The sequence below is a fragment of the Acanthochromis polyacanthus genome, chromosome 8 (assembly GCF_021347895.1).
Source record: "Acanthochromis polyacanthus isolate Apoly-LR-REF ecotype Palm Island chromosome 8, KAUST_Apoly_ChrSc, whole genome shotgun sequence".
Taxonomy (NCBI): Eukaryota; Metazoa; Chordata; class Actinopteri; family Pomacentridae; genus Acanthochromis; species Acanthochromis polyacanthus.
In genome coordinates this window covers 34,807,184-35,052,566 of record NC_067120.1, presented here as the reverse complement: position 1 = coordinate 35,052,566, position 245,383 = coordinate 34,807,184, and the positions used below count along the sequence as shown (strand labels likewise).

The 245,383-nt window shown below is 38.3% G+C and overlaps 9 protein-coding genes and 1 long non-coding RNA gene across 11 annotated transcripts in view; 6 read left to right on the top strand and 4 right to left on the bottom strand.

The window, feature by feature from the left end:
- Nucleotides 1-18,740: 18,740 nt before the first annotated feature.
- csnk2a2b (casein kinase 2, alpha prime polypeptide b) lies at nucleotides 18,741-42,870 on the bottom strand. Of its 2 annotated transcripts, none has more exons than XM_051952778.1 (12): nucleotides 42,298-42,870; nucleotides 41,895-42,006; nucleotides 36,083-36,184; nucleotides 31,671-31,721; nucleotides 31,508-31,567; nucleotides 31,262-31,345; nucleotides 27,273-27,383; nucleotides 25,491-25,592; nucleotides 24,556-24,656; nucleotides 22,552-22,700; nucleotides 22,375-22,456; nucleotides 18,741-19,394 (listed from the first exon to the last, which is right to left on the bottom strand). In XM_051952778.1, exons 1-11 carry the CDS (start codon nucleotides 42,399-42,401, stop codon nucleotides 22,380-22,382), a joined length of 1,053 nt encoding a protein of 350 aa, XP_051808738.1. In that variant the 5' UTR covers nucleotides 42,402-42,870; the 3' UTR covers nucleotides 18,741-19,394; nucleotides 22,375-22,379. The 2 variants fall into 2 exon arrangements, with proteins under 2 accessions (XP_051808738.1, XP_051808739.1); XM_051952779.1 differs by lacking the exon at nucleotides 18,741-19,394 and adding an exon at nucleotides 19,401-19,591.
- A 1,349-nt stretch (nucleotides 42,871-44,219) lies between these two features.
- znf319b (zinc finger protein 319b) lies at nucleotides 44,220-52,744 on the bottom strand. The gene is made up of 3 exons (XM_022202611.2): nucleotides 52,374-52,744; nucleotides 49,936-50,092; nucleotides 44,220-49,846 (listed from the first exon to the last, which is right to left on the bottom strand). Exons 2-3 carry the CDS (start codon nucleotides 49,938-49,940, stop codon nucleotides 47,989-47,991), a joined length of 1,863 nt encoding a protein of 620 aa, XP_022058303.2. The 5' UTR covers nucleotides 49,941-50,092; nucleotides 52,374-52,744; the 3' UTR covers nucleotides 44,220-47,988.
- Nucleotides 52,745-56,108: 3,364 nt separating this feature from the next.
- Nucleotides 56,109-63,184, top strand: usb1 (U6 snRNA biogenesis 1). Its single transcript, XM_022202610.2, has 7 exons — nucleotides 56,109-56,400; nucleotides 58,218-58,357; nucleotides 58,443-58,626; nucleotides 58,966-59,019; nucleotides 60,350-60,455; nucleotides 62,018-62,098; nucleotides 62,875-63,184. Exons 1-7 carry the CDS (start codon nucleotides 56,231-56,233, stop codon nucleotides 62,980-62,982), a joined length of 843 nt encoding a protein of 280 aa, XP_022058302.2. The 5' UTR covers nucleotides 56,109-56,230; the 3' UTR covers nucleotides 62,983-63,184.
- A 2,271-nt stretch (nucleotides 63,185-65,455) lies between these two features.
- On the bottom strand, nucleotides 65,456-81,333 carry pla2g15 (phospholipase A2, group XV). Its single transcript, XM_022202609.2, has 7 exons — nucleotides 80,969-81,333; nucleotides 77,757-77,913; nucleotides 74,168-74,286; nucleotides 73,154-73,252; nucleotides 69,942-70,166; nucleotides 69,284-69,396; nucleotides 65,456-67,790 (listed from the first exon to the last, which is right to left on the bottom strand). Exons 1-7 carry the CDS (start codon nucleotides 81,105-81,107, stop codon nucleotides 67,389-67,391), a joined length of 1,254 nt encoding a protein of 417 aa, XP_022058301.1. The 5' UTR covers nucleotides 81,108-81,333; the 3' UTR covers nucleotides 65,456-67,388.
- A 2,568-nt stretch (nucleotides 81,334-83,901) lies between these two features.
- Nucleotides 83,902-93,773, bottom strand: lcat (lecithin-cholesterol acyltransferase). Its single transcript, XM_022202608.2, has 7 exons — nucleotides 93,305-93,773; nucleotides 90,392-90,548; nucleotides 89,990-90,105; nucleotides 88,545-88,640; nucleotides 86,620-86,844; nucleotides 86,279-86,474; nucleotides 83,902-84,872 (listed from the first exon to the last, which is right to left on the bottom strand). Exons 1-7 carry the CDS (start codon nucleotides 93,444-93,446, stop codon nucleotides 84,509-84,511), a joined length of 1,296 nt encoding a protein of 431 aa, XP_022058300.1. The 5' UTR covers nucleotides 93,447-93,773; the 3' UTR covers nucleotides 83,902-84,508.
- Nucleotides 93,774-102,343: 8,570 nt separating this feature from the next.
- On the top strand, nucleotides 102,344-121,104 carry uba2 (ubiquitin-like modifier activating enzyme 2). The gene is made up of 17 exons (XM_022202607.2): nucleotides 102,344-102,593; nucleotides 107,806-107,889; nucleotides 108,006-108,076; nucleotides 108,168-108,232; nucleotides 108,321-108,421; nucleotides 110,195-110,316; nucleotides 111,543-111,610; nucleotides 111,718-111,839; nucleotides 112,565-112,664; nucleotides 113,949-114,100; nucleotides 114,378-114,471; nucleotides 115,083-115,195; nucleotides 116,446-116,601; nucleotides 116,864-116,960; nucleotides 117,800-117,905; nucleotides 117,999-118,141; nucleotides 119,908-121,104. Exons 1-17 carry the CDS (start codon nucleotides 102,453-102,455, stop codon nucleotides 120,108-120,110), a joined length of 1,938 nt encoding a protein of 645 aa, XP_022058299.2. The 5' UTR covers nucleotides 102,344-102,452; the 3' UTR covers nucleotides 120,111-121,104.
- A 2,560-nt stretch (nucleotides 121,105-123,664) lies between these two features.
- On the top strand, nucleotides 123,665-147,979 carry ca5a (carbonic anhydrase Va). The gene is made up of 7 exons (XM_022202606.2): nucleotides 123,665-124,416; nucleotides 129,485-129,682; nucleotides 130,363-130,481; nucleotides 137,083-137,178; nucleotides 137,332-137,394; nucleotides 139,967-140,125; nucleotides 143,481-147,979. Exons 1-7 carry the CDS (start codon nucleotides 124,275-124,277, stop codon nucleotides 143,637-143,639), a joined length of 936 nt encoding a protein of 311 aa, XP_022058298.1. The 5' UTR covers nucleotides 123,665-124,274; the 3' UTR covers nucleotides 143,640-147,979.
- Nucleotides 147,980-149,608: 1,629 nt separating this feature from the next.
- On the top strand, nucleotides 149,609-153,987 carry LOC127534966 (uncharacterized). The gene is made up of 2 exons (XR_007943605.1): nucleotides 149,609-149,940; nucleotides 151,354-153,987. It is a non-coding gene; the product is annotated as an uncharacterized LOC127534966 (long non-coding RNA).
- A 9,953-nt stretch (nucleotides 153,988-163,940) lies between these two features.
- slc7a5 (solute carrier family 7 member 5) lies at nucleotides 163,941-202,379 on the top strand. Its single transcript, XM_051951452.1, has 10 exons — nucleotides 163,941-164,843; nucleotides 171,253-171,378; nucleotides 184,722-184,827; nucleotides 186,502-186,546; nucleotides 186,651-186,774; nucleotides 188,229-188,332; nucleotides 188,419-188,515; nucleotides 189,442-189,591; nucleotides 199,227-199,404; nucleotides 200,415-202,379. Exons 1-10 carry the CDS (start codon nucleotides 164,294-164,296, stop codon nucleotides 200,465-200,467), a joined length of 1,533 nt encoding a protein of 510 aa, XP_051807412.1. The 5' UTR covers nucleotides 163,941-164,293; the 3' UTR covers nucleotides 200,468-202,379.
- A 40,214-nt stretch (nucleotides 202,380-242,593) lies between these two features.
- The window catches only part of klhdc4 (kelch domain containing 4), a 21,646-nt gene continuing 18,856 nt past the window's right edge, over nucleotides 242,594-245,383 (top strand). Inside the window, exons 1-4 of the mRNA XM_051951451.1 lie at nucleotides 242,594-242,826; nucleotides 243,090-243,181; nucleotides 244,154-244,232; nucleotides 244,650-244,748. Of these exons, the coding sequence (XP_051807411.1) occupies nucleotides 242,728-242,826; nucleotides 243,090-243,181; nucleotides 244,154-244,232; nucleotides 244,650-244,748 (369 nt within the window). The 5' untranslated portion in view covers nucleotides 242,594-242,727. The remainder of the gene's footprint in view (nucleotides 242,827-243,089; nucleotides 243,182-244,153; nucleotides 244,233-244,649; nucleotides 244,749-245,383) is intronic.

The window sequence follows — 245,383 nt, the reverse complement described above, 5'->3', positions numbered from 1 at the left end:
GAGTCAAGCCCATAACTGCACTGTAAAAAAAACACAGCAGGTGTGAAGTAAAAATACTGTAAAAAAGTCTAATTAAATACAGTTAGTTCCAAATTAACAATTACTGAAAATTAAAATGCACTGTCTACCCTTGCTTTTACATGGCTTCATGTTTTTTTATTGTTTGTTTGTTTTGGGGTTGTTTTTGCTTTTTATTGACAAATGAATAATATCTCAATATGTAAAAACAATGAAATTACTCATAATATATAGACATGATACATCTAAAATTAAATACTGTAAAATTACAGCAGCAGTTGCACCAAAAATAGTACTATAAGATAACAGACAGTAACCATTTTTTTAAGAATAAGGTGATTTTTCCAGTTTAAAATACACACAATATATAACAACAACAATAATAATCCAAATAATAATAATAACAACAATAATAATAATAATCATACCAATAATAATGGGCCAAAGAAGGTATTAAATAATGAAAAAATATGTCATTATTATTATTGTTTGTTTATTACTGTTATTTTGATTATTATCATTATCAATCATAATGATAATGGGTTCAAAATGGCATTAAATGATGAACAAATATTATTATTATTATTATTATTGTTATTGTTGTTGTTGCCATTATTATTTTCATTATTATTAATAGTAGTAGTATTACTAGTATTATTAGTATTCTTCTTAGTAGTATTATTAATCATGACAATAATGTGCCAAAATAACTATATTATTATTATTATTATTATTATTATCATCATGATTATTATTATTATTATTTTTATTATTATATGAATTGATAGTAATAATAATAATAATAATAACAATAATGATTATTATTATTATTATTATTATTATTATCCACAATTTCTCTCATTTAAAAGTTAATTAACTGAGACTTCTTTTCCTGTTAATTCTCATAAATCTAATGGTGTCTAATGTTAGTATTTAAGTTGAAGACTCCAACAGTTCTATTCATCAAATAAAAAATATATATTTGTATAACTGTGACGAATCTGCAAATATATTTTATTCTAAATGCATTTTAAATATTTTCATGTAAAAAAAAAAACTATAATATAATTCTTGAAATCGTATGTTTAGTCACAGTTACTGGTCTTTAATAATATTTCACATTAGAGATGTATATTTATTTTTTGTTTCTTTTGTTATTTAATTGATATTTTGTTTATTCCAAGAATGTGGGGAAAATAGGCAAAATGGAAAGGAAAAACATTCCAAGAAATTACAGATATTTATCTGGATTTATTTAATTTTCTTTGTCTGGATCTATTCACCATCATAAAAATAATAAAATATGGTTGATCAAAGACATTGTGATGTTATTTTACTGTCTGATCTGTTCACTAAAGTCAGAATATTTCTCTGTCACATCCAGTGTTTATTACAGTAATATTTTTGGCAGTAGAATAAGTAATGAAACATACTTTGTGTTTAATCCAGACAAGATATTTTTTGGTGGTGGAGAAATTTTTCTGTGCTTTTTGTCAGAATCACAGACAGCAGAGAGGCATGTGTGTCACATTTTACACACATTATACCCTGAAATAACTTTAAAACAAAGCAATTATCTAAAATGCAACTGCAGCAAATGTTAGCATGCAGTAAAACTCACATTTGTAAAGCAGTTTGTCAACATTTAGCGTCACAGTGTGGATTCCCCGCTTCTTTAACAACAGCTTCATTCATCATATTCAAAACCGAAACTTTCATGAAAAGCAGCATGGAGAATTGACTCGATAAAGTAAATATTGGAGACAGGAGGAGTGTGTTTGACTCAAGTTTTTATCTTCTGCAAACAGATGAGCTCAGCTGCTGCCTTCAAGGGATGTCGGAAATTCAAACTTTCCACAGCAGAGCCCAAAATGAAGCAAAAATAATGCACAAAAAACCAAAAATAAAGTGCAGATATTCTATATTGTGCAAGTTTTCAAGGTTTGATGCTAGAAATAAAAGCATAAAAATGTTTTAACAGCTAATTAAAATGATGCAACCTGCAGATTTTAACCTAAATATGACACGGAGACATAAAACTGAGCTTTCAGACAGTCTGCTCACCAATCTGTACGGGTTATTTAAGTGTTTTACCTTAAAAACCGCATCTGAAGCGGCATTTAGGACTTAATTTGACTAAATCAGATAAATGACATGCAGTCCTGAAGGCACGATCAGAGGCAGAACTGGTCCAACGGCGCCACCTTGTGTTTGTTGGGAGGATGTGAAGCCAAAACAAGGATGGTTTAAAAGATAACAATCCAGCTCTGCAGAGGCTTTGTTGGGATCTTGAAACGTTGGACGTTTAGCCCAGTTCAGCGAGTTTAGATTTTATAATAAATATAATCACTTTATTTATGCATCTATTAGAAATTTAAAATAACAAACAAGCCAAGAAAGAAGGTACACAGGAAAACGATATTACAGTAGCAGAAAAAAAAAGACAAAAAGTGAAGAAATAGAGTTAAACATGGGAGAAAATATAAAATCCAAAATGCAGAATTTCAAAATAATTACATTAACGAGCACCAATTAATGCAAATAAAATACTAAAAGCACCAAAAATGACATAGCACAGACTTTAAAATCTATCATAAAGGGTTTCATGAGACACCGGTGGATCATTCCATCTCAAATCATCAGATTTGTGGAACAATTTCTGCTCACCCACCTCTGATTTGCCAGAAATTTTAACAGAATGAAATATGGATATTTAAAAAGATTAATTTGGGAAATTGTTAGGCTTTTATCTATAATAGTTCCCAAGATATTGCTACTTAAACAACCTTAAATGTAAAAAAAAATTCTACTAATTAAAAATATCAAGTTAAAATACCACAGAAGCCATTTTAAAGATGTGTAGTTTATCATGGAAAGGCTTCAAGCACATCAGAGGTGGTCGTGCAGAAGATCTGAGATGAAAACCTCTGATTTGAAGTCAAAAGATTGTCAGTGGTGTTAAAAGTGGCTCATCTAACAGTGTAGAAAACAGCAGGGGGCAGAAAAACACCAACATATTCAGCGTCCTGCATAATGTTGAAGACAAAAGTATGTTTTTCTTCATTTCTTCCTGTGGTTTCCAGTCAATTTAACAATTTACATGATATTAAAGCGACAAAGTTGCACTGAAAACACCCAAAAAGACCAAAAACAGCCTCAACCAGAGGTGATATTAGGTTTCTAGCCATGAATGTATCATAAAAAAAAAACTCCCACACGTGTTCATCTCCAGTCATGCCTTAAACCATTTCAAAATAAAATCAAGTAGCCACACAGTAGCAGGATTGGGAGGCAAATAATTAACTCAGCGAGGTGAGAATAGAACGCTGTGGATTCTATTTTTAAGGAAAGCTTTTTAAAAAAAGAAAGACGATGAACACGGTACAGTGAAGACATTGATCTACTGTTGCTGTATTTAGTTGGTTTTCTTTTGTCATAAACGCAAAAAATACAGATTTAGTCAGATTATAATTATTTATTTCATTTAATTAACAAATAATTTAACAAATTAACAAATAAGAAATAACTTAATTAATTATTTTATTTTTGGTTTGTTGCATTGTGGGACTTTATCTGCTGCATCTCTTCTCCTGCACTATTTAAACTATCCAGATTATAGAGTATTACCAACCTATAAATCATATTAATCTCAGTAGTTCACAACATTTTTTGTCACAAGGCACAAGTTTACATACAATCAAACCTGCAAATTATCATAAATTAGTGGAATTCCACCACACAAAGCTCGATAATCACTGGTGTAGCTCACTTACATTCACTGTGGAGCATAAAAGGAAAGTGAAAGTACGTTGTTTGTGTTAATTTCACTCTGAAATAACTTAAAAATGCTGTGATTGTCATGTTAAAGTGTATGTAATTATGTGTTTAAGATCTCAACAACACTTCGATTTGTCTGACCTACTTCAAACTTAGAATTATTAAAGAATTATTACAAGATGTGGACAAAATTGAGTAAAAGATGGCAGTCAGAGAGGCATTGAGATACCTACACTCATGTTAATACAGTTATTTTCCTTTTCATTGAACGTTTTCTAACAGATCTGCAGATTCATTAGTTGTAGTTTCACAGCTGGATTCTTCTTATGTGTGGAAATGTTGAGGCTTTTCCAGTTTTCCATCATCAGGTTCCACAAATTTTAAGTCATTTCAAACACTTTTGTCAGTCTGGATATTTATCACATAATCATTAGCTATTGATATGTTGCAGCAAGATATCAGGCGTAAACTAACCATGACGTCACCCTTTGGTTTCAACGCCGAGAAAATGAAGCCCGGATTTTGCTACTTCCTGGTCGCTGTTTTGGATTTTTTGGAGCCAGTGACGTAAAAAGCGTCATCAAACAGACTGGACCGGAGAGCAACTAGGGGCAGGATTGGCTGAGGACTCTCTTATCCCGCCCACATTTTACCACAGAGGCTTCTGTTGCTGTCTATCAAGTATAGCCACGCCCCCTGGCTCTGCCCCCTTTAACGATTTATTTAAAATTCAGTATTGATTTAATTTAAGATCGGCCACCTGATCTCTCATTTTGACCATGAAAACTAACGGGAAAAAAAATCCTGATCTGTAGAACATCAGTCTATCAAATTTTATTTTTTCCAAAAATGAATTGGGGTTTATGGAGAAAAAGCTTTTTGGAGCCAACCCTAGCAGACGGCGTGATATTGCAAGTTTTTGACACTTCCAGGTTGGCTTCAATTCTAGAGCCAGATGCTACGTCCACTATATATACAGTCTATGCAAGATACACAAATAAAGGAAGATATCTATTAAACAGGAAGTAGAGGAGGAGAGCTATGATGTCACTTCCCATGTGATGTTCTTGTTTTTAGTGTATTTGAATGACGAGTCGAGACAGTGAATGATGGTTTGAGCAGTTTGTGTTCAGTCTGTCTCCAGTTTCTAAACTAGAAACTACATCAGAGCGACAGTGATTCATCCTCTATTGTCGCTGAACGTCAGCAGTGAGTAACGCTGTACTAATTGACGATGTGGAACCGACCAACGGATCGCTTTGTTTGGGCCTGATGCTGCTTCCCTCCTCACCTTAACACATTCTTTAGCTGTTTTCTCTTGACATCATCATCTTTATCCCTCCTTTATCATCTTTTTCTGTCATTTCTCACTCTTCATCCGTATCCTCTGTTTCTCTAAACAACTCAAAAAAAACACATTTTTCTACCCCTTTTTTTTCCTAAAATTACAGCTGTTTTTAGACATACTCTGCTTAACAAAGAACTTCAGGGTCCAGTGAAGAGAGATGGTTTAAGGGACGAGTGAAGGAAGATATTTGTTAAACTGGAAAACTGGCTATATGCTGTTCAAAGCAGCGAGGAGTCCACAGACCTGTATGAATGCATAGGGGAGGCCAAACAACACTTACTTAAAGTGTTCATGATGGTGAAACTTTCTGAGGTGAGATCTCAAGGCTGCATTATAAGTACCTGATAAGTGGTGTTGTGGGGACCCTTGTCTTTTCCCAGTTTAGCATAGACATCTTCCTTAACTCTTCTTTCAAGGCATCTTTCTTCTTCTGTCCAGAATGTGGACATTGCTGTCTTTAAGTAATGTGAGTTTTGCTTTTGTAGAGGATCTTTATTTATAATAAAGCTGTCTCCATCAAGTAGATAAAACTGAAGAAGTCTCTTCAATGAGAGGTGAAACTTCCAGGTGTCTTCTGAATGAAGCTGTTAAAGTCTAGAATTCTACAGTTTCATTTTACAGATGCTTTTACACAAAGCAGCGCACATCTGAGACTTGATACAACACAAACAAGGATCCAGTGAAGAGAAAACAACCTGGATAAGTGCATTAAGTCAATACGATCTATGAGTTGTACTTGTTTTTGGTAGCCTAGCCACGCTAGACAACCCACGGCAACGAATTTAATTCTCTGCCAGGGTGGGTCTAGTTACCCTCCATAAGGCTCGAGGCTGGATTCTCCTAAAACTGGCCGGACGAATCACCATGAAGTGTAGAGTCAGAAGGCGGGCATAACTAAGCGACGACAGAGGCGCGACGATTCTGACAAAAACAACCGGAAACAACTAGCCTAGCCGCGCTAGACAACCCACGGCAACGAATTTAATTCTCTGCCAGGGTCGACAACAAAAACTACAACAGTCGTTGAGCTCCATCAGCACCGACTCTGAATAATCTTTCTGTTAACATGTCTGTAATATACTTGAGCTTCACCCATTGACTGTATAAATAAGGCTTCACCGAACTACTGCATCCTCTGATTTCCGGCGCTCTAGGAGCCTATTCGTTGCGCTGATTGGTTGTATACCTATCCAGTTGCTGCAGAGGGATTTGATAGACAACCTTTTAGCCCGCCTCCCTCCCTGTCGAGCGTGCCTCGACCCTTGTGCCTTCAGAACATGGGTCTAGCACGGCTAGGCTAGTTTTTGGTGTACCTATATGCAATCCAATGGAGCGAGGAGTCAACAGACCTATATAAATAGAAAAGGGAGACCAAACAACACTTACTTAAAGACAACAACATTCACATTGTGGACAGAAAAAGACTGGTGGTTTCAAAGAGAAACTAGGGAAGATATTTATGATAAACCGGAACAAGACGAGGGTCCGTTCAACACCACCGATCAGTTATTTATTATGCAGTCTGTTAATCTCTTTCTAGGAAGTTTAACCACCATTCACACTTTGAGTTAAGTGAGTTTTGGGTTGTTAATGGACCTCTAGTGACAAAATATCTGGGATTCATGATCAGTCAAGCAGAACCAAAGAAGCCTTTTTGATGAGAGGTGAAGCATCCAATTGCCTTCTAGCAAAGCTCTGAGGAAAGAGTCAATACTTTACTTGTATATGCAGTCCAATGCAGTAAGGAGTGCACACATCTACCTATATAGAGGAGACGAAACAGCACTTCCTTAAATATAGCAATGTCCACATTCTGGACTGAAAAAAGATGGTTTGAGAGAGAAGTTAGGGAAGATAGTTATGTTAAACTGGGAAAAGATGACACCACTTAACAGGCACTTATATTGCAGTCTTGAGATCTCTGTCCAGGAGGTCACACCTTTAACTAGAGAAGCACTCGGAGAGCGCAGACCTCCGCCATGCCATCTGTTTGTCTGTCTGTCTGTTTGCTTGTTTGTCTGTTAACAGCATAACTCAAAAAGTCATGGACGGATTTTCACCAAATTTTTACAGGCTGTCCGGAAGAGCAAAAGTAACAATCGATTAGATTTTGGAGGTGATCCGGATCACCGTCTGGATCCAGGATTTTTTTGAAGGTCAAAGGACAATTGAGAGATGGCCTGGCGGCCATCTCAATACTCCAGTGATTACATAACCTCCTGGCGGAGGTAATTAGGTGAGTATTGTGTTGTATGGGGCCTGTTAGTGACAATATATCTGGGACTCTCCATCAGTTAGTTAGAACTGAAGAAGCCACCTTGATGAGAGGAGGAAAAGTCAATACTCTCTATGAGTTGTACTTGTTTTTGGAAGACTAAATAACGTTCATTTGACGAGGATCCCTACAACAGCGTTTATCAGGAACTTAAAATGTAGTCTTTATATCTCACTCCAGGAAGTTTCATCATCATTCACATCTTAAGTTCTTTTAGTTTTGGTTTGCTAATGGACTTTTAGTGACAAAATATCTGGAAAAAAACCAACCCTTCCCATGTGATGTCTTTGTTTCTGACTGTATTTGAATGACGAGTAGTGACAGTGGATGACGTTTTGACCAGCTTGCACTCAACCCGTCTCCTGTTTCTCAACTGGAAACCACATAAGAGCGACTGTGTTTCTCTTTTATTGTCGCCTTCCATCAGCAGTGAGTAACACCGGACTGACTGACGATATGTAACGCACTGATGCATCGCTTTGTTCGCTCACGTCGCATCACACTACATGATACCTGCTTCCCCTCCTCCCCCTACAGCTCTACCGTTACCCACCCGCTTCCCTTTCATCTTTTTTCCCTCCTTTTTACATCTTCTTCCATCATCTCCCACGTACTTCCTCCGTCCTCTCAGGTTGCCCTATTTCCCCCCAAATTACAGCTGTTTCTAAATATACCCAGAAAAACAAAGCAGCCGTCAGTAAAAGAGTGTGCAACCTGAACCCACAGGTGTGTCCTTGCTGTGGTGATGTCACACATGGGTGGAGTTTCATGTTACCAGTGTGTATAAGAGGGAAGAACCTCACATAGAGGTGATTATTTCTTCTACTGCAGAGCTTCAACACTCAGCCATGGCTACTGTTGTTCCAGTGAGTATCTAAAAGTCCGTTTTTTATTCTGCATGTGGATTTAAACCTTAGAAATATTTAGAGTTTTGAGTGTTTTAAGGGTTTCAATCCTGCAAAAATCTCCAATCTGTCAACTTTTAAACTCTTATTGTTGATGCACTAAGAGTTTAAAAGACTCTTATTGCAGGATATGATCTGAGGTGTTTGTTTCTCCGTACATGACGGCACAGATCAGCTTTTGTTTGTGTGTCATGTTGTGTGTACGAGGGAAACAGTTGTTGTGAGGCGAAGCTACACGATCGTGTGTCGGTTTTGTAAATGAATCCGCTCGGCTGAGTTCTATCTGTGAGACGGATCCTCGGTGTGTCGGTGGGGTTCGGGTTTCTGATGGGGAGGGTGATTAAGTGTGCAACAGGAAGACAGCAGCTAATTAAAACAGCGTGGGGTTGTGTGTGTGTGTTTGTGTGTGTGGTTGTGTGTCAGAGTGCAACAACTGAAGTGGGAAGTGCAGCCGCTCACATGGCCTCATTCTGTTCAGCTTCAACTACAGCAGCGTCCATTATGCTCCAGTAGATTAACAGGCCGACAGGATAATAATAGCAGCTGCAATTAGAGAGTATCAGTGTTTCCCATGATGCATCACTGGATGAATGATTTGTTAGATAACAAAGCGTGGAACGAAAAAACAGGGCAGCACAAATACATCACGAGGCAGAAATGTGTTGATTTAGTCGATAGAATGAGATAAATTACTGGTAAAATACAGATGAATTCTAACAGGAATGTTGGGTTTTTACAAAATATGGTTTATTTGTTGCAGCCAAAACCAAAAATGACAGAAATTTGATTGAGGCGGTTCAGAATATTATTAACCCTCGTGTCGCCCTGTGGGTCAAATTGACCCATTTTAAAGTTTGAAAATGTGGAAAAAAAATATTTTCACAGTGAATCTTCTGTTGTCCACATTTTCAACATATTTGGGAAATTTTTGAACATTTTTTGGTGGCAAAAAGAAATGTTAAAAATATTTCTTTAAGAACATTCACATAAAAATCAACCAGAATCCAGCAGAAATAACAATCCCAGCAAACACAAGAATTCTCTAAATGTTCCCTGAAGGTTTCTGTTTGCTGGTTAATATTAATGATGCAGCTCTGAGATCTTCTAACTCTGCTAACATCGGAAACTGCACGTATCATTAAAATATTAATTCTAGCAACAATAATTATGAATAGTAACCTGCTAAATCAATTTGTTTATCTAAAGAAAACCAACAGAACCAACAGAACCTGTTGACTCCCAGTTTTTTTAGGACAGATAAAGATTTCACTTTAAAGACCCTTCATGGCTTTAGTACTTTATGGACCAGTGCACACTTCAAAATCCTTGGGCAGAAGACTTTTGAAGGTTCCAGGTTCTTAAAATTAAAGAAGGCAGAGTAATCTGTAAAATAATAGTCAATTATTACAAAGTTTAAAGTAAAAACCTGTTAAAAAGACTTGAGTTTTTTACAGCTCATGTGGATTTATTTTATTTTTTCTAACTGCTCTGTCTCTGTCTTTCACTTCCAGTTTGCGTCCTGCTATGCCAGCGTCCAGCCGCTGCAGCTGTTCGGTAAAGGAGCCAGAGGTGGACACTACCTGTCGCTGCTGACCAATCGGGGCCCTCACTGCTCCCCGAGACCCCGCCTCTCCTGCCACGCCCCCAAGATGACGCTGAGGCAGATCTGTCGAATGCTGAAGGTGATGAAGCAGGTCAGGAAGAGAGAGGCTGCTGCTGCCGCCAGGTGACGACGACAACAACAACACAACAACAACTACTGCATAACAACAAACAACCACACAACACAACAACAACAACAACAACTACTGCATAACAACAAACAACCACACAACACAACAACACAGCACACAACAAAACAACACACAGCACAACAACAACAACACACAACACAACAACTACTGCATAACAACAAACAACCACACAACAACAACTACTACTGCATAACAACAAACAACAACAACACAACAACACAGCACAACAACAACAACACACAACACAACAACTACTGCATAACAACAAACAACAACATACAACACACAACACAACACAACACAACAACACACAACAACAAGCAACAATACAATAACACACAACACAACAACAACAACACAACAACACACAATACAGCACAACAACAACACAACAACAAACTACTACATAACAACACAACACACAACAACAACAAACAACAACACACAACAACAACACAACACAGCACAACAACAATGCAACAATACAATAACACACAACTCAACAACACACAACAACAACACAACACAAAATACAGCACAACAACAACACAACAACAAACTACTACATAACAACACAACACACAACAACAACAAACAACAACACACAACAACAACACAACACAGCACAACAACAATGCAACAATACAATAACACACAACTCAACAACACACAACAACAACACAACACAAAATACAGCACAACAACAACACAACAACAACTACTACATGACAACAAACAACACAACAACACAACACAACAACAACACAACAATAACACACAACTCAACAACACAACAACACACAATACAGCACAACAACAACACAACAACAACTACTACATAACAGCAAACAACACACAACACAACAACAACACAACACAACAACAATACAACTACTACATAACAACACAACACACAACACAACAACACACAGCCAAAATCCAGAGAAATTCATTGGATTTTGGTTGATTTTTATGTGAATGTTCGTAAACAAAATATCAAAGTTTCACTGATACATATATAATCACTTTAAATATTTTTAGGATTTTTTGGAAGATTTTTACTCATTTTTTGAAAATATTTACAAGAATTTTATTGCCAAATTTGGGGGATTTTTTTTTTCAATAAAACTTTTAAGGGAAAGTTTTAAGGAATTATTGGAATTTTCTTCCTGAAAGTTTTGCAAATTTTCAGAAATTTGGAGATCTTTTTGCGGATTTTTATGATTTTTTTTTTCAGACAAGGAAACAACATTTTTTGATGCCCGTAAATGAAGCCAACAGGAGGGTTAAAGAAAATATTAGACGTTTTACTAATATATGTAATCACTTTAGATATTTTTAGGATTTTTTTGGATGATTTTTGCTCATTTTTTAAAAATATTTATAAGAATTTTCTTGCCAAATTTGGATTTTTTTAAAATAAAACTTTTAAGAGAAATTTTTGAGGAATTTTTATTTCTGAAGGTTTTGCAAATTTTCAGAAATATGGAGATTTTTTTTGCTGAATTTTGGGATTTTTTTCAGATACAGAAACAATATTTTCTGGTGCCTTTAAATGAGGACAACAGGAGGGTTAAGGATGATCCGTATTCTGCTGTTAACAATGAATCTTCTCCCGTCTCCGTCCTCCAGGAAGCAGACCTCCTCAGCAGCTCCGGCTCCGGCGTCTCCAGGAACCAAGTCGGAGAAGAAATGTGTCCCCAGCTGTCTGCGGCACAAACGCAGCATCAAACGAGTCGGCTGACCCTCGAGTCCTGGCCGGCCGCAGACCAACCTTCACCCCAAAGCCCCGTTCAGACTTTCACAGCAGGAGACGGAGAGCTCAGCTTCAGTCCTCCTAAAGTGGAGACGCTCAATCAGATCTTTCCTCCTGTCTGGACTCTGGGCTCTGAGACGGAGGCCGTTGGGGAGACGTTTGACCTGCGGTCCGTCAGGAGAGGAAGACTTTATTCCCAAACCCCTTTTCGCTGTAGAAAGTGGAGATTTTTTAGAGACAAGAATCATTTAAGCTACTATTTTAAAGGCCTTTGTGAGTGTTTTTGTTGTTCTTTTATTTATTGGAGTGAAATATTTTCATCAGACTACCACGTCTTCTGGACTTTACTTCTCAGTGCAGCTTGTTTTTAAGACATTTTCAGAGAGTTTGATGAAGAAATTTGTTTCCTAATCGATGAAAAATGACCACACAAGAAAATAACACACTGACAAATTCTGGTTAATGTGATTGCAACGAACTAAAAGTTCAAACTATTAAACTGGCAGCTGATCCTTCTGTTCTTTGACTGCTGTGTTGTTTCTTTTTTGTGTGTGAATATTTCTTAAATGTGCAATAAACTTTTAAGAAATCACTGATAAAACTTCACATAACCGCGTGCAAAGTTGTGTTTGTTCTAAACTAGGAAAGTTTAAAGTTTGTCTCCTCTTTGTTCTGATGTCTCACAGCTTTAAATATTTTAAATCAGCTGTTTTTGTTAGGTCTAGGTTTGTAAAAAACAAAAAATTTAAAAAGTATATATATATATATATATATATATATATATATATATATACATATATATATATAAAAACAGGAGCCAGATAAAATAGAATGAAAAACTGTGAAAATATTGCAACATTCAAAAACTGAAAAAAGTGCCAATAACCACAAATACCTAGAAAATAATATTTTATGCAACAAACAAACAAAGCAGTGAAAATAATTTAATTCCCACATACTAAAAAACATCAAATGACTTTATGTTATTGAGAGTTTTGTTGATTTTATTATTATTATGATTATTTGTTTATTTTCTACAGTTAAGTAGTAAATTACAACATTTTTTTCTGTGAATTTACTGGATATTATCTGTAATTGAACTAAACAGGAGCAATCAGTAAAATAACAGTTTAAATGTATTTATTTATTTATTACCATTTTTCAATATTTAATATACATGTTTTAAAAATTTCAAATAACTGTATGTGTAATTTTGTTTAATTGATTTTAACTCAGCAAAAAAGCGGAAACAAACAAAAATTTCCGCAATTTTACAATTCAAAGAACAAATATCTGTTCATAAAAATACAGATTTTTGGACATGAACATTATTTAGCCATTTTTTTTTTCTACATTAAGTTCAATCATTATTTTTTCTTGATTTCTAAAATATATTATATAGACTACAATTTCTCATACATTGCTGCCTTTGAATAAAAGTTCCTGTTCCATATAAATGTCTTCGTAGTAAATCCACTTTTAAGTGTAATCAGACTTCGCAGATCGTGGGGGGTGGATCATAAAGATTAAAGCACGTCCCAGCAAAGAGGAACCTTCAAAGAACCCTAAATTAACCTAAAATACTATCACACATTTGCTTGATTCACATAGTTTTGTTAAAATGACATTCAAAAAGCACTTTAACAGGCTTGAAGTTGCAGAATTTTACAAACGGTGTTCTAACCAGAGCCAGCTTCAATTTTTGTTGCAGAAAAATAACTACATTTACATTAAGAACGCTGTGTTTTGGCTGTAAATGTTAGCGTTATTTAGAGCTTGAGTTGCTAAACATGTAAATTTATAGCATGTTTCTACAATTTAAACATGACAGAAGATATCAGTAGCGAGGAGAAAGTTAAACTGCAGTTTTTATTGCGGTCAATGAGAGCTTTAACAGTGAATTTTCTATTAATTAAGGCTCAAATGAAAAACACAAAAGCTCATCTGAGTTAAATAACACTGTAAGAAGAACATTTTCATGCTACAGTGCCTTGTGAAAGTATTCGGCCCCCTTGAACTTTTCAACCTTTCGCCACATTTCAGGCTTCAAACATAAAGATATAAAACTTTAATTTTTTGTCAAGAATCAACAACAAGTGGGACACAATCATGAAGTGGAACTAAATTTATTGGATATTTTATACTTTTTTAACAAATAAAAACCTGAAAAGTGGGGTGTGCAATATTATTGGGCCCCCTTGCATTAATACTTTGTAGCGCTACCTTTTGCTGCAATTACAGCTGCAAGTCACTTGGGGTATGTCTCTATCAGTTTTGCACATCGAGAGACTGAAATTCTTGCCCATTCTTCCTTGCAAAACAGCTCGAGCTCAGTGAGGTTGGATGGAGAGCCTTTGTGAACAGCAGTCTTCAGCTCTGCCCACAGATTCTGGATTGGATTCAGGTCTGGACTTTGACTTGGCCATTCTAACACCTGGATACGTTTATTTGTGAACCATTCCATTGTAGATTTGGCTTTATGTTTTGGATCATTGTCCTGTTGGAAGATAAATCTCCGTCCCAGTCTCAGGTCTTTTGCAGACTCCAACAGGTTTTCTTCCAGAATGCTCCTGTATTTGGCTCCATTCATCTTCTCATCAATTTTAACCATCTTCCCTGTCCCTGCTGAAGAAAAGCAGGCCCAAACCATGAGGCTGCCGCCACCATGTTTGACAGTGGGGATGGTGTGTTCAGGGTGATGAGCTGTGTTGCTTTTACGCCAAACATATCGTTTTGCATTGTGGCCAAAAAGTTCGATTTTGGTTTCATCTGACCAGAGCACCTTCTTCCACGTTTGGTGTGTCTCCCAGGTGGCTTGTGGCAAACTTCAAACCAGACTTTTTATGGATATCTTTGAGAAATGGCTTTCTTCTTGCCACTCTTCCATAAAGGCCAGATTTGTGCAGCGTACGACTGATTGTTGTCCTATGGACAGACTCTCCCACCTCAGCTGTAGATCTCTGCAGTTCATCCAGAGTGATCATGGGCCTCTTGGCTGCATCTCTGATCAGTCTTCTCCTTGTTCGAGGTGAAAGTTTAGAGGGACGGCCGGGTCTTGGTAGATTTGCAGTGGTCTGATACTCCTTCCATTTCAATATGATTGCTTGCACAGTGCTCCTTGAGATGTTTAAAGCTTGGGAAATCTTTTTGTATCCAAATCCGGCTTTAAACTTCTCCACAACAGTATCTCGGACCTGCCTGGTGTGTTCCTTGGTCTTCATGATGCTCTCTGCACTTTAAACAGAACCCTGAGACTATCACAGAGCAGGTGCATTTATACGGAGACTTGATTACACACAGGTGGATTCTATTTATCATCATCAGTCATTTAGGACAACATTGGATCATTCAGAGATCCTCACTGAACTTCTGGAGTGAGTTTGCTGCACTGAAAGTAAAGGGGCCGAATAATATTGCACGCCCCACTTTTCAGGTTTTTATTTCTTAAAAAAGTTTAAAATATCCAATAAATTTCATTCCACTTCACGATTGTGTCCCAACTGTTGTTGATTCTTGACAAAAAATTAAAATTTTATATCTTTATGTTTGAAGCCTGAAATGTGGCGAAAGGTTGAAAAGTTCAAGGGGGCTGAATACTTTCACAAGGCACTGTACATGTGTCTTTATGGAGATAAATGTGCAGATTTTTGAAAAAGTTATTTTTTTTTTCCTGGTGTCCTAAAGCCACTGCTCCACACTCTCCAGCTACTGACATGACACACTGACAAAATCTCCAAAAGGCAGCAAAACACTAGCCTAGCCACGCTAGACAACCCACGGCAACGAATTTAATTCTCTGCCAGGGAGGGTCTAGTTACCCTCCATAAGGCTCGAGGCTGGATTCTCCTAAAACTGGCCAGACCAATCACCATGAAGTGTAGAGTCAGAAGGCGGGCATAACTAAGTGACGACAGAGGCGTGACGATTCTGACAGAAACAACCGGTGCACAATAAACAGTTATCTTTCGACTCGGCTTTGGCCACAGCTCTTAAAGATTTGAAGCTAAAATTCAACTTGAAAGATAAACAAAGGACGGCACTTAAGTGTTTCATTGAGAAGAAAGACTTATTTGGACTTATGCCGATGGGATATGGCAAATCCTTAATATACCAGTTGGCTCCGCTGGTTGGGAAGCTAATGGGACTTAGCCACAATCCGCCGCCGGTGCTCTCGGAACTACGTCAGCCTATTCGTTGCGTTGATTGGTTGTATACTTACCCAATTGCTGCAGAGGGATTTGATAGACAACCTTTTAGCCCGCCTCCCTCCCTGTCGAGCTTCCCAAGACCCTTGTGCCGTCAGAAACATGGGTGTAGCATGGCTAGGCTAGCAAAACACTTCACTTTGAGGGGAAATATCTCCAAAACTGAACATTTTCAGCAAATGAAAAGCTATGTATTAAAAGATCAAATCTTTGGGAGTATTTTAAGACTTAAATGGGGTCTGTAGGTGGATATACGTCAGAACAGTGAGCTTTTAAAGTTGACTATGTTGGACGAAACTGTAGTCTGTTCTCCCATAGGATCCCATTCATGGCAAAATTCACAAAAATATCAATACACAGTGAATCATTATACATCTCAGCACTAAATATCGCAGAAAGCAACTTCTAACCATGCTCAACATCCTTCTTTCAGCAAGCATGTTGGAGTTACTGCACGGTGAAACACATGAAAGAAAATGTAATAGGTATTAGAAAACGGCAATTCTTGTAGAAACTGCAGGTGATTGCTGCACGCTGCTTTCAGTTTGTAGAATTTAGCACATGTACAGAAGAAACCTGGTGTCAAGCCTGTTCTGTTTTGGTTTCTACACATAGAACCAGCTGCTGGAAAGTTGAAAAATAACCACAAGCGACTTTTTGTTTCATAATCTGCACTGTTTCAGTCCCATGAAATGCAACAAATGCACCGATAGAGCAAATGGCACAAAAGATCACTTAAAAAAAATTGCCAAATTAAAAACAGCAGTAGGAGCTCCAGTAAACATCAACTGGACTTCTCTTGTAGGTTGTTGAAGACGTTTCACCTCTCATCCAAGTCTTCTTCAGTTCCAGAAAGTACAGGAACTCCAGCGAAAATGTAAACAAAGCCATCGATCAGTTCCTCGGAAAAGTCATGAATACCAATGACTATCCCATACATGCGAGTCATTTTGAAAGAAGAATGACAGAATATGTTGCACTGTTTTTACAACCTGATCGAACAATGCCGATGTTTGTTACTGTTTCTTCCTGTTCCGATCCTTTTTTTTTTTTTTTAATAAATATTTTTATTTAATTTTAGAAACACACGTACAAACATAAGAACATAAAGAACATTTCCCTCACAAACATCAAGGTACTAGGATGAAATACAGACATGTACAAACATGCAGATGGCATACAACATAGGCGCAGAAGGCATTGTGCAGAATAGTAACTCAAGGGGCATCACATACATCGATCAGGTAGTGGCGAGCTAAAGCCGATCCTTTTTTAAAAAAAATCTAATTTCACTTCCATGGAGATGGCTTTCCTCTTCTTCGAAGTACTGCCATCAGAAGAGTCTGACTTACGCTTGGGTGCCCTAATTGTTGTGGTATTTTAAAATTGAACAAGGAATAAAATTAGACAAAATGGGATGTGTGAATCAAATTTAAGAGCCAACAAAGATAAGATGGGGAGACCCAACAGGTCAACTGAAGTTGTGAGTGCACTAAGTAACCCTGTGGAAAGCAGCAAACCATCAATCCATTTACTACCGCTGAGCCGGGACCGTGTCGCGGAGGCAGCAGGCGAAGCAGGTCGTTCCAGACATCCATCCTCCCAGCGACGCTTTCCAGCTCTTCCTGGAGGATGCCAAGGTGTTCCCAGGCCAGACGAGATAAATAATCCCTCCAGCGAGTTCTGAGCAGCAACCCAGAGGAAGCCTATGGAGCTCATATAAGGCATAAGTCGGAAGTTCATGCCCTCTCTTCATCTGCGCTCATGAGCTGAAACTCAGGACACGCTGAGCTGAGCTGAGCTGAGCTGAAATAATGCCAATCCAGCAGAAATAAAAAGAGGAGGGGGTCCAACTGTGAATACGATTATTTCATGGGCATCCTGATTGGGTCATAGGATGATGGGTTGTGGTTTTCCGGGGTGGAAGAGGTGTGCTTAGAAGGAATTTGCATAGATATAAAAGACGATGTAACGCTTTGTTTTGGCAGTTAAAATCTTGAGATTTTGCTCATGTTTGTTCTTACAGCCTCTGTATTGAATAAACTTTACTCGCGTCAGACTCTGAAGGCTGCTTGAAGACTCTTTCTTGAAAACTTTTTGAAGACTCCAAGTTTTGACCCAGAATTGATTTTTTGACCACATGTTTGACAAAGCTGCCTGAACATTACTGGCCCTAAGCAGGCAGACTGAGTCACAACATAACGAAGGGCAAAAAAATTAGCAAACGCAGCTCAATCCAAGGTGGCGTACATCCGGCGAATGTAAACAAAGGCATCTTATAGCGCCACGTGACAACGTATTTGTCTACTCCGCTCATCAACTACTTCCACGTAACCAGTTCCGACGTAATGATGAAACGCCGTAGGTCGAGGACGCCGTAAACCGAGGACCCCCTGTGGTGCACTTTCTGAGGCGTCATTTTTAGGAAGACGACCACTGCAGCCATGACTAGCGATACTCCAGCTCATGATATACCTCCTGATCACTGCTGCAGCTGTGTCTCCATGGACTTTTTAACACGGTTTCATATTTCTGTGCAAATAGCAACATACAGAACACTACACATGAACTTCAAACACTGTATAAGATGATAATGGTATGTGAGATGTTTCATACTCCCTTTAAACAAAAATATAAAGCTCAATAAATGCGTCCAACACACAAACACAGAAAACTAACAAAGCGACTCACGACACAGGCGGTTCATCTAAATAAAAATCATTTATTTTCATTAATATTATTATTATCATCATCATTCTATCTAGAGAGAGTCCACCATGCCACTTTCAGATCTGGAGTAGTGCTAAGACGCCTGTCTGTCTGTTGGGGAAGAGGATGGGGAGGTAAAAGGAGGGCAGACGGATGGATGGGACCATCGGGGAGGATAGAGGGGGAGTCGGGATGGTACAGGCTCACACTCCTGTTCATTCTCCATGCTGATGCAAACAAAGAGGGGAGATATAAAGGAGGGACGACAAAGAGAGGACCAGGGACTGAATTGTCTTTAAATGTCTTTGTTGACCTAGATGAGACTGAGCTGGGAGACCGGCTGAGGGGACGATGGAGGGGGAAGCAGCTTCAAGCTCATTGGTCAGGCTGCTGGACAGGAAAACCAGGACAAGCCAATCACAGACTGATACAGAGGAGGAGGGTGTATGTTTGTATACGTGTGTGCGTCTGGTGTTTGTGTAGAGGTGTGCTTGCTGCTGTCGCTGTGTATAGATGTGTGTATCACATATCCGTGAGTGTGTAACTGGTCAAGAGTTACTTTGATCCATTGTCACTGTACACTTGTCAAAGTTACTGTCACAACCGGGTACAAAGTTGAGGTAACAAACATCCTTCTTCTTCCACTTCTGCAGAAAAGACACAGAGAGAAACGTAATGTTAGTTAAGAACCAAAGAAAAAAACCTGGACTGAGTTTTATATAGTTTCTGTAATAGTTTACGATCTAGATTTTAGTGGTGATGTGGTTTAACTCAGTGGTTCCCAACCTGGGGTCCAGAGATCAGAGGAGGTGCAAAGCTTTGTCTGCTCTGAGGCCGTGAGGATCTAAAAATTAGAGTTTCACATTCTGGATAAAATCAGAGTAACAGACTTACAGTGCCATCACAAGTCTACCTATAAAACACATTTATTTGCACTTCCCTCAAAAATCCTTTGCTGCTTCGATGGCCTCACCTCCTTCCCCTCTCAGCCTCTCACGCTTTCTTCAGGTTGGCTCGCTAGCTCATCCACATTCATTATTTTTGTGTGCAGTTAGAAAATTACTGACGGGAACGACGTTTGAAAAAATGCAAAAAAAAAAAAAAAAAAAAAACTCCGGCTATACCTCAAGAGCTACCTTAAATTTGGTTTTATTGAAGGAAAAGACAGAATTGCGTTATTTGTGGTGAAATGCTCGCAAAGTACAGCATGAAGCCAGCAAATTACAGCGACAGGAAACAAAACACAGTTCAGTAAAGTCGGAAAGATATTCACAGATTCAGACTTCCGGCATCAAAAACTCAATAGATATACGCTGTCAAAACATAAATGATGCCTCTTTCCCATCATTGTAAAGCAGATAATGTGCTACAAGCCCAGTTTGATCAAAAGTAGCTGTCTTTGAAGCTGCAGAAATAACATTGGTGTCTATGGAGTGAAAAACCGCTGGTCATAGTACGAGTCTTGGTTTGATAAAAAAAAAAAATTTCATAATTTTAGGGATTTCTATGAGTAATACAATTCAGTAGCTTCCCACTTATGTACTGTAGTGTACTTATGGAGGGGTTTGGGGAGGGAGACAGGCTGGGAATTGACGCAAATTTCAGTGTTCAGTGTTCAGCAGCATCATCAGTCCATAAAGGAGTAACTGAACACGAGTCACTGTAAACCTTTGTCCTGCTCTGATGTTTCTATTTTAGTCAACAGACACTTGATATGAGCGCCTCAGTCACATGTGACACTGGAGTATAAGACCCCTGTCCCAGTTAAACACATGAGCTCTGGTTGGAGGTCATTAAGCACCACAGCAGTCTTTGTCATGGTGCCTGATGCCAGATAAACCGGCACAATGCTCTGCTTGAAAACATGAAACTGCCTGTAGTTTGAATGACGCCTCCTCTGGTTTCTACAGTATTAAACACTAAGAGGCTCCACCTGGAGGAACAACCAGGTACTACAGCTGATCCACAAGCCTTTTTCTCTCTGGAGCTTGTGGAACCACACTACTCCGTCACATTTTACACTACATTTCAGACAATAACCAACAGGTCCCTTACCACAAGGATCCTGGACACGTAATGAACATTAAGGAAAGCTTGGACGCAGAAATGCATTTTTTTCTTAATGCACTGCAAAGTTATTCAGCTGTCAAGCACATATATGGACTGATTTTGTATTATTTATTAAAATAGCGATCAGGACTAAATAATTAATGACTCAGATTGAGTCAAGTGCAAATAAAGTTGTTTGGAAAATCTTGTTTTACTGATTTATATTTTGATAACTTGCCTTTCAAATCTGTGTTTTGGGGCTCAGATGGTTAAAGGTTCAGGTTTGCTAAAAATAATTATGGTTGCAACTACAGTGAAATACATCTTAAACTTTTAAGACCTACCACTGGTCAAGACCCCCAGGACATGTTCTTGCATTTTTACATGCTGTAGTGCATTTTTTGGAGTGTTTTTGTTTATTTTGCATCAATATAACCCCTATATCTGAAGTTCTAATAATATGTATTGACTTTTGTCTTAAGTACTACAATAAATTGCTTAAAAGTGCAACAAGCTTAAAAAAAATGTGTGAAATGTTAGTGCAACTCCCCAGATTTGAAATGCAGAAAGAATGATGGATCTATCTGATCTGGTTTCAAATGCAGTCATCGTGCCAGTGCTACACTGGGCTTTATAGGGTTAATCAACCAACAAAAAACATGCACACAAGCGAGAAATTCTCTTTATTTTAACAGCAAATATTTAAATCTAAGTTTAATTTGGATCTACTCATAAATGTGTACTTAAATGACAATCATGTTGTCATTCACATACGTGCAGTAATTAAAGGGGAAAATGTCAGAAATGTTGAAATTTGAAGTCTCTAAAAAGATTCCCTTCAGCAGGCTTGTTTTTTCTGCCCGTGTGGAGCCAGATCTACATTATTATTCTGCAAACTAACAGACTTGGATATATATACATATATAAGGAGATAAATGTCTCTGGAATCTGACTAAAGCCTGTGTTTGTGTTAAAGTGAGATAACAGCTCTTGTTTAGCCTCATGAGGATGACTTAACTCGCATGTTGTCCTGTGGGTCAAAACTGGCCAGCTTTAAAGTTTGAAAATGTGGAAAAAATATGTATTTTCACAGTGAACCTTCTGATGTCCACATTTTCAACATTTTTGGGAAATCTTTGAACATTTTTTGGTGGAAAAAATAAATGTTAAAAATGTCTCTTTAGAACATTCACAAAAAAATCAACCAAAATCCAGCAAAATTCACTGGATTTTGGTTGATTTTTTTTAAAGAATATATTAGAAGTTTTACTGATATATATGTAATCACTTAAGATATTTTTAGAATTTTTTTTGGAAGATTTTTACTAATTTTTTATATTTACAAGAATTTTCTTTAAAAATTTGGGGATTTTTTTTTTTTAAATAATACTTTTAAAGGACACTTTTAAGGAATTATTGGAATTTTCTTCCTGAACGTTTTGCGAATTTTCAGAAATTTGGGGAAGTTTTTTGCTGATGTTTTTAGACATTGAAACAATATTTTTTGGTTTGTGTAAATGAAGACAACAGCAGGGTTGAACTAGTGTGCGGTGGATGACCAGTGTCTTAAAGCATCACCTGTTTCATCGCGCTGTAGTGTTGCCACTGGTAACCATGTTGTTGTCAGAGTTGGACAGAGACTGCTCCTTTACTACGGGGTCTGTAAGAATCACACAGTTTATTTTTCAGTTAGCTGGAGGTGGAGCATCAAAACCATCTCCTCCCGTTATTTCCAGGTGTTTCAGAGCTGCTTACAGAAGTACGGATGCTCCATGGCCTCCGTGGCCGTCAGTCTCTGTTGGTGGTCGTAGCGTAGCAGCTTGTCCAGCAGATCCAGAGCTTCAGGACTCACCAGGTGCTGGTTCTCCGTCTGAACAAACTGTTCCCAGCGTTTCCGGCTTTGCCTGCAGGGAACGACAACCATCAATCAAAACCATCAGAACTGCTGCTACATCTACAAAGAGCAACTTTCAGCGCAGTACGTAACACTGGGAGACGATCATTTTGTCTTTTATTTTATCTCAAGGGAACTTTTTGCTCATCTATTCATGAGGCAGGTGTGTAAGAGAAGGAAGAGCAAACCCAACAGGTACAAAACGAACACTGTTCAACTTGTAACAGAAATGTATTGGTGCAAAGTTTCGGTGTTAGATTTTCACCAAGCAAATGGTCGATGAAAGAGATCGTTAATATTCCAAAACAAAGCTTGCACATGGAGGATACTACACCTGAATTTGTTGGACTTCATGTATCTTTTTGTAGCGTTAAAACCTCTGGCTCTACATTAGACCGATTCATCTCCAGGTTACGTGGTGGTCTTCATGTAGGGTCTGAGCTGTAATATGCATTAGAGTCAGGGAAAGTCTGATTTTAAATATTTTATTGAGGTTTTTTATCCACAGTATGTAAATTAGATGCCTGATTACTTTAAATTTACATCCTAGAAGTTTATCACAAGAACTTTGATCAGTTTTTCACAAAGGACTAAGAGAAAGAATTTTTATTTTAGACAACAACAGTGGTTTCACAGTAAACTGATAGCATTCTGTAGAGCAGGGGTGTCAAACATGAGGTCCAGGGGCCAAAACTGGTCCTCTAGATCAGTGGTTCTCAACCCTGTTCCTCAGGACCCACTGTCCTGCATATTTTAGATGCTTCCCTGCTCCAACACACCTGATTCAAATGATCATCTCGTCATCAGGCTTCTGCAGAGGCTTGATAACGAGCTGATCATTTGAATCAGGTGTGTTGGAGCAGGGAAGCATCTAAAACATGCAGGACATGGGGTCCTGAGGAACAGGGTTGAGAACCACTGATCTAGAGGGTTCAATCCTTGGTAAATGGCAAAAATTACAGAGAAGACATTAACTTCAGATTGTAAATTTGTTAAACTATAAATATAAAATAAATTCTAGTTGTTTTGATCATAAACTAAAATACTACAGTGTTCACTGTTCTGTTGTCGTTTTGTGTCTCATTTTTGTAATGTTTTGTGTTGTTTTTGGTTGTGTTTTGTTTTTTTGTTTCTTGTTTTTGCTGTTTTGTCTTCCTTTTTGTCATTTTGTGTTTTGCTGTACTCATTGTTTGGTGTATCTTTTTTGTCATTTTGTGGATTTTTTTGTCTCACTTGTGCTGTTTGTTTATTTTTGTCATTTTGTGTCTTATTTTTTGTAATATTTTGTCTTCTTTTTGTTGTGTTTTGTCTTCTTTAAAGTAAAATACAATATCATTCAGTTCCAGATGACTAAATGCTGCATTCATTTGTAGACACTCTGTGTAAATGATAAACTAATCATGTAATAATGTTGGTGAAAATTAACTTTTTTTAAGATATTTCAGGTTGTTCATGATGTTTTGCAGAAAGATCATTCCTGAAATGTAAATATTTTTGCACTAAAACAAAGGAAAAATGTGGAGTTGTGCTCATTTATGGGTTATTAAGGTAGAATTTTACTGGTCACTGGAGATCAAACTGGACTGAATGTAGAACCTGAACTAAATGAGTTTGACACCTCAGGTTTAGGGCTTTCTAAAATAAAAGGAGGAGCCTCAATAGTATGGATTTAAAAAACAGACATAAAAAAAGCTAGGCAGATGTGAGAAGTTCTTGTTCTATCAGTGGGGATGTGGAGATTTTAGATTTCAGTTATTTGTCAGAAGACAGAAATGTAACGTCTAACATTCTATTTTCCGCCTGTGTTCTCACTGGACCTCGTATTCGGCTGCTGTCCTTCAGATTCAGCTTCAGAGCAGACTTACTGTCCCAGCAGGTCTTTGAATCGTGGGTCCAGTTCGATGTGATATTTGCGCAGGTAGCCGAACAGCTCCTCCGTCCCCAGGACCTTGGCGATTCGCACCAGCTAGAAAACACAACAAAACCAGATTTCAGACGACGGATTCTTAACACCTTCCATTTCTAGTGAGAAACTCTGTGGCTCTGTTTGAGCTGGAACAACAGCGCCCTCTACCTGCTGCTGCTCAGAGTGCAGGAAAACGACACCACTGGGGTTAACGAATGCTGCAAACATCCCTGATCGGTTTCTCCACATACACCCCCTGTCAAAAGTTTTAGGACACTGTCTCATTCAAATAAAGTAGAACCTGTCCTACAACTTTTGACAGGGGGTGTATTTCATCACATGGATGTGATCAGGGCAGGACTCTGGTCATACATGTAAAGTTTCAGGCAGACTGGAGCATGTTCAGGGCATTTACACAGCATTTGAAATTTCATGGCGAAGGATCAAAATTCCAGAGGCCGCCACAGACACGACCTTTGACTTTGGAAAAAGATTTTAATAACTTTGGATCATTAAGGCCTCCTGTATGTACTGGCCCAATTTGAGGTGAATTGGAGTTTCCCCCTAGGAGGAGTTCGCTCTGGAAAAAAATGAAAAATGGACAAAATCTCACATTCAACGCAAAATAGCTCACTTCCTGTTGGGCTGTCACTGACTTTTTTGTTCAGCCTGATGTGCTGCATATGTGGACCAAATTTGGTAGATACACCCCCTGTCAAAAGTTATAGGACAGGTTCTACTTTATTTGAATGAGAAAGTGTCCTAAAACCTTTGACAGGGGGTGTATGTGTGCATGAAATCACTAACGAACAGCCTCTACTCGCTAGTCTGATCAGATATAAACGTGTTCAGAGTGTCTTTGTGGTGCTGGAGCTGCAGGTGAACGTCGGCTACCTGGTCGTAGTTGTCTTGTCCGTGGAAGAACGGCTCTTTCTGAAAGATCATACTGGCCAACATGCAGCCCAGACTCCACATGTCTAGACTGTAGTCGTACATCTGCAACACAAGATCATCAATCAGCGCTGCCGACGATGAGAACACACACGGGAGAATTATCCACACACGAAAACAGCCGAGCATCAAGGAGCCGAACCCTCTGAACCCCAGCCAGGATTGGAAGGAAAGCTTTTTAAAAATAAAAATAATAAATATCACAGCCAGAAACTGTAAAAGCAGGAAGGATTTTCAACTTATTGCAGAGAAAATTTCTCAAATTTCAGCAGCAGAAATTATGAAATTTCATCAAAAATCACTGTTATCTTCACATTGCATTTTCAAAAATGCTCAAAAAATTTACTGCTAGCTTTAGCCAGATTCTGTTAAAAAACAAAAAAAGCTGCACTTTTCACAACAACTCTGAAGCCATTACTGACTCAGCTGTGACCAAATGTAAAGTTGGAAAAATTCTGTGACTGTCCGGCTGAACTGCAGGCAGTGTTTCCACAGAACAGAGAGAAAACAAGCACAGAAACACAAATTAAAATGCAAAAGTAGTAAAATATCTGCAGCATTTTTCCCTCACTATTTGTATCACTTCTTTGTGCTTGGAAAAATGTCACATGTTGATTTTAGGTTTTTGCATGTTTTGCTAAATAAATATTTAAAGAAATTCAACTTTCGTTTTTTTATGATTTACAGCATTAAAATTGTGTCAAACTGTAAAAAATGCATATGTGTGAGCTTTCTCTTCTTCAAGTCCTGGTTTTTTCTCTTTCCATGGAGGAGCAGGACTTCAGATTTGTAGTAAAAAAATGAGACCACAGTGAATAAAAACAAAACCGTTGCGGCTCAGATTGTTGAAGGTCTACGAAGCCAAGCAGCAAAAGTTTTGCTTTTCAGATTTATTGCTCACACAAACTTGATTACAAGAACGCAGCGACGTTAAACGTTTTCACAACGTTCTAGTGATGTGATGGTCAGCAGCAGAAAAGCACCAAGAAATGTAGAAATTTTCATGCAAAACAGTAAATTTTAAAGAACAAATATTTAGAGAATTTGCACAGAGGACAATCTTCACTTTATTCTGCATGTGTCTTGAAAATTTATCCAAAAATAACCAGTTTGCTCAAACCAGATTCCGTAAAAAACAAAAAATTCTGCATTTTCCTGCTAAACGATGAAGCTGTTAGTGACTCCGCTGCAACCAGATCAAACAACTAATGTCAACAGAATAACATCTATTGTATGTAGGAGTCTTATTTTTTTTAATATATTTATAGAATTGATAACTTCTGCTGGCCATTGAAATAATGTTGCACGTGTTGATGTCAGGTTTATTTCCTTTTTAGCGATAAAAATCATCAGAGAAATTCTACTTTTGTTGTTCAATGTTATGATTTATGGGCACGTAACTTTACGAAACTGCACAAAAGACATATTTGACTTCTCTCTCTCCATCTAGTCCTGGTTGTTCTGTTTCCATAGAGATGTAGGACTTCATACTGCAGAGAAAAATGATCCCACAATGAAGAAAAACGTGACATAAATCATCTTGGAGTTCAGATCGGTAAAAGTTTCTGACACCAAGTAGTACAAAGGTGCAACATTTTTTGTTTCTCACACATACGTAGAGGTGCAGGACTTTATTTTGAAAAATGAGTCCACAGGGAGTAAAAACGTCCAGAAGCTGCTCAGGGTTCAGAGGGTTAACGGCACCGTTTCAGGTGTTTGTGTTACCTGGTAATCCACCAGCAGTTCTGGACCTTTGAAGTATCTGGAGGCCACTCTGACGTTGTACTCCTGGGATGGATGGTAGAACTCCGCCAGGCCCCAGTCTATAAGGCGTAGCTGGAAAGAAAAAACAAACAGCCGCCTCATTCAGACCAGAATTCATCAGAATTATTCAATAAATGTCCAAAATAAACCAGAATTTGCCAACATTTTCAATAACTGTCAAAAAAAAACATAATTTGTCAAAATTACTCAATAAATGCCCAATTTGAACCAAAATTAGTCAGAATTACCCAATAATTGTCTAAAATAAACTATAATTCATTAAAAATATTTAATAATTGTCAAAAAATCATAATTCATCAAAATTACTCAAAAATTGTCCAAAATAAACCACAATTTGTCAAAAATACTCAGAAATTGCACAAAATGAACCAGAATGTGCCAAAGTTACTCAAAATTGTCCAAAATAAACCATAATTTCTCATAATTATTCAATAAATGTCCAAAAAAACATAATTCATCAAAATTACTCAATAATTGCAAAAAAAATCAACCATAATTCAACAAAATTTAACCATAATTTCTTAAAATTACTCAAAAATTGCTTAAATTGAACCATAATTTGTCAAAATTACCCAATAATTGTCCAAAATAAACCAGAATTCATGAAACTTATTTAATAATTGTCTAAAATAAACCATAATTCATCAAAATTACTCCAAATTTGGACAAATTGAACCATATCTTGTCAAAATTACTCAATAGTCCAAAATAAACCACAGTTCAACAAAATTACTAAAAACCTGTCCAAGATAAACCATAACTCCCCAAGATTACTCACAAATGTTCCAAATTGATTCATAGTTTGTCAAAATTACCCAATAATTGTCCAAAACAAACCACAATTCATCAAAATGACTCAATAATTGTCTAAAATAAACCATAATTCCTCAAAATGACTCAATAGTTATCCAATACAAGGAGCTAAAACAGCCTCCTGCTGCTGCCCCCTGCTGGACAGTCTCTCATTATACCCATTATATTTCATATCATTCACATATTTTATACAGATATTTCACACATAAATGTAGTTTAAGATACAACACTGTAGAAAAGATGAGCTGCAAACTGTCTTCTAAAGCTTAGGTTTAATGTATGCAGTGAAAGAATCACATTTATCTTTATGGAGACAAGAAAGAAAAACTCCCAGAATCCTCCCCTCTTCTGACTAGGAGTTAAAAAAGCCTTTTCATGGTCATGGCCACATCAAATCAATAAGTTTATCGGCTCTTAAATAACATGGGTTGAGTCAGAGGGATGATGTCAAAGCAGGACCTTGGAGGATCTCCCACACCTTTATTTTTCAGTCCATCAGATTAATGCAATGGTCTATTTATGAGGCTTCAAATCAGGCTGTTTGGTAACTCCAGCAGCTGAGGATGTGAGGAAAACCAAGAAATACGACCACATTCCTGCAGGTCTGAGTGTTTGGTGTCATTATGGAGCTGCAGAATGAATAAACTCCTCGCTGAAGGTGCTGCATGAGAATCTGCACAAATCGCTCGCACAACTCAGAACCTCCACGGTGAACAATCGGCCTCCTGCTCCAGCCAAGCATTCCCACTCCAGATCACCTGCTGCTGCCGTTCCTCTGCTCTCCACTTCTTGAGTCGAGTCGTCTGACTTTGTTTTCCACATCAGAGAAAATGTGTTTTTTGGCTGCGAGTGTTTCACAAAGAACCCTGAAAGCACCAGCTGGTTTCTGCTGGACGCCGGCCCGGTTTGGATTCAAATCGGCGACTTTCTGCTCCACAGCGTCGCCTGGTTCTCTGCGCTCCTGAAGAAGAACTTGGACCGCACATCTGGAAACATCTGCCTGCCTCTGAGAGCTGAATGATGTGGGGTGGTCATCTTGCTGCTAGGATGTTTAGCTTAGCCTCACCTCTTTGTAGATAAACATGTATTTATGTATTTACAGACTGAGAGACGTAGTTCTAGCAGAAGATACAAATGTGTGACATGATGATGTAGATAAGAAACAACAGAAAAGCCTGGACTTTAAACAAGGTGTTTTTCAGGCAAGTAAAAAGGAGTGTTTTCTGTATGAGAAGAACTCTTTGCAAGTTTTGCAGATTTTTTCTTTATACTGATAGATACGAAACACAGAAGCAAAAGGGAAAATCCCAAAAAACTTCTTCAGGCAGCTGGAAAATGTAAAATTAAATCTCCAAAACACACAAAAACCAACAAATTCAGGCTAAAAATCAACAACTACACATTACAGCATCTAAAACAAAAGATACTGTATGCATAGGACCTCACAGCTCAGCTGCTGATGCTTGTAATTTCTGCTGAGAAGTCATAGGTGTCTTGGTGGCCTCAGAGGAGTCATGGGTGTCTTGGTGGCCTCAGAGGAGTCATGGGTGTCTTGGTGGCCTCAGAGGAGTCATGGGTGTCTTGGTGGCCTCAGAGGAGTCATGGGTGTCTTGGTGGCCTCAGAGGAGTCTTAGGTGTCTTGGTGGCCTCAGAGGAGTCTTAGTGGCCTCAGGGGAGTCATGGGTGTCTTGGTGGCCTCAGGGGAATCATGGGTGTCTTGGTGGCCTCAGGGGAATCATGGGTGTCTTGGTGGCCTCAGGGGAGTCATGGGTGTCTTGGTGGCCTCAGGGGAGTCATGGGTGTCTTGGTGGCCTCAGGGGAGTCATGGGTGTCTTGGTGGCCTCAGGGGAATCATGGGTGTCTTGGTGGCCTCAGGGGAATCATGGGTGTCTTGGTGGCCTCAGGGGAGTCATGGGTGTCTTGGTGGCCTCAGGGGAATCATGGGTGTCTTGGTGGCCTCAGGGGAATCATGGGTGTCTTGGTGGCCTCAGGGGAGTCATGGGTGTCTTGGTGGCCTCAGGGGAGTCATGGGTGTCTTGGTGGCCTCAGGGGAATCATGGGTGTCTTGGTGGCCTCAGGGGAGTCATGGGTGTCTTGGTGGCCTCAGGGGAATCATGGGTGTCTTGGTGGCCTCAGGGGAATCATGGGTGTCTTGGTGGCCTCAGGGGAGTCATGGGTGTCTTGGTGGCCTCAGGGGAGTCATGGGTGTCTTGGTGGCCTCAGGGGAGTCATGGGTGTCTTGGTGGCCTCAGGGGAATCATGGGTGTCTTGGTGGCCTCAGGGGAATCATGGGTGTCTTGGTGGCCTCAGGGGAATCATGGGTGTCTTGGTGGCCTCAGGGGAGTCATGGGTGTCTTGGTGGCCTCAGGGGAGTCATGGGTGTCTTGGTGGCCTCAGGGGAGTCATGGGTGTCTTGGTGGCCTCAGAGGAATCATGGGTGTCTTGGTGGCCTCAGGGGAATCATGGGTGTCTTGGTGGCCTCAGGGGAGTCATGGGTGTCTTGGTGGCCTCAGGGGAGTCATAGGTGTCTTGGTGGCCTCAGAAGAAGTGTGTTGTTTTAAGGTGTTTTGGTTGAAAGACTTTTTTTTGTAAATTCTTGTCAAAAAAGCCAAATTGACCACATAAAACTACCAGGGAGGATGAACATTTTTATAGGCTCTGTATAAGACAGTAAATTTTCTCCCAACAGAAGTTTTAACGCAGCAGAAAAGAAAAAAAATGTAAATGTCTTTTTTTAGCTCACCCTGGTAAAGATTTAGTTTTCCGAGATGTTCAGACTTGCAACAATAAACACTTTGATAAAACTGAGCGCAGATTTAATTGTTTTGCACCAACAGAGAGCAGCACGATGGAAATTACATCTGCTGTTATTTTAAGCACCTCAGGCCTAATGCACTTGGTGTGTAGAAACGCCTACGCTAATGCAATACCGACTGCTTTTTGAAACAGGGAAAAAAAATCTAACAAAAGAGGGGAATGAAAGGCGTAGAGAGAAAAAACCAGCAAGAGACAGAAGAGAAAGAAGGGCTGAAATAGCGGGTGAGAGAGAATATTCTGAGCGTGGGCGCCAGAGAGAAGGAAAAAAATTTAAAAAGTCTATATTGGGCGCCTCCTACCTTTCTCAACTGGTGGTCAATCATCACATTGTGGGGTTTGACGTCACGGTGCATGATTCCCATACTGTGACAGTAGTCCAGAGCCTGGCAGAGAAACACAACATCATCATCAGAGCAGACAAAGATTCAAATCAGCGCTCAGTCTCTCCATTTCCTGGGAAACTCGCCAAGAAACTGAGTGGGAGAGCGGAGTGGTAATAAATAGAAAAAGGAAACGCTCTGGGTGAAAAAAAGGTCGAGTCTCACCTTCAGTAGTTCATACATGTAGAAACGGATATCATAATCTGTCAACTTCTGGTACAACTCCTGCAGGAATAAAACACAAACATCTGCATCAGGATTTATTAGCGTGCAGCAGAGGAAACAGAGGATTCAGTTTGGAATCAAGCATGCAGAAGGTGGTTTGTACCTTAAAGTCTGTGTTATTGATGCATTCAAAGACCAGCGCTGGAGTTCTGGACTGTACAGCAGCAGAGAGAGAGAAAGAGGCGCGTCAGAAACACGGAAATAAATCAAGAAAAGAGCAAGAAGTCCTCCATTATTGATCCAGTCAGCTGATCGATCACTGATCTGACATGCAGCAGCACCATCTGCAACAAGCAGGAGTCATGGGTGTCTTGGTGGCCTCAGAAAAGTCATACATGCATTTGTGGCGTTCCTCACTGATCTCTTTCTTGTAACTCTTTTAGGGGAGTCATAAATGTCTTGGTGGCCTCCCTCACTCGTCTCTTTTATGAACTTCTTCAGGAGAGCCCTAGATGCATTGGTGACTTTCCTCTCTAGTCCTTTTCTTGTAGACTCCTTGAGGGGAGTCATGGGTGTCTCGGTGGCCTTCCTCACTAGTCTCTTTCCTATAAACTCTTTCAGAGGAATCATATGTGTCTTGGTGGCTTTCCTTACTAGTCTCTTTATCATAAAATCCTTCAAGGAAATCTTGGGTGTCTAGGTGTCCTATCTTACTAGTCTCTTTCTTGTAAACTTCTTCAAAGGAATTATAGGTGTCTTGGTGGCCTTCCTCGCTAATCTCTGTATCGTAATCTCCTTCAGAGGAATCATAGGTGTCTTGGTGGCCTCTCTCACTCGTCTCTTTATCGCAAAAGTCTTCAGGGGAGTCACAGGTGTCTTTGTGACCATCCTTATTAATCTGTTTATCGTAAACACCTTGAGAGGAATCGTGTGTCTTGGTGGCCTCCCTCACTAGTACCTTTCTTGTAACTCTGTTATGGGAATTATTAATGTATTGGTGGCCTTCCTCCTTACTCACTTTCTTGTAGACTCCTTCAGGGAAGTCATAGGTGTCTTGGTGACCTCCTGCACTAGTCTCTTTCCTATAAACTCCTTCAGGGAAGTCATAGGTGTCTTGGTGACCTCCTGCACTAGTCTCTTTCCTATAAACTCCTTCAGGGAAGTCATAGGTGTCTTGGTGACCTCCTGCACTAGTCTCTTTCCTATAAACTCCTTCAGAGGAATCATAGGTGTCTTGGTGGCCTCCTGCTCTAGTCTCTTTCTTGTACAATCAATCAGCTTTTTAGGGCATCCTGCTCTTGACACATGAACAGATGTGTTGTATTCCTTCCATTTCTTAATGATGGATTTAACTGGACTCCAAAGGATTTCTAAATTTTCTTGTATCCATCCCCTGACTTCTGCTGGCTTTTTTACAGGGGTACTTGAAGTGTTCTTTTGTCCTAATGGTGTAGTTATAACCAGATTCACCAGAGACTGGACCTGATAAATCGCTGATTAAACATACAGCAGTGTAATCTGCATCATGGTCGATATTCAGCACCCGTTGTTGCTTGATTTTAAGCAAACTGTTGGTAAAACTTTGAACACAGTGATCATGTTCTAATCGTCTTTAGTTTTGCAGGAACAAAAAAACAGAAAAGGATGCTGCAGGTTTCCCACCGCTGCACTCAAACATGTCCTGCCTTAGTCAGAGCACTTCCACGGCCTAAAAATATTCTTCCTTCCTCGACTGTTGACGTTTTCCAGCTCAGAAAAGTTGGATTCAGGCTGGTTATCAGCGTGGAAAACACAGAATATATAGAAATGTATGTAGATGCGGTAAAGGGTGTAAATCTCCCTGATTTTCCCCAAACTTAGCGTGTCAATCAATGAAATCACAACATGCATACAGCAAAACTGGAATGGTTCTTTGTGTCACATGCCAACAGTAAATTGTAATCATCCACAATCACAGTAAGCATCTTCTCAAAACTGATTTTATCGCTCGCTGCACCACAGGCCTGCACGACGAAGCAGGATTTGGGGTTCACAGGTTTAACATCAGTTTTAACTCAGTACATCGTCATACTGCAGCACGGTACAGTCAACAGAGCACAAAAACACATTCACGAAGCCACTTTTTTTTAGGTACATTTAATGCAATCCAGCACAACCACTCTGCCATAATATTTGCTTTTTAAAGAGTATAGTATTGTTTAATTACACAGCCTAGCATGGCCAAGGTTCTCACATTCAGATATTCTTTCACATATTAGAGAGAATATAGGATTTTTTGCCATAATTTGGGCAAAAATGCCGTAATAACCCTTCAGCACATTATAATTCAAGTGTTTTGAGAGGAAACTAGACTTCCACCATCAATTCACCAAATTCTAAAAACAAGTTCTACGCCTGAAAATTTCATATTTGTCCGATTTTTTTTCTGTGCATGTTATTAAGTACAACAGGTGTAAAATCTGGGCTGATAAGTAACAGTTTTTGAGGTAAAAACCCTTCAACAAAGGTGGGGCCATGGCGGTTTTTACTGGGCATGGTGGTGGCAGTATCATGCCGTGGATCAATGCTTTAAGTGGCATAACTAGAGAAATAATGTAGCTAAAGTCCTCAAATTTTGATATGTACATCTGGTCTTCAATAGCCAAGTAGGTTTCACATACAAGGGATGTAACTTGGTACTTTACTGTATAACAGTAACATATAGATTAGAAAGTGTTGGGTCGTTCTGCCTGAATTCACCAAAATCCCCAAGCCTGATTGTCTTCAATACGGCTGGAATATTGATGGAGTTGATCATTTGTAAAATCGGGGCTCTTTTTTGGTAAAAATCCTTAAAGAAAGTGGAGTCAGGTCGATTTTTGCCAAACATGGTGGTGGCAGCATCATTCTGTGGATCAATGCTTTAAGTGCTATAACTAGAGAACTAACGTAGCTAGAGTGCTGAAATTTTGCAGGTTCATTGATATCTATTTATGGTCTTCAATGGTACAACCCTGCATTGATAGAACAATACAAATCAGTTATATGATGGTTCAAATTTGGTAAAAAAACATCCATGTTTCTGTCGATTCCAATATTCCATCAACCATAAGTTTTATTTTTCACCCTGAAAAGATGAGTTTTTCTCCTGTGTTTGGCACCAATTGGAGTGGAGAGTATGGTGCCAGTCGGATGTAAATTTTATGAGAAAATAATGATTAAAATTGCAATTTTTTTCATCACAAAGCTGGTTTGCTCAACACATTACCATGAAGAAAACGAAGCAAAACTCAATATGACACGTTCTTTATGAATTTTTAACTTTTTTTGACAATTTTTAGCAATTTAGGACACGTTTCAAATGATTTTGGATAACGTTTTGTAATTTTAGACATGTTTCTGAGTAAGTTTGGAGAAGTTTTAAGTAATTTGGGACTTTTTCTGAGTCATTTTGACAAATTTTAGGTCATTTTGGTCACGTTTCCAGCTATTTTGGACCATCTTCAATTGCAATCAATATTCAGCACTTAAAAAATAAAAATCGTACAAATTCACTTTATTGTAAGATTGATTTAAGATTATTTTTTAAAAATTAACAATTTCCATTTACCAGATTCTGTAAAAAACAAAAAAATCTGCACTTTTTGGTGCAACTATAAAGTCATTAGTGAATCAGCTGCGACCAACAGTGACGTGACAAAAATTCAGTAGCTCAGCACATGCAGCATAAACAGTAACATAAACCGTAACTCAGCGATTACTCGACATGAATCGTCTGCTGCTGGTGGATTTAACAGGCATATTATCTTTTTTTGTTCTAAATCACCAAATTTATACCAATTATCAGAGGCACTGTTTAAACAGAAAGAATAGTTGGAGTTTGAAATTTCAAAAATAAAAATTGTGCATTCACTAACACTGTAAAACTATTACTATCGGAGACTTTTTGGCTGAACTGCAGGCAGTGTTTACACAGAGCAGAAAGGAATCAAGTATTTAAACAAAAAACGTAAATTTGGTAATACGTGGGCACAAAAATGTTGTACATGTTGATTTTATATATATATATATATATATATATATATATATTTTTTTTTTTTTTACATTTTTGCAAAATAAATTGCCATAAAAATACAAGCTTCGTTTTGTCTGTTTTATGATTTATGTCATTATAACTGTGCCGAAATGCACAAAAAACACCTCTATTTTTTCTTTCCATTTTAGCCATGGTTGTGCTTTTTCCATAGAGGTACTGGATTTTATTTTGCAACAAAAAAATGAGCCCACAGTGACAAAAAAGCACAGAAATAATCAAGTTTAGTTGCAGGAATCAAATCAGGATGTCAGAAGTCAGACTGGCTCATTTGTAAGTTCAACGCTCTTAAAGTGAGGATTTAAAGCAAATATTAAGGAATTAATTATTCAGCATTCTGTCATCCTGAGTCACATTTTTCCTCTGAGGAAACCAGGACATTAAATACAGCTGAAAAAGCAGCTTACAGAAGCTGATGCATGTTTGACTCCAGAGTAACCCACATTAACCCACATTCCTCCCTTTAATAAATAAAATATAAAACCCGCTGTGATCAAACCTACCACTGGGTCTTTGACTGTGTCCACCAATCGGATGATGTTGGTTCCTCCTCGCAGGTTCTCCAGGATCTTGATCTCTCGCTTGATCTTCTTCTTCTTGACCGGCTGTTACAACCAGAGAAACAACAAACAAGCAGATTTAACAGGGAATTCTTTGAATACAAGAAAAGTTAAACTCCTGATCTTGATTCTGCTGATTTGAGGCTCATGTTTACATTTAAATGACCCTTCATGTGTCACCTCGTCCCCCCTTTTTTGGAGGTTATAAACTCGGGTGTAAGTTGTAAACAGATGCAGCGTGAAGCCATGAGGGAGTTTATCTTTGGTTAGAGCAGGGGTGTCAAACTCAGTTCCTGGAGGGCCACTATCCTGCATGTTTTGGATGTTTCCCTCTTCCAACATACCTGATTCAAATGATCAGCTTATCATCAAGCTCAGCAGAACCCTGATAACAAGCCAGATCATTTGAATCAGCTGTGTTGGAAGAGGGAAACATCCAAAACATGCAGGATAGTGGCCCTCCAGGAACGGATCTTGACACCCCTGGGTTAGAGGTCATTCCAGCAGATGCAGCCGTGTGGCCAGCCGAGAACGGGCTGAAAATCGATTTATTCTTCTGCATAATCCTCTGCAAAAATCAGCTACTCTTTAAAATCTATATGATTATGACTTGGAATATGATCTGAGAACAAAGAAAACTTCACAGCTTGTTCATGAAAGTAGGCGAAAAATAAATTAGACACACAAATATAAATAAATTTGCAGCTACCAAACTCAAAGCCTGAGATTTTTATGGCATAAAATATGTATATTTATAATTATATTTGTGAAATTTCAGCATCATACGTCAGAGTGACCAGAAATATGTTTGAAGGAGAGAAGGTTGAGGACTTAAACCCAAAGATGACCAAATCTATTGTCAAGCACGGTGGTGGCAGTATCATGCTCTGGGGCTCACGCTGAAATTTAAATCTGTTTGAACAATATATCAGGAATTATTAAAGATAAAAGTCTGAAATTTTCACTGTTAATTCCTATAATGGTATTGATTCAGAATCTACAGTCTTAGACAAGTAGATCAAACAGTCTCTGATTATGGGCGAGTTTAAATATGAAACAAAACATTGAAGTCATCATGAAAAGTCCCATCTTTGAGAACATGAACAACAAATAAAAAAAACAGCAGAATTCAACTAGTGATAATTTCTGAACCACATATAGCTGCATGTCATGATAATACAAAACTAAACATACAGAGTACTTTGAAAGAGCAAATATTTGGTCACAAAAATTAAAATACATGGTGTCCTCAGCTTATGAGGTCGACTTACAGCGTCTCGTCATTACTTCAGAACTGGTTACATGGAACTAGTTGGTGAGTGGAGCGGATGAATACGTCGTCATGGCGCTATAAGACGGCTTTGTTTACATTTGCTGGTTGTACTCCACCTTGGATTGTGCTACATTCACTAACTTTTTGCCCTTCGTTATGGCTCCCAAGTGTAAGTCGGACTCTTCGGATAAGAGTTCCGACCCATGACAAAAACTGACTTACGTCGGGCCGTAGGAACAGAAGTCCGATGTAAGTCGAGGACCCCCTGTAAAGTCATTTTTGTTTAACTTTCATAACAGATTGAGCTGGTTTGTCAAGTTGTACCACAAAAATTTAAATATTATATGACGGGATTTTCAAAATGGTTCTCAAAATATAACCAAGAAAGAATTTCCTTCTGAAAGTCACCATATTATTCAAATTTAGACCGAACTTCGTGGGCATAAACTTTGATTTGGAGGAGACTTTTCACGTAGTTTTGTGCCATTTCTTTGGAAATTATCACCACATTAGGATGACATCTGGAAAAAACAGAGTGAACTGTTTACCTATTATAATTACTGAAAACATATAGGAAGAAATGAGAAATAATAGTGAAACCGTGAGGCTTTTAGCTTTAATACTTCCTGAGATATTGTTGTTCAAACAGCTTCAAGTTTCTATGTCAGCCCCAGAGCATGATACTGCCACCACCGTGCTTGACAATAGGTTTGGTGTTCTTGAGGTTAAAGTTCAACACTCAAAAAACCTACTGAAAGTGTGTTAACAGGCAGTTTTATTTGAAAAATTTTCACTTATAGTTCTTAATATATGACGGTAAAATTTCACAGATACCATTTTAAATATCCAAAGTTTATAATAAAAAAAGTTTCAAGGAACTCAGAGCAGAAAGTGAATCTTCGAGATTAAAAAACATCATTTGCAGGTGCTAATATTGAGGCAACAACCTGTTATCCGCCCTACTTTAGACAATTTTCCCACTAACAAAACAACTTCTACTACAGAGTTTTAGAATTTTTTGAAACTTTTTTAAACTCTGGAGTCACATTTTACTCTGGAACAGACTTTCAGAAACAATGGCTGTCTTCGCTTTGTCTCCTGGTTCGTCATGCTCCTCACATGATCCTCCAGAACAAAACAAAGAAATCAGCAACCAGACGTTAATTCAATAGAGATAATAAATCTGGTTATAGGCGCTGCTTACATTGTTGTCTGTTAGCAGAAACTGAAATCACTGAGTTTTCACCACTGCCGTTAAATGCAGGAGAAAGCACCTAATTTTGTGGAAAATATGGCGATTTGTGACATATTTTTGCAGCTCTGACTCAAACTTTAATGTGCAAGAGAACAAAAGAGATGATTAAAATATTATCTATTACGAAAATGAGGTTAAAGATTTAAACTGCTTCAAAACATGTTTATGTTAATTTGTAAATGGCATATGAGATCAAATAACTATCACAAAAGCTGTAAATGTCTAAAGTTGAACAAATAAAGCAATAATAATAAAAATATACATACATTTCCAGTAAGATGGCTATTCTGTAAACGCTCTCTGGTTATTCATGGCTCAGAAGCAGCATCTAAATATTTCACATTTTGCAGTTAAGTTAAATGAAATAACAATAATAAAACATAAACCGTGAGTCAGACGTGTTGCATAATATATATTATAAAATAGAGATAGTTGCATTGTTTTAAATTTCAATTTAAAATAGAGCACTCTTTCATATTCACACCAGCATCTCCAGTCCTTTTCAGTGCATTGTTATGAAAATTATCTATTAAACATTGCTAAGATTTGTGTTTGGGCAGTTTTCTTTCTAAAACTTCATTTTAAAATATAAATCTGTTACAGTGAACGGAGCCTTTAGTTGCTGACGTCATGAACAAACAAACAGAAATAATGATATTAATATTCTTGTAAGTAAATAATGAACCTTTATCTCTATAAAGTCCATGATACAATTATGTTCCTGGTCACACTGATCAGAAATATGTTTAGAGGAGAGAATGTTTAGGAGTTAAACGACAAAAACATCAAATCTAATGTCAAGCACGGTGGTGGCAGCATCATGCTCTGGGGCTGGCATTGAAATTTGATATATCTCTGGAATTAGCAAAGATAAAAACCTGAAGTTTTCCCTGCTATTTCCCATCATGTCACTGATTCAGAATCTGTGACTCTGGATATGTAAAGAATCTCTGATTACGGGTGAGTTAATCCAGTCAAGACTTAAGATTCAACTCAAGTTTGCTGCTGACCACACAGATAAAGAAAAGTCTTTCTAGAGGAGGAAAGTTCTGTGTTTAGCTGAAACTAAAAATCAACTAAAAAGACCAAAATCAGAAATATGTTTAGAGGAGAGACGGTTCAAGAGTTAGACCCCAAAAAACACCAAGTCTACTGTCAGCACGGTGGTGGCAGTATCATGCTCTGAGGCTCATAATGAAATGTAAGGGTGCTTGAACAACAATATCTCAGGAACTATTAAAGATTAAAAACATGAAATTTTCACTGTTATTTCTCATCATATCATTGATTTGGAATCTATAATCAAGTAGATTAAAAAAAACTCTGATTATGAATGAGGTGAAACATGGAAAAGTCCCATCTTTAACTCTACAAAGCCCTGTGTAGCACGGGCGCTACGACGCCATATTCATTTATGATCGGCGGAAGATTTGAAATCAGATTAGATACATTGATCGTTCTTTTTGCAGAGAAAATCTGGGGAGTTGCACTAACATTTCACATATTCTCTAGGTCTCAGAGCACTTTTTTCCTTGCAGTGACGGGTTTGTAAAAATACACAATAAAGTGCACATAAGAAAATCTTTATAAGGGAGACCACAGGTTGTTATTCTTTTTTTTTTTATATTTACAAATTTGAGGGATACAGCTCTGCAATTTCTGTATTTTGAAATATATGGGGGGGGGGGGGGAGCAAAAACTATTTTTTTTTAGGTTTGTTGCACTTTTAAGCAATTTATTATAGTAGTAAAGACATAAGTCCACACATAGTATTAAAGCTGGGGATATAAGTATTATATAGATGTAAAACAAATAAAAATACTCCAAAAAAATTGCACAGAATGTAAAAATGTAAGAATATGTCCTATAAGATTTGCACAATGGTAGGTCTTAAAGGGTTAAATACAAACCAAGCAAAAAACACTATAAATGATGTATTTATTTTCTTATTTATGCATGTATCACTCTATTTATGCAACAGTAAACATATTCAATTATTTGTCACTGAATGCTGCAGTCACAACTCATCCTCATCCTGCTGCCACCAACTTTTTTAATCCTCCGCTGGGATTTAAAGACGGTTTTACAGGCTGAGATCAGCTGTTGTGACCCAGAGCTGCAACCATCACTCTGCTAGTTTTAATCAATCGAGCATGAAAAGCTAAAATTAGACGGTTAAAGGTTTGTGGGCTGCTTTTACTCATCGGGCTCCACTGCAAATCGGATATTTTTCTATTTTGGACGGTTTGTTCCAACAAAATGAGACATTAGATGATGTAACTCTGGATGTCTTTTTGCTGCTTTCTGGTGTTTTACAGACGAATCGATCAGTAGATTAAATTAAAAAAATGCATTAATCAGCAAATTATTTATCATTATTGGCTGCATTAGATGGATTTTTCTGACATTTACTACACTAAACCAAAATTGCTATCACATTTTTCTCAGACCTCATGTTTAAGTTGCATGTTTTGCTTTATCGTCATTCAAAAAAAAACTAAATTAATCACAACAATAAAAACCTCGAGAACAAAAATGTTATTCAAATTCCACTGTTACAATCTGTCCAATATTCTAATGTTTCAGTTTTGGTAACACCTGGGGAAATTTGGACAAATACTGGACATGTTGATTCCACAGATTTTACATTTTTGCAAAATAAACAATCCAAGAAATCTCCTTTAATGCATTTTTTAATGCAGTAACAATGTTACTTGTCTTTTTTCCATATATTTCTTTCAAATTCAGCAATGCTTTTACTCTTTAGAACTTCAAGTGCTAAACTTTGACCAATATCCCGAATTTCCTTCGGGATTTATTATTCTTGATCAAAACTTAAAAATGAAGTTTTACTGGATCTTATTTTGGAGCTCTTGTGTCCTACAATTCAGTATGTTATTTATTATACCACATCTGTATACGGGAAAGGTGTAGATTAATCTTTATTGCATCTTTACTTTTACTTCATTTATATCTAAAGTTCATCTAATCTGTCTCCTCCTTCATGATTTTTCTGTTTCCACAGAGGTGCAGTGAAAAATGAGCCCACAGTGAGCAAAGAAACGCCCAGAAACAAGGTAAAACAGGAAACTTCGACTTAAACCAACAGCTTTGCCACCAAACTCTTCAACTAAACACCATCATCAGAACATTTTAACAACTGATTTCTGACATTTTAAATCCAAAACATGCATGCAGCACATTGTGGTGGAGCTCCGGCTGCTCACCTTCAGGATCTTCACCACCACCTTCTCATTGTTGGTGATGTTGATGGCCTCGAACACCTCGCTGTACTTCCCTCTGCCCAGCTTACGGACCAGCTGGTAGTCCTCCTGGTTGCTGTGGGGGCAGACGGAAACAACAATCTAGGTGAGAAAATGATATTTTTCAGCGTCTCCGTGTGGTTTCAGTGGACGTTCGAGCTCTGAGATGGAGGCTGGTGTGGTTCTGGTGTGGAGGTGAGGAAGATTATGAGGGATGGAGATGCAGGTGAGGGGGAGGACAGTGACAGGAAGTGTTAAAATAGTGTCAGGTGTAACAATAAACATCCATCTAGAAGAGAAAATGTCATAAAAATCCATCATCATGCATGCAGCCAGAACAGCCTGCAGCAAACAGAAATGTGCTCACTTCCAGTTGGGTACGTGGGCCTCGTAGTCCCAGTACTCCCGGGTCTTCAGCGTGTTCACGTCTGCATACACACGGGACTTGCTACCGGCCACCGGACCCGGCATGGCGAGACCCGTGGCTCAGAGTCACGGAGATCTGGCCCGGGGGGTTGAGGAGGCTAGGAACCGGGCTGGAGGGGTGGCTGGATCCGCTGAGAGGGTGTGTGGGTGTGGAGTGGATGTAGCCAGCCAGCTAGCTCCCGGAGGGAAGTAGATCCAGTTGGGAGAAGGGAAAAAAGGGGAGGCAGGGATGGAGGGGGAACCAGCCGGGGTTTGCTGCAGTCAGTGCCCGCCGAGCAGCGTCCCTCGGTGGGGGAGTTAGAAGCAGCAGAGTCGGTGGAGCTCGGAGGGGGCTGCAGATTACACGCAGGCCCGGGGAGGCATCGGGGTGCTGAGGTAGAGAAGAAACGGAGCCCTGAAGGAGCACAGCGGGGCTGGTGGTGGAAATGTGACGGGTTTAAACCTCCGGAGCTAACGGTCCTCTCTCTCTCTCTGCGGGCCCCGAATCCGGGAGGAGACGGCGAAGGAGGGGGAGAGGCTTCCTGCGCTACACGGTGGACGGTCGAGGAGGAGGCGGGGGGTTGCCCTCGGCAGTCCGGTGTTCGCTATCAATCAGCTGCTGAAGTGACGGATCGGCAGCGGGGGTCGACCGGAGTGAGAGGGGGGGTGGAGCGGCTCGGAGATCGATGTTGTTAGCTAACGTTAGCCAGCGATGCTACTTCAGCGCGAAGATGTCGCACCGACGGGGAGCGCTCGGCTCCGGGCACCACCATCGGCCGAGCCCGCGTCATGTGCGACCGGCTGTGCGGGGGGATGGGGGGAGCAGCGCCTCGGAGGCCCGATACCAGACGCCGACGGAGGGCCCGGGATTCGGGGGTTTGTGCTGCAGCCTCGGACCTCCCCGGTGGACAGCGTAGGGAAGGGAAGCGGATTGCGATTGAAGAGCAGCGAGAGAGCCGCCCGGATGTGAAAGCTGCGGGCTGCCGGGGTGAAGAGGAGGAAGGCGGCGTCGGAACGGAGAGCCGAGACACAGCGCCCCCTGCTGGTCGGCGGGAGGTGGTGCTACATACTTAAAATACCGTGTGAAACCTAAATCTTAGGATTACTTTACTTTTTTTTTCAGATCTAGTCAGTTAATCACTAAATTTACATTTAATTAAATATATATATATATATATATATATATATATATATATATATATATATATATATATATATATATATATATATATATATATATATTTAAATTTTTAATTTAAGATGCATTGTCTTTTTGGTAAATTAGGAACTAATTTATAACAGCAAGCTTTAATCAGGCAACGACTGAGCAGCTAGCTCGGTTAGCATTGCTAACATTAAAGCTAATATTTACTGGATGCTAACTCTCTTCTCTGGTCAACACACATGATTAATTAATCATTTTTCAGATTTATTCAAACATGAACTTAATTTTAAATTGTGGTCATATATCATATTTGTATATCATTGAGATTTCTCTTTTAAGTGGTCAATTAGAAACTAGTAACATTTTAATATATTCTTCAGAAAAACTTTAATGTGTCATCCTATGCCAGACATACGTTAAAAATGGTTGAATATTGAAGAAAACTTGGGAAAATCAATAAAATGACAATAAAATATTCCAAAAATATAGTTAAAAACCGTTTTAAGTCTTTACAGTGTAACCTGAGACATTTGTGTATGTTTCTGTATTTTTTATTTATAGCTGTAGTCTGTCGCTCAGAGCAGTGCAATAATATAAAAGAGTGCGTTTAAATTTATTTTAATAGAAAAACCCAAACTTAAATGTCCTGAGCAAAATTTGAAAAGAAAAAACACACTGAAGTCGATTTCCTGCATAAATGACTCCATAACTCTGGTAAATGCATAAATGAAAAAAGTTTTATTTGTTAGTGCTGTGTGTAATCGAATGCTACATACATACAGATAATCTTAGCATGAATGTACACGTACTGGACGTCGCCACAAAGTTTTTTTCTTTTCAGAGTTTTGTTTTTCAACATCATTCACATAAACTACAGTACAATTTGAAAAAAGCTATAAGAGGGAACAGTGCTGCGAGGAGGAGGAGGAGGTCGGGGGAGGATGGAGGGGTCCAGCACCGGTTCCCAGGGACAGAAAACACAGGAACTAACACAGCGAGCATGCAGAGAGCGAGAGACACCAGGGTCTGACGGGGGTTTTAACGGAAACTGAGGAGGAAACGGGCGGACTGACCGACTTCTAAACCACCGGTGAAACTGCGGGAGAGTGGATTTAATCATTTGTGCTTATAAAAGGAGCTTTTCCTCTCCTTACTGCCCCAGATATGGATTATTTTAAACAATATAACACAGAGCAGATGCACCACCAACGACTGTATGAGTGCTGCTGGGCTGGAGTTGAGTTATTCTTTGGCTTTTAACATACACTCGTCATTATTATTATTACTAAACATATGCGAGGTCCTTATCTGCAACCTGGAGCATCTATTTTTATTGTGCACATCTAATGATGTGTCAGCACCAATTAACAAGTCCTTATGCAGTCGCAATTCTTGGCAAACTACGAACCCGCCCTCACCGATTCCTGATATATTTACTTTTCTGTGATTTGGCCTTTTAAAAGTTGAACGCACACCCCAAGGCCCTGGTCTCTCTCTCCAGGAATACAGGTTTCATATCAATTTAAAGGATTCAAAATAACGGAAAGAAAAGCAAAACTGTTAAAAAAAAAAAACACTTTGAGTTGTTCTCTTTTGAATGCCAGATTCATAAAATAAAAAACATGATGGCCGTCTGACCTCGAAAGCTGAAGGAGGCAGAGAGTTCAAGGCAAAAACAACAGAACAGAAACAAATATTACTCCTCAGTTTGTATTAAATACTTTTCAATACTGCACTCAAACCTTGTGAAAGACAGGGAGGTGAGAGAGGAGGGAAAAGGCTCCCAAACGAAGACAAACAAGGTAAAATTAAAAAAGGAGCAATGGCGTTTCATGTAAACCAACTCCAGGCTTCTTAAGCGCGACTAGAATCTCATAGCATTCAGAGAGGAGGAGGGCGTCATTCACTCGAACCCAACAGACACGACGTCGACGTGAAACAGGAGAAAACAGAATCATTTCAAAAATACTGAACACGGAAAACCTGCAGAAACAGCTCACAGACAGACCAGTACGGTTAGTCGTTTAAAAGAAAGACACACACACATAGAGAAAGGCGCAGGTCTGTTGAAACATGTTCCACTACAATTCTCTTCAGTCTGAATTTCCCTGTTTGACAGAAATACGTTACTTTTTTTTTACATTCACGCACTCAGACTCACGCGCAGGTTTCTCTTTGAGATTCCCCGTGACATACTGGCACAGTCACTATGTGGACTACATAAAAAACAACCAAAAAAAGAGCATTTTGTCAAAACATTTCACATGGTAGAAAGTAGCAAGAATACAAAACTGTTCAATACATTTTTTCCCCGTTTGTTTAAGAAAGACAAGTTTCCAACTCGTCTGGCTAAGTACACTCACACAGTATGTACAGGCTGAGACAGGAAACAGAACGTCGGACGTTTTCAGGACACAGACGTCTAACAGCGCTGACCTCTGCAGGAACAATGACAAGTGAAATGTTTTTTTATCTAAAAGTTTGTGTTGGAGATCGATATTAACCAAACTGGTGGTTAACTTCGGCTGGTCAGTTCGTCTTTTGGTTTAAATCAGGACAATTATTTCATTGCAGGACGATACAGTCCCAAAATTATACTGTGTTGCTTCACATAAGTTGAGGAGTTTACAGGCAACTTCTAAAATAAGAAGCATAAACACTAAAACACAGAAGGAAGTGGAAGAAGAGAGGCTGATACATTGCTTAGGTTTGACTGTTTGGGTCTTTCTTCACATGAGGCTGAACTACAAAGCAAGAATAACACGTTAGCGAAGCATGTGGAGATTAAAACTGTTTTAACCTGTTAGATCACCATGGTAACTGATGCTGCACAACTACATCACCATGGTAACCAATGCTGCACAGCTGGATCGCCATGGTAACTGATGCTGCACAACTACATCACCATGGTAACTGATGCTGCGCAGCTGGATCACCATGGTAACTGATGCTGAACAGCTGGATCACCATGGTAACTGATGTTACACAGCTGGATTGCCATGGAAACTGATATCACACAGCTAACCTGCTCTGGAGGACTTTCTGTTCAGCGTTGGCATTTAAATTGGTTGTAAAAAGCATTATTATGCGTTATGCTAATAACACCGCTAAATGAAGCCGTACAGCTACACAAACTGAATGTTGTGTTGCCACAAGACTTTACACACATTCAGTTAGTGATTTAAAACTGCATTAATGTGTTTTCCTGCCAGAAGCTAACTTTCTTTAAACACCTCTGGTTCTGCAACTCATTGAACACGGTTTAGAAAACTGATCATTTTATTGGTATTCATTGGAGAGTATAAGTTTAGCTTTAATTTGGCCAAAAACTAATGTGATTTGTATCAAATCTTAAATTATATATCAAATTACTGAATTTCCCTTTGGGGATGAATAAAGTGATTCTATTCTATTCCGTTCAACAGATACGAATTAGCTGCTAGCTAACTCTGTTCACTTACTTTTAATCGTGCGCTGTCCTTGCAAAGTAAACTAATAAATAAATTGAAAACTAAAATACGTTGCTGTCCTGTTAGAAATAAGTGAACACACTGAGAATTTCTGTGTGGGAAAATAAATACATTAACGTACATGTTTAACAGTTTTGTACCAGTATTCGGCTTCTGTATTATTTGTAGTAAAAGTGTTTTACATTTTTCATTAAAGCAACCTGTTTGTCAGACTGAAGTAGGCGGCACATGATTGGTCAGTTGTGTCCAGAAGAAGAGTCATATAAAGCATGAAACCCACATTTTACGTGAGATTCTAAAGAAAGAAACCAGGTTAACAAAGTAAGCCTCCACCACCACGATACTTCTGATTTCTGATGAAAATTTTAAGTTTTGTCGATTCAGCTTACACAAGAAAAGCCTCTGTGTCAAACTTGCTTCGTAGTTCGCCCCAAAAACAAAATGTGACTTTCAAGGCTTCCAATACTAAACAGCTAAAGATGGAGACAGGGAGAAAAAGAGATGATGCAGGGAGGAAACTGAGGAGATGAGATGAGAGGGAAAGATAAAACAAGGGAATGATTTAAAAAAGACTTCCTGTCAAACTGCTTTAAAAAAAACCAACAACAACAAAGGCTCTAAAGTTTTGCCAAGATGATCAGGAAGCATTCTAAATTCTGCAGAGGAGGAAATCAGTGGGGACTTATTTGTTATATTGACCTGCATTATGGCACCAGGAAGGAAGCATGATTGAATTTAGTGGTCGTGGCCTTTTTTACTGTTGAATGTGGGGCATAAAAAATAAGAAGACAGAAAAAGTTCCTCCTCTTTCATGGAATGACAGAGTTGAAGGGAAGATAACAGAGCAGGTTAGCAGAGCAACAATGACCTGATGTGGCAGAGAGGGAATGAAAGCAAGGACAACGGCTCGAGACTATCCTGTGGATGTGACTCATGTTAAGAAATCACCCAGAAAAGACAAACAAGAGGACAGCGTGTTTCAGGGTTTCTGTCTGTTTGGAGAGAAAAGTCCGAGGGTTTATAAGCACTGAGGAACGGAGTAACCGCCTCCGTCGGCCGTGTGCTGCACCGTGTGATCCTGCAAAGAGCCCAAGTCACTGAAACGTTCTCCACACCAAACACACTTGAACTGGCCCTCTCTGGAGTGCGTGCTCTGGTGTTTGGTCAAGTGCTCGCGCTGTTTGAAGCCCTTGTTGCAGTGGCCACATTTGTACGGCTTCTCGCCCGTGTGCACGCGCCGGTGTCGGTTCAGGTCCGACGAGTACTTGAAACGTTTCTCGCAGTCCGGGCACTTGAGCGGCTTTTCCCTCGACGGGTCGCAGCGATGCTGGACGAACTCTGATGAGGACAGGAAGCGGCGGTCGCACAGCGAGCACTTGAGCGGCTTCTCTTGGCAGTGTGAGTTCTGGTGACGCTGCAATGTGGAGCTCTTCTTGTAACCTTTACCACAAACATCACACTTGTACGGCTTGTCTGGCGAGGTGTTGGATGACTCGCCACACTTGTGTCTGAGCAGCTCCCCTGACTGGCTGAACTCCTTCTGGCATGAGGCGCACTTGAACAGGTTGTCCATGCCATGGACGTGCTGGTGGTAGAGGAGGTGGGAGGGCTGCATGAAGCCCTTGTCGCACAGATTGCATTTGAACGGCCGGTCGGTGGGGTCTTTGTGAGTGCGTCTGTGGCGTACGAGCGCGTACTGCTGCTTGAAGCTCATCTGACACTCATCACAGTGGAAGGGACGCTCCTCAGAGTGCGTTCGCTCGTGTTGCCGGAGGTCCGACGGCCGCTTGAAACCCTTACCGCAGGTGGCGCAGCGGAACGGCCGAGAGCCCTGCGGGTGACAGGGGTGGTGCAGGAGCTCCGACGACTCCTTGAAGTGCAGCTCGCATAAGTTGCATTTGAATAAGTGCTCGCCGGAGTGTACGTACATGTGGCGTACCAGGTGGGAGCGGTGCTTGAAGCTCTTTTCGCAAACGGCGCACTTGAAAGGCCGCTCGTTGCTGTGCGTTCGCTGGTGGTGCTGCAGGTGCGACGACTGGCTGAAGGCCTTGTCGCATGTGTCACATTTGAAGGGTTTCTCTCCCGTGTGCACCCGCTCGTGTCGCGTGAGTTCTGACAGGTGCTTGAAGCCTTTCTGGCAAACGGAGCATTTGTACGGCCGGTCTCGGGCCGAGGGGAAGGGGAGGATGGACGAACTGCTGCTGGCCGACGCCCCGTCGCTGCTGGCCTGCTGGGAACTGTTGGAGGAGTTGGGCGTGGCGTTGCCAGAAGAACCGGGCCGGTATGTCTTCTCGCATATGGAACACTTCATGGGGTTGGTGCTGTTGTGTGATGTGTGGTGCTGAGCTAGAGAGGTGAGCAGAGAGAAGCCCATCTTACAAACTCCGCACACAAACGGCTTCTGCTCCACCTGAACACACTGGTGCTCCAGCAAGTCCGTCGCTTGGTGGAAAATCTTCATGCACTGGGTGCACTGGAACGACCGGTCCTGACTCACCATGCACTGATGTTCGTGAGGGTTTGCCAGGTGGGAGATATCGTGTCCACAAGCCCCACACTTGTGGCCCCCCTCCGCCCCGACCTGCAGGGAGGTCTGCTGGGCCTGGGCAGGGTGCTGCTGCTGGCCGTGCTGTCCGCCTCCATGCTGCTGGTTGTGCTGGCTGTGCTGTCCGTGCTGGTTCTGCTGCTGCTGCTGCTGCTGTAGAGACGTAGCATCCGGCTGCAGGACGATGCCGTACACAGCGCAGCCCAACGCGTTCTCAGCTCCTGGAGGGATGGTGTGGACCACTGGTGGCGGAGCGACCGCATGCTGCTGCCAGGCCTCGGTCATACGAGCTCGGCTGTAGGGGTTCAGTTTGGCAGCTGGAGTGGCCCAACTACAACAAGAGAAGAAAGATCAGCTGATGTTTTGAGTAATGGACTGAAGGCTTCTGACAGTGTCAAGGAGAAAAGAAAAAACACTCACTCCATGTCTGCAAGTGGCACTGAAGAACCGTAGACGGTGCTCGGTGAGGGGGCCGTGACGGAGGATTTAAGACAGCCAGGTATAGATGAGAACAGCTGTGTGGAGAGCTTTAAGGAAATCCACTTCTTTCACTTTATCCGTTCCCTTCAAGAGTTATCTGAATGAAAAACAGAACAGAGGTGAATCAGAACAGCATCTGCAGAAAGAGGTCCCAGCTACCATACCCTGTTCGGTGCCTCTGTCTTTAAATACTAAAAACCAGCTCTTCACTGAACACCTTTGCACTTGACATCCATCCATCCATCCATTCTCTATACACCGCTTTATCCTCACTAGGGTCGTGGGGGGTGCTGGAGTCTATCCCAGCTGACTCGGGCGAAGGCAGGGGACACCCTGGACAGGTCGCCAGTCTGTCACAGGGCTACATATACAGACAAACAATTCACAACACACACACATTCACACCTACGGGCAATTTAGAATAATCAATTAACCTCAGCATATCTTTGGACTCTGGAAGAAAGCCGAAATGCCCGGAGAAAACCCACGTATGCACAGGGAGAACATGCAAACTCCATGCAGAAAGATCCCAGGCCCAAACTGGGATTTGAACCGGGGATCTTCTTGCTGCAAGGTGAAAGTGCTAACCACTACTCCACTGTGCAGCCCCTTTGCACTTGACAGACTGTGGGGAAAAAAAATTCTATTACCAAGGCAAAGTAAGATTATATTACTGATCAAAAACACAAACGGTCCACATTTTGTGTCCTCTGTGTGTCATTCAAGCAGCAGATCTACATCACACTAGCTGACACTTGTGCATTTTGGTATAAACAATAGTCGTAGTATCCAATTAATACTGGATAGTCGTGGATAGAAGAACAATAGAGGAATGAGGGATAGGCGAGGGTAGAAGATGTAGAGGAAGAATTATCTCCTGTAGCTGTAGTTAGATTTGGTTAAACTTTTTTTTTTTTTTTTATCACTAGCACAGAGAGCAGATTTGATCTGAATATTATTAGCTATACATTTTGGTCTGAAAACTTTTTTCTCTCTCCAACACCTGCAGCTCTTCTCCTAAACTATTTAAAGGATCAGTTACCCGGATTACAGATTAATCTATAAAATATAACAATCGCACTCGAGCTGGTATCTAAAACTGACAACTCCATATTACATTATTTGTTAATTATTGTTTTGATTAATGGATTATTTGGAAAATGGTTTAAAAATGTTGACCAGTGTTCCCCAAATCCCAACATGTCATCTTCCCTTATCTTCTTTTCTCTACAACCCCAAAATATTATGTTTATGGTCACATGGGAGAAAAGAAACCGGAAAATATTCACATTTAAGATGCTGCAATCAGATATTTTTGACTTTGTTTCTTGCAAAATCACTCACAATTCTTGGCAATTAATTAAGGTTGATTCACCAATTAATGCTTGCAGCTCTATTTGTCACAACGCTCTATATGATTACAGCTCCGGAAATCATCATAAATTAGACTGATTCAAGGTTACAAGGCTCATCTGCACTCACTGTGATGCTAATGTGGGTTTTAGATACATTTTACTCTAAAATCACGTGAAAATGAGGCAATTATCAGGTTAGAATCTAAAGTTTTCTGGACTAGACTGAGTCTTCTAACAACATACTACACTTTGAAAAACACAACCCTTGCAGGAGGAAATGTTTGCAAAAAAATAAATTAAAACTGCACATGTGCTTTTGCAATGTTGCTACATCAGCTGCAGCAGGCTGTTTGAGTAAATTCAGCAGAAACAGAAGCATTTAAAGTTGTTTAGTGGCGGTGGAGACGTTGTAATAGCAGGTTTGAAGTCAGACTGTGCAGACACACCTGGAACAAAAACACGTTTTCCTTCCTGCACATCTACCAACTCTAAAAGTGATCATCAAACCACCGCTGAATTTCATGTTTACATCCTCTGTTTTAAAGATCCAAAAAGCACCGAGCTGCAGACGGAAACTGAACGATAATTGGGACGTTGTGTGCCTAAAAAAAAACGTCCCAGTACAGTTAAATTGTGGTTGTAAACAATGAGCTGCGTGAGGATGTGCAACATCCGTGAGAGCAGAAACACGCAGCAAGTGGACTCATTAACATACACAGTTGGACAACAAACAATCGGTGTTTATTTAAATGTTATTTTATCGGGTGTGAAGGTCCACCCCTGTCTATGCAGAAATCCAAATGCTCAACGTTTCGCGGTTTTAAAAAAAAAGTGGAAGGCAGCGTCTGCGCATCATAACGTTTTTGGTCTTCAGGCAAGGATCACTGTAACCAGGATAGCTTAGCTTAGCTAGCATAGCCGCTTGCTAAGGCGCAGGATGGACGGAGCGTTAGCGGGCTAACGGGGGAATAAGAGGCAGTTACCGGCGGGTAAACAACAACAGGAAACCCCGCTTTTAATCACCTGGAACGTCTAGTCAAGCCCGCCGAGTGTCTCCCGATAAAAAGCCAGCAGGTTAACCGCTCCCCCGGGTAGCGTTAGGTCCCTTCCTCACATCCGTGCTCGGGTGCTTCTCTTGTTCGGGCACTGTGGCTCCGGGGGCCGAAAAAATGGCAGTTACGGGTCATTAAAACGAGCCGAAATTCTCCCGCTATTCATCCACGAACGGCATCGCCTCTCGCAGACAGTTCTCCGACCCTCAGGGCGTCATCTCGGCCGGCGGACAGATGTGCATTTTGGTATAATTTGCTAGCTAGCTTGTCGGCTAGCTCCGGAGCCGCTGCCCGCGCACGGGAACATGAATAAACCAAGAGTTAATTGGCACGCTCACAACACACATACACACACATACACACAACAATACACACACAACACACACTGTCATGTGTAATGTAGCAAAAATATTCTCATTCACAACATTTATAACAGTTATCAAAAAGACAATTTGTAAAATAAAAACAATAATAAACTGATATCCAGCAGTGTATATAGATTGCAAATTCAATAGAAACAGATAGTCTATGAAACAGAATTATTGAACCTCTGTTGCAGCACTTTACACAACACAGAGACATACATAAAACACAATATTTAGAAATACATGCTCAATTATATAAATATATACACATATACAGTGCCTATCATAAGTATTCACCCCCTTTGATGTTTTACCCTTTTATTGCTTTCATAAATCAATCATGGTCAATAAAGTTTGGCTCTCTTAACACAAAAATTTATTGGAAAAAACTCTTTAATGTCAAAGTGAAAACAGATTTATATAAAGTAATGTTAATGAAGGAAAATTATATAAATAAAAATAATTGCATAATTATTCACCTCCTTTTTAATTTAATGGTCTAATTCAATAGAGGTCCATCAAATTGTTGCCAATAGTCTCACAATTAGTGAAATGAAGATCACCTGAGTGGTGTGGGTGTGTTTCAAGTGATTGAGTTGTAAAACACCTGTGTCTGAAGGGTCCAGAGAGTGGCTGATCAGTATTCCTGGCTACCATTACACCATGAAGACAGAAGAACACTCTAAGCAACTCAGGGAAAGGGTTATTGAGAAGTACAATTCAGGGGATGGTTACAAAAACATTTCCAAGGCACTGAACATCCCCCGGAGTTCAGTGAAATCAATTATCAAGAAATGGAAGGAATATGGCACTTGTGTGAATCTGCCCAGATCAGGCCGCCCTCGTAAACTGAGTGACCGTGCAAGTAGGAGACTAGTGAGAGAAGCCACCAAGACCCCTACAACTACTCTGAAGGAGTTACAAGCTTCAGCTGCTGAGATGGGAGAGACTGTGCATGTAGCAACTGCTGCCCGGGTTCTTCACCGGTCAAAGCTTTATGGGAGAGTGGCAATGAGAAAGCCACTGTTGAAAAGTCATATTAGATCTCGACTAGAGTTTTGCCAAAAAGCACGTGGAAGACTCCATGGTCAAGTGGAAGAAGATTCTTTGGTCTGATGAGACCAAAACTGAGCTTTTTGGCCATCAGACAAGACGTCATGTTTGGTGGAAACCAAACACTGCACATCACCAAAAACACACCATCCCCACTGTGAAGCATGGTGGTGGCAGCATCATGCTGTGCCGATGTTTCTAAGCAACTGGACCTGGAAGGCTTGTAAAGATAGAAGGCAGAATGAATGCTGCAAAATACACTGAAATCCTGGGGGACAATCTTTTTCAGTCTGCAAGAGAACTACTTCTTGGGAGAAGATTTATTTTCCAGCAAGACAATGATCCAAAACATACTGCAAAAGCTACACAGGAATGGTTAAAAAAGAACCAGGTAAATGTTCTGGAGTGGCCGAGTCAAAGCCCAGACCTCAATCCTATAGAGAATTTGTGGCTGGACTTGAAAAGAGCTGTTCATGCCCGATACCCGCACAACCTGACAGAGCTTGAGCAGTTTTGCAAAGAAAAATGAAGCAAAATTGCAGTGGGCAGATGTGCAAGACTGATTGAGACCTATCCACACAGACTCACTGCTGTGATTGCAGCCAAAGGTGCATCTATTAAATACTGACTTGAAGGGGGTGAATAATTATGCAAACAATTATTTTCATTTATATAACTTTCTTTCATTAACATTACTTTATAGAAATCTGTTTTCACTTTGACATTAAAGAGTTTTTTTCCAATAATTTTTTGTTAAAAAAGCTAAATTTTATTGACCATGATTGATTTATGAAAGCAATAAAAGGGTAAAACATCAAAGGGGGTGAATACTTATGATAAGCACTGTATATATATGAAGAAAACCATATTGAGCTCTAATGTTCTCAAAACTGAGAGCCACAATGAAAGCATTCTTGCAGTCTTCCTTTCTTATCATATAATGTTATCAACAAGAGATAATTTACCAAAAAATAAATAAATACATGAATTGATATGACCAGTTTATATACATTTCAATAAAAAGACAGTTTGACAGATTTATTGATCCTCTGTTGCAACAGTTTACACAACTCATAAATATACAAAATTTAAAAATATAAGATAAGTCCTTTATTTCTCCCCCACACCAGGGGAAATTAACATTGTTACAGCAGCTTACGCAGCAATAAACGTAGTAATAGAAATAAAATAATAATAATAATAGATACGTATGTGCTTAATTTTTTTCAAATAAATATTTTAAAAAATAACTTCCTGTGTAAAGTTCTCAAAACTTCCTTTGCTCCTCTGTGTTCTTCCTTTTTTATCATATAATACAATCAAAAATACATAATATAACTGTTGTAGCAGTTTACACAACAATGAAAACACAGTATGCTTAATTTTTAAAAAATAAATCTAAATAAATTACTGTGCTGCAGTGTTCTCAAACCTTTCTTTGTTCCCTTTGTGTTCTTCCTTTGTTGTCACATAATACTATCAAAATATATCATCAACCAAAATTTAAAAAAAAATCAATGGATATCAACCAGTTTATATACATTTCAATAGAAAAACAGATTGAGAACTTTATTCATCTTCTAAAGAAATTGCAGAGTTGCAGCAGCAGTTCATGCATCACAAAAACATGATGCAAAAACACTAAATATTTGCTAGATTTTATTTTAAAAGCTCAAAATATTTTTTCTTTTTTTTTAAATACAGTAAATATTAAACCCATCTAGCAGGAAATGTGACCACCATCTGACATCACCTATGCCACTTACTAATATATTTTGTTTCAAAAATTTTCTGAGAAAGCAAAGTTCTTCTATTGTTTTGCATTTGTTTTCAAGTTTTCTTTTAGCTCCCAGAATGTTCTTTCTTAAAGGCGGGATAACAAAAGATGTTCTAGAGCAGAAATGTCACTTTTTTGCTCATTCACAGATAGAATATCATTGCAAATCCAGATAGACTATAAATTTCAAATAAGTGATTGTGTAAAGACCATCTAGTTCAGCTCTGAATCATTTCTATATCATGGATTTGAAATTACACCTGGTCTAATATGGTCCAGGTGTGAAAATAACTGTGAAATCTACCTATTTTGCATTATTTATAAAGAGAATAAAGGTCTGGCAAATATAAAAAAATAGGTGTCTGACTGCACTAAAAGTTTACCTGAATTTTTGCACACAATTTATGTCATTAAAATGTGAAGATAAAAAATAAGTCACTTAACTTTTCCTCTAACTGTCTAATCGGAAGCAAACTTCAGCTCGTAACTGACTTGTTTCTAGGGGACCTTTATTCTGGTTGCAAAAGGTTGTTTATACCGGAAGCGCAGCTGTTTCACTTATCAGTCGGTCTTTTCCCACTGATTTATTAATTAAAACAGTAAATAATGTCGCCGTTCAGCAGGTAGCTGAGGATGCTGGTCAGCTACAGCAGCTCGGAGAAGGACGGTGAGGCCGACAGTGAAGCGGCAGCGACGGCTACAAACAACCGAAGTTCCCCTGGAAGGAGGAGAGAGGAGAAGGAGGATGATAGTTTACCTGCGAGCAAGAAACTCAAAACGGAGGAAGAAGCTCCTAAAAGCAGGTGTGTGTTTTAGCTAACCGGCCTCCTGTCAAGTGTCCGAGTGTTAGCATAAAGAGCTAACCGTTCATGTGAGGAAGTCAGCTGCTGGAAGATGGTTGGAAATGTCAAAATGTGGTGTAAAGATACTTAGAATTGCTTCGAAAGTGTTTCAGGAATCATCAAAGTCTTTTATAAGTATATAAATTAATAAACAATCAGTCCACAGAGCGATAACAACCTGTTTTAAACCCATTTTCCAAGTTTGGAGAGTCAAAACAAAGATGAGCGGATAGAAAATAGGGTCGCAATTTGGTTGAAAAACTTTTCTGTTTTCCTGTTAACAGGCATTTTTGTCTCCCAAATGGATAATAGAGTATTCAAAGAATCGGGTAATACCTTTAAAATGACCCTAAATGTTTTAAAACTGTCTCTTGGTATTGTAAAACATCACCCGTGTCATCTTACTCTTACAAAACCAACGGTTAGCTCAGTTAGCTTCATATATGCTAATTCAACGCATGAGAAGCACAAACTGGGAATGTAGTGGATTTCTGTTGGCTGTAAATGTAATAAAAGATAATAAAGGTGCCTCAAAACTCCAGAGGGTATTTAAATTGGCCATTAACAAGTTTGAGTGTCCACTGCAGCCTGGTGGATATTGGATTCTCGGGGCCAGTACCATTTTTAAGGCAATAAAACATCAAATATTTATATTTCTGTCACTGTTCTGTATGCATATAGTGATGCTGGAGTGTGGTTGAGAAAGGCTGATGATGGAAATGCGTTTCACAAAGTAGTGAGCAGCTTACTGTAGAGACACCATATCACTGCACCACCACTGATATGTATTCTGCTACGTGTGGTGCAGTTTAAGGCAGTAAAACTTAATATTGTTGATGTGTCAGCAGGTATAAAAGTTTACCTTGCAAATTTATCAGATATCATGCGGTGCCATGTGTTAACCGGTAAACGACACACACACCTGGCCATTCGTTTGAATTTGGAGTCACTTTGGACAATAGTTTTTTGTCATTTTTGGACACATTTTGGAGAAACTTCAGTCAATTTGGCCATATTTCACCTAATTTTAGACACATTTTGGAGAAGTTTTAGACATTTGGGACATTTAGGATTTTTTTTTTTACAAGACTGATGTAATTTTAGAATAGTTTTAAGGTTTTAAGTCATTTTGATAAAGCTGTAGTCCTTAAGGATGCAATTTTTCTTTATTTTATTTTAACCCATTTGGGTCCTTTTAGACTTTTCGATATCATTTTCCACACTTATTTTCGTTAAGATAATAGAAGCTTTTCTTTGGCACAGCAGCAAAGTAGTTGGTGCAAACATTTAAGGAATATCAGTAGAATAAAAAACTAAAATAAACCAAAAATTATACACAAGTAGTAGTTCTCGAAATAGCAGTAATGCACCTTTTTTGTTTCTCTCATGGACAGAAATACAGAGAGAAGAATTAATATTGCACAAATGATTAATATAATATTATTTTTGTACAGGATTATTACTTCCAAAGTAGCATGTGTGAGATTTGCTGTCAGATATTTTAACAGAAAGACTAAATGTCATCTTGAAATATTTAATTATTGTTGCAGCAAATATGAAAAAAAAATCACTCAAAAAAATGTCGTCATTTAAAAAACTACATGTGGGGTAATTGCATTTTTTGTCCTGAAACTTGTTAGTATTTCTTAGATGTTGTTGTGGGACCAGGTTTACCTCTGAAACATGTGATATGACCTTTAAATGTTAACGATCCATCCCTGGTTAGATATACTGACATAATTATGCAGCTTGTTAATAACAATGAGTCTCTGCTGCAGACTTCCTCTCCCCGGCTGCCTGCTGACCATGTTTCCAGATGAAGTGGATCCACAGACTGACGACAGCTCCCTCCACGGCGGACGCATTCGCTCCTTCAAACACGAGAGAGGAAACTGGGCCACCTACGTTTACTTTCCATGTGAGATAAACACAGTTTGATCATCAGCAAAGATCACATCCTGATTTCTCACGTTGTGCTCGTTTCTGCCTCCTCTTCACGTCAGACCGTCCTGAGGAGGAGTTCGACGAGCTGCTGGAGGAGCTGCTGGCGGCGGCGGCTAACCGAGGCGTGGCTTTAACCCTGCAGAAGGAGTTCCACCTCAGCTTGTCCCAGACGGTGGTGCTCAGACACCACTGGATCCAACCCTTCACTCAGAGCCTCAGGGCAGGACTGGCAGCCTGCAGGAGGTTTGTTCACCAGCTCAATAAAAAATAAACAAAACAACACTCACATGTAGCTGGTGACAGTAAGGCAGAGATTCTCCTGCTGTATGGTGGTTTTGGCAGTTTAGAGATTAAAAATGATGTCTACTAACTTACACAGTATTTGGAGATCAGATGTATGTTTACCTGTTATGTACTGTTCAGGTAATAGAAGCATCTATCTATCTATAGTAAAGCAGTATAGTATGCGCTGTAGTCTACATAATGTGCTCCAGAGCTGCTGAAGCTGTGAATTAGTAGGAAATGATATGAAAATTCTACCACAGGCTGATTTTAGTATGTTTTTGTGTTTCTTGTTTCCAGGTTTGTGTGTTGTGCGTGGAGGCTTAGGGTCTATTGTAACGCAGAGAAGACGAGGTACGGTCAAACCCTCTAACTGTTTCTTATAGTCCAGAAATCTAGTTATCAAACAGCTGAGCATTCTTCAGGATCTGCGCTTCAGGACATTCCCTTCATCTGTTTTATTCCAGTATTCTGGAGTCATATTTGTGACCTTTTTGGGGCGAGACCAAAGCCAGAAATGTGAAGAGAAACAAACAAAGCCGCTGTGAGCTTCTGTTAAAAAAAAAAAAAACAGGACTGATTCAACTACAAGATCCGAGTAGCTGCCGGGTTTTCCCCTTATCAGCTTATGGACTCGTGAAGTTGCTTATTGTAGACGTGTTACTTTGCTGCCAGTTGCTGAACTAAACACAGCTAACAGAAAAATAAGAAGGTAAGAAAAGGAAGCAGCTGTTTGGTCAGTGAGTGGAGTCCAGGTGAAGCTCGGGTAGATGAAGTCATTCTTTTTAAACGAACTCTGAAATTCATCAAAGAACATCTCTGCTCATTCAAAGTGGGAGAACACTTCACAGTTTCCTGTTTGTGTTTTTATCGAGCCGTCGTCCTGCTTGTATTTACCTGACAGCCTCTTCACATTTCTGACTTTTTTCTTCTCACTGCTACTTTTTATTTCTTTTTGTGCTGTTTTACATAATCCGTCCACTGTCTGCTCCGTTTTTACTCCTCCACAGCTGTCAGCGGTGTGTTCAAAGGCTTTAACGCCCACAAAGGTCTCTTTATACTGATGGTAGCTCACCTCTCACTACGATAGCATATCCGTTATTTTATTTCACACTGAAAGCACCAAAGTACAGATTTAGAGTGTTTTGTGTTTTAATGGTTTAAATGTTGTTTTTAAAAAACACTTTATTATTTTACAGATTTTCAGGGTTTTTTTGTGTTTTTCATTACACAATATAATAAATTGCAAACAATTTCATAAAATTACATGTTGTCTATATATATTTTTTAAAAAAAACAGAACCGTCATTAATTTTCTCTTCAAAAGTCTATTTTTTTTTTAGAAGAGTTTTTTCTTTCACAATGTTTTACTGTAAAATCACACAATTTTACGGTTGTTATATCAGCAAATAAACTTTCATATTTTACAAAGATTCTTCCTGTTTTGTTAAATTACAGATAATTTAACGAAATAGTAGCAAGAAAATCACAGAAAAATAATTACAAGTAAACATAATAATAAAAAAACAGGCCAGAATTGTCAATAATTGAATGTGTAAGTGGGTAAAATTTTCATTTTTTTCCATAGAAGTGGGTAAATATTTGGTGAAAAAGCTCATTTATACGTACACGTGAAGAGCCTTTTCCTGCTTTTAAGTCCGTCTTCATAATGTGTCCCCTGCAGGACGTTCCTGGGGATGGAGGTCTCTACTGGGCACGCTCAGTTGCTGGATCTGGTGCGAGTTGTGGACAAAACGATGACGGAGTTTCACCTGGAAACTTTCTATAAGGTCAGTGAACATTTATTATTAAAACACAGAGTTTAGCAGCTGCAATGATTAATAACACCTCAGTAAACCTGCAGGATGTCAGGTACATCCCATCCAAAGTTTTAGGACAGGTTCTAATTTATTTGAATGAGAACGTGTCCTAAAACTTTTGACAGGGGGTGTATGATTAATTTTTGATTTAACCTCTGAACTCCAACAAGTTTCTAAACATCTGTCGCATTTTTACTCACTGTGGGTTCATTTTTCACTGCAACATAAAGGCCTGCAGCTTTTCAGACAGTCAGAAATGTCTTTTATGCCACATAACACACAGTAAAAACACCATAAACTATAAAAAAAAAAACAGCAAAAGTGGAATTTCTGTGATTATTTTTATACAATAAAACAATCAAATTTAACATGTGCAGCATTATTTCAATGGAAAACAGGAATTACCAATGTATAAATCATTTAAAATAAAATAATGTCTCTACATACTATAATTATTTTTCGTACTTACATTTTTAGTTTTATACTTGTTCTGTTTAAACACTGCCTGCAGTTCAACCAAAAAGTCTCTGAATTTTTGTCACATGACTCTTGGTCGCATCCAAGTCACTAAAAGTTTCTTTGTTCTTCAGAAAAATGAAGAATTTTTAGTTTTTTACAGAATCTGGTTTAAGCAAACAGTTTATTTTTGGCAAATTTTTAAAAAGAGACGTAGAATAAAGTGATTTTGACAAAAGATCTCAATTTTAAGCTTGGATTTGGAGAAATTAACCCTTTAAGCTTCAGTCATTTCCAGCCGTTTTCAGTACAAAAAATCGCTAATATTCTATTTTTAAATAAAAAAAATTACAAAAAATACGGGGAATCTTGGACGTGCATCGGGAGGTGCATTTCCTTGAAAACGACCGATTCGGGGATTTTATACGACTTCAGGACATGTTTTGGACAAAATAGTTTACTGGCTTGTGTCATCTGGATGTAAAAGGTTGGATTATGGCCGTTTTTTGTGGAATCTTTTTTTGTGTGTGTAATAATGAACCCGGAAATGTGAGTCGCGCTGCGTACGTTGAAGCCATGTATAGAGAACGGATGGATGAATATTTGTTTTTGTCGGACAAATGTGTTTTTCTCACCCGCTGTGGTAATCGCATCTGAAAGTGGTTTATACCGGCGGATTCATGAGAATCTAAGCTTTCCATCGGTGTATAGTGTTTGTATAATCGTGTTTGCACCCGTCGGACATTCTTGAAATTCCTATGCAAATTAGTAGGTGTACCGCCGGCGGTACACTGAAGCTTAAAGCTACAAAAGTTACACATGTTAGGAAAGTTGAAAATCGAAGAATAGTTTCTGTTTTTTGCCATTTCTGATAGAAATTTGTTGATTTAAAAAAACAAATCTAACATGCGTTTCATGTCTGCTGGCGGGTTTCTGGGTTTGCATTAAATCATCTCACACAGTTCTGTTTGTTGTTACTATCAGTCCATCTTCATTATATTGAAAATGTGGATAAATGATTCCTGGAGTCTGCGGTAGAGTCATTAATGTTCCCTCTGCTGTGTTCTTGTTTTCAGGATCCTTCGTTCCACGTCAGTCTGGCCTGGTGTGTTGGAGACCAGACCCTGAAGATGAAGGAGTTCATACTGGAGCTGCAGGTTCACTGACTCCATGTTCCTCCTCATTTACAGCTCATTCTTTTATACGTGGTGTTTTCAGGCTTTTAGGCTGATGTGGGATTCAAACAAAACCTGAGCTGAAAAAAGAAGCGGAGTTAAAATCAGTGACTGAAAAAAGAAAAAAGAATAAATCTGAGGATTGTCGTTGAAAAGTTCATCAAAATACAAAACAATAAAAAATAAAATGCAATAATGTGGAATATCAGTTTCCTTCCTTTTTCAGTTCAGGTTTAGTTTCCAGTACCCATTTATATTGATTTAGAATTAAAATATTCGTCTTTTTGAAAAAGTCGTTTTGACATTGAAGAAAAAAAAAATACCGAAAGAAGTTCAACTGAAAAATACAACAAAAATATTAGAAATGATTCCTTTTCATGTATTTATTTAGTTTTGATGTTGATGCACTTTTCAATGGCAGTCTGCAGATTTATTTATTTAAATCCTGGTTTCATTTCCAGTATTTCCATTTCACTGTCTTTTTTTCAGTTCAGTTTTTAAAGCCACTTTTTATTTTCAGTGCCAGACTGAACCGTTGCTGTTTTGGCCTCGTAAAAACCTGGAACAGAAAAATGATCCTGACTGTTTGTTTTTTTTTTTGCCACTTTACTGTCAGTTCAGTGGTTTTAAGCATCAGGATCCTGCATAGAATACCAGAAAACCCAGCATTCAGACCAGAGACGGTTATACAACTCTGAATCTTTTCCATCCAGCTGGGCTCCAGTAGTTCTGACAGATTCTTATTTTTTCTGTTTCAGAGTTTTGTCGACGACCACGACGACGGAGCGTTCATGCTGAGGCTGGACTGTGCAGAGCTCCGCTGTCGGACTGGAAACAAGACTTTTCGTTTCCCTCTGGAGACCTAAAAACAGGACAGAAACTGTAAAACTTCCCACAATGCAAATCTGCGAGGAGGATTCATCAGTTTCTATCCAGATGTTACTCAAATGTTAACTGTGAGGACGAGAACCCCCTCAGAAAACCCATTTTAGTCCCTTTTAATCAACAGTTTCTTGTCTTTTCTGCCTTATTTAATACTGTAAATGAATAAAGCTGGTTTTATATTTATTTTTCTGTGTGTTAACAGCGACTACATGCCTTTAAAGAGTTTCAGTGCTCGTGTAAGATGTGTGAAAGCGTCGCTGAGGGGAAATTAATCAGCGCTAAAACCTCAACGAGTCATTTACAAGAAGCCAGAGGAAGCAGTTTGTCATCGTGTTAAACGGTTAAAATGACTCTTGTGCTGAGTTTGCTCGACGCTTTAAAGGTTGTTAAGTGCAAAAATATGAAACCAGAGATTAAATGAAGCCAAACAGTCAGTTTCTGTCTTTAGTTTTAGATTTTAGGGGAGAAAAGTGGTGATTCAGAGACAAACTGAAGAGCAAAAATAACTTTTAAATCAGGAGATAAAACCAGAAAACTTCCCCAGTTAGTTACTGACAAGAACACTTTAATAATCCTTATGTTTAAATATACAAATAAGATATTAAATGTCAATAAATGCAGGAATTTTCGGAGCAAATCACATTCAAAAGTTTGTTTTTTGCTGACAGATTAAAAGGTTTTTCCAGAGGGGGAGTTTTGGATATTTTGTACACAACAAAAATATAAACGCAACACTTTTGTTTCTGCTCCCATTTTTTATGAGATGACATCAGAAAACCGCTCACCCACACACACTGTCTGCCATCTGCCCTGAACAGTGTAAACCGGGATTCACCCGTGAAGAGAACACCTCTCCAACGTGCCAGACTCCATTCAATGTGAGCATTTGCCCACTCAAGTCGGTTACGACGATGAACTGGAGTCAAGTTGAGACCCCGATGAGGACGACGAGCATGCAGATGAGCTTCCCTGAGACAGTTTCTGACAGCTTGTGCAGAAATTCTTTGGTTATTCAAACCGATTGTTTCAGCAGCTGTCCGAGTGGCTGGTCTCAGACCATCTTGGAGGTGAACATGCTGGATGTGGAGGTCCTGGGCTGCTGTGGTTACACGTGGTCTGTGGTTGTGAGGCTGGTTGGATGTACTGCCAAATTCTCTGAAACGCCCTTGGAGACGGCTTATGGTAGAGAAATGAACATTCAATACACGAGCAACAGCTCTGGTTGACATTCCTGCTGTCAGTGTGCCAATTGCACGCTCCGTCTAATCTTGCCACATCTGTGGCATTGTGCTGTGATAAAACTGCACCTTTCAGAGTGGCCTTTTATTGTGGGCAGTCTAAGGCACACCTGTGCACTAATCATGGTGTCTAATCAGCATTCTGGCACACCTGTGAGGTGGGATGGATTATCTCAGCAAAGGAGAAGTGCTCACTGTCACAGATTTATGAACAATATTTGAGAGAAAAGGTGATATTGTGTTTGTGGAAAAAGTTTTAGATCTTTGAGTTCATCTCATAAAAAATGGGAGCAAAAACAAAAGTGTTGTGTTTATATTTTTGTTGAGTGTACGTTCAGTAGATAAATCACAAAACATTGCCAGAAAAAAACACCTTTACCCTGATTGTAGGACTAATATAAATGAGGATGTGAATGATTTCTGGAATAATCGCTCCATAGAAACCTTTGCAATGAAGTTGGGAATAAAATTGCGAAGTTTGATCTATTAAATTGTAATTTCTGGTTCAGAATATGAGAAAAAACTGTTATAATCTGCAGTAATTCTGTATTTTTTTAATTATACACTCTTTATGTGTGAAGTTCTTGTGTGCCTGATGAAATCCCCCCAGTCTATTTACATGAAGAAAGTTTTTGTATTACATGATTTTAAATCAGATTTTTTTAAAATTGCAAATTAAGTTTTTTTTCTGGCTAAATATAAACTTGCACTAATTTCCAGAGCAAGTCGGGTTTAAAAAATGAGTTTTGTTGACATATTAAAGGTTTTTACAGAGAATTTGGATTAATACATAAATCAGAAAATACTGCCAGAAATAAACATTTCAACCCTGATTTTAGGGATAAAATATAGGGAAAATTAAATTAGTAAACATAAAATCTGAATGATGTATGAAGAAATCCCTCCATAAAAACCTTAGAATAAAGTTAGAAATAAAATGTAAAGTTTGCTGCATTAACGTGATGCTGAAGTGGAGATTTCTGGTTCAGAAGATGAAAAAATACTATTAGAATCTACTATAATTCCAGTAAAAAATGTATTTTTGTGTAATTTTCTCTGTTGGCTACTGATGTTAAGACAATTTTTTTGCATTACAAGCCTTCTGAATCTCAGAATTGTGTCTTTAAATATCCAAATGAGGCCATATCTCAATAAATATGCGCTAATTTGCATAAACATCCAACATTTAAAGTAAGAAATTGACACAAAAACACCCTAAAATCTCAAAATTGACCACTTTATGAAGGAACAACACTTTTATTCTGCAGTTTTTCAACTTGAAATGAGACAAACCTTTAACCAGATTAAAAACTCGGCGTCTGGATGTGAGATCTGAAATATTTTACTCTACAGAAGGCAGCACACGCTCATGACGTCACACCTGATCTCATGTTGGTCCACCCTGTGAGGGCTGCATGGCACAGAACAATCATTTCCACCAGAACATCCGCCCAAACACAGACGAATCAACAAATTATAACAATAATAACAATAAAAGACACGATCCTCATTATGAGTCCACACGTTGATCCAAGTTCGATTCCAGTTTGGGTCGAAATAAATCCAGCAAAGATGTTAAAAGAACCGGCAAAAACAGGAAGAGATGCTCCTTTGTGATTGAGATGCAGGAGTTCATGATGAAAACCAACATTCCTATGCTCAATGTAGTTCATTTGTGTGATAAAACCTTGAAAAAAAACACTCCATCACTTTCCATTTAGCAAAGAAAACAACAGAGAGCAGGAGTTTAACTTCTCTAAAATGTTAAAATGTGACTGTAAAAGCTTATTTTTTAGTATGAAATGACTAAATAAGAACTCCATTTAACCCTCGTGTCGTCCTGCAGGTCAAAACTCACCCGTTTTAGTTTAAAAATGTGAAGAAAAATGTGAGAAAAAAAATATTTTCACAATGAAACGTCTGATGTCGATATTTTCTACATTTTTTTGGTGGCAAAAAGAAATGTTAAAAACATGTTTCTTTAAGAACATTCACAAAAAAATCAACCAAAATCCAGCGAAACTCGCTGGATTTTGGTTGATTTTTTTGTGAATGTTCCTAAAGAAAATACTGATTTATATGTAATCATTTTAGATATTTGTAGGATTTTTTTGAAAGATTTTTACAGATTTTTTGAAAATATTTAAAAGAATTTTGTTGCCAAATTTGAGGGATTATTTAAAATAAAACTTTAAAGGAATTATTGGAATTTTCTTCCTGAAGGTTTTGCAAATTTTCAGAAATTTGGGGAATTTTTTTGCTGAATTTTTTGGATTTTTTTCGGACAAGGAAACAACATTTTTTGGTGCCCATAAATGACGACAACAGGAGGGGAAATAGATTATCTGCTGCTTTCACCTACTTCTCATGAACTCCTTCACCAAACTGACACCTAAACATGAGAAAAGCCAGTAAGTGTGGATTTATTTGTCAAAATCTTGTCATCTAACACTTAAAAGTCCACTTGGTAGCATTTTCCACGGCTTTCACTAGCAAATTAATGGCCTTTATCGCTTATTTTCGTTGATGAAGCTCCAAAAATGCACTTAAAAGCTCCTAAAAAAGCAACTTTGCTTTCAATTCTTCAGCCCTCGACTCGTGCAACATGGAAAAAAACAACGAAATCAACAAAAATATCAACAGAAATCAAAATACAAAAGCATAACGCCAGCTGTTCTCATAAAAATAATCACAGAGAGGGATCATAATACAGTCTGTGCCTTACTATTTACTTGTAACTCGATTACAGTCAGAGGAGCTCAGAAATCTCGTTCACAACATTATTATTAAAAGTGGGATCAAGTGGCACAAACAGTGGATCCCTGCTTTCAGACGTTCCTTTATCAGAGCACACGTTGGATAAATATTTAAAATCTGACACTGATATAGAAAAGTCATTGCATTTTGGTTTGCTCGACAGTAAACAACCTGACATCAACGTAAACTGGAGGATCGCGGCTAGATATAAAATGAATCTAAAATTTACCTCCGTCCTATAAAATCTGAACACTTTGATGGGAGCGATGAGGCGTGAGGAGGGGGATATTTGGCGGTCAGTGTTTCCGGAGGTGAGGTGAGTCGGTTCCTGTCAGTACAAAGTTTAAATATTACACTGTGAGCATGATGCCGCCGCCTCCATGCCGGCGTGGTCACGGCGAGAACAGCACGGTCTTGATGTAAGCCACGGTGGTGAAGTTCAACAGCATGTTGACGTGTTCGTTCCCGGGGAGCTCCTTCAGCGTCACCGGCTGTTTCTGCTTCCCGGCCCACCGTCGGCACTGGACGGCGCTGTGCAGGTTCACCGTCCCGTCGCCGTCGCCGTACACCACCGTGGGCTCCACGTCGGGGAACTTGTCCGAATACTGGAAGGACTCGGACGTGGGAATGCCGGTGCCGTACAGACAGTGGACTTCCACTCCGGGCGGCGTCAGGTCGTCCACCAGCGACTCGGTGTCCTGACGCATCAGCCAGCCGTCCTCGAAGCCGATGTCCGAGTAGAGCCGCTGGTAGTCCTGAACGGTGTAGTTGGTTTTGGGCGTCTGGACCAACACCTGGAGGTGGACAAAGGAGTCTCAGATGTTTGATTTGCAACTTCGATTAACCAGCCACAGCATTAAAACCACCTGCTGATGGATGCAGCAGCTTCAGCTACATCAGTAGATCTCCGGCTGGTAAGCATTAGATGTCGCATGAGACTTCCTCATGGTGGCCCTTTACTAGCTAAACTCCCACAATGCTCTCTGCTTGACAACATGGAACTGCCAGTAGTCCAAGTGAACAGCTGATCTGGTTACTATACTAACAGTAATAACGGTAATAGTAACAGCTCCTGGTGGTGGAAACAGGCACTACAGCTATTTGACAATACTGTTGCTGATGCATGTCCGTAATCTTCTACCCTGTCAGTTCATAGATTTTCAGTCAGCTAAATTAACATAAATTAATTTGCTTTATATTGTGTAGATGACTGGATAGGTTTGCTAGCATCTTAGTAGTGGTGCAACGGATCATCATTGATCCATGATCTGTACGGATCGATCTCCACGGCTCGGAACGCACGTGGTCCGCAGACTGGTTGAAAAAAAGTTGTACGTGGTCACGTGGAGAATGCATGTTTAATCCACACTAGTTGAGTGCAGCGGTAGTGATGGCTAGCGGAAGAGCAGAGGAAAACCTTCTGCGTCATTTAAGCCGTCTGTATGGAAGCATTTTGGCTTCCCTGTAAAATACACTGATGGTGGACAAAACTATAACAGTATGTAGGCACTGTGGCACCAGAAAGCCGTATGAGAGGAAATAAATTGAGCATGACCACCCATAAGAAGCGACATCACCCCGATGTGTCAGTGACAGGAGCCAAACGACGGCTGCTCAACAACCGCTTATCACCGCAGCATTTAAACAGCGGATCTGAAAATTGATCCGATCCGTGACTCAAAACCGTGATACGATCCGAACCGTGACTTTTCGATCCGTTGCACCCCTACATCTGGGCTAAAACAATCTTCACAAAGTAGCTCAGCCACAAAGTGGACAATAATCAGTTTTACATAAAAATAATTAGCCAGCATGTTCAGTTAGTTCAACAGATAACACCTCCAGCAGCAGTAGCAGCGCTAACAACGTAGCAGGAAAGGAGATGGCAGATAAACAGTGAGGCGACTAATACCTCGGCGAGATTCTCACTGGGCGTGTGCGAGAGTGTAGATATAAATAGTGAAGTGTGCTGAAGAAGTTTTTGTTCCCTTCTGCCTCTCAGACCAGCTTTGCTGTAAACAATTTATTTATGACACAAAATAAAGTGATCTTGATGAAATGTCAGGATTTTAAGACTTGGTCATGTTTTCAGACAGAATCTCACAGGACCATTGGAAATCCAACGATTCTTTCTGTTTTTACAGCTTGTAGCTCTGAAAAATGGTGTAATTTTGGTGATTTTACAACAAAGATAACATCCATTTCAAAGTTGTTGGTGCTTTTTGAGGTTCAGATGGTTAAATAAACCAATAAACTGGAAAAGCACAGCGCATCAACACACACAGACCTGATCTTTGGGCCAAGAATGGGCGTAGGGGAGCAGCCAGTTGGTGGAAACGGCAGTTCGCTGCTGAGCGCGAATCTTCAGCGAGCTGATCACTGGGATGCGATTATTATCACCTGGAGGAAGAGAAAAAGAAACAAGAGGCAGAGAAGTGAAAGTGAGCCGAGACTTTCACCGTGTGGCTTCTTTAAGGGGAAAAACTAATTCTGTCCTGAGAATAAAAGCAGAAATATGCTGCAGTTTGAGTGAAAGTGTGTTTCAGGTTTGATTCTTTAGACAACAGACAGGATCTGGTGAAAGACCAGATTTGAGCAATTAGTTCAACACAACAACAGAGGAAGGAAGAGGATGAGAGCTGCTCTGGTAAGAAATGTTTAAAGACTTAAGAGATGTTAATAAACTCTGATTACCAACGAACCTTTATCTGCTACTAGTCCATGTTATTAAGGTGCTGCGCTACAGTGGAATTAAAACTACCTGGAAAATCAAACGTGGAGTTCAGACTCAGAATTAACTCGAACATTTTTCTCGTTAGCTGGATTTCAGTAACATAAAAAATATTTATAAATGATAAAGCCCTATTCATCAGTTTGCATGCAGTCATTCACAGTGTGGATGTTTTCAGTTGCTCTGCAGTGTAAAAAAGAGCTAAATGTCCTACCAGAGGCGACCACTCGGAGGGTCTTGGCCACGCCGGCCCACGGCGGTCCCAGACAGACGAAGGCCTTGATGTATTTGTCCTTCCAGGCCTGCGGCTGCTGGTTGAGGAAGTACAGCGTGTACATGTTGCCCATGCTGTGAGCGATGAGCACCACCGGACCCCCGGCCTTCTCTGCCATCTCCTCGATCATCTGCTGCAGCGCCAGGAAGTACTTTTTATTCTCATCTGGAGGACAAACACAGAGAAAGCAACAACAACAGAGACGGTGAGATTTCCCTCAACACGCAGAGCTGGAAACTCCCTGCATTCCCAGCATACACAACACTTTCTGATTTCCTCACTGGACAGCAGAGCTCCAACGTGAAAGGAAACTCTATCCTGAGGGCTAAAAGCTGCTGGACTTTCCAGGTTATTTACTGCTACTGGTGATCATTTTTCACTGCAATTTAAAGTCCTGCACCTCTGTAGAAACAACAAACACGACTAGAAGGAGAGAGAACCCAGGAATGGAGATTTTAAATGCTATGTTTAACTGTAGACCTTTTTACATTCTCCACAAACTGTTTTTCAGACCACTTTAACTCTACAAAGATGTGTCTCAATGCTGAATGCATCTCTAACAACCTGCTCCTCTGTTCACTCTGAGCCATGCTGTTTTTATTTATTCATCCTGTAGCTTTGATTTTCCTCAGTCTCTCTTGTCGTCTCAGTTTTGTGTCTTTTATTTCTTGTTTTTGATGTTTTATTTCCTGTTTTTGTCATTTCGTGTCTAGTTTTGTTCTCATTTTGTGTTTGTCATGCTTTTGTGTCCACATACTATCGATATTTAACGATTCTCATGTTTACAGCTTGAACAGACTTTTTCTCTTTACTCACTTTAAATACAAAGATGTTCTCCATGCTGAATGCATCTTCCAGTAACTTGCTCCTCTGTTCACTGTTTCTGAGTCATTCTGCATTTATTTTATTCATCCAGTAGGTCTGATTTTCAACCTGAAAACTCTGAACTTTAGTCACATGACTGTTGGTCACAGCAGAGTCAGTCATTGATGCACAGCTGCTGTGATGAGATCAAAATTTTTGCTTTTTTACAGAATGTGGGAACTGAAAACAGTAAATTAATTGCAAACTTTTAAGTGAGACTTATAGAAGAATATCTTTTTGACAAAATATCACAAACTCAAGCTTCGATTTTGTTATTTTTACCAACAGAACATCATAAATGATTAGTTTGAGGACCGTCTGAACGTCTAAAATCAGTAAATTTGTTCTGTTTTAAACAGATTCTGGTTCTGATGAATGGCTTCATTCTGGTGCTGCTTGAGCAAAATTAGAGACTTTCACAGTTTAACTGCTTAAAACAACCCAAAAACACACCAGCAGGATCTAAAAGCGCGTTAATTTAAAAAAATAAACACACAAACTGATTATTCCATGAACAAAACTCTAAACTGTCTTGTGCTGTATGACCACAGGTATAACACCATAAATCACAATAAAGCAGGATAAAAGTGGAACTTTTTGGATTATTTACTTGATAAAACTAAAACTAAAAACAATTCAAATCAATATCTACGACATTTCCCACACAGATTTTTGACACCACTGGAACAATACCGGTGGCTCTAAATACAACAGTGATTTTACTATTTTAAATGAGTTTCCTTTCTGTTTGGGGTAAAAACATTTCCTGCAGTTCAGCTGAACAGTTCCTGATTTTTGTCACATGACTGCTGGTCACAGCTGAGTCAGTCGAGGCTTTTCAGCTGCATCGAGGAGCGCCACATTTTTAGTTTTTACAGAATTTAATTAGAGCAAACTGTTCATTTTTGGCAATTTTTTTAAACGAAATGGGTAGAATTATGATATACTGATATTAAGCTTAGATTTGGTTATGTTTACTTTACATAGATGATTAGTTCAGGGACCTTTATACAGTTGGAAATCAGACAATTCTTCTTGTTTTCATTATTTCCAGCTCTTACAATGAGTGGATTTTTGACAATCTGTAAACCAATGATCTGCCTTTCAAACCCACTGTCAGCGTTTAGGGTTAAATATGTCCTCGTATTTATAACTACCATCATCCTTTTTATGTTTTTTTGTTGGCGTTGTTCATTTTGAGGGCAAAAAAACGTCCATAAAAGCAGAATTAAACACAGAAATGCATCACGTGACTCGAGGAAAAGTCACATGAGTTGTTGTGTGATCAATCACAAGACTTCTCTCATTGTTGTTATTGTTTTTTTGGATTTAAACACAGAGACAAAAAGGAAAACAAAGCAGAAAGAATGCAGCTGTTTTAGAGGAACGTATCTAACCGAACATTTCCTGTCCAGGCTGATGAAGAGGTGATTCCTCATTTTTTAAGCAACACAAAGACATTTTTATGGCTACTATAGTTCACCGTGTTCTTTCTGATCCACCAAATCATTCAATAAATCATTTATTTCAAAATTCTGCTGCACGATTATTGAATTAAAACCAAAAGAGAGAGCACACATTACAAGTTTATTAACGTCTGGTTCATTTTATATTAGTATGTATTCACACCAGAGTACTTCTCATAAAAGGTTGTCTGGACGCTAAACGAGATCAGATCTTTCAGTTCTTCTCCACAGAGCAGAACAAAAACATGCGGTGACGCTGCTTTCAGCCTTTTACCTCCAAAACAACCAAACAGATGATACCCGAGGAGCTGAAAACACTAAATTTAAAGTAAAAAAACATCTATTCATTCTGGTTTTAGTGTAGTAGTTGATAAGTTTATAGTGAAAGTATTAATATTTGAGTGTTTTCTGAGCATTGTACTGTCTTATTTGATCGAGTCATTCTGCACAGAACTTTAAAACGTCACTTTTATTGTCTTTTATTTCTCTTTTCTCATCCTAACTTTCCAGCAAATCCTCCACTGTTCTCCTGAACATGACTCTCTACATCCATTTATCCTCTCACGTCTTTTATTAGCTGCTCGTGAAGCATTTTAAGCTGTTTTTTTTGGAAGATGTCACATAAATAAATTATTAACTGACTGATCGATATGAGTCCTGATGTATAATTCTATTGAACATTGATGAGAAAACGGGATCGGTTTGTTGAAAGAACTGGAGAATAGTGGATGTTTATTATGTCTGTCAGTTTTTTGGGATGTTTCTTTTGCTGTGTGGTTGACGTTTGACCATGTGTGTGTTTCTGTGTGTGTGTTTACTTACTGGGGGCTTTCCTCCAGTCGTACGGCGCTCCTCTGACGTCATCATCCCTGGTGTAGCCCCACTCCACCATCGCCTGGACGATGCTGAAGAAGTACATGCCTGGAAAAAAACAAAAAGGTTAAAAACTGTGAAACAGCATTCAAAAACTGCAAAACAAATCTGATTTTAGTTGATTTAAATGCTCATTAGCTGATTTAAATGCAAAAAAAATCAACCCAAATCCATCAAATTTCGATGGATTTTGGTTGATTTTTATGTGAATGTTCTCAAAGAAACATTTTTAACATTTCTCTTTTCCCACCAAAAAATGTGCAAAGATTTCCTGTGAAAATAGATTTTTTTCCCCACATTTTAAAATGGCTCACTTTGACCTGCAGGACGACACGACAGTTAAAGAAAGTCAGACCCTCATAATGTCCTCCCAGTTGCTACTTCTGTCCTCTGGTGTCAAACATGGTCCCACCTGACTGTTAGTTAAAACACATAAATTGTCAAATTAGTGCTACACCTTCAGTCCAACCCATCACCACTCATTATTCCTTTTATTCTGGAATTTAGGGCCAAATAGAACTCGTTTACATGAAAGTGTACGACGGCAGAAGATTTTATTTGAGGTCAGAATGGGCAACAGGAGGGTTACATTTTTACAGAGCACCTGAATGCGACTCGCCGTTGGATCCGAATACAAACAATCTGTGCTGCTTTCTTGCTATAAAGACTCTTTTGGATCCTGATGCTGCAGATATTTAATAAAGTCACAGGAAAGATTCTCTCTGAGGTGTTTTTTTGGATGATTATTGGAGCTGAAATGTGAGAAACTCCTTCCCTAAATCAGTTCCCACAACTCAAAGTGCTTTTTGTTGTGCATTCAGACTTGTGCTGTGTTAACGATGAGACAGAAACGTGAAAAGATCCGACCTAGTGAGACTTCTGCTGTGACTTTTATTGGAAAGCGGCTCAGTCTGCCTTCATATAACCACAAACGTCCTGAGGTGAGCGGACTCTGTGACTCACCCACGCTGCGTTTACTGGGGTCCAGGTACTCCAGCGAGAACGTCTTGCCGAAGCCCGGGACCCGGATGTCGACGCCGGGCGGCGCCTCAGTGCTGTGGGTGGTTCTGTTGTAGATCAGCCTGCAGGAGGAGAACCGAGGACAAGTCACTTCAGCATCTGTGGCAAACCGCAAACACTCAGAAACACGTCCTACTACGATTCTCCACGGACACTTCCTGTTTCTGCTCTCTGTTCTTCCAGCGTCTGGTCAGATAAACGTGACAACAACTTCCCCAAGTCTGGTGGCTTTAAATCTCACACACGTCAGAAATAATGACACAGTATTGCTGAGAATTGAGTCTGTAATGTGATCACTGGAAGGTTCAGCTACCAAGACGAATGCGTTGTCTGTGTGAGTTCATGAAGCAATAAAGATTTTTCACTGTAATTTGACATTTTGCACCTCAAAAGAAACAGAACAACTACGACTAGAACTAGAGAGAAATCAAAGAAGTCTCAAAAAATGGTGACTTTAAATGCTAGAAATGTTTTACTATTTACATTTTTACAACTTCTGCAAGCTCTTTTTCACACTACTTTAACTTTAGAAAGATGTTTCCCCATGCTGCATTTATTATTTCATCAGAGGAGTGGAAATCTGTCTGACAACAAACTCACAGCTCTGACTGATTCATTCTAACCGCCAACAGACATGCCTACTGTTCAAAGGTTTGGGGTCATCCAGATAATTTCATGTTTTCCATGAAAACTCACACTTTTATTCGTGTGCTAACATAACTGCACAAGAGTTTTCCAATCATCAATGAGCCTTTCAGCACCATTAGCTAACACAATGTAGCATTAGAACACAGGAGTGATGGTTGCTGGAAATGTTCCTCTGTACCCCTATGGAGATACTCCATTAAAGATTTCCAGCTAGAATAGTCATTTACCACATTAACTATGTCTACACTGGATTTATCATTCATTTAATGTTATCTTCATTTAAATAAAATGCTTTTCGTCCAGAAATGAGGACATTTCTAAGTGACTCATCAAAAGTTTGCACACACCTTCTCATTTAATGTTTTTTATTTATTTCAGTTCTTTCCTACATTGTAGATGAATTCTGAATAACTTAAAACTATGAAAGAACATACGTGGAACAAGAAAAGCAGTACTGAAGACTTTAGTTTGGTCTCTGGTTCGTAGGTTGGCACACAGAATTTGATGTTTCCTCTTTGTACAGGTTCGAGTAAAATGCAGTGACCACAACTTCCAGAAACCTTTCTAAATGTGGCAAGAGCAGTGGGAGCAGAGTATCGATGCACAAGAAACACTACTCTGAGGAAGATAGGAACTGATGGGACTCAGAAACACCCCCACAGTTTAATCAGTTGTTCCTCGTATCGTTTCCGACGGATGAGACCTGATAAGTCTGCAGAGGTGGACTTGTAGTGGGATCACAGTCAAGTGATCGTCAGCAGGCAGCTGGTGTAGTGTTCACTTGTTGTCATGGTTACAGTGACGCCATGCCACTATTTCACAATGATACAGAAATCTTTAACAAATCCATGGATCCAGACTATAAGCTGCATCACTGATAAAATCTAATCACTTGGTCCTTGTGTCATTTCTTACCTTCCCTGAAAATTTCATCCAAAACCGTTTGTCTGTTCTTGAGTGATGTTACAGACAGACAGACAGACAGACAGACAGACAGACAGACAGACAGACGTCGATCATCACATTGGTCCACAGGGTTCCTCAGTGGAATAATTAAATTTAGAACATATTCTGGTTTGTTTAACATGTTTTTGTTTACAACATAATTCTATATGTGTTCTTTCATAGTTTTGACGTCTTCAGTATTGATCTAAAATGTAAAAAAAAAAATCATTAAAATGAATAAAAACCATTAAATGAGAAGGTGTGTCCAAACTTTTGACTGCTTCTGTGGATATTGAAAACAAAATAAAGAAAAAAAAAAAAGAAGTGAGTCACGGCAGAGAAAAACTTGCTCGATAAATACTAGAACTTTCTGTCATGCATTTGGGATAAAACTCTAAATTTAACCACTAAACCTGTTTTCAATGACTTTAAACCTTCACTAAATCTGGATTTTGTTCATTTTTCTGATGTCTGGACACCAGCCTGGTTGTTTCTCATTCAGGTTTTCTGACAGTTGGCAAGACGAGCTGACAGTCACTCAACCAGTCGGACTAGTCCTATAAACTAAGTCCTGATGAGCTAAACTAGAATTAAAACATTGTTCAGTCACTGCTCAGGGTGGGAATGTGTGAGAAGCAGATGGATCGCTGATAGAAATGTGCCTACTCATTCTGACATCCTGAAACGGTCACAAAACGTCCTTTCTACGCTCCTGACAGGTGGTTTGTCTGTCATTAAAGCACTGTAAACACCTGAAAAATGAGGAGCATTCTTGTCAAATTTAACAAAAATCTAATTTCCGTTTCATCTAATTTCTAAACCACAAGGCAGATTTTTAAAATTTGCCAAAAGAACATCATATATCTGAGCCAGAATCAGGATTTTTGAATTTTCGGTTGTCCTTGAATGCATCATCACCAAATCTAAGCTTAAAACTCTGATATTTCATCAAAATCACTTTATTTTGCATACCTCATTTCAAAAAGTTGTCAAAAATAAACCATTTGCTGTAACCAGATTCTGTAAAAAACAAAAAATTCTGTGTTTCCTGGTGAAACCGTGAAGCCTTTAGTGACTCAGCTCTGATTAAAGATCATGTGGCCAAAATTCAGGGACTTTTCAGCTGAACTGCAGGCAGTGTTTCCACAGAACAGATAGAAAACAAGTGTGGGGAAAATCAAAAACAAAATGCAAGTAAGCCAAAGTGAGCGAGCAATATTTTAAAAAGTAGGTAAATACGAGTAATATTTTTGTTTCCAGGGCTCCAACACCTGTGGGCATTCTCCACATTAATTATTTATACTACATTTAATATTTTGTACACTATATATTTTTACATTAACGTATTCACCACTTCCCTCTGAGTTTTTAGCATGTTTTAGTCCTTATCTGAGTAGAATTTTATGTTTTACAATCAATGCTGTAACTGCTGTGTGTAATTTCCTGTTAGTAAAGATGATTTCAACATAAATTAACACAGCAGTCCTGCAAGTTAGGTAACAATTAACAGCTTTATTTTAGCTGTTATTATTATATAAACCTGAATTATCAACTTGAAATTGAAAAACAAGAAGCAGAGCAATGATTTAGTGCTATTGCTTTATTTACTCACTCAGTTTCTGACGTGTTTTTGAGCTTTTTCACTGATTATTGAAGGAGTCAAAGGTTCATATAACCTGACCAGGTCAATAACTTTTTACCAAAAGTCAACCAGCTCATCTTTATTCATTTTACTGACGGCAGCTGGAGGACTTTGCACCTCAGTTGTCCTTCTACAAAACCATATTTAGCTGCAGAGTTACACCACAATAACCGTGAGATAGAGCAGCTACAACATGGAAATGCTACGATCTGTGAGCAGCATGAAGTCAACAAACAGGAGGAGGCTCTTCTGTGCATTTAGTGGTGGATAATAAATAAACGGCGTGTTTTTCCCCACCGGATGTTGTCGATCCAGCAGTCGATGGCCACGGGAACCAGCAGCTCCAGGTTGAGCCACAGAGTGAAGTAGACGTCGGTCTTCTTGTAGCAGATGTAGTGAACCACGCTGGGTTTGTCCAGCTTCGCCTCCAGCTGGTTTCCCAGATCTCCTGGAACTGAAACATCAAACGGCCGTCAGGACGAAGCTTTTCTACGTCAGTTTTTAAACAATATTTATCCTGCATTCCAAATTAAAGCATGTAGGAATATTAATTTTAGCTTATTTTATTTTTATTCTTTTTTAAATGTTTCTTATTTTATTTTTTTTCAGCTGTGTGAAGGGATTAATCAGGGCAAACGCTGTATTCCTGCTGTGTGGATGACAATAAAGTTCTTGAATCAAAAGACGACACATTTTCCTCCTTTTCAGACTTTGATGTGACAAACAGTAACCAAACCAGATGCTCCAGCTTAATGTACAGACACATTTTATTGCTTCTACACAGCGCATGTCATCAAAATACTATTCAGTCAAACTTTTTCAGACACTTTAATGTTTTTATTTTTATATGTTGACAACTTTCACAACTTTTCCTCTTTATCAAGTTGTTTACTACAGATATTTTTTATTATTACTTTATCATTTTTTTTTATTTCTACAGTGATTTTTAGATGCACAACTGTATTTGTACACAGTATTTCTGTCATGGGTATTTGTATGTATTTTCTATATAATAATATTTTATTACCTCCTAGGTTTTAGTCCATAGTATATGTAGATATGTTGACATATAAGTACACACATATGTATGTTTCCACACATTCAAGTAAAAATGGACGGCTTAAAGTTCATATAATCAGTTTAAAATATCTTTAGATTTGATTTCATTTACATAGACGACATTAATAAAATGAAAATTTTGTTCAAGTGGAAATTCTTTTAGGTATTTTAAGGCTTTTATTAATTTAGGTATTTTTATTTTCACACATTCTTACAGCAAACTGCACATTAGAATAGTATGAATAATATCTGTCACTATAATATGTAAAAAAAAAGAAAAAGAAAACACAGCTTTCCCCGTTAAACTAGTTTATTAAATATACATATGTTAAATAAAACACATGCCTCTCAATATATGTGTACATTTTAATTTATATTGATTTTTTTAGATAAACAAGTCATATTTGTACACTGGATGTATTAAAAATAAACAACATATTAAGATATTTTAAAACTTATTGTCTATTTATGTGACAGCAATAATGAATGGTTTTTGGTTAATTTATCTTTGAATTTTATTCCATTTTTTGTAGCCCACAAAATGAAAAAGTTTCTCTTACGTATTTATTTGTCTTATTTTTAAAAGTATATTAATTTTTTTTCGGCACATTCTTGAACCAAACTGCAAAATTATATTTTAATTTATTTTATTAGATTTATTATACATATCATTTTTAAAAAGAATTTTCACAACTTTCCCTGTTTATCAACTAGTTAATTAAATATACAAGTGTTAAAAATAAATATATTTTTGTACATACATGCATTTTTTAAATTTCATATTGATGTTTTTAGATTTGCCAGCCATATTTGCACATTAGATATTTTCTGCATTACATTTTTTAATAATATTACATGTTTTATAATTTCCTAAGTTTCAGTTTAGATTCCATTTTCATAGCCCACGTTATGAAAGAAAATTCTATTTGGTCTTTACTTTTTCAGATATTTAGTTTTTTTTTATTTCCTTTTGGCGTATTCTTACATCAAAACTGCCCAGTGACCCAGGATTATAAATATTTACTGGCAATATGTAGAAAATGTACAGAACTTTCACAATTTTCCCACTTTTTCAATTATAACTCTATCCTATATATTTGCAGAAGCTGTAATGTTCTTTTCTACAGCTGGTTCTGTGAGCAACCTGTAATTAAAATACCTCACAGGTCTGTCATTATCTGGCAGTAAAGATAGCAGTATGCTCTGACTGTATTGATTTGAGTTTTATGACCGTTACTCAACCTGTAAGGACTTGGTTTGTGACAGTAGCATTATGATGTGAGCCATAAAGTCAGAATTAGTCACGTTTATCTTCACTGAAAATGTTATTTTGAGATCTTGGGAGGAGATTTGGGTGAAATTGGTGAAGACACACGAGCTGTTTCACCACGAGGACAAACAAACAGACTGAAATCGATGTGGGTCAAGCAGCTAGGGACTTATCAGATGGACAGAAAGACCTCAGTTGCAACACAGATAAGACTTCTGTCAACCACAGACCATTTTCAGTGGAGGAATTTAAAGATCTGAACCTGGAACGCACATTTTAAAGCGACACATGATGTTTTATAATCCAGAACATTTAAAGCTGGGACTGTTTTCTTGATAATTTAACAATCTGCTGAGCTGCAGCCTTAGATCCCATTCCAAGTCAGTCATATGACCAGAGGACTGCTGGACTGTAAACAATCACCGGGAACACACACACACACACACACACACACACACACACACACACACACACACACACACACACACACACACACACACACACACACACACACACACACAGAGTAGACTCACTGCACAACAAGTAGCAGCATGTTTGTACACAAAAAGCTTCAATTCCTGACTCAATCTCTCCAATTATGCCAACATTAGTCAGCTTATGACTGTGTTTTTAATGAGAAAAATACCACCTCTCTCCATTGGGAACCGAACTCCATTCAGAAATCTCTCAATTTAAGGAAGGCGACAACTAAACTCAACAATCAGCCAATAATGGTATTTTCGGAATGAGTGTCAAGAGTGATCGACACAACGCAAAAGCAACACTCAAATGTGGATTTATTAAATTAAAATTCAACATAAAACAGCTATATCTACGAAGAGTATACAGATGTTGTAGCCAGAAGATCATAATCGGACGAACGGGCCAAACATGTACAAAAGTTGCAATTTAGCTCACGTATTTTAAAATTGGACCGATATTTTACAGCCGAATTAAATTTTTGTTAAAGTATAATAGGAAAAGTGTTAAATCCTGTTTTCATATGTGGTTATTTTCTTTTACAAAAGAGAAGATTTAGAAACGGTTAGATTTTGAATGGATATTGGTGTGACGTGACTAATGACAGCCAAAGCTAGCTACTGATCAGCTAGCTTCGGCTGTCATTAGCTGCAACAGATGAAAAAGTAAAAACAGTGAAAAATCAAACAACAACACCTACTGAGGACAACGGGGGGTCTCGGGGGCGGACAGGACTTGTCTCCAGGACATTTCTCCTGCGGTCTCCCGGAGCTCAGAGCCGACAACAGCAACAACAAGAAGCCGACAGAAGAGGCGGTTTCCCAGTGCCAGCCCGCCATGGCTCCCTGTGTCTCATAGCCGACAGAGCATCGTCTTCTTCTCGCTGTGTTCAGGTCCGCAGCCCGGCTCCTCTGGTCCGCTTTTAAACGCCCCGGATCATTTTTAACACACTGTTCCCTCCGCCGACGGTCATCACCATCACGAGATGCAGATCACAAAAAAATCCACCCGCAACTTCAGAGATCCAGACCACAAGTATCGAGCGCAGATGTAGTCGAACGAGAATTTGTACTAGAGGATAACTAAACATTCACACATTTTTGGATTTTTGTTATATTTTATTTTTTGCTTGTTTTGGTCTCAGAAAACGTTTATAACCTCTCATGCAGGAGTCTTCTTCGGCTCTAGCTGACAGGTGGGAGGCCTCAGGTATTTATTGTCACCTGTAAAAAAAAATCACGTGATGGTTCTGGAGTTTTACAGACTCAAGTGGCTCAAAGGTCTTGGTTCCAAAGTATAATTTCTATTCCCGTGATACACCGAAACCGAAAGAACAATAAAACTAGATCCTTTTCCTTTCTTTTACGCTTTAACCTCCTAAGACCCAAGCTGTGGATGGGATTGCATTTTAGATTTCTTCCAGGTATTTGGAATAATTTTCTTGATTCCATTTCAAACCACATGCATATATACTGTATGAGATTGCTATGGTTACACAATTATTTGAATAGGATTAAAACATGCGAAGAGTCATGTACACTGTACATACTGAGCACCTTACATTCTAAATGTTATTCATTACATCTGTAAACTATCTGCACCTATTTGTATCATTGCACATCTAAGTGCATCCTCATTTGCACATTCTGTTCATTTGCACACTTCTGTATCACTCCTATATATTCTTGTATATATTGCTAATTTGTTCTTTCTGTATTATATTTTATTTTATTCTAGCCTATTTTATTTTATTTTATCTTACCTTCACTTTATACTTGACGCTAATATTCTGATTGTTTTGTTGTTTACCCGATTGTTGTTGAATATTCAGCTGCTGTAACAACAGAATTTCCCTTTGGGGATTAATAAAGTCTATCTTAGTCTAACAGAGAATCGGATGTGTATATAAGTTTGTCTAGAAATGGAGCATATCTGTGTGACAGTGTAAATGTAGCAAAGGGGTGTACTTAAATCTGCTCTTAATCTTGTTTTCTATAGATAGATAGATAGATAGATAGATACAGATAGATAGAGATCTTGTTGAAAACACAAATGTGAAAACAAGCCTTTTTTGGTTATTTCATCTTAAACTACAATAAAATAACCCATATGTCAGAAGTAAACATATATTATAAGTTATTGTGGACATTCTTCTAACAGTACAAAGCAGCAAGAAGCGCTCTGACCTGCAGACTGTGGTGTGAAATCAACAGCAGCAAACAAGATCTTTCCACAACACTTGACTTTTACTCCAAATAAAACAAAAGCTGAATCAATCTGCCCAAAGACTGATAAGATAAAAAAAATTATCTGGACCTTTCATGCGTATTCAAACCAAGAAAGCATCATGTCCGCCACTCATATTACACAGGGTGTCTATGGGGAGTGCACTACTCATTTCACGGTATCTCTTATCAAAACTTTGGATTCCTATCAAATGTCAAGCTGATGTGGCTTTTATAGAAAATGACTCTTGTTGCAGGCCCAGAGTCATTCCATTACTGCAGAACAAGCCTGATAATAGAGTGATAATATATTTTTAGATTTTTTTTGAACGGGAAACATATACTACAAGAAGACACCAAACAACTGAGCCTCAGCAGTTCATCCTCATCTATGAAGTATACTTCTTTGGGGGTTAGGGGGTCTACAGCACCACTTATCAGGTACTTATAATGCAGTTTTGAGATCCCCCACCAGGCAGTTTCACAGCCGTCCATACCATAAGACATGCGAGTTTTAAGCCACTAATGGGTAATGCATCATGGGATTTGGGATAAGAGCAAACACCAGGAACAAAAACAGTCCCTTTTTTGTTATTTTATTTTAAACTTCAAACAAAACCTACAAAACAGGAAATTTCTATCCAATTTTGAACTACAAACTAAATTAAATGGCTTGAGGCACGAAATAAGCCAATTATGTGAAACTGGAACAGCCGTCTCTATACAAATGAGAGCGTCTAGAACACCACTTATCAGGTAGTTATAATGTAGTCTTTAGATCCCTCACCAGGCAGTTTCGCAGCCATCCACACCATAAAACATGAGTCCTAAGTCGCTAATTGGTAAAGCATCATTGAATTTGGGATACGGATGAACACCACGAACAAAAGCAAACAAAAAAAAAACAGACCTTTTTCTTGTTTTTTAAACTATAAACAGAAACCTACAACACAAGCCGTTTTAATCATGTGCAGCTGGAACAATCATCTCTACACAAATGACAGCGTCTACAACACCACTTATCAGGTACTTATTATGAAGTCTTGAGATCCCTCACCAGGAAGTTTTACCACACACTGCGTAAGTATAAAATAATTATGGCACACGAAAGAGTGCTAATAAAAAGTTATAATGCAACTGAAATCATGTCAGTCTTGTACTGGTAACAGGCCATGAACCATGCAGGGCAAGAATAAATAAACTTTCCACCAGTCAGTTTGAACCAAGGAAGTCTCTTGAATGAAGGTGAAACTTTTCAAGAACCAAACAAAAAAACTGAAATCTAGATGCCTTGTGCTGAAGCTCTGAGGATTACTGTAATCTGGATGACTGACAATCTTCACACACTAATCACCGGCACACATTCAAGATATGTAATGCTTTATTTTAAATGGCAGCATTAAAAAGAACCCAAACATTTCACACGTTTATACAACAGCGCTGTAAAAACATCCTCATTTTACAATTATGGTTTTAAACGCAGGCTACGTGCTTGGGGAAAAAGGCATCTCATCATACATGTTCCAGAATATTTGTGCAGATCTCTAAAAATAGATAAATCCTAAATGAAATGTTACAGTAATATCACACAATAAAAATGGTCTGTATATTGTCTCTATAATGATGATGTGATTAGTTATTCATGATCTATCAGTGATAAACAAACCAAAATGATGTAACAGGACCTTCAAAACAATAAAAATAAGCTATTACTATGTTTGCAATTACTGAGATTATTATGCTTTCTTTATAATCACCGCAGATACAAAGAAAAAGTAGAAGAAAAAAACACAGCCTTGAAATAGAAATAGTCATATCAGGGTCAAACTCACACTGTCAAGTCATCAGGCTTGAGTATCAAAAAGGGTTTTGGGGTTAGATTCTCCTCAAATCCAGATGGGTTTGGAGCTGTTGAGCTAAGAGGAGGTACTAATCAGTGTTTCTGTGCTTGACATTGCTAAAAAGTCAGCTGTGTAAAAATCCAGCACCCCTTTGTGTTTTCAAACCGTCACGTGCTATTTAGCCGAAAGCCTGACATCGATCTCTTTGGGCGTGTCTGATTTGCCCTCCAGGATCTGCTGGATTTGGTTGAGCACCTCTTCGTGGAACACCATGTCCAGGTGGGCCAGTCCTCGGTACTCTGTCACGTGGACGGGCTTCTTCTGCTGCCCCACCCAGCGCTTACAAAGACTCATGCTCATGCTGTCCACGGTGTTGTCCCCATCGCCGTAAGCAAAGTCCACCGGGTCTCCGTTGGGAAACTCCTCGTCATAAATATACGTCACTATGGTCGGGAGCCCGACGCCGTACATGCACCAAACCTCAACACCAGGCGGCTGGAGAGCAGTAGTGAGGTTCTTCGTGTCCTCCCACATGTACCTGGAACCAACATGAGGACATGGGGTTTGGTACAGGAGCAAAGAACCTACAATTACTGTTTTTATATTAATGATTAAGGGGTCATCAAAAAGTTCTGAGACTGTTCATTAAATATCACTGGTGATGATGATAATTGGTGGGTCTGCAGCTACCACCACCAGAAGAAACAGCCGTTCATTGTAGAAGAGCCAGCAGCTTCCATTCCTGTGTTCTACCTTTGTTAATACATTGCAGCATAGGAACATCTTAAGAAGTTCCTGTCTTCTGAGGTCTTGATAACAAAGTGAGTTTCCTCAGCAAAAAGGCAAAATGTTCCACCTTTAATATGTCACCTTAGATACTCACTCCAGGCCTCAACAACATCTGGAAAACATGTTTAGAATGCTGATTTGAGAATGTTCTTCCTTTGTTATCATTGTGCTTTACAGGAGAACCTTCTATAATGTGTTCCTTCAAAAACATCTCCAAAACATCCTCAGAACATTGCAACCAGAATCTTCCACCTTGGTTATCATACATGGCATTATAGGAACATCCTATAAAGGAAGATCTACTATCTGTGGTCTTGATAATTTCATAGAGGACAACCTTCCTCTGTTATCATTGTGGGAACATCTTGTAGAAGAACTTTCTATAATGTGTTCAATCATAAAAAAGGCAAAATGCTCTACCTTAATGTATCACATCACAAGGACATTATAAAACACATTAAAACAAAAACAAAGTAGCCCAGGAGGGATTCTAATAAGGCGTCTGAGCACCTCAACTGGCTACTTTCGATGTAAAAGGAGTGATTCTATTCAGAGCTAAGTTCCCCATCCTATCTCCAGAGTTGGGCCTAGCCACCCTACAGAGGAAACTCTTGTCCATGACCTCACACAAATGGCCACCTTCCATGAGCTTGGTTCTGTTGGAGGTCTTTCACACAACTACAAATAGACGTTCCACTGTGCTGTCTGCCCGCTCACAATGACAGAAAGGTGTTTTGGTGACTCTCCACTTACCCTACTCCCCAGATTTGTTTCTCGGTGATTTCTTCTGGCTTCTTCTTAGCGTGCTTACATTACGGTACTACTAGGTACCGTTACAGCATTGCGGAAGTGTTAAGAGTACCACAACCCTGCAAAAGACAACTCCTTTGATGGATATGGAGGCCAAATGCAACTGTTTCTTGATTTTAATAGGCAGTCTCAGAACTTTTGATTGCACTAAAAGAAAATAAAGATCACTGAAGCAGCAGAGGCTGAGATTTGTTTTCCAAACCTCTATCCCCCTTCTTTGATTGAATGTATTACCCACGAAGCAATTCAGTTTGGATTTGTAGTTGCAGCTCATGTAGCCTCACACAGGGACAACAAAGTCTGGTGAGTTCAGTTGTGCAGATAAACATTAAAGCTGTTAGTTACCAGCCGTCCTCGAAGCTGATGTCTTTGAAGAAGCGCTGGTAGTCGCGGGAGGTGTAGTTGAAGTTCGGCGTTGAGATGAACACGTGGTCCTTTGGCCAGACGTCCTCGAATGGCAGCATCCAGGGATTAGTCGTCACCATCCTCTGCTCCTCGCGGATTTTGATGTTCGAGATCATCGGGATGCCGTCGTTCTCACCTACAATGAGTTTCACCAGTTACAGGGGATAAAATGAAAATTCTGTATTAATGATAATATAAAGAAGAAACATTTTCGTTGCTGACAGTGCCAGGTGCAAATCCACGTCTAATATTGCTTTCTACTCTGAGCACTTTGCCATTACCTGAAGCTATGACTCTGAGTGTTTTTATGGCGCCCCCCCATGGCGATCCCAGAGAAATGAAGCCCCTGATGTACTTGTCCTTCCACTCCTGAGGCTGGTGGTTGAGGAAATAGAGGATGTAGTGGCAGCCCATGCTGTGTCCGAGCAGGTAAATGGGCTGCTGGTACTGGTTGTACATCTCCTCAACCATGTCCTGCAGCTTTGTGAAATATTCTGCATTCTCATCTGTGGGAGGAGCAGCGAGAGGAAGTCTGCAGGTTGAACGCTTCAACTTCAATAACTGCATAACGTTTGGTCCACATGTGGGGTGAAGAACTCGACAGCAAGTGGACAAACCCATATTTCTGATGTGTCACAATAATAAAGTTTGTGTGGCGCCTAACTAGCATGAAGACTACATAAATCAAACTGGATTAAATCGAACTGAACTCTGATAAGAGACAATGCAGTTTGTGTTTCGAATACAGCTTTTTCCACTGGACCATAAGTAAAAATTTAAAAAAATGAATTCAGTGATTGAATAGTAAAGGAGTTTTTGCTTAAAACAGATCATATTAAACCCTTTTAACCCTGTTATCTTTTTATTTGTTTTTAAATGCCTAAATTACATCAAGCTAAAAACCGCTAAAATGTCAACTTTCTGGCAGTTCTTTAACTCTCGTGTCATCCTGCAGGTCAAATTGACCTGTTCCATAGTTTTAATATGTGGGGAAAAAAAATATTTTCACAGTGAAACTTCTGATGTCCACATTTTCAGGAAATTTTTTAACATTTTTTGATGAAAAAAAAAAGAAATGTTAAAAAAATGTTTCTTAAGAATATTCACAAAAAAAATCATCCAAAATCCAGGGAATTTTGCTGGATTTTGCCTGACTTTTTTGTGACTGTTCTTGAAGAAAATATTCGAAATTTTACTGATATAAATGTGATGACTTTAGATATTTTTAGGATTTTTTTTGGAAGATTTTTACAATTTTCTAGAAAATATTTAGAAGAATTTTCTCGCCAAATTTGGCAGATTTTTTTTAAATAAAACTTTTAAGGGAAACTTAAGGAATTTTCTTCCTATAGATTTTGCAAATTTTCAGAAATTTGGGGAATTTTTTGCTGAATTTTGGGATTTTTTTTCAGACAAGGAAACAATATTTTTGGTGCCTATAAATGAAGACAACAGGAGGGTAAATTGATCATGTGACATGCAGTTCAGTTCACTTTCCTCAGTCATTTATTTTCCATTTCTTATTTAAAAATCACCAAAAATAAATCGTTTGCCCAAATCAAATCCTGTAAAACAACCAAAAATTCTGTGTGTTTTGATGAACTGAAAACCTATGAGATGTGACCAACAGCAACCAACAGTCAAGCCGCAAAAATTCTCAGACTTTTTGGCTGAACTGCAGGTCATGCACATGTGATCAATAAGCTAAATATGGCAGGGCTCAAAAACAGTAAACAGACGTTGTTGGAAGATACATTCAGCATGTTGACACATGTTTGTTGATTTGCTGTGCAGAGTAGAGAGAAAAATAGAAAATAAACAGGTAAAAATATCAATAATATGTGGCGTCATCATTTAATCTAGTATTGATCACACCTATGGGAACAAATGTTGAACATGCCGATTCCTGTTTTCACATTTTTCTAAAATAGATAATCAAAGAAATTCGACTTTTTAAGATTTACAATATTATAAGTGTGCTCTACATCATTAAAGACATGAGTGCTTTCTTCTTTTAGTCATGGTTTTGCTATTTCCACAGAGGTGCAGGACTTTATACGTTATTAAACGTCTGAGCCAACACATGCAAAGTTCCAGACTGTTTAATTTACATTCTCTCCTAAGATAAAAAATATCTCTGGTTAATGTGTGCTGCATGTTGAATAGAAAGGCCTTCATAAATCAGCCAGAGGAACCAGCTACTCACTCGGTGCCAGTCTCCAGTCGTACGGAGCTCCTCGGACCGTCTCGTTTCGGACGTAGCCGGCGTTCACCAAATGTTGCACCATAGTGTGAAAATAACCTGCAGCGAAACAGCAACAGAGTTAATCAATCTACTGAAGCATCTTTCAAAGTTCTACTAATGTTTTCAGTGGAAGTTTGAGTTCCCAGAATGTTCTCCTTAAAGGCAGGGTAAATGAAGATGTTCTAAAAATGTTTGGTTGTGCTCAGAACTGATTGTTGCATTGAGAACGTTGTTCCTCGATTCTCATGCACCTTTGTGGGAACCTTGTATAGTTCCTATATCGCGTTTCCTCAACGACGTCTTCAAAACATCCTCAGAACGCTGTAGCCAGAATGTTCTACCTTTGTTAATAAATCGCAGTACAGGAACGCCTTATAAAGGACGTTCTATAATGTGCTCCCTAAACAAAAAACTCAAAATGTTCTATATTTAATACATTATATTATAAGAATGTTATAAAATGATCTGTAAAAAAAAACAAACAAAAAAAACATTCAAACATCCCAGGTCTTGATAACATCTGGAAAAAGTTTTATGACTTTTGGTTTTAGATCAATCTTTCTATGTTATCAAGGAACATTGTGAGAATGTTTTACAGGGGAACATTCCACAACGCGATCTCAAGAAGATCCTCAAAATATTCTTAGAACATTGCAGTCACAACGTTCCACCTTTGCTAACATATCACATTACAAGAAGAACATCTTGTAAAAAGCGTTCTGTCATTTGAAGTCTCGATAAGATCTTGGAATTTTTTTTTAATGTATTAAAAACATATTTTCTTTGTTATCATTGTGGAAACGTCTTATAAAAGGACGTTGTATAATGAGTTTCTCAACAACATCTCCAAAACATCTTCAGAATATTACCGGTGGAATGTTCCACTTTCACTAAGGCCTCAGTAGCATTATGAAAAGTTGGGAATTTTGGTTTGAGAACATTGTTCCTTTGTTATGATGGAACATTGTGAGAATGCTTTACTTTACAGTTCTATAATGCCTTCCCTCAAGAACATCCCCAAAACATCTTTAGAACCTTTCAGCCAGAATGTTCCATTTTGTTAATATATAACATTACAAGAACACTTTATAAAAATCATTGGAGGCCTCAATACCGTTTGGAAAAGGTTTTTGGTCGTTTGTTTGAGAACATTCTACCTTTGTTATCATAGAACATCTGTGTTTCTGACAACATCCTCTGAATGTTGACATTAAAACACTAAATTAATTTTATGGAAACACTACTGGAACTGAAAATCTCCTTAAAACGTTCTTGAAACATAGTCTTCAAAAAAATATTAGAACTTGTAGGTAATGTTACGTTCCCCTGCTAGTAAACAACACAACTTCCTACATATGATTCTGACAGAGCCTCCAGATCCGACAGTAAGAACTTATTTTGCTCACCAGCCAGCTCGTTGTTGTCCAGGAACTCGATGGGATACGTCTGACCGAATCCTGGCACTCGAACCTGAACCCCCGGTGAGTTGGAAGACCGCCGAGACGTCCTGTTGTAAACAAGTCTGGGGGAACCCGAACAGGAACATTCAGAAAATCAGTTTTGGCAACATGATTCCTTAATACCTTGGAAAAAGAACAAAATATTCCGGTGTCCCCAGATTAATTGGTCTGTCAGGGGGTGGCTGATTGGACCAAACTGGGAGACTTAAGGAAACAAAGTCCTCAATCCTTTATTTTCCAAAATCTGACAGGTCATGAACAGGAAGTGAGACCAGTAGGCAGAACACTGAAGGAATGTGGTATAGAAAAATGTCTACAGTTAAGCTAGCTGAAGGTAAAAGGTGTTACTTGATGTTGTCGATCCAGCAGTCCACACCAATCGGCATGAACATGTTGAGGTCGATCCACAGGGGGAACCAGTTCTCCGTCTTCTTGTAGCACAACCAGTGGACCAGCGTTGGTTTGTCTATTTTTGCTTCCAGTCGGTTCCCCAAGTTCCCTGGAACTGAGAAAACAATCAGAATATCGGTATTTATCAATAGGTCAATAGAAAGAGCTGCAGTTCATCTTTAAAGCTGCATCAACAGAGTCTCACCACTAGGGGGAAAACACAACGAAACATTTCTGCAAACACCAAGTAGCAGAAGAAGTGTTCAGGACCTTTTTAACACCACCAAGGAAAGCGGTAGAGTTATGTGATGATAGGTGTCTGTCCGTCTGTAACATTACTCAAAAACAGACTGAAGGATTTGGATGAAATGTTCAGGGAAGGTCAGAAAAGATACAAGGACCAAGTGATTAGATTTTGGCAGAGATACGGCTTGTAGTCATGTGATCAGCAGTAATCAGCTGATGTAGTGTCCACTTGTTGTCATGGTTACAGTGACGCCACTATCTGGCAATAATACAGAAATCTTTAACAAATCCATGGATCCAGACTATAAGCAGCATCACCACCAAAGTCTAATCAGTTGGTCTTTGTGTCATTTCTGACCTTCCCTGAAAATTTCATCCAAATCTATTTATACATTTTTGAGTAATGTTGCTAACGGATACACGGACAGACAAACCAACGCCGATCGTCACGTAACTGCCAAAGCTCCGCCTCCTCAGTGGAGTAATAAGACTGATGTTAACAGTGCTTTCTGAGAGTGAGAGTGAGAATACTTTTCATTACATTTCAGGTAAATTAATATTTTTAATATTTTTTTTCTGTGATTTTATGAGATATAATCTGAAATTAACAACTTATTTCCAACAACAGCAAATATCTGTAAAATGAAGGTATTTTCAGATGATTTCAATCAAGTAAATACTGTATATGGTATGAATTACTGTTTGAGAGAAGACAGATTTTCATGTCAAAGTTCCTGACATTTTTTGCCTGATTTTGTTTTGGGGGCTTTTACAGTCACCTAGCAAATCAACAGTTTATGCTTTAGGTTTTACTACTTAACTGCTTTTCAACAAAGCAGTGAATAGTAAATAACGGTGTGGGTGATTGGTGGAAAATGTGTTACAACACGTTTTTTTTCCTAGAAAGTCTCCGTATGACACAAATGAACAAACAGTAAAAGACTGAGTCAAACGTGCAGCGTTTGACCTCAGTCATACTTTGTGTGGACACACAGTCCAAACAGTCACTTACTTTGTGTTTAACTGCTCCATATCCCACACATAGATTTTCAATAAAACACACAACTAAAGGGCGACACGCTGATACTTTGAGGCCGAACTGGGAGTCAAGGAACACGGTGCGCTCAGATTTTACCAGAAATGTCTGAAAGTCTGAGGAGATTCTCATCAGGTCATTCATAATAATCCTACACTGTAAAACTAAATCTGTTTAAAAAAAAAGCAAAAAAAAGAAACTGAAAGTCTGGCAGCAAATGTGTCAGAAATAAATACATTTAAAAACACTGAAGTACTACCACTTTAATGAACTACAAAAAAAGTGGAAATGACAGCAGATAAATGCTAAATTATTTCATTCGTAGCTGATTTAAGTACAATAAAATTTGTCTACAATTTCATGTGGACATTATCTGCTGTTTAGTCATATTGTAGAGCAATTTTACTAGATTTTGTAATTTAAAAGAACAGGAAAAATCTGCAGCGCAACATAAAAAATATTTTTTCAAATCTTCATAGACTTTTTTTTCCATTAAATAACAAATATCTATAAAAATAACAGATTTTGAGGATGTACAGCCAAGTTTTATCAGATATGGCAACCCTTTATTTCATATTTCACTAATTCAGAGGTACTGCCTGATTGAATGTATGCCTATGACTGTTGTTCTCTTTTTGTATTGCATAAATATCCAATAATATGTATGTTGGTCATATTGAGCTCTGCTTGGGAGTGGGTAGGGGGGGGTTGTCACTGTTTATGTTTAAAAAAAAAATGGTGACTTGTATTTTGTGATTGAAAGTATTGTATTATTGTTATTTTTTCTCCAATAAAAATATATTTTAAAAAAACAAAACAAAACAGATTTTGTATATTTAAATACTGTAAAAACATGGTGAAATAATAAATTACTATTTCTAAAAAATATTTTAATATTTATTTATGTGATTTTATGGGAGACTGTAATTAAACAAAACAAAGAAAATCTGTAAAATAATAAAAATTATATTTTTTCAGTCCCTAACACAGACATTTTTCTGTTAAATGACATGAAGCATCTGCATCCGTTCTTGTTCTTCTAAAGAACAGTAAATATGTGTACAATAACAATATTTGTTGTTAAATACACAATTCATACACAATACACACACTTTTCTTTCAAAATAACTATAAATACATGCAAAATTCAAAATTTTAATTAAATAAATTAAACAATAGTGTCAACAAAAACAAATGACCACATACATAAATGCGAGATATTATCTGTCACTTTACAAAAAAGGAAAAGCTGTAAAAATAAATACTAAAATATATTATGAATAATATAATAAAATAGTGATAAAATAATTTTAAAAATATTATGAAAAATATAAATAGATATTGTTATTTGAAAAATATATAGTTCGATATATATATATAAAAAATTCTGTTGCAATATTTTTGGGTTTTTTTGCAATATTTTTGCTTTTTGTGTATTTTGTTAAGATTAATATGTATATTTGCATTTTTTTTTTAATTCTTGAGAAAACTAAAATAAAAAGCAGCTAGACCTATCTCTCTTAGGTCTGTGAAGACTTTGAACTCTCCTATTATTATTATTTTACTATTATTAACATTACTATTATTACCTATGATGAGTGGAGGAGTGCTGTTGCTCGGAGCTCTGGTTTTGGCTGCTGGAGGAAAAACCACGTTGATGATCCAGAAGGCGGAGGAGTGATGCAGCAGCAGAGCAGCGAGCAGAGAGGACAGCAGCAGCCTGGAGCCCATCTTCTCACCCGGGGAAAGGAGCTTCGAGTCGGCGGTGAGCTGCAGCTGGAGGACGGTTAAAAAAAAAAAAAAAAAAAACTAAAACCAGAGAAGAGTCGATGTGAGTCCGGAAGAAAAGTCACATTCAGCCCGAGAGCTGCTGGACGCCTGCAGTCAGATAAAACGTGGACAGGTTACTCATTGCCCTATCGATCCTCCTAATCACTCAGTATTTACTCAAACACGCCGTGAATCATCGACAGAAGGTCACATTTCAGGACTTCTCCTCCCTCTGAGCTGCTTCCTGGCTGTAAACGACCGCTAAGGGCAGTCTGAAGCAGATGTCAGAGCGTCTTTGAGCAGAAAAAACACAAACTTGCTTCTCTTGTCTTCTCTCCAGCTGTGATCAGAAACAACCCTCCACAGCTGCTGCTGCTGCTGCCTTCACGGACCCCGGAAAGCACAGCACCAGCAGGGGGAAAGTGGGCTTTTATAGGAAACTGACACGTGCCTGTCAAACAAAACAATGTAAAAAGAAATTAATAGAAAAACGGTGAAAGTCTGGCAGCAAATTGGTCAGAAAAAGAGATTTTAAAACACTGACAACTTTCAAAAACTATCAAAACTGTGAACATGACAGCAAATAAATGCAAAATGATTTACTTCTTAGCTAATTTAAATATAGTGAAACTGTGATTTTACCGTCACACACTGTGAAAGATACAGTGTTGTATAAAGTACTGAAAAAATCTACTTGAGTGGAAGTACATACCGAAGTATAAAAGTACTCGAGTCAAAGTACAAAGTCTCCCATGAGAATTTTACTTGAGTCAAAGTAAAAAAGTACAGCATAACCTTTCTACTCAAGTATCAAAAGTACTCAAGTAAATTTACTCTGAGTAAAAGTAAAAGTCCAAGTCAAAGTACAAAATATAATATTTTTTTATTGAGGCAAATTACAGCCAAACAATTTGGCTGGAATAGCACAATGAATAGGGCTGGGTGAGATGACCAAAAGAGGAAATCTCAATTTTTTTTTCACTCATTTTGGATAAATATGATTTTAATAAAATGTTTTAAGGAACGTTTTTTCAAAAATATTTGGTTTATTCAAATAACTTGCGCAAACAATGCCAAAATGTGGAAACAAAAAAAAAAAGTGCAAAGAGATGCAACATAACTGACGTTTACTCTACATTCAATAATTTTGTAGAGTCTGAGATTTCCTGCAAGAACATCGAGCCGTCAACTGACTCTGGTTTAAATAATAAGTTTGGTGAGTTGGGTTTGAACAATGGGACAAGTTCACAGCACCAGAGGCCGGTACAGGTGTCAACAAAAATGTCACCAATTCAAAAAATTTGTGGTTCATCCTTAGAAGGAGCTGATTTTCAAAGTTCTTGCTAGAAAAGTACTTAAGTAAAAGTAGCAGTAACTAAGTAGCTTCTTGAAAATGTAGTGGAGTAAAAGTACATTTTTTATTCAGAAATGTAGTGGGGTAAAAGTAAAAAGTCATGAAGAAAAAAAGGACTCAAGTAAAGTACAAGTACTGCCAAATTATACTTAAGTACTGTACTTAAGTATTATTACTTCATTACTATACAACACTGGAAAGATAAAATACTATTTAATGTGGACATTATCTCCAGTTTAGTCATATTTTAAAGCAATTTTCTAGATTTTTTAATTTAACAAAGAGGACAAATCTGTAACATAGCAGCTGAATAAACTTATTTACCATTTTTCAGTCCTTCATATGCATTTTTTTTTAAAGACACGAAGATGTCTGTAAAATATTGATTTTTTTTGTGGTGACAAACAGTAATCTAGTAAAACTGCTTTGTGCTGCAACTCAGCTACATTTATCCCACATTTATAAGAATATTTTAGAATTAAACAACATATAATTATATACATAGAATTACAAAACATGCTATTTAGGGCTAGATGAAATTAATTAATAACAGTTAATTAGCAGTTTGCATTTAAAATTATTAAAATGTTCTTACTGTAGTGATATCATTGATAAAATAAGATAAACTATGTGCACACAATGGAATAAAAAATGTAAAATATCAGAAAAAGCTCAGCTAAAGACTGTCCCATACCTACAAAAAATGCTATTTCTTTTAATTAATAGCAAGATCACAATAAAAAATAAAAAAAAAAAACCTGTCAAAATACAAAATAAGCAGAATTTTTCAGTATTTTTATGGAGACTTCAAAGTTTAAAAAAAAAATGAAAGAAATTTTATTTTATTAATTTATGGGAAAAAGAAGAGATTGTCTATAAATTAACAGTGGACATCCAGTGAAAAGTAAATACATTTTCTGTTTATTAATAATGTAAATCTACTGTAAAAAAAAACTGCAAATATATGTTCGATAAAAAGATGAAATAACAGAAAATAGACTGAAAAAAATTAAGTGAAGTAATCTGTTGATGAAATAAAAACAGATTTAAACACAAAACAAACAAACAAAAGAGGAAAACAGGATATCTTTTTAATTTTATGGAGACGCTATAGTATTTTTTCTATTTTTAAAGGCGTATCTAAAGCAAAAACAAGGATATTGTCTTGTGTGCTTACAGGAAAAATGCAAAACACCGTCATTTAGTAATATATCTACAATAAAATAAAACTGCAAATGTTAAATTTGTAAAGCAAAACAATGAAATAATAGAAAATACACTGAAATTAACAAACATTTAACAAAGCAGGACATTTTCTGTGTTTTAACAGAGTTTCTTATAAAAATGGAAATTTTCCCTTTATTTATCGGTAAATCTATAGTACAACAAAACAAAGAAAGAAAGAATACAAATAAAATGAGGTCATTACATGGACTTTGACATCATTTAAAACAATATATATAATTAGATCAATGTTGCAATGGTGTGTCAACAGTAAAAGAAAATATTTTAATGGTGTAAATATATTAAAAAAACACTGACAATTGACATTCTAAAAATATATAAATTAATAGCAGAGCTGCAATAAAATTTCTGTTAATTAGCAGTGTGTCCACAATCTCTCTTGTAAAAAAAAAAAATATATATATATATATATATATATATATATATATATATGTCTTTTAAAAATTTTAATTAAAAAATATGTTTAGTAAAAAAACTAAACAAAGAAGAAAATGAAACACAATATTTTTTAAACGATTGCTTTCTGTATTTTAATGGTAACAAAACATACATTTGTCTATTTTAAAATATATATGAAAATTTTATTTTTTAAAAAGAGTGTACCTGTAGTAAAATTAATGAATAAAAAACAGAAATTTTTCTTCTCAGTAATGTCAATTTTGGATTTTTTTCAACCTGTATTAAAAAAACAACAAAAACAATGAAACATTGTTTTTTAATAAAGATAATTTTCTGTATTTTCATGATAGCAAAACATACTTACATCTATAACAACAAATATAAAGAATATCTATTTTTTAAAGAGTGTATCTGTAGTAAAATGAATGAATATAAAACACAGAATTTCTCTTCGCAGTAATTTTTAAAGAATTTAAATTTTTGATTTTTTTCAACCTGAAGTAAAAAAGAACTAAAAACAATACAACATTTTTAAAAAAGATAACTTTCTGTATTTTAATAGTAGCAAAACATACTTATGCATATTATGAAAAATATAAAGAATTTCTATTTTTAAAAGTGCGCCTGTAGTACAAAATAAACACAAAAACAATACAACTTTTTAATTAAATTTGTCCTTTAATTTTTTTTTAATTTTGAAGAACAATCATTTTCTGTATTTTAATGGTGACAAAACATACATATTACATATTACATTTCATTACAGCAGAGTGAATTTTACTTTAGTGTAATTTTAACATGTTTTTAATGGACACTGTAGGTTTACTTTATCTGCTAATGAAGAGATTTTAATCTTAATGTAACTTTTTCCTGTTAGATTAAAGAATAAAATGAAGTTTCATGGAGTGTTTTTACTTTAATACAAGTAAAAATATCAGAATACATGAAGAGAAAAAAAAAGTAGAACAGTCATTGTATCTAAACATCAAAACCACAGATGTTTAAGCTTCATTACGGACACATAAAGTCGGTTTGCTGAATCATTTTTAATCTCAAATTCAGACGACGCCTGAAGGCAGCGAATCACAGCGCCACATCTTGCCGTTGTCATGGATACCGAGTACCAACAACTGCCAGGAAGCTTCAGCATCACAGCAGGCGAGCTGCTGCTCCAAGCATCCGTTAATTAGAGCTCCTTGGAGACGTCTGTTTGTGCCGGGAGGACTTTAAATCTGTTAAACTTGAATTCCGTCGTAAAGCTGAAACTTTAATGGAAGGCGACAACAGAAAGCATCCAGTGAAGTCTTCCCACCCACATGTGCCTGGGCCGGTTGCACAATCCTCAGTCCGGTCTGAGAGCGATGACGTCCATGTGAGGTTACCAGAGAGTGTGAACTTAGTGTACATGTTTGGCTGCTGTAAGTGGGCCACAAGGTCAATGCCTGATATATGTCACGTGGAGCTTCGTCCAGAATAAACATGAAACACGTCCAAAGTATAGAAACGAGCCCCCTCCTCACTCTGTCACTGGATGATTGCAGTTTATGAAGAAAATCACACATTTACAACCATATGATGCTGTGTAAAAGTCAGGAAATGAGTCAATTAAAAGCAAAAGATGTGTTTTTTTCTCCACTGAAGCATTTTAGTTTATTTAAACAGTGAATATTAGAAACTAGAAGCCAAAGGAGCATCGAAGCGTAACGTTAATGCGCTATTATAAAGGAAAAACACATTCACTACCAGCCAAAAGTTTGGACACGCCTTCTCGTTTAATGGTTTTTCTTTCTTTTCATGACTATTTACATTGTAGATTCTCACTGAAGGCTTCAAAACTATGAATGAACACATATGGAATTATGTAGTAAACATCCATCCATCCATTCTCTATACACCGCTTTATCCTCACTAGGGTCGCGGTGGTGCTGGAGCCTATCCCAGCTGACTTGGGCGAAGGCAGGAGACACCCTGGACAGGTCACCAGTCTGTCGCAGGGCTATGTAGTAAACAAAAACGTGTAAAACAAGTCAAAATATGTTTTATACCTTAGATTCTTCAAAATATTCACCCTTCGCACACCCTTGACATTCTCTCAATGAACTTCATGAGGTAGTCACCTCAAATGGCTTTCACGTCACAGCTGTTCCTTGTCAAGGTTCATTTGTAGAATTTCTTGTCTTCTTAATGAGGTTGGGACCATCAGTTGTGTTGTGCAGAAGTCAGGTCGGTACACAGTTGACAGCCCTATTTAATAACTGTTTGAATCCATGTTTTGACAAGAACCAATCAGAGAATTAAAGAGAAATGGCAGTCCATCATTAGTTTAAGAACTGAAGGTCAGTCAATCCTCCACTGGCATCATGGCACCCAAGTTGTATTCACGGGTTTCATTCATATCTCTCAGGCAGCACTCAGTTCATCCAACTTAAGTCATTCTGTTCCCAGCCTTCCGCCGTCTCTTCAGGTGTGCCCCAGGGCTCTGTCCTGGAGCCCCTTCTCTTATCAATGACCCCAAACACATCTCCAGGCTGTGTAAGGGCTGTTTGACCAAGAAGGAGAGTGATGGAGTGCGGTGTCAGATGACCTGGTCTTCACAGTCACCTAACCTGAACCCAATCCAGATGATTTGGGATGAGATAGACCGCAGGGTGAAGGCAAAAGGGCCAACAAGTGCTCAGCATCTCTGGGAATTCCGTCAGAACTGTTGGAAAACCATTTCAGGAGACTACTTCATGGACTCATAAAGGGAATACCAAGAGTGTGCAAAGCAGCAATCAAAGCAAATCTAAAATATAAAACATGTTTTGACTTATTTCACAATTTTGTTTACTACATAATTCCATATGTGTTCACTCATACTGTTGATGCCTTCAGTGAGAATCTACAATGTAAATACACACGTGGACAAAATTGTTGGTACCCCTCAGTTAAAGAAGGAAAAACCCACAATTCTCACTGAAATCACTTGAAACTCACAAAAGTAACAATAAATAAAAATTTATTGAAAATTAAATAATCAAAAACAGCCATTACTTTTGAATTGTTGATTAACATAATTATTTAAAAAAACAAACTAATGAAACAGGCCTGGACAAAAATGATGGTACCTCTATAAAAGATTGAAAACTATTTGACCAGAGTGACATGATTAACTCAGGTGTGTCATTTAATTGACATCACAGGTGTTTCCAAACTCATAATCAGTCAGTCTGCCTATTTAAAGGGAGACAAGTAGTCACCCTGCTGTTTGGTGAAAAGGTGTGTACCACACTGAACATGGACAACAGAAAGCGAAGGAGAGAATTGTCCCAGGACATCTGAAAAAAAATCATAGACAAACATCTTAAAGGTAAAGGCTAAAAGACCATCTCTAAACAGCTTGAAGTTCCTGTGACAACAGTGGCTCATATTATTCAGAAGTTCAAGACCCACGGGACAGTAGCCAACCTCCCTGGACGTGGCCGCAAGAGGAAAATTGATGACAAATTGAAGAGACGGATCGTTGGAATTGTATCCAAAGAGCCCAGAGCAACCTCCAAAGAAATTAAAGGTGAACTCCAAGGCCAAGGTACATCAGTGTCAGATCGCACCATTCGTCGTTGTTTGAGCCAAAGTGGACTTCATGGGAGACGACCAAGGAGGACACCACTGCTGAAAAAAACTCATCAAAAAGCCAGACTGGAATTTGCAAAAATGCATGTTGACAAGCCACAAAGCTTCTGGGAGAATGTCCTTTGGACAGATGAGACCAAACTGGAGCTTTTTGGTAAGGCACATCAACTCTATGTTCATAGACTCAAAAACCAAGCATACGAAGAAAAGAACACTGTCCCTACGGTGAAACATGGAGGAGGCTCAGTAATGTTTTGGGGCTGCTTTGCTGCATCTGGCACAGGGTGTCTTGAAAGTGTGCAAGGTACGATGAAATCTGAAGACTATCAAGGCATTCTGGAGAGAAATGTGCTGCCTAGTGTCAGAAAGCTTGGTCTCAGTCGCAGGTCATGGGTCTTCCAACAGGACAACCATCCAAAACACACAGCCAAAAACACCCAAGAATGGCTGAGAGAAAAGCGTTGGACTATTCTAAAGTGGCCTTCTATGAGCCCAGATCTGAATCCCATTGAACATATGTGGAAGGAGCTGAAACATGCCATTTGGAGAAGACACCCATCAAACCTGAGACAACTGGAGCTGTTTGCTCATGAGGAGTGGGCCAAAATACCTGTTGACAGCTGCAGAACGCTCATTGACAAATACAGAAATCGTTTAATTGCAGTGATTGCCTCAAAAGGTTGTGCAACAAAATATTAAGTTATGGGTACCATCATTTTTGTCCAGCCCTATTTCATTAGTTTGTTTTTTTAAATAATTATGTTAATCAACAATTCAAAAGTGATGGCTGATTTTGATTATTTAATTTTCAATAAATTTTTATTTATTGTTACTTTTGTGAGTTTCAAGTGATTTCAGTGAGAATTGTGGGTTTTTCCTTCTTTAACTGAGGGGTACCAACAATTTTGTCCACGTGTGTAGTCATGAAAATAAAGAAACATTAAATGAGAAGCTGTGTCCAAACTTTTGACTGGTAAAGTATATTAAAAATAATACGAGACTGTGAAAGCTGGCAACATGGGAAATGTGTAGATTTTTCAGTGCAAAGGAAGAAAACTCGCAAAAACCAATGAAAATATAACAAACTCCATTTAGAAGCACTGGTGTCATTATTTTTGAACATTCAGAGACCTTTATGAATTTAAATTGTTTCATAAAAATAAACTATTTTGATATCAAGAATAGCTCTGGATCTATTTATGTTATTCCTGTCATGATTACATCCAACAAAAAATAATCTGACATGACAAATATTGGCTGTGGTGTTCAAATAATTGGTTATTTATACAACAATTGGCCTTCTGAGCAACTGAGAAATATTTTTCCATCACTGTGGGCTTCATTTTTCACTGTAAAAAAAGTTATGCAACTGAATGGAAACAGAGCAACCATTACTAGAAGCAGAGAAAACTCAAAAATGTTCTTTTTTTGCAGTGTATCAATGTTATAATGCTATAAATGATATACAAAGAATAGAAAGTTTAATTTTCCTGAGTATTTATTTTGCAAAATGGAAATAACTAAGAATCACCTTGTAAATACTTTTCCAAGTGTCCACAAGTGTTACCAGTAACGGACAAATAAACTGTGACTCCACATAATACAGATACTAATGTTATTTTTTTTTTTTAGTAATTCTATACTTTTCTCCTTTCTGCTCTGTGTAAACACTGCCTGCAGTTCAGCCGAAAAGACCCTGATTTTTTTTTAATTGCGACTTTTAGCACAGTTGAGTCGGTCATGGCTTATTAGTTGCAACAAGGAGTGCAGAATTTTTTTGTTTTTCACAGAATCTGGTTAGAACAAATGGTTAATTTTTGGCAAATGTTAATAAACTGTGCATTCAAAATGAAGTGATTTTGATTGGCTTAATTTCCCTGAAGAAGCAGGAAGTCCCAGATGAGTAGTTCAAGAATTACTGAAAAAGTGAAAATCTGTCAATTCTTACAGATTCAGGCTGATAAATTATGTAATATTTTTATTTTTTATTTTTGAAAGACACAAAATGCCCACATTTGAGGTTCAGAAAAATAAAAATAATTGCTAAATTTGAATAAAATATTAAATGCTCTGTTTTAATTTTCATACAGTGTATTAATTTACTCCAAAATAGCTTGAATTGTGCAATTGTTGAATGATAATCTGAGTATTTCCTTAAAATCGCCTCTGTCCAGCAGCTGGAGGGCATCAAAACAACAAACAGGACAAACAAGCGCCTCAGAATGAAGCGTAGAAGAAGTCGAATGACCCGGAAGTGGGCGGGATCTTTGAGGTTGCTTGCGTCGAAGAAGAACAAGCTAGCCGCTAGCCGCTAGCCTCCCGGTGCTGCAGCTCCGCTTCTCTCTCAGCCGATCAACATGGTCCAACTGGTGGGTTCCCTCCGACGAGAGCTGGCTGAGTCGCTCTCCACTTGCAAGGTGCTGGTGGTGGGAGCAGGAGGAATCGGCTGCGAGCTGCTCAAGAACCTCGTCCTCACCGGCTTCAAGAACATCGAAGTGGTGCGTCCCGTTCATGTTTGTTTGTGTGACTGTTAGCTCGCCGGCTAAAGGTGCTAGCTCTGTCTTTGTGCTGCACAGACTGAGAATGGAGGTGTGCGGGCTCCGGCTAATTAACGAGACGTGGCGTTTAAAGATGTAAAACAATGTCGGTATTAGTTTATTGTACTTACTCCTGTATTGTAAGAGAAAATACCCTGACATGGAGCTGAAAAAATACGACCGGCGCCGCAGCCTTGCAGCTTAAACATTTGGCGCCATTAACGAGGCTAAGTTAGCTAGCTCTGGGATTTAACGGCCAGCTAACCGGCAGACTGGATGAATGCCAGCGGAGAAACGCTCGGACAGCTCTTTGTTCGGCTGTGTCGGGTTATATTGTGCTGCTAAATGTTATCACAGAGTGTAGTAAAGCTGTAAGGTGTATGTAGTGAGTAGTTGTGAATATGTGTTTTCAATCAGCTGTTGAGAGTTTGTTTCTGTCAGTGGGTCCCAGAGATCAACCTCCAGGGGTCTTGAAAAGAGGCTGCTCAGCTGTTTACTGGATTTATTTTACTATTTATTTTTACTCTTTTCAAATTAAGAAGTGCTCGAAATTGTTTATAAAGTGACTAAATATGATTCATCATCATCATCAGAGCTGCAACAGCTAATCAATTATTTGTCAACTGTTGCAGTAATCACCAACTATGTTCATGTTTGGTTAAACAGTTTGGGTAAAAAAAAAAGTAAAATTTTTGTTGCATTTTAAACAATAATAGAACAGAAGAATAGACTAGATATTCATTGTCACTGCTACAATAACAATTAAAATCAGTCTAGTACTCTATATATTAGCAGCATTAATAAAATAAGCTTTATAAAGCAATAGTAAACACAAAATGAAAATATATAGAACCAAAATATATGCAAATGAACAAATATGGACCTAAATGTAAAATATATGCAATGTAGAATCAGTTGTGTGGTTAGAGACCTTCTCTGTGTATGCTTATTGCACATAATATGAGTACAATACAATAATATCAGACCTATTTTTCTCATATTCAGTGGGACAATAATCATCCACCTGACAAAAAAAGCAAACCACAAGGGCAGGCTGTTCAGCAGACAGTAATAGACATTAAGTTGAGAAATGCAGTACCATCCGTAATCTTTACAGAGTACATTAACTTTCCCAGATGCATATTTGCTGTTCAAAAGTTGCAGTCACTTAGAAATGTCCTTAGTTTAAGCATTAATAAACATTTAAAAGGTACTTGACAGTTCTACTATAATCATTAGATTAGTGGGTACATATGGAATATTTTAGTTCAGTCATTTTTTGTTCACTATAGTTAAGAGATGTAATTTAGTGTGGAAGCTTCAGCAGTAGAACTCTACTGATGAATATCTTGAGATGATTAGTGCTTCTCGTCAGTGCTGCTGCTGACAGTTTCTACTTTCACTCCTGTGACCTTCAGTCTGCAGATGTTTTTAGTCCTGTAGTCTCAACTGAAGCCTCGAGACTTCCTGAAAACAGAGTTTAGGAAGGAAGAATCTGGTTCATCTCATCTGCTTTGAGCTGCTTTGTTTAAGTTTAAAGGATTTTCTAGGACGACGTAGAGAAGTAGAATTGCAGCAAGTTTTTATTTAGAGACAGAGGCTTTACTGTCATTGTGCAAAATACAAGGAAACTTGTGTGGTGACTTGCTGCAATCAGTAGCAGCGCAGTACGAATAGACTTAAAAGGTAAAATGAATTGAAAAAGAATTAGGTTATATGCGTACGTACACATAGCACAGTGCTGTTAGCTAGTAGTGGTGAATGTAGACAGGTATGAAACAGTGCAAACAGTGGAGTGACACTGAATATGTTTTGTATGTGAACCTTCAGTACGGTGCAATTCATTTTATTTACAATCAATCTAGGAATTATTTTCACCATTCATTGGTTGATTGTTTTGTCAATAAAACAATAAAAGATTCTCATTATCCTCAAATGCAAAAAGGGAAACGTTCCTAACCACATCAACAACAACAATTATTCAGTTACTTAACGCAAGAGTTGCTTCTAAAGACTAATTTCCCAGTTGGAGATTAAAGCTTAGACGTACACCGATCATAACATTATGACCACCTGCCTAACATTGTGTTGGTCCTCTTATGTGGGCAAAAGTGCTCTGTACCTTTGGTCCCGGATGAGAAGACCTCTCAGGGCATCCTATGGGGTCTGGACCGGGACGTTAACAGTGGATCCTTTTGGTGAATCAAGCTTGTTCCACTGCATCCTGCTGGTACTTGACCAGAATGGAGTCTAGGAAGCTCATAACAATAATAATAATAGCTGTATTTGTATAGCTCCTTTCAGAGGAACATTCACAAAGTGCTTTGATGAGTAGAACATTAAAAATATACAGAATGGATAGTTAATTAAAAGCTGGTTAAAGAGACAACATCACATTCGAGGGTTAGGAGAGAAGCTGAAAAGGAAATAAAAGCTAGAAACAGATTAAGATCAGGAAGTTAGAAAGAGGGACTACAGCAGGGAAAATATTAGAAGGGTTAGCGAGGCAGAGAGTGATAAAAGAAATAAGAGAATTTTAAGATGGTCCTTTATTTCTCCCCACACCAGGGGAAATTCACATTGTTACAGCAACTTGCACAGCAATAAACGTAGTAATAGAAATAAAATATAATAAAAATAGTAGGAATAATAATAATAATATTTAGAATATGTACTGGAATGTGAATCTATAAAAGTGGGTTTTAAGAATTGATTTAGAGGTCAAATCTAACGTCTTGGCCGATTGTTCCTCGAGATGTTCCTGATTGGTTAATGTTTTTGCGATGTGGTGGGGTGTATTTTCCTGTGGGGGGAGACCGGTGGTTTTTAGGATTTCCATTTGCATGAAGGAGCGTGCTCATTATGGGACGACGTTTATTTAGGTGTCTAGGTCTCATCAACACGGACGCCAAAATCCAAGGTTTTCCATCTGAACTCCACATAGTACCAGTATGATCGATGTTATTCACTTCACCTGTCAGTGGTCATCATGTTGTGGCTGATCAGTGTATGTTCAATTCCAACTTACCCTCAGATACTGAGATAGTTGTTTCCACCCCACAGATATAGAGTCATTCCATGTCAATTCAACAAATGCTTGTTGCACCACTTTCTCAGATCCTCCCAAAATTTTTTTGGGCTTTATTTGGGTAATTTTATGAACAAATGCAAAGTATTATGGTTATAAACATACAGTATAAGCAGTAATGATCTAATCTAATACCCATAGTCAGTCCAAACTTAATCCTCGCCTATGATTTTAGGGTTTTAAACTACTAAAAAAAGCAATTTATACTCCTTTTACATGGTCAGAATTTTTTCCCCTTCCAAAACTTTTACCCTTCTGGTGAGAAAAGTATAGAAATGAATGAAAATAAAAAAATACTGGACTGTGGAATTTCCCAAAATATCCTTATTATTTCATGGGCGACTTTATTTTGGGTTTTTCATGCCTCTATTTTAGGACTTATTCTTGTGAAAAGACATTGAAAGAATGAATTTTCTTCTTTACTAATGAAAGTTGCATAAGGTAAAAGTTTTAAAACATTAAAATAAAGCTTATTTATTGATTTATAGGCTGTTGAACTCAGGTGTAGACCCAAAATAGCCTAACTTTAGGCATTAAAAAGTGCATGTGGGATACATGGTACGCGGTTCAAATTTTTTTGGAGGAACTAGTATGTGTGAAGTATGTGTGAACTTACTTTCATATTTGTTTCTTGTGCCAAAGATGAGCAACTGCTGAATCAATTTACTATACATTTTGATCCTCGTTTTTGTTTTTAGGAACCATTTACATGACCAACTAAAGATGAAAGATGAATCTGAAGCATCAGCATCGTAGTATAAGTTACAAAGGGCATATCTGAAGTTAATTATTATATAGACATTGTTTTTCTTTCATACAGTAACTGAATAAGAAGAAATGGCATCACTCCCAGACTGCATTCTCAGGACAGCCTCGGTATCGTATTTGACTTATCAGCTGAATTTGAAGATTTGCAAGTGAAATTCATGCACCCAAAAGGTCCCAGCAAGAAGTTCACATGGCCTAGAAAGGATGACGTAGTGTTGGTGCCTACAGTCCACATCCTCTGTCCAATCACTGCTCCTTCAACACGCCGTGGTGGACAGTACCACATATCTGGTGCAGATGATGGCCTGATTTCAGAGAAATTCAAGCAGTTCAAAGGACAGAAATAGTGGTGTGATAAGTTGGGGACAAATTACATGTTTTACATGGGACCTAAGGCAATATAACTCATTTTAACTGCAATATATTAGTTAGAATTCCTAAAAAAACGCCTATAAAACATAGTGCATTTCTTGGTTAAATTGGCCATGAAGGATTCAAGAAACAATGTTGATACTTCAGATATCAATTATTCGGATGTTTATTGTTATACAGACAAAGTTTCATGTTTCTACTCCATGTCCCACATTGGTTTCTGTGCCAATATATGTATGGTGTTTTTCAGTCTGTTTCATAAATAGGCATCGTTTTGAGGTCTAAGGAGACTAGCTAGCTCTTGGATATTTTTAGGTTAGAGAGAACTTTTAAGGTACTTTGAGATTTTTATAACATATGAACCTTGTTACTTATTAAAATTTGTGAAAAAAATGCCTAAATTCTTGAAAAATGCCATTTTCGCCAAATTTTTAAATTGCCCTGTACCACAGAGAAATGGGTATATTCATTCCAAATTTTTTTTTCCTGCTCTATTGTTAAGATGTTTGAACCCTTCAGATCACTTGTAAGTCTATATCATCAGTCAGTTCCCAGTATTATCTTCCTAAATCAAGCCTTTCTACCTAACATATCAATTTCCGAGTGGAAAAATAGGGATTTAAATATTTTATAACTTAGCAAATAGCAATCATATGATGTTAAAACTTTGCAAGTAATCTATTCTTATGTTGGGATAGTTAAAAAAAAAGTTTGGAGATGATCAGAGGAGGTCATGCAACAAAATTTCCTCAGATTTGTTGAAATGAGATGGAATGACTCTATATTAACTCTGGCATCGACCAGTTTTAAAATGTCTAGAGTCCTTCTTGTTCTTTTTTATGTGAACAAGCAGACGTTTCTGTCCATGTATTTTGATGTACTGTCGTTAGTATCATGTCACCTGTTTTATACGACTGACATTTACAGCCTTATTGATTTCTGCAGATCGACTTGGACACGATTGATGTCAGCAACCTGAACCGTCAGTTCCTCTTTCAGAAGAAACATGTTGGCAAGTCTAAAGCCCAGGTATGTAAACAAATCACTCACTGGTGGCTGTGGAGCCGTCCTGTTTGAACTCATGTTAAATTCTCTGCTGTTTCCTGCATTTCTGCCTCATTTAGCCTCATTCTGTTGTTTTGCAGGTGGCCAAGGAGAGCGCCTTGCAGTTCTGTCCCAGTGCCAACATCACCGCCTACCACGACAGCATCATGAAGTCAGTTTCTTCCTGTTTACACTGAGACATCTGTAAATTGTCCTAAGCTTGCTTAGAACTAATCACCCTGTTTTTTTTCTCTCCCTGACAGCCCTGAGTACAACGTGGAGTTCTTCAGGAAGTTCATGCTGGTGATGAACGCTCTGGATAACAGAGGTATCCTCACCTCACCTCATTATCTGTCACTTCTAACTGCCATAATGTTCAAATGACTTGATTAAATGAACTTCTGTTGTCTCTCCAGCTGCCCGTAACCACGTCAACAGGATGTGTTTATCAGCTGACATTCCTCTGATAGAGAGCGGCACTGCTGGATACCTGGGACAAGTCACAGTCATCAAGAAGGTAACGCACTCACACCTTCTCTGTGCTAAAATCATTTAATTAATACTCTGTCTGCAGATACAGTGCCTTTTCAACATCGAATAATTTTCAGTTTAATTAAACTTTTTAGAAAAGAGTTTAGAAACATTGTTTAGTGTCAAAAATAGATTTCTACAAAATGTCAATTAATTAAAAATATGTAATGTAAGTTGATTGCATAAGTTTTCACCACCCTTAAACTGACTCCCCTAATTCAACACAGATTATCTGAATAAAAATCATCTGAGTGCAGTGAATGTGTGTCAGTGATAGTAGTATAAAGACTCCTGTATCTGGTGGATCAGTACCACTGGATAGCGCTACATCATGAAGACTGCAAAACACTTCAAGCAACTCTGTGAAAAAAAATTTGAAAACAGAAGTCGGGAAGATACAAGAAAAATTTCAAGTGACTGAATATTTCTAGGAGTCCAGTTAAATTCATCATTACGATATGGAAGGGATATGGCACATGTGTAAATCTGCCTAGAGCAGGATGTAATCAAAAACTGATCAACCGTACAAGACAGAGACGAGTGAGGGAGGCCACCAAGACACCAATGACTTCCTCTGAAGAAGTTACAACTTCAGTGACTGAGATTAGATGGACTGTGTTATCAGTTGTGGGCTGTTCTTTATGGAAAAGTGGCAAAGAGAAATCCACAGTTGGAAAAAGCTCATATTACATCTCAACTAAACTTCACGATAAAGCATGCAGGAGACTGAAAAAGTCAATTAGAAGATGTTTTTGTTGGTCTGATGGCACCAAAATGAAGCTTTTTGACCAAACCCTGACAATTGAATTTCCCTTCGGGGATGAATAAAGTGATTCTATTCTATTCTGTCAGACTAGACGCCATGTTTGGCCGACACCAAGCACTCCATATTACACACCATTCTCACTATGAGGCACGGTGGTGGCAGCATCATGATGTGAAGCACGGTGGTGGCAGCATCATGATGTGAAGCACGGTGGTGGCAGCATCATGATGTGAAGCATGGTGGTGGCAGCATCATGATGTGAAGCATGGTGGTGGCAGCATCATGATGTGAAGCATGGTGGTGGCAGCATCATGATGTGAAGCATGGTGGTGGCAGCATCATGATTTGAAGCATGGTGGTGGCAGCATCATGACGTGAAGCATGGTGGTGGCAGCATCATGACGTGAAGCATGGTGGTGGCAGCATCATGACGTGAAGCATGGTGGTGGCAGCATCATGATTTGAAGCATGGTGGTGGCAGCATCATGATTTGAAGCATGGTGGTGGCAGCATCATGACGTGAAGCATGGTGGTGGCAGCATCATGACGTGAAGCATGGTGGTGGCAGCATCATGACGTGAAGCATGGTGGTGGCAGCATCATGACGTGAAGCACGGTGGTGGCAGCATCATGACGTGAAGCACGGTGGTGGCAGCATCATGACGTGAAGCACGGTGGTGGCAGCATCATGACGTGAAGCACGGTGGTGGCAGCATCATGACGTGAAGCACGGTGGTGGCAGCATCATGACGTGAAGCACGGTGGTGGCAGCATCATGACGTGAAGCACGGTGGAGGCAGCATCATGACATGACGCATGGTGGCTAACCCTACCCAAGACTACTGTAATTGCTTTTAAAAAGTACAAAAAAACAACAGCATTTTTTATTTATACGAGAATGTTAGCGGGTGCAGCCAGATCTTTCTCCAGTTCTCACATTGACAGGTCTGTTTAAGACTTTATCTCATCTTTTTTCCCCTTTTCCGTCCACAGGGAATGACCGAGTGCTACGAATGCCAACCTAAGCCCACCCAGAAGACCTTCCCAGGATGCACCATAAGAAACACACCATCTGAGCCCATCCACTGCATTGTCTGGGCCAAGTATCTCTTCAAGTAAAGCTCATTCTCAACCATAAATATAGCCTCTTTGAACATGCACTCCATTCCATTAATCCAAAAGCAACCAAATGTGCTGGTTTATTAAATACCTACAGCAGTAGGATCCATATTATAGTCTCCAGTGAGACAATTTAGATGAACATTACACATAGAAAGGACTTTCAGTGTTTGGAAAATCGTAGTTTATTAAGCTGCTATCGGTTTAGATTTAGTCTTCAGTCGCTGTATAAGTCACTCAATGTAACGTAAGACACATTTCACACCTGTATTGTCTCTTTTTGTCTCTGTTGTGTCTGAAAGTAGCTGTGAAGAACATTAAATGTGACCTTTGAATGGAAAAAAATGCTGTGACTAAAAGATTAATGAAGCAGCGATGTTACGTATTTCATGTCTGAATAGGGCTGAAGTTCCACTGTAAATCAAGTGACTGGCAATGTCAGCAAAGCTCCCTTTGATGTGTGCTCTGTATCTACATATACATACATATAGTATAGTACAGGTGTATTGTGTGTGTATACATACATACATATAGTATAGTACAGGTGTGTTGTGTGTGTGTATACATACATACATATAGTATAGTACAGGTGTGTTGTGTGTGTATACATACATACATATAGTATAGTACAGGTGTATTGTGTGTGTATACATACATACATATAGTATAGTACAGGTGTATTGTGTGTGTATACATACATACATATAGTATAGTACAGGTGTGTTGTGTGTGTATACATACATACATATAGTATAGTACAGGTGTATTGTGTGTGTATACATACATATAGTATAGTACAGGTGTATTGTGTGTGTATACATACATACATATAGTATAGTACAGGTGTGTTGTGTGTGTATACATACATACATATAGTATAGTACAGGTGTGTTGTGTGTGTATACATACATACATATAGTATAGTACGGGGGTATTGTACATGTGTAGTATAGTACAGGCGTACTGTGTGATTCAGAGTTGTCTGCGTACTTTTACACCCTACATTAACGTGCATTTCACCTCATTTAATTAAGTTATCTTTACACAGATTGCACATTCATACCAGCTGCAAACTGGATATAAACTCATTTTGATTGGCCGTACAATCAGTAGTAATGTGGATTATATGTGATTATGTTGCAGAGGTGTTAAAACGTCTATGATTTTTCAGAAGCAGCAGTTTTCTGATGTCTAATCTGTGTTTTTTCTGTTGCTGTTCTAGTCAGCTGTTTGGAGAAGAGGATGCAGATCAAGAGGTGTCTCCTGATACAGCAGATCCAGAGGCTGCATGTGAGTAACACTTTGTTCCGTCATGTCTAATGAGTTATCTGTAACGGCACGTTAAGTTAAAGGAAAGTCAGCCCACACTGTGCTAAAGTTGTTTGGTGTGTAAACAGGGAATCCAGAAGACACGGCAGCTCGAGCAACAGCCTCAGAAAAGGACGGAGACATCAAGCGAGTCTCCACCAAGGAATGGGCTCGATCCACCGGATACAACTCGGTCAAGCTCTTCAACAAGGTAACAGTCGCAGAAAAAATACGGTTCCGATGCTTCAGATGCAGACTGGTAAATGAGTGGAATACACAGGACGTCTGTTTATATAATAAATGTGGACACAATGATTTATTTGGTTCCAGCTTGTGCTTACAAACAGTTTCTACATGTAGGAGCAGTAGTTTTTTTGACTTTGTTAATGTGGGATTTATTTACTACATTTTCTACTGCTGCAGAATCAGAGCAATGAGCTTTGTTCTTGATATTAATCAGGAATGGGAGATGATGAATGCTGGTGTTTTGCAAATACTCCTCTTACTTAGTTTACACTGAAATGTGTAAAAGTTTTCATATTATTGCATGTAGTTCTCTGTTATGTATGTCAGGCCTGGGGTTGGCATTGAGTAAAATGAAATTTAGTAAGAACGACAGTTTAACATCCAAATATAAAGACTGTTTGCTGTTGACTGTCGTGCTACGTGTCGTCAACTCGCTCAGTGATTCTCAGACTTTTCCTGCTATATCCTGCTTCAAATTTATCACACGTTTAATTCACATTTTATTGAATTTACTGGAGTCTTGTCTGTATCGAACATGTCTACTAGTTTAGGATGGGAGTTAAGGAGCAAAAATTTAAAAAAGGCTTAGATTTCTGCTTTAACTCAGTGATTGTAATCATTGCTGTGTTAGTTTATTACAACTACTGATATATAGTAAAAAGCTCGGTTGTGATTGGCTCTTTTTCGCAGCTTTTCAAAGATGACATCATGTACCTGCTGACCATGGACAAGCTGTGGAAGAAGAGGAAAGCACCGATACCTCTGGACTGGCAGCAGCTAGAGAAGAACAGTATGTCTTTTAAAGTACATGTAATACTAGAACACTGACTGTGTACATCACATTTATTGGTGTATTAGTGTTTAGAACATGTGTTTTGACTTGCTTTGATCATGTTTAGGCCAGAAGTCCTCTCCTGAGATGTTACTGCAGAGTTTGTCTTAATACAAACCTGCATTGTGGACCCTAGTGCACGTTCCATCAGTAATCCACCTGAAAAAAAAACAATTTGTTAGATTTATCTATGTGTGATAGTTTAATTTCATAACAGGTAAACACGTTAAACTCCTCACTTGTCAGCATACTGAGTGTGAAAACTCCAACAATACCCTTACAAACGTAATAGAACCAAGTGGATAATTACATCTCTAAGCACAGAAGCAATGTGCTGAAATTTATCACCCTAATATTCGTTTATTTTTCTGCTCACTAAATATACTCTGATGAACTGGAGAGGAACCGTCAGGAGTTTGTACAACTTATGAGAACAAGTCTGATTTTCAGTGGAGGCACATCGCCTGTTAGTTGACAGATGACTATGTATACTATGGATTTAAACATTTTCAGTTAAAAAAAAAGGACTTTAGATGGTATTTGCAACAAAAATCAAGTGTTTTTGCTGCTTAAAATGGAAATTTTGTGCTTTTCCTTGCATTCTAAAGCTGGAGGGATTTATTTAAGTTTATAGTTCACTAGAATTTGAGAAATAATTGGCAGTTGGCCTAACGAGGGCTGCAATAATCAGGCAATTTGAAGAATTTTTTTGTGCAAATACGACATTAGTGTGATCCAAAATGTGAGAATTTCCGCTTCTCCTTGTCATTATAGAAAAGCAAATGTTTTTCTGTTTTAGAGTGTAGATCAGACAGAACTACACATTTTTTCACATCATATTGTACTTTACAAAATTATTAGACATTTTTCACTGTTATATTTAGTCCTGTAGACTAATTGAGTTATTAATTAGTCGAGAAAATAATCTGCAGCTTAAGCGATGAAGACAAATATGTTAGCTGCAGACCTGTAACTGAGTGTTCTTAATCAACGTCTGCGTGTGACTGAATTCTTCACAGTTACTGTGTATAAGTATTTTGGGAAAAATTAAATCAACTTTACCTTTTATTTGTCCTTGCAGCAAGTACAAAATGGTTTATTGTCACATCAGATGACCTTAATTTGCTCAGTGTTTTGTTATTTTAAAGGTTCATTAACTATCAAAGATTGCCTCATTTTTGTTTACGCGTGTGTTTCTCTTGGCTGCATTTGTGTTTACTTCCGTTTGTTGTTGTGTCCCAGTGCGTCCTCAGGAGGAGAGTCCAGCCTCAGGTCTGAAGGATCAGCAGGTTCTGGGTGTTTGGGGTTACTGCCAGCTGTTCCAGCACAGCGTGGAGACTCTGCGCTCACAGCTGCAGGAGAAAGGAGAAGGTTCTGAGCTGGTCTGGGACAAGGTGAGACCCAGAACCAGTTTAATATTTAAGTAGTGTGGAAGAGATGAAGCTTTCTGGCTCTCATGTGCTGGTTAAACATAGACGGTAAACTGTTTAGGTGATCAATTAGAATCACACAGACTTAAGTTGTTTGTTTTTCATGTGTATTAAAGATTTCATTCGTCAGAAATGATACACAGACTGAGCAGCTTTGGCAGAGTATTGCTCTCTCTCTGAGTGCTTTTCCTGTCTTTTTTGTCAGTGAATGAAACTAACTATCTTCTTCATTTTCCGTCAGGACGATCCTCCAGCGATGGACTTTGTTACAGCAGCAGCAAACCTCCGTATGCACATCTTCAGCATGAACATGAAGAGCCGCTTTGACGTGAAGTGTAAGTTATTTACATGATTCAGAGTAGTTTCTGTCATCACATGGTGGTGCCATAGACTGTATATAAAGATGGACGTAGCATCTGGCTCCAGAATTGAAGCCCACCCAGAAGTGTCAAAAACTTGCAATATCACGCCGTCCGCCAGGGTTGGCTCCAAAAAGCTTTTTCTCCATAGACCCCAATTCATTTTTGGAAAAAATAAAATTTGATAGACTGATTTTCTACAGCTCAGGATTTTTTTCCCGTTCGTTTTCATGGTCAAAATGAGAGATCAGATGGCCGATCTTAAAATAAATCAATACTGAATCTTAAATAAATTGTTAAAGTTGGCGGAGCCAGGGGGCGTGGCTATACTTGATTGACAGTCCCATTGACTGGTTCTGCCCCTAGTTGCTCTCCGGTCCAGCCTGTTTGATGACGCTTTTTATGTCACTGGCTCCAAAAAAATCCAAAATGGCGACCAGGAAGTAGCAAAATCCGGGCTTCATTTTCTCGGCGTTGAAACCAAAGGGTGACGTCACGGTTAGTTCACGCCTGGGTGGTGCATATTTACACTCTGATGTCACCATTCAAGAGGATGAGTTATTAATGAGTTGTTCTGTTTGTTCCAGCGATGGCCGGTAACATCATTCCAGCCATCGCTACGACCAACGCCGTCATCGCCGGACTCATCGTGCTGGAGGGGCTCAAGATTCTGTCTGGGGAGCTGGAATCCTGTCGCACGGTCAGTTCTCGTGTCCAAAACCGATTAAAATCATTGAGGATTAAGCATTTATTGGATTGCTTTTATGTTTGTCGTTTCATTGCAAGTTCAGGGCTGATTTTGTTTTCAGAAGTCTGTGTGCTGATAGTAATAAACGTAGCACGGATTATCTCAAAATAAGGTTTCATTAAAGTGAGATTATTGCTTTCACACTTGTCAATATGACTGCATATTATTATATACCAGCAAGAAGTATAGTGTGTGGAGAGTTTTCTCTGGCTCAGTATCAGTCCTATTTAATATATGAGGTTGAAATTATTTGACGAGAAATGAACTTTTCCTCCTATTTCTATTTCATTTAAAAAAAGTCACAAAAATGTCTTGAGTCGACTTGACTACTTGAGTAAATGGAATCCCAATTAATAAAACTGGCTAAAAATGCACAAATTTTACCATAATTCTTGTCATTTTGACACTCTGTGGGTGACAAAGATCCCAGCTTACATGCAGATTGTGGATGGCAGTTAATTTCAAGTTACCCAAAAAAGTTTGGTTTGTATTTTTGAGACAAACATGCAGGTTGTGCTGACCAAAGTATTACAGATTTTATTTATCATCGGTCCACAATGTCACATGTGTTTGTAGAAAGTAAAAGGGGACTCTGTGGGCTCTTAGCTATATTTTAAATTACTGAGGCGGTCTCCTTGTGCCACTTTTGTAAAATCTTCATAATGAATAAACACTAGTTGACATTTTTTTCTTTTTTGTTGTTTCAGTGTCCATAATTCTTTATCAGGTCTTAGCCTTAATATTTATATGAATCGGGTTAAGTTTGCTTTTTATAATCCAGAAATTAGCTAAATTATTGCATTACACATAAAACACTGCAGGGTCTCAGCCTTAATGTGTACTGTATTTGCTTTATAAAATTATGATGGATGTTTTTCTGCTGTTTTCTGGTGTCTTACAGATGAAATATTTTTTTAGTTAGTTGGCAAAGATGCCAGCTTAAATACAGATCACTGACGGCACTTAATATCGAGTGACTGAAGAGTTTGGTTCACAAATTGGAGACAAATATGCAGGTTCTGCTGACTGAAGTGAAACAAATCTGTGTTATCTGTCCACAATGTGTCTGCAGAAAGTGAAAGAAAGAAAGCCATGAGTCACAGTAATGTGGTTAATAGAAGAAAATATAAGACAGCTGTAGTCAAAGCTCAACATTAGCTAAGTGGAGTTTAAACTTTTTTTTTTGCTTTTCTTGCCTCCAGATCTTCCTGAACAAGTGTCCCAACCTGAGGAAGAAGCTGCTGGTTCCCTGCATCCTGGACCCGCCCAGCGCTAACTGCTACGTCTGCGCCAGCAAACCTGAAGTCACAGTGAAGCTCAACGTCCAGAAAACCACGGTCCTCTCTCTGCAGGACAGGGTGACGTCATAGCGGCTGCTTTATTACAATTTTACATCTTTTAAGAGTTTCTAAGAGTAAACACAGCTTCCAAATCGTTGCTGCTGCAGTGGACGTTTGTTTAATCAACAACTCTCATTTCCACAAAGATGCTTTTACCGGATGTTGGTTGTTTTCTTCTGTCTTCGTGTCCTTGCAGCACTAAATAGGATGTGTAACTGAAATGGGAATTATGCTGCTGTGACGAGAGCTTATTTACATTTATTTTGTATTTTCTGCTTAGATTCTGAAGGAGACGTTCGGGATGGTTGCTCCAGATGTGCAGATAGAAGACGGAAAAGGAACCATCCTCATCTCCTCAGAGGAAGGAGAGACAGAATGTAAGGGCTTAAGGACATAAATTAAAATCAACTTTTACAGTCTTGTTGGGATTTTTATCTTTTTTTACACGGTATTATCTAAAATTCCAGAGACTGCAGATAATAAAAGGAAAAACGGCACCCGGTTTAAATTTGGCATCCTTCAAAGTTGTCTCCGTGCAGCGATGCTCTGCTCCCGGTGCTAATGCCAGTTTTGTAAAGTTTCCTACAAGTGATGTGTGATGTTTTCAGTTTGAGTTAAAACTGTTTGAAGTCAGATGAAAGACGAGGCAGAAGGTAGAAGATGAAAGTCAGAACTCTAAATGGGGCTCTGAGGAGAGTAAAAGACAGGTGGATGGAAGAACAGGAAATACAGAAAGCTGAGAGCGGAATTTAGGGAAACTTTAGGATGGAATTCATTATTTTAATTAAACAAAAAACAATAGATATTAATTATTTGAGTAATTGGTTTGGTGTGAATGAAAAGTGAAGTTAAGCGAGTCTCCACTTGGACAGTAGAGGGCGCTCTAACATTTGCAACTGGCTGGAGATTGAATCGGCATGTTGTGAATGTTTGCAAATTTAGAAAGGATGTAAATGGTAAAACATTAATATTTGTTGTACTATTTTCACTTACAGCCAAATAGAGGCTATTTTGAGAATGAAATACCAACAAAATTAAATACATTTTAGAGTTTGGTGCACAGTTCAGTGAATATGTACAATAATAAATCGATATATTATTAAACTTTGCAAAACGATGCTGTTTACTGTCCAAAGCAGTTGGTGTTTTAGAGAAAGGTGCATGAATGAATGGATTGTCCTTATATCTATAGTATTCCTGTCTTGTCTCTTCACAGCCAACAACAGCAAGTTTCTTTTTGACTTTGGGATCTGTAACGGCAGCCGTCTCCAAGCCGACGACTTCCTCCAAGACTACACACTCCTCATCAACGTCCTGCACACGTACGTTCCTCAGCGAGCATGAAATGAAATGAGTTAAATGCACTGAAATACACAGCAGGATGTGCTCGTATTTAATGTCTCTTTCGTCGTCAGCGAGGAACTGGAGCGGGATGTGGAGTTCGAGATCGTAGGTGAGGCCCCAGACAAAGCTCCGCCCCCTCAGAATAACCAGGAAGAGGTGAACAGCATCACCAACGGCAACAAGGACTCCGCCCAGCCGTCCACGTCCTCCGAAGGTCAGCATCACTGTAGTTTCTGTGTTATATATGAGTGTTAACGGGATGAAATAAATACGAGGGGTTGCTTGTTTGGATGTATTTGGACAAGTAAACATTTGAGGTCCACAAACAAAAACCTGAAGAATTGTTCTATTGTGGAAAAACTAAATCCACCTTTGGCCTAAGGAGCTAATGTTGCTAGTGTTAAACACAGTCTGCAGTTCAGCAGAATTTTTTGGGGCATAACATTAACAGCTTCATGGTTGCACCATGGAGTACAGAATTAATTTTTTTTTAAATTTTGTTTTTACATAATCTGGTTAGAGCAAAATTAAATAAAAAGACTCATAGAATGAAGTGATGTTAATTAAATGTTATGCTTTTAAGCTTGGGTTTGGTTAAAGATCTTGACAGAATGACGTTAATCAGACGAGTAGTTCGAGGACGGTCGGAAAGCTAAAAATCCGACCATTCTTTTGGTTTTTACAGCAGTGGGCCCCAACTACCGGGCTACGCAGAAAGAATAAAAACTTTCTATTTTTTAGTTTATTTCCAGCAGAGTCTACAGGGTGTTTTATTTTGAAAAATGACTAGATCGTCTTCTCATCACTTCCATCTGTGCTTGTTTTCCAGACGTGACTCTGTTAGTTTACGTTAAATGAAGCCGTCAATCCAACTTCTGCCAAAACTAATAAAGAACAAACGTCTCTGGACTTAGACGACTTAATAATCTACAGAGGGAAATGAAGTTGTTTCAGCAGCATGGATGTTCAATGAAGGGGTAAACAATGCAATAACACAGAATATTGGAGTATAAAGTGAAAGTAAAATATGATAAAAATACACTACTTTTCAAAAGTTTTCCATGAAAACCCACACTTTTATCCATGTGCTAACATAACTGCACATCAGTGAGCCTTTCAGCACCATTAGCTAACACAATGTAGCCTTAGAACACAGGAGTGATGGTTGCTGGAAATGTTCCTCTGTACCCCTGTGGAGATATTCCATTAAAAATCAGCCGTTTCCAGCTAGAATTATCATTTACCACATTAACAATGTCTAGATTGGATTTATCATTCATTTAATATTATCTTCATTAACTGCTTTTCTTTCAAAAAAACACATTTTAAGTGACCCCAAACTTTTGAACGGTACTGTATATAAAATATAGTGTCAGAAAAAGTGTGCAAATGACATAAGAAGGTGCAGATGAGTTTATAGATATAATGAATGATGTTAGAATGTAAAGTGTCTGGTATGTAGAGCTGCTCGACGCCAAGACAGAAGAAAAAGTAAATGCAATAAAAATTAGCCCTAATTTTTATTTGTTCATCTTTCTGTCTAACATTTGGTGCTTCTGAAGACATTCAGTCCTCCTCATGAAATTCTCGAGGATTCAGAAAAAATGAAATTTTTTGTTCTGAAAGGCTGCACAAATATCAATATCAGAATTTTTTACTCCCTAAAATAGATGTCGGCCGTCTCAAAAAATTATCAGCTGAGCTCTAGTGTGTAAGCAGAATTTTTAGGACTATTAGAGGACGATTAGAAATGAAATTTTAGGTCAATCTATCCAATAGTTGACGTCGTTGCCCTATTAACACGTTACGTGCGTGATGACCAATCTATAAAAAAATTGTCTCGTTTGAAACTGGTCCGTGCTGGAGAGTGCTGATTTAGTGTCTTACTAAATTATGTAACTTTGAAGACTCCAGCTAGTCGTTTTTTTTTCTGTTGTATTTTGTGAAAACAAACGAACACCTTCTTCTGTTCGTCTTCAGTTCCCGTAGAGGACGACGACATCATGATCGTCGACTCCGATGAGGAGGAGGCGGCGGCGTCCAGCTCTGCCGCGGCGACCAGCGGCACCAAGAGGAAGAATCCAGACGCAGAAACCGGCGAAACCTCCACCAAACGCCCTCGAACGGACCAATCAGCAACCGCCGACAACGATGACAACGACGACATCATCGCTCTGGACTGACTTCCACCCCCTCCGCAGGACTGAGAACTCTTTGAACGTTTGTCATTTTGACTCCAGACCAACAGTCGGCTCCAATAAAACACCTTCGTGAAGAACAGTTTACTTCCCCGGTTCGTGTTTCGTCCCTTCCTTCCCCTCCAGACGTGTTTGTGCTTTCATACTCCCTCCACTCTGACATGATGCTGTAAATAGATTCTACGTTTTAAAAAAACAAAAAGAAAAAAAGGTTTTGAAAAATATTCCCCTCTTGTTATTTTTATTCATTTCTGGTCCTTGTGAAATGCTTCTCAAGATGGTTGAAAACAAAAAAGTAAAGGAAAAAAGTGCTTTTTTGTATTTTTTATAAACGTACTGTATTTCTCATGCTACTCAAGTCAGGGTGTTTTTGTGCTTTGTTATCAAAATGAATTGATATTTAAAAACCAAAAAGTTTGATTGGGTTGTGATATTGGGACGGAATCTGGACGGTAAAGCACAGAGGCGCTGCTGCCGAGCTCGATTGTGCCAAGGGGCGATAGTTTGCTACCTCTTTTCTAGAACTAACAAGTTTCGCAGATCCGTCGTCCAGCTCTTCGGGAATCCGATTAAAAGTTCCTCAAACGGCCACGGGGAGGAGCCGACGTGGCTCCTTTGAAGCGACTGCACTGTACCTGTTCAAGGCTCAGGCTAAGCTCCAGCTGCTTAGAGTCCTGCTAGCGTTAGCTCAATGTTACACTTGCTTTATATTCGTAGGACTCGGTTCGGTTTGTCCAGAGGCGGTGCGGTGGTTTGACCGGTTCGTTCTGTTTCATGCTGTGGATGTTGAACCGGATCAGGCAGTGGAGTCATGCACTTCAGTGACATAACAGAAGAAGTGTAGCTGCTGCTGCTGTCTGCTCCAGCCCGACCCTCCATCAGTGTCCGTAATTTCATATTTCATTGTGATCTGACTTGTTGAAACGCCATGAGAGCCATTTGGACCAATTTGATGAGGACAATAAAGTCAATAATTGCAGAGGTGTCGAGTGTGGTGTGGTTTGTTGTTTCGGCTGTGAGTTGGCAAGAATCTGGAGATTGAGTACAAGGATTAAGATTTAATATACTTATATATATCCACTTGTCAAGGGGTGTGGTAAGTTAGGAAGCAGATAAAGGGTCAGTTCTTGAAGTTAATGTGTTGGAAGCAGAAAAAAAACAGTTGAGTTGAAGTGTCTGGTCAACGTTAAAAAGGGCCAGACAGAGGTTCATGGATAGATAGGCAGGTAAATTGATGGACGGATGGACAGACTGAAGGATAGGTAGGTAGACGGACAGATAGATTAGAATGACTGGTAGGTAAGTAAGCAGGTGGACGGGTGGACAGACACTTAATTCATCTCCTCAGGGAAATTTGGTCAAAGAACCAAGTAAAGGTGCAAGAAATGAACAAGGTGGTGGTACAATAATGAAGAGTATTAAAAAGTCCAAATACAGTATAGCAATACGTAAAAAATAATAAACATAGAAGGGTAGCCTGGTCGCGCTAGACCCAGGTCTGAAGACGCAAGGGTCTAGGAACTCTCGACAGCGGGCTTAAAGGTTGTCTTTCAAATCACTCTGCAGCAATTGGGTAGGTATACAACCAATCAGTACAACGAATAGGCTGACGTAGTTCCTAGAGCGCCGAAAATCAGAGGATGCTGTGGTTCGGTGAAGCCTTATTTATCTTTCTTATCTTATCCTTTGTTTATCTTTCAAGTTGAATTTTAGCTTCAAATCTTTAAGGGCTGTGGCCAAAGCCAAGTCGAAAGATAACTGTTTATTGTGCGCAGCCATCTTCTCGTCTATCCCTGTTTCTATGGTTGTTTCTGTCAGAATCGTCGTGCCTCTGTCGTCACTTGGTTACGCCCACCTTCTGACTCTACACTTCATGGTGATTCGTCCGGCCAGTTTTAGGAGAATCCAACCTCGAGGTTTACCGAGGGTAACTAGACCGACCCTGGCAGAGAATTAAATTTGTTGCCGTGGGTTGTCTAGCGCGGCTAGGCTAATAGAAGGGTTGATTGGAGTCAAATTAGGTGCGTCATAAATCATTAGAATATTGTGAAAAGGTTCCTAAAGGTAAACTTTCAAATGTTCTCTATTTATTCCATGTAAAGTGAAATATTTCTAGCTTTATTTGGGTTCAATTTTTAAGATTATGGTTAATGAATAATGAAAATCAGAAATCATGTGTCTCACAATATTAGAATGGTTCATTTACAGTTTGAGTAAATTACTATTCAAACATAAATGCAGCTTTTCTCTCAGGTCTTCTTCAGTGCGTGCAACCACAATCATGGTGAAGACTGAACATACCTGCACATATTTTCAGAAGTTGGACATTTCTGCCTTCTAAATCATTTTCTGTTGATTGATCTTAGCATATATCCCACTGGATTTTTGATTTCGTGAGCTAGAAGCCATGTTTGTCAAAATTGAAATAAAAAGGCTTGAAGATTTTGCTTTATGTATACAGAATACAGAATGTATAAAGATGTAACTTAATAATCAAATTATGAAAAAAAAACTTTTTTACATTCATTTAAAATAACTGCCCCACTAAAAATACAGAAATGCTATTACTTAAAACATAAAAAGTAAAAGTATTATAATGACTCCTGTGACTGATATATTATTAAATGTGACCTTTTAAGACTGTTATTCCTGCTGTATCAAGGCGTAAACAGCATTTACATGTTCTAACTGGTTGAAGTGACGCTGAGTTTAACTGCTTTCTACTCATTAACTCTCTCTGTGTTCTATATGTGCGGCTGTACATGATGTAAACGGTGAACACACTTGTTACTGATCTGTTTTTTGTTCTTTGACCTCATTCTTTATCATGTCCAGCTCAGTGTGTACTTGACTGATGACTCTTATGCAGAGGTGCAGTGTGTTCATACATGTTACCTTATATTGTGTAAAGGTGTAAAGTCTTTTTCCTGACTGCTAACAATATTTTTTTATTTATGGAGTGACAGAAAGAGACACAAGAAACCCTCTCTAATTCGTCAACAAAACTAAACTAAAATTTTGTAGCTGGCTCCATGCAATTTTCAGATTTCTGTTCTGAAAATGTCTGCAAATTTGGGAATTTTTAGATATGTAATGGCTCATTTCCATATAGAAACATACAATTTCAAAAGAACATAAAATACAGTAAACATTGTCTCATTATTAGCAAACAACTGTTGAAGTTTCATGATTATATCTATATTTTTTTCACTGATCTATGATCTCCTTTTAACCCTTTCATGCTTCAATTAAAAACATTTTCCCCCTTCAAGTAATCTCTGCAACAAAATAAAACCGATTTTTGTGTGTGTGTGTTTTGCAGTTTTCAGAGTTCTGCTCTGGAAATTTCAGCAGTTTTTTTTCCATTTTTATAACTCTCTAAGTCTGTGGTTTCTTCACCAACCCAACACTTTTTTCACAACAGTTACTCCATACATATCCCAAATTCCCTCTTGAAATACTCCAGGCTCTAATAAGTAAACAAAACGAGAAAAAAAATGTAGCTGGCTTTATTCAGATTTCTGTTCTCAAAATTCAGCTACTTTTAAATATTTCATGCCTCATTTCCATATCTTAACATAAACTTTCAGATAAACTCTAAAACAAAACAAAAAATCACTGCCTCTTTGTAAATAAGAAAATTGCTCAAATTTGATGGTGCTATTTAATAGTTAAAATATTTTTTTCTTGTTTATTTGTGGTGTCTCCCCATATATGATGAAATGTGCTTCCTGGTGTCGTCATCACTAACGCCCCTCAGAGAAGGCCTCTGATTGGTCCGCGCCGCAGCCCCTTCCCCCTCATCTTCTTCTCTCAAACAAACAATTGAGCAACGGTTCACGTTTCTTATCGGTTACCGGGAGTCTCCACCGAAAACAGCGCAATTTAGCCGGGTCAAAGTGACGTCTGTTGGCTCCGGACAAACGGCTGTTTTCTCTCCAATGTGTGCCGAGTGAAAGCCTGCCCTCTTCCCCGCCCACAGGCCAACGGCAGGAGGGCAGAGTCGGAGGACGGTACATTGTTTTGAACGCGCTAGCTAACTTTTTGCGGAGTTTTTTTTTTTTCAGAAGCTAACCGTTAGCATCAAACGCGCTATTAAAAGCCGACTTAGCGCTTTCTGTAGCTTAGTTTAGCTTCGCTCCAGGCAAAATGGTGACTTTCTCGACGGCGGTCAGACCCCTCATCTCCCACCTCCAGCGGCAGCTCGTCAGACACGGCAGGAGTCACCGGATAACGCCCGTCAGAAGATGCAACCTGACGGCTTGTTCCAGCAAATATGTGCTGTCTCAGAGTGAGTACCACCAGGTAGCATGTAGCTGCTGTAACGTTAGCCTCCTGTGATCCGGACACAGCTGTTCATAATCACACAGCTTCATTGAAGGATATGTTAATTTAACCTCCTCTCAGTGTCAGTGTGCTCTTTAGCATAGCACCGGTTCGGTTGTCCCATCCATTGTAGCTTTAAAGCCCCTTTATTGAGGCCCAAACACTGCAGCAGTCACTTTTGTTGTCATCTGAGTAACGTGTGTGCTGAGCGCTGGAAAAGCTCGGACTGGACTATGGTCACGGCTGGATTTGGTTCAATCCTTCCTCTGGTCATTCAGCTGTGTTCCGGCTCCAGGTTTTCCAGATAAGCGCTGATATCCCCGGATCTCTGCCCCATATAGAGGCCATATGAAGCCCTTTCACCTACTCAGCTGCCTGCCTGCTGATTGCACACATGCATGGTGTCAGGGGTGTTGTTAGAGCCAAATGCAATCAGGGGATTTACTTTTACACCACTTATCTTTATTATTTTGTGCCTTTATAGTTTCTGGCTTATCTAGACTGAGGTTTGTTGTGCACGGGAGTCCAACTACGGCTCCTGAACGCATCATGTGGTAGATGTGGGGTAAACAAGTTGTAGCATGTGATGAACTGAGATCAAGATAAACCAGTTGCATTCCACTGGAGCAGTATTTGTTTTACAGCAGCACAATACATCGAACAAATCATGCATGATAGAAGAAGAAAACACAGCTGTCACTCATTTTCTGTGACTTATTGTGATGTGTTAAACAGTCCTTGAATGCACTGAAAAGGAAGATTCGGTTGCAGAAAAGAAACATGATGACGCCACTTGTAGGGCTGCAAAATTAATGAAATATAAATTGCAATCAGGGTTTTGGCTTCCCACGATTAAATAAACATGACTGTTAATAGAAAATAGGAGCTCGCTTAGTGTCGACGTGGGTAAATCTGATATTAGAACGCCTGATTTCTCTCTTTTCAGAGTAATTTTTGGTGTCACAGCTGTTTGAGCTGCAGTAACTAAATGGAGACTAGAAGCTTCTCTTTTACCAAAGCATGCATATGAGGCGTTTAGGGAACATCGGTAAATTGTAATGTCTGTCAGTAGAAAATGAGCCCAGTTTTTTCAGATTATTTTAGTTTTCTGTTTCATTTGTTTCATTAGCAGGAATGCAGCTCTAAATGAAAGTGAACGCAGCGCTCTGTTTGTTTAAATTTAAATCAGTGAATAATTGTTTAATCAATCTTGATTCACATATTGATCAAAAATAATCGTGACAACCCTTTTTGGACAAATCGTGCAGCTTTTGTCAGTTGTATGGACATATTTTACCGACAAAAAAATGATGGTGACAAAAAACAGGCACAAGGAAACACAGTTAATTTGTTTCACAAATTAAATCAGCACCACAGCACTCTGTATGATGAATTCAAAGTCACATCTTAATGTTTTTTAATGCATTATTTCCTCTGCTTTTACCAGCTTTACACCATATGAGAAAAGCTCCAAATGGTTTACACTCAGAGATATAATGCCGATAAAGGATATATTTCAGTGTCATTTTTTCCCCATTATCGTGCCACCCTGAGTTATTTTTGACATTTACATGTCGGCACACTGGGATGAGTCATTTCCTTTAATTTGGTCTTCAATCCACCAGAGCAGGTCAGACGAGTCCCAGCAGCGTGCTCACCACACCGCTAACATCAGCGTCGTCTCTCTGACCAACTAGAACCACACAGTAAACATGCAACAAAACATTCAGAAATGGAAAGAGTGTCCAGTACAGCACAGCTTTGATGTTCAACCATGATAATAAAATAAATTTATATTTAACTTTAACTAGCTCGTTGTTCTGGGCACCGTCTGGACAAACAATAATGAAAGGGCTGTTGGGTTCATTTAAATCTGTCCATTGGCCTCATTTTTGTTATTTTTCTTCTACTCTTCAGGTAATGATATCTGACTCACAGAAAATGATGACTTCCTTGAAGCAGTGAGGTGCACTGCTTTCATTTTGACCCGAGTTTAGCCTCACAGGCAAAACCGCAAACGGAGAACAAATTCCACCTCTTTCAGCGGGTTTGGCAGATCCACACATTGACTTCAGTCCCTGAAAATGACCTCCTGGAACCCAAATCCAGAACCTTAAAGTATTTTGGTAGATTTTGTCGCCGTCTGTCATGAAGTGCTGCCTGAAAACTGCAATTCAGGGTCTAAAAGAGCTTTGAAGTTTCTATTGATGTTACCTGATCATTCAGAAGGTTTCAGTTTTCTCTGCAGAGGGTTTGAGACAGCTCCAAGAATTTTCTTTTTTTCTGATTCACAGTTCTTGTTAAAACTATTTCCATGCCAGATTATAATAATAACAACTTTATTTATGTAGAACCCTGAAGAACAGCGTTTAGAAGGTGGTTTGACAATTAAAACATGCAACACAGAAACAATCAAGCAAGATATAGGAGAAAAGTCAGAGCAGTCACTTGGAATAAATAGTAAAAATTACAATAAATGAAATGAATGATTAGCTAGATTAGCATGCAAATCAAACAAGGGAACTAGGAAGTTTAAAAATTGAAGAATAAGATTGAGGGTTAAAATTAAGTCAAAAATTAGAGAATTAAAGAATTATTAGAGAGAGACATCACACCAAAGAACCAGGCAGCTAAAATTAAAATACAACAAGAGAGAATGTATAAAATAAACAGGACATGATACAGAATAAAACATGAAAACTAAATAAAGCTAAAAGTAAACTTCACCTAAAAGCAAGTCTATAAAAGTGGGTTTTTGCTAAAAGCCATCAGTTCCATCAGTTTCTTTGATGTTTTTTACCTTTTTATGTCCATAAAGTTGTACTAATTAGCAGAACCACCTCTCAGCACTCTGTTGTCTCTGTTTGGTAGCAGGTTTGACCGGAGTGAAGCTGTGATCTCTCCCTGTGTGGCACTAAGCTAATTGGCTCAGAACATGTTATTATGCTGTTGTTCAAAGTCTTTAAAGTGCTTTCATTGTTGCTTCACATCCAGGTCTAAATCAAAGGGCCAGTCCCAATGCTCCTATTTTGTTTTTTATTTGCTTTTCTGTGAAGCTTTTATTGAGCTGCGGCTTCACAAAACACAATATGTCGCTGAGTTAACACAACTTCTTTAGCTAAATTCTTCACTCAGAGTCTCTACTTAAGTTTAAATAACAGAGAACAAGCCTTGAACAAGTATGCAAAAGCCTCTAAAGTTTACTTAAATTCTTTACTAAAAGTCTAAATTCTTTACTGTAGATAACAGATCATAGAACAAACCACAAGCAAACCTGTAAAGGCCTCTAAAATTTCAATTTCTCCACCTAAATTCTCTATTTAAAGTCTGATTTTTCAAAGTTCTGTGCTTGAAATTACAGAACATTAAGCAAACCTTGAACAAACCTGTAAAGGCCTCTAAAATGATAATTTCTCAGTGTACAGAACAAAGAGCAAACCTTCGAAAATGTGGAAAAATATATTTTCACTGTGAAACTTCTGATGTCCACATTTTCAACATTTTTGGGAAATCAAATGTTTTTTGGTGGAAAAAAGAAATGCTAAAAATGTTTCTTTACAAATGTTCACATAAAAATCAACCAAAATCCAGCAAACTTCGCTGGATTTTGGTTGATTTTTATGTGAACGTTTGTAAAGAAAATATCAGAAGTTTTACTGATATATATGTAATCACTTTAGATATTTTGAGGATTTCTTTTGGAAGATTTTTCTTCATTTTTTAAAAATACAAGAATTTTCTTGCCAAATTTAGGTGACTTTTAAAAATACAACTTTAAAGGGGAATTATTGGAATTTTCTTCCTGAATTTTTTGCAAATTTTCAAAAATTTGGGGAATTTTTTTGCTGAAGTTTTGTATTTTTTTTACACAAGGAATTCATATTTTTGTTGCCTGTAAATAAGGACAACAGGTGGGTTTAAAAAGTCAGCACTGTGTTTTTTCTCAGCTGTAATCGCTTCATTTGTAGCCATTCTGCTTAGAACCTCTTTGACGGCTGCCAGAAGTTCCTGCCCACAGGAAAAGCCCTGATCCCGTGTTAAATGAGCAGAGATTCAGTGAAGGCAGCATCTTGCTCCGGGGCATCTCTGCCAGTCAGATGTTTGACGCCCGTGATCATGTGTGCTCTGGACGTGCTCGTCCTTCCTACTGATTCATGACGTCCAATAGTCAACCTCACAGCTGATGATTACAAAAGTGAATGAGCCTGATTGGCGTTGCAAGCGCTCATTGTGGTGATAACAGAGTCAGGCGGCCAACTTCCCCCAGGAGGAGCCGCTGAAATCCGACCAAGATGAAGGTCATCTCCCAGTCAGACCTGTTGGGCTCGGCTCTCTGGATGAACGAAGAGGAAACAATAGACTGAGCTGCCTTTGTGCCCTTTGACAGCTGCACCTTTTTTTTCACCCTCTCTGCAGATCTTAATCCACATCAGACAGGGAAGCAGTGTTCGAAAAGACTTTTATGACTATTTTTTTGGTTGGATTTCAAAGCAAACGCAGAGAAAGGGAGGCAGAGAAAGCGAGCAGAGTTTAATTAGTAGTCGGGTCCGTTGACAGACGTTGGCCCGAGCCGGCGGTTTGACCGGCCAGAGGTCCTGGTCTGGTTCTCCTGCTGTGGAGGGGATCTGGGGGCGTGCCAGGACATTCCGCGTGTCACTTTCAGTACAGCCGGCCCACTTCTCTCTTATTTAGTAATATCCTTTAAGGAAAAAAAAAAGAGAGAGGACTAGAAGGAAGCACTATTACTCACTTGTTCCTTTTTTCATTCAGTTCCTTCTTGCAGCTCAAGGAGGAAGGATTTCCAGCTCTGTCACTGTGTAGCTTGTGGTTGTTTTTGGTTTAATTTAAAAAATGGATTGTCTAAAATGCAGGAAGCGGCCGAGTACAACATGAAAAGTAGGCGTCAGCATTTCTGTGTCCAGTTTTCCGTTGTCTCTTTGCAGTTTGAACTGTGATTTAACGGTGTCTAATCTGATTTTTCTCTTCCATTTCCTTCCGCCGCCTCTTCTTCTTCTCCTCCTCCTCGCCTCCAGTGCATCCCATGTGGCAGGGACCCCTCGCGGTACCAGGAGGCGATCGACAGTCTCCCATAGACATCGTCGTGAGAAAGAGCGTCTTCGATTCGAAGCTGAAGCCGCTGGAGACGGAGTACGACCCGCAGACGTGTCAGCAGATCTGGAACAACGGTTATTCCTTTCTGGTCGAGTACGACGACACCACAGACAAGTCCAGTGAGTAGTTTTTGTGACTTTTCCTCTAAACAAAAACCATTTAAATACACTTTAGACATCTAAAAAGCAAAATTAGCATTGGAGGAATGAAAGTTTTCATCTACACAGGAGGATTATGTGTAAATGCAGTAATCAATCCCACACTCAGAGCGCCACATGGAAACAGAAATTATGACTGTCATGTGACTCTGCTGACCTCCACAACTACAACATTATCTGCCTTTAAAGTGTTGATCATATTGGCATAATTACATAGAACATTATAACCTCCCAAAACCATCAGGAAGCTAAATATAAACCGAACTGTGGTGGAATTGAAAATAACCAGTCTGCAGGTGTCTCTCATGCTCTGTGTATTATGAGCTTAGAGGGAACAAAGGCAGGTTTGTAGGAGTTAAAAGTGAGGATTAGGGTTTTACTAGTAATATAAACAAAGAGTGATGTGTTTCTGGCGGGAGAACAGATGGCATTTAGACTGATTGCTGCAGTTTATAGATGGGGAAACAATGATCGTGTTGTATTTGTGGCACCGATAAGAAGTTTATGAAGCAATAAAATCATGTACAAGTGATTGTAGTTTCTCACTTTCTGGAGGTTTTAGATCAGTGTTTCATCCATTCAGTGACAGTAAAATGTGTCAAAGTACGAAGCACTGATGTCCTCATGACTTTGTTGTGCAGCGCTGAAAGGGGGCCCCCTGCAAGACAAGTTCAGGCTGTGTCAGTTCCACTTCCACTGGGGGGAGAGCAACTCCTGGGGGTCCGAGCACACCGTGGACAGGAGGCTGTTCCCTGCAGAGGTGAGTGCAAAATCTGAAAAATAACTCCAGTAACGAAGCGAAAGAAGGTCACGTACAAAAACACAATCCTAAACAGTAGGGATGTCTGATATTGGCTTTTTGTCCGATAACCGATATGCCGATATTGTCCAACTCTCAATTTCCAATTCCGATATCAACCGATACCCAGATACGAGCGCTATTTAACTAATTTTAGGTAACATCACTTATCTCCTGTCGTGGAATTAACACATCATGCCTAATTTTTGTGATGTCCCATTGGATGCATTCTCAAATGCAACAAGGCTTTCATTATCTGTGCAAAATAAGAAAACTGCTTCAACTGAAATTGTGGAAAAAATGCCAAGCTTAAGTTGTCTCAAACAACAGTTCACACTCTCCCGCCCTCTGTGAGTAAATGGCGGCAAAATCCAGACATTATTTTTTCAGTTTTCATGATAGGCAAAAAAATTATAATGACCGATATTAAATTTTTTGGCCAATATCAGGCCGATAATATCAATGGGCCGATGTTATTGGAAATAATATATGAAGGTGTTTCAGCTTCTCAAAGTCGCTGTTTTACTTTTATTTTATCACTTTCAATTCACAGACGAGGCTGTGGTTTTTATTGGCTGTAAATCACACATCAATCAGCGATAGATTGAAGCTTTTTATTGTCTCTGACATCATCAAAGCTGTGAGATTCAGGTCAGCTGCTTGTAGACGTGGAAATCAGCGTTCCGGTTTTCGTCATGCTGGTTTATTGTGCTAATTACTCTGTGAGTTTCACCTGCTTGGTGGTAAAGAGGATAGTTGTAAATCATTGTGTTTGTATTGCTGCGGTTCTGACACGCCTCTTCAACCTTTAATAGCTCGACTGGGTTGCAGGTTTTAACCCTTCACTTCTTCCTTGTCGAAAGAACATTTCAGATTCCCACACAGTGACGTTCTTCCTGTCCACAGCTGTCATTTCATTCTTCCAGGACAAATGAAGCTACTTTCATGTGTTTGTGGTTTGTTATTACAGATGTCTAGAATGTGAACAGTAGATATCTGCAGCTGAATTATCAGTAGTTGTGATGAAATTTCAGACAACTATAGTTAAATTCTGTCATAGTTAGAATTCAAGTTATCTTGACTTTCTCTCAGTTCTACAGATCTACAGTGTCCTTTATATGTGTATTTCTCAGTAAATTGTCAGAACGATGTTGTACGTATCTCAAACTGGAATTCTGACTTGTCCAAATGCCACCAGAGAGATCTTAAATTAAAGTTTTGACTCATTGCAGTGACGTTGCAGATATCTGCAGCTGAATTATGACTCATTGTAATTAAAATTGTACATATGCACGGTTTAATTTGGACTAGCTGTAATTATAATTCCAGATGGCTTTAATTTGCTTCAATTAAACAGATCTACAATGTTGTTTTTCGATATCTATAATTCAGTTTTAAGTAGTGAAAAATGACATTTTAGATACCTGAAACTGGAATTCTGATTCGTCTAAATGCAGAAAGAGAGATCCTGAATTAGAGTTTTGCCAGACAGCTTTAATTTCCCTCAGTTAAACACATCTGCAATGTTCTTTTTAGATACCCATAATTAAGTTTTAAGTAGTAAAAATTGTGTTTTAGATACCTGAAACTGGAATTCTGACTTGTCTAAATGCAACCAGATATATCTTAAATTATGATTTTGACTGTATACAATTCCATTGCAGATATCTGCAGCTGAATTATGACTAATGGTGGTTAAAGTTTCGGTTATCTATAGTTTAATTTTGATTAGTTGGGATTATAATTTAAGATTTCTTCAATTCCCCTCAACTGTCTCTACATCGTCCTGTTTAGATTACTATAATTCTGTTTAAAAACTGAATTCTGACCAGTTGAAATGCAACCAGGGTGATCTTAAATTACAGTTTTGAGAAATATCTGTAGATGGTTATGACAAGTTGTACTTAAAGTTTCAGACATTTACTGTTTAATTCTGTATAGTCATGCTTGTATTTCAAGATACACTTGATTCCCTTCATTTCAAGGTATCTGCCTTGTCCCTTTTCAGTGTCTGTAATTAAATTTCGGTCTGCAGAATTGCATTTTATAAATCTGAAACTGAAATTATAACCGATCAGAATGTAACATCTTCATTTAGAGTTTTGACACTGTGAAAGGATGTTGCAGAGAACTGCAGCTGAATTCAGACACCTACAGTTAGACTATTTATCATCCCATTTGCAGATCTCTTTGTCTTCAATTTAATATATCACCGTTGTCCTGTTTTAGATCTCTGAGTTTAAAGTAGTCACAAAGGACATTTTACATATTTCAAACTGGCATTCTGATTAAATGCAACCAGTGATATCTTGAATTAGATTTTTGATTCTGAAATTATGTTAGCGATATCTACAGCTGAAATATGACCAGCTGGAATTAAAGTTTCAGACATCAGTATGATCAGTATAACAGATGATATCTTGAATTCTCCTTGATTTAAACAATATTTACGTTGTCATTGTTGGATATCTCTAATTTAGAGTAGGTAGAATGAAGTTCCAGATATCTGTAGTTAAATCAGAAACTGCCATAAGTATGAGGTGGATGAGCTTGATTTTCAGAAATACTGCGGTTCTGCAGCCGTAACCACATCTGTCAGCTGTTTACCGACAAATCAAAGCAGCCTGAGGCCATAATTTCTAATGAAACAAAGCTCTCTTTCTCCACAACCTCCTCACTGATGAAGTCTCGCTGCATTTCTAACAGTCTGATCCACCACAACAACCACTGCTACTTCTGCTAGCACACTTCAACATGTTCTGGTTGATCAGCAGCCAATAGGAAGGCAGCGTCGTGCACTCAGACTCATCCTAAAGACGTTTGAGAAACATGAAACTATTGTTTACCCTCGTGTCGTCCTGCGGCTCAAAATTGACCTGTTTTAAGTTTGAATATGTGGTAAAAGAATCTATTTTCACAGTGAAACTTCTGATGTCCACTTTTTCAACATTTTTGGGAAATTTCTGAACAATTTTTGGTGAAATGTTATAAATGTTTCTTCAGAGCGTTCACAGAAAAATCAACCAAAATCCAGTGAAATTCACTGGATTTTGGTTGATTTTTCTGTGAATGTTCTTAAAGAAAATATCAGAAGTATTTCTGATACATATGTGGTCATTTTTGGATAGTTTTAGGATTGTTTTTGGAAGATTTTTTCCTCATTTTTTGAAACTATCAACAAGAATTTTCTTGCCAAATTTGGAGGATTTTTTAAAAATACAACTTTTAAGAGAAACTTTTCAGGAATTACTGTAATTTTCTTCCTGAAGGTTTTGCAAATTTTCAGAAATTTGGGGAATGTTTTGCTGAATTTTTGGATTTTTCAGGCAAAGAAACAATATTTTTTAGTGCCTGTAAATGAAAACAACAGGAGGGTTAAACAAGTTCAAATCACTCTGTTGGTCAGAGTAATGTTAATATCTGTACTTTTTATTCCAATTAGTTAAACTCAGTAAACATTACAACAGCAACAAAAAGTTACCTCTGACTGAAATCAGGGCTGTGGTGATGTGTTTTACTCAACTTAAAGCAGTATAATCCAAGCAACCTCATAGAAGAAGTGAAATCAGTGCTTCTGCAGCCGGTGTACCAGCAGCATGCTCCTCCTCTGCTTTAACAAAGCGCTGACCTCCCTGCTGCTGGATTAATGTAGCATGCTAAGAACAGAGGCACCGCGGTCACATGTGTGGCAGGTATGTGAGGGTTATCGTGCAACCAGGACACCGAAGGGAACAACTCAGATACGAAGCCCTGGAGTTCACAATTGGTCCTCTACAGTTACTTTCTACACAACACAATGTTTTCTTGACTCCTTTCTGAAGTCAGAGTCTGCATCCTGTTTGTTAGATTCAGAACTATACCACACAAATGCAGATCTTAGAAAAAAGATTTAACTGCAAAAAAGTAAAAATGTATAGACGCTGCTTTTGTTCTGAAGTTAAAAAAAAAACTTTCTTACAACTTTAAATTGCAGCCAAATGCTTCATGTGTACATTCAATCTTATTCATTTTAGCTGTTAGCCTAAATTTGGTGCACTTGTGGATAAGAGTTTCATTTTTATTATGAAAGTAGCTTCGTTTTAAAACAAACTTAACTAAAAGAGATGTGTGTAATAAAAGTTCTAATTAAAATAAACTTGTGTATTCAAAATTTTATGTGTATTGAAGATTCTAACTTAGAGAAATATGTGTATTTACGGTTCTAACTAACATACAGGGTGGGGAAGCTGAAATGTCCTATTGACAAATTAGAATGTCCTGCCCAAACGGTGAGGGTAATCAAAACAATAATTAAAATCAAAGTTCCTCACCTTTAACCAATCTTTTTAGTATTTGTCAGACCTTGGTGCATTGTGAAGTGAGCAAGCAACAAGCAAAACGCAACAGGGTTTGTGATCTCCTGGATGCTCAAATCTCTCAGAACGACATTGCCAAGATTGTTGGCATCAGTGAGAGGACCATGCGCCGCATCCAGCATGCCAGACAATCCAGTTTGGGCACCAAGAGGTCTCCAGATGGTCCTGGGAGTCTTGGGCTCAGATGGCAATAAGATGCCCCCCTACTTCTTCAAGCCAGATCAGAAAATTGGGGCTGATGTGTACTACAGAGTTCTGAGGTACACCGTTTTGCCCTGGCTGAAGGCCACCTACTCTGACAACAACCATGTGTGGCAGCAACATGGGGCTCCTGCTCACACATCAATCAAGGTCCAAAAGTTCTGTGAGTAGAATATGGCAAACTTCTGGCCCAAAAGCATTTGGCCCCCGAGCTCACCTGATCTAAACCCCCTGGATTTTTTTCTGATGGGGCGCCACTGAGTTGAGGACTAATGCCACCCCTCATGCCAATATGGATTTAGTTAAGGCTGCATTCTCCAGGGAATGGGAGGCCTACCCCAAGGAGGATATCAGGAGGGCCTGTGCCTCTTTCAGAGGCTGTATCGAGGCCTTCATCATGGCTGATGGAGGACAGATTGAATAAACATGTTCTGAAAGCTTTAAATTTGTGTTCTTCAAGAAATCAGTTCAAAATTCCAAAGAATAAAAAAGTTATACCCATTTATAGTTGTTTTTTTTTTTACCTGACAGGACATTTTTGCTTCCCCACCCTGTAAATATGTTTTTTTAAGGTTCTGATTAAAAGAAATATGTGTATTTAAGGTTTTAGCTAAAAGAAATATGTGTATTTATGGTTCTAACTAAACAAAGCATGCATATTCAAGATTGTAACTAAAAGAACTATGTGTATTTTAGGTTCTAACTAAAAGAAATGTGTGTTTTCAAAGTTCTACATTTAAATGGAAATACCTAAATAAGGTACAGTAAGTTAAGTTTCTTTTTCCAAAACTGCACTTGGAAAACAAGCACTTTAAGGGTTAAACAGGATTAAACTGAAACAAACACTGCAGTATGTTGGCAGAGCAAATGTTTGCAGTACTTTTCCTTCATGTACTCCTCTTGAAGTACTACAGAGTGTATTGACTCTTTTAGGGCATGTTCCAGCATCTTGGATGCAGCTTTGTTGTTTCAACTCTTTTTATATCCCTGAAGCTGAACTCAAACATGAGGGGCGTGTTTGTCCGCTACGGTCTCTGTGAACGTCTATTTTCATGTTGTTCCATTACCTTCTCTTACATAACGACACGTTCCACCGGCTGCGTGTCCTCGGTCGTTGGGAACTCGTGCATGTCGTGGTTCTCATCACTCAGCAATTCTTTGTGTGTCGGTGTGTCTGCAGAGCATCAGATGACTGATGGCTGCGTGGCTTCATAACAGAGTCAATACAGTTGGCACAGAAGAACACGTCACGGTCCATTAGAAAGGAGTAAAACGAGGAACTGTTGCTTCAATTAGACAAAAAAAGGCGAGAAGTCGACATAAAAATATAAGAACAGATGGTTTTCAACGTTACAAAAGTAACTTTGTGCGAAAATTTTGATGTAAAACTGAATCTTTAACCCTCCTGTTGTCCTCATTTACAAGCACCAAAAAGTATTGTTCCTTTCTCTGAAAAAAATCCAAAAATTCAGTAAAGTAAAAAAAATAAAAATCCTCAAATTTATAAAAAAAAATTCAAAATCTTCAGGAAGAAAATTCCAAAAATTCCTTCAAAATTTCCCTGAAAAAATTTATTTAAAAAATCCCACATTTTTGCAAGAAATAAAAATTGCAAATATTTTCAAAAAATGAATACAAATCTACAAAAAATCCTAAAAATATCTAAAGTGATTCATATTTATCAGATTTTTTTCTGAATGTTTGTAAAGAAACATTTTTTATCATTTCTTTTTTTTTTCCACCAAAAATGTTAAAAATATTTAAGATGTGAAAGTTTTCACTGTAAAAATAATATATATATATATATATATATATATGCCCACATTTTTAAGATTTAAAACGGGTCAATTTGACCTGCAGGACGACATGCCACATTTCAGTGACAGAAATATGGCACAAATGTTGACCAAACTGTCTAAAATGAATGCCGCTTAAGGAGTAGGACACGTTAGGTGGATTAAAACAGTCATAAACTCGTGATTTTTTTACTGTTTTTATGTTTTCAGCTCCACTTGGTTCACTGGAACTCTGATAAGTACAGCCTGTTTGAGGAGGCAGTGATGGAAGACAACGGACTGGCTGTTATTGGAGTTTTCCTCAAGGTGCAGCACACGTTTGATCTTAATTTACCTTCAAGAACTACACAGAAATGACTAATCAAAGCACGTGGACATTTGTTTTAGAGTGAGATAGCGGTGTTTGCACTGCAGTCTGAGCTGTGACTGCAGTCAGATTAATGTCTGATCCATGTTTAGGTGGGAAAGAGACACGAGGGGCTGCAGAAGCTGGTGGACGCTCTGCCTGCTATCAGACACAAGGTCGGTCTAATGCTCATGTTTACTGTTTAAGATGATAATAAGAAGTTTGTTTATATAGCAGCTTTTAAGTTGTACTTCACAAACAGCAAAAAAAATGATGGAAACTGAGGAAAAACCTTAGACAGAAGGCTGGTCAGGGTAAAAGATTTTCAAAATAAATCAGTGCAACAAAAATAAAATAAAATGTCACATCCAAGTAAAGGAATAAATACATGGAAAAGAAGAAAACTAGAAGGTGAAACCATAAATACAAAGTTAAAAAGGATGATAGCAATAGTGATAACAGTAAATAAACACAGGGTACAAGAGAATAATAATGAAGTAAAGTTAATAAAAAATCAACTAGATAAATGGTTGTATTTATATTTTATCCAAAGCGCTTTACATGATACATCACATTCACCCATTCACACACTGATGGTGGAAGCTGCCATGCAAGGCGCTAACCACGACCCACCAGGAGCAATTAGGGGTTCAGTGTCTTTCTCAGGGACACCTTGACATGAGCACAACAGGCCGAGGATCGAACAGCAACCTTCCAGTTACAAGACGACCACTCTACCCACTGAGCCATGCCGCCACCAACAAGCCAATAGAAAAAAACCACCAAGATAATAGAAATAATAATGAAAATATAAATAGCCTATAAAAATGGGTGATTTGAAAATGGATACTGATTCAGCAGCTTTATCTCCTGATGACTGAAATTTACTCTTCAGTTTAGAGAACATATTTATTTCATCACAAACCCCACGTCATGAAGCTGCTTCTACAGAATGTAGAGTCCTCTGGCTGTTAAAGCCTCTCTACCAGCAGCCAGGAGGAGCAATCTGAAGGTGAAGTCGTTTTTAACCCAATATATCTACTGGAGATGATTTGGTACCTCAGTTTAAAAAAAACAGCTCATTAATCCACTTTCTGAGTTAACGCAGTGAAAATGTGGAATTAAATCTTTAAAACCAGCCTCAAGGTTTTAAATAAAGTCAATTCAAAGCTGTCACCACCAGTTTATTTCCTGTATGTCCTGATTTTATGGATTATCTCACACTGATGGGCTTTGTATTGTTTTATGGAGTGTGTTGATTCTGCTGTGGTTGTTCTGTATGTCTGTATAGATGCACATTAGCTGCTAGCTAACGCTAATGTGTTTACTGTCAGTGGTGTGCGGTCCCTGAAACATAAAAAAACCAAACATGTTTTCACTGCATCTGAAGAACTGTGGAAATAGAAAATCACACCTTGTGGCCACTTTATTAGTCAAACATGGTTTATAAAGCTAACTTCATGCTGTTTGATCACTTTATTATCAACGCTCATAGTTTAAACCAGGGCTGACAAACATGCGGCCCTCAAAGAGTAAAAATTCCAGAGAAGACAGTAACGTCAAATTATAAATTAGTAAAACTATAAATTTAAAATCATTTCTAGCCCATGACAAGTTGTTTAGATCATAAAGTAAAATACTAGATTGATCATTGTTCTTTTATCGTTTTATACCTCCTTTTTGTCACATTTTGTCTTGTTAGTAAAACACTATAATGTTCAATTCCAGACACCTGTGACTAAATGTTTTATAGACACTCTGTGGCCTTTTAATGTGTAATTATTAACTCAGGCTTAATGTTGTTGAAATTGAATTTATTTTTCTTAAGAAATTTCAGGTTGTTCATGATGTTTTGTAAAAAGATAATTCTTTAAATGTGAACATTTCAAGGATGTACTTTTTTGCACTGCAACAAAGGAAACATTTGGAGTTGTGATTATTCATAGGTTATTATGCTGTGATTTTACTGTTCACTTCAGATCAAACTGGGCTGAATAAGATCAGATAATCCTTTATTACTCCCCATGTTACAGCAGCAATATACACTAAAGATAATAACAATGATATACTATACAAGAATGAAAAATGAATAGAGTATTACTACACTATAAATAAATGACATCAGCAAAAAGTGTCTTGTGGAATAAATGTAAAAATGTGGCCCTTGAACTAAAATGAGTTTGACACCCTTAGTTTAAACTGTGAATATTATCGTAGTTACTATGAGAAGTCTTCAGTTTATTCATTTATTTCTATATTTGATAGGGACAGTGCACATTAATGAGCGTCTATTTAGACAGCAAAGGATGTAAATATGCCGGATTATAGCAGCAATGCTAATTTACTCAATGCTAAGTCCCCAGTTTGAAAGCAGCGTTTTCCTTTTCTCGTATCACTTGAAGGTGACGGATCAACTTTATGCCGCTGCTGCTTCACCGTTATCACTCATAATGTCTGATAAGGCTGGAGGACAGGATGCATGTTGAATAACACCTGTGTAATACTTATCTGGTGAATTATGCATTAGATATTGATTAGTTTATAATAGCTGTCGCATTAAGATAAAAGATATATTACTATCGCATTAGTCTAATTTAGTGACACTGAAGCTCTCCACAGATTTTATGGTATTATTAAAGTGAAACTGTAAGAATTTCCAGCAGCAAAACGTTCCCATTTCTGATCAGAACATCAAATAATTCCACATTTAATATGCTTAATTCTCTGTTTGTGTTTGTCCGTCCTCAGGGCAGTGTGGTGGATTTTACCCGGTTTGATCCTGGATGTCTGCTACCCACCAACACCGACGACTACTGGACGTATCACGGCTCTCTGACTACACCTCCTTTAACCGAATCCGTCACCTGGATCGTCATGAAGCAGCACATCGAAGTCAGCCACGACCAGGTACGTTATATAGGCTGCCTCAGGATGTCTTTTAGTGGTTTAGTTAAACCTAAAACTACAATAATCATTATTTCTACATCAAAAACGGGTGGGAATGTTTGGTTGTAGTGACAAAAATATCTTCCAGTACTAGCAGCACTTACACGACTGTTCAAAAGTTTGAGGTCACCCAGATAGTTTCATGTTTTCCACACTTTTATCCATGTGCTAACAGAACTGCACAAGGTTTTTCTAATCATCAATGAGCCTTTCAGCACCATTAGCTAACACAATGTAGCATTAGAACACAGGAGTGATGGTTGCTGGAAATGTTCCTCTGTACCCCTATGGAGATATTCCATTAAAAAATCAGCCTTTTCCTGCTAGAATAGTCATTTAGCACATTAACAATGTCTACACTGGATTTATCATTCATTTAATGGTATCTTCACTGAAAAAAAGCTTTTCTTTCAAAAATGAGGACATTTCTATATGAGCATTGGTGTATATTCATTCAACCAGTCCTACTTTATCGTATGAATCAGTAGTTCTGTTGAAACATGTTTGGTCTGTTATCCAACTCGATCTACTGTGATATTTTTACCGCCCGGCAAAACTGCGTTTTCCAGAAGGTATTGTTTTCAGCTGCATGGTCTTGCTTGCTTGCTTGCTTGTCTGTCACAATTTGGTTTCCGCGCGATAACTTGATAAAATATTGATGTAGCCTCACCATATTTGGTACACAGATGTACCATAATAACACACAGGTCAAGTTCGCATTTGGTGACCGTGACCTCATTTTCAAGGTCACAGGGGTCATCTCTGTCGCTGGGCGGTCCAAGTTTGGTAAAACTTCTTGTTTTGTATTTGTAATATTTTTGATCAGTTAAAGCTGTTTCATCTGATTTAAAATTCAAGAATATGTGTCTGGACTGTTTCATATATTATTTTCCTCTATGTATAATATCAACAGTTTTCTTTCTGATATATTATCGACTCTTATTCAATTTTGTGGAATCAAGATAAAAGCACGGTGCAGCTCTGGAGTTTTTAAAGCACCTTGTAGCTCATCGTTTTGTTTTTTAGCCTCCAGCCGAGTGATTTACTAAGTTTTAATCTCAACTATGAGTCCTGCTTCCTGGAATTGATTGAACGTGATTTGCCGTGATGTTGATGTTTAAAAATGCTCATTTTCTAGAAAAGTCAAGCGCTTCCTGAGTTAATATTCAACCAGCAGGGAATAATCAGTGTCTGGAGCTGAAGATGAAGAAATATTTCCTTAGAACAGATCATCCTCTGCTGAAAGTATTTTTTATTTATAGCAGGTGATGTTAAGCAAGAACAAATGAGAGCAAATACAGAGATGAGTAAAGAAGCCAGGGGTAGAGATGGAGATTAAAACTGATCTAAAATTAGAAACATTAATCCAAATTAATGCAGCTGTTTGCTCATGTTAGTCATTAATATTCTGAGAGTTAAAGCAGATGGTGCTCTGCTGCCTCCATGTGGCCAAAAATAATTCATGCAGGTTTTATTTATTTACTGAAAGTCTTTTTAAAATACAGTTAAATAAACATAATGTACCGTCATTGCTTGAATGGAGCTCAATCCTTGTAGATGTTATTTTACCGCATCTGTTTCAACAATTACATGTAAGAATAAATAAATTCAGTGTGAATCAGCGATCAGACACAAAAATATAGTAAATAAAACTTAAAAACAATGTCAAACATAAAACACTCATAAATAATGTTACATGATTAAGTGAACTATGTAAAACATGAGGTAAACTCCACAAAACCTACATCTTATATGGTACAGTGTCAGTGGTGTTCCATTTTTTTCTCTCATTCTCTGATAAGAAGTGATGGCTACGATCTTCAACCCATAAATTAACCTTCTGAACCCCAAATCTCCTTTAATCAAAGCCAGAAACTGTCAAAGCAGAGAGAATAATCGTGTTTCAAACTTTCTGACATTCCTTCAACTACACAGAATCAATTTTTTTGGCCAAGTTTGTGAACAGACAAAGACTTTGACTCCAAAATAAAGTAAAAGTTGAAGAAATAAGAAACCAGTTGGAAGAATACTCACCTATTATGTGCTGTTCTGGTGAGAAACTTACACAAAACTAACCCTAAAACCTGCAATTTTTCATCAAAATCCCTTTATTCTACATGATTCAGTAGTTCATTTTAACTTAAACGACTTTATTAACCCTCGTGTCGTCCTGGGGGTCAAATTGAAATTTTGAATTTTCACAGTGAAACTTCTGATGTCCACATTTTTAACATTTTTGGGAAATTTCTTAACATTGTTTGGTGGAAAACAAGAAATGCTAAAACAAAGGTCTCTTAAGCGCATTGTTGTTTTAAAAATATCAGAAGTTCACTGATGTGTGTGTGTGTGTGTGTGTGTGTGTGTGTGTGTGTGTGTGTGTGTGTATATATAAAATCACTTTAGATATTTATAGGATTTTTTGGAAGATTTTTACAGATTTTTTTTTTAATATTTACAAGAATTTTCTTAAAAAATTTGGGAGATTTTTTTATACGTACAACTTTTGAGGAAAACTTTTAAGGAATTATTGGAATTTTCTTCCTGAAAGTTTTGCAAATTTTCAGAAATTTGAGGAATTTTTTTGCTGAATTTTTGGATTTTTTCGGACACAGAAGCAGTATTTTTTAGTGCCTGTAAATAAAGACAACAGGAGGATTAATCAACAAGGGAAATTAGGTTTTTACAGCAGCATGGACACAACAAGACAACACGGAATATTAGGGTACAGAGAGAAGGTAAAATAAAATTAGATGAATTTAAACTCACTGAAATAAGATAAAAATATAGAAAATGTAATATAGAAAAAAAAGTCAACAGACTATATATATATCAGAGTATACAGAAATGTGAAAATGACATAAGAAGGCCAGAAATACACAGTTTGCTATAAAAAATAAAGTTCAGTGCTTGTGCTACAACTGTTAAATCATTCATAAGTCTGCAGTCAACAGAAATTCAGGAACCTTTTGGTTGAATAAATAATACAAATTATTATTCTTAACCAAAATGACAAAAAATGGTGTAAAAACTCATTTATTTTCAGTTTTGACCCACTTATGATCTAATCTGTCTGCATCTGAGGACATCTAAGAACTCCAGAGGACCACCAGAGGTCTCCTGTACTCTTTCAAAATAAAACTCAGCTCCATTCAGCAGCAGTTGTGCTTTCATAACTTTTATATTCTAGAAAAAAGTTTTTGAAGTGAACAGAAGCGTTCTTAATTATGTTTGGGTGTGTCCAGATGCACAATTAATCCAACCATCTTCACAGCATTTCAGTTTATCAGCCCATTGAAGTCTCTCTCTCTGATTCCAGCTGGCGGTGTTCCGGAGCCTCCTGTTCACGTCGGCCGAGGAGGAAGTCCAGAAGAGCATGGTGAACAACTTCCGGGTGCAGCAGCCTCTCCGGGGTCGAACCGTCCGCTCGTCCTTCACGCCCTTCCTGCAGGAGGCGCCGCCCACCGAGGGCCACTGATGACCTCGGCTCAGTAACACACTGTCCACCGCTCACCTCCACGACACTTCAACACCACCTGAAGCAAAAAGAGCGTATTTAAGAGTGCGACACAGCTCACTCCGAGGAGCTTCAGTCGTACTTATCGCTGGTTTTCTATCATGAATGTTTTTATTTAGGTTTTACAAACGGTTTTACACAGCAGGGGCATGCAGTTTCTGATCGGTTGAGTTTCATTTTTCATATTTTGGTTTGATTGTTGCAGACCAACAGCCAATAAGGGACGGTTGATGGATAAAAACGCAGACGTATGTGGTTTAAAGTCCGCACAGGTGGCTCAAAGAGTCCGACAGCAGCATGTGAGCCGTAAATTTATCTTCTGCTTCTCCAGGCTGATTACTGATCAGCTAAGCTAGGCTAGTTAGCATTTAGCAGCTAGCTTTGTCTGCTGCTGTGCTTCAGTCGGCTCCGATTTCAGATTCTGTCTAATTTATGCGAATGAACTCTTCAGAATGAAGTGGCTGAATTAGCTGTAGCTAAGCTAACAGCTAGTGCGGGTGCTACATAGTGCCATTTTACTGCTGTTGAGACATTTTCCGCAGTATGTTTGTTTATTTGAAGGTTTTTGTGCAATTTTGATCTGCCTGTGAGCACTTCAAACCACATATTCCTGTAAAATAATCAAACCAGTCCCTGTTGATTCTCATTTTTCATATTTTGGTTTGATTGTTGCAGACCAATAACCAATAAGGGACGGCCGCTTTTGGGGGAAAACATGCAGTTTTACCGCTTTTATGAACATAAATCCTATTTATTGTGCATTTTGCAGCTCGTTCGGTTAGCGTACGCGGGTTAGTGGCTGCAGTGGAGCTCAATCTCCTCACGCTGACATTTTTATCCATAAAAGGAAGCTGAAGCTGCTCTGGGTTTACAGGAGATTTAACCCGCCGTCTGGGGGGAGCGTCTCTCCTCTGAAATACAGATGAAATCCCAAATCATCAGTGGCTTCTCACCACAGTGTCACTTTTATACATTCTGTACGATCAGGTGCTGATTTATTGCTGATTATTTTTAATCATCTGCATTATAAAGATCAATAGAATGTGTTTTTTTTTTCATCTGTTATAAAGAGATTAAGCTGTAAATGGTACATCTGACATTCAGACGCCTTTTTGTTTGGTTTCTTTTTAAACTCCCACATGCAGCCTTTTGTTACTAAAATGCACAGGTTACTAAAACACATCGATGTGTTGTGATTGAAACGAGCAGTTCCCTTCAAACGACCACAGTGCCTTAAATGTTTCATCTCAGCATCTCAGAGCTCGTAGATTATCTTCCTTCAGGATGACGTTGGATATCGTATCGTCTAAATGTCTTTCACTCAGACTGCAGGAGTTTCAGGACGGTTTATCCACTTTCACCCTCAAAGCACTCAGCTGTAAATGGCTTCTGTCTTTAGGAATCAGTTTCCTTCCTGAAATGTGATGTTGTCTGCATCACAGTTTCATCTTAAGGAGTTTAAATTGCCTTTTTAATCATAGGGATGCTGTATTGATTGACCGATGTGGGTTTTTTAAAGGCTGATACCAATTACTGATGCTCAAGAGTTGAAGATGTGCAGTAAATGTAACTTTTTAGCAGCAGATAACCTGTCATTTATAACTGGAGTTCTTCATTACTAAGAGGGATTAGAACTGAAGATGTAAAATGGAGATCGATCGGTTTGTTTCCTGAAGTTCATCATCTCCTGTTCTTCTCTAGTTTCTTTATATTTCACTGTTTTATCACTTTTATTGCTCACTAAGGTTCTCAGAGTTGTTTCTGACTGGATTAAATGTGGGTCAGAGTGATGCTCTGCAGGTTGTTCTGGTGTTCAGGTACGATTATCACTCCACCACTGAGCTGAGCAAAGCTGAACATGTTAACCTTTTGATCAGATATTAGAACTAAGGTAAAGGTGACATCTCCACCACCCTTTTGCTCATTCAGACACGTTTTGTTTTTTTACTTATCGCTAGAGAAGGTTGTCTTGAATTTCTGAGATGACTTCAGGCAGGAGTGTCAAACTCATTTTAGTTCAAGTTCACTCCAGTTTGACCTCAGGTGGACGATACCAGTAAAATCACAGCATAATAACCTATAAATAACTCCAAATGTTTCCTTTGTTTTAGTGCGAAAAAGCAAGTTCTAGAAATGTTCACATTTAAGGAATTATCTTTTTACAAAACATCATGAAAAACCTGAAAATTCTTCAGAAAAATAAGTTCCGTTTCAACAACGTTCAGCCTCAGTTTATCATTTACACGTTAAAACTTACAGATCAGAGTGTCTATAAAGACGCAAAGCATTTAGTCAACTGGAACTGAACTTATGGTCAAAAACGACCAAAAAAAGACGATTATTTTAAATTTATATTTTTACTAATTAACATTTTCCAGTTAATGTCTTCTCTGTAATGTTTACAAAGTCGTCTCGTGGACCAGATGTTTGACACCCTGACTTCAGGTGACATTTTTTCTCAAATTGCATGTTTAAGGTCAGACAGAAGAAGTTTCTCTCGATGAAGCAACCAGTTATAAAACTCCTGCAGTCTGAGCCAGCGTGATTTCAGCAGAAGAATCCAGTAAGCGCTGCCAGGACTGACGTCTGCAGAGTAAATGTCAGAGAGCCGCTGCCTTCAGTCCGTCGTCTGCTTTAGCTCTCTCACTCCATGTGTTTAACAGAAGATTAATCAAACTAACGCCGTCACATTTTACTGTTAGTAGGGTTTAGAAGTATATATTCTAATGCAGATTCTGTAAACGCACAAACGGTTTTCAAAGTGACCCGCGGGACCAACTGACCACAACAGCCTCAGAATCACCGCCTCCATCAGAGCTTTAACGCCTGTTGTTCTCTCTGACATCTGCAGTAAATTAAGCAGCTCTGTGGTGCTTTTTTTTCCCCTCTTAATTGGGAAGGAGCTCGTGCAATGTTGAATCATGTAAAGAAATCTGGAAGTGTGACGCTCTGGATGAATGTGCAGGAAAGTTAAAAAGACAGAAGAGATTTTGAGGTGTTTAACCCTCGTGTCGTCCTGCGGGTCAAAACGACCCGTTTTAAAGTTTGAAAATGTGAAAAAATAGATATTTTCACAGTGAAATTTCTGATGTCCATATTTTTTGCATTGTTGGGAAATCTTTTGGTGGAAAAAAATAAATGTTCAAAGTGTTTCTTTAAGAACATTCACATAAAAATCAACCAAAATCCAGCGAATTTCGCTGGATTTTGGTTGATTTTTATGTGAATGTTCTTAAAGAAAATATCAGAAGTTTTACTGATATATATTTAATCACTTTAGATATTTTTAGGATTTTTTTGGAAGATTTTTACTATTTTTTTTTAAATATTTGCACAAATTTTCTTGCCAAATTTGGGGGAATTTGTTTAAAATAAAACTTTTAAGGAATTATTGGAATTTTCTTCCTAAAAGTTTTGCAAATTTGGGTAATTTTTTGCTGAATTTTTGGATTTTTTTCAGACAGGACAGTGTTTTTTGGTGCCTGTAAACGAGGACAACAGGAGGGTTAAAGGTTGAGTCGAGGTCACGGTTGTCTCTCGGATTCTCCTCCAACAATGAATGTGTTCCTCCGACGCTCAGACCAGACCCCCTGAGGTGGAAGCGGCTCTGAAAGAACCCAAACGTAGAGAAAAGAGGCGACGCTTTGTGATGTGAGCGACGGTGACTAGCGGTGAAGGCTCACAGTAACACCAGAGGAGGAGATTCTTTGAAAAGTGCTTTTTTTTTTCTGTGTATCAAACCCACATGGAGACAAGGGACCTGCTGCTGCCTTCATCTTATTCATGTGTTTAAATCATGCACCATCATCTGCCTTCATTTTTATGCCTTTTTTTAAAAGAATGATGCCGTTAATGTCGTAAAGTGTGATGCAAATGTTAAATCTGTTGAAAATGATTGTCTGGGCTGCCTTTGGGAATCGGTTTAGTTCCAAATCAAGATGTTTTCTGCATCACCGTTACACCTCAAGGACTTTTAGATCTTCTTTTTCCGTCTTCTCATGTCATTTTGTGCGTCTTTTCCGGCCTCCTGTCTCTGTTTGGGATGTTTTAGCAGGTGTAGGTGTAGGTTGTGTTTCTGTACTCTGTACGCAGTGTATATTTTAGCTGTTTGTTTGTCCAGTGTGCTGCCCACATTCCTGCCCCGTGGGGCCACACTGAGGCTCCTCTGCCTTCCCAGTGTGCCTCTCTCCACCTGGTCCAGGAAGGCGTCGCCCCTGCAGACCCTCCTGTTTCTGATGTAAATATGATTTTAAAGAAACTGACATATGTATATCAATAAAGTAAATGTGATGTAAAGACGATCTGTGTGTCATGAGTGCTTTTTATGTCGTCAGTTTCATGTTTCTTACCAAGATGGATGAACCAGCAGAAACACAGAAATATTATTTCTGTGAAATAATCAAACCAACTTCTCTGAAGTCTTTCATTTTGACCCCATTTACTACTTTTACTCCTCTACAGTTATTTGTTGTCATTGTTGCTTTGAAAATGAGAGGGGGTTTTTTTGTATACAGAACATGTAAATAAGCTATAAATGGATATATATATATATATATATATATGAATGAAACTGCAATAGAGTCAAGGTAAAAGTGCTGGAATCTCGTGAACACAATGTAACCTCTCAAAGTTTGATTATTTTAGATGAGTAAAGCTGTACTTAAGTACAAATCTGAGGTACTTGTAGTTAGCTTGAGTCTTTTGTTTTTACCCCATTTGCTACTTTTACTCCTCTACAGTTATGTACTGTCATTATTGCTTCGAAAATGAAACTTTTTTTGCATACAGCATGCATAAATAAGCTAGAAATGAATATATGTATATTTATGTGTGTGTGTGTATATATACGTGTATATATATACACTGTGTGTGTAAATATATATATATATATATATGAATTTTGCTGTATTTTGGTAGATTTTTTTGTCAATGTTCTTAAAGAAAATAGAACTTTTACTGATATAAATGTAATCACTTTAGATATTTTCACAAATTTTTTGTAAGATTTTTACTGATTTTTTGAAAATATTTACAAGAATTTTCTTGTCAAATTTGGGGGATTTTTAAAGTTAAGCTTTTAAGGGAAACTAAATAATTATTGGAATTTTCTTCCTGAAGGTTTTTTCACATTTTCAGAAGTCAGGAGAATTTTTTTGCAGACTTTTTGGATTTTTTTTAACAAGGAAACAATATTTTTTTGGTGCCCATAAATGAAGACAACAGGAATGTTAAAAGACACCAGAACCGCAGCTGCTTCAAGTCATCAGTGTCGACCTAAAATCATCACTTAACGACCAATAAAACATAAAATCTCATTTATCTTTAATCTAAAATCCAGTGATAAACCGTGTTTTCTCCACAGAGGCTCTGATGAAGCTTCCTGTTAACAGATTAAACTGATGGAGCCTCACATCTTTGGCTGATGGATCAATTCTGCTTCACGTCAGGCTCCTGCTGCTCGATTTGTTCTTCATTTAAATTAACAGTTTGTGTTCTGAGGAGCCGGTTATACCAAATAAAAAGGTGTAAATGCAGAAATAAGGATGTTTCCAGTGAGCTGCACATTTACATCTGGAGCTTCGGTTTTTAGATTCACTCATTCGCGGAGGCTTCGGATTCCAGACCAATATTGTGCCACTAAATCCCTCGTCCCTTCGCCGATTTACTGCAAATTCATCCCAAACCAGGTCAGGAACAAAAATAAAAAACTGCCTCCAACTGCCTGGATCCGTCTCAGGCCCACTCTGATACCTTTGAAGCCCCCCGACACACCAAAGGGATGTTTGGTGGCCCCCACCCAGGACGCCTGGGGTCCTCGGGGTGGGTTGTTTACACTCGGGGTGGGTGTGCTCTGGCTTTCCACCTGATCCCAGCCACAGAGGAGGCGACTGAAGCCGACCTCTAGGGGTGTTTATTGTGCTTGGCTGCGGGGCAGATGGTCCTGGGTCTGCAGCTTCTACTGGGCTTCCCCTGATTGTATGAGTGTGTGCAGACTGACTGGAGACCCCTTCAGGCTTTGAACTGGACAATGTGTGCAGCACCGAACATGCACGTGTCTTTGAAGTGGCTTAAAAAAAGGACATTTTTTTTATAGCCGCTGAATGAAATGTGAGTAGTTTTAGGACTTGACTAGCAGCTACAGAACAGTATTTGCATGTGATGTAAAGGATGGATTTGTTGCTGAACTGACAACAGCAGAAAACTGGCTGCACTGGTTTACACTAATTTGCATCTGCAATCCTGTTTGAGGTGAACAAATCTGGTAAGAGCAGCAAGCATGGATTTTTTTTAATTAAAGGTTTCAGCGTCTTGATATTTGACCAATTTCAGTAATCGTTTTAGAATATAAATGAACTGTAAAAGCAAAACTACCTCCCCATTATTGTGTTGGTCCAACTGACTGTATATAAATTTTTCTGAAAGAGTCTGAAAAATGAATTAAGCCTGCATTCTTTCTAACAGCCAGCAGGGGGCGACTCCTCTGGTTGAGTGATCGTATAGAAGTCAATAAGAAATTTAACCAATTTCTAACTTGATTTGTTCTGTCAGTGAACATTTTCCAACTGAGTTTATGGTCTCAATTGCTAGTTTTGAGTCTCCTTATATAAATTAAGATGTTTATTTTACAATTTATTGCTCTACCATTGAGTTTATTTGCTTCAAACCAGTTTAATTTGTATTCATTGGCTGCTGTTTACATCCATGTTAAATTGGTAGCTTATTTTCAAGTTTTTGCTAGTGCATTTGAAGATAAGTGAAATAGTGTACAACCTATTTTCAGGGATGTGTAGCATCACCCATGTGCAAATTTGCATCTTCCATTCTATTTTGAAGTAGGCATATCTCTTTATAACAGCTATAGAGGCTGATTCTTTTAAATTAAAAGCTTCAGAATCCTGATATTTGACCAATTTCAGAAAAATCTAAAATAGCTATAAGATTAAAACCACCTGTCTAATATTGTGTAGATCCAACAGACTGTATAGAAAAGATGGCAAAAGCCTTTAACCCCAAATTAAACCTGCATTCTTTCTAACAGCCAGCAGGGGGCGACTCCTCTAAATGTGTGATGGTATAGAAGTCCAAGAGAAAATGAGTTGATTTCTGACTCGATTTGTTACTTCACTAGACATTTTCCTGCTGAGTTTATGGTCTCAATAGCTTGTTTTAAGGCTCTTCAAGTAAATAATGTTTATTTTGTAAATGATGGTCCCATCTTCAAATTTATTCACTTTTAAAAAGTGTAATTTGCATTTTTTGAAGTTTGCTTCAAATTCACTTGAGAATTCTATAAAACATGGCTGCTGTTTACATCTGTGTTTACCTGGTGGCTTTTTATATATATCTTTGCCAGTGCAATAATACATTTGAATGAGTGAAATAGTGTAAAACCCATTTTTAGAAATGTGTAGCATCATCTATATGTGCTCATACACAAGAACAAGCAAAACTGGAACCTGTATGTACAGCAATGAGACCTTTAAGTCCAGTATTTGGTCTTTTTTGGTGTTTGTTTTGGGTTTTTCAGCCCATAAGGAAAATATTCGTCCCCAAGAACAAAATGTAATATGTTCACCAGTTAGACATGAATTTTGTGAGAACCCAGTGCTGCTTTCTCCAGCTGTAGTTGTTAGGTTTGTAATTTCCAACAATGACATCTTAGTTTCTGCAATAGTGACCCCTGAATCCGCTCGCCATCAATGAAGAAGAGAGATGAAAAGAAGAAGATGAAGAAGGCCGGCCTCGTCTTCCTGTCGTCCTTCTGTTCTCTGTTTGAGGCTGAATCTTCTCAGAAAGCTTCCAGTAAACAGGAACATCCAACAAGAGGCCCTCTTGCCTCTGAAGTCCCGGCCAGCTGCTCTTCCTCCTCATCTACCTCCTGCTTTACTCACCTCTCAGCCTCTCTGATGTGTTTGTTTGGTGTTTCAGATATTACAGACAAAGGCCTTCTATAATGGGATTTCTGTCTGGGTCTGAATGCAGTCTGAACTGGTTTGTTGGGGATGAAACGTGAAAAAATGAAGAGTTTCATGTCATGTCACATAGAGGCTATGTCAATATTAAGTTGTATTTTTAGTCCTATTTGGAACCAAAGCTTCCATAGGATAAAAAAACAAGCTGAGGTTTCCGGCTTTGGGGTTTTTAAGATGACCGATTAATTGTTTTCCTTTGCCTCCAAAAATAATTCCTTCAGTTTTATCTTTGATTGATAAAAAGACTGTGGCACACCCAGTCAATTTGTTCTTTCCAACTACTGAGATCTTGTACATGATTATAGTCCCTTGGTGACATGTCTGTGTAAAGTTGGGTGTCATCTGCATTTGATTGTTTTCCATTTGAGCTAGTAGGAACAGAAAAAGCTTCAGTATGGAGTCTTGGGAAACTCCACGTTAGTTTTGTTTGCTCAGATCTGTAATTACCTACAGACAAAAAGAAGATCCTGGTCTTTAAGTACCAGGACTTCTGGCTTGGTTTGTGGTATTTAACATTACAGATTAAAGCTGAATGTGATTGTTCTTCTTTGCCTTACTTCAGGTTTATCTTGGTTCAGTTGCTAAAAAGACTTTGCAAACCTTTTGTATGAGGTTTTAGTCCTCTGGTGATACGGTTATGTAAAGTTTTGTGTCATCTGCATAGTTTTGGTGTCCTATTTTATTGTTTTCTTTCATCTGAGCTACCAGAAGCAGGCAAATATTAATCAGGAAAGGTATTGAACCTTGGGGAACTTCACAAGGCATTTTTTGTCTGCTGAGATTTGTAATTACCTACAGAGACAAAGTAGACTGGCTTGGTTTGTGGTATTCAACATTGTGAATTGAAACCAGTTGCTGACTTGTAATTGTTGTTCTTTGACTACAAAACAATTACTTCAGTTTTGTCCTTTTTTATCTTTAGAAAACTGGGATACATCCAATAGGTGATTTTTTTCTATGTAACTACTGACTTCTTTTACATGGGTATTGCCCCATGGAGACATTATGTAAAACTGAATGTGTCTGCATAGTGAAGGTGTCAGATTTTGTTGTTTACATAATCTGAGCCAGTAGGACCATGTAGACATTTAACAAAAAAGGCCCCAGTATGGAGCTTTGGGGAACTTCACAGCTTATTTTTTTGTCCGCCGAGAGTTGTAATTTCTTATATCCATAAAGTAGACACCGTTCTTTAAGTATCAAGATTTCCGAATAGGTTTGTAGTATTCGACGTTGCAAATTGAAACTGACTGCTGACTTTTAATTGTTCTTCTTTGGCTCTAAAAACAATTACTTCCATTTTGTCTGTATTTAGTTGAAGAAAACTGTGGCACACCCAAACATTTATTTGTTCTAAGCAACTACAGAGCTCTTGTCCATGATTATAATCCCTTTGTGATAGGTTATATAAAGTTGTATGTCATCTGCATAGAGTACGTTAATATTTACCAGAAGAGGCCCCAGCATGGAGCCTTGGGGAACTCCATGGCTTGTTTTTGTCCATTCAGACCTATAGGATTCAGAAAGTCGTACCCAGTTTTCCAGTTGGTTTAGTAATATGCTTTGGTCGACTGTGTCACATGCAGCACTGACATCCAGTCATAGTAAGACTGAAATTCTGCCATTGTATGTATTTAAGTGGATCTCATCAATGATTTTAACACTTCAACGATCAACAATTTTGACTAAATTATTCTCTGATAATGATTTAAATTATATTAGTAGAAACAAACTTAAATGTAATTTAAATTTACTACATCAAAAGTTAACAGATGCTTTTAAAAAAACAATGGAATTATGACATTTGTCAAAAAACTAAGTTAAAACATATTCACTTTAAGGAAGATTATAAAACAGAAAACTATATTTTGTTACATTTATCGAGAAAACAAAGATCCCTATGTGCTCAGTTGAGAACTGGCACGTTACCTCTGGCAATTGAAGTTGGTAGGTATAAAGGTTTACCTGAAGAACAACGGCTATGTACGCTGTGTGACCTTAACGTGGTAGAAGATGAGCCACATTTTGTTCTTTATTGTCCCTGTTATTGTGAGTTAAGAAATATTTTGTTTGATGGATGCTTGGATCCAGATATTTTTTGGCAAACAGAAAGTTCTATTTTGAGTTGCCTGTTTGAAAATCATGTGTTTTCCATTGCCAAGTATCTATGTAAAGCCTGGGATAGAAGGCAAAGGTTGTTGTATCCAGTCTAATATAATTCTTGTTTATAAGTTGTGGTCTGCAGCCACATTATGTATTTTTTGTTAGTGTCTTGTAAGCCCATGTGGGCTGGGCACAAATGTGCATGACACTTTAATAAAATCAAATCAATCAATCATTAACAAGTACTGTCTCGGTGCTGTGGTGCGGTTGAAATCAATAAAGCCAGATTTATCTTCAAAGTTCTGAACCATCTTTAGCCTTGTTTGCATTGATATATTTTAATATTCATTTTGTGTCAAGTATCACATTTGAAAACATTTGATAGTAACGGCAAATTAGGAAAAAGTGTCCTTAATTAGAGTCACTGGAGGTGGTTTTTACCTTTTCATTTAAAGAACTTAAAGGGAGATGGAAACGCCTCTTAAGAAGGACTTCAGACATAACAAACATCATGACAGAGCTGCTTATTTTACCTCAGGGTAAGAAGAAGAAGAAGAAGAAGACGTTCCTGGCATTTCTGACGTTCCTGGAATGAAATCATCAACAATCATCAACAATCACTTTCCACTTCTCTCTCAGTCAACAAGGCCACTAATTATTAAGTTTTTTCTTCCTCCTCAGCAGGTTTGTTTGCTCCAAACCAGCTGAACTCTCATTTTCTTTTACCACCTTTTTGCGACATTTTAAGTTTGCTTGCAAATTGCTTCGTAGTTACATGAAAACAAAACACGTGGTTATTTCCAGTGTCTTACTTGGTTCAAAGTCCTTTTTTTTCTGCCTTTGCTGCACTTTGAGATCAGTGAAATAAACAACGATGTTTTATCGTTATATAGCACTCTTAGTGGCCAAAAACTGCACACTGGACCTATAAGTCCAATATTTACTTTTTTTTTTTAGCTCTGACTTGGTCTCAATCAGCTCCAGAAGAGAATATCTGGCTCCAAAATCCAATATGTTCACCAGTTATAGCCTGTTTGTTGGCGTTTCCAAAGCTCTTCCTCATAAACAGCTACCTGCTGCTTCGCAAAATGATAATGGTGTAGGTCAAAAAAAATAAATAATGAGGTATTAAAAGGCTCTGAAGAGCCGTGGAGAACTGTGGAGCAGTTTGATACTAAGAGCAGCTTCTTTTATATCTTACAGAGTAATTGGACCAATTGCTAATATGATATGTGCAGCTTTAAAGCAGCTAATATGCAGAAAATAATGTCAAACTAAGTGGGTTTATTGCTGATATGTCTAAGGCTATTTCCACCCAGTTCTTTTGATGGAGTAGTCAGGAGACTTCTTCTTAAAATCAAAAGTATTTATTACCACAAAATTGAATGTGTGATACAGAGCTCTGGGCCTGAATCCTCTGTCCCTAACCAACAACAAGTGTTCAGTCAGTTTGAATGGAATCAGAGTACTAACTGTACCTGGCCCAGTCTTCTTCTACTCTAACAGCGTTGTGTAGCTTTCTAGGAAACGCTGCTGGCCGCCCCCTCCAGTGCTGCGCTGGACCGCTCTCCTCTGTCACAGCAGATGTTTTGTCATTATCGCTCTCGTAGGAATGACTTCACCCCTGCAAAGCAAGATTAGCGACTGCACATACAACAAGCTCATGTTCTTTACCGATTACGGCTTACGTCAAAAACTGTCTGTACTTTTATTATCAATCACCTTATGTCTTGATCATCCTTGCATTCAAACACGAGTAATAAGTAAAATAAAGCATAAGCTCCTTCTTATCGATTCTGGACTTTTCTTCTCTTTGTTTCATTACAGTCACACCGTGGTAATGATGCTCTTGACCTTCCTATTCCTCAGAACCAATACAACTCTTTAATATGCACTCTTAGCAAATTATAAAACACATCATTTCCCACAGTTGTTTGTATGTTTGTGCTCTTGCTGGTTTCCTCTCCCACACCCACAGCACATATCACAGCTTTATTTACTAAATCTTTTTTCCCATCAGAATATCTCCAGCTTTATGTTCCTGGACAAAAACATCCTTTCAGCTTTTTGAAGTGGGAGTCAGATGACCGACTGAAACATTTTCACTGCCGTCAGCATTCAATTAAGTCAATCTGGTCCCATGTGAAGAATTTGAACATGAATAAATAACTGTTAGATTCATTGAGAGAACATTACGCTGTTGTTCCTAAAACGCTACTTGGTTGAATTTAATGAGAAACCTTCTGACACAGTAAACCCACAGCAGCTACTGTAGTTTGAGCTGTTCTGTGGGAAACTTTCTGAGCCTTTCTGAAGTGAAAATCTGATGATTAACCCTCCTGTTGTGTTCATTTACGGCCACCAAAAAAAATTGTTCTGTTGTCTGAAAAAAAATTCAGCAAAATACTAAAAAAAAATGTATAAAAATTTGCAAAATCTTCAGGAAGAAAATTCCAAAAGTTCCTTAAAAATTTCCCTTAAAAGTTTTATTTGAAAAAAAAATCACCAAATTTGTCAAGAAATAAAAATATTTAAAAAATAAAGTAAAACATTTTTAAAAATTAATAAAAATCTTCCTAAAAAAATCCTAAAAATATTTAAAGTGATTACATACATGTCAGTAAAAGTTGTAATATTTTCTTTAAAATTTAAAATTTAAAATTATTCAGAAAATAAATCAACCAACACCCAGCAATATTCACAGGTTTTTGGTTGATTTTTTTTAATGTTCTTAAAGAACCTTTTTTTTAACATTCCTTTTTTTTTGCACCAAAAAATGGTCAAAAATTTCCCAAATATATTGAAAGTCTATTCACTGTGAAAACACTTTTTTCCCCCACATTTTCACTCTTTAAAATGGGTCAATTTGATCCATAGGATGACACGAGGGTTAAAGATCCGCCCTGCATCTTTAAAGCAGCAACACTGGATCAGTATTTCACATCACAGCCAGGAGGATTTTAACAACTTGCATGAGTAAAAATAGCTCCAAGGTTGCAGCATCTCGGCTGCTAATCCTCTCCTGTGTCATCCTAATTAGTTTGGCAACAAACGTGAAGTAATTTCAATATTATGCTGGCACCAGTTCAGTCTATTCATGCAACCTTGAATGCATACAGTTGTGTAAATCTGCAGTGGAAATAAACATTAAGAAACATTTACAGATGTTGCTTCATATTCTGTGTGGAAATATAGAGGAAGTATTGGGAAAGACAGAATGTTTCAAGTCATTAAGGCAACAGCTGTAAAGATAAATTAAAAAGATAAACATCCTATGTGCACTTTTTTAAAAATAGAAAAATGTGTACCGACAAAGTAAATCTAACGCTGTATAATAAAGTAAATATGTCGTGTATATACAAAATAGCCCTAAAACACACATCTAAAACTCCTTTTAAAAGCGCAAAATTCTATTCTATAAGTTAAATTCATATCAATTTTTTGGTTTGTTTTCCATAAATGAAAACATAAATTTCACATTTATTCTGCAGAGGTCGATGTTAAGGAATAAATGCGACATTATTGTATATTTTTCCCCCAATTTTCTCTCAGTATTTTCCAACTTCTCCACTCCGTCTGAAGCTCTGAGCCCATTTCTTCCTCCTGAGGTTGGAAATCCTTACCCAACAGGCACATTTATTTCATTTCTTATTATTCATACTGGATTAATGGCCTAAAATAGCTTTAAAGCAGGAGTTTTAAAGCAAATGTTATCCCAAACAAAAATGAATTTTTCAAAGGATTAATTTCAGTTTCAGATTGATTTGGTAAAAATGTTTAGTTAGTTTGGTGTTTTACAGTTCATATACAACATTTATTTATTTTTATTTACCTTTATTAAACCAGGTAGGACCTCAGTAAGGTCTTTGTCTAGACTGCAGAGCTACAGGTTTTAGATGGATAACACATCTTCAGCTGTGCTAATAAATCAACTATAATTACAGACTCACTTTTATAGGCAAGTTGCAGTTTGTCTTCATGTCTGTTGACAGATTTATTGAATATATTTTTTTTTTTCATTTATCCTGTTGGATTTTTCCATCTGAGATCATCAGGGTTCTTCTGCCAGATCATCTCTGATTACGTTGAAACCTTTTTTTCATGAACTTTTCATCTTCAAATTGGTTCCTGTTTGAGCCTGTTTGAACGACATTTTCTCAGGAGCTATTAAAGATAAAAATCTGAATATAAATCAGTGTTATTTCTCGTCATGTCATTGATTCACAATCCATACTTTTAGTTGATAATGTAACTGTTAGCCGCACCTTTAGCTAACAACCTGCAGTTGTTAACTCCTAATTTTAGATTGCTGTTTAAAACATTTATTCACTCCAATATTGGACAAACACCAATATATTAACATATTTTTTTCTCCTAAGGGTAATAATAAGCACTGTGAAAATAAACATTTTTAACAGTTTTTTAAAAAAAAAATGTAGTTACTATTATTTAAAATATGTTCCCTGTACATATAATATAATATAATATAATACAATATAATATAATATATGGCAAAATCTAAGAAGTTATTAAAGTGTTGATTGACATGCTGACTTTAACAAAAAATATTTATGTCATTATTTTACAGATAATTGCTGTTATTTGGAAGGAAGATCATGTATATTAAAGACTGAAAAATGGTAAATTAATTTTAAACTATTAAATTGCAGATGATGGATAGTGATATAACATCACAGGAAAAAAGTATTAATTTACATCTTGATTGTAAATATATTTATATATACAATTTTCAAATCATAATTAGTTTTTTTTTTACAATGTGTGACCGTGATTACTATATTTAAATCAGTTAAAATGATTATTTTTACTGTTATTTTACAGATATTTTCTGTTATTTCTATGGAAAATCTTATTTATTAAGAGTTTAAAAAATTATGAATAGTTTTTTTAACTGTTATTTTACATATTTTCCCTAGTTTGTTCAATCAAAGATGATATCTAGTAAAATTCAATGTCTAAAACTGCGTAACATCCACATCAAACATCTGTAGTTTTACTGAAAGTATTTTTTTTCTTGTAAAATCCCAAATTACTTCATTTAAATCCACTAAAAATAGAAAAATTATCAGGTCATTGCTGTTAATTTTTGACAGTTTTGTAATGGTTTTTGGATGTTTCAGTCTATTTTTCTGGCAACCTTGCTGTTAGATATTCAACATTTTGTTTTTTAGTGAGTATGCGGTTTACACGGACTGACATCATTGTTGGTTTTGGTTGTGTTGGCTGAGATCATGTAGAGTCACTGATGGAGTATAAGAATTTCAGAGGTTAGAAAACAGGTTATCAGAGGTTCCTACGGCGTTCCCAGGTCTGTTGGGGGCCTTTGGGAGCTGTTTCCCCGAGTCGGACAGACAGTGGGATGATCCAGGACGGCAGACGAAGATTAAGATGCATTTATGATTTCAGAGGAAGCTCCTGCATTCTTCAGACCAACATAAGAGCAAACCTCGGGGCTCTAATAAACGTCGTCCACCTCGTCTGAACACAGGAAATTGTCTGTCTGCGGCCTGTCAATGGACGTGGTGGAGGGTTTCCACCGCTGCTGTTTGGACTGTCCTGATGGCTGGAAAGTCAAACTACGTTGTTTATTCTAGACGTACGCCGAGTGCTTCTAAACTAATCCAGCTGATTGACTTCCAGACACTCCCATGCGACCAGACACTTATAAACCTGCCTGACATAATTCCACCTTTGTTATCCAAGCCAAAAATGTGGGACATCTGATGGGTGGAGCAGGTCAGGAGGCATTTAGTGGAGGTGTTTTAATTTCCTCTTAACTGCTTTTCTGGTTGTCAGTTAGTAATTAAACTGCATCAAATCTAGTCACTTGACAGAAACAAATCTTTTCTGTTGCTTCTTTCTACATTCAGCTGGTTGACCGTTATAAAGGTTTTTATTGCCCATTAATCTAATTAGGAGCAATTCTATAATGAGCCATTTAAACCACACTTACGACATGAGATCTGCTGGAAAGAAAATTCCCAGAGTTTTACGCCCCGTCCACACGAAGACGAACGAGGTCTAAACGCATAAACGAAGACGGCGTTTTGGGGGTCTGTAAACGATCATTTTTGAAAACGGGTTCCAGAGTGGAAAGATTTTGAAACGCCGTTTACGCAGCTCCGTGTGTTTGGGCGATCCGCTGCTTTTCAGAAACGGTTGCGTCATAGTTTCGTATCTTCATTGACATGCATGCGCCACACGCGGCCACGACAACAACAATGGCGGCGTACAGTGTAGCAAATGTGATGATGAAGCTCTCTGTTTACAACTTTTGCCGCAAGTGCGCATGCCCCCAGTTTTTTCTTCTGTTTGCGCGTTTCCGTCATATCGTTACAGCGCCCCTAGAGGTCTGGCAAGTGTTTTACAGCATTTCCATGCGTATCGAGTGCATTCGTGTAGACGCACACAATTTCTGAGACGCCTACGTCTTTACGGCGATCGTTTTTGAAACTGTTAAGCGTTTTGTCTTCGTGTGGACGGGGCCTTAGAAACACTCAGATCAGCAGGTGGTGAAAAGTCAATAAAAATGGAAAATGTTGGTCTGCCTCAGAAAAATGAAGTACCACGGCTTTAAAAACAATTGTTTTGTCTGAAAATGTCAAGGACTAACAGTATGATCGAATAAAGTTTTTACTAAATATGACATTTTGCAGTGGTTTTTAATTCAGTGGTCTAATCCAGTGGTTCCAGTGGGGTTTTTTTTATCTGACTTACGGCCACTGTCAAGGCAAGGCAAATTTATTTATACAGCACATTTCAACAACGAGGTGATTCAAAGTGCTTTACAAGGACATTAAAACAGAAGATGCAACAATTATTAAAAGAAAAACAAAAGAAAACATTTATGAAATCATTAAAAAACAGTCAGAACAGTAAAAAGGTCAAAAACAGAAGTCAGAAAACAAGGGCAAATATTAAAAGAAAAACACAACAGTAAAAAGATCAAAAGCAAGAGTCAGAAAACGGCTGTTTAAAATAACTGTCATAAAATAAGAGTTAAAATAACTCAATCAAAAGCAGCTGAGAACAGGTACGTCTTCAGAATGGACTTAAATGTGCTGAGAGTTTCAGCTGATCTACAGTTTTCTGGGAGTTTGTTCCATATCTATATGGGGCATAGAAGCTGAATGCAGCTTCTGAGTGGTCTGGGTGGTTCATACTGAGTCAGGAGGTCTCTGATGTCAAGAATCATTTCAGCACCATGACCTCTGAATTCCAAATGTGTTCATTTGAATTCATTTTAAATTAATGTAATTACCAATGAATTTCATAAAAAATGTCTTATGAAAGTTTGTAATTATCCAGTTAATGTTTATTGCAGTTTGGTTGTAGCTTGTAATTCACTAGTTAAAGCTATAGCTAATAGGCTACATTTAGCTGTTTCCAGTTCTAACCTTATTATTTGTTTATCCGTGCTCTAATCGAACAGTTTTGATTGTAAGTAAACAATTTCCATTTTTTTCTCCATGCATCTAGCAGACTTTTACTGTTAGCAGCAACTTTAGGTACATATTGCAAACATTTATTCACTTTTACACCATTATTTATTTACGTTTTTCACAATGCACTTCTTTTGGCTGTCTTGGTGTTCTGAATTCTGTTCTGTCTGTTAAGCTGAGCTATTTATTCCATGTACCGCTGGCTGTCAGCTCTCCAAAAAGGGCATTTAGAGTCTGGAAATGGACACATGGTACGTTAACGCTTTTTCCTTAATATTTTGTTTCCTTTACTGCAGTTTATTGTTGTCATAATGTCCATTTAAGTGTTGCAAATCTGATTTAGAACCTGGTGAGTTTAGGTACTTCTGCTGTGAGCTACACTTTCATTTAAATCACTGCTGTTTCCGTACACATGAGGTCTTCCTGGTTTTGGTGAAGCCACGTGTCTGAATTTACCGACAGGACGTGACACAACAAAGCTATAAAGAGAGACAGAAGAGGAAACGAGAGCATGTGTACATCCTGGTGGAATTTACAAGAGTTAAAACCACAGCATAGTCTGAAGAGCACACTTAACCTAACAAGAACCCCAAGAAAATGAAGTAAAAATGACTTCTATGCATTTTTTCTTACATTCTTACATTTTTTTTGAGTGATGGTCTTAAACAGCCTATTTCAGTTTACTTGTTGTTTTCAATAAATTACTTTTTCAAAGTGCTTTTTGTCACAATCCCCCTTCTTACTTTTGCATATTGTAGCTCTACTTAAAACCTCATTAAGATCCAAATGTGCAAAAGGTAAATTCTAGCAATTTTTCAACTGGTCTTAAGATTTTGATCAGGTCTGTATATAGCAATAACAAACAAGCTTTTCCATAAGACGAAAGCATCGAGTCTTGTCTTGAAACTTATTTCTCTGGATTGAAGGTGGATTTTCCTTCAATGTTGCAGCTTTTACTGTCTGATGTGTTTTGGTATTGCTGCTAATTCACCTACAGTCAGCTCAAAGCAAGACCTGAGGAGCTTTTCTATGTAGAATTTCTAACTTTTTTCCATCAGAGAACATGCAGGTTAGGTGAAGTGGCTTCTCTAAATTCCATATAGGTGTGGATGTTGTTTTTGTCAGCGTGTTCAGGGTGTTCCCCACCTCCCATGGGAATATGAGAGCCCTGGTTACTGTAGAAAATAAAGATGCATGCGTTTACCTTAGCGTTTCTACTCTTCTTCCTGAGGGAACAGTGTTGATCTTCTTGCTAAAACATCACAACAATAGGTGAAATTTCGCTTTTAAACATTGGCAATCTCTCTTCTACAAAGTGGTTTCTGTAGAAAGACGCTTTGCATTCCTCAGATAAGTAGATAACATGTTGTGTTTTATATCTGTCGCTGAGGTTTTTAGACTTAGGTTACACAATGCTTCTGACAGAATCTGTTCTTGGAACTCCCTACAGGCTGCTCAGTAAGATTACAACACAGTACAACTGGTCCAGCTGGTTTTTGGGGTTTGGCGCGAAAACTGATGCAACATTGCTCCGTATTTCCTGCCACTGTGCTGTGCCGCTGGTATTTCCTTGTTGCTGGTTCGGACATGAAGTATACATACATGGCTGTGGTTTTGTTTGAACTTCGCGTGGTGGAAATGTCTTTAGAAAAAGTGAAAATGAATGTACAAGGTGACAGTTCAAGATGGAATGGAATATAAATCTGTCAGGCTTTCAACCATTCTGTACTTCCTGCAAATATTTATTCTCCCGTAGATCAAATGTTCTTATTTTTTAACGTTGTCCCTCCTGAGCCAACTCAAATATAGACACGACTTCAAATGTACACGTGGCACTAATTCACATCAATGATACATAATTACCACAAAATATTCAGTGGTTGTATTGGAGCTAAGAAAGTATTTCATGACTAATCTACAAGAGAAGATTATTTATTGCGATTTAAGGGTTCGTGGATACACAGACTTTTAAAAACTTTATTTACAAGACAGTTTGTTGACCACATGTGCACAAAATGAGCAAGAAACATGAAAGAAACTGAAAATTAAGTTAGTTGGTAAAAGAAGTTGTATAGAAACATGGTTGATGCTAGAGGTACACCAAGCACGTTCATCAGCCGGCTCATTAATATTTATGTCTGGCTCATTAATATTTATGTTAAGGGAAAGTGCCCCGTAGGCCACAGGCTACAGGTCCGTATTTGTAGACACTACCTAGAAACATTTCTGCCACAGAAACGATGATGTTGAGTAAAAACTTTGTCAGCAGTGTCTTATATCATTGGAGTGATTAACCTGTTTAATCCCAAATTTTTCCCTGAAAAATGGGTGCAGACAGGAAGTAAAGAGGCCTAGTCATGTAACCATTTACACTAGTTACATGACATTGATGCAATTTATAGGAGACAACCTTTTCTTTGATTTTAAAACTTGCATTAGCTGTCCAAAGCCAAAACAGCACTTTTAGAGAATAAAAATGAAAAGAAAACGAGCGGCAACAATTGTTGCCAGTGGGATTAAACGGGTTAATACCAAATAGTACTGTCTGACTAGCAAGTTATGGGTTTTAAAGGTTTATTCCACTCAAAATACTACTTCCTGTCCACCTAAAATACTGCTTTCTGACGAGTATTTCCAGTAGGTCCACCCAAATAATGACTTCACACTAACAAATTATGTGTATAAATGTTTATTCCACCTATTATTTGGCCCCTGCAGACTCCCCGGTCTGGTCCCTGACAGCCGTTGTCAGGAGGTGGATTCGGGGTTCGGTACTACCGGGGCGGTACCGGAGCTCCACCAGCAGAGGGCGGGATGCTAGCGGGGAGCTGGCGTCAGGGGCTGGACCTGAGGAGGGCCATGATGTTAATTCCAGTTTCTTTGTACTTGTCAGAGCAGAGACGGAGAAACACGCCGCTCTGACTCATCACCGCAGACACACACCGACTCCTCGTGGCTGACCCGGCCCGAGCATCAGACCTCTCCCTCAGACAAAGAGAGGAGCAGCGGCCGGAGACGGAGCGACGGGAAGCGTCCAGGAAGAAGAAGGGAAAAAAGAGGAAACTAGTGAGCAGCGATGTCTGCCGTGAAGAAGAGAAACTCCAACTCGTCGGCGGACCGGGAGGAGGACAAGCAGGTCACCGAGAAGATGCTGGACAAGTCGGGGTCCGGCGGAGGAGACACCCGGAGCCCGGCAGAGGACGGAGCGGAGGACGGGGTAGTGCTGAAGAGGACCATCACCCTGCTAAACGGCGTGGCCATCATCGTGGGCACCATCATCGGCTCGGGCATCTTCGTCACCCCGACCGGCGTGGTCCGGGAGGCCGGCTCGGTGGGACTGTCGCTGATCGTGTGGGCGGTGTGCGGGGTCTTCTCCACGGTGGGCGCCCTCTGCTACGCGGAGCTGGGCACAACCATCACCAAGTCCGGGGGGGACTATGCCTACATCCTGGAGGTGTACGGCTCCCTGCCCGCCTTCCTCAAGCTCTGGATCGAGCTGCTCATCATCCGGCCGTCCTCGCAGTACATCGTCGCCTACGTCTTCGCCACCTACCTCCTGAAGCCACTGTTCCCGGTGTGTCCGGTGCCGGAGACCGGGGCCAAGCTGGTGGCCTGCCTCTGCATCCGTGAGTATCCGAGCCGGGCCGGGCCGAGCCGGGATGATGCAACTTTAGGTGTAGTCACGATGTGCACATGTTTCTACTTCCTGCGTGAAATTAGCACACCTGGGCTCACCTGAGTCTCACACATATTCATTAAACAACAGAAAACCACGTGCGATGCCGGTTGCACGCACACGCGCACAGCTACAACCGTCCGAGCGCGCTGCCGGTGGTGAAAAATGCCGCGATATTACATCAGCTGCGTGATGCTGAGGATGATGTCCACTCACATGGAGGCAGTTAATTCAGCTTTTAGTCAAAAAGTTTAGTTAAATAAATCTCATTTTATGAAAAAACGACATTTTCTATCATTTAAGAAGCTCAAAGATGCCAAAAATGTCCCGAAATGTGTAAAAATATATGCTTAAAATCTGTCAAATTAACATATTACGTCAGCTCTAGTGATGCTGAGGAGGATGTTCTCACACGGAGGCAGTTAAATTCAAGTCAGTCAACGGTTTTTTTTTAAAATTAAGTAAGTCTTCTTTTTAATAAAACAAATCATTTTCAGTCACTTAAAAAGTTCAAAGATGCCAAAAATGTCCCGAAATGTGTAAAAATATATGCTTAAAATCTGTCAAATTAACATATTACGTCAGCTCTAGTGATGCTGAGGAGGATGTTCTCACACGGAGGCAGTTAAATTCAAGTCAGTCAACGGTTTTTTTTTAAAATTAAGTAAGTCTTCTTTTTAATAAAACAAATCATTTTCAGTCACTTAAAAAGCTCAAAGATGCCAAAAATGTCCCGAAATGTGTAAAAAAAAAAAAAAAACATGCTTAAAACCTGTCGAATTGATGTATTACATCAGCTCTGGTGATGCTGAGGATGATGTTCTCACATGGAGGCAGTTAAATTCTGCATTTAGTCAGTAGTTTTGATTTTTAAAAAATCTTTGTTTTAATCAAACAAATAATTTTCAGTCACTTAAGAGGCTAAAAGATGCAAAAATGTTCCTAAATGTGTGAAAAGTATACCTAAAAACAGTCAAATTAACTTATTGCATCAGCTCCGGTGATGCTGAGGAGGATGTTGTCTCATATGAGTCCCTTATTGTCAGCATGTAGTCAGCAATTTCAATTTAAAAAGTCTTATTTTTTATTTAAAAATCATTTTATGTCACTTAAGAAGCTCAAATATGCCAAAGTCTTCCTAAAAATATGCTTAAAAACAATGAAATTGACATATTGCATCAGCTCTGGTGATGCTGAGGATGATGCTCACTCACATGTAATCAGTTAAGTTCAACATATAGTCAACAATTTCAATTAAAAAATCTTCTTTTAAATAAAATTAATCATTTTCTGTCACTTAAGAGTCTAAAAGATGCCAAAAATGTTCCTATATATGACAAAAACTGTACTTGATTAACTTATTATACAAACTCTATTGATGTTCTCTCACATGGAGTCAGTTACCATCAGCATTTAGTAAACAATTTAAATTAAGCCTGCCAAATTGGCTAATTGCATCATGAATATGAATTAAAATGACCTCTTTATAGTAACTCAGTTCATTTTATGTCACTTAAAATGCCGCAAAATGCCAAAATGTTTCTAAATATGTGAAAAAATGTACTTAAAAAATGTCAAATTAACTTACTGAGTCGAGTTCAACCCCATAGGCTGCTCCAGTGGAATAATTATTCACTCTAAGTGTGGGAATATGTTGACATGAGACGGGTACATGTTGAAAAATGTGATTAAAAAGATAATTTACCATTACAGATGTGCACCCAAAGTGTTACATTTACATTTTCTCCATTGTGATTAGTGATATTTGCACAATAAAAACTGAAAAATTAAAGATAATTTGTCATTGTAAGTGTATATTGAAGGTGGGACTACATCTAATTTAGTTAATTTTTTTATTTTTTGTCTTTGTAAAATTTGAGTTTTTTGTCATTTAAGATGCACAAAAATTGCCACAATCTTCCTAAATGTCAAGAGAAATATATTTAAAATGGAATAAAATTAAGTTATCGAGTCAAATATACTGTAGGCATCTGCATTATTGTGAGTATATGTTTAAATGAGATGCTTAGAAGTTGAAAAAAATACAATTAAAAGCACATTTCTTCATCATTTTGAGCTTAATAAGCAACAAAAATGCCAATATCGGCTCAAATTTTGTAGATTTAACAGGATACAAGGCACATTATGTCCCTAACTAAAAATAGGAAGTAATAAAATTAACTAATGGAGTCAAGCTCATTTAAAGTACAACATTATGTATTGTAGGCTGCTCTAAAATCTGCTGCATGCGTGTGACTCAACAGGGAAAATAATAAATGAGACGAGTTAATGCATCAATGTTTATACACAGAACAGAACTCCTGACAGCCTCACCGTGTTATGTTCTGTTATAGTTTGAATTATCACCTGTTTTTTTTTTTGCTTGTATAAACATTTTAAACATAAATTGATGCAGAAAAGGCACAAATTTGCACAAAAAATTAACCAAAATAACACAGTACCCAAAAATATGACAAGAAATTCAATTAAAAACTGTAAAATTGACTTATTTAGTCAAGTTAAAGTTGACTCTTAAGGTAAGGTAACCATAAAATATATTGTGGCCTTAGGTTGTAACTAAATAAGGTATGTACAGATTTTTTTTTATGTGTATTAACATTTCCTACATAGATTGATGCAGAAAATTTTCAAATTCGCACAAAAAAAATCACAGAAATGCCACAATATCCCAAAAATATGACAAGAAAAACACCTAAAAACTGTAATTCTATTAAAGTAAAGCATAACATGTGTCACCTGACACTCTGTTTTTATTTGTATTGATATTTCCTACATCAATTGATACAGAAAATGTGCAAATTTGCACAAAAATGTAGGAAACTAGGTGTTTGATGCTCAAAATTTGAATCCCAATACCCCGACTTGACGTACCTCGCCCTCATTTCTGAACTAAACCCACACCTGTGTTTATCAGAAATGCGTTGTGTGTGTTAGAAGAGTTAAATAATGTTTGCTGCAGGTTCGGTGTGATAAATTCAATGCATTTCACAAACACATGGTCCGTTTTGCGCCTTGTTTCAGAGCCGTAACGGGATTAACTCTGGATTATTAGCCGCTTTAGCCTGTTAGCGCCAGTATCTGCTTCTAGTAACCCTCCACCTCTGCACTCCTTTTTTTTTTTTAACACACACACACTCTCACACACACTCTCTCACACACACACACACACTCTGCTTAGATACGTGGTTACACACGACATTGTGCATGCATGTGTAATCAGAGTGTGTGTCCGGTGCCAGCTAGTAACTCTGGTTCCTAATCTTCAGGCTTGACTCGGAGGCTAAATCCTGAGACCACATGACCACGCCGAGGCTCAGTTATCAGGGTGTGAGTGTGTGTGAGTGTGTGTGAGTGTGTGTGAGTGTGTGTGTTCTAGCATTTGCTCCGTTGTGGGGGACCAAATGTCCCCACAACGGTAGGAAAACCGAAAACTATGTCACTTGTGGGGACCTCATTTCGGGCCCCACAAGTTTAAACAGTGTTTTCTTGGCCATGTTGTTGTTACTGAAAAAAGTAAAAATGTAAAAACGTTTCTTTAGGGTTAGCCATTGTTTTGGTTAGGGTTAGGGTTTGGTTAAGGTTAGGGTTAGGGTTAGAGGTTAGATATAAATGGGAGTCAATGGTAAGTCCCCACAATGATAGAAAAACATAACGTGTGTGTGTGTGTGTGTGTGTGTGTGTGTGTGTGTGTGTGTGTGTGAGTGTGTGTGTGTGTGTGTGTTTTGCAACTGTTGCTGGCTTCAGCATGCACGGCTCTGGTGCAACTACTGGTGCATGTACGGCTCAGTACGTCTATTTTGGTGCAGGCTATTGTTCCGTTTGACCCGTTTCTGTGGGAATTTGTGCAACTTCACACTCGTGCATGCATGTCCATTTATGTGTGTGTGTCCACTCCTCTACTGTACTCGGCCTCTAACACAGAGCCTCTTTGTGCTGTCTTGTCCTTCCATTGTGGCCCCCGACCTGCTTTAGGAGCTTTGAAGGGACCTGCTGCTCCAGTTAATTGCTCCTAACAGGGACCAGGAGCGAGGCGAATACCGGCAGCGCTGTACATGTGCTTTTAAAAAAAAAAGACAGAGAGGGGCAGCTGCAGGGGCTTTTTCATTTTCTCGACACCTTGTTTACTGGCACTTTAATTCTTCTGTGGGTCACGTTGTGTTGTGAGAAGTGCATGGAGACACGTGCACACAAAGACGACCGCTGTTGCGTCCTCAAAGGTGCACGAGGCAATCTGAACGACTGTTTACAATATTTATGACTGCACAAGTGTTCTTTGTGCGAGACGTACCCTCGTGCAACTATAAATATTGGGGAGGATCGGGGGAAAGACATGAACTCCGTCAGCAGTGGTGGCACCACCCAGTGAGGCTACGTTCACGCTTGTATGTTATAAAATGCACCACTTTTGCTGCCTCGCATCTGCTTCACTCTGTTGCTTTATGACCCCTTAAACTGACACTGTTTGGAAACGCTCCTGGCCTAATTTTAGTTTGAAAACTTTTGGATTGTATTTCAGTCTGGGCAGACACCAGCGTTGTATTTTTGTCATCATTGCTTCATAAACACGTGCAAAACACACATCACAGGAGCCTGACTGATGCCTGAAAAAAAAAGAAAAACCTGTTTACTCTCTCTGACTTTTACCCCTAACCCCTGACCAGTCGAGGCAGGCGTCTGCCCCCCTAAATCTGATTCTGCCAAAAGTTTAATTTCTCTTCAAAGGGAGTTTTTTTCTCTGCACTGTTGCACTTTTCATTTTATGGCCCCTAAAAATGAGACTTTTTGGAAATCCCACTGATGCTGTTTTAGTCTGAAAACTCCAGAATTCGATATCAGTTTGAGTGGGCAGTGATGCTGGATAATGAATCTAATTTCCACATCATTGCAACATGAGCATGTACAATAAACAAATCCAAGAAAAAAAAAGACTTTTACATGAAGAACATGTATTTATTTACGCTGCTTTTTAACCTAACCCCAACCAGTCGAGGCAGACGTCTGCCACCCCTGAGCCTGGTTCTGCTGAAGGTTTCTTCCTATTTAAAAGGAGATTTTTCTTTGCGCTGTAACACTTTAGTTTTATGATCCCTAAAACTACATGAATCAGAAATATCCTTTTATTCTCTCTACCCTTTTCCCTAACCCCAACCAGTCGAGGCAGACATCTGCCACCCCTGAGCCTGCTTCTGCTGAAAGTTTCGTCCTCTTTAAAGAGAGTTTTTTTCTTTGCACTGTTGCACTTTTGTTTTATGATCCCTAATACATAGTGACAAATCAGAAATTAGTTTTCTTCCTAATTCCTTTTCCCTAACCCCCACCAGTCGAGGCAGATGTCTGCCCTCCCTGAGCCTGGTTCTGCCAAAAGTTTCTTTTTTTTATGACCTCTAAAACTTTTTAAGACACTGCTGACTGCATATTAATTTGAAACCTCTAGAATTCAGTGTGGGAGGGCAGTCATGCTGAACAATAAATTATGTTTTCATTGTGACTGCAGCATCAACATGCGCAATAAACACATCGCAAAAGACTACCTGATGTGTGACGATTAAGAACAATCATTTTATCCATCTATCATACCTCTTTCCCTCACTCTAACTGGTTGAGGCAGACGTCTGCCCTTCCTGAACCTGCTTCTGCCAAAGGTTACTTCTTCTGAAACTGACTTTTTTTTTTACCAACTATTGCAGAAAGACTGCTCAGAGGGAATCTGTTGGGTTTCTTTTCATATAATTTTTATGGAGCCTCACTTACCTGCAGATTAATTGTTGTTAATTCGATAGCAACTGCGAAGTTAGCTAGCATGATAGATGAGGACGGAGTCAAGCTAAGAGATGTTTTTTGTTGAGCGTAGAAGAAAATGTTTTACAGAGAGGTAGGGCTGGACCCGAATATCCAGAATATCCGAATATTCGTTCACTACGGCGATATCCGAATACACCCCCCCACCCCCCCACCCCCTGATCAGACGTTAGGGGCCGGAGCGAATATTCGGATGTTCATCTGTAATAGGGCCCGAATATTCGGAGGCCAGAAACCACTATTCGGGCCAGCCCTACAGAGAGGAAGCCGTTTATAGATGAAATGTTTTATTTAAGTTAACTTTCTGTCTAATTTACTGGGTATTGGTGCAGTTGGTTCAATAAAAGCACATTAAAAATAATTTTTTTAGTCAGTGTTTGGAGCCTATGTTAACATGGGAACTACATAGATAATATGGACATTTTTATTTATTTTCCATAAACAAGAGCCTCTAAACACTCTGACTCACATTCAAGTTGAAAACCAAACTAGAACCCGGGTTTCTGCGTTAACGTCTTACTTCCTGTCTTTCTCTGCAGTCCTGTTGACCTTCGTGAACTGCTACAGTGTGAGAGCTGCCACCAGAGTGCAGGACTTCTTCGCTGCAGCCAAACTTCTCGCGCTCGGACTCATCATCATCATCGGCTTCGTCAAGATCGCCCAAGGTACGTCGTAAAAGCGCACCTACTTAGAGCGCTACGGCAGCTTCACTGTTGGTACAGGTTTCAGTTTCCCATCATGAGTCGTAAATGTCTTTATCAGCCCTACGACACACCTTCCAACAGTAGAGAAGTAAATTATCTACAGAATTTACACAAAAGCATGACGTTAACACAAAATCATCATGTTGGACAAAGGACTTAATGGTTAATTTTAGCTTTTGATGTGATAATATGAAGTTACCATTTTGCACATTTCTGTTGAATACGTTGTAATTAAGACCAGTTTAATTCATTTATACATAGCGTTGATTTACCTTAGTGTGATGCTAGCTAAGACATCATCAGCTGTTTTGATCATTGATTGATTATGATTCCAGCTTCTTAAATCTTGTTTCTTTTCTCCTCTGTGACAATAAAACTGAATATCTTTGGATTGTGGACAAAACAAGACATTTGTTCGGCTTTTAGGGGAAACCGAAAATCAGTTATTCAATAAAATAATCAACAGATTAATTGAGAATGGGAAAAAAAAAACCTTGTTGCTGCCATAATATAAACTGATATAATGCAACAAGGATTTCAACCACATTGGCAGGAACCTAAATATAAAATATTCTATTAAGTGCGGTTTGATTTCTGTATACTTTAACACGATTATTAGCATTTTAGCATCAAACTAGCATCCCAAACCTCAAAATAAAGGGCAGTTTGGCATAAAGTTCCTCTAAAATGCCACATGTTATATTTTTGCAGCATCAAAAACAAATGTTATGTTCCACAAACTCTCTGAATTTGAATTAAATCGAGTTTTTAAGGCTGCATGTAGAAGTTATTTTCATTGCAGATTAATTTGTGGATTATTCTCTCGATTATTGAGTGTGTTCAGTCTATAAATCATCAAAAAATTATGAAATCAGTGTCCTGTTTTTTACACAACACAAAGATATTCAGTTTACTGTCACAGAGGAGGAATGAAAGCAGAAAATAATCAAGTTTATGAAGCTGGAATTAGAGAATTTAAACTCTTCTTCGTACAAACTGACCCAGTTAACCTGTAATTTAAATAGTTAGTGATCCATTTAATGGTTGATATTGATCAATCAGTTAATTGTTGCGGCTTTAATACTTTATTTTCTGTGAAATTTGAAATGTTTTGAGTTGTAACACTCTTCAAGGTTAATTCTCCCGCACGTGTTTGGGGTTTTTTGGGTTTAAACAGTCTAAACCTGCAACAAACATGCGGTTGCTTACAAAGCTGATTTACACATACATGAGCTCTGCAGGTTTAGGGCTTCATGCAGGAACTCACAGGCTTTGACAGTTTACTGTGTACATGTGGCACTCAACCTGAAACAGGGAGTGGTCGTTTTTACCAGCGGCCTGCTGCCATGTGCTCCTCCCTGCTGTTGCATCAGCAAACAACCTCGGATGGGAGATTCCCTAAATTAGATCACACAATTTAAGAGCGTTTTTTATAGACAAAACAACAATTCCTGGAATAAAATAAACACGAAATCAAACACAAGTTGGCTGAATCTGAGAATTTCTGGGAGGTTTTAGCAGCACAGATGAACAAACTTTTAGTTTCAATGAAGTGTGAGTGTTCAATGCAAGTTTTTTCTGCATTTTTGGTGATTTATTTGCAGTAAACTCTCCAAAAATATGTGATTTTTTTTTCTGGTCATGCATTTTAATTTGAGATCAAAACATGGCAGACAAAAGTAGGCAGGTTTTAGCCTTTTTTTCAGGCTATTTACATACAAAAAGACACATATTTATAATATCTATCCACAAGCATGTTAAGAGTACAAAGCAGTAGAATTGCCCATAGTACCAAAAGCATCACTTTCTCCAACACAAATGAACTCTAACTGAGGATATCTGGGAGGTTATAGTGGTGCAGATACCTAAACTTTACATCTCAGTGGATTCCTGTCATCTGATTAAACTATTGTGGTTGTATTCTTGGTAAGTGTCGAGGATTGCGTGCCGTCGTCGCGTAGCTTCCTGGAGTCGAGTCCAACCCTCGTTTCGACCACAGAATGCTGTGAAGTGCCGCCAGAAATGTCAGAAAGCCACACAAAGGCTCTTAAGTAGAACTCCGCTCCTTTAATTTGGAAGTCTGAGTCACTGAAAAGACTTTAGTCTGTTTGAGCAAGCAGGAACTCATGAACACGGAGCGTCTGTTGGCTCAGAGAATCAAACTCTGCCCTCTAGAGGACGGCGGTGCAGCTGTCAGACCTCAGGCTCCTCTGGCTGCTACATCATAGTAGGCTTCATGCCTACTATGATGTGCAGTCCTACATATCAGAGGTGACGTGACACTTCCCAACGATACAGAAGCCTTCTGTTGGGTGGCTGCAGGCTTATTTCCCCCCCGCTGGCCGTCTGCTGGCTGCTAAGCCCGGATGCTCTCCGATGGCGGCTTCTCTTCCTGCCTGCGGTGAAGCAGCAGCGCTGATGTAATGTACAGAAAAATAACAACCAGAGACAGAAAACCCACCACAGGGGAAACCGCTAGCGTGCGGCCAATGTGTTTGAGTCTTGCTGCAGAGCACGTTTTGTCAGTTTTGATTGAGCTGCAGCACAATTTGTTGTTCAAAGAGGAGTATCTGTGGACTTAATCTGCCTGCTTTCATCTGTTTCATCTGTCTGGAGCAAAAATGTGACATCTGACATGAGGGTCAGCTCTGAGAGGCAGCAGTTCTCTCTACAGTTTAACTACAACAGCAACACCAAACTGCAAGAACTAAATGCAAATTTACTCTGTTTTTTTGGTGAATAATTTGCAGGAATCTCCAAAAGTATGTGATTTCTGCTGCTTATGCATTGAATTTGTGGTCAAAACATGGAAATCTGACAAAAGTCGGCAAGTTTTATCTTTTTTCAGGCCATTTACATGCAAAAAGCTCGTTTATTTATATGAATATAGCTCCAAAAGAATGTTAGCAGTAGAATCCAGTGTTTTGTTTCAAATGTAAATAGCTCCAAAAGCATCCTGTGAGAGGTTGGACTTTGAAAGGCAGCAGTTTTCTCTACATTTTAAGTTGAACTGCAACACCAAACTGCAAGTCCTAAATGCAAATTTTCTCTGGTTTTTAGGTGAATTATTTGCTGGACCCGCCAAAAATATGTCATTTCTGCTGCTTATGCATTCAATTAAAGATCAAAACATGGCAATCGGACAAAAGTATGCAGATTTTAGCCTTTATTTAAGGCTAACTACATGCAGAAGTGCATTTGTTTATATGAATATAGTTCCAAAAGTATGTTAAACAGGACATAGCAGTAGAATCTAGTATTTTGTTTCAAATGCGAATAGTTCCAAAAACATCCTGTGTGAGGTTCAACTTTGAAAGGCAGCAGTTTTCTCTACAGTTTAACTTGAACTGCAACACCAAACTGAAAGGGCTAAATGCAAATTTTCTCAGTATTTTTTGTCATTTATTTGCAGTAGACCCCAAAAAATCAGTGTTTTTTGCGAGGCATTTGAGATCAAAACATGACGAGACAAAAGTTGAGCTTTAGCTTTAATTTTGGGGTATTTAAATGCAAATAGCGCATTTATTTAAATGAATATATATATCCAAAAGTATGTTAAGAGTACATAGCAGTACAAAAAACATCAGTGTCTCCAGCTGTGTTTTCGTCTATGTGGAGCCCAAATACGACCTCTGACATGAGGTTCAGCTTGGAAAGTCAGCAGGTTTCTCTACAATCTCGGTTTAACTGGGACTACAACGCCAAACTACGAGTGTTAAATGCAAATTTTGTGATGTATTTGCAGCACCCTCCAAAAATGGGTCATTTTTTGGAGGTGCTGTTGAATTTTAGATCAAATTGTGGCAATAAAATAAAAGGTAAGACATGTTTTGAGTTTTATTTCAGGCTATTTACATGTAAATGTATATCCAAAAGCTTGTTAGCAGTACATAGAGGTAGAATCCAGTGTTTAGATGGCAAATTCAAATATCTAAAGTACCAAAAACACCAGTTTCACACTCATTATATTCATACAGAACCCTGAACAGCTGCAATTACTTCCGTGTTCTCATCTCAGAGCTTTAATTAACTTCTGCTTGTTCAATAAAAAGTAGGTCAGCCCACTGTATTCACTTCCCACTAGCTACAAAAAAGTGGAAAATCTTACATCTGCTTTCTGGAAAATACACCGCCTAGTTTAAATTACTTCTGTTGCCCTCACATTACCAGATCCGAACCAAACTACAACCATTCCTAGTGAGTTATGTTCTATGTTCTTTGGAAACGTCGAGCTGAGAGACGCACCTGTTTGTTCAGAAGGTCGACTTTGACTTGAGTTCATGGTGAGTGAAGCGACAGTCCGTCTGTTTGTGTGAAGGTCGCAGGTCTCAGATCAGCTGACTGGTGGGAACCTCAACAGTGGGGAGGATTGTTCAGACGTGGAACCGAATGGGAGGAGGTTAGAACGGAGGTTAATGAGAAGGAAGGTGGGGAGCTGGTAGCTTAGCAGCAGGAAACAGCAGCAGCTTTAGATAACATTACCTACAAGTTCAAGTAAATGTTTTAATCCAATGCTCAAAGGACGTCTTAGGTAGAAATTTTAAATGTTCTATGATTACAAAGAAGGAACGTTCTCAAACCAATATTAATAAAAGTCGCCCCAATGCTACCAAGGTCTCAGATGATTTTTATAAAATGTTCCTATAGTGTGATTAAAAAAATCAGCAAAGATGGAACATTCTGGCTGCCATGTTCTGAGGATGTTCTTGAGGGAACACATAGTAGAACACTCTACTCTTAAACATTCTCACAATGTTACATGATAACAGAGGAGGAACGTTCTCAAACCAACGTTCAACAAAAGATGTCCCAATGTCATCAAGGTGATGATTTTTATAAAAATGTTCCTGTTATATGATATACCAATAAAGATGGAAAATTCTGCCTGCAATGTTCTGTAGATGTTCTCAAGGGAACACATAATGGAACACATAATTCCTTTGTTTTCATTGAACAATATGAGGATATTTTATAGAAGAACGTCCTATACTGTGTTCCTCAACAACGTCCCCAAAACATCTTTAAGACGTTGTAGTCAGAATGTTCCACCTGTGTTAATATATCACCTTTCAGGAACATTTATTTTAAAAACTATCATCTAACATGTGGAAATGTTTGAATATTGTTTGAGAACTTTGTGTCTTCGGTATCATGGAACACAATCTGACAGCATCCTGCAAACGTTCTTTGAAGCTGAAGGTCTTTTAACTTCATAGGAATATTGTTTGTAATGAATAACATGATTAGAATTTATGTTAGCTAATGTTGTAGGAATGTTCTCTGCCAGCTGGGTGTGACACATTTATAACCTTTAAATGTCAACCGCCACAACCTCGACTTTCTTGATTTTACACCTTCTTGTTCCTCATAATGTTCCCACGGCCACAAAAACTTTCGTTTTTCAACTATATTTTTCCACCACTTGATTTTGTTTTTTATTCATCCTCACCTCGTTCCAGTGGATCAAACCGGATCCCACTGATCTTCAACAAATGCCAAACACGAGCTCTAACTTTTTCTGAAACAGAAGCAAGAAGTGCTTTTGTTTCATTCTTGAAACGATCGTAATCCACATAAGCTGACAGCAAACTGCTCCAGTTCAATAGTTGTTATGGTTTGTTGCCAGATTGTAATTCTAGTCCTCAAAGCGTCACTTCTGTGTCGTCTTAAGTCTCATGTTGTTCTTTAGTCTTTAGTCTTTATCATCATACTGCCTCTAATAACTGTTTACGTAGGTTTAGCCAAACACGAGCGCCGTTGTTCTGATTATACCAACAAACAGAAGTACAGGCACCTTGAAAGTACTTCTTGCAAGAATGATTCAGTTTAGAAGCAATAATCCCAAAGTTTTTAGCAACATGTATCAGTTATAGTAATTTTTTATAGCAGGGAAGCACTCTGATGTAGATATAGCCAGTGTTGAAGATGAACTTCCCTGTTTAAACCAGTTAGAATTGGCTTAGAATTATGTATAAATATACATGAGGTCCTCAACTTGCGTCGGAGTTAAGTTCCTACTACCTGGCATACGTCGATTTTTGCCATAGGTTGGAACTCTGGCGAAAATCTAAACAAAACCGTTTACGTGCATCACGATATAGATCTTCGGAAAAGTCATGCACGACTTTCGTGCATGTATGAGTCATTTTACAAGAAGATAACAGAACATAATATGAATACAACAACAAGAAGAGTCTGACTTACGCTTGGGAGCCACAATAAGGACGAAAAGTTGGCAAATGTTGCACAATCCAAGGTGGCATACAACAGGTGAATGTAAACAAATGTTTATGACATATTCATCCGCTTTGCTCACCAACTAGTTCCCTGTAAGCAGTTCTGACGTAACGAAGAAACGCCGTAGATCGAGGACGTCATAAACCGAGGACCTCCTGCATGAACTTTCTCAATGTGGTCTTGCTACACATGGCTAGATCGGTTAGATTCTTCACAATTCAGCCATTCATCAGAAAGTCCCTACCTCCCATTAGGTTGGTCCTGGTTATTTGGAATTTCTTGCAGGTGTGGTTAACCAGATGTGGAAGATCTGTGGTGATTTGCATGTCCGAGCTATTGGTATTCAAATGTGGCTAATTGTCGGCAAGCATGAAAACTTCCTTTGAACCAGTGTACCTTGGGTTGACCTTTAGCCACATGCTAAACAAGCACATTGTCAGAAACTAGAAGATGTTGCCTTCCAATTGAAATCTGACACATGCATTTTGGCCTTTCAATTGTTCTGTTATAGGTTACTCGTATATTAAAATCAATTAGAGGATACTCACATCAAGAGTGGTACCACATGGGCACCACTCTAGCTTTAAAACCAGCATATTGAGCAGACCTTTGCACATGAGGCTAATTATGTCTGTTTGAGACTCAGTTTTACGGTTAGATTTAGGTTTCAGTGAAGTAGGTCCATTAGTAGAACCGTGTCTTGAGTGTTTCTGTGGCTCATAAGGTCAGAGTCTGCTGGTGTCTCAGATTAGAGACCAACATAATCTGATTAGCTTCAGTAAAACCCTGCTTTCTCAATCTGACAGCCGCCCGCACTGTTTGGAAGTGAAACACTCGGAGAGGCTGATCTCCTGTGAACCGGCCAAGTTTCATCCTTTCACACTGAATCTGTAGCAACACTCGGCCTTCTTATTCTTTAACTACGTTACAATGACATGATTTATTAATACGAGCACTAGCGCACTTACACGCCAGTATTATCTGACCTCGTTTTAAAGTTGGCGTCATCATCACCTTGAACTACTTTTCCGCTGAATCAAGGTGTGTGTTTGCTAAGACGTCTGTTTACAGAGTCTGATTCAGACTTCAGTCCCTCCCTCTGCACAAATAATCCTTTTTTTTCCGAAGCGTGGAGAACTTCATTCATCACGGTCTTAGCAGAGCAGCTAATCTCACTATAAACTGAATGAAAACAAAGTCACTGCTAAGTAGATGCACTAATATACTAAGATTTGCCATTAGACGCAACTTAATATGCAAAAAACAAGTTTTGTCATTTGAATTCCGCCTGCACACTGCCTACCTGCATTGAATTATTGATCCAGGTTAGAGATGAACCTATAAATTGTATTAACAGGTCAACATAACTGTTGTCTGTGCAAGTTCAATCCTTAAAACTATCACAACCTCCACATTCAAATTTCATTTAGGTTCCAAAAAATGTTGTTTTCGTGGGTTTGACAAGTCAGCAACCTGTTTGTACAAAGTAAATGTAAGTTTTTGGACATTGTTTAGGTAAAAGTTTTAAAAAATGTTGACAATTATGCTCAATTTTTAAATTACAGAGTTTAAAATGGACAGATTGTTACCTCTTTCAACTCAAGCTAGTTGGTTAATTAGGTTAGCTTAGCATAGAAGACTGGAAGAAAGCAATCTAAAGCACACAAATGTACTTACCTGCTCACTAATTATAACAATACATTTTGTTTGCTCAATATTTGCTCAAATAAGGAATACAAAAATGGCATTTGGTGGTTTTTGATGAATTGGCTGAATGTCTCCTCCGGAAACTGCAAAATGTTATGAAAACTGGTCAATTGGTGAAGTGTTAAGTATGCTTTTAAAGCTATCTTCCTAAATATTCTTGTTCTATACTTAATTTACCAACTTTAACTCCGGAAATAAACCAAATAAGTAGACTCCCCAACATGTTAAACTACTTCTTCTTCTTCTCTATTAATTAGAGGCAGTTATTGAGTTCATTCAGTGTTTTTGGCCTGAGTGCACCTATGTGTGTGTGTGTCCTCCATTGTTCATGCATATTTCATGATGTGTGTTTTTGTGTCACTTTCACTGCCTGGCACCAGTCTCATGTGACCAGTCGAGTGTTTCCTGACCAGTGTGGTGGAAGGTAATGAGGGGGATGAACAGAAGAAGAAATGAGGCCCTAAAGTGCAGATTGAAAGAGTGGAAGAAGAATAGATTTGTGTTTTGTCTGCCACAAACCGAGCAAAGGGTTCCTTTATACCACAGCCAGTTAACAGAAGGAGGTTTGGGCTTTAATTCACTGGAATAAAACATGTCTTTCTCCTAATGAAAGAAGCTTTTTCAGTAGATTCTGCCAAGTACTTGTTAAACAGAGCACTTTGCATGAAAGACTAAACAAAAAGGTACCTGGATTTACTTGTATTCCCTGCTTTATAACCTCTTTGCCCCCAGAAGTCACTGTAAAATGACATCACAAGCTTTTATTTTACAACAGAAACCTCCTCTCCCAGGGTAGAGGAGTATTAAGAGCAGGAGATGTTGTTGAGTCTGACTTCACCTCCCTTAAAGGTTAGGAACAAATCTGATGTTAAGCCTGATAGACGCTGCAAGAGAAGTGGGGAGGTTGACTGGCCAAGACTGGAACAAACAAGGCCTGGGGGTGGTTTGTTTGTGTGGCTTCTCAGCTGGCTTTAAAACAAACAAACAAAAAAAGCCATGTTTTTGCAGATATCCTGCATGCAAACATGGAAACTAAATAAGTGATTTGCAAGCAGATCTGTGAATTTTAGCATAGAGGAAAGTTTATTATCATAAATCTTTTGATACTTTACTTCCATTTTTATGTAATACATAGCTGTATGCCAAATATGTCTCATGTCCACTAGTCCACATTCATGTACAGGACATGTATTTTTACGAGTTTAAAGGCTGCAACATGTTATGCCTCGTGCTTGCTTACCTGTTGTTGCTATCTGCTGTTACACGGAGGCTAAAATATGTGGTACAACCAGAAATTTCAGTTCTAGAAACTGGTTTATTTCTCCCTTCGGGTGAGGAAAGGAGTTTAAGCATCTCAGGATTTTGTTCAGGAATAGGACGGATGGATTGGTGAAGCTTCTGTTGTGAAGATGGATCCAGATGGCAAAACTTTTGATTTACTAGTCAATCGACATCCCAACCCTGACCTATGCTGGTCATGAGCTCTGAGTGGTGCTCAAAAGAATGAGATGCTAAAGGAGTTTCCTCTGTGGGGTAGTTTGGTTCTGCCTTAGGGATAGACTGAGGAATTTGGACATCCGGAAGAAGTTCAGAATAGAGTCTGCTTCTTTGAAGCATCCAACTGAGATCATTCTGATTAGGTTGCCTCTTTGATGACTTACTTTTGAAGGTTTTCTGGGCATGTCTATCGTTGGGAGGAAACACTAGGGTAGAACCAGAAGTCAAAGTGTTGCTCAGAAGAGAGTTGTCTTCAACCCTGCTTACCCTGCTGCCATCACGACTCAACCCCAGATCAACAGAAGAGAATTAATGCATTGATAGATAGATGGATGGATCAATCGATGGCTTGATGATCACTAGATGGTTGGACCAATAGATGGATGGATGGATGGATGGATGGATCAATGGATGGCTTGATGATGACTGGATGGGTGGACCAATAGATGGATCAATGGATGGATTGATGGATGGACGGATGAACGGACCAATAAATGGATGGATCAATTGATGGACTGATGATAGATGGATGATATATGGATGGATGGAACAACAGCAAAGATTGATGATGGCTGGATGGATGATAGATGGATAAATGGATGAATGATAAACGAATGGATTGATCAGTGGATGCATGATGGATGGATGGACGGATGAACGGACCAATACATGGATGGATCAATTGATGGACTGATGATAAATGGATGAATGATAAATAAATGGATGGATCAGTGGATGGGTAAATGGAAGATCAGAAATGTAGGCTTTTCTCATTCATGTTTCTGCTTTTACATGTGCCCTGCTGTGGAAAAGATAGAAGTCCAAGTTGTGGGAAAACCAAGTTCTGTTGCATCCAGCAGTTTCTTATAAACCTGTTCAATGTTCATTTTGCCAAAAGAAACCATGGCCCATTCTGGTTCAAGCCAATCTTTCAACCAATCAGCATTCAATTTATACATACCAACACTGCCGAAGAGTGACATACACTTGGCTTGATGACATGAAGCACACATCTGTAACCTCTGTTTGTTTAAATTCCCATAATCCTTCACTCTGTATCCATAAATAGTCAGCAAAGAGACACCAACGCAAAACCATCAATCTGTATTTAGTTACCCGAATGCCGATATATTGTCAATACACTAATACAAATCTACACTGTTGGACTGAAGGTCTTGTATTTATGAGACATTTTTTTGTCTTTTAAACCTATTTTACTTGTTGATAATAATATTTTTTTGTCTTTTACTGAATCTTTTTGAAACCAAATAGTTTATTTGTTAGCAAATTTCTATATCAGATATGTAGAATATAATGATTTTGATGGAATATCTTGATTTTAAGCTTTTGGTTAAGTTTTCCAACAGAATGGCATGTCATAGATGAGTGGTTTATGGAAAGGAAAATTAAAAAATTCTTTATGTTTTCACAGTTTCTGCCTCTGATAAAATGGTGATTTTAGTTTTTTTTCCACCAAAGAAACTGTCTTTCAAATCTGTTAGCAATTTTTTGGGATTTGAATGTTTGAAGGCCATTTAAGACATTTAAACCTACAGGAACATTTTCTTTCACCACAAAACATCTATCTTTACCCCGTATTTATGCCAGTAAAAGTGTGTGTTTAGTTTAAGCCGTTAATCACAGTTCTGTGATTTTTCTAAGAGAAGGCAACAGAGGTTAGAGGATAATTTGACAGCTTTCTATATTGTTCACCTACAATGTAGTGCAGTAAAAACTACAGTATTTCCTCTGACATGATGTGAAACTGAAGCATAAAGTAGCGTCCTTCTGTCTACCAGTGGCGTCAGCAAGATTAAAGAACCTTGAAAGAACCTCAGCGTCAGGTGATGAGTTTGAAACCAGGTCAGCTCAGGCACAGCTCGAGGTCTAACATCTGTCTGAGGGCACCGCTGCCGCCACATCTGTCTGCCTGATAATAGGTGTAGCACTAAGTGAGACAGTGGGTCAGACAGACAGCGGTAATCAGACGTTTCCCACGCTGCACGGTGGCTTAGGGCGAACCTTCCCAGTACCAACAGCGGCCCGGGGCTGTTGGTTTAGCAACCGTCGCCATGTCTGAGAATGTGTGAGCATGTAGAGAGCAGCAGGAATGTGACTCGGATCCCTAGAAACAAGCCGGCAGGAACCTGGAGGTCAGAGAAAAGCGGCGAAATCATATAAATCCTCATGAGTAAATACTCTCTGCTTTCCCTTTTCAGCTTCTCTGCTATGTGTGGACGCCGACGTCTGCGAGCTCCCCATTAACCAAAACAAATACCTCTAACAAACAAGTCAAGATAATTAGCATTTTACAAGCTACAAATATGCAAAATTACAAGTTTAGACGTGTTATTGTTGTCGTCTAAACCCTCCTGTTACACCATGTCTTCGTGAACCCTCTGACCCCAATCAGTGTCCGGACGTTTGTTGTTCTTGTCACATTTTTACTCACTGTGGGTTCTTTTTTTGCTGCGATTTAAAATCCTGCACCTCTATGGAAACAACACAACCATGTTTAGAAATGGAGAGAACTAAAAAAATATCATTTGTGCCCTATGACACAGCTGGACTACAAAATAAAGATTGCTGAAGTTGAGTCTCTAATTGCTTCAGAACTGCGCCAGGTATTGCAGAATTTTTTTGTCTTTTACAGAATCTTTTTAAACCAAGTGATTTATTTTTTACCAATATTTTTTGTCAGATATGTAGACTATAGTGATGTTTGATGAAATATGTTGACTTTCAGCTTCTGGTTCCATTTTCCAATCGAATAAAACACGTTTTTTGTCCTGTGACTGTTGATTGCAGTTGAGTTTCTAATGGCTTCATGATTGCACTGGGGACTGCAGGTTTTTTTGTTTTTTACACACTCTTTTTGAACCAAACAATGCATTTTTAGCTATTCTTTTTATATCAGATATTCAAAATACAGTGATATGGACGAAATATGTGGATTTTGAGTTTTTGGTTAAGTTTTTCAATGAAACAAAAGTTGAAAATTCCTAAATTCTTTCTGTTTTTAGAGTTTCTGACATGAATAAATGGTGAAATTATGGTGATATTTTTTAAAAAGATAACATGTCTTTCAAATTTGCTCATAGGTTTTTTGATTTGGAAGGTTAAAGGTCATTTAAAGGCATTTTAGAAGAAGAAAAACCGTTTTTTTACCTCAAATTTATGCCAATAAAGTGTGTATTCAGTTGAAGCCCTTAATCATGGGTCAGTGATGTTTATATTAGAATTTATTAAACAACAAAAGAAGGCAGAGACTGATCTAAAGGATAATTCTGGTTCATTTAAAGCAGCTGTTTTGTCCATTCGTGTATCTGTTGGGACTCATTGGGTCGTGCTAACTGTGTTTTCTCCACCTTTACTGTATATTACAAAGTTTAAAATGATTCACGTTTTTTGGAAAACATCAAGAAGGTCATGTTTTTTTGCACAAACACTATTTGCACTCTGTTTTGTGCCAGTTCTTCCCCAAATCTCTGCAACAAAGGTGGACAACTCAAAGTTAGTACGAACCACGAAGTAAATACCTCAGGTGTAAATAAACAAGAATTATCCTTAAAGAAAGGCATTGAACCACAGATTTATTGTAGCCTGGTGTGTCTGTGTGCTGTTTGAGCCTCAGGCCGACCCACTGATCCACAGTCTGGGTCACTTATTGAACATCTCAGCTCCAGGAATTCTGCAGAACGCCTCTGATCCACTTACTGAGACGGATCTAAGCCGAATATATACGTTCTCCCTCTTCTAAAGCCTTTTGGGTTTGTGTATTTCATTGACTGTTCCACGTCTCGGGTTCTTCAGACTGAGGAGGAGCTTTTCGTGTTTGTCCTAATCCAGTTTGTCCTCTGCAGGTGGAACCGATGAACTTCTTCCGGAAAATTCCTTCAAGGGCTCCAAATATGAGTTCGGCAGCATCGGCCTGGCGCTCTACAGCGGCCTGTTCGCCTACGGGGGCTGGTGAGTTGATCGGGTTGCAAAATATCCAGTTTCCTTCAATTAAAATGTTAATGCTGCCGCCTTGGAGAAAAGGATGGAAATGGGTCAAGCACTGAACCACAACATTTTGTATACAAGAAAAACACTCAGAGAGCGCAGTACTCCTCCAACACTGTTCATTCCCCCGTATGGCATTGTTAGAAATGCAGCATTTATTTATTAGTTATTGATGATCAGAAATCACAGCAACATAGAATGTGTCCATTTAATATAGATGTACCCACAAACACAATGACCTCACGCTGAGCACAGGTGTTTGTTATACATGTGTACGTTATGTACGGATACCGAATCATGTGACCTAAATATGTAGCGGGCGGCGGGAGTTGATGGGACTCAGAAACACCCCCACAATTTAATAAATTGTTCCTTGTATCATTTCCGATGGATAAGTCGTCAGTGGTGTATTTGTAGTAGGATCACAATCATGTGATCGTCAGGTGGCAGCTGATGTAGCGTTCACTTGTTGTCATGGTTACAGTAGTGCTGCTATCTGGCAATCATACAGAAATCTTTAACAAATCCATGGATCCAGACTATAAGCTGCATCACTGATAAAATCTAATACTTGGTCCTTGTGTCATTTCTTACCTTCCCTGAAACTGTTATCCAAAACTGTTGGTCAGTTTTTCAGTGATGTTGCAGACAGACAGACAGACAGACAGACAGACAGACAGACAGACAGACAGACAGACACACGCTGATGGTCACATGACTCCACTCTGCTTGGCAGAGTAATTAGTAGGGCTGGTCCCTCCGCCTTCGGCCCACATCGGCTCATCCTGTCGTGTGATCACATAAACATATACACATATGTCTATGTGATCACCCCTTCCTCCCCCCAGACGAAAATATTCAGAGCTCGTCTCGTCCCTTCGCCTTCGGCCCACTTCGACTCATCTCGGCTCCTCCATTCGTGTTTGTAAACACCACCCAAATGGCCGGGTTGCTGCCGACTCTGACGTCATGCTTCACTTCGTTGCATAAACATAAGACAAGATGCTGAAGACCTCTGCTGTTTGGGAATTCTTCAATTTAACTAAGGGACAAAACAAAGGCAAAATTTGAACCTGGGAGACCAGACGAATGGATCCGAATATTCCCCCAGGGCCCGAATATTCAGAGGCCAGAAATCACTATTCGGGCCAGCCCTAGTAATTACTAGCATGATATTTTCTTTTCATGATACAATTTCACCACATGAATCAGCAGCAATCCTGCGAATACAGAAGTCTGATAGAAAATCTAGGAGAAAACTCAGACATAAAAGTGTATGTATGGAAACAGTGTGATAGCTTCTTGTAAGGACAGAAGAAGAACTATAGACACTTCTGGATAGTGTACATTACTGGACATATATGAAAAAGTAATGCCTTAAAGCTGTGCAAAAAGTGCAGAAAAATATGGAGTTACATGTAAGCATATGCATCAGCAACAGAAGATATAAAAGGTATTAGGTGCAAAAGTGTGGGGTGTATATATTAGTAATATTGGACTGAATTCTAAATTGAATCACTTAATGTCTTAAATCTTAAAGTTCTGAGAAGCCTCTTGAAGCCAGTTGCATGTTATCAATTACATCTGTTTTGCTTCTTAACTGCACAGAATCTCATATTTCGCCTCTTCTGCTTCCAGGAACTACTTGAACTTCGTAACCGAGGAGATGATTGAGCCTTACAAGTGAGTTCACACCATTTAGAATACTACGTTAGCAGGAGAGTGATTGAAAGTCTGCAGGGTTTTTTTTACATGTACAACTCAGACTGTTGCGTTTCTTCCTGCAGGAACCTTCCTCGAGCCATCATCATCTCTTTGCCCATCGTCACTGCCGTGTACGTCCTCACCAACCTGGCTTATTTCACAACACTGTCCCCAGATCAGATGCTGCAATCGGAGGCCGTAGCTGTGGTGAGTTCACACACTTTAAGCTCTGTTGTTTGTAGAAACGGTGTGAAGAACAGTTTAATACCTTCCAATGTGAGTTAAAAATGACCTCTAAGCTGCTCAGCACATTTATAATCTGCTGCACAATTAACATTTTGGCACTTTGCTGTGTGTTTTTTAAAAAGTTCACACCTGACCATCTCATATTTAGCAGATTTTTTGTGTGTATTTTATTTAGTAAATCATGTGTAAAATCTGGACTCAAAGATGAAATGATCTTTTGAGTTAAAAATTCTTAAATAAGGTTGATTTTTCCAAGCACGGTGGTGGCAGTATCATGCTGTGAATCTATATTTTAAATGCCATAACTTGAGAAATAGTGTAGCTAGAGCTCGATGTACATGTGGTCTTCAATGGTACGTTCCTGCTTTGATACAATAATACAAACCAGTTATATGATGGCGCATATTTGGTACAGAAAACATCTATGACTTTCTCTCCTAATATTCCGCTACCCATAAAATCCTTTATTATTTTCTTGCCAAATTTAATAATGTGGAACGGTGAAGGTGTTAATGGTGTTTCTTAAGAGGTAAATAATGTGTGATGTAAACAGGAAACAGTAAGATATGAGATGTAGAGACATAGAGAAGTTCATAAATTCAAGTGGCTTGGTTGTTTTTTTGTTCTATTTTGTGTGTTTTTTTTCTCTACCTATACATAATGTACACCCCCGTCAAAAGTTTTGAGACACTTTCTCATTCAAATAAATTAGAACCCCTCTCAAAACTTTTGACAGGGAGTGTACATATATAACACAGGGGAACACTTTTTCAGTAACTTTGAGTTGCATTGGATATTTTAACTGATTCTGATAGAGTTTTAGGCGCTGATTTTAAATCTGAAATTAGTTTTTCTCTACAAGCTCTAGTTTGTATGCAGTTTGAGGTTAATGAAATTGTACAAATGTGAACTTGCGTAAACCTCTTCCCCAGGCTGAACTGAATGATTTAGTGCGGGATTTAGGTCTTTCAAAGAAAGCAGCAGAGCTTTTGGCATCAAGATTACAAGGCAGAAATCTTGTTGATCACTCTGTTAAAGTATCATATTTCAGAAAGCGTGACCAGCTTTTTGTGACCTTTTTTTTCAGAAGACAGACAGTTTGTTTACTGACATGACATCCCAGGGCTTCTCAAAGAACTGGGTGTACCTTACTATAGTCCTGCTGAATGGAGAATCTTTATAGACAGTTCAAAACAGTCTAAAGTGTGTTCTTTTACATTTAAAAATAAATAAAAATGTCAAATTGCATAAAATTTGTAGCTTGCAGACAAAAACCGACTTCAGATTTGAAATCAGCGCACTCAAATTGACTATACAAAAGTCTTTTTTTAAATGCAACAAAATGAGTGTTCCCCAGTGTGATTATTCAAATTCTGCTCGGCTGATTTTAAGACGTCCATGTGTGCTTCCTGCAGGATTTCGGTAACCAACACCTGGGTCCGATGGCCTGGATCATCCCGGTGTTTGTCGGTCTGTCCTGCTTCGGTTCAGTCAACGGTTCGCTGTTCACGTCATCCAGGTGAGTCGGTTTCAGGGGAAAACGCCTGCACGAACGCCCAGCATCTCGTCGTACAGTCGTAAACCACGTGTTTCCTCCCCTCTCAGGTTATTCTTTGTCGGTTCTCGGGAAGGTCACCTGCCCAGCCTGCTGTCCATGATCCACCCCACTCTGCTGACCCCGCTGCCCTCACTTCTATTCACTGTATGTATTTTTAATTCCCAACTCACTGCACACTGTGAGCCAAGCAAATCAAATACGTCACTTTTGACCCACAGAGTACCACTTTGTTGAGATAAAGTGGTAAAAAAGGCAACAATTTGCATTCAGTTTTCCATATACTGATGCTTAAGTGAAATTTTGTTGTCTGGTCGCTGCTTGTGAACTAGATAGCTCAAGATATGCATGTTTTAAATGTTAAAAATGAAGTTTTTTTCAGAATTAGTAAGGTTTTATAGCCAAGTAGGTTTTCACAAACAAAAATTTGACTCGTAAACAGTAACGTATAGATTAAAAAGTGTCGCCAGGTCAAGTCAAGAGTTTGCAAATTACTTAACCTGAGAATATACAAGGTTAAATGTGCAAAAGGGTAATAATAATCCTATTTTTTTTAACTTGTTAGCATCCATAAATTTTTCTGTAAACACAACTTTCCACTTTGAAACTGCTGCGTTTGAATCACAAAAACACAGATTCAGACTTCAGGGTTTCATCGGTAAAAAACCTTCAGAACAAACTCTGCTTTTTGTTTTTATTCTTCTTCAGAATCAGTTTGTGCGGCTGAGTTACTTCAATACAACTTAACTTTGATGTAACGTAGACTATTTTTGCAGTGTTTTAGGCCAATGGAAGGGGAGCTGGTATGCTCGAGCTGCATCTAGAGTCGCATTTGATTCATTTTAAGGAAGTAAACGATTATTTTCATGCAAGAAAGCATCTTAATGTGTAATTTTGACACACACAGATGAGGTTTTAGGGGTTAAACCAACAACCAAAGATGGGCTTTAGAGATGGGGGCGGGTTTATCCGACTTGTTTGACACCATCGCTGACCAATGAGGAGTCAGAATTTTAATCTGACTTGTTTTCTAACGTGTTTTTGAAAATCATTTTTTCTCTCTCTCTCTCCAGTGTTTGATGACGCTGCTCTACGCCTTCTCCAATGACATCTTCTCCGTCATCAACTTCTTCAGCTTCTTCAACTGGCTCTGCATCGCCATGGCGATCGTTGGGATGATGTATCTCCGTTTTAAGAAGCCCGACTTGGAGCGACCGATCAAGGTGAGTCGAGCTCGAAGCAGCAAAGACATAAAGGATGAAAGAAAAAGATCGATTTAAACTAGTTTTCATCAAAATTTCAAGTCTCAGAGGTGTTTTTTACGGCACGGAGGGGGATATTGGCGTGGGCGCGTCCATCTGTATGTCCGTCCGTCCGTCCACATTTTGTTTCTGGAGCATATCTCAGAAACTACTTGAGGGATTTCATTCATATTGCACCCAGGCCATCTCTATATAGTATAGATGTGCCTTTTGGGGTGCATTGTGAGGCACTTCAAATATTTTTTGATTCTGTTTCTGGAGCATATGTCAGAAACTACCTGAAGGATTTCATGCATATTGCACCAACGCCACCTGTGCATAATGTAGATCTGCCTTTTTTTGGTGTATGACCTTGACCTGATTGTTTTAATTGTAGTGAAGATGTATCATTTTGTAGGTGTATCGTCCAGTATATATTATTATTTCTTGCACTTAGAGGCACTATATATAAGGTGGGGGATGTTTTAAGCAAAGCGTGTTTATTAAAAAAATTTTTTGAGAAGCAAAATTAGTGGAGGTTTTTTTTGCCAAGTGGGTTTTTAAATTTGAGGAATTTGACTTTGGGTTTGTTGCATAACAGTAATTAGAAATAGACAAAAAGAACATTTTTAAAGAAGAATGAAAATTAATGGGACTCAGAAACATCCTCACAATTTAATCAATTGCTCCTTGTATGATTTCTGATGGATAAGTCCTGATAAGTCAGTTTGTAGTAGGATCACAATCATGTGATCGTCAGCAGGCAGCTGATGTAGTGTTCACTTGTTGTCATGGTTACAGTGACGCCACTATCTGGCAATGATACAGAAATCTTTAACAAATCCATGGATCCAGACTATAAGCTGCATCACTGATAGAATCTAATCACTTGGTCCTTGTGTCATTTCTGACCTTCACTGAAAATTTCATCCAAACCTGTTAGTCCGTTTTTGAGTAATGATGAGAACAGACAGACAGACAGACGGACAGACAAACGTACTCCGATCGTCACAAACTTCACCGCATTCCATCGAAAGAAAAGGATTGCTTTAAGTTAGTTTTTATGAAAGTCTCAGAATTGTTTTTTTTTTTTTTTTTTTTGAGAGCAAAATATGTGTTTTTGGGTTTTTTTGCCAAGTGGGTTTTCAAATTTGAGGAATTTTACTTTGGATTTGCTGGATAGCAGTAACATATTTAAAGAAGAATATAAGATAATGTTAAAAAAACAGATAGATAGATAGATACTTTATTGACCCTGAGGGGAGGGTAGTGCAAGAAATTGCTTCAGTCACAGTCAAGAACCAACATTTAACTCTAAACAAAACTTATTTCTGACATAAAACTATTCACCAAAACACTAAAATATACCGAAGACTCTGAGCGAGGTAGTAGAAGTACATATAATGTGCAAAATATACACTATAGAGAATATGATGTGTGCAAAGATATAGAAAATGTATTTATTTATTTATTTGACATGGACAATATACATTAATGAACATCTATTTAGACAGCAATAGATGTAAGTATGTCGGTTTATAGCAACGATGCTAATTTATACCCGCAGTCTCTCAGTATAGAAAACAAAAAAACCTTAACAGTGAAACAGGAAAATAGGTCACAATTAAAATACGTTGCAAAGAGTTAAGGGTCTGTGTGAAATACAAATATACAGTGTGCAATATGACTTGTCTGTATTAAATGTGCAAAAAAAAGACTTGCATATTTAAAAAGCCATGAAAGTAGACAAATATCTTCATGTTTGCATAGAAGCAAACATTTTCAAGTCAATACTGTTTATATTAAGTGTTCTCAAACAAATAAGAGGTACGTGTAGCAAATACAAGGGATTCTAAGTCATAAAAAGTAATAAAAATGTTTAAATTGTGCAGAATAATAACCCTAAAATGTGCAAAAATATGGTGCAAACAGCTTGAGATCTGCAAATCCTTCTCAACCAGCTGTGTGTTGATGTGGCACACTGAGTTAAACGGACATCGGAGAGCAGAAAACCGACCATTTGAAGACGATCCCAGATAAACGCAGACAACAGGACACTGAAGCTCCTCTCTTGTCACCATTAACTCCCACTCCAGTTAGCTTTGGCAGCCGCAGAAGTTTCTTCCTCGACTCGTGCGACCAACAAAGATCCGTTCAGTGCAGCTCCGGTGAATAGAGGCTGACTTGTTTACTCACCCGGGTCCTTTTCAGCTTCCAGTGCAGTTAGCTGGTCCTCCTGAGAGCTGACCTGAGATCAGAGAAGACAGAAGAGAAGCCGGATCAGCCGGTTATGGAGGGCTGATGTTCACACTGAGGGAGTTTGAGGGAAAAAAGCAGCTTTCTGTTGTGTGAAAAGTTCAATTTTAGGTTGAAAATTTTGCTTAAAGTTCAGGTGAGCTTCAGGAAGTATTAATAATAACTTTATTTGTGTAGCACCTTTAAAAAACAAAGTTACAAAGTGTTTTACAATAAATAAACAGTAAAATTAGACAAATAAACATGCAGTATAACAAGGTAAAAGTCAGGTTAATGTCTTTATTACAGCACATTTAAGACAGCAGCATCATCCTCCAGTAAAACAGAATATGATTGGCCAACACTAGCAAGTTTAAAACTCTGGATTAATACCATTCATTGTTATTTATAGAGTGATTTTGTCTGATAAATTTACATATTAGGGACTGAATCCTTATAAAAATGATATAAAATGCTACTTTATCTGACTAGCATACATAATAGAGCTCTATGGTGTTATTAATTATGCACACACATCTCATAATTAATAATAATAACACTAAAATACAGAACCTAAATGCTGCTCTACCTGACAGCAGTACAGTTTAACACCAGTTATGGAGAACACCCTAAATAAGGCAATAATACAGCTAAAAATAGCTAAATAATGCCATTATGTGTCTGTTACATGCATTATAACGATAAAAAACAGTTATTTCAAGGTCAGCATGAAAAATATTATGATTGGCTTACACTAGCATGTAGAATACGGGATTGAGATCATTTATTGTGATTTATGATCTGATTTTAGCGGAATGAGATCCATATTTGTGATTAAAACCTTACAAAAATTCTATAAAATACCTGTTTATATGTCTATGATACATATTAAAGCCCTACAGAGTTGTTATTTGTGAAAAACAACCTAAATAATAATTACAACCTAAATAAAAATGGAGTGAAACAGCAAAAAAAAAACACCTTGAATGACACAAGTGTAAAAAGTTGGATTAAGACATTTCTAATTGAAATTACTGAACTTAAATACTAATTTACCAGACTGTAACACATATTTAAGCCCTACAGTGTTATTTATGGTGTGATTTTACCTGAATAATTTACATATTAGTGATTAAAATGCTACCTTATCTGACTATAATACATTTTACGTGCATTTTTTATGGAGATTAACCTAATTTATCTGACAGTATAGCTACAACCCTGCAGTGTTTCTTGAAGTTGTGGAACTTAAATACTAATTTACCAGACTATAACACTTATTAAGGATCTCCAGTGTCAATAATTATGAAAAACAACCTAAATATTGTAATGAAATAGCTGAAAAATAGCCTTGTCTAACACTAACAAGTGGAAAAAGTTGGATTAAAACCATTTAAAATTGAAATTACAGAACTTAACCCTTTACGCTTCAGTGCATAGTAGGTGTACCGCCGGCGGTACACCTACTAATTTGCAAAGGAATTTCAAGAATGTCCGACGGCTGCAAACGCGATTATACAAACACTATACGCCGATGGAAAGCTTAGATTCTCATGAATCCGCCGGTATAAACCACTTTCAGATGTGATTACCACAGCGGGTGAGAAAAACACATTTGTCCGACAAAAACAAATATTCATCCATCCGTTCTCTATACACGGCTTCAACGCACACAGCGCGACTCACATTTCCGGGTTCATTATTACACACAGAAAAAAAGATTCCACAAAAAACGGCCATAATCCAACCTTTTACATCCAGACAACACAAGCCAGTAAACTATTTTGTCCAAAACATGTCCTGAAGTCGGTATATAATCCACGAATCGGTCGTTTTCAAGGAAATGCACCTCGCGATGTGCGTCCAATATTCCCTGTATTTTTCGTCATTTTTTAAATTTAAAAATAGAATATTAACGATTTTTTGTACTGAAAACGGCTGGAATTGACTGAAGCTTACAGGGTTAAATATTAATTTATCAGACTATGACACATATTAAAGCCCTGCAGTGTTATTTACACACGTGGACAAAATTGTTGGTACCCCTCAGTTAAAGAAGGAAAAACCCACAATTCTCACTGAAATCACTTGAAACTCACAAAAGTAACAATAAATAAAAATTTATTGAAAATTAAATAATCAAAAACAGCCATTACTTTTGAATTGTTGATTAACATAATTATTTCAAAAAACAAACTAATGAAACAGGCCTGGACAAAAATGATGGTACCTCTATAAAAGATTGAAAACTATTTGACCAGAGTGACATGATTAACTCAGGTGTGTCATTTATTTGACATCACAGGTGTTTCCAAACTCATAATCAGTCAGTCTGCCTATTTAACGGGAGACAAGTAGTCACCCTGCTGTTTGGTGAAAAGGTGTGTACCACACTGAACATGGACAACAGAAAGCGAAGGAGAGAATTGTCCCAGGACATCCGAAAAAAAATTATAGACAAGCATCTTAAAGGTAAAGGCTATAAGACCATCTCTAAACAGCTTGAAGTTCCTGTGACAACAGTGGCTCATATTATTCAGAAGTTCAAGACCCACGGGACAGTAGCCAACCTCCCTGGACGTGGCCGCAAGAGGAAAATTGATGACAAATTGAAGAGACGGATCGTTGGAATTGTATCCAAAGAGCCCAGAGCAACCTCCAAAGAAATTAAAGGTGAACTCCAAGGCCAAGGTACATCAGTGTCAGATCGCACCATTCGTCGTTGTTTGAGCCAAAGTGGACTTCATGGGAGACGACCAAGGAGGACACCACTGCTGAAAAAAACTCATCAAAAAGCCAGACTGGAATTTGCAAAAATGCATGTTGACAAGCCACAAAGCTTCTGGGAGAATGTCCTTTGGACAGATGAGACCAAACTGGAGCTTTTTGGTAAGGCACATCAACTCTATGTTCATAGACTCAAAAACCAAGCATACGAAGAAAAGAACACTGTCCCTACGGTGAAACATGGAGGAGGCTCAGTAATGTTTTGGGGCTGCTTTGCTGCATCTGGCACAGGGTGTCTTGAAAGTGTGCAAGGTACGATGAAATCTGAAGACTATCAAGGCATTCTGGAGAGAAATGTGCTGCCTAGTGTCAGAAAGCTTGGTCTCAGTCGCAGGTCATGGGTCTTCCAACAGGACAACGATCCAAAACACACAGCCAAAAACACCCAAGAATGGCTGAGAGAAAAGCGTTGGACTATTCTAAAGTGGCCTTCTATGAGCCCAGATCTGAATCCCATTGAACATATGTGGAAGGAGCTGAAACATGCCATTTGGAGAAGACACCCATCAAACCTGAGACAACTGGAGCTGTCTGCTCATGAGGAGTGGGCCAAAATACCTGTTGACAGCTGCAGAACGCTCATTGACAAATACAGAAATCGTTTAATTGCAGTGATTGCCTCAAAAGGTTGTGCAACAAAATATTAAGTTATGGGTACCATCATTTTTGTCCAGCCCTATTTCATTAGTTTGTTTTTTTAAATAATTATGTTAATCAACAATTCAAAAGTGATGGCTGATTTTGATCATTTAATTTTCAATAAATTTTTATTTATTGTTACTTTTGTGAGTTTCAAGTGATTTCAGTGAGAATTGTGGGTTTTTCCTTCTTTAACTGAGGGGTACCAACAATTTTGTGTATGGTGTGATTTTACCTGAAAAATGTACATATTAGGGATTAAAATGCTGCTTTACCTGGCTGTAGTACATTTTAAATGTTTTTTTTTCATGGAGATTAACCTAATTTCTGTGATGTTGTCGCTAAAACTCTGCATTTTTTTTAAATTATGGGACTCAAAGTAGTCATTTATCTGACGTTGGTGGGTGTGATGTCCTGTGAAGTGACAGAAACACAGATATGAGTCGTAGCTGGGACTGTTTCCTCTGATTATCGCCCGCTGACCGCTCTGACTCCGGTGGCGTCGGTTCGGAGGCGGTGAAGTGAAAGCGACAGACGGATCGGATCGGGACAGTGGAGATGGAACAGTGGAGGCTCTGTGTCTCCGCTGACTTCTCCCACTCTATTTCTTCCTCCTTTTCTTTGTCCGCCGCATTCCTGCTGTGCAGCAGATTTGTGGCCGAGCTGCCAGAGGACCGAGCATTTATTAACTCATCAGTAACCCGGCTAGTTATCGGTCCGAGGCGCGCCGAGGCCTGAACGCTGCATCTAAAAACCATGGAAGTTAATCTGCTGCACTGACGGCCTCCTTTATTTCAGACATTCCAGGTGATTTCTGAACCTGCTGCAGCGTTTGGTCCCATTCAGACGCCGCTGTCGGAGTTGTAGTTCTTCCAAAAAAGTGCTTCATGGTTTGAGCACAACAGAAAAATGGTGTTAAAACAGGCTGGACTACAGTACTGTACATTTATGTAGAGTGTATTACTGTAGTGAAGTGGAAAAACAGCCTCAAAACAAACAGTACTAATAGTAATACCTTCATTTACAAAGCCTATTTATATGGATTTTAAAAATGTGCTTTACAGAGTGGACAAAAAGAGTCAAGAAGGATACTAGGGAAGAGCGTTGAGGAGAAAAAACAATTAAACATGTTAAAATAATATACAAAATAATATGTAAAACAATAAAGGAAACAACAGTAAATAAACAAATAAAGGATAGAAGGAAATAAAATGGACAATGAAATAAATAAAGTTAAAAAAATGTACAAAAATAAAAATAGTAAAAAGTAAAAATAATATTAACAAGACGACATGGTCATCAATATCCCCCGCCACATGTGAGGTCTATGAGTCTATATCCAAAATAGTGATCAAGGGCCATAACTCTGTTAAATATTATCGCACAGGTCTCATTTTCGAACTTGATCAAGGTGTCCATGGTGTGAAGCTACACACTAAATTTGGTAATCGTAGCTGTAATAGTTTCCGAGAAAAGCTGTCCCCTTCATGTCGGACGGACGGACGGACGGACGGAGGCCAAACCTATATCCCCCTTTTCCACTTCGTGGAGGCGGGGGATAATACTGATTTTGTCCATAAATCACTTTAATAGTTTAGTAGAGTTTACTGTGTTTGACAGTAAAATAAATTCAACAAATAATCATCCTAAACATGCAATATAACCAAAAATAAAAGAAGGATACTCAGGAAAACCACTGAGGAGAAAAAGAGTTAAATGTGATAAAAGATTTTCAAATAAGTAAATAAATGGTAAAAGAGAATAAAATGAGCAACAAAATAAGCAAATTTTAAAAATAGATGATGAAAATTTTAAATAAGATAGAAAAAAAAAGAGATGTAATAGTCAGTAAATAAATATGTAAATAAATAAGGGCATAAGAGAATAACATAAACAATGAAATCATCCATCCATCCATCCATCCATCCTCTATACACCGCTTTATCCTCACTAGGGTCGTGGGGGTGCTGGAGTCTATCCCAGCTGACTCGGGTGAAGGCAGGGGACACCCTGGACAGGTCACCAGTCTGTCACAGGGCTACATACACAGACAAACAAGCACACTCACATTCACACCTACGGGCAATTTAGAGTGATCAATTAACCTCAGCATATTTTTGGACTGTGGGAGGAAGCCTGGAGTACCCGGAGAAAACCCACGCATGCACAGGGAGAACATGCAAACTCCATGCAGAAAGATTCCAGGCCCACCCCGGGATTCGAACCTTCGGGACCTTCGGGACCTTCTTGCTGCAAAGTGAAAGTGCTAACCACTACACCACTATGCAGCCCCACAATGAAATCAATGAAGTTAAAAAAGGCAATTAGACTGCAAAAACAATATAAAAATTAAAAATACAAATAGAAAATAATAAAAATAAATAATATAAGTAACTTTATTTATATTGAACCTTTGAAAAGAAGAGGGCTTTACGCTGAAGCCTGGATAAGATCACACTGCTGACCTGGACCACAAAGAATTATCACCAGCTCTGTGCTTCCCATCAGGTTCTCCTGTCCTTCATCTCACTGTTGTGTCTCTGTCGTTTAGTTCTTTCACTGTTTTGGTTCACTCTTTCCATCTGTAACCACAACAGATAACAAAAAACCCTCCAAAAACCTGCTGAGCACTGTTTTCCCAGAGACAAACGGCAGGTACACCAAGTTAGTGACTTATTGCAGCTAGTTAGCTTAGCATTAGCTTATCCTGTCCACCTACCAGCACCTTTTGTTGACATCACTGCCTTACATTAAGGTATAATATTGATATATTCTTTTACTGTTTGATATCTATTATTCTATGTACTAGAATATTATATTCCTACTTAGAAACAAACTTGTGCATTTTTAGCACTTCTCTCAGTATTTCTATTCATAACAGAATCTGTGAAAATACCACTGATATGACTAATACTGTTAATTCTAGAAGTAGTGCTTGTGTATATTTTGGTTTATTTTTTATTTTTGTGCTACATTCCTTAATATGTTTGCACCATCTCCATTGATGCTGTAGCAATGCAAATTATCCTAACTTATCTTATCTCATCTTAATTTCTCTCATTTTATCTTGACTTATCGCATCTTGTATCATCTCAACTTATCTTGTCTCATCTTATTTCATCTCAGCGTACCTTTACGTATCTCATTGTATCTCATATCATCTCATCTTGTCCCATCTTATCTTAATGTATTTTGTCCCAACTTATCAAATCTCAACTTATGTCATCTCATCTTAACTTATCTAATCTTAACTTATTTCATTGTATTTCATCTTATCTAATCTCATCTTGTCTGAACTTATTTCATCGTAACTTATCTCAACTTAACTCATCCTATCTCAACTTATGTCATCTTGTCTTTACCTATCTCATCTTATCTCATTGTATCTCATCTCAACTTATGTCATTTTATCTTGCTTCTCATCTGAACTTGTATCATCTTATCTCACCTCATCGTACTGTATCTTCTTACATCTCGACTTATGCCATCTTACCTCTTCTTATCTCATCTCATATCAATTTACCTCAATTTACTTTAACTTATCTCATTGTAGCTCATCTTATCTCATCTTTTATAATCTCATCTTATCTCATCTCTTCTTTTCCTATCTCGTCTCATCTCATATAATCTCATCTTATCTCATCTTATCTAATTCTAACCTATCTCATTTTGTCTCCTTATCTTGTCTCATCTCATTTCAGCTCAACTTACCTTTACTTATCATATCTCATCTCATCTCATTATATCTTAACTGAACTTGTATCATCTTAACTCATCTCAATCAGCACAAAAACCAAACTGTAAAAGCAACATATTGTGATTATGTGATGGTTATTTTGCCAAAACTATCCCTTTTGTCACCTTTCTCATCTGTCTCATCCCACTAAGAGAATAATTAAGTCTGTTTCTAATGAACTGAGCTGTTCCTTTAATGAAGTCCTGCCTCGTCCTTGCAGGTGAACATCCTGCTGCCGGTGAGCTTCGTCCTCGCCTGCCTCTTCCTCATCGTCGTCTCCATCTGGAAAACTCCCAAAGAATGTGCCATCGGCTTCGGCATCATCGCCACCGGAGTTCCCGTCTACATGATTGGCGTCTGGTGGAAGAACAAACCCAAGTGGCTGCTGCATGGAATCTGTGAGTACAGCATTTATGTCATTTTCTTAGGAACAAAAAGTGTCTCAAGCTGTTTGATTTACATTCAGACTGTGTTTTCCAGGAATCTCACACAGGCCACTGAGAAATAAACAATATTTTTGCTTCAGCCGAGGCCGTAAAAATTCCAGTTTCTCTGTGTTCCTGTGGTGTGTCGATGAAATCTCTTTGTTTAGACGAATGAACAGTTTGGATGTGGATTCAGATGTAAATTAAAATAATCCTTTAGCTCTCCTGAAGCTTCTTATTAGTGGATTACAAAGACAACCTGCAGGTTCTCAAGATTTCTATCACGACGCCTTCTTCTTCTGTATCTTCTTTTTTTCTTCTTCTTCTCCTTTTACCCCGTCTTCTTCTTTTCCTTCTTTATCTTCTTCTTCTTCATGTTCTGCTGCTTCTTCTCCTTCTGTATTGTCTTCTTCTCCTTTCTCATTTGTCTTCATCTTCTTGTCTTCTTCTGCTTCTATTTCTCCTTTTTCTTCTCCTCCATCATCTCACTTTTCTCCTTCTCCTTCTTCATCTTTCTTTTTCTCCTTCTTGTCTTCTTCTGCTTCTTTTTCTCCGTTTTCTTCTTCTTCTACTTCTTTATCTTTATCTTCTGTGTCTTTTTTCACCTTCATTTCTTCATCTCCTTTTTCTTCATCTTCTCTCTCTTCGTCTTCTTCTCCTTTGTCTTCTTCTTCATCATCTTCTTTTGTTTCTATTTCTTCCTCTTTTTGCTTCTCCTTTTTCTTCCTCTTCTCCTTTGTCATCTTCATCTTCTTTATCTTCATCTTTGTCTCCTTCTTTTGCCTCAGAAGCACCAGCCGAACTGGTTTGGTTTGGCTCCTTAGTCAGAAGTAAAGGAGCTGTGATGTTCCTTTAGTGACACCAGATTCAAACTTGCGTTTTCTTTTTCTGACTTTGAAACTTTCGTGAAACTTTCTGCTACATTTTGACCTAAACTTCAGCTCCACACTGCTGATGCTTCTCTGGTGTTTATCTTGTTGCAGTTTCGACCACAGCTATGTGTCAGAAGGTGATGGAGGTGGTTCCTCAGTCGTAGAAGCCCCGCCTCCCACCTCAGCCGGCGGCCAATCAGACTGCACCAACAGTGACCTCTGGGCTCCGACATCACGACCGATGAAGCTTGACCTCTGTTGACCAGTCTTTCTCCCACACAGAAACACACCCAACCAGACCCACACCCTGTCCAGTCTGCAGGGCGGCGATGAGGACCTGAAGGAGGCAACTCCGCCGTCTTCTCCTGTTCTCCTTTTCTCTGCGGTTTCTTTTGTTACTGACATTTTTGGGTTGTTTTTTTCACTTTTTTCAGTCTCTACCAGTTGTAGTTTCATGCATTGTTGTTTCTCATTGAGTTGTTGTTCTGTGAAGACGTTCAGGTAAAGTGACCTCCCGCTCCCTTTAAGTCTTTAGAAAGTCGTGCCTTACGTGGCATTAATGAATTCAGAGCCGCCACAGGAGTTTGTCAGTTGTTGACAATGACAGAGATGAAATCCTGAGCAAACGAGGAGCCGCGAGACTTTTGATTTCCAGAAGTGGAAGCGGCGTTGATGTCATTTAGCAGTTCAAAGCGTCCTGCTGTCGCTGGATGTTGTTACATGTCATTTATGAGAATGAAATGTTTTTAATAGCAATCAGCTGCTGCGGTTTACCCTCATGAAGCCCATTTAATATTTGTCGTATTTCAGGGTTGAATTAAGTCATACATGCATGTGCAGTCTACTGATGTCGTCTCACAGGATTTCTGTGTATTTTTTCTTTAAAGAGCCCATTTTATGCACATTTATTGCGTCTTCTAGAGCATATTAGATGCTGTAATGTTCAAATAACACATTATTTCAGTCACACTGTACCTCCTCTTTGCATTTTCTGTCTGAAATGCCTCATTTTAGCTCCTTTTTCTGTGTTGTTATTGGTCAGCTGGTCCGACAAATGCAAAGGTTTTGTACTGTAGCTCCAAAACCCAAGGGCCAAACTAGCTGCTAAGGAGTTGCTATGCTAATATGCTAATATGTTGCATGGTGACGTAAACAGAAGAAACTTATACGACTTAAACAAGGCATTTCAGGCAGATAAGTAGCATCAATTTAAGACTAAATTAAAGGGAAAACACCCTTAAAAAAGCATAATTTGAGCTCTGAAAATCACCAGATCGACAGAGCTGGGAAACCGTCTGCCACTGAGGAAAAGTGGGTCAAAACTTTTTTCTGCTGTTGGTAGTTTTCCGGGTCACTGAGCTCGTGTTCACTTTGGGGATCGATATGTGAGCGTTCTGAGCTGCCAGGGCGCCGTTGACGCTCCGCCAGTCGAGTTTTTGCAGCCGATTTACTGTACAAACTGTAAAACAAACAAACAAACACACAGGTCGGAACGAGATGCTTTTAGCGTAGCTCGTGTTTTTGTGGAGGAAATTTTTCACTGATCTATTCTCCGTTACGCTTTGCTGGTGGGTGGAAGGTCAAAGAGGACGACAGGCTTCAGTCTGTGGAGAGAAAAGTGAAGGAGGGAGTTTATTTTTTATTATTTTGGAGAAGGTGCAGACACATCACAGTATGAACTGCTAGTTTTCATTCTTTTTCCTTTTTGTTTTACTTCACACACAGTCAGGCGACAACCAGAAGTTTAGTGCTGTATTATTATTATTATTATTATTATTATTATTATTATTAACGTGGTCCTCCATCCCGGCAAAAAGGACCAAAAGCACACGTTGCCGTGGAAACGGGAGGGGTAAAAAAAGTGTGACTTTTTAGACCTAGAAGCCTTTTTTCTTCTAACACTCCAGCCGTCGCACAGAGCCGATGGGGGAGTAAAACTAACCTGGATAGGACTGTAGAAAGTTTATTTATTTATTTTTTAGTAGACTTTATTTGTTTGTTATTTAGTCCCTCTAATTTGTTTACAGGGCATTTTGTGAAGAAGTGCTTTATAAATAAATTTTGAGTTTTTTTCCACTCTTCTGTTTTCTTGTGTTTGATTTTCTCATCTGTTCTCAATTATTTTTTTTATTTATTCCATCTAAAATCATCATAGATCTTCTGCTCGACCATCTCTGGTTTGATTGAAACGTTTTTATCTTAAACTACAGATTTTATAATGATATATATGAAACTTTAGGTTGATATATGGAGAACTTTCCAAAGTTGCCTATCGACCCACTTTCAGTGCTTTTTTTTCGCACACTGAAATTGAAGTTGTTGAAACGACAGAATGTCAGAAATTATTAAAGATAAAAGTCTGAATTTTTCATTATTTCTCATCATATCATTGATTCATCTATAATATATTTTTAAAAACTGATCTTTATGCCCACAATGATCAGAAATCTGTTTGGAGGACAGAAGATTAGCCTTTAATCCCATTAACACCAAACCTACTGTCAGGCACGGTGGTGGCAGCATCATTCTCTGGGGTCACGTTTAAATTTGACGCGATGTTTCAACGACAGCATCTCAGGAAGTATTTAAGATAAAAAACTGACATTTTTGCTTTTATTTCTCACCATGTCACTGTTTCAGAATCTTAAATACTGTGACAAGTTGATCAAATAATCTAGTTCACTTTCTTACATCTGTTTCAATAAAACCTCAAATTTAATTAGTGTCATAGAAAAGGTAACGGTTCAATCTGTTTCTTCAGGCAAATTGAGGTCTGAACATGAGAAATATTTAAATTAAACAAATATATATTCTTTTTCATGTTTGGAGAACTATTTTGAAACTTTTGGCTCTACTTGTATTAGACTATCGACTAATATTTAAGTTTTTGTGGTCCAACTTGTCATACCTGCCTAATCAATATTGAAGGTTCAACAACTTTTTCCATTTTTATGACCAAGTATTTCATATTTAAAAGAATTCTATATGTTTAGTTTTGCATTATTGTGACATGAAACTACATATTGTTCACAAAATATCACTGATTGATTTCTGTTTTTTCAGTATCTTTGTTAATTTGAACTCAAATACGTAACTTTTCAGAACAGCTTCAATTTTCTTCCATATTTCAAGTCGTCCGTAGTCACAGATAATTTGATCTGAATCGATGAGAAGGTGAGAAATAAAAGTGAAATTTCAGTCTTTTGTCTTGAATAGTTCCTGAGATATTGTTGTTGAAACGTAGCGTCAGATTTGAATGTGACCACCAGAGCATGATACCGCCACCACCATGCTTAACAGTACGGCTGGTGTTCTTAGGGTTAAAGGCCTCAACTTCTCTCCTAAAAGCACATTTCTGGTCAGTTTTTTAAAATATATTACAGATTATGAATCAATGACATGATGAGAAATAACAGTAAAAAAAATGAGACTTTTTTTCTTTAATAGTTTCTAAGATTTTGCCATTCAAACAGCTTGAAATTTGTGCAAAAGTTGACCAAAAGCAGGACAACAGGCGGTTTTTTTAAAAAAAAAAAATGTATCTCTTGAAGTATTTAATTTATGAAGCTAAAATTCCACATGTATCTTTATAAATATCTACATTTAATGCTGTAGAAATTTCAGGCAAATTAAAGATGGTTGAGCAAAAATTGTGGTAAAAATGTGATGATTTCAGACGGAACTATTCTTTATTTTTAGCATAAAGTTCAACCAAAACAAAACTCAAACTGCAGAAGTTTAAGTATCAGAATTTTATATGAACACCAGACGGAGCTATGATTAAATACGCTTTTTAACTGCCTGACTTTAGAGCTCTGTGTGAAGTGGAAATCTGGACCGTCCTCGGCTTTAACCTTGGCTTTTCGGGGAGCATTTTATTCAGAAAAATCAATATTTTATTCTTTGCAGTCCATGAAACTGGAGCGATTTCAGTCAAAGAGGGATCAGAAACAGAGCAGTCTGTACTTACTGTCAGTATAATAGAATTTCATGTTTACAATAAGAAAACTCGAAGATGAACTAAACCAACACTGACACAGTGAAAGTCACCCAGCAGCAAACGTCCTGCTGCACAAACTGTTTCCTGTTTGATTTAACCAACAGCAGCGACGTACATCTACCTTAAACAGCTCCTAATGGTTCAGGATGCAGAAAATTCAACTTATTTGAGTCATTAATTTAAAAAACAAAAACACATAAATTGTGACTTTCTGTTGTTTGCGTTTGACTGAAATGTAAAACGATGAAGCTCATTACCCAACGCTTGACTTAAAAATGTGCTTTAATTATCAGTATTATTTATGAATACTGCAACATACTCGCCATTTATCCTATTTTACTGAAATATGATGAATATATTGTCTTCTATTTTACCTCAAAGTCACACAATAACATTAATTTAACAATGCAGCTCTAATTAGACCAACTTTATCTTTTAATTTTCTTGTTTGTTTAGATAATAGAGCATTTAATTTCATTTTTATCGCTGTTCTTATCATCAATTTTTATTGTTTTGAGACTATAATGTGAAAAACAAACTGAAGAAAGTCTAAAAAATAATGTGAAAACTCAACGCAACGGTTTTCATTAATATTTTTGAGCTCAGACAACTTCTAAAGAAATTATGTTCAACCAACAAACTATATTGAGTTGGTGGAACTAGCTTAACCTCTTCAGTCAAACAATAATAATTAGCATTATTATTATTATTGTTATTATTGTTACTTATTAATTCTTTAATGATTGGAAGGATAAGCGCACATTCTTAAGGAGATTAATCATAAAAATAAGTTCTTCCAAGAAGTGTTTTCATGTTATTTTAAAGGATTTTTTTAAAGTGATGTGTACTAAATTACCATAATTTTTATCACACATTTTTGAGTTGGCAGATTTTTAAAAGTAAGTTGCTCCAGTGTTCAATAAATAAGGTGGAAGGGGACTTGAAAATTAAGTTATCAAGTAAATTTAATTAAGTTACCTCAACTTAAAGCTGCTGTCCGGAGTTTGAATCGCAGCGTCTCCCAAAACACTGTTGGTCCCTCCCTCTGATTTCGCCCCTTTATTTGTGCACACGCGCAGTACATGAGAGAAGTGCCCGGAGTGCTGCAGCATCTCGCCTGTTTTGCTGTTTTCCCCTCTTCTACATTTAGTACATTTGGTAAATAATAAAGGAATTACATTAGAATGCTGTATTGAGTCTAACTTGTCCTAATACCAAAATAACATGAATCTGCTAGGACGAACGAGTAAAGTTTCAATATGTGATTACACTCGTGTATCCCTCTCGATGGCGTAGTTTATCAAACTTAGTGCATTTACGCGTGTATATGTGTTACATTGTTTATTTATTTCTCTCTAGAGTTCAGAATTGCATGACTCCTCTGACGAAGAGTATGTCCCAGATGCCCCAACATCTTCCTCCAGAGGTCGGGCATCTAAACGAAGCCGTCAGGCGGGCTATGGAGGCCGTGGTCGGGGAGCGACGCGAGCACCCCGAGCCAAAAAACGTCCTGCAGTCTCTTGGCCTGACAAGCCGTGGGATTGGTAACTTTTCTGGAAGTTGCTGATCCCTGATGCTCTCTCCTCCACAAGCAAAACAAATGTGCGTGCGGTTGCGTAGTCCGTAGCTCGCCCACCTCTGCATGGGCTTGCTTGCTGTGCGCGTAACCGTTGATTGACAGCATGACAAAGCTGAAGCTCGAACTTGATTGGTCGGCAGCAACCGGCGCTTTTTGGAATAACATGGGGGTCTATGAGAGGAAGGCGGAGCTCAGGAATAAATTTTCATATCGCGTTATTCTAACTTTATATTATAGTATCGAACTAGACTAACACATTTAAGCTTTGTTAAAAAATGATACATAAATTGAAAACAAACGGAAACTCCGGACACGAGCTTTAAACCTAATCAACCAACTGATTTGAGTTGAAATTACACAAAATATTAAGTTGATGCAACGTTATTTTGATTTTTTTGATAATTTAATTAAAGATGTGAATCAATCCTTTGAATTACTTGAATTTCAGGCCAGATTTAGATTTATAGTGAATTTTTATTTGACTAATGACAGAAACAAGTGAAAAAAACGGTTGAATTTGAATCCTTTCATTACATTTCAGCTGGAGATGAAATGTAAAAAATGGCTCATAACCGATGAAATTGTTGGTATATTTTGAGAAATTCAGCTTCTATCCAGCCCAAAATGGTTCATTCCATTCTAACATGTTCTGAAGCGTAAATATGAACCAAGAACAGCTGATGTATCGTGACTAAACCTAAAGAGCTTCATATTAGAGGGTCAGATACTACGAGAAAGTTGCACATTTTGGGTGCTGACAAGACAGAAAAAGGCTGTGAAGTCACCTTTCAGTGTTTTTTTTCTCTTCTCTTTATGCTGCATGTCTGCCTTTTTCAAGCTTTATTCTGCCTTTAAATGCTCTTTTTTCATTCAGCCAATGTTTAGATCCTCTGGTATCCATCAAAGATTTATAAATAGTCAGTACTTTCTGCAGCCTCCTATCTGTAAGCTGCAGCTGGATGCATGTTTTAAAGACGTTAAAGCCTCTAAATTCTGCTTTATTTTGCAGCTGTAGTCGTAGTTCCAGTTCTGGTTGCTGTTTTCTTGCTTCTGCAGAGGCACAAAGGTCGCTTTTTTTTTAGCTGCAAATGAAGAATAAAGCTGTAGTGTTCGGTGCAATTTTAGTTCTGTCGCACAAAAATACAAGTTTAACTGTTAAATCCATTTTTAAATTGTTTGACTATTAGCATCTTTATGTTATTTTAAATGTATTTTCAAATTTTATGTACTTAATACTCTGTTTTTAAGTTAGCTGAAGTAAAAAAAAATGAACAAAAAATTGCTCCAGTGTTCAATAAGTAGCGCAGGAGGCATGAAATCTTGAAATAAAAACACAGAAAATAGGGCACCTGTAAAGCTCAACAGGCTAAACAGGTCAGCCATGTATAGGGGCTGGTCTCTGATGCAGCGGCCAGGGTTCGATTCCCACTCGTGGCCCTTTGCTGTATGTCTTTCCCTCATTTCCTGTCTCTCTCTCTCACTTCGTAAGGCCATGAAAATAAAATTATCAAGCCAATTTTGTCAGTTTACCTCCACTTATTGAACTAATGCAGGTATTTGAATCAGGCGTGAACTAACCGTGACGTCACCCGTTGGTTTCAACGCCGAGAAAATGAAGCCCGGATTTTGCTACTTCCTGGTCGCCATTTTGGATTTTTTGGAGCCAGTGACGTAAAAAGCGTCATCAAACAGACTGGACTGGAGAGCAACTAGGGGCAGGACCAGTCAATGGGACTGTCTATCAAGTATAGCCACGCCCCCTGGCTCCGCCAACTTTAACGATTTATTTAAAATTCAGTATTGATTTATTTTAAGATCAGCCACCTGATCTCTCATTTTGACCATGAAAACTAACGGGAAAAAAATCCTGAGCTGTAGAAAATCAGTCTATCAAATTTTATTTCTTCCAGTGATGATTTGGGGTCTATGGGGCAAAAGCTTTTTGGAGCCAACCCTAGCGGACGGCGTGATATTGCAAGTTTTTGACACTTCTGGGTGGGCTTCATTTTTGGAGCCAGATGCTACGTCCACTATATATACAGTCTATGATTTGAATTTAAATTACACACGATGTTGATGCAACACTATTAAGTCAACACGACCCTTCAAAATAATGTTTGCAACTCAAAATCAGTAAATTAGACATTTTTATCTTGTAAATGTGCATCTGGGTGTGAGTAGCTGCTTTGAATTGTTTTTATAATGCAGAAGAAAATGATTTTGTTGATGAATTTATGCGTTTTTTCAGTCTTTTGTTCATTCTTTGTGCCTTTATTCTGACGGTTTAACCTCGGAGACGATGTGAAACCTGCAGCAGAGATTCTTCTTCTCTTTCTGTGCTGCAAATCTGCTTTTTTCAAGCTTTTTTCTGCCTTGAAATGTTCTTTTTATAACCACGTGAAGCTCAGATCTTCCAGTATCCATCAATCCCACCTCTGTTTCTGACTGGATGCATGTTTTGAAGAAGTTAAAGTTTCTAAACCTGCTTTAGTTTACAGCTGTCCTCCATTTCTGTGCTTCTTAAATATGGGGACAAAGCTATAGTTTTGAGTCCATTTTTAGCTCCAGCTGCAAATAAACTTGCTCTGAATCGCACAAAAAAACAACAAAAAAAGTTTATGTATTAAATTTACTTGAAACTGAGCGGAGGTGAGAACAGATCGACCTTCACCCGCTTTATCTTTGTTTCCTCCTGACATCTATCTGACTTTGTATCTTGTTTTTACCCTGGAGAATAAAAAGAAAAACAAACCGTCTCCGTCTGAATGTGTCACAAACAGCAGCTCAGTGTTTAGTTTGGAAGCTAATCAGCTAAAAATGTTGTGTTCAGACGCCAAGTCGCTACCGAGGCTGCTGCAGGTTTTAGGTCGAAATGACACTCGGCTGATGACTGTTCTCAGAAACAAACAGACTTTAATCCTCAGAGCTACTCGGAGCAGCCAGAGGTGGAAGTGAAGGCTGATCACAGGTCAGTTTACAGTCTGACGGTAAATGTAAAGCAGAAGGACGTAGAAAGAAGTTTCAACCCAGGACTGTTGAACCACTGATCCATTTATGAGCTTCTCTGCAGCTTTAACTTAAACTAAATGATCTTCATCAGCAGATGAAGGAGGAGATGCTGCTCTAGAATAGCCTAGCCGCGCTAGACAACCCACGGCAACAAATTTAATTCTCTGCCAGGGTGGGTCTAGTTACCCTCCATAAAGCTCGAGGCTGGATTCTCCTAAAACTGGCCGGACCAATCACCATGAAGTGTAGAGTCAGAAGGCGGGCGTAACTAAGTGAGGACAGAGGCGCTACAATTCTGACAGAAACAACCACTGCACAATAAACAGTAATCTTTCGACTCGGCTTTGGTCACAGCCCTTAAAGATTTGAAGCTAAAATTCAACTTGAAAGATAAACAAAGTACGGCACTGAAGTGTTTCATTGAGAAGAAAGACTTATTTGGACTTATGCCGACGGGATATGGCAAATCCTTAATATACCAGTTGGCTCCGCGGCTCCGCTGGTTGGGAAGCTAATGGGACTTAGCCACAATCTGCCGGTGCTCTCGGAACTACGTCAGCCTATTCGTTGCGTTGATTGGTTGTATACCTACCCAATTGCTGCAGAGGGATTTGATAGACAACATTTAAGCCCGCCTCCCTCCCTGTCGAGCTTCCCTAGACCCTTGTGCCATCAGAAACATGGGTGTAGCATGGCTAGGCTAGCTCTAGAAGTCATTTTAAGTAAATTATAAATCACATTACTACAGATGAACTCCCAAATGCAACATAGATCCTATAGATCAGAAGTGTCAAATTCATCTTAATTCAGGGGCCACATTCAACCCAATTTGATCTACAAAGGTACAAACATTTAGTCACAGGTATCTGGAACTGAATGATGTATTTTACTTTTAAAAAGGTAAAACATAAAAACAAGACAAAATGTTACAAAAATGAGATAAATAATGACAAAAAATGAGACAACACGACAAAAGAAGACAAAAAAGATGAGCACAACAAAAACAAGAAACAAAATAACAATAACATGAGACAAATGAAACAAAAATCAGACAACAAAAGAACAAAAACAAGACAAAATATTACAAAATGACAAAAACAAGACAAACCACAAGAAACAAAACAAAAAAGAGGCAAAAAAATTGACAAAAAAGCTACAAAGCAACAAAAAAAACACAAACGAGACAAAAAATGACAAACGTGTGAAATAAAAAGACACAAACGATACACAAAACAATGAATGAAGCAAAACACAAAGTGACAAAAAATAAGATAAAAAGCACAAGCAAGACAAAAAGGAAAGAAAAATAAGAAACAACAAAAATGAAACACAAAATGACAAAAAAAATGACACAAACAAGACAAAAAAACAACAAAAGTGATACAAAAACAATGAATAAAGAAAAACACAAGATGGTGAAAAAAGACAAAAAACACAAACAAGAAAAAAGGAAACAAAATCATAAAAACAAAATGACAGAAATGTGACACAAACAATAATAGTCAGACAAAAGACAAAAAAACAACAACATATTGCAAAAACGAGACACAAAACAACAAAAACAAGACTAAATATTACGAAAAATGAGACACGAAATGACAAAAGAATAATAAAAAATCTAATATTTTACTCTATGATCAAAGCAACTTGTCATTGTCAAAGAATAATTTTCAATTTATAGTTTTACAAATTTACAATCTGTAGTTAATGTCTTCCACGCCTGGAGTGGCTAATCGAGAGGACCGGGGCAATTCCCGGTGGGCCAGTCTGATGTTTGGGCTGGTGTTCAGTCCTGGCACTGGGTTGATCATTATGCTGCTACCGCTGTTCCTGGGCCGCCTCCACCATAGATATATATAGAAAAAGAATTAAAAAAGAAATAAAGAAGTTTACAGAGCTACTGCCTTACCACCACTGGGCAGGTCAGATGATAACCTGGTTTACCTGCAGACCTGTTACAAACCTTGTGTGCTGAGACAGCCTGCAACTAAAGTCCAAATCAGAAAATGGACTCCTCAAGCTAGTGAAGCTCTAAGGGACTGCTTTGAATCAACAGGCTGGAATGTGCTCCTGGAAACAGATGAGGACAGTATGAACATTGACAGAGAGGTTGATTGTTTTACTGAATACATCAACTTCTGTAGGGACACAGTCATACCTGCAAAGACTGTTCGCTGTTTCCCCAATAACAAACCATGGATCACAAGCGACATAAAGGCAGTCCTCAACCACAAAAAACAAGCTTTTAGAGATGGTGACAAAGAACGGCTCAAAGAAGTGCAACACGAGTTGAAGAGGAGACTGAAAGTGGCAAAGATGGAATACAAAAAGAAGATAGAGAGGAATTTTTAACACAGTAACATCCGTGATGTGTGGAGAGGAATCAATACCATCTCTGGACACAACAATAAAAAGAGGAGGGAGCCAATAGTGGGTGATGTAGAAAGAGCTGACGAACTCAACTTGTTCTTCAACAGATTTGACACTGTGGACACACCTACTTCCACTGCTACTCCTCCTTCTTCCCCTCAACATATGGATATCCCCACTATGGCTCCTCCTTCTTCTCCTCCTTCTCCTACACGTCTCCACAGCTGCAGCCACTTCCGTTCCAGCACCTGTATCCGTCTCTGTCACAGAGACAGGGGTGATGTTGGAGCTTCAGAGACTTTGCTCTGGGAAGGCAGCTGGCCCAGATGGTGTATGTCCAAGACTGCTTAAAGACTGTGCTGCAAACTGTGTCAACCTCTCCACAGGATCTTCAACCTCAGTCTACAGCTGGGGCGGGTGCCTGCTCTATGGAAAACATCCTGTATTGTACCGGTACTAAAAATCAAATGTCCGACTGAACTACATGACTTCAGACCTATTGCTCTGACCTCACACATCATGAAAACTCTGGAGCGGCTGGTTTTATGTCTCCTGAGGCTTGAGGTCAAAGACAAACTCGATTCCTTGCAGTTTGCATACAAAGAACACATTGGAGTGGATGATGCCATCCTCTTCATGCTTCACCGTGCCCTGTCTCATCTGGAGGAACCTGGAGTTTATGTGAGAATCACGTTCTTTGATTTTTCAAATGCATTCAACTCCATCCAACCCACCATCCTCAAAGACAAGCTCACAGAGATGGGAGTGGATCCTTCCTGTGTTTCATGGATTACAGATTACCTGACAGGAAGGCTGCAGTTTGTCAGGCTAAGGAACTGTGTTTCTGGGACATTAATGAGTAGTACTGGGGCTCCACAAGGAACAGTCCTGGCTCCATTCCTGTTCACTCTGTATACATCTGACTTTAAATACAGCACTGAGTCCTGCCACATTCAGAAATACTCTGATGACACTGCTATCGTGGCATGTATCAGAAATGGACATGAAGCTGAATACAGAGATCTGATAAGTGCCTTCAGTGACTGGAGTCACAAAAACTGACTGCTACTCAACTGCTCAAAGACAAAGGAAATGATCATAGATTTCCGCAGATCCAAACCCTCTCTTCAGCCAGTGAACACTTGTGGCGTGGACATCGAGATGGTGACATCATATAAATATTTAGGTGTCCACCTTGATAATAAGTTGGACTGGTCTACAAACGTAGACTTCATCTAAAAAAAGGGCCAGAGCCGACTTTATTGCCTCAGAAGACTTCGATCACTGGACATCTGCAGTAAGATGCTGCAGATGTTTTATCAGTCAGTGGTAGCAAGTGTTCTGTTTTATGCTGCAGTCTGCTGGGGAGGCAGCATAAAACAGAAGGATGCAAGGCATCTGAACAAACTGATTAAAAAAGCTGGCTCTGTGGTTGGAATCGGATTGAACACATTGGAGGATGAGGTGGAGAGACGGGCACTGAGCAAGATGGAGGCCATTCTGACCAACATGGATCATCCACTTCACATCTGCCTCAATGAACAACGAAACATCAGTGGACGGCTCCTATCCCTGCACTGCAAGACTGAAAGATTTAGGAAATCTTTCTTGCCATCAGCAGTCAGGCTATTCAATTCAAAATTAAACAGATAAGAACCCTGACAACTAAATTTCCCTTCGGGGATGAATAAAGTGATTCTGATTCTGATTCTGATATATATATATATATTGAAGACATTCATATCTATTTCTTTTCAGACGCACCATGACGTAACACGTCCCTGCACACGGTCAGAGGTGTTTGAAAGATGGAAAACAGGAAGAGCAAGCATGGTGCAGAGAAGGCAAGAATTAAAGACGAAAGCTCTGGAAACAGACGCAGCCGAATGTGCAGAAATTGGAAACTTTTTCACTAAAGCTCACGGTTTGAAACGACAAATGAGGCTGGGGAAACAGGTACAGCAAGATGTTAAACTTTGCAAACCACCGTTCAAGTTAATTATCAAGTCAATTAATTGTGTGTCATTGTGGCGTAAAACAAAACGTTATATAATTTAAATAATAGGATGATGCAACCACATAACTGGGAAACTTTGTCCTGTAGCCTCTCAGTCAGAAGAAAGATCCAGAACCAAGCAGCAGCCAAGAGCCACAAGTCCAGAGTGGGAAGTAGGAGCTCATGGAGAGAATATTGTTAGAATAAATATAATGAAGAGTCTGGTGTAAGGCAAGGCAAGGCAAATTTATTTATGTAGTACACTTCAACAACGAGGTGATTCAAAGTGCTTTACAAAGACATTAAGACAGAAGATGACAATTATTTAAAGAAAAACAAAAGAAAATATTTATGAAATCATTAAAAAAAAAGGTCAGAACAGTAAAAAGATCAAAAACAGAAGTCAGAAAACAAGGGCAATTATTAAAAGAAAAACATAAAATAAGACTTAAAATAACTTAAAATAATTTAGTCAAAAGCAGCTGAGAACAGGTCCGTCTTCAGAATGGATTTAAATGTGCTGAGAGTTTCAGCTGATCTACAGTTTTCTGGGAGTTTGTTCCATATATATGGGGCATAGAAGCTGAATGCAGCTTCTCCGTGTTTGGTTTTAACTCTAGGAACTACTAGAAGACCTGATCCAGATGACCTGAGTGGTCTGGGTGGTTCATATTGAGTCAGGAGGTCTCTGATGTACTTTGGTCCTGGACCATTTAAAGCTTTGTAGACCAGCAGCAGGACTTTAAAATCTACCCTCTGAGTGACAGGAAGCCAGTGTAAAGACTTTAAAACTGGAGTGATATGATCTCTTTTCTTGGTTTTAGTGAGGACTCAAGCAGCAGAGTTTTGAATCTGCTGCAGTTGTTTGAACGTTTTTTTAGGTAGACCTGTAAAGATACTGTTACAGTAATCAAGCCGACTGAAAATAAATGCATGGACTAGCTTTTCCAGGTCCTGCTGAGACATCAATCCTTTAATTCTTGAGATATTTTTTAAGTGATAGTAAGCCTACTTTGGAACTGCTTTGATGTGTTTTCCAGAACTGAGTTCTGAGTCCATCACCACACCCAGATTTCTGGCCTGCTCTGCAGTTTTTAACTGTAGAGACTGAAGCTCTAGGCTCACTTTTAATCACCCTTCCTTGGCTCCAAAAACCCTTACCTCAGGTTTGTCTTTATTTAACTGAAGAAAGTTCTGACACAGCCACTCATTTATCTGTTCAATACACTTTCCCAGCACCTGTATAGGGCCATGGTCTCCTGGGGACATTGTAATGTAGATCTGCGTGTCATCTGCATAGGTATGGTAACTTACATTGTTGTTTTCAATAATCTGAGCCAGTGGGAACATATAGATGTTAAACAGAAGAGGCCCCAGAATGGAACCTTGGGGAACTCCACATGTAATTACTGTCTGCTCAGACGTGAAGTTACCTATAGACACAAAGTAATTCCTATTCTTTAGGTAAGATTTGAACCAGTTGAGTACTGTGCTGGATAGTCCCACCCAGTTCTCAAGTCGGTTAAGTAGTACATTGTGGTCGACTGTGTCAAACGCAGCACTCAGATCCAGCAGGACGAGGACCGGCATCCTGCCGCTGTCTGTATTTAGGCGGATGTCATTAATTACCTTAATAAGAGCCGTCTCAGTGCTGTGGTGCTGTCGAAAACCTGACTGATAAACATTGAAGCTGTTACTTTTTATTGGGTAATTGTTTAGTTGTTGTTGCTTTTTCAGTGATCTTACTTAAAATTGCATCATGGTGTTTAAAATGGTTTTAGGCTGACACAGGACATATCCTGAACCTGCTGTGGGGGCACTATCTGCTTGTCTAATGTTTTGGATTTTCTGTATAAAGAATGATGCAAAGTTGTTGCAGGCCCTGGTAGAATGCAGCTCAGGGGCTACTGACACACAAGGGTTTGTTAGTCTGTCCACAGTAGCAAATAAGGCTTGTGTATTGTGACTGTTTTTGGTGATTATATCTGCGAAATAAGATTGTCTTGCATTCCTCAGTTGTAAATTGTAAGTGTACAGTTTCTCTTTGTAAATGTCATAATGAACCTGGAGTTTTGATTTTCACCATCTACGTTCAGCTTTCCGACACTCTCTTTTGCCATTTCTGACCAGTGCGGCATTTCTCTATGGAGATTTTTTCTTACCAGAGATAACTTTCACCTTGGTTGGAGCAATGGCATCCATAATGTTTACAATTTTAGCATTAAAACTACCTATCAGCTCATCGACTGAAACCCCAGACAGAGCTGGTATAGAAGAGAAATCCTGGTTAAATATTTCAGAGCTGTTTTCAGTAATACACCGTTTTTTGGTTACCTCTGTGAAAGTTGCTGACTGCACCGAGACAGTACTCTCAAAGACAACACAAGAATGATCAGAAAGACCAATGTCAGACACTGTAATATTGGAAATACTCAGACGCTTGGAGATAAGTAGGTCTAACGTATGCCCTTTGTCATGTGTGGCCTCTGTTACATGCTGAACCAGCCCAAAGTTGTCAAGAGTGTTACACAGATCTATAGTCCCTCTGTCCTGAGGATTGTCAATATGGATGTTAAAGTCCCCAGCAATAATTACACAGTCAAAATCAATGCGGATCATAGACATCAGTTCACTAAAATCATCAAAAAAGTTCGCACAGTATTTAGGAGGCCTGTACACATTAAGTAGCACAACTCGAGATGAGGACTTCAGTTGAAGGGCTATGTACTCAAACGAGGAGAAATGTTCAAAGGATAACTGCTGATATTGAAAAGATTCTTTGAATAAAATTGCAACACCACCCCCTCTCTTGTGCACCCTGGCCTCACTGATAAAACTGAAGTTGGGAGGGGTCGACTCGATGAGAACAGCTGTACTGTTATTTTGATCTAACCAAGTTTCAGTTAAAAACATAAAATCAAGATTGTGCTCAATAATAAAATGATTAATTAAAAATGTCTTCCCTGCTAAAGATCTTAAGTTTAAAAGAGCCATCTTTAATGTTTGAGGAGTTTTGGCTGCCATGTGAGTGGAGGTTGTTTGTGGTTCACAAACAACATGTAATATATTTAAAAGCTTTTTCTTTCTGTGTCTTGACATAGCCACCTTTCTTTTTCTGTTTCCTACTAGGACAGAAATACTGGTTACCTGATTCCCATAAGGCCCTGGCTTTTCCTGGTTGATAACATTAATATCCGCTTTGAAGCCTGGACCTGGCACATATCAGACATCAGAAACAGCTGAATTTTCAAAGACAAGACTAGTTGGCAAGCATATGGGATTTCAGCGCGGTGTCAGTTTTGTTCCAGCATTAACACGCCTTTCCATGTCATCTGTGAAATCCAGATGAGTAGGGGAAGGAGAGAGACTGGCTGGGGAGGGCAAGGAGTTAGGGGAGGTTTCTACAGGTTGAGGTTGAAAAGAACCTCCTGTTGGGAGTGGGAGCCATTCCTCTTGCTGTGGGGGTGAAGATGGACAGTGGTCTGTTGGATGAGTGGCAGGAGGCGATGATGGAGTTGAGGCCTCTCTCTGAGTCCCTTGTTGTCCTTGATCTGTTGGATGAGGGGCAGGAGGTGGTGATGTAGCTGAGGCCTCTCTCTGGGTCCCTTGTCCTTGATCTGTTGGATGAGGGGCAGGAGGTGGTGATGTAGTTGAGGCCTCTCTCTGAGTCCCTTGTTGTCCTTGATCTGTTGGATGAGGGGCAGGAGGTGGTGATGTAGCTGAGGCCTCTCTCTGAGTCCCTTGTTGTCCTTGATCTGTTGGATGAGGGGCAGGAGGTGGTGATGTAGCTGAGGCCTCTCTCTGGGTCCCTTGTTGTCCTTGATCTGTTGGATGAGGGGCAGGAGGTGGTGATGTAGTTGAGGCCTCTCTCTGGGTCCCTTGTTGTCCTTGATCTGTTGGATGAGGGGCAGGAGGTGGTGATGTAGCTGAGGCCTCTCTCTGGGTCCCTTGTTGTCCTTGATCTGTTGGATGAGGGGCAGGAGGTGGTGATGTAGTTGAGGCCTCTCTCTGGGTCCCTTGTTGTCCTTGATCTGTTGGATGAGGGGCAGGAGGTGGTGGTGTAGCTGAGGCCTCTCTCTGGGTCCCTTGTTGTCCTTGATCTGTTGGATGAGGGGCAGGAGGTGGTGACGAACGTAGTTGGGGCCTCTTCCTGGGTTCCTTCTTGTCCTTGGTCAGTCCTTATCTCCAGCAGTAACAGTTCTTCACCAGTGTGCTGTGCAATCTGTTGTTGTTTTGAATGTCCTTGGCTTTTATCTCTGACCGTGGCTGGTGTCTGACGCACGGAGTAGAAAATGTTTGAGCACAGTAGCAGCAGTCCTGATCTGTTAAGGAAAATTCCATTTGCCTTAAAGAGGTGCCTGCGTTCCCAAAAGATGTTGAAATTGTCAACAAAGTTTATTGATTAAGCAGCACATGTAGCTTTGAGCCATCTGTTTAGCAGCATCAGCCTGCTAAATTTCTCATCTCCTCTCCGGACTGTAGGTAGTGGACCGCTCACATAAACAACAGGTTTCAGACCTCTGACTCTGTTCAGCAGATCCATGAAGTCCTGTTTCAGCACTTCTGACTGCTGCTTCTCTACGTCGAGGGCTCCCGTATGTATGACAAGGATTTAGCTGTAGGATGCTCAGCAGTGATCCTCATAATTTTCTTAGAAATGTCAGACACCGTATCATTGTTAAAGCACAGCACTTTGGTGCTTTTTTTTTTTTTTTACTACAAAAGTGCTTTAAATCATTCATAGCTCTGTCACCCACTATCAGAGTTTGAGGCCCAGTAGTAAGCTCTTTCCTCAACCTTTTTGGCTCAGCAGTTAGCTCATTCTGCAGCCTTTTAGTGCCATACTTTAGTCTTCTTTCAGGAGATGAACTCTTTTGGGGGGTGTCAGTATCTTGTTGCAGTACAGCAAACCTGTTCTCCAGTTGAACCTCTGTTACTCGGTTTTGTTTACTCTTATTCCTGGTTGTAGCCACTGTCCAGGGCTCTTTATTTCTCTGTATTGGTGTGGAAGAGATATTGCTGTGGGATGGCAGAGCAGGCCAACGAGTTTCATCAATAATCTCTGTGTGATGGATTCTGCCTGTAGCCCGTCTTTCCATATCAGCTGTATTCATACCTGAGGTATGCTTTGGCTTTGCTCCAAGCAAGTTCCAGGGAGGACTGTCAGTTGATTTGTGGCTGTTTCGACAGGCCTCCTCGTCCTTGGGGGTGGTGCTAATTAGCTGTCTGTTAGCTTTCTCTTGTCCATTGCTTTGATTCAGTGGTGGTCTCGTTTCCATAATGTCCATTTATCTCCATATTCACTTCCAATCGGTGCATTTTCATTTCGAGAACTGTTATCTTCTGGAGGAGTTTGTGATAATCATTCATGGAAACAGGAGGCATCTTGCTGCTAGTTAGCACGTGCTATTATCTCAGAACGACAGGCCGGCTGCCCAGACACAAGTGATCGGAGACCGCCTCGTCCTCCCGCAGAAAAGCGCTCACAAATCTCGACTTCTGTCCGTAATCCACGTCAGTCTGGGTTCGCTGTGAGATTCTTGTTGCTTCTCAAGAGAGAAGCAATGCTGAACTAGAAAAGCACTCGAGCGCATACCTCCGCCAGGCCATCTGTCTGTCTGTCTGTCTGGCGGGCATCTCTCAATGGTACAGAGTCCTTCAAAAAAATCCTGGATCCAGCCTGTGATCTGGATCACCTCCAAAATCTAACCGATTGTTACTTTTGCTCTTCCGGACATCCTGTAAAAATTTGGTGAAAATCTGTCCATGACTTTTTGAGTTATGCTGTTAACAGACAAACAAGCAAACAGACAAACGGACAAACTCTGGTGATTACATAACCTCCTGGTGGAGGTAATAAAGTGCAAGCTGTGTAGTTAGCTGTGTATTCTGTGTAAGAAGATAGGAAGTGGACTCCAGCTCGATGACGGACGGGATAATGATTATTAGTGAGACATTTGGAGGAGATATTCATTTGCAGTAAATGAAAGTATTTAAAATCTTGGAGTTAAACTTAGAAGAACACAAACTCTAACAGAAAACTTTGTTGATACGTTTTTGTTTTGTTTACAGATGTTAAGTTAAAGGAGTTTTATTTGTGACGTATAACCAATCCAATCACTCCAGAAGACAGAGCGACCACAGGTAGATAAAGGTTCAAAGCCAAAGTAGCGCCATTTTTAAATTGATTTATTATCGTAAATCAGTAAAAAATTAAATACTGATAATCAGTAAATCAGTCAGCTCACAATTACTACAATTCTACAATGTATGTCTCATTTCTTTGACTTGTTATTTGTACAGTATACGATGTATATGATGGCGTTTTTTCATACCAAAGGCTATACTATGTTTTCTCAGAGACATACTAATCGACTCTGTTTGTTCTGGCCACTGCTCTCCTCTTCTGTTGTTTTCTGGATTGTACTCAGCTTCATGCCTTCGTCCACCCGTCCTCTGTTGACTTGTCCCGCCTGCCGTCTCTGGAGCCGAAGCTGGATTGGATCAGACCAAAGTACTGTCCAATCACGATGCCAGCTGCCTCTCAAAAGGCTCCTTCATCTGGCGTCACTTCTTCTGAGGGGAAGCTGAGCTTCAGTAGAACTTTGGAGATGTGTTCCAGTGGTTGGTGGATGTGTGGGGAGATAGAGAGGGACCTTTGAACTGTTTAGAAAGGAAAACAGGGAACCCATTGGTAGTTTTAGTTTAGGGTGCTACTGCGGTGTGTTTTGGGGTTTTAAGAGGTGAACAGGAAGAGTTTTTTTGTATTGATGATCTTTTACTTTGTTCCTGGTTGGAATGCCCATCAATGTCAACATGAAGTTCACTTTTAGTTCTGTTTAGTTATTTTTATTTTACTAACACCCATTTGCTTTTAACCCCCTCACATGTTGTGTTGTTGTAAACTTACTCTTTCAAATAAATACTCGTCTAACCCTCTGGAAACCAGCGTTTGGACTATTTTTGTGTTGATCCTCACCTACTTCAGACAGCCGGGACAGAACAACGTTTTGCGGACTAAAGGCTAAACTCTGATGTTTTTAGAGCGATAGTCTATACTACAGGCTTTTTTAATTGACATATTATTATGACTTTTTTTGTTGTTTTTAGCAACATATTATAATAATTTGAACAGTTTTAAAAATTACTTTTACTTGTGCAATGAACTATTATTCTATGGCATTTTTTAGACCACATTTTATCCTCTGATGTTTTCTTGAATAACATACTATTTTGACAATATACTGCACTGTGACACTTTTTGAACCACGTCATACATGACAATTTTAGGTAATATCCTATCATTTTGTGCTTTTTGAACCATATAATAATTTATGTTTTTTTTGTGCTGACATGCTATATACTATGGACTACAGGCCGTACTATGTTATTCTTGAAAAGTAAACTAAACTTTGACATTTTCTGAACTACATCCTATACTATGGCGTTATACACAGAGTGCTTTGGTTACATGTTGATTTATAATCTAGATTTTTTCTGTTTTGTTTTTTGACGGGATTACCACAGACCTGACCATGAACACCGTTGACACCCACCTGAGGGAGACGCTGCCTAAGATCTCCAGGCTGCTTGGTCGTGGTCTTTCTGCTCCAGAACGCCTTCATCAACTACGTCTTCTTTTGAAGAGGCCCTCAGATGCTGCAATCTCTGACCTTAAGGAGGAACTGCTACTTTCACTCTGTAACAAGACGGCTATTGTAAAGACCCAGCTCCTGGTGGCTTTGAGTGAAAATTTAACATCCATCAAAACAAAACTGCAGACAGTTAAATCTGAGCTGTCGGTCAGTATTTCAAACATCAGTCCGACCCGGACAGCACGCTGTGGGTGAAACGGAAACTTCAGTCTCCACGTCACCGACGACATCGTCACACTCCAAAGCAGAGCACCTCTCTGCTGAACAGAGAATAATAAACTGCTGAAACAGTTGGTCTGTCCTTCTGGAAGTTAAAGTTAAACAGGAAGTGGTTCACCGAGGATGTTGTCCGTTCAGTCTCCTTCTTCACAACCAGATGAGGTTTTCCTTCTGTTGGCTTCACTCAGAACATCCTCACAGTGAACATGAGACATCTGAGATGAAGACAGACGTCACAGCATCAGCATCAACAGCAGAGGTTCATTTTAAAGTATCCCTGGAAAGATTTCCTCTGTCATATATATTTTCAAAGTACTGAAAGACAGAAAGGCCCGTCGTCAGTTTAGCTTTAGAGGAGAGGATTTTATTATCCAGCTTATCTGTGCTGTAATTTAAATGTAATAACTGTAGTGTTCATCATTACTTTGGACATATTCTGGGAGGTTATTTTTGCAATCTACACTGCAGGAATACGTACTACAACATGTGAATCAGTCATTAAACAATGTTAACGACTAGAGAGTAGTGTGCGCTATTGTAGACTTAACATGCAAGGCTAGAATTACATGATTTTAATAGTAATAGGTCATGATCTAAAGTGGGCCGGTCTGAGGCATGAAAGTCCAGGGCTGAAAATGAGTCTCACTCCAGCCCTGATGTCTTCTCTGTAATTTTTACTATTTACATCCAAAGGGCCGTTTGACACGTTTGACACCCCTGCTGCACGGATACATTAACTGGAGAAAAACAGAAGTTTCAAATATAGAAATCATTTTGAATTGTTTCCTCAAATTTTTGCAACACACAAACTGCAATAATACAACACACACAGCAATAATTGTGTTTTTGCAACAATAATATCACTAAAATTCAGATTAGAGTTTAGATTAGAGCACCCTAACAGACACTAAAGAATCACAAACGATGAGTGGAGGAATGATCTGTAGAACGACACATTTTAATTGTGTTTCAGTCAGCTAACTATGATAGTATTTCACAGATATTTGCTGTTATTGTCTCTGTGGTGAGAACAGATCCCTTGATTGAAACTCTTTCACACCTCCTCCCTTATTTTGCTGAAACTCTTCCACTACCTCCTGCAGCTTCTTGAGTCAGAGTCAGACGGTGTTACTGTGAAGGAGTGTTGTAGGAAATTGCACAGAGGTGGATTTGGCCGCGGGATGCTGCAACATTTCACAGTGAAGCCTCAGCTGACCTCAGAGTTGACAAAGTCTCAAACGACCTCAGAGGAGCTTCGATCACAAGATCGTCGGTTCAGAACTCATCGTGGGTGTTTGTATGAAGAGCTGGAAACAAGTTTTTGTCACATTTTATGTAGTAAAACACTTGTAAGTATTTTAGGAATGTGCTGAGCTCACACTGGAAAAGGAAACTGTAACCAGAGCAGTAAAAAGAGACTGAATACTGTGATGATCACAAACTGTAAAAACAGTGACAGAAAGTATCTGTTAAATCATTTTCAGAAGATTTAAACACACCTAGGTAACATTTTTTTCCTGTGATTTCACTAGATATTATGTGTAATTGATCAAAACAGGGAAAATAACAGTTTCAAAAATAAACATTTTTTCAATCTGTAATGTACATATTATTCCCTCAGATAACGTCATACCTGTAAAAATTTCCAGTCATTAACGTGCATATTTTTCTCTCAAATATCTGGAACTTAATATTTTTGCTGATTTAAATACAGTAAAAAAATATTGTATTTTTACTGCTCAAAGTAGAAACATGTCATAAAACGCTGTAAAAGAACAAATTATCTTTAATAAAAATAGTTTTAAAAAAAAACAACAATAAAAGAAAAAAGAAAATAAACATATTAAAGACAAGAAAATAAAAATAGACATAACATCCACATCAAAATGCTGAATTTTACAAACAATAATGCCTGTATTATACTGTTCTATTGTAATCAGTTAAAAAAAATCATTATTTTACAGATATTTGCCTGTATTCTGAATGTTTTTTATTGTTTTTTTTTAGCATTATAGCATCACAATGTTGCAGGTCAGGTGTGAAAACGAAAACAAGGAGCTAGTAATGTAAATTGTTGCATTGCTTAGAACATTCACATTGCAAACACTATCAGTAGTGACAGAAATTTATGGGGGGAGATATTGCAGTTGTCCAGGAATATGTAAGAGGATATACACTCACCAGCCATTTATAGGTACACCTTTTCAATCGCTTGTTACCACAAATAGTATCAGCCAATGATGTGGCCACAGTTCAATGCATTTAGGCATCCTGATCAAGACAACTTGTTGAAGTTCAAACTGAGCATCAGAATGGGGAAGAAAAGGGAATTTCAGTGACTTTGAACGGGGCATGGTTGTTGGTGCCAGATGGGCTGGTCTGAGTATTTCAGAAAGTGCTGATCTACTGAGATTTTCACACACAAACATCTCTTGGGTTTACAGAGAATGGTCAGAAAAGAGAAAACATCAGCTGAACTAAAATGCCTTGTTGGTGTGAAAGGTCAGAGCAGAATGGGCAGACTGGCTGGAGGTGATAGAAAGGCAACAGTAACTACAAAATAACCACTGGTTACAGCCAAGGAATGCAGAATAACACCACGTCCAACCTTGAAGAAGATACAGCAACAGACCACACAGGAAGCCACTCCTGTCAGCTAAGAACAGGAAATGTAGTCTACAGTTCAACAGAACTGGACAACAGAAGATTGGAAAACGTTGCCTCACTGATCAGTCTCCATTTCAGCTGCAGCATTCAAATGGTCAGAATTTGGTGTAAACAAGATGAAAGCATGGATCCTTCCTGCCTTGTATCAATGGCTCAGGCTGCTGCTGGTGTAGTGGTGTGGGGGATATTTTTTTGGCACTCTTTGGGCCCCTTAGTACCAACTGATCCTGGTTTTAACTCCACAGTCTACCTGAGTATTGTTGATAACCATGTCCCTCCCTTTATAACCACAGTGGACCATCTTCTGATGGTACTTCCAGCATGATAATGCTCCATGTCACAAAGCTCAGATCTTCTCAAACTGGTTTCTTGAACATGACAATGAGTTCACTGAACTCCAGCGACGTCCACAGTCACCAGATCTCAAAGCAATAGAACCTTTGGGATGTGGTGGAACGGAAGAATTGCATGACGGATCAAATCTGCAGCAAATGTGTGATGCTATCTTGTCAATATGAACCAAGATCTCTGAGGAATGTTTCCAACGCTTTGTTCAAAGTATGACATGACGAATGAAGGCAGTTCTAAAGGCAAAGGGGGTTCAACCTTTTACTAGTGAATGTATATGACATGCAGGTTATATTTAGGCCCTTAGTTAAAGGGGAACTTTGGTTTTTTTCAACCTGGGGTCTGTTTCCATATGTAATTTCATACATGTGAGTGATGGAGAAATGAATTTTCGACATAGCTCCAGTATTTAGCCAGGCAGTCAGCTTAGCAGCTCAGCTAGCAGCTCGGCTAGCGAAAAGTATGGGGCAACTTGCCCCCCCGTGTCAAAGTCCGCCCTTACGTGCTTTTTTCCCACACTTAGTTAGATAGCTTAGATAGTCTCAATGAATGTCCCACAACATACTAGAGATGAGAAGTGAACGAAAACCTCCACATTACCTGGCGATCGCTCTTTGTTGTGGTCTGTATCCAAATCTCAGGACGCTAGAAAGCAAATCTCGTTCCGAAATCGCTCTCGCGCGATTTTGGATGCTATCGCGCGAGAGCGATTTCAGAACGAGATTTGCTTTCTAGCGTCCTGAGATTTGGATACAGACCACAACAAAGAGCGAAAACGTTAGGGCGGACTTTGACACGGGGGGGCAAGTTGCCCCATACTTTTCGCTAGCTGAGCTGCTAGCTGAGCTGCTAAGCTGCCTGCCTGGCTAAATACTGGAGCTATGTCGAAAATTCATTTCTCCATCACTCACATGTATGAAATGACATATGGAAACAGACCCCAGGTTGAAAAAAACCAAAGTTCCCCTTTAAATTTAGAGAAAGTTCACTTTCTCTGGTTTAATGCAGGAAAGGTCAACAGTTTTAAGGGTTAACCAAAATCACTTCTTAACTCTGAAGTGCTTTTGATGCCTAAACCTGTTCCTATTAATCTCTGAGGTGAGTTTGGCTCGCCCACCATCCACCCCAACCTCCTCCTGCCAGCTCTGGTGCAGTTCATACAAGACCTGCTGCTTTTATTAGTTTAAACCTGGACTTAGATTCATGAACACAATGTTTTAAAGGTTAATTAATGTCTTAGGGAAAGGCGAAAACAACCCAGGTGGGAATCCAGGTGAGTTTTCTTGGCCAGTTGATTGGAGGAAGAGACTCAGGTGTGTCCGATGTGTAACGAGGTAAAAGTAGGTCACCACACCCAACTACACACCAAATGGAGAGGTGGTGATCTATGACCTGGATTAAAGCTTCACCCATAAAGGAAACGTTGCCCAACAAGTGAGTAATTTTAACATAAATCCAGCTGAAGAAACAACTCCGTTATCTAGAAAATAGAACTTCCTCTTTTAGCCGCTGTGAAAACACAACCAGCTGTGGTTGAACATCTGCCGCCCGAAGCAGTTTTTTTCCAGCAGCAGTTCAACCGATCAAACATATTGCAGGGCAAGATAAGACAACTGTTTGACGAGTCCGCTGAAAACAAATTAGAGCTTTGTGTTCTGCTGGAACAAGAGCAGCTCGTGACATGAACTCGCCGTTTCCAAACACAAAAATGGAGACAAAGGGACCGTTTGAAGCTTCTAGTGAACTCTGGACAGGAAACAGTTCACTGATGTAACTGTAAAGTCAGATAATGAATAAAATTGTCCAAATTAGTTGGGTTACAAGTTTTAAAGCAACAAAAATAAATTGTAAACCTCAAGTGTGGTCGGAGTTCCATCCTGGATTTAATTTAGGTGTCTTTGAGCTGCACTGACGATTCTCACGAACACTAAAACATGACTGAACTGGTTCATGACTAAGAACCAACAGTCTGGAAGTCGCAATTTCAGCAGTTTTAAAATGTAAAATACATTGTTGTCTGCACTGTTAATCTGCTCTTTTGTCTCAAAAGAGGCCTGAGGGTTTTTCTCATCCTTAAACACTTTCTGTCCAAAAAACAAGTCGCCACTAGGATTTAACTAAGCAAATATCTAAGAGCCTTTCATTGGATGATTACTGCAGTGATGAATGCGTTTCAGCTCCAACAACTTCTTTAACCCTAGCTGATGCAGTGAGGAGCTTCTCACTTCTTAAACATCCATGTTGGAAGACAGAAGGGTCAAATTATTGTCCTGCATCAAGCAAAGAAAACAACTAAGGAGATTTATGAAACTATTAAAATCAGATTAAGAACTGTTCAACACATTATTAAAAGCTGAAGGATAGTGGAGAACCATCATCTTAGAGGAACAAACTCTTAGATGATCGTAGGAAATCAACAGCAGAACTCACGGCTATGTTTAACAGTGAAAGTAAGAACATTTCCACACAAACAATGTGAAGGAATCTCAAAGGATTGGGACTAAACAGCTGTAGCTCTGAGAAAACCACTGATCAGTGAGATTAATGAGGAAACACAGGCTTCAGTTTGTTAGGTAGCATAAAGATTGGACTCTGGAGCAATGGAAGAAGGTCATGTGGTCTGATGAGTCCAGATTTACCCTGTTCCAATGTGATGGGGGCATCAGGGTAAGAAGAGAGACAGATGAAGTGATGAACTCATCATGTCCCACAAAAATATGAGTGTGCGACTGACACTGTCTTAGACTTTCATTTTTGTTCTCTTTTGTGTATCTGGAATATAAAGTGACTTTAATACCACATATTTTGCATTTGAGCATTCCTAATAAATGGTCTATGTTTTTTATTCACCAATCATTTTGACATTTCCCAATTATTCAACAGAGTAAAAATAATCTTATAAGGTGTTTAAAATTAATGTTATAGAATTATCTAGTGAAAGCAAACATGTTTAGAGCGTTTCTGTGCTGCACTTCACAGTTTCAGTTCCATGTGAAAATCATGTTTGTGAAACTATCAAACTGCCAGGTGTGTGGTTATAAATATATTTATTATTGTGTCGAGTTTCTTTGTTCTTTAATAAGCCTGAACAACTCCTCAGGATAAAGTAGATAAAAGATGAAGTTTAGAAAATCTGCTGATTTACAGCATGAAATATACATTAAAATATTTTTTAAAGAACTGTGAAAATCTGATGGACTAACATTAAAAATGTCAAAATATATAAAATAATGAAGCTTTTTCTAGTTGATTTGCATCCTCTTTTTAACAGTCAACATGTAATTTAACACTTTCTTCCCGCAACTTTTTTGCATATTTTTCCTGAAAATATATTTTTTAATAAAAATCTATGATGAAAAACTGTAATACCGTATATGAATATTTTTGCTGATTTGAATACAGGAAAAATGCAGTAAAATACTGAATTATCATTTAAAATAAATATACAGACTTTTGATCTGAAAGTTATTTGCAGTTTTGGCTTTTTTGCTTGTTGTTGACATTTAACAAAACTGTAAAATAACAGGAAATTATCTGAAAACGCTGTTTTTTTTCCAAAACTATTATGTTTTCTTCTGCTGACTTACAGAGTAAAAGTCACTATGACAGTTAATATAATTAAATCTGAGGATTTTGTGCCTCAGACGACATGTTTTAGCAGCGATTCTGACTTTTCCACACAGATTTAATGCGTATAATTAACTTTATCTGGGTGTGGCACTGAGGAATAAAGCTAACTGGAACATTTTAATGATCCATTGTTGATGTTAATAGAACTCCACCTGTAGTGATGAGTGAAAATGTTTTAAAAGTTGTGGTTTATTGAGAAATTAATCTCCCTGCTTAATGAAAATCCTTCCAGTTACTTAAGTCAAATCTAACAGTTGAAAGATGGAAATGAAAGCGGGAAAATTAAGACTCTGATGTTTAACTATTGAACAAATAATCCAAGAAACTGTGTCTTTGATGAGAAATAACAATGAAAATGTGAGACTTTTGTCTTTAATCATTCCTGAGATATTCATATTCAATGATCCTTAAATTTCAATGAGTGAGAAAGTAGGTCAGCGGGCAGTTACTGAAAAACTTACATCTACATCTCAGAAAGTATTTGATATGTGAAGTATAAATTGTATTAAATTTCACAATTTATATTTAAAAAAAGCGTTTCAAGCAAGTCAGAGACGAGTTTATGATGATGTGAGACGGTACAACCTTTATGAAATTTGTGATTGATTGAAGCCACAAATGTTTTCCATATTTAAAGATGTAAACGCATGAAGCGCTGGGCCACTGTTCTCTGTTTCTGCGACCTTTCTTTGTGTTTCTAGTTTTTTCTTTTCCCACGTTCAGCCACAGCTGCAGCTGAAGGCCATGTGAGAGGAAACCAGCACAACAAACAGTCTGAATCTGCTCTCCGACAGCAGCAACCTCTGATTTTAACTTCCCTCCGTAAACTCTCAGAGCGGCTGGATGGAGAGCTGCCATCAAACACTGTTTACATCTCTTTGTCTTCTCTATTGTCTGCCGGCTTTAAAGCAGCTCAGAAACACAGAACAAAAGCACCTCGGTTGGTTCTGACTGGATTTTAACCAAAACTTTGGGAGACTGTGATCAGTAGAGGAGGAAAAATTAAAGTATCTTCAAAGCATTTTCCTTTTCAGACAAACAAAATGTAAAACTGCTGGTTTCATTCAGTCATAAACACACATGAAGTAAAGAAAAAGGATGAATAAGAGAATTATAAATGTACAATTAAAGTTTAACTCATGCTAGTTGAAGATATAAGCCATATATGCCAGAAATGTTAAGAATTTTTAGAAGAATAAAATGAATTTAAAAAATAAATGATACACAATAAAATATCTATGAATAAATTCATTCAATCAGAATAAGAAAAAAAACTTTTTAAATAAACTAATACTCAATTCAATGAAAAGACTAAAATATGTGTAATAAAAAATTGTAATATTAAATACAATATCTAAAAATAAATTGATTCCTGAAATCAGAATAAGAAAATATTTTTAAAAAAAAATCTAATAATGCACAACACAATGAAAAGACTCAAACGTGTCAAATTAAATAAAATATCTATAAATAAATTAATTCTTAAAATCAGAATATTAAAAAATTATTAATATGCAACACAATAAAATGGCTAAAATATCTATAAAAAGTATAATTATATCAAATATCTATAAATAAATTTATAAAATCAGAACAAAAAATACCTTTTAAGAATGAAATAATATACAATGAAATTAGAAGACTAAAATATAGAAAAAGAAATTGCAAAATTAAATAAAATATCTAAATATAAATTCATTCATAAAATCAGGATAAGAAAATCATTTTCAAGTGATAGAGTAATATCAGTAAATTAAGAAAAAAAAGAAATTAATACTTAAAATTTGTTCTAAAAAATAGAAATAAATTCCTGAGCTATTGTTGAAAATTAAATTTCATGAATAAAAACAAGTCTGACAGTGAGTTGATGAGTTTAAAAAAATATGGGAAAGTATTTGATATATGAGGCTAAAATTTCACAGATATCATTTTAAATATCTATAATTTACGGTATAAACGTTTCACTCAAATCTCAGATTGTTGAGCAGACGAAGCCTCATGATCCTTATTAGACTAGTGATTCATTTAGAGCCCAGACTTGCATAAATACATCATTTTCTGAAGGACAATGACAGAAGTAGGTGTGAAGGTGAGGACTGGTCGCTCTGTTTGTCCAGAATGAGATCAGATTTCCATGATTGCTTCATAAATTGTGTTCAGCAGCGTCTCTTTGACAAACCTTGATAACCATAATGGGTAATTTCCTTTTCTTTTCAGCTGTCAACATCTGCGCTCATCTCTTTTATTCCCTCCCTGCTGCTTCAGTCACGACCGGCTAAGCGGCTCCACGCTGGAGGGAAGATTGACGCAATGATGCTGAGTCACAACGGCAATCTGTCCTGTTTGGTCATGCAGAGGGACTCAGGTGCAGCCAGACGTCAGGGAAAACAACATTTGTTCAGAGGAGATTCTCTTTTAACACCCACGACCCGCGCTTTTAAATGTACCCCAGACCAGGACTCCAGTTAGATTATCTCGATTACAGGCGATAAAGTGACGTCAAGCCAGGAAAAGGCGAGCGTTTCAAATTCAATCTAGTCAGCTCAGGTAATTCAGGACGAGAACTCAACAACAAGCCAAAGCAGATGAAGTCAAACTGGTTAAAATCCAACAAAATCAAACCAAGTCAGGTCAAATCAGGGCAGCCAGTGTTACTTTAACCCTCGTGTCGTCCTGCGGGTCAGATTGATTCATCGAAAATGTGGAAAAAATAAATATTTTCACAGTGACACTTTTGATGTCCACATTTTCTTTGAACATTTTTGGTGGAAAAAAGAAATGTTAAATCTGTTTCTTTAATATCTTCTTTAATATTAGAAGTTTTACTGATATATATATGTAATCACTTTAGATATTTTTAGGATTTAAAAAAAAATATTTACAAGAATTTTCTTGCCAAATTTGGGGTATTTTTTAAAACAAAATTTTTAAGGGAATTTTTGAGGAATTTTCTTCCTGAAGGTTTTGCAAATTTTCAGAAATTTTGGGAATTTTTTTGCTGAATTTTTTGATTTTTTTTTTTTTTTCAGACAAGGAAATAATATTTTTTGGTGCCAGTAAATGAGGACAACAGGAGGATTAAACGCATTTGTTAGCCTAGCCCCGCTAGACAATCCATGGCAACAAATTTAATTCTCTGCCAGGGTGGGTCTAGTTACCCTCCATAAGGCTCGAGGTTGGATGCTCCTAAAACTGGTCAGACGAATCACCATGAAGTGTAGAGTCAGAAGGCGGGCGTAACTAAGTGACGACAGAGGCGCGACGATTCTGACAGAAACAACCGGAAACAACTAGCCTAGCCGCGCTAGACAACCCACGGCAACGAATTTAATTCTCTGCCAGGGTCGACAACAAAAACGACAACAGTCGTTGAGCTCCATTAGCACCGACTCTGAATAATCTTTCTGTTAACATGTCTGTAATATACTGGAGCTTCACCCATTGACTGTATAAATAAGGCTTCACCGAACTACCGCATCCTCTGATTTCCGGCACTCTAGGAGCCTATTCGTTGCGCTGATTGGTTGTATACCTACCCAATTGCTGCAGAGTGATTTGATACACAACCTTTTAGCCCGCCTCCCTCCCTGTCGAGCGCGCCAAGACCCTTGCGTCTTCAGAACATGGGTCTAGTGCGGCTAGGCTACGCATTTGTGCCAACTAGATTTAAATCAAACCAAACCATATAGAGTCAAATCAGATAAAACCAACCAGAATTCAAGACACCATGTAAATGAGGTCAACTTAATCTCAATCTATTCTGATTTACCAGATGTAGATTGAGGCCTTACCGGTTTCAAAATCCACGTCACTACTGGAAATGACAACAACCTCCAAGCAACAACCTGCCAGACTTAAAAGTTCAAGTTTTTTCAATGCAGAGGTTCCTGTCTTACGTAGGAGTTCTGTTGCTACGGTGCGACATCAGATGATTTTCACTGTAAGTCGGAACTCCGGTGAAAATCTAAACAAAGCTGTTAGATGCATCGTCATATCGATCAGTTCTTCAGAAAAGTCATGAATACCAACGACTTCCATCCATGTATGAGTCATTTTACAAGAGGATAACAGAACATGTTGCTCTGTCTTTGCACTCGCCAACTACTACCACACAACCAGCTTCGACGTAATGACGAAATCATACATTGTAAACTCAGGACCACCCCGAAACCAGTTCCAGTGTAACGATGAAACACCGTAGGTCGAGGACATCGTGAACCAAGGAGCCCTTGCATTTTGGATCGTCCGGTGGGTACGCCCTGCTAGTTTTTTACATAGATTATCTATTTTAATGACAGTTCTCGTCCTCCTACATGCAAGTGTTCCAATAAAACACTATTCAACCATCACTATTTTACAAGGACACCATCACTGCACCCTGGGCTTAGCTCCGCCCACAAAGACTGGGATTGGTTGTTTTTCACTTCTATAGCAGATTGATAGGAAGTTTCAGCCATCTGGTTAAGTGAGATTAAGTGAAGTCAGACTGAGCTGAGTGAACTAAATCAATGACTCAAACCATAAAAGTCACGAAAATCAGTTCAACTCGGTTCAGATCAAGTCAACCAGACATCACCTCGAGATACATTAAAGGCAAACAGGTTATCTGAATGTTAACAGAAGTAAATCAAGTAAAATGTAGTCTGACTCACTAAATGTAGACTGTGGAAATAAGCAACAGATCATTAAAGTTTTTTGCAGTTCTTCTCTGGAAGTTTTACTCTTTACAAAGTCGGGCTGGATTGGACCCTCTGGAGGGCTGGTTTTGGCCCGTGGGCCGCATGTCTGACACCCCTGCTTTAAGGTAAGGTTTTGATTCTTGAGGGTTTTGGGTCCGAGTCTTTTTTTTTTTTTGTCTCTTTTGGGTCTCATTTGTGCCTTTGTTAGTTTCTTTTCAGTCTTTTTTCGTTTCTGTAGGGCCTTGCATAAATCCTACAGAGCTTTTTGAGACGCAAAGCAGCCGGTGGTTTTAAATGTCACGTTTTCAACCTTTAGAGGCCTGATTTAGAGATGTTCGTGCTGTGTTTTTTATGTCTACTGATGCTACTGATCACACAGCATCTCTTTTAACTATCATTTCCTGCAGGGACGGAAATAAACGCTGCTTCTGACGCTCTAGGAACCAGCATCCCTTCAGGGTCCACATGACTCCAGTGAAATATCTCAGAGACATATTTCTGAATCGTGACTTTAAAACAACTCGTGTTTCTTTGTGTTAATTAGCTCTTCGTAGCAGCTTGTGATAAAACGTGACTCCGGCCCGAGGTGGTCAGCGAAGGTTAGCAGGAAGTTTGCAGTCAGCTGATGTGTGTGTGTTTGTGTTCGCTGGGCTTTTGTGGAGGCTGGGAAGGAAAATGAATATCACAATACGCTGACAGATGGCTGGAAAGAGCCGGAGTCGCCTCTGCAGATTCATTTTGTCGCAGGCAGATATGAAAAATAATGACATGAAGCTGCTCCATTCACAGCAGCAGAAATGAGATGGAAGAACTGATAAATAAAATCAATAAATCAGCAGTCGCTCGTATTTCTCCAATAATTCCCTCGTCCAACAAAGCAGGCGTCACTTCTCACCGTTTGGTTTTTGTCTGAATGGAACATTTTATCTCTCAGCAGTCAAACACTAAAGCAGGGGTGTCAAACACTAAAGCAGGGGTGTCAAACATGCGGCCTGTGGGCCAAAACCGGCCCTCCAGAGGGTCCAATCCGGCCCGACTTTGTAAAGTGTAAAAATTCCAGAGAAGACATTGACTGCAGATTGTAAATTAGTAAAACTACAAATTAAAATAGTTTCTAGAACATGACAAGTTGTTTTTATCTTAAAGTAAAATACTAGATTGCTCGTTTTGTGTCTCTTTTGTTGTAATATTTTGTCTTCTTTATCTTGTTTTTGTCTGACTTGTCATTTTGTTTCATGTTTTTGTCCTTTTGTGTTATGTTTTTGTCTTGGTTGGTTTTTTTGTCATTTTGTGTTTTGCTTTATTTGTTGTTTTGTGGGGTTTTTGTCTCATTTGTGTTGTCTACTTTTTCGTGATTGTATTTTTTGCTTTTGTCATTTTTGTCCTCATTTGTGTAATTTTTTGTCGTTTTTGTCATTTGTTCATTTTTTTGTCGCTTTATAAGTCTTTTTTCTCATTTTTTGTCACTTTGTTCCTCTTTTTTGTAATATTTTGTCTTGTTTTTGTTGTTTTTTTGTCTCTGTGTCTGACTTTTGTCATTTGGCTCATAGTTTTGTCGTTTTGTGTTTCCTTTTTGTGCTTTTTGTCTTATTTTTGTCATTTTGTGTTTTGCTTTATTTGTTTTTTGTCTCACTTGTGTTTTTGTCTATTTTTTAGTCACTTTGTTTATTTGTCATTTGATAATCCTTTGTGTAATTTTTTGTCTTGTTTATGCCGTTTGTCCATTTTTTGATGCTTTGTTACTTTTTGTCTTACGTTTTGTCTCCTTTTTGTTTTGTTTCGTGTCATTTGTCTCATGTTTTGTCATTTTGTGTCTCGCTTTTGTCATTTTATGTCTCATTTTTTTAATATTGGCGTTTTGATCATAAAGTAAAATACGAGATTGTTTAGTTCCAAACCTGTGAATAAATGTTTTGTGTCTTTGTAGAGAAACTGTGATCTGTAAGTTGTAATGTGTAAATGATAAACTGAGGCATAATGTTGTTGAAATTGAACTTTTTTTTTTTCTGAAGAAAGTTCAGGTTGTTCATAATGTTTTGTAAAAAGATAATTCCTGCACTAAAACAAACCAAAATTTGGAGTTGTCATTACTTATCAGTTATTATTCTATGATTTTATTGGTCACTGGACATCAAATTGGGCTGAACGTGGAACCTGAACTAGAATGAGTTTGGCATCTTTGTACTAAATTATCTGTCAAGGGCTGAGTGATAAGAAACACACAGCTGACCTCTTCTGGTCAAAACGGGCACTGTAGTCTGATTTTGAAGAGTTTTTCTTCACTAAAATCCCTATATTTTTGCAAAAATATTAAATTCCAAACAGCTTTGAGCCTGCAATGTGACTAAAAGACTAAGAAACAATACAAAATGCAGTAATAATGTGGTTTAATAGTCTGACAGTTTATTTCTGTTAAACTGTTTTAAATCGGCTTTCTGCTCTTGTTTCGTTGCAAACGACAGCAAATCATGCTTAATTTTGACACATTTTGAAGACACACAGCAAGTTCCTGTCATGAATTATAATCATAAATGACTCAAAAGAAGAATCTTTAGCCAATGTGTTAGTTTTGTTTCTTTAAAAAATATATTTATATCCAGTTTAAAGACAAAAAGTTTAAAAAACAAACTTTGTGTTTACCTGTTTTGAAGTGGATAAAACAATGATTTTATGTTGAATTAACTTGGAAATGGAAATGACTACATTTCTAACCTGACCCCGCCCCCCCCCCAAAAAAAAAAAAATAACACAAATAGCTGACATGCTCATACTATATAGATAACAAAATGTTGAAGACTTTTTTGTACTTTAATCCTCATGTTTTTTGCAAACAATAAGGTCTGTAAATAGTAAGAAGCAACACAAAGAGCAGCAGCAACAATGTGGCTTTCTAATTTTACTTTTTTTTTCTGTCCAATAAACTATTTTAAACGGCTTTGTTTAACAAAAGTTAGACCAAATTCCTGTCATGAATTAATGTTAAAATGACTACAGAGAGGATTTTTGTTTTTTGCCATTATGTTAGTTTTATTTCTTTGAAAAACACCTAAAGTCCAAGCAACTTGTGTTTACGTGTTCGGAAGTGACTAAAATTCTTATTTTTTCGGAGTCAAATTAACTTGGAATTGACAAAAGATTAATAAGATTATTAGGTAAAAATTAAACAAAGAGCAGCAGCAATGTGGCTTTCTAATGTTATATTATTAATTCTGTTGAATGAACTCATTTAAATCTGCTTTCTGTTTCCTTCTGCAGTTCCTGTTTTGGTATAAAATGCTGCATTTTAGACTACAGGACGGTTCGCGCTTAATTTAACACAAAAATGACTAAAAATAAAAGTCTTTTGTCAGTATGTTAACGAAAAAGTTATTTACTGAACTCTCAACACCTAAAATCCACACAATTTGTGTTTATATGTTCTGCAGTAAATAAAACCAGTGGCGTGCACGGACATTTTGGGGGGCAGGTGCTCAGTGGAAAAAAAGGGCACCTTGTGCAGCGTGAAAAACCACTGGCTGCCTTAACCCTTATGTACCCTAGGGGGTCATTTTGTTTTGTAGGGGTCGATCTGGACCCCCAACCCCACTTGGTACACAGGAGGAGGAGGAGGAGGAGGAGGAGGAGGAAAGGGGAGTCGGCCAGGGGTCTCTGTTTCTTACCGGGGGGTGGTGGTAGGGGGTTGTTCTTCTAAGTGTGGCTTCCTTAAACATGAATGGGGGGAGAAGTGCACAGAAAAGAGCTCTTGTAGCAGAGGTTATTAAACAGAAATGGCTAAATATATTTTTCCTTCAGGAAACACAAAGTGACCCTTCCAATGAAGTAGAGTGGGGATTATGGTGGGAGGGACAACTTAAATTTAGTCATGGCTCTAATCGCAGTTCGGGAGTAGCCATCCTTTTTGCTCCCTCTTTAGGTGTTAACATCTTATCCGCTAAAGAAATTGTAGGTGGTAGAATACTAAGTGTAAAGGCTGAAATTCAGGTGTTCACGTTCACTTTTATAAATGTATGTGCACCCAACCAGGGCCCTGAACGCCTAGCAGTGTTCAAGGTGCTAAAGGAAGAGCTTAGCAGAAGCCAGGGTAGGTGGGTAGTATTGGGGGAGATTGGAACTGTTGCACTGATGCCCAAGACAGAATAGAGCAGGAGCCCCATCCCCAGTCATCCATGTTTTTATCCCACATGATCCAAGAGGCAGGTTTAGTGGATGTGTGGAGGACAAAACACGCTTCTGTTAAGCAACACACCTGGTTGAGAATGACGGATGGTACTGTGAGTGCAGCAAGGTTAGACAGGCTTTACATGTCTGGACTCTTTTCTGCACGTGCAGCCAGCTGTTGGATCCTACCTGTGGGTTTTACAGATCATCAATTAATTACAGTAGACCTGGTCCTTTCCCCCACACAAAAACCATGATCCTTTTGGCATTTTAATGTTAGACCGCTGCATGATTTTGACTTCTGTTCGAAATTTAGACTTTTCTGGGCATATTGGTGATCGAGGAAATGTGATTTTCCTTCCCTTAGTCAATGGTGGGAGATGGGAAAAGCTCAGATTAGGGTGTTCTGTCAGCAGTACACAGCTTACTCTACTGGGAATACAAAGAAAGCCATTGAGCAACTGGAGACTGATATTACAGAGCTGGAGTATGTGTCCGGTACAAGTGGTGATCTACTGGATCAGAAGAAGCAACAGCTGCACTCCTTCCTTTATAAAAGAGCAAAAGGGACAGGTTCACCACTATCGGGGACATGGATGCACCAACATCGTTTTTTTTCAACCTTGAGCGTTCGGGGGGACAGAGAAAGCAAATGGCATGTCTCCGCCTACCTGGTGGTGGACTAACATCTGATCCTGCCGAGATGAGGAGATATGCAGTCTCCTTTTATACTAACCTGTTCAAGGTAGAGGAATGCGAAATGGACACAGCAGCAGAGCTCCTGGAGGGTCTCCCGGAGTTGGGGGAAGCTGAGCGGGATGTATTGGGCTCAGACATTTCATTGTCATTAATTGATTATTATTATGGGTAGTTTGTTAAGCAGGAGGCTAAAAGGAGAGAGGGTCTCCAGGTGGGTGTTTTCAGAGTGGAACAAGGTTTGAGGTGTTCCGGTTAGAGAACAAGCAGCCAAACTTTCCAAGATATTGGTATTTATTGCTGGTTAATTCAAAAAGCTGTTGTACTATAGACAGCTGTGGCAGATAGCTGTGGTTCTGAAATATTAAAAACAAACAGGAATAATAAATCAGTGACATGTTTGCCATAAGTACAGTCACAAATAATAATAATTATACTGAGAAATAACGTAAAATGCACATAAACACAATAGCATAAACTGCAAAACATTGTGTATGGCTTAGCATTTCAATCACATTAACTCACATAACATTAGCAACGCAACCAAACACACACTGACAATCGACAGGCTAATAGCGTGATAGGCTAATAGCTAAGCTAATGTCCGTCACATAAAGTATCAGTAGCAATCAACAGGTAACAATGAACAGTGTATAATCACGGTCTACACTGGGGGAACACAAGACCACTCACCTTTGATCATTTACACTCAGCAAGTAAAGGAAAAGTGCAACATGTATTCAGTCCGAACATGTGCACGGGAGAAACTAGTCAACAAACTGCAGCTATACAGAAAAACACGGTACTCGAGGTGCGTTCAGGGACATTAAGGACAAAACATTAACATTCGATTAACTCAGCAAAGGAGGAAATGCACATATATAACACAACCCAGACAACACTCCAATCGAAATATGACGGCTTTCTAACACGAGCAGTTGGCTAATTTAGGCACGGTTGTTCAGCGCTGCATGAGACAGGGTACTTCACAACAGAGAGAACAGAGAGTGTGTGTGCGTCTGTGTGTGTGTTTAACGTTTGTTTTGTTTTTTTAAAGTTGAGGACAGGAGGGCACCTGCTTGATGCTGAGGGCAAGGATCAGGTGCTCTAGCACCACCTGGTGTCAATCTGTGCACGGCACTAAATAAAACTGTGACTTTTTAAAGTCATATCAACTTGGAATTGATGAAATTTCAGAATTTAACCACAAAAAGGATTATTTTGTCTTATTAAATTTTTATATTGTATTATGTTATATGATGTTTCATGAAAATCCAGTTTGTCTTCACTTTTTTTACAAAAAATTAAATTCTAAACAGTTTTTTGATCTATAGTCCAAACAATTTGTATTTGTGTTCTGAAGTGAAAAAAACTGAGATTTCTTTCTTTCTTTCTTTCTTTCTTTCTTTCTTTCTTTCTTTGCATCTTGATTTGTCTGTGTAGGTTCTCATTCATCCAGGTCATGGTTATCCAAAGTAATTTAAATAAATCCACTGGACTTTAAGAAAGTTCCTTGAAGATGTTTCACCTCTCATCCACGAGGCTTCTTCAGTTCTGGTGGTGGTTGGTGTTGCCTCAGCTTTTAAACCTCTGTGAGGTGTGTTCAGGGCTATTGTTCCAACGACCAATACCAAGACTCGTCTGACTAATGAATGATGGTCGTTGTGAGTATCGGTGGGGGTCGTTGAAATGCACAGATGTCACTGAGCCCTCGTGTGCTAATGGTGGTCATTAGCATGAGTCTGCTGAGTGGTTCTTTTGGGAAGGTTTGAAAGGACCTGATTGGTGAAAGATGATGTCACAGACCACCCTCCCTGTTCAGAAATGGCTTCTCTACTTTGACATGGATGGCTTCTTTCACTCCTCTCTCAAACCATCGGTCCTCCCTGTCCAAAATCTGAACATCGGTGTCCTGAAACGAGTGTCCTTCTTCCTTAAGCTGAAGGAAGACTGCCGAATCCTGTCCTGAGGAATTGGCTCTCCTGTGTTGAGCCATGCGCTTGTTAAGTGGCTGTTTGGTTTCCCCTATGTAGAGATCTGAGCATTCCTCGCTGCATTTAACTGCTTACACCAGGTTGCTCTTCTGGCTGTGTGGTGTGGGGTCTTTTGGGTGGACCAGTCTTTGCCTTAAAAAAGACAGGGATCTGGTGTTTGCTGAAAATCCTCCTTAGTTTTTCAGACACACCAGACACATATGGGATCCCTATATTGTTGTGCCTGCTCTCCTTCTCTTCCGTCTTCACTGGGTTGTTCTCCTTTCTGGATCTTGTGTGAGCCTTCACAAAGGTCCAGTCAGGGTATCCACAAGTTTTCAGTGCCCCTTTCAAGGGTTTGTTTCTTTCTTGATTCATTCATTTATTTATTTTTTCATTTATTTTAAATCAAATTAATATGGAAGTCACTAAATTCCTTAATTTAACCAAAAACCAAAAGATGATCTCCTCCTGTTAAATTTCTATGTGATGTTTTGCAGCGTACACACCCAAACATGCTCATAATAATCGGTAATCCAGTTTTTCAGAGTTTTTCCTTCACTCTAATCCTCATAATTTTACAAAAACATTAAATTCAGGTCTATTTTTTGGATCTGTATAGTCACAAACAACACAAACAACAGCAGTAATGTGACAGTAAATTTTTTCTGGGACACATTTTATTTCGGTGACACAACATCGACTGTTACTTTTTAAATGTTACCTGGTTAGTTAGTTCTCAGACAGGTCAAGCCAAGTTGTAAAACACTTTTTCACTGATCAGCCAGGAGTTGCGAAAAGCAAAGATGTTCATTCTTGGACATGTTGGACTTTCTCACAGAGATTAAACCATAATTTCTGTGTTTAAAACCTGCTCTCTGCTCTTGTTTAGTTGTGAAAGCTGCAGTAAACAGGAGGCTGGTGCTGCTGGGAGGCCTGTCGGAGGGTTTTTAGGGACAAACAAATGTTGTGTTGGAGTGTTAAGATGCTTCCAGATGATTAGAATCCTTCTGATTGTCTCTGTGACATTCCTCACAGCGTGGAGACAAAAGGACACGTGTTGACGGCTGCTTTAGTAACACATGAGGGGAGATAAAATGTGAAAAGTAGAATTTACAGTGGAGTTTGTGAGCTTGAGGTCAGAGGAAAAGCAGCTTCATGACACAGAGCTTTGGTATGATCGACTCGTCAGAGGATAAAATTAAACGTCCAGCTGTCCGAGTGTCAAACATTTAGACAGTTATTTCATTTATCTTTGATAATCTGCAGCACCAGGAACCACCAGGGCCTTAAATATGAGTTCAAACTGCAGCTTTCAGCCTTTATGGAGCTGAAACTGTCTTTTCTGTAAACAAAACAACCATGAATTCTATTCTAAAAAATATATATAAAAATATAATCTTCAATAAAACAGTAAATTTTTAATAAAAAACAAATATATCTTTAACAGAATAAATAAATATTTAGTAAAAATATTTACACCTTTAATTAAAATAAGTAAATCTTTAATAAAATGTTTAAAATAGCAAATAAATCTTTAATAAGGTCAATAAATCTTTAATCAAAATAATTACAACTTTAATAAAATAAAAACATTTTTAATAAAATAATTGCAAGCTTTATATAAAATGAACGCATTTTTAATATGATGAATAAATCTTTATTAAAATAAATGAATGTTGAATATAAATACATAAATACAAATACAAAATAAATACATCTTTGATAAAAAGAAAATTTTGTTACAGTTTTAGGTTAAAAGAAAAGAGGGCAAATATTTCAGTGACATATTCATTTAACTCTTCAATACAACATTTAATTTTAACTAAATTAAAAAAAAATCTAATCTACGAATATGAATGTAAATAAATACATTTCCATGAACATTACAGACATGATGTTTCTTTAGTAGGAGCCTCTCATTCACCTGCTGTAAACATGAACACAGATGACTGATGGCGCCACCTTGTGTTCGTCTGAGTGTGAACCACTGACCTGTTTCTGCACTTTGGCCTGAAGTGGCCCAGCGGGCCGGAAACATTCCCACAACATTGTCTGACATTACCTTCAAATTCTCATAATGTTTTAAAGACAACTTTAGTATCATGTTCAAAGAATGTTTAGATATATTTATCACTTCGATTATCGATATTAATCTAAATATCAACAACGGTAGAACATTTTGCCTGTAATATTCCTTTGGGGACGTTGCTGTTCAGAACATTCTGGTACAAAACGTTCCCACAACGTTCCAGCTGCTGAGATTTCTACGTACAAAAACAAACATTATTTGATTTAACACATATTGAAGGAACACACCAAGTTCCTATCATGAAATTTGTTTTATAAACGACTATGTAGTATAGTTCATTACTTTTGTGTCTTTAAAAAATGGATTCAGTGAGCTATCGAGGTAAAAAATGTTGTGCTTACACATATTTTATATTTGCTGTGGTATGTGGAAACTACAAACACAAGTTTAATTGAGTTAAAATGACCTATCTACCTGTTTGCAGTGCACTCACACAAACATTTTCAAATTAATTTGTTTGTATTTCTGTTTGTGATGTGTGCTTTTCTGTGTGTGAGAATCCCAATTTAAATAAAACATTACATTTTTATATTTTCTGTAACTTTAGGACAAATTCAAAACATTTTTAAAAGACTAAAATGACACAAAATTACTAAAACAAGACAGAAATGGTGCTCAAAGACAGACAAAATTACCAAAATGAGACACAAAAAAGAAATTTACCGTCATAAACTACAAAAATGAAGCAAAAAACTACCAGACAGACACAAATTATTCACAAAATGATGCAGTATGACACAAAACAATCACAAACAGGTGTCAAACAACTGCATTGTGAAACAAAACAGTCACAAATAGATACTAAATGAAACAAATGACTGAAATAAAACATAAAATGACCACAAAGAGATGCAATATGACCATTATTCGATGCAATATGGATGTAATGAAATGCAATATGACCAAACTGATATATGACATGACCACTAAGAGATGCAAAATGGACATAAAGAAGTCAAAAACAATTAAAATGAGCCACAAAGAGTCACAAAACTACAACAGGAAGCTAAACAAGCTCAAAAGGATTCAAAAAAATCGAGATGCAGTTGTAACTTCAGAACTATTTTAAAGATGTTTTGTTTTTACTGACTGTTTTAGTTCAGAATAAATACCCAGAAAACGAGCTGGATTGCGGTCAGCCTGCATGTTTTCCTCCCTCCGCTGCGTCAGAGGGCGCTGCTGCGTCAACCCGACGTGCTTACGTCAAGTTTGTTGCCGGAAGTAAATCTCAGCTATCAGGAAAAGCAAACGTTGAGATTTGGCATGTGAATGTGTACGGACTCCATGTGGTTCTGTATTCATGCAGATGCGCTGTGAATTTTTAAATATAATCTTTTGAAAATCTCCTCAGCGATGGGGAAGAAAGGAAAGAAGGAGAAGAAGGTGAAAGGAGCCGAGAAGACGGCGGCCAAGATGGAGAAGAAGGTTTCCAAAAGGTCCAAACGAGAAGAGGTAACTGGAGCTGGACTCAGTGTTTACAGTTACCTGTTAATATTTCTATTTTACCGGTGTAGTTTATACCATTACAGACTGTTTAAAATGCTAATTTTTAGACATATGTTATTCTGTTTTTAAAGTTTTTGCAGTTCTGCTGCTGGAAAACAACGACTGTCTTGAATGTAACTGTGAACCAGAACACAAGTTAAACTTTAGAGACCCTTTTTATCCCACTCTGTTGCCAATTCTCTTGTTATGCTCCTTGTTTCTCTCTCCAGGAGGATTTAGAAGCTCTGATCGCAGAGTTTCAGAGTCTGGATGCAAAGAAAACTCAGGTTGTGGAGACGACGTGTCCCCCTCCATCACCAAGGTGAAAGACTTTAATATGCACTTAAGATTTTGTGTCAGCACCGATTGAGACAAAATGAGACTCAAACCGACGACAAAGAGACTTTAAATGACCAAAATAAGGGAACAAACAGCCATAAAGACAAACACTACAACTACAGAGACACAGAATGAATACAAACAGATGCAGAATAGACATAAAGAGACATAAGACAGCTAAACTGAGTCACTAAAGCAACCAAAAAAGACTCAAAACGACCACTAGGAGATAAAGAGACTGCAATGTGAATCAGAACAATCACAAATAGATGCCAAATGACAAAATTAACAGAATGAGACACAAAACGAGATATATTTTCTATCACTTATTCTGACTTTATCCGTGCTTGTGTTGCATCTGCTCACAGATTTACATTGCTTTGGATAAAAGCATCTGCTAAATGAGATGATCCAATATGAGACATAATATGGACAAAAAGTGTTACAAGATGACCAAAATGAGGCAAAAATTAGTACAAAGAGAGGCAAAATGGACATAAAGACACAATATGAGATAATATGCGCAAAAAAGGCACCAGATGACCAACATTACTCAACGACCAAAATAAGACACAAAGTGGTCATAGATACAGAAAACAATGGAAGAAAGTCACTAAACAGGACCGAAGGAACAAAAATAATGTAAAACATCTTCAAAATACACAGTGGAAGACATTTTAAATAGTTTTTATTCTCTCATTCGCTGTGGTTGCCGTTGTTTTCATACATTTCACTCTGAACCGTTCAACATTTAAAAATAAGTAATAATAGATAATGTACCGACAGACTTCACCAGGAGTGTTGTGAGTTTTACAATCATGCTTAGGTTCTACAAAATGACCAGCTGCTGTGGGGCTGTTTTGCTCACAGAAATGTAATTTTGTGAACTGATTATTCTAATAAATGCTGAGATATTTCTGTCTAAACTGATAAATCTTCCCTTCATACTGTTTAGATTGAGCGCTTCTTTGTCTGCACATCCTGAGAAAGACGAACTCATCCTGTTTGGAGGAGAGTTCTTCAATGGAAAGAAGGTAGTAAACACGCTAAAAAATACTGCTTTGCATTATTGAATCTTTAAGCTTTATTGAAACACATTTTCTGAAGATGAAAAGTGAATGAGCAACTAATTAGATTGTTCAGCACAGTGAAGCTTTGTTTACAAACTCACAGATGCTGACTTTTGAGAAAAATTGGCAGATTCTTTGCATATTATTCGTGTCATTTTCAGTTTTTAACTTTTATTTCCTTTGGACAATGTCACTGTCATAAGTAGATTTTGTATTTTCTACTGTCATATTATGTAATTACAGTATTTATTTCCCAGTTTTTCCTTGTATTTGTTTCTGCTTGTGTCTGTTTTCTGTAGTTATTATGAAATCTTCTGCAGTTTATCGTGGCTGCCTGCAGTTTTAAGATTTAAAACTGAATTTTGTCCTTTTTTTGTGCAGACGTTTCTGTACAACGATCTGTTTTTCTACAACATCAAGAAGAACAGCTGGGTTAAATCGGATATCCCCAACCCTCCTCCACCACGATGCTCCCACCAGGTATCAAACCCCCCAACTCCTAAACCTGTTTGGATGTTAGATAGATAGATAGATAGATAGATAGATAGATAGATAGTACAGTTAAACAGTAGCTCACGCATGTTATATTCAAAAAATAAGGAAACTAATGAACAAAAGAATGTGTAAATAAATTGCAAATTGTGCTGATCAAAAAAATAAGGTGCCAAAATTGCTGATATTTACAGTAAAGGTGCAAAATGACTGGTATTTACAGTAAAAAAGGGGTATTAAAAAGTCTAAATGCAGAGTAAAAATAGAAATATAATTCTTACACTGTACTTAAACCTTTTAATAATCTGTACACACAGATGAGAGGGACATTGCGATTAGTTAGCCAAACAGCAAGCAACATTTCTAGAAATTACCTTGAAAAAGACATCACTTTGTGGCATAAAATCTGTGTGATTTTGAGACCTTTTTGAGAGATAAACATTGTAATGACAAATAAGAAAAAATAAAATAAATTCAGTTAAAAAATTAAAGTGCAAAATTGTGGTAATTGATGTGCAAAAATGCTGGCATTTACAATGAAAACGAACATTAAAAATTCTGAGTCCAGTGTAAAAATAGAACTAATATTCAGCATATAAAATAGTTTCTAATGTTTCTGATCA

What these genes read in the sequence shown, in the direction of transcription:
- csnk2a2b (XM_051952778.1), bottom strand. Translation starts at nt 42,401, where the DNA reads ATGCCGGGTCCGGTGGCCGGTAGCAAGTCCCGTGTGTATGCAGACGTG. An exon ending in GCCCACGTACCCAACTGGAA is followed by an intron (nt 42,007 to 42,297) that starts GTGAGCACATTT and finishes CTGCCCCCACAG; the next exon opens with CAACCAGGAGGACTACCAGC. An exon ending in ACATGTATGAACTACTGAAG is followed by an intron (nt 31,346 to 31,507) that starts GTGAGACTCGAC and finishes TTTCTCTGCCAG; the next exon opens with GCTCTGGACTACTGTCACAG.
- usb1 (XM_022202610.2), top strand. Translation starts at nt 56,231, where the DNA reads ATGCTGGTCAGCTACAGCAGCTCGGAGAAGGACGGTGAGGCCGACAGT. An exon ending in CACCTACGTTTACTTTCCAT is followed by an intron (nt 58,358 to 58,442) that starts GTGAGATAAACA and finishes TCTTCACGTCAG; the next exon opens with ACCGTCCTGAGGAGGAGTTC. An exon ending in ACCTGGAAACTTTCTATAAG is followed by an intron (nt 60,456 to 62,017) that starts GTCAGTGAACAT and finishes TCTTGTTTTCAG; the next exon opens with GATCCTTCGTTCCACGTCAG.
- pla2g15 (XM_022202609.2), bottom strand. Translation starts at nt 81,107, where the DNA reads ATGGCGGGCTGGCACTGGGAAACCGCCTCTTCTGTCGGCTTCTTGTTG. An exon ending in GAGACCCCCCGTTGTCCTCA is followed by an intron (nt 77,914 to 80,968) that starts GTAGGTGTTGTT and finishes TTGATGTTTCAG; the next exon opens with TTCCAGGAGATCTGGGAAAC. An exon ending in TGCTGGATCGACAACATCCG is followed by an intron (nt 74,287 to 77,756) that starts GTGGGGAAAAAC and finishes CTCCTCCTGCAG; the next exon opens with GCTGATCTACAACAGAACCA.
- lcat (XM_022202608.2), bottom strand. Translation starts at nt 93,446, where the DNA reads ATGGGCTCCAGGCTGCTGCTGTCCTCTCTGCTCGCTGCTCTGCTGCTG. An exon ending in TGCTGGATCGACAACATCAA is followed by an intron (nt 90,106 to 90,391) that starts GTAACACCTTTT and finishes GGGTTCCCCCAG; the next exon opens with ACTTGTTTACAACAGGACGT. An exon ending in ACTCAGAGTCATAGCTTCAG is followed by an intron (nt 86,475 to 86,619) that starts GTAATGGCAAAG and finishes AACTCATTGTAG; the next exon opens with GTGAGAACGACGGCATCCCG.
- uba2 (XM_022202607.2), top strand. Translation starts at nt 102,453, where the DNA reads ATGGTCCAACTGGTGGGTTCCCTCCGACGAGAGCTGGCTGAGTCGCTC. An exon ending in CGGTCAAGCTCTTCAACAAG is followed by an intron (nt 111,840 to 112,564) that starts GTAACAGTCGCA and finishes TCTTTTTCGCAG; the next exon opens with CTTTTCAAAGATGACATCAT. An exon ending in TCCTCTCTCTGCAGGACAGG is followed by an intron (nt 116,602 to 116,863) that starts GTGACGTCATAG and finishes TTTTCTGCTTAG; the next exon opens with ATTCTGAAGGAGACGTTCGG.
- ca5a (XM_022202606.2), top strand. Translation starts at nt 124,275, where the DNA reads ATGGTGACTTTCTCGACGGCGGTCAGACCCCTCATCTCCCACCTCCAG. An exon ending in TTATTGGAGTTTTCCTCAAG is followed by an intron (nt 137,179 to 137,331) that starts GTGCAGCACACG and finishes ATCCATGTTTAG; the next exon opens with GTGGGAAAGAGACACGAGGG. An exon ending in TGCCTGCTATCAGACACAAG is followed by an intron (nt 137,395 to 139,966) that starts GTCGGTCTAATG and finishes GTCCGTCCTCAG; the next exon opens with GGCAGTGTGGTGGATTTTAC.
- slc7a5 (XM_051951452.1), top strand. Translation starts at nt 164,294, where the DNA reads ATGTCTGCCGTGAAGAAGAGAAACTCCAACTCGTCGGCGGACCGGGAG. An exon ending in CTGTTCGCCTACGGGGGCTG is followed by an intron (nt 184,828 to 186,501) that starts GTGAGTTGATCG and finishes TTCTGCTTCCAG; the next exon opens with GAACTACTTGAACTTCGTAA. An exon ending in TGCCCTCACTTCTATTCACT is followed by an intron (nt 188,516 to 189,441) that starts GTATGTATTTTT and finishes CTCTCTCTCCAG; the next exon opens with TGTTTGATGACGCTGCTCTA.